The sequence below is a fragment of the Scardinius erythrophthalmus genome (assembly GCF_964197995.2).
Source record: "Scardinius erythrophthalmus genome assembly, chromosome: 2".
NCBI classification, from domain to species: Eukaryota; Metazoa; Chordata; class Actinopteri; order Cypriniformes; family Leuciscidae; genus Scardinius; species Scardinius erythrophthalmus.
The window spans coordinates 10,777,232-10,981,121 of record NC_138222.1 but is presented as its reverse complement, the minus strand read 5'-3'; the positions used below and the strand labels follow the sequence as shown (position 1 = coordinate 10,981,121).

The 203,890-nt window shown below is 36.5% G+C and overlaps 4 protein-coding genes across 11 annotated transcripts; 1 reads left to right on the top strand and 3 right to left on the bottom strand.

Moving 5' to 3' along the window:
* Nucleotides 1–1,311: 1,311 nt before the first annotated feature.
* lrp4 (low density lipoprotein receptor-related protein 4) lies at nucleotides 1,312–111,220 on the bottom strand. 3 transcript variants are annotated; one of them, XM_081391666.1, is made up of 39 exons: nucleotides 110,911–111,220; nucleotides 69,948–70,094; nucleotides 65,148–65,264; nucleotides 59,694–59,807; nucleotides 47,171–47,287; nucleotides 46,415–46,543; nucleotides 43,996–44,115; nucleotides 43,792–43,917; nucleotides 42,533–42,658; nucleotides 42,256–42,390; nucleotides 39,987–40,112; nucleotides 39,671–39,901; nucleotides 37,844–38,000; nucleotides 36,280–36,497; nucleotides 31,217–31,393; nucleotides 30,894–31,019; nucleotides 29,996–30,204; nucleotides 28,956–29,037; nucleotides 28,651–28,756; nucleotides 25,147–25,348; nucleotides 24,867–25,056; nucleotides 22,883–23,014; nucleotides 17,267–17,407; nucleotides 17,093–17,179; nucleotides 16,802–16,973; nucleotides 15,471–15,633; nucleotides 14,685–14,910; nucleotides 13,055–13,358; nucleotides 12,627–12,845; nucleotides 10,607–10,741; nucleotides 8,136–8,244; nucleotides 7,703–7,895; nucleotides 5,440–5,553; nucleotides 4,515–4,617; nucleotides 4,363–4,427; nucleotides 4,185–4,272; nucleotides 3,941–4,082; nucleotides 3,583–3,660; nucleotides 1,664–1,799 (listed from the first exon to the last, which is right to left on the bottom strand). In XM_081391666.1, exons 1-38 carry the CDS (start codon nucleotides 110,966–110,968, stop codon nucleotides 3,619–3,621), a joined length of 5,448 nt encoding a protein of 1,815 aa, XP_081247792.1. In that variant the 5' UTR covers nucleotides 110,969–111,220; the 3' UTR covers nucleotides 1,664–1,799; nucleotides 3,583–3,618. The 3 variants fall into 3 exon arrangements, with proteins under 3 accessions (XP_081247790.1, XP_081247791.1, XP_081247792.1); XM_081391664.1 differs by lacking the exon at nucleotides 3,583–3,660 and having other exon boundaries at nucleotides 1,312–1,799; XM_081391665.1 differs by lacking the exon at nucleotides 3,583–3,660 and having other exon boundaries at nucleotides 1,312–1,799; nucleotides 7,703–7,847.
* Nucleotides 111,221–128,092: 16,872 nt separating this feature from the next.
* cacnb2a (calcium channel, voltage-dependent, beta 2a) lies at nucleotides 128,093–174,892 on the top strand. 2 transcript variants are annotated; one of them, XM_081348673.1, is made up of 14 exons: nucleotides 128,107–128,215; nucleotides 135,970–136,086; nucleotides 147,193–147,312; nucleotides 151,254–151,376; nucleotides 151,667–151,803; nucleotides 152,862–152,938; nucleotides 154,810–154,943; nucleotides 157,036–157,116; nucleotides 163,408–163,466; nucleotides 164,180–164,289; nucleotides 165,243–165,394; nucleotides 166,163–166,258; nucleotides 166,624–166,818; nucleotides 173,694–174,892. In XM_081348673.1, the coding sequence occupies exons 4-14, from the start codon at nucleotides 151,332–151,334 to the stop codon at nucleotides 174,252–174,254; spliced, it is 1,647 nt and encodes a 548-aa protein (XP_081204799.1). In that variant the 5' UTR covers nucleotides 128,107–128,215; nucleotides 135,970–136,086; nucleotides 147,193–147,312; nucleotides 151,254–151,331; the 3' UTR covers nucleotides 174,255–174,892. The 2 variants fall into 2 exon arrangements, with proteins under 2 accessions (XP_081204798.1, XP_081204799.1); XM_081348672.1 differs by lacking the exon at nucleotides 135,970–136,086 and having other exon boundaries at nucleotides 128,093–128,215.
* Nucleotides 174,893–179,001: 4,109 nt separating this feature from the next.
* On the bottom strand, nucleotides 179,002–190,486 carry nsun6 (NOP2/Sun RNA methyltransferase 6). 3 transcript variants are annotated; one of them, XM_081349766.1, is made up of 12 exons: nucleotides 190,392–190,486; nucleotides 190,003–190,082; nucleotides 189,494–189,640; nucleotides 188,083–188,156; nucleotides 187,596–187,702; nucleotides 185,948–186,101; nucleotides 185,791–185,872; nucleotides 183,034–183,153; nucleotides 182,541–182,688; nucleotides 181,222–181,325; nucleotides 179,757–179,882; nucleotides 179,002–179,388 (listed from the first exon to the last, which is right to left on the bottom strand). In XM_081349766.1, exons 2-12 carry the CDS (start codon nucleotides 190,075–190,077, stop codon nucleotides 179,179–179,181), a joined length of 1,347 nt encoding a protein of 448 aa, XP_081205892.1. In that variant the 5' UTR covers nucleotides 190,078–190,082; nucleotides 190,392–190,486; the 3' UTR covers nucleotides 179,002–179,178. The 3 variants fall into 3 exon arrangements, with proteins under 3 accessions (XP_081205892.1, XP_081205890.1, XP_081205891.1); XM_081349764.1 differs by having other exon boundaries at nucleotides 181,222–181,371; nucleotides 182,542–182,688; XM_081349765.1 differs by lacking the exon at nucleotides 190,392–190,486 and having other exon boundaries at nucleotides 181,222–181,371; nucleotides 182,542–182,688; nucleotides 190,003–190,159.
* Nucleotides 190,487–191,316: 830 nt separating this feature from the next.
* Nucleotides 191,317–197,458, bottom strand: myl12.1 (myosin, light chain 12-1). Of its 3 annotated transcripts, none has more exons than XM_081356738.1 (5): nucleotides 197,418–197,458; nucleotides 197,154–197,250; nucleotides 196,140–196,351; nucleotides 194,536–194,697; nucleotides 191,317–192,105 (listed from the first exon to the last, which is right to left on the bottom strand). In XM_081356738.1, exons 3-5 carry the CDS (start codon nucleotides 196,321–196,323, stop codon nucleotides 191,933–191,935), a joined length of 519 nt encoding a protein of 172 aa, XP_081212864.1. In that variant the 5' UTR covers nucleotides 196,324–196,351; nucleotides 197,154–197,250; nucleotides 197,418–197,458; the 3' UTR covers nucleotides 191,317–191,932. The 3 variants fall into 3 exon arrangements, with proteins under 3 accessions (XP_081212864.1, XP_081212865.1, XP_081212866.1); XM_081356739.1 differs by having other exon boundaries at nucleotides 196,140–196,344; XM_081356740.1 differs by lacking the exon at nucleotides 197,418–197,458 and having other exon boundaries at nucleotides 196,140–196,344; nucleotides 197,154–197,259.
* Nucleotides 197,459–203,890: the final 6,432 nt, after the last annotated feature.

The window sequence follows — 203,890 nt, the reverse complement described above, 5'->3', positions numbered from 1 at the left end:
CTTTTCATTTTGGGGGAAACGTGACCTGGACGTGATCCTGACAGGTTTTGTGACATTCACCCAGTCAGTTGCATTAACCTACACAATTAGCATAGCCGTATAATTTCATAGGCCACTAAATCATGTGCAAGTGCAAGGTGCGTTACAGTTTCTGGTTGGCTGGTTTTTGTTTTGTTTGCTATATAAACTTGGAACATATTTTAGCATCAAACAAGAAATGCCAGAACGCTGTTATAGTATATATATATATATGAAGAGTTCAGATGCAAAAGCCTCTAAGTGCCATCTGAAATTTTCTTCTAGAATGATCATTTTTATCAAGCTTGTATATTTAAGGTCAGTGATTTCACTTAAATGACAATTAATAGGTAATTTTCACTGCCATTTAAGTGAAATTACTGAACTTAAATATACAAGCTTGATAAAAATGATCATTCTAGAAGAAAATTTCAGATGGCACTTCATATATATATATATATATATATATATATATATATATATATATATATATATATATATATATATATATACATACATACATACATACACACACATTGGCTTAATCTTTGACAAAATAACTGTAATACTCTTTAAAATGGACTGTAATTTATTCAGTGTGATTCTTCATGAGTGTGTAAATTCTGTCCTTTGGCACCATCACAAGGTTTTGTGAACGAGTCTTTCAACAGTCCTAACGCTTTTAAAAACTACTTCAAAAGAATAAAACATTAAAACCTCAATCCAAAGTACAGAAAGATCATAAATACATTTTTTTATCATGACAAGATGAGAGCTGGATGCTGAGCATTTCCTAAACTGATAGTCCATGAACAGATAATATAAGTTTGCATTAGAAACAAAAAGCAGTTTACCTCAAAGAGTTTCTCTTGTGTACAAAAAGGCTCAAAATATCGGTCAGTGTTTCTTTTTTTTCCTACTCACAAGGTCTGTTCTTTGACTCCAGCGTGCTGTGACCTTCTCCATAGTTCAAAGGACACAAAAAAGTGTTGCGCAGTCCAAAGCGAGAGGGCAGAAGGCATTAGAGGCAATCCCAATCCAGAATGTCGCGTACCATTTTTATATATGTATTATTGACGTTTAGAGTAATGCAAAGGAAACTTTCAAGTATGAGGTCCGTCTCAAATCTATTTACAGTTCATTTGGCTACTGGTGTATTTATGAATTAGCTTTCCTCTGTACCAGCTGCTTAAGTGTGTATATATATATATATATATATATATATATATATATATATATATATATATATATATATATATATATATATATATATATATATATATATATATATATATATATATATATATATGGTCCATATGACTGTACCTACCTGTTTTACTTCTAATAACAGTGTGCATTCAAGCCTTTTTCAGGCAGATTTTAAAGTTTCTGTGTTCCCGTATATGCCTGCCTCCATGTTGACCGCGTCTGTTCGTATATTTTCACACTTCGCTCTCAGTAGAGGCTTTACGGTTCGGGACCCAGCCGGTGTCGGGATGAGCACTATGATGTTGGGCCGTTATGGCATGGGTGGTGTTGATACTCGAGCACTCTGATTGGTCGCCCTGGAGCAGCTGTTCAGTTTCTCCATCATTCAGAGAGGCGGAGCTTGCCTGTAGCGAGACGGTATCTGTGCGCATGCAGGCGTGAAGCCCAGCTCCTCGACACACCTTCAACTGTCTCAAGTCTTCCCAGTAAAGATCCTCTCCTGAGAGCAGACACACGCCTTCCACGATGCGGATCTTCTCTTTAGTGTAGCCTCCATCCCCAACACCCTGGACCTACAGAAGACATTCAGCTGCCATTAGAAGTGACTTTAAACTCAATTTGGAGGTACTATTGTGAAAAAGTAGTACACTTTACTTTAAGTAATACTCACATCTAAGTAAACCATATACTTTACAAGAATATACTTAGGTGTGATCTTAATGTAATGTTTTCAGACACTTGATTGCACTTAAATAAAAATGTAATATAGTTTAAATTTATATTTAATTAGGACTTAAGTACATCTCTATGTGTGATTTCAAAATTGTTTCTATTATCTCTGAAACATGGTTAAAGTTACTGCTGAATGCACTGACAAGCATTTATGGTAAACTAAAATAAATATACTTTGATGTAATTTCTATTGAAACGTTTATGTCATGAATATAAATATATTTGTAATTACACATACTGATGAAGTTGCAATTTACTACATTTAAAATATATTCACTTTAAATGTAATATTGAATAAACTATAAATCAAGTGCTTCACATGTGATTTAGTATGTTAGTCAACACATCAAAATACGTGTACTTAAAAACATGACAAAAATTATTCAAATGTAGACTTAAAATGTACTTTAAAGTAACTTAATTTGACATTATTATAAAGTGCACTTTACAAGTGTACTTAAGTGTTGAAAGTGTACTCTTTAAATACACTTAAGTGGCCTTTTACTTCATTGTTATTACTCTTTCTGCAAGTACAGGTTTTTAAAAATATACTTTTAAGATTTGAAATACACTACAAGTGCACATTCAATAAAATACAGTTATGTGCACTTATTTTTCACAAGGATATGCTATTATTAGCATATTACAACCCATTTACTTCTATAAGTTGACACTTTCTGGGTCGGGGGCTTAAAGGAATAGTTCACTTAAAAATGGAAATTCTGTCATCATTTTCTCACCCTCAAGTTGTTTCAAACCTGTAAGAATTTCTTTCTTCTGCTGAACAGAAAAGAAGATATTTTGATGAATGTCAGTAACCAAACAGTACCACCCCATTGACTTCCATAGTATTTTTTTTTTTCCAACTATGGAAGTCAATAGGGCCCATCAACTGTCTGGTTACCGACATTCTTCATAATATCTTCCTTTGTGTTCAGCAGAAAGAAAGAAACTCAAACAGGTTGAGGGTGAGTAAATGATGATAGCATTTCCATTTTTAAGTGAACTATTCTTTAATGTTGATTTTAAACAGTACAGTATTTCTATTTATAGGGCATTAAAGTCACAGTGAACCGGAAGTTGCGACCGACTTTTTGTGACGTACTTTCATAGTGAAACGGAATATTGCATGAGAAAAATTGATTAGATCTTGAAAAAGTGGGCGTTCAATTCAGCTCCGCTCGCAGCAGACTAACAGTCCAAACTGTCAAACTGACGGCATCAGAGAAGGACGGCTATTCCAGAAGGGAAGAACATTTTCAGATTTTGATCAAAGATTGCAAAGAATCAACTTGCACGGATAAATTGTTCACCACAAGGCTAGTAATGTGCACTAACAAAGTAAATAAGGTACATTTTAATTTCATGCTGACTTTAAGAATAAAGAAAAACACCACCAACACCACTGCACTTCAAAAGAAAAGGTTCACAATTCATGCTTTCTCAGGCAGTACAGGCTAAGAAAATACTTCTTTATATCATTTCATCTATAAATGCTATCTTGCTTGCACGTTCATGCAGAAATTCTTTTCAAGCTGATTACATGCACGAAGAAAAAGTTGGGATGCTGGATTTGACTTCAAATTAGGGAAGCAAGGACATTTTCCCAATTTTTTGGACTACCTTGTTTGCCATTCTGATGAAAATAAAAGGGGGATGTCAAAAGATGAAAGGAGAAAGGGAGTTGTAAGGATGATTGAGCTGCCGTGGAGAACATGGGGAAAAAAAGATGAGTGGGGACTCTGTAAAGACATCCGAATACCGCTCACAAAATGATGAGAACAATTATGTCAGTCATGAACAACAGCCAAAAAACATGATTTTCCTGTAAATCACTGTAAAGCTGCTTTGAAACAATCTGTACTGTATAAAGCGCTATATAAATAAAGGTGACTTGACTTGGCTGATGTCAAACAACATCAACAACAAATTACATTCATCTAAATGTGAAGGTGAAAACGGAAAGAACGATAAACAATACCTCTTTTTTATATCGCAGTTGGTTGTTTATTGCAGGTTTCTGGGCAGTTTCTATTTTAACCTCCTGTGTTGAAGTTCTGTATGAAGGGTTGCTGTAAGTCAAGTTGCTGACTCCTGGATCTGCAAACTTGAATTTTTTGTGCCTGGAGAGCAAAAACAACAACAAAAAATTAGTATGAGCAGCTGAGAAAAATAATTAATTCATGAAACTTTATAAAGTGCTTCATAAAAACCTGGAGACCTACCTGTAAATAATGAATGCAGCTATGAGTATTAGGATCGCCAAAATTGACAGAGCTCCTCCAATCACGTAGCTGATATGAGGGCTCTGATCTTTATAAAAACAGTCAAAATGTAAATGTTCATTCACACTTGCTTCATAATGTTCATTATTCTAATACAACAGAATTGTAATCCATTTACCCCGAGGTGCAGACACCACATTGTTCTGAGAGCAGTCCTCTGGATTGAGACTTGCTTCTGTACAACTGTGAGGAGAAAGTGATTGGATTTGACTTCATTCTTTAAAGAAAACCTTTTTTTTTTTTTGGACTGGATAGTTGCAGCTGACTTACTTGACAACCGACAGGCCTTTGTGAGGTTTCTCTGTGGGGAGTTTTTTAGGGGCCTGAGTGCCCATGGTGCCCTTCTCAGGTGCCGTGGGAATGTAACCAGAGACTAGTCCAGAGATAGAATCAGGGTTATTATACCGTAGGAAGGTTATTTGAAACTTGATGTACTAAAATAAACTAAAACTGAAATAATAATTAATAAAAACTAATTTAGACATAAAAAAAAACCCTACAGACTATTACAAATGACAAAAACAAACAAACAAAAAATAATAAAACTTTCAAATTAAAATGAACATAGAAAATATATTTAAAAAACTAATTTGAACCCTCGATGACAAAAATAACACTGGGCAGAATTGGAATAGTGATAACTCTAATGGCTAATTATGCTAATTTATTAATAATAAATAATAAGGACATGCAAACATACATGAATATTCACTTAAAATGGATACTTGAAATGAGCGTTCATTCTTATTTATACAGGCATATGTAAGCTATCAATCAAATTTCTAGAAAACAAAACTGAAACAATTAAAAATAGTTTAATTATATAAATAATACATGAAAATTTTAAATTCAATTTAAAAATAGTTTCCTTAGCAACTAACTGAAATACGTTGAAAAACTAAAATTACTAAAAATAAATAAAAGCTAAATAGAAATATATAAAAAAAAAACAAAAAAAAAAAAAAAGAGTACATGATAAATTTTGTATTTATTTTTAAATCACAACAAACTTAAAATTGAAGTGAAAACTGAAAAAAAAATATATATATATATATAAAATATTCACAAATACTGTAACAGTACATACCACTAAAATGGTAATCAGGTAGAAGTAAATGCAGTCATATCATTAATATAATTATTCATTTGTGCCATCTCAATGTTCAACAGTGATTCCTGTGCGTGTTGGACTCACTTGTAGAGCACGGTCTGCTGTCAGGCTCATCTGGACACGCACACACAAAACCGTTGCTCTTCGCAAGACACAAGTGTGTGCAACCCCCATTATTCACACTGCAATAATTTGTGCCTTGAAAGAAAGGATTGTAAACGTTACTAATATGTTTGAATGGCAACTATAACATTTAATCACATTAATGTGCTCACTGTTCATGCACCACTAACAATCTTGAAAATATCTTGAACATATTGCATATGATAAAACTACACCATAGAGGCAACATTCTTTGTATTTAAATCAAACAAAAGACCATATATGAGACTAGTGTTTTCCAGCTCTGGTCCATGACACATTTTGGAAGTCTCCCGTCTCCTCTAAAGAGCTGATGAGTTGAATCGTATTTGTTTGAACAGGGAGACATACAAAATATGCAGTGATGTTTTAGGGCTCCAGGATCAGGACTGGGAAACACTGTTTTGGACCACAGGCAAAGACCATCAGAGGATTTATGTATAACATTTCCCCAAAGAATCCAAACAATTTTTTTTTTAAAAATTTACAAAAATCATTTAATCTGAATTTCATTCAGAGAGGAAGCTACTCAATTTTAAGCGAAATACAAAAGCCAATGTTGCAGCATTCATAGTTTTCATGTGACGTCACACCCTAGGAAAGCCCACCTGGAGAGCAAAACAAGGCTACATTGCCCGCCAGTCATTTTTACCAGGTTTGTGATAAGTACTAATATACTGCAGTAAAAGACCAAATTCAGCATACATCTTATTGATGATGCATACTATACAGGCAAGCAGATAAACCAATATAAATAAAGCGCTTAACCATTCAGCACATTGCATTCATATTCTGGGCTCATCTGCTCACCTGTATATTAGTATGTATCATCAATAATATTTATACTGAATTTGATCTTTTATTATCACTGTTTCAGTACTTTAAGGCACTTTAAGTGTTTTTCACGTCAAGCGTTTCAGAACGTCCCACTGTTTTTAGTGGTTGAAATACTGCAGCAGATGCTGTATATGGATCACGAGCACCCAAAACTTGCATTTTGTTCACATGGTTTTATTTTTCTTCTTTTGAGATGGATAATTGATAGGTCTGTGCTGCAGTTCCATGTATGTTTTTCCCTCCAGGTCTCCGTGGCATCACATGACTGAAAACTATGAATAGCAGTGATTCTCAACCAGGCGTCCTCAAGATGACTAAAAAGTATTTAGTTAATACATTTTATACTAATATATTAAAATAAATCAAAGCGTAATCTAAGTTAAACTAGATTTTTTTAAATAAAAAAAAACATGACATTAATGGAAAATAATTTCTTATATAACAAGAATATAATAATGTTGAATAATGAAATAGAAATAATAATAAAAAATTATTTTTCCTTTTTCTTGCTTTTAATTGAACAACAAATATCTTTAAACTGACAAAATTAATTGTGGATAATTAATGAATATTCACTTCCAATGGATATTCTGAATGAGTATGTTTACATAGGCCAAAATTCTGATGAATATAGACATATGTTATTCAAATTTATAGAAAACAAAACAAAAATTAAAAACTTATATATAAAAAAAAAAAGCTTGGCAACTAACTGAAATAAGTTGAAGTTGAAGTACTAAAATCACTAAAATAAGAATAAATGAAAGCTAAAATAAAAAATATAAAAAAACAAAATTGCTAAAACTTTAAATAATTTTCTGAATATAATCAATACTCCCATGTGTTTTTAGTTAATAAAAGAATCTTGAAAACAAGCAGCTTTGTCATAATTTCTAGCAGAAATAGTCCATATCAAGGGCCTTCGGGTCAAAAGGGTTGAGAACCACTGCGGTGTAGGGACTGGTAAAGATGCTTAACATTTTTCTAACCGTTTTTTTTTTTTTTTTTTTCTTCTGTTGAACACAAAAGATGATTTTCTGAAGAATGTCAGTAACCAGACAGTTAGCGGCAGCCATTGACTTTCATAGTAGGAAAAAAATAATAATATAGAAGTCAATGGCTACCGTGTCAACTGTCTGGTTACCAACAATCTTCAAAATATCTTCTTATTTTGAAAGAAACTCATATGGGTTTGGAACAACTTGAGGGTGAGTAAATGACAATTTTCATTTTTGGGTGAACTATCCCTTTAAAGATAAGGTGCCTCTCCCAAATGTTTGAATGTGATGTTATATGCATAAGAATTGTAAAACCCTTCAAAGTAAAACATGTAGAGCTCTTCAATTAAGGCCGAATAAGTCAATCTTACCAGTCTGCCTTTGTGGTGACACCACTATGATGTCCATGAGGCCCTCTACATTAGCCAGCACAGTTTCCTTACTACGACCTGTATGCTTATCTACTCGCTGAATAGACTTGGTCTGCCAGTCCGTCCAGTAAATCCAACGGTCTTGCTGTGAGATTCGGGAAAAAGGAGTTAAAGGAGAGTATACCGGTTTGAACTGGAGACAAAGAAAAGGGATAAAAAAAAAAAAAAGGGAGAGGGGGGGGGGGGGTGGAGAAAGATGGGAAGAAAAAGGAGGATCAGAAAATGGAAAGATGCAAAGGAAGAGAACATCATGCTAAGGTTATTAATGCAGAGACATAAGTGGAAGAGAGGATGGGTCAGTGGAGCAGGAGGTGATGTGAGTGAGACACATTGAGTCGATAAGTGAGGGTGAGGATCAGATTGGGAAAGGTACCTGCGTGAGGGCAAACGGGTGTGAGACGGGGCTGATGAGAATTTGACGCAGTTTGCCATTCAAGTCAGAACTTTCTATGCGGTCCAAGTGTGCATCCACCCAAAAGATCCTATACATGAAATCATGTGATAATTCAGTGATAATTCTCCAAAATGTTTGAAGGTACTTGCCATGATTATGGTACAAAATAGAGTCTGAAATGCTTTAAGGAAGACATCTTTTTAAGCAAATGAAGAAAGTCCAAAGTCAGAGGTGCCTTTAGAAAATGCTGATATTAAGCCTCAGGATTTCAAAATAAATGTTTAATCAGCTTTTGCAATTATCAACATTTAGGACATGTCGAAAAACTGTTAAAATCACAATTTGTGATGTAATGTTTGTTTTATTATAATGAAAACAGCACAAGTAAATAAATATATAAGGCAATCCTACTTGCGGCAAATCTATAGTTTTATTTCAGTATAATTGAGATACTACTATAGTTTTCGATATTTTTAAATCTTTTTGACATTTTCTGTTTTCATTTTAATTTTAAAGTTTTAGTAATTTTGTCATGTCGATTTTTTAGTTTTAGTTTTTCTAGTAGCAGTTTTTGTTTTTCTATAAACAATATCTATATAACATTTTTCTATATTTTTTTTTGTCTATATAGTTTTATTAATTTTATTTCAGTTTTAGTTATTTTAGTACAAATTAAAACTAAATCAAATTAAACTAAATTAAAATGAGAAATGTTGCTTGACAAATAGACAAAAAAGGGGAAAAAAGGGTTGTTTATTTTATTTTAATAAATTTTTTAATTATTTTACTTTTAGTTAACTATAACAACCTTGTACATTTATTTTGAGAGTTGTCATGATTGAAATGTATAAACACACACTAAATAAGTAAGTTTGCAAATTTAACCTAAATGAATAGTCAGAACTACAGTAGCCAGTTTCCCTTATTTCTCCCCAAAATGGGACACTAACTGTACCCTATTCATGGAAAGTACCTGAACAGTCAAAGCCAGTTGATGTTAGTGGTAAAGTGGCATTGAAAAAGTATAGCTAGGTGTAAAACTGAAGAAAGAAAGAAAAGAGAACACAATTTAAAATGATTTTCAAAAACAGAAATAGTGTGTATGTTTCATCTAAGGCCACATACACACTGCAATCTAGTGATAGGAGTGTTTAAATGTGGTAGTGAATCTCCAAAAATCATTCGGTGTGCATTACCCTTGAAATTGCGATGACTGAGATAGTGATAAACATGACTGTGAACAAGAAGCATGAATGCCAACCTGTTTGATTTGACCAAAGCAATATTAGTATATGCAAAGTTAACTTTTTTCAGGAAATTGCCAACGACAGAAGGTTTTCTGGTTGCTTATAAATAAGGCCAAACACTAAATATATGTTTGGTCTTATTTTTTCTAATATGGTCACATATTTGGGCTTATTTTGGTGCTTGCAAATCTCTTCATCTGGGCTTGTTTTGTTGAGCTTTTTGGAAGTATGTTGAGTCAATTGTGATAAAACTTTCCATGTTTATGGATCTTGCCATCTATGATATTTACTTAATGGGTTTACTTTAAAAAGTATGCTCTCAATTGAGGCAGATCACTTTTTTTTCGAACAATGGAAACCGAATAAATCCCCCAGTGTGTCAACTTGCGTGACTTTGCCTCGACAAAGGGATGTGATTGGATAACTGAACTAACCAGGGGGCAAATCTCGTCACACAGCATCTCAAACGTTGTTTTAGTCAGTCTGAAATGCCAGAGCCAAAGTCTGTCATCAAAATGATTTGGTATAATGACCTCCAAGAACTGTCTCACACGACTGCATTCCCAAACAACGGGTATCTGCTTCCAAATGCAAAAATGCATTTGGTCTGCGCTCTCTAAGGCACAAGTAATTTCTAATGTATGATTAAAGAGCCACAATGGATCCTCGACTGCAGCAACTTACATTTTTATTACATATATTTACAAAAATTTCCCAGCAAGTGAGGATTTTGCTCGATTGAACACATGGGATGGAAACTGAGCTTCATTTACAAATGTTTTAATGCGATATTCAAATTTTGAGCATAAGATAAATTCACAACTTTGGATGTAAACATAGCTATTTTAATAGAAACTTAAATATTGTATGTAACCTGTTGTTTGAACAGGACAGTTTGAGTGTCACACCCTTTTATAACTTACAGTTGTCAATCACTTAATGTTCGAACATATATGGATTTATTGTTAATGCAGCGAATTTGGTAATAGAATGCAGTTGTCACTCCCATAAATGACCAAACTGTGTTTGTACAGAAAGGCATTATGCACTCAACAGGGAACATTGGACAGTGTATGTGGCCTAAAAAGTGCATCAGAATTTTGTTGATATGGGTTAATGGGTTTAAGGTCCATTTTATACATGTGTATTCAATAAAATCATTATCGAAACTCTCCCCCTTTTTAATTAATTCTCCTCTTTTACCTGCGAGTGTCATAGTCCAGTGTCAAGCCATTTGGCCATCCCAGATCTGTGTTAATGAGGACTTTTCTGTCAGTGCCATCCAGGTACGCTCGCTCGATCTTTGCGATATGACCCCAATCTGTCCAGAACAAGAACCTTGCCAAAGAATAAAATGATGAAATGCATTCATTAGTAACTATATATAGTAACTCCCTTCTCTCTCTCTCTCTCTCTCTCTAAATAACTGCAATCTTAATGCGTTACTTTATTCTAATTTCAGAATTCTAGATTCAACCGTAGACAAAATAACTAAAGAAAATTAACCATCCATTTTTCCTTAGAGATTCATCAAGAAAATATTACAACTGTAATAACCAGACTTTAGAAATAAAATAATAATATGATAATGCATATATGTGTAATATAATATTACTCAAACATACATATATACATCCATACATTCATACATGCGTGTAATCTTCCATACCGCACACCACTGCTCTAAGTATTCAAAATACATAGAAAATGCAAACTACAAACACTGGGTAAAATTGTCAATTTAGAATTAGACTAAGGGATTTATAGATACATTTCAGGATTGAATAATATTGACATTTCTCTTTTTCTCTTCCCAAACAGTAAAGCACGGTGATAGCAACGCCAATGTCATGGGTTTGATTTCCAGGTAATGCATGAACTGATACATTGCATACCTTCAATGCAATGTACGTCTCTTTGCCAGAGACTTAGAAAATAGCATTTGCCAGATGCATAAAGGCCCCAATATACTTATACAAGTATACAAGTGTGAAGTCATTTCGAACTGGTGTGACGACATTTCGAACAAAATAGGTTTGTTTTGAGTCCGTTTCATGATTTTGAAACAGCTTGCCAAAGTGAACTTTCCGGAACAGTTTGCTCTGTCTGGTAAACACAGTCGAACTACTATTGGTCCATGCTGATTACGTAATAGATGGGTGTGGCTCTGCCGCCTTTGACGTAACTCTTCTCCAGTTCAATTCTTCTGTTCAGTCCGTCGAGGTTAGTCTAAGGCCGTTTTTACATTGTATGTTGTTGATATGGATTAATGGGTTTAATTTTTTTTTTCTACATGTATACCCTCTTTCAACAAAATCATTATCGAAACACTACCCTTTAATTAATTTTCCTCTTTTGCCTAAGAGTGTCATAATCCAGTGTAAAAGCGTCTGGTTTCACACTCAACTTGATTCTATCGAACCCTGGTGCACTTGTGTTCATCTTACATCACAAACGTGCACGCCGCATGAAAGAAAAAAGAACGTGGTCAGTATATATTGTGTTTTTTATTAATTTGGTGCAATTATGCACAGCTGAGTAAACGACACTTAGAGGTTTACTGTATGTCCGTCGCATGAAGGCGGCTTTCTGCTGCTTGCAAACAGATCAGGTTCGGTACTTTGGTCCGCGTGACAGCTTTCACATTACCAATTTTTCATGCGAACCGTGCCCCGTTCCGAACTAAACTGCCAGTGTAAAACACAGTGAACACACTGGAGAGCTGCTTTATAGTAAAAACCAAAGTTTTAATTAGAATTGAAAGAGACACTGACACGGTTTTGTTTTTTCATGTTCAATACTGTAAAGCTGCTTGCTTTATGAAGAAATTTATCGTATGAAGTGTTACATAAACAAACATGACGTGACGACTGGAGTACCGAATTGCAGAGCTCGTGCAAACATATCCACATCCCTATTATCAGATGCTTTTTTAAATGCGGTTTTCTTACCGGTGTCATTTTTTGTTGTGTGCTTATCTTTTTATTGAGAGGAAAGCGTGCAGGACATATTTTCATATTTATGTAAACACCACTCTCAGCAGTGTAGACGGCATCGAGATGTCCGCTAACAGTATACCGCTGGTCACGTTTTAATCTTCTTTTACCCTTAAGTGAAGAATGAGTACTTCACCGTGAGTATATCGGGTCCTTAAATGTAAATATAAAGAAATCCATAAATCAACAGAACTGGAAGTAAATGATAATATGTTTGCCTTTCTCACCCTTTGCTAGGAAAGACAGCGATAGCTCTTGGTTCATCCAGACTGTTATTCACCAGAACTTTCCGAGATGTGCCATCTAAGTGAGCCACTTCAATGGTGTTACGGCCAGTGTCTGTCCAGTACATGTTGCGGGCGACCCAGTCAACAGCAAGTCCATCAGTGGTCTTCAGACCATGACTGATCACAGTTTCCATATTGCTGCCATCTAAATTTACCCGTCTGAAAACAATGAAATATTGTGTAAATAATATAAGAGAGCTTAACAATACATCGCATTTAAAATAGAAGTAAATGCCAGGGTGGAGATTTTTAAAACTTTCCTTGAAAAATCTTGCAGTAACTAGCAAGATAAATAATAGCATGCCACTACTGCAGTAAAAAATATATATTTCAAGACTAATGATTCATTTTAGTATTAGACATCATACCTGATAACATCCAGAGACACATCTGTATAGTACAGTTTCCTCTCCACGCTGTCATAGTCCAAGGAAATAACATTTTGCAGCTCGGGCACAGGAACGTACACGTCTGTATGGTCATTAGTGTCTAGAGAGATTCGTCGAACACTGATGCGATTCGAAAACAGCAGGTATGTTTCAGGCAAATTGTCACATGACCTTCCGTCACTTTTCAGCAGAATACCCGTGGGACAAGCACAAGACGTCACATTATACCGAGGAAGGCACAGGTGAGTGCAGCCGCCGTTCCTCCTGCCGCATTTATTGAAGCCTGCAGGAACAGGAAGGACGATCATGCCAAAAAGTACCATCTTTTTTGTTTTATTATATGCCAAGCTTCGCTAAGCCTTGAACTGCACACCATTATTAACAATTACTTCAAGCACATTGTTGTAATTATTTACTGGAAAAAGGATATAAAGGTTCAGGTGGTTAATGGTTCATTTACATTTAGCAAGCACTTTCTGTGACAAATAATCAGTGTTATTTTAATATTACTTCTATACTACACTGCCCACACAAAAAACACGTCGCTTTTTGGATTTAAATAGGCAAATATATATTAAAAAAAGTCTATAATTGGATCATCATTGCTTTGATTATTATGTTTCTAGCATGTTATATATTTGGCAACAGTTCTTCTAACCGTAACTGATGGAGTGTGTAGCTTTTCAATTCTTAAACCACCATGTAGGAAGACATATTCCATATTCCATATTCATATTGGTCATATTCCAGGATGACAATGTCAAGATTCATCAGGTTCAAATTGTGAAAGAATGGTTTGGAGGGAGCATGAAGAATCATTTTCACTCATGAATTGGCACCTCTGGGTCCAGAGTTAAATTCAGTGAAAGACTTTACAGAGTGCTGGACTCTTGCATTGACAATACAAGATCTTGACCAAATATTGATCAAAACATTTTTTTTCCATCAAGAGGTGCATCAATTTCTGGTCAAGATCTTGAAGACTCCAGATCTATTTGAAGAAGTATTTGCCTATTTAAATTCAAACACAAGCAACTTTTTTTTTTTGTTGTTTTTTGTTTTTTTTTACCGGGCAGTGTATTTGTAGCTTTTTTTTTTTATACAATGTTTTCATTTTATTTAAATTGTATTAATAGTAATTTTGTGTGCTTGTCATTTTTATTATTTTCTATTTTCTATATTACTTTTTTTTTATTTAGCTTTAATTGATCATTTCGATTTCAGTTTTAGTCATTTTACGGCTAGTAATTTCTTAAGTAATTTTAAAATAATATGAATTAATTTAGCTGCCAAAACAAAATTTCTTATTGTCATTTAAGTTTTCTAATATAATATTTCTAATACTTATTATTTTTTACATTTATTACAAAATCTAATATTGTTATTTTATTTCAGATTTATTTAAATTAATGATTAACATTTTTAAAAAAAGTTTTAGATCATGACAAAACACAAATTTTGGTTCTAAAAATGGCTGAAAATTATTTTTCGTGTCTACTGTTTTTTTTAAACATGAAGGCTATTTGATGCACAATGCGAAAGGCTTTGAGAATGAACACAAGACAAAAAATAAATAAAAATAACAACACTGTACTACTTTGTAACCTACCCAAAGGTCTTGCGCGGTCAACAGCCTGGATGTCCATGAGACCAGGTAAGTTGGAGCGGACTGTGATGGTGTTTGCTCCAGTTCCCTTGTCAGCTCTATGAATACTGCGGCTCTGCCAGTCGGTCCAGTACATGTGCGGTCCCAACACAGTGAGGCCGTACGGGTGCTGCACAGGAGACACCAGGGTCTTCCGGTTTGAACCATTAAGATCAGATGCTTCTATCCGCTAAAGGTTCAAAAAGATTAGATTATTTTATTTAATTCAACCAGCAAGCATTTATATAAGTCTTTTCATTCCTCTGTAGGGAAACTTGAACAAGGTGTTACACTAAAGGCTGGAATACACTACATGACCTTTAACCCTATAAAGCCAACTGTATCATACTTTTTATGCAAATTTCCAAGACTAAATTATCAACACGATTAACACTTAAAATATTTTGTACACAATCTATGTTATACTGTTATAAAGATGTCATCATTCACAATGCAAGCATTCTCCATTTTCTCCTATATCATAGTGTATAAGCCATAAAAGCTGAGCATATGATACTCAAACACATGCAATTTGTTTTTAAGTTTTTGATTTGTGTAAAGGTTCATACGCTTTTCCATTAAAAAAAGGTGATATTTCTGACTATTATTTCATATGTCAGGCTATAAAGTTAAAATCTAATCAGATTTCCATTATACATTAAACGACTGAGGATCAAACACTACTAGACATTCAAGTCTTTCTGAACTCAAACTCATGCAGAAACGTGTGCATCATTGCTAGACACTAACCTCAGTATGTGCATCAGCCCAGAGCAGTTGTGAACCAGCTTTGTCTATGGCAAGTCCATTAGGCCAGCCGAGATTATTATTGATCAGAACTACACGATCTGAACCATCCATACTGGAGCGCTCCAGCTTGGCATGTTCACCCCAGTCAGTCCAGTACATGTACCTCAAAGCAGATTTTATATTGTTAATCATTACATACTGTGCCTGTTTCCAGCTGCAAGAAACCCCTTATTTAAAGAAACCCCATAGTTATAATCACTGAGGGGTTTTCTTGAATTAAGAGGGTCTTTTGCAGCTGGCTTTAAATGAACATTTTAGTTTTAGTCTGTTGATTAGCTTGAAGGTGCAAAGTATAATTCTAAACATTGACATTTAATATTACAGTCTCTCCACTTTCTAGGAATACGGACCCAGAAAAAAAGTAGAATTTTGTCCAATCAAATGCTTTCAGAACCAGAATATAATAAAAGTTATTAAAAATACCACCTGACTTCAAAGTCCTCCTCACTCATTCAGTTCTACCCTTGTAAAAAACAAGTGCGCATTGTTTTGAATGTGCACTTGTAATGTACTTTAAATCTTAATAGTATATTCCTAAAATTGTTTGAGCAGATAATATATTAATGAAATAAAAGGCCACTTATGTGTAATTAAAGAGAACATTTACTAACACTCTTAAGTACACTTAAAAAGTGCACTTTGTAACAAAGTCAAATTAAAAGTTTTACTTTTAAGTGCATTTAAAAAAATTGCTTTAATAATTTTTACACTTATTTTGATGTGTTGACTAACATACTAAAGCACATGTAAAGTACTTTAAATGTAATATTGATTAACTAACTATAGTTAAAGTTAACATATGTACTAAATTGCAACTTCACTACAAATGCGTAATTACAAATATATTTAAATATATGACATACATTTTTAACAGAACACGACATACGTTTTAATAGAAATTACATTAAGGAATATTTTAGTTTTCCATAAATAGAAGTAATTAGGAAAAAAGTGGGTATAAAAGCAAACCAAAGTTCAGCTAATTACATTTAATATCAATTTAAACTATAATACATTTTTATTTAATTGCAATCAAAATCAAATCAATCACATTCAGTTCCCATATAAGTAAAATCTTTTAAAGTAATAAGTGTATGATGAGTATTCTGTTTAAAAGTTTACTAAAGCGTATTATATAAGGAATAGGAATTTATCTATCTTTAAGAATATATATATATAATATTTATTTATTTATTTATTTATTTATTTTTTATCTACAAAATCTGGTCTGAAATGAATTGTTTGGAGTCAAAACAGTGTAGGGCATTTACCCCATCTCATGGAACAGGGCGATTGCACGAGGGCTGTCCAGGTTCTGCCACACAAGCACTTTTCTCATTGAGCCATTGAGATTAGCAACCTCAATGCGGTTTGTCCCGGTGTCAGTCCAGTAGATTTTTCTGCCCACTGAATCCACCGCCAGACCATCTGTGGTCATTAGACCTGAAAGAGAGGGGGAAACACTTCAAATCAATGAAAGTTGAGCAACTGGATAAAAGTAATTCAATACAATTACTGTGCGTAGTTTTGAGGGTAACTGTAGTTTTAATATAGTCCCTTACCAGTTGAAATAAGGTCCTCATGTTCTGTACCATTGATATTGGCTCTGCTGATTTTCTTTAATGTACTGTCTGACCAGTACACTTTACCTGCAGAAGCATGAAAATATCCAAAATGATTTTCCCTGAATAAGCGTTATATGCAAAAGTGTCTATATATCGAGAATTTCCTTGTACCTTCTACGGCATCCACTCCAATGGCAATCGTGTTCTTCATAGACACACTGACCGCCAGAACAACATCAGCAAAGTATGGGATGTCCAAAGAAATCATTCTGATGTCTGTTCGCCGGGCAAAGATAAGAAAGCTGTTCATTGCTGTAAGACAAGAGAGAATAATAAGGAAGGATTCGTTTTTAATAATGAAGTAACTTTTTAATATATGTGCATTGTTAAATGTTAAAAGTAAACATGTTTCAAACTAAAAGTGCAAACAAATATATTTCTAAAGAACAATAATAAAGAATCAGAACATTAGAGATATCTGGCATAGAACATATCAGATATTTGGCATGTTTTAGTCCAGATTAAATTGTAAAAATATTTTAAATGAAAACCAATGTTTGAAATTAAATATTAAGTCTTTAAGTATTGGGTGTTGTTTGATAAACACCATACCGAATACAAAAATCTAAAAACATGCAAGCACTGTTTGACTTCCTTTCTTCTGTGACAAGCGGGTGTCAGAAACAGAAAGTTGCACAGCCTGTTTAGTTTTACGGGTAACCAGGGCAACCACATTATTTCTGCCTTTCCATAAGTGCCTTCATTCTGTCAGAGACTGAATGTGCATTTTTATTCAGTCTGTCTCCTTCACTCGTTCCACACAGATTTTTGAACGGTTGATGGAAAAGAAGCATTCTAAAATGCATTCGAAAAATCTAAATTCATAATATGGTATTTATAATTATTCACAATAATGTAATAAAGTGTTCATTACCACAAAACATCATTTTACCAAATGTGTCATGTCTACTCTCCACGTTACTGTTCCAGTAATCCTTATGGTTTCTTTTGTAATTTTGTCTGACTCAAGAAAATGGTGGGTGAAGCTACAAGCTAGTGTAAATAGCCCTTGCCAACAAGACGGGCTATTTTTATGTAGTGCATCATTATCATAATGACAAAAAATAACTTCTTAATTGCATGCACAGGAATAGTACTGTAGGTCCCATTTACTGTAGGTACAACAGGCTAAAGGCACACCTTAAGAAAAATGAGTTTTTCACGGTAACACTTTCTATGAAGACCATGCTTATAATGAATAGCCCCATTCATATTATTTATAAGTATTACTATTCTATAAATATATTTATAGACTCATTAAGACCTTTACTGCATTAGAAGAACAGTTATAGTTATTTATATTATTTTTATAAATTACTTAAGGTCATGAATGGTTATTTTGATTTGTTAAAATCTATATCTCCTCCTCAATATGCATGGTATTGCTTATAGCGGTTTATCTTCATGATTTCTTAACATTGCATCCTATGATTTCACTTTACTTAAAGCCATCAATGATGCATTTATAGAGGCTAGTAACTGTATTATCACTCACAATAGGTATTTATAAGAACACAACACGGCAATTAATAACAATATATTCACTTATTTTGACAGAAATAAATCTGAATTACTAAAGCAGTGTTTCCCCTAGGATTTTTTTCAGGGAGGGGTGGTAGACCCCATGAAACTACTAGTGTCGCAGAGCGGGTGTTTTACGGATATGTGGTGAGGTCATCGACCTGCGTGAAGTTGGCCCCCCACCCAACGCAAAACGTCGTCAAACTATGCTCAATCGTTTGTGCTCCGTTTGTGCTGGTTTGTGCTGTAAAAATTTTCGTTTGTGCTGCTTCGGTTTTTTAGATATTAAAAAAATATTTTTAGGTCATTCTGAGGTCACTCAGCCCCCCACATGCTCCAAATTCACCCAAAATAGTCTTGTTCGTTTGTGCTTCGTTTGTGCTGGTTTGTGCCGGTGAAATTTTCATTTGTGCTGCGTTGGGTTTTAAAATATCAGAAATTGAATTATAGACGATGACGTCACCAGCCCCCCCACATGCTCCAAATTCACCCAAAATAGTCTCGTTTGTTTGTGCTTCGTTTCTGCTGGTTTGTGCTGTAAAAAGTTTCGTTTGTGCTGCTCCGGTTTTTTAGATATTAAAATAATATTATGTGGTCATTCTGAGGTCACTCAGCCCCCCCACATGCTCCAAATTCACCCAAAATAGTCTCATTCGTTTGTGCTTCGTTTGTGCTGTTTGTGCCGGTAAAATTTTCGTTTGTGCTGCGTTGGGTTTTAAAATATTTTACATTCAATTATTGTTGATGACGTCACCAGCCCCCCCACATGCTTCAAATTCACCCAAACTATGCTCAATCGTTTGTGCTTCGTTTGTGCTGGTTTGTGCTGTAAAAAGTTTTGTTTGTGCTGCTTCGGTTTTTTAGATATTAAAATTATATTTTTAGGTCATTCTGAGGTCACTCAGCCCCCCCACATGCTCCAAATTCACCCAAAATAGTCTCGGTCGTTTGTGCTTCGTTTGTGCTGTTTTGTGCCGGTACAATTTTCGTTTGTGCTGCATCGGCATTTAAAATATTAGACACTGAATGAAAGCGAATTATAGACGGTGACTTCACCAGCCCCCCACCTGCTCCAAATTCACCCCAAACATGCTCATTCGTTTGTCTTCGTGTGTGCTGCAAAACGTATATATATATATATATATATATATATATATATAATTTTTTTTTTTTTTTTTACAGTAGCTAGTTGAAGTAACAAGGTAAGACCGAAACGGATTAAATTAATCAAAAGTGAAAAATTTATCAAAAATTTTATTTTCCACAAAAAATATTAAACATAAAAAAACACACAAATAAAACAATATTTATTAAAATAATACAAAATACAATACAAAATAAGAGCCTTTCTTAACTGAGCAGTGAGCACCAATAATAATTGAGCACAAAATCAACATCTTATGATTTCTAAAGAATAATGTGACATTGAAAACTGGAGTAATGATGCAGAAAATTCAGCTTTGACATTACAGGAATAAATTACATTTGAATTATATTAAAACATTAAAATATTAATTATATGAAAATATCTATTTATAGGCTAATAATTTTTCACAATATCAGCAGCACTCCCAAACTGTAATACATTACAGATTACTTTATTACTTTTATTTAAAGGTAATTATTTACCTTACAATAAAGGCTGTCTCAGAATTGTAATGCATTAGCTACTCCAGTTACTTTCACCAAAATAACTACAGAAGTAGAACTTAACATTTCTAACCCCTTCCAACTCCAGAGTCCAGATCCAATGCTACTACATCTTCATATCACTATTATTTGAAGTTAACATTATAAAATACATAGACTTACACCACAAAAATAGTTGAGGATAAATTCTTTAAAATTGGTCAATTCCAGCGTTATGGACGTGACATTTGCGCATATAAATTATCAGAAAATGCACTTAATACCAATATACTGAAACGTCTGTTATATATCCATAGGCTTCTCCCTTAATAAAGGAGTCCAGACATTAGAAAAATATCAGTCTACTCATGCGTTTTATATTTATAAGGGAAATAGTATGTGCGTTACATTTTTTTTGTAATTCTATGAATTACACTGCGCAAACCAAAAGTAATACTAGCCTACCTACCGGATGAAGAAGCGTTGTCTCTCCGCAGAATATAAATTATTCATTTTATTTAATTTTTCGTGTTTGCATTTATGAGGAAAAAACAATGTAATGGACGGAGAACTGCGTTACGGACTGACCGCTCTAAAAACGGCACTAAAAGACTGCTTTAAAACTTTCACAGAGACCTCAAACAGAAAGCACAAAGCCTTTCTTTAAGGTGAAATTCGTTTTGTATTAATTGTATCTTAATTTTAATCATTGTTTCATCTACCAAATGCCAGGATTTAATAGGCAAAATAAGAAGTAAATAGGCCTATATCAGACAATAGATAATCAGGACATAGAGGCGCCGGTGCCTAAACTGCAGTTGGTCTCATAAATGAACCGAAACTCAGCGCCTAGGCCTACTTGCATCACAGACATGTCTACTTTTAAACAGAACAATTCAAAACGAAAGAAAACAGACTGCTCTCTGCTTATGTATGAAATGTGCATTTCTCTGTGGTGCGCTCACGAAGATGCAGGCTGGTTGAAGTCACCGTCATTTAATGGGCTGGTGAAGTCACCGTCTATAATTCGCTTTCATTCATTGTCTAATATTTTAAATGCCGATGCAGCACAAACGAAAATTGTACCGGCACAAAACAGCACAAACGAAGCACAAACGACCGAGACTATTTTGGGTGAATTTGGAGCATGTGGGGGGGCTGGTGACGTCATCGTCTATAATTCAATTTCTGATATTTTAAAACCCAACGCAGCACAAACGAAAATTTTACCGGCACAAACCAGCACAAACGAAGCACAAACGAATAAGACTATTTTGGGTGAATTTGGAGCATGTGGGGGGGCTGAGTGACCTCAGAATGACCTAAAAATATAATTTTAAATATCTAAAAAACCGAAGCAGCACAAACGAAAATTTTTACAGCACAAACCAGCACAAACGGAGCACAAACGATTGAGCATAGTTTGACGACGTTTTGCGTTGGGTGGGGGGCCAACTTCACGCAGGTTTGTCATCGACGTGGCGCGCAGTAGGCGGTTGTTTGTATCGGTGCATTTCTAGAGTGAGCTATTATAATATTACAATATGTAACGAAAAAGTTTAAAGTGGCTTCATAAATTAATTAAAAACATAAAAAAGCAAAACACACCTGATGCACATTTAGGACCCTATGAAATCCGTTTTATTTTTTCCCAAATTCTGTTTTATTTTTTTCTGTTTTAAGGCGAGACACTACAGGCAAAAACTGTGTTTTTTCATGCATCCGTCAATTTTTAGATTTTCTGCTTTTTTTTTTTTTTTTTTTGACTAGTGGACAGAAAACTTCCAAAATAGACTTTTAACTGTATCTTTTAGAGCACTTTAACTATTTGCATCTGTAGATTTCAATAACAGTATATATCTAAAGGCCGTTTTCTCAAAATGAGTTTTTACCCCTATGTTGAGCCAGAAATCGCCACTTCAGTAAAACTTACATATACCAAACTTTACAGTTTTATTCTTATCTATATTCTGAAGGTTTTTACAGAGGGGTTTGTTCATGTATAATTTTCCTGATTTTATACAACATTTTATTCCCCCAAAAAATGGCTGTGGACAGTATTGCATGACAAAATATTTGAATGTTTGTGCCATCTATTAGTTTCAAAGAGAATGAAGTCAAATGCGGCTTTAGCCCCGTTGTACCCTATGTGTAAGTGTAAATAGAACAAAGCCTACCCAATCAAATCTGATCGATGGCATTAAATGATGCCAGTTAAGTTGAGCAAAAAGAGACAAATCCACTACTGAATTCTACTGAAACCAACCAAATGGTTTTCAGTCAGTGACTCTCGCCTTCAGACATGCACCATGACATCATCATCACTGACACATCATTACGGTGACCCCTAAACCCCTAAGGCAACTCAAAATGAGCCTCAAATTTCAAAGATTCTACTGTCCTTGCAACAAAAAACTATGGACTGAACTGTCACCTGGAATCCCAAAAGCAAAGAACACCTGCAGCCATTTCATTAAATTTCATCTCAATTGTGGATTTATGGCTACTGAATGAGCAGTTATTGCTGGGTCCTTAGATATTCGAGATGGGTAAAGTAGCATGGACTTTCGGCATTACCGTGAGTGCATGTCTTGCCGTCCGCCTGTAGGTTGATACCAGTGGGACATGCACAGCTTGAGGCTTTGGGAGCAGGAGCCAGGAGGCAAAGGTGACTGCAGCCACCATTATTCACCGAACAGGGCGTCTGGACTTTAGACAGAAAGGAAAAAAAGTGGAGACAGGTGAGAGAGAAAGGGGAAGAAATGGACGTTCAATCAGATGTAACAGATGCCTATCAGGCCTCTGGGTGTCCCGGTAGATCATAATACACGAATGAGACTCCAGACTGAAGATCAGTTATCACTGGCCTTAATCCGCTGTCTGAAAACCCAAGACATTGGATATGGCAGAGACCCACATTCCTCTTTAACACATATCTGCTAGGCATGTGTGTGAATTTCAGTTGTCAACGGGATGCCAACTTAAAAATGAATTATACTTAGCTTATTTTACTTGAATGTATAGAATAGAGTTAAGGCATTAACATAATTTGACGTGCTGGATATACAACATTAAAACTAACTTACAGAGTATGTAAACATTTTAGCCATTAAAGCCCTTAAAAATAGCTTACACTGAAATATTTTCAAATATGCAATAACACACATGCAACACAAGTTCAGATATGTTAATACACCCCTAGTCAAACTTGACTGAATTTAAACAATTGGAATCTGATTCATTGTGTCTAACATTGTGTCTTAACAGGTGGGATGCGAGATTTTTGCAACAAGCCATTTGTTTGCCCAAATGGTACGTGACACAATCAATCATAAAACAGTTAATCATTACTGAAAAAAATAAATAAATAAAAAATAATATACTTTAAAAGAACACTTGTGTGAACTGAATTTTAAGTTTTTGGACACTTAAGATTTTAATTTAAATGAAAATGTATTATTGTTTAAATTTACTTTTAAATGTACTTTAAGTACATCTTCACATTTCTTTTCATAAAATGTCTTTGAAATATGGTTAAAATGTAGTGCTAAATGTACTGACACGCATAAATGGTAAATTACAATATGCTTTAATGTCATTTCTATTGAAACTTGTATGTCATGTATTTAAATACATTTGTAACTATACAGTTGCAATTTAGTACAATTACAGTACCATTAAATGTAATATCAAATAACAAACTACAGTTAAAATTTGAATCAAGTACTTTACTGTACATGTGCTTTAGTATGTTAGTCAAGTATACTTCAACAAATAAGTGTACTTCTTTAAAGCATGACTAAAGATTATTAAAACAATGATTTAAAATGTATATTTAAGTAAAATATAATCTGACACTATTAAAATGGGCACTTTTTACTTAAGTGTGTTAAGTGTATAAGAAACGGTCATGAAAGTGTACTCTAACAACACATTAGTGGCCCTTTTGTAAAAGTAAAGTAAAGATTTCATATAATGTACTTGAATTGAAGTACACTAGAAGTGCACATTCAAGCGCACTTTTTCACAAGGGGTTACGTCCAGTTAGAACACAGTGTAAGGCTTATGCATAAAATTAGTTAAACTTTAAAAGTTTTTTGGTTACACTTTATTTTAAGGTGTCCTTATTACAGTGTAATTATGCATTTAAGTACTGAGTAATATTTTTTAACTACATGCGATTATGGTTTGGTTTAGGTAGCTGCATATAATTATACATGTAACAATTATAGTAAGTACATGTAAACATAAGACAATGTAAAATAAAGTGTTTTGTTTTTTTGTTTTTTACTGGACTGGACAGCGAGGGCAAAGCAACCATTCAATACTATATGATACTACTACTGCAAAACTGAACTCATTCAATACTACTTAAAAAGCAACTCAGGATGAACCTCATGATGTAGTTTGAGAGAACATCAGAAAGTGCACAGAGTGCAACAATATGTCCAACTTTTTACTGTACTGTATATTTCGTACCAGTATTACTGATTAAATTATTGTTCTATTGTGATAATGACAGTTGTGATTATTGATACATAACTCTATTGTGCCATTTTACCTGTAGTTCTATGATGGTGGAACATGTGAATGTCCATGAGGTTTTCAAGGTTTTCTGCCAGCGTTCTTCGGTCCAAACCAGTAAGCTTGTCAGCACTTTGGATGCTCTTGGATTGCCAGTCTGTCCAATAAATTCTGTCTTCATGAAGTGTCAAACCAAACGGATGAGGCAACTGACTGCCAATCAACACCTTCAATGCAGAAGAATGAGCAGGAAAGAATGAATTGCAACCTTTAGCCTATTTAAATAATAAGAAACACACACACACACTCATTTCTACCTGTCTGCCAGATCCATCAAAGTTGCCATACTCAATGGTCTTAATGCTAGCATCGGCCCAGTACAGCCTCTCGGTGTGGTAGTCGATTGCCAACCCATTAGGCCAGGTCAGGTTTGTTGAGATGATAACCGTGCGGTTGGATGCGTCCATACCAGCACGCTCAATCTTAGGATTTGCACCCCAATCTGTCCAGTACATGAAACTATGATGAGACAAAACAAATAAGGTTATGTTCTTTTTTATGTTGTGTAAACATCCACAACTACTACTACAATACTTTACCTGAAACCTTTATATATGCTGCACTTAAAAAAGCCTGTAATGCACCTTATAATACATTACAATACTTCTCTATTCATTGTTACACCTTTAGAAATTATAACGCAAAAAAACATGTTCCTATGTAACAAGGAATCTGCAAAAAATTATAATGCAGTTTAAAGGAGAACTCCGGTCAATTTTAACATTGAGCTCATTTTTTTGTACATTTGGAGTGCTGTCAATACAGAGAACAACGACAAAAATCGGTGTTGCCTACACCGAGTTATTCTATTTTTAAAATTTGCACCCTATTGACTTCAATGGGGCAAGTACTAAACCTGCTTTTAGCCTCTTAACATCCTTGATGTGACATTACAAGTGCACAGAAAATGTGAGTGATTCCTTCCGAGTGATCACGGGTGAATCTGACTGCAGTAGATGTTAGAGATATTAATAAAAATGAAGTTAATTCAGCCAGCGCTCATACCTGTTTACATCCTGTTTTCGGTGGAAGGCCATAGTAATCGATTGTCGAGTTCACGCACATAGGTTTAGTGCCTATGATCACGCGCGTGAACTCGACAATCGATTACTATGGCCTTCCACCGAAAACAGGATGTAAACAGAGGTATGAGCGCTGGCTGAATTAACTTCATTTTTATTAATATCTCTAACATCTACTGCAGTCAGATTCACTCGTGTTCACTCGGAAGGAATCACTCACATTTTCTGTGCACTTGTAATGACACATCAAGGATGTTAAGAGGCTAAAAGCAGGCTTACTACTTGCCCCATTGAAGTCAATAGGGTGCAAATTTTAAAAATAGAATAACTCGGTGTAGGCAACACCGATTTTTGTCGTTGTTCTCTGTATTGACAGCACTCCAAATGTACAAAAAAATGAGCTCAATGTTAAAATTGACCGGAGTTCTCCTTTAACTTTGGTTACAATTATTTATGGAAAGATACAATGCATTATAATGTACATTATGAATACCTTTATAATGCATTATACATAAAGGCTTCAAGTAAAGTGTTACTTTATATTTGAATTCATACGTTTTTTAATATTTTAAGCATTTCTGTAGAGCACGGTGCTAGTAGCGCCAAGGTCATGGGTTCGATTCCCAGGGAATGCATGAATTGATAAAATGCTAACCTTGAATGCTTTGGATAAAAGCATCTGCCAAATGCATAAATGAAAATGTTTTGAGTTCACCTGCATGGATCACCATGCATGATTTCCTGTTTCACTGGGATTCAAAAAAGAGGTCATGCATAGGCTAAAATTCCTTTACTCATCCATCACTATGGGAAAGACCCAATAAAGTAAGTTGCAAAAATTAGGAAATGACTAAGAAAATAGCTTCTTTGTTGAAAAGGGCCATTTCAATGGTAGTACCTCATGCCAACTGTGAAATATGGCGTATATATTTGATGTTATGGAGTAGTTTTTCTCCCAAAGGCCCTGGACAACTTGTTAACTCCAAGTATCAGCAGATATTAAAGGGGGGGGGTGAAATGCTATTTCATGCATACTGAGTTTTTTACACTGTTAAAGAGTTGGATTCCCATGCTAAACATGGACAAAGTTTCAAAAATTAAATTGTACGTTTGAAGGAGTATTTCTGTGCCAAAAATTGTCCTTCCGGTTTGTCACAAGTTTCGGAAAAAGTTTTTTTCGAGTATGGGTCTGTGTGACGTCAGCTGGGGCGGAATTTCCTTATACGGGTCCTAAGGGCACCTCTCCATGAATAGCGCGGGCGCGCGCACACTCGTAGACCAGAGCGAGAGAGCCAAAGCAGTACCTCATCAAAGCGCTCTGCTCGGCTTTAGGAAAGTCAATGTCACCAAAGAAGTGGGTTTTTGGTTGCCAGGGCAAGAAAACCCTGCACAGATTCCCAAAGATTCCCAGCGTTAAGGGACCAGTGGATGGAGTTTGTTTTTTCAGAGCATCAAGGGAGTTGTGTAAGACTGTTTGTTCCCTGCATTTCGACGATGATTGTTTTATAAACAAAGCCCAGATCGACGGATTTGCAGATCGTCTAATGCTTAAGGATCGAGCAGTCACAATGATAAAGGTTCACGGCCGTGCGTTGGAACCGGACGGTGAGTAAAACTGCTTCAAATGTCTCTGTGTGTTGTTGTTAGCTCGGCGGGTAAGCACAGCTTTAGCTTCGCCCACAATGCCCGCCTCCAGCCGCTCGTTTTTTTTTCCGGAAAGACTCGGTACAGCCTATCTTTCTTTTATAAATATAATAAAACTAAAGACTTTTTGGAGATATGAAGGATGCAATAGTACTCTATAGGTACTCAAGATTAACAGGAGATTGAGTGAAAATGAGCATTTCACCCCCCCTTTAAATCAACACCTGACTGACTCAGTCAGTAAGCTTGAACTGGTCATGACAGGATATTGGGTCTCATTCACTAATAATTATGTGGATTATTTGTATTTTTACACATGCAGGGAGGTTTTTGCGAGAAGTTCTCGTGTGTGTACAAAACACACAAGAGAACTTCTCGAAGGCTTCAAAACCTTCAGCACAATTCACAACAGGCGTGTATGTGCATTAATTAGTTCTTAACCTTGGTCTAATGTTAATGAATTCAGAGTGTTCTAAATGAACGTCCATGTGCCTAAGGTTAATAATTTGCAAAGCAATTCCATTAAGGGCTTTGTGCACAACCTCTCCTGTACAGAAGCACAATAAACACAATAGTAAAATCAAGTTCTTTCCACTTATGTAATTTAGCCAAGAGAAGAAATTGCATTTGATGCTTAAAAGTCTCCTCAAGACTTGAATACTGTTATGCGTTCTACAAAGGAATTAGTCAATCATCCATTTCTCGATTGCAAAAAGTGTACACATATATATACATTTATGCAGAGGAACTTATATCAACTGAAGATATAACGCTCCTTTTGTTACTCAAGATTTCTGTGTAAAATCTTTTGTTATGCAGAATTTGCAGACAAATTTGTGAATATGCAAGGGAAGTAAATGTCCTACATCTAAAGCACACCTCAAAATTACACCAAAATGGTTTACTGAGCATAAGCAAGAAGCTCTGAAACTGAAGGATCTGGAGAGATTCCCTATGGAGGAATGGTCTCAGATCCCTGGTCATGTGTTCATCAACATTATAGGAGAAGACTTGGAGCATTTATCAGGGCAAAAGGAGGTTGCGAGTATTAAATGAGGTGGTGAGCAAAACAAGGCGAGACCCTTCTTGACCTACCCGCCGATCGGGTCAACAACAATGTCCCGGGGACGATCGAGATTCTCCCAGATCAGAACTGTACGCATGCTTCCATCTGCGTTTGAAACTTCAATCCGGTCTGTGCCTAAAGGTGTTAAAAATTGAAAAATCAATCTTTTCTTAACATCATTGGGGAAAATGAATATCTAAGTTTAGTTAAAAAAAAAAAAAAACCTTCAAATGTACCCTGATAAAGACAATTATTGAGAAAAAAGATTTCATGAAAAAAGATAAATATAAACATTTCGCTTGGTCTGAAAGATGAACCAATAAAAGATTAGTACCTGCGTCAGTCCAGTACAGTTTATGTGTAAGCCAATCAATAGCTAGACCGGCAGGGCTTTCCAAACTTGTGTCCACCACAACCTGCAACCAAATTGAATATCATCTGTCAAATTACATGAAAATACATTACAGCCACCTACTTTATAAGGGAGGATTTGCTGGTTTTTGCTAGTTTGTTCTCCAGGGGTCAGTATTTTACACATTTCTCCCCATTTAGTATATACACTAAAAACATGCATAGTTCATACATAAGACACCCAACAGCAGTGACGTCCACAGACCTAAGGCAAAGGCAAGGATAGAGGATTAACAAAAAGGGCACTCCCTACTAACACCCTACTTTCACCATTCTCTCACCTACACATTCATACAATAAATGCATATTTGCACACACTCAAAAGTTTTAGGTTTTAAGATTTTTTTTTTTAAAGTCTCTTCTGCTCACCAAGGCTGCATTTATTTGATCCAAAATACAGCAAAAAAACAGTAATATTGTGAAATATTTTAACAATATAAAATAAGCGTTTTCTATTTAAATACATTTTAAAATGCAATTTTTTCCTGTGTTGTAAAAGCTGAATTTTCAGCATCATTACTCCAGTCTTCAGTGTCACTTGATTCTTCAGAAATCACTCTAATTTGCTGCTCAAGAAACATTTCTGATTATTATCATTGTTGAAAATAGTTGTGTGCAATTTTTTCCGGATTCTTTGGTGAATAGAAAGTTCAAAAGAACAGCATTTTTCTGAAATAGAAAGCTTTAGTACGGCCTGCAGGTATAATAGGAAATGCAGTATAGCAAGAGTTTTACATTTTTGTAAGTATATGAGGAACAGCCACAAAGAACAGTAACTGTTCTACCTACCTGGTACTCCTCTAAAGCTACTCTCTGATTAAAAAAAAAAAAATGCTTTTACAAGTTATAAAGGACGCGTCATTATTGCTTCATCATTACCAGTTGATTATCATGTTTGTTTGTTTTTTATATTAGACAAAACAATAAATCTGTTTCTGGGTCTCAGGCTAAATTCCTGCTAACCTCCTGTTTGGTGCCGTCCCATTTTGCTCTGTTGATGGAATCGGTGGTGACGTCAGTCCAGTATATATATCGCTCACTGGAATCCCAGTCCAGGGCCACTGCATTTCGAATATCAGCCAGTGGAATGACATCATCCAACTTGTCTTCAGTGTCAAAGCTGATTCGACGGATGTCCGTCCTTCGGGCAAAAAGCAGGAACTTGTCAAGACCTGATCAAAGACCAAAGGTCTCCTGTCAGTTCTCCAGATTTGAAAAGTTCATCAGTATAGACAAGCATTTATTTCACAAAGTCAGAAATGTGATCATAATGAAAGGAAAATGACAAATGTAGTATGGATTTGTTAAACAACAGTTATTATTCATGTTTATGGCTGTATTATTCATTTTTGTTACTTGTAAACAAGGATGGTTAGTTGATAAAGAGAGCAGCAGCAATTGAGACAGATTGATTATTGATTATAAGTATTAGTATAACTATTATTTTTAAGGGTACATATTATTGGACTATAAAAAAGCAACTACACATTTTCCAGTTTATGAAACCTTTTGAGTCTCTAATACAAAGAAATGCAATTGTTCTGTCTGTATCATCTCAATGAGCTTTTATGAGGGTTTACGCATGCGCTGTAAGGTAAATTTTGCGTTTTCCGACGTGGATGAGAAACTTTTGGAAAACGCTTGAAAACGCAAGTGTGGAGGAAGAGTGTTTTGAAACGATAAAAACCCGTTTCAAATGAATGTAGATGTAGCCAAAGGCTCCCCGTGGTATTAACACAATGATGCACACAATAACTTTCTGGAAGTTTGTACTGCACTTCTCACATAACTGTCCCCTTAGGGTAAAGGGCTTATGTTGTAGCATGAATAAAGATAAATAACTAAAACAATAAGTACTTACTCTGGGCACAGTTATAGTGGTCCACCTTTTTAAAGCCTGTAGGACATTCACAGGTGTAGGTCTTATTGCTTGGAAGACACAGGTGACTGCAGCCCCCATTATTGCTCCCACAGCGATTTCTCCCTCCTAAAAATAACAAGAAAAAACCTCCAGTGAATTGTATGTATAGGCACGTTTTTGGAGTTTACAGAAATGCAGGTAGAGGTATGTTTTTCCAATGAGCCGATGTTGCATTTACTTTAATACGATTTGTGTTTGGAAACATTGTATACTAAAAGCATGGTCTACTATACTACGAGTAATAAGGAACATGTTTGGTTGACCTGCAGGTTGCCTCTGCGGGTGCAGCGTGTGGATGTCCATGGGAAAATGCAGCTTGTTCCGGATGACCTCTTGGTTCTTGCCAGTAAACTTGTTTGCACTGTTGATACTCTTGGTGTGCCAGTCGGTCCAGTACAGACTGTCTTCAAACACTGTAATGGCAAAAGGATGTGGAAGACCTGGAAGACAGAAAGAAGGTTGAGAGTTTGGAATCACGAGTGGACTGCTGACGTTAAATGTTTATTTTATATATATATATATATATATATATATATATATATATATATATAAGTGCTGTGAATAAAAAACAAAATGATTTTATATATATACTGTACGAGTGGACTGCTGACGTGTATATATATATATATATATATAAATAAAAGTGCTGTGAATAAAAAAAAAAACTATTTAATTGTACATTTTTCTGTAATTAATCATGATTAATCACACCTAACATATAAGTTTTGGTAACACTTGATTTTACAGTCTCCTTGTTACATATGTTACATGTACTTACCATAGTAATAACAATAAATTATGCATAATTACATGCAACTAACCCTCAACCAAATCCTAATCCTACCCTAACCCTATAGTAAGTACATGTAGTAGCTTAATATTACTCAGTACTTCAATATATAATTACACTGTAGCAATGACACCTTAAAATAAAGTGTAACCTAAGTTTTTAATATTTTTTATATTGTAATATTTTTACATTGAATCCCCAAGATAATGTAGAAACACAATAAAGATGGTATACTTAAAATATTTGTTTAATGGAATCTTTTTACTAAGCACTATAAATGTAGGCCAGTATCACTAATACCAGTACTGATACTGATGTCTTTATTAAATTGATTGTATCCATTAATTATAGCCATTCAACATTACAGTATAATCGAAAGCTATAATTTTTTACATTTAGTAGGCTTTAAAAAAAAAAAGAACAACTTTTAATTTAACTTAAAACAATCTTCACATAACTCTTCTTCACAAATTCACAGACAGTGAGCCAGTTTTTTTGCATCTTATCTCACCTGAATGGTTTAATAGCACTTATACCATGGGCTGTTTAAATACTCGATTCTGATTGGCTGGAAGGTGTGCAGTAAAACCGTTTAATGCACAGGTAGTTCCAGTCAGTTTGATTACAGTTCGAAATTAATCCGCTACATTGGTAAGCATAGTAACACAGATACACTTGCAAGCAGAGTGAGAGACGCATATGGAAACGTTTAGGTAGGCTAAATGGATGATTTTTGAATATCGTTTAATTTGTATCAGTGTTGCCTGTCATTCAAAAATAATTGTAATAAATCCATTAAAGAATCATTAAGTTAGCTATATGCTTAAGCAACGAGGGGACTGTAGCTGCTAGACTTTAAAGAAGAGATCGACGCACACAGGTAACTCGCGCACGCATCTCTCTCTCTCTCTGTTCCTTCTCCTTCAGTTCTCTGTCTCTCTCTTTTAATAATGAATTTAAATAAATGTGAATTCATTCAAATAAAAGCAATCTGATGGCTCTACTTTATTTAAAGCGGACGGAGTGCAAGAACTGACGAGCCTTAACTTAAGAAATAACCGTCATTTTTACACGTCTGTTAAAAATATACATTGTAAACATCAGTTACAGCTTTAACTTATTTTTAACTTGGCAAATAACCAAGGTATAAACGGGATAATCCACGGCTAGCCATGCATTAAAGGATTTTAATGCACGACGTAGAGGCGAAGAACCACCCGACGCGAAGCGGAGGGTGGTTGCCTCTACGAAGTGCATTAAAATTCTGTGGATTATCCCTTACTTGAATGAATGAATGATGTTATACAGTATGTTATATATATAATAATATATAACAATAATTAATGACCATCTTCCAATAATCAATATACTCCGATGATTTATAAACCTCCTGTTGTATTTAAGAGTGAACATCAAGCTTAAATGTTATGTTTGGTCAAATTATTTCTGGATTCTCCACTACAGTAAATAGCTGCATATGTTACAAAAATTTAAATAAAAAAAACCTTGTAGGCTATATGGAATGCCAAGCTTTTTGTCTACACCTTCTACTGTTACGTCCATAAGTTCAGGTCAAATCTGACCCAGGGGTATATAATGCTTTTTTTCAATGCAGCTGTGTTTTCTTGAGTGAAGAGCGTCACAAGATCTCTCTCTCTCACACACACAAAAGGTATTTGTATTTATATCAAGGCATTCTAAAATTCTTGATTCTGATTGGCTCACAGATGCTCTAGGTACTTATTTTCATTTGAACTGTTTCAGTCCCTGATTACGATCAGCTGAGCGTTCTAAGCTGTTGTAAAATACTCTTTAAACACACTTGTGACATTTGTAATAATGACAAATGAATCAAGTTTTACTTTAAAGTGCATTTTAAATCATGTTTTAACAATCTTTTGTCATGCTTTAAAGAAGTACACTTACACTTGTGTTGACTAACATACTAAAGCACATGTAAAGTTCTTGATTATAATTTTAACTGGTGTGTTATTTTATATTACATTTAATGTAAATATTTTAAATGTACTAAACTGCAACTTGATCATTACAAATATGTGATTACAAATATAAACATATGGCATACAAGTTTAAATAGAAATTCAAAAACAGTAGTCAACATTTGAAGTGGATCAAAACCTTTCATCATACATGAATTTTGAACAATACCCGTTCTTGTCTTAGATTCTTTGATTCACAACTTTGATTCACTTTTTTGATCCACTTCAAATTTTGACAGTACATTCAGCAGTACACTTTAAACATATTACCACAAACACAATAGAAATAATTATGAAATTTCATATAAAGATATACTCAGATGATTGCATATAAACTATAATACATATTCATTTAATTGTAATTAACATGGAATTAAGTGTCGGAAAACAACACACACTTGAGTTCACACTTAAGTATATTATTTCTGTAATAAGTATGCTAAACTGTACTTCTTTTTCACAAGGGTTTAATGGGAATCCATTTTATTTGGGATAAAATTAGACATGACGACAATCTGGTGTACTGTAAACTTTGAATTCAAAGCAGATGAGGTAAACCATTTTCAAACTACTAATTAGCTACTTTCCATCCATCCGGGATAAGAAAATCCTTCCCTTCCAGCAACAGTCAATCAGAGATGGCAGCGATAAAGTTGTTCCTATCATCCCTACCCAAATCTATAGCTAAAGACCTCCTTCGCCATAAACAAAAGGCATAAAAGGCATTCTATAAGCCTTCCAATTTTTTTATACTTATAAACTCATATTTTTTCAGTTCTTTCTCTTCTTTTCTACATTGCATTCTGCTCTAACTTCTGTGCTATTCTAGTTTATTCTTTAAACTTGGCACTCTGCCAAACTATAGGCGTGTAAAGCGCCCTGCCTTTATCTCCCGCCTTTTCTGCACCTTTCACCCTTCTCCAGGTGTACACACACAGCGTGGGGTTGTTTTGTGATCTTATCTTTGTAGAGGAGCAAGGATAGGTTTGAGTTAGAAGGTTTGTTTGCCTTTTTTTCTTTTGTTTCCAGCTCCGCTGCCATCTGCTGTCCCTCCTTGCTGGTACTTTTCTCTTGTCATCTCAATCATCATTCGCTTTTGATCTTGTTTTCCCAGTCAGCATATCTTTTCTCCGTGTGTGTGTGTGTGTGTGTGTGTGTGTGTGTTCACTCTGCTTTTTTATAATGCTGGTGCCTCCCTCCCTAGTAAATCTGTCATTGATGACCACTGTAAGCAAATCTGCTCTGAATTTTTTTAGAGCTCGGTTTTCAAGTCTAAATATTCCCCCACCTTTCCCAGGTGCACAGGTATTTTGTTCCTGCAAACCCCGAGGCTTAGTCTTCCTTTCTAGTGTGCCATTTAGAGGGAACACTGGTTGCACTCTATCACACATCAGAGAGACACCTGAATTTATCTACAAGACATCACTTATCCTCGAATGAACAGATTACTCAAAAAAAGCACAGCAGCCTAACCAAGTTTCTTAATGGAGAATCTGTAAATCTGTCCAGCTGTTGAAACACTGAACTGACAATAGAATTGATGTTTGCGTTTTAAAATAATTTGTCCATAAGATGCACTTTAAAGGTTTAAACTAAGACTAAAACAGTAATGTCTCTTTTTAAATTGTGAAGTAAGTGGTTTAGTCTGATTGGAATCAAACCAGACAGATTTTTGTGAAATCAAACTAACAGAACTAGTTAATGTAATATTAAATCACACTACAATGGTTTATTTTTGAATATATTTTGAAAAGCATTTTATTCCTGTGATGCCAAAGCATCATTACTCCAGTCTTCAGTGTCACATGATCCTTCAGAAATCATTCAATCAGATCTGATTTATTATTCTCTTTATTGGTGCTCAATTAATAATAATGGTTCTTAATATTATCAATGTTGGAAACCGATGTGCTGCATAATTTTTTGCAGCTATTTTTTGACACCTCCATTAAAATGATTGGGGTAATTAAGTTTTTTTTTTAAAGAAAGGGAAAAAAAAGCAACCAGCAAGGATTCATTAAATTGATCAAAAGTGACAGTAAAGACGCTTATTATGTTACAAAAGATTTCTATTTCAAATAAAACTTTTGAACTTTGATTCATTAAAGAATCTGGAAAAAGATGCATCAGTTTCCACAAAATAACTATGAAGCAGCTTTTTTCAACACTGGTGATAATAAAAAATGTTTCTTATTGTTAGCATGTTAAAATGATTTCTGAAGGATCATTTGACACTGAAGGGTAATGATGCTGAAAATTCAGCTTTGTTATATTATGTATTTATAAAATATAACTATTCACATAGAAAAGTTATTTTCAATTGTAAAAATATTTGACAATATTACAGTTTCTACTGTCTTTGTTTGATGCAATAAATGCAGCCTTGGTGAGCAGAAGAGACTTCTTTAAAAAAAGCATAAAATACAATAATTGTGAAACCATGCCCCAAGTTTACCTCTCTACACAGTATCATAATATGTAAAATATAAAAGCATCTGGAAAAAAATAAAGGTTCGATTTTTTTTCTTCTTCTTACCTTGGCTAATGACAGCCTTTCTATTCTTCCCATCCAGGTCAGCTCTTTCAATGACGTGGTGTTTGGCATCCACCCAGTACATACGGTGACCTGCATAGTCAATGGTAAGTCCGTTGGGCCAGAATAGGTGTGTATCAGCAATTATTTTCCGATTAGAGCCATCCATGTTGGAATATTCAATGCGTGGCATATTTCCCCAGTCAGTCCAGTAAATCTTCCTAAAGGCAGAGCAAGTGATGTTAAGCATAGTTGAATGTTAATGTAATAATATGCAGTTAGGGCCCAATGAATCAAACAATAAATGTCCTTTTGATAATGGCATAACATTGAAAAAAAAATGAAAGAAAACTATGACTTTATGCAATTTACAGTAATTACTGTGCATAGGTTCTTATCTTGAGGGCTAAAACAAAAAGTGCTTTTGCCGAAGTTTTCCAGGTTAGTGACACCAAATCTATAAAAAGTACTTCAAGTTTTGTTTGGGGCTGCTTTTTAAAACATGAGCGATTTATTTTGTAAGGACTGAAACAAATTTTAATAATGTCGCCCTAAAAATAATTATTTTTCTTTCTTTCTTTCTTTTTTACATTTTCCATCATGCATCTTATCCCTCAGATAAATTATGTAATGCTTTGGCTTTTCTCGCATACAGCAAGATCTACATGCATCTGTGTGTAAGAATCAGTGGAAGCAGAGCCTGTCGAAACAAGAGCTAATTCTTGTTGGAGAGGGAGAATTCAAGCCAGATTTCATAAACCCCTTTGTCCTTCATGACAAAGAGCCATGATGAGCGTCGGCTGCAACTCAAGCCTTGTGACTTTCTCTGAGCAAATTGAGTTACGAAGTTTAGCCAGAAGTCACCAGAATGGTTTCATGCTCTGCTTACCATTGCTTATTACAGAACAACAACTTCTGGTCACAAGAGGGGATTTTTCCCCCATGCAAAAGAACAGAGGCAGTGACAGTTTCAGTATATAAAATGATAAATGTACTGCATTTCAACACATAAATTAAAGGGGTCTCGGCATGAGGAAAGAGTCTGATCTCCCTTGTGAAAAAAAGAGGTACACTTAAGAGGACTTTAAAGAAGAAAAACGCAAAGCTTTCAGACACTTAAATGCATGTTATGTAATGTATGTAGTTACTTCTATTGTCTTTGAGATGTGGTTTAGATTTACTGTTAAATGTACTGACAAGCGTTTATGGTAAACTAAAATACACTAAAATCAAATGTAAAATTGAATTACACACTAACCTTCAGTTCAAATTATAACCAAGTACTTCACATGTGCTTCAGTATGTTAGTCAACACATCAAAATAAGTGTATTTATTTAAAGCATGACAAAAAATTATTTAAATAAAATTACTTAAAATGTACTTCAAAGTAAAACTTCATTTGACATTACAAATTGTACTTTTTAAAAAAGTACTTAAGTGTCTTAAGTGACATTTGTGTATTTATTGCGCAATGCATGTGATGAATATCGTTTTGAAGGATCCAGCATTGTTTGCAAACTGCAATCTACAGTATATGTTTAGTAAAACACAAGTCTGAATATTTACCCTTCAATGGGGTGCAGAGCAATTGCACGGGGTTTCTCCATTCTCTGCCATAAAAGCACTTTACGGTGTGTGCCGTCCAGATTGGACACTTCAATACGAGACGTTCCTGAGTCAGTCCAGTAGAGCTTATTTTGAATCCAGTCTATGGCCAGACCACCTAAGATATAATAATAATATAAAAATAATAAGAATAAAAAAAGAATAAAATAAAAATAATAATTTTAAGAAAATAAATAATAATAATAAATAAAAAGTGTAATCTATATTTAACTATTATTCAAATGTTATGCATTTCTTTTCCTTGGGGAAGCAGAGAATCAAACTGCGCATCACATTAGAGAATATTAGAGCATCTTATGAAAATTTAACTTCATTTTGTAAAAGTTTTAATATCTTAGAATGTAATTTTTTATAATGTTATATTATCTTTTAGACAGAGTATTAGTGCTGCATGACTATAAAAAAACCGTAATTGTTGATTATTTACCTTGATTTTTTTTGTTTTTGTAATTTTGTTTAACCAAAGCTTTTATTAAAAAATGTTTTTCTTCTTCTAAGCTGCAAAAGCATTCAAAATAAGCCAATAAATGTTTACTTTACTGCTGTTTTATACATATATTAATCAACTGTCAAACTTCACATTGGTTCTCTAAACAGCATGAAACATGAAATTCAACAAATTATACACAAAGCGAGCAACATAATACTGGAATGTTTCCACTATCAATCAATGAAATTGTCACTAATTGCTTTCAACAAAAAAATAATTAACTATGTTGATTCCTCAAAAAAAATTAAGCTGTTCCAACTAATTTAGATGGATTCCTGGAACCATAGCATAGCATATGCTACATGTAACTTATTTAAGCAAGACATTACTGTTCAGTGTAGCCAAATCAATACCTTCATATCACCATAATCTCTATTCTTCAACACAATGATAACCACAAAAAACTTAAACATAACAGAAACACTTTTGAATTTCAAATTCTCCAATGTTGTTCCAATGAATTTCTTTCTTCTGCTGAACACATAAGAATATATTCTGAAGAATGTCCATAACCAAATGGTTTATAGGCCCCATTGACTTCCATAGTATGGAAAAAATATACTATGGAAGTCAATGGGATCCATCAACTGTCTGGTTACCGGCATTCTTCAAAAAGATCTTCTTTTGTGCTCAGCAGAAGAAAGAAACTCATACAGGGTTGGAACAACTTAAGGGCGATTTATAATAACAACTTATAATGATGACATCATTTTCTTTTTGAAGTGAACTAATCCTTTAATTGCATCATTTACTCTCCTTATCCACTCCAATGTAAACATGTTGGGAACTAGAAATCCACTGCCCAATTTTCAGTTATTAAGACGATTTGAATGATTTCATAAAACTTTGTAAAAAGTTGGTTTATTTTTTTATTTTTTTATTAAGTTGGTATAATAACATTATTGTCAACAGGACTCATCAAAATAATGTTTGCAACTTAAAAGGTTTAATTAAAGCAATAAATTAGAATTTTTAAATTACAACCATACATTTAAGTAAGTTGTGTTAATAGTTGAAAATAATTGTATTATTCAGGTCAAAAATATGATGTAATGTGGCTGCATCAACCTACAGTAAATACATTCATTTAAACCACCAAACCTACATTATATGGGTTAAATCAGGTAGAAATAGCTCTTTAAAGTAACTGCAGGTTACTACTTTTTGCATTGCGGCGTATAGTTAAATGCAAGCAAGAGTCCTAAAATGACAGCAGTGGATATGAGGAATATACTGTGAAAATGGCTTGCTGAACTGATAAAATATATACTGCTCACCTGGGCTCTCAAGACCCGTGGACACGACCTCCTCCACATTGCTACCGTTGAGGCTGGCTCTCATGATACGGTCCAGTGTGACATCTGACCAGAATACTAGCTCTTCGTTATGATGAAAGTCCAACGCAATGGCATTTTCCAGATTATTGAGTAACAATGTGTACTCGGCACGGTGCGGTAGAACTTGTCGGATGTCAATTCGATTTGCAAACAACAAAACCGGTTCTGGACCTGGGAAGAGAGAGCATGAAAGTTGGACAACTCTGTTCCAAACCACCAATGTTTTGCTGATTTTATAATAGATATTCAGCCTCACCCAAAGCCTTGCAGCTGCGTTTGTCAGGTCGAAGCTCATAACCTTGAACACACCAGCAGTGGAATCCTCCTCCTATGTTGGTACAGCCTTGACTACAATAACCTTCATCCGCACATTCATCAACATCTGGGTTCAGACACAGAAGCAGGAAAGATTAGAGAGGATGAAATACAAAATATGAATAACATTTAGTTTCCCCTTTAGTTAGAGTAACATGATAATTAAAAAACAGAGAGATTGACTCCAAGACTGTACGGTTTAAAACTTCTCCACTTAAAGATCCAAATGAGCTGTAATAAGAGCAAACATTGCTCAGTGATATTGTTCTAAGCTGAATTTAAAAATTTCAGTAGGGAGTTGATGTGTAAGAAGGGTCAGCCACGCCTGTCCTGTCTCCGGAGATTGTCAAGCTTAATGTTGAAAGGTCCCTGATGACTTTGTTTTATAAATCTTATATCGAGTCTGTTTTAAAATTCCCAATGTTTTGCTGGTATAGTGTGAAGGCAAAACTGCTCTTTTAAAAATAGTTCATGCCAGTAGCAAGGTTTTATGTGTCCAGCAGTCACCCTACCAACCTGTATAATGGCCAGGTAGTGAGGAAAGCTTGATCTATTTTAATGGTTTGATCCCGCCCTCTTTATTACGAGTTTCAGCTTTTGCCCTCAGGATCTTGGTTCAGGTTATACTCTATAACAGGTACAGACACTCATTCATTCCCACTGCTATTTCTATGTTAAATTTGGGTATGGGTGGAACAGGGTGTAGTAGGTAGAGGGGATTTTGTCTGTGGCTGTTGTTGTCGTGGATTATATGTTATTTCTTGATGGTGTTTCTAATGTTTGTTATAAATGGTTTTGTTTGTATGCTGGCCTTGCTGCGATCAAAACTAAACTACCATATTTCTTACCCTCCTACGCTCAGTAATTCAGTGTTTATGTACTGTGAAGTCTTTGGCATGTTAGATTCTACTCCATAAAAGTTATTTATACCCTTGTATAAATAACCTGTTTAAATAAACTGTTTATCACTGTAAAGCTGCTTTGAAACAATCTGTATTGTATACATACAGCACTATAAAGTATTGTATAAAGCACTATATAAATAAAAGTGACTTGATTTTTTTTCAGAAAGAAGTGCACTTAATTGTATTGAATGTGTACTTTAAATCTTAAAATTTAATTATGACGAAAACAAAAAGAAGAAAAAAATTGTACTTGCAGGAAATATATTTACGAAATAAAAGGCCACTTAAGTGTACTTAAAGAGAGCACACTTTCATGACTTTGTTTCTTAACACACTTAAGTACACTTTTAAAGTGTTATTAAAAAAAGTACATTGTACTAAATAGCAACTTCATTACAAATGTTAAATACATGAACTTTAGAGTGCTTTTTTGATCCACTTAAGTAGGCCTTAAGCACATCTTTAAATGTATTTCATAATTATGCTGTTTTTGAAATATTTCTAAAGTGTAAAACATACACGTTTCAATAAAAAAGAAATGGCATTAAAGTATACTTTAGGTTACCATAAATGCTTGCCATTCATATTCACCAGTACACTTAAAAAAAAAAAAATAGAATTATGAAATTACATATAAAGATGATCTTAAGTCCAACTTAAGTCAGTCAAAAGTACTCTAAAGTTCAACTAATTGCATTTAATATAAATTTAAACTACAATACATTTTCATTTAATTGCAATTAACAAATAATTGTAATTAAGTCTCTGAAAACATTATGTTCAGTTAGCACTTAAGTATATTCTTAAGTAGGGTATATTTTTCCTTAAGTACTGTTTTTAAAAAGTATGCTAAACTACACTTCTATTGTGTGCCAAACATTGTTCTTTTGCCATTTATTGTAATTGCCATTTATTTTTATATGCACAAGGAGTCTGACAACAGACTGTGTGCTCCACAATGAGATCTAATCTCACTATCATCCAGTCTTTCTGGGATTAGATGAAGAAACAGAAAAATCTGAGAGAGACTACATCTATTGCAACATCTCCAAGACACTTGGAGAAATCCATCAAAATGAATGTATATAAACTGTACAAATATACAAGTGCATAATTCATATTATAAATCAGTTTATAAATCCTATGCAGAATTTATCCAAATATAAGAGTCAAAAAACATATATTAGATATTTACCTATACCCTAAGAATAAAACACAGAGAATCCTGTTTAAAAGTTTACATCCCCTTGCTAAGAAACTTTCTTTTCTGCTGTCCTTTGTTTTTTCCCCTTGTCTATTGCTCACCTCTGCATGTCTTCCCATCCTGTGTTAATGTGTAGCCGGTGTGACAAGTGCACTGCACCAGACCTCGAGACATCTGGCATTTCTGTGCGCAACCTCCGTTGTTAACATTACAATTTTCTTCACTTGACTTGGAGCCTATAAACACACAGGCAAACATTTGAATGTTAACAAAGAGGGGGGAATGTGATGTTTTCAGCAGAACTACCACAGTTGTCTTATGTGAGATTTCACATGCGCTTGTCTGTTTGCATGCAATAGTGAATTTTTGTAGACTCACGGCAGTCTTGGAATGGATGTTCATCAGTCCCATCTTCACAGTCTTTGATGTCATTACAAACCTTACGCTGGCCAATACAACGGCCATTCTCACACAGGAACTGATCCGACGCACATGGAGGAGTTTCTAAGAAACAAGGGGAATGTAAAAAAGAAACAGAATAAGACAATAAAAAAGCAAGTAATGCAGCAAAGGTGATTGAGCAGATATTAGAAAATATTAATGCTTTTTGAGCACATTGTCAAGATATATGTGTAGACCATTTCAGAAAACAAAATTAATTAATTAGTTTAAATCTTTAACTCTCTTAAAAAAAAGATTTTTTGTATTTTCAAAAGTAATAATTATTTAAAAAAATACTTTTTAAAGATAATATAATACTAGTGAAATAAAAGGCCACTTAAATGCACAACAATTATCCAAAAACCACTAGAACAAAGTTATATATTTTGTCAGAGACCATACTATTTTGTAGGGCTGCCCCCCTAAAAAAGATTTTCTAGTCGACTAGTAGCCATTTAAGCCATTAGTCGAATAATCACACGTTTATATTAATTTAATTACTTAAATATATACTGGGGGTTGGGGGCAGATTATGCCTATTCCGCGCTCAAGTGCACACATAAAGCTTTCTGCAAAGCACCAGCAAAAGTAAAGATTATGAATGTGTGGGGAAAAAAATTGCAATGAGCCCTCTTATTTATTTGTTAATAATAAACTAGTGTTTTCAGTTTTGACCAAGTAAAACAGCAATGTGCTCCCCCACAATTTTAATTTGTCAAATAAAGAGGACTGTAGGAGTAGTAATTCAGCACTTGCGGCTATTTCATTAGAATTAAATAAAATAATGTGAATAAGTGATCAAATGCAATTGTAACAATGCTCGAGTTCAGGGAAGGAGGCGGCAGGAACCGGAAAATGTTAAACGTAACTTCAATGAAAAAAAAAAAAAAAATCATACACAAAACTAAAAGAGCAAAGTAAAACGTCCTAGGCTCTGGGCTCCGCCCTGCTTCATAAAACCGTAATACATTCACTTGTGCAGAAATCACATGAACATGATTTCTGCCAGAGTCCTGTCGGATTGCTTTACATCGGCTGTGGAGGTGAAGACAACGACTCCCATGATTCCACGCTCATTCACGGCATCATCAAGCTACGCCTTTGTTATTGTTCAGAATAAGCGACCTCTAGCAGCAAAACTTACATACTGCGCCTTAAAGAGGTAAAAAGTATGTGTTGGCTTTTATATTCCTCACCTGTCTTTTCACAGCCTTCTTCATCACTGCCATCAGAACAGTCATTTTCTCCATCACAGCGCCATGATAACCGCACACATCGACCAGACATACAGCGAAACTGATCAGCCATGCACATCGATGTGCCTGACGGTGAGAAAGAGGCATGTGACATATGTGAAATACACTCACACACACAAATATTACAATAAAACAGTTACTCACTGCAGTTCTTTTCATCTGATTGGTCGTCGCAATCGTATTCTCCGTCACACCTCCAGCCTGCATTTATACACATGCCACTGCTGCACATGAACTCTGCAGAACGGCAGGGTTGGTGGGAGGCTGCGTTCACACACACACACACACACACACACACACACACACACACACACACACACACACACACACACACACACCCAAATCAGACATACAACACTAAATCATCATAAATCATCCTAAAACACTACTCCCATAAAAATTCTATTGAAACTTTTTTGTTATGTATTTAAATATAGGCCTATATGCAATTACACATTTGTAATGAAGTTGTAATTTAGTAATTAATTGCAATTTAAAATATATAAAAATTAAATGTAATATCGGTTAAAATGGTTTAGTAACATACTAAAGCACAAGCAAAGTACTTGATTCAAAATAAGTGTACTTCTTTAAAGCATAACAAAAGATTATAAACCAATGATTAAAAATTTACTTTGTAATAATGTCAAATTAAAGGAGCTGTATGTAAGAAATCTATTTCAATTAATCATAAAATGGCCCTGATGTGTCACTAGACATTAAGAAATCATGTTCATTTCAAATACTTATATCACTGACAACAGTAGTATGGCTAGGATATTGTCATTTAAAAAGTGGACTTGCAGCCCTCAACTGATGTTGATGTTGTCATTTTGTGTTTTGGCCTGACGCGCCTCCCTCCACCTATCGACCAATCACGAAGTCAGTAGTGTTTCGGGATCCGGGTTGCCAGCTTTGCTCTAACCTACCCCAACTCTAGTCGGATAAAAATGTCTAACGTTACTAAATCAAAAAGACCTCATTATAATTCAGAAATTCGCCGTGACAAAGTCCGAAATAAAACCAGAATTTGTATTGGAGATGCTTTTGAAAGATGGAGACGGCTGAAAACGAAGAAGAATTTGAACACAGGCGCCAACGTAGCTAATTTTCTCCTGGACAGGTAACGTTAAGATTCTTCTATGCTTGGCTAACTTGTACTTGATGTCAATGGACATTTCATATATTCATGACAGTCGAACAAAGTTATGCATGTTCGTGCAAAGTAATGTAACGTTAGCTCACGTGGACGTATGCTAACATTAGCAATGCATTATAGGAGCCCGTTTCTCTGTCATTATGCTGAGACGCTGAGGAAAACAACATTAGCACGCCCATTATGGCAATTTGAAACGTAAGTGAGACAGAAGCCTAACTTTACCTCAGAAAAAATGATTCGTCATTCGTACTTCACGTATATCGTGGACTAAGTTACTCATGCTGCAAGTTGACCTGTATTTCACATCACATATTTTAGCGTTATGAGGGTTAAAAAAATACAGCTGGCCACTTTCACTTCATGAATAGCTGTATCTTTGATATTGGTTACACATATAGATATCATATATGATATCTATGGTTACACATAGTGACATAGGCTTGTGCCTGTACTTACATTAATGACAGATTAACGTTACAAGTTAGACTAACAGCTACCGTTCTGTCTGTCACATACGAGCATAAGTTACATCTTTACGATTATACTGTCACATACGAGCATACATCTTTACGATTATACTGTCACATACGAGCATACATCTTTACGATTATATATGCTACGAGCAGCATAAATCTTTACGATTATATTTAACTAATGACAATTAGTACATTTTTTAAATACATAATTACTTATCAAAATATCTATAGCATAAACATAATTAACAGAAAAAAACTTTCTGTGTACATCTCGTCGTCACTTGCCACAAGCTCTCATTGAATCAGCCGTTTCTGCTGAATACTGCAGCTTATCTGGCAACCTCAAGTCAGGGGGTAGGGGGAGAAGATACACCGTTCTACAGTATTTTAAAGTGATTGCAGTACCAGTTTTGGCCACAATCCTACATACGGTTCCTTTAAACGTTTTACTTTAAAGTATGAGTACTTACACGTTAAGAAAGTACTTAAGTACACTTTAGTGACCTTTAATTTCATTAATATTATATTTCATGCAAGTACAGTTTTTAAAAATAGAAAGATTTAAAGTACACTACAAGTGCACATTCAGAAAAAAAAATAGGGTTTTATAATAAGGGTTGTTTCATTAAAAATATTGTAGGGATATTTTATATTAAGTCCTACTTTAGGTGGGCCAAAAAGCAGCTAAGGGCATTTGATATAAATTTAAACTACAATACAATACATTTCATTTAATTGCAATTACCATGCAATTAAGTGCCTGAAAACATTACATTCAGTTTGCACTTAAATGTATTATTACCCTAATAAGTATGCTAAAAAGTATTTCTTTTTCACAAGGGAATTATCTCTAATGATTGTGAGTAGAGAGTGAAAAGAGGCATTTCAAACAAAAGGAACAGAGTAAGAAAGAACAAATGATCCTCACAACAGTCAGACTCATCAGACCAGTCACCGCAGTCGTCATCTCCATCACAGTGGTAGATGTCCAGAATGCAACGACCATAAGCACACTGAAACTCCTCAACACTGCATGTGGCTGTCATCACATCAGATGCTGGAGAGAGGAATTATGTAACACGAGTTACACACCCACACACATGCACCATGAAACAGTCCAACAAATCCCTCTGCACAGTTATTTGCAATAAATAAAAGAAAAACAAATATAACACAGAAAGAAATACAGTCTCAAGCAGCAATAATTGGGATCCAAGCATATAAAAAAGTACAGAAATTTACCACAATTTAGCAATTTTTGATCAATAATGGCACATTTCCTGTGACCAACCTCAGTTATGAGAATCTTTAAACCAAAAAAAAAATAAAAATAAAAATTTCCTTCTTTCTCAGGATTCTGCAGAGTCTATGTGTATCTGGTTTTGTGAAATTTTATTAAGGTCAAGTCTGAATATTTTTTGGCTGGCATCTGCAAAATGATACTTTTTGTCAAGAACTTTTCTACACTATACATGCAGAGTTTTGGATGGCCTACTACAGTGAGTAGAAGAATCTCAAATAATTAGAGAGATTTGACCTAAACATAAATTTTCTCTACAGCTCCACCAATAAGGCATGGACAGAATGGATGGCATGGCATGGGATGGATTGGATGGAATGGGATAGGATGGGATGGATGTTCATTTGACACATAAGCACATTAAGAAACTCAGAATCAACTTACGGCAATTCTCTTCATCAGTTCCATCTTTGCAGTCGGTGTCTCCATCACAGTACCAGTGTTCTGCGATGCAACTTCCATCAGAGCAGCGGAACTCTTTATCAGAGCACTTCCTCTTATCTGGACACACATACAAGTCATGCACAAAAAGGGTTTGAGATGTGCATATGGGACTGTACTGTACTACTATGAAGATTGCTCAGAGCCGAAATAAAAGCAAATGGAAATACAGCTGCAAGAACCAATTGTAAGAATAGGCACTCCCGTACCATATACATTGCAAGGTTATGAAGAATTTCTGGACGGTAGCCATGTCTCTGGCCTTTGAGACAAATTTAGATGCTACAAAATGGACCATTATTCATAGCTTTTGACAAATAAGGAGCTCATGAAATGTGTGACCCGCCAGTTTCAGGGCTGTTGTACACATAGCGAGTAGCTTGAGTGGGAAAAATGCGCATAAACAGCATATTTTTATTTTGGTGTCTATATTTAAAGTTATAGCATTCACACTGGGAGCATGGGCTATGGGATGTTGTGTCCTACACACAGAGACTTTTTTTGCCGTCTAGCTCACGCTGTACTCATGCTTTGGTGTTTCCTCCGACTAGGCAAGGGAGGCAGTGCCTCCTCAGTAAATTATGGCGTAAGACTAATTAATTTGACAAGCCACTTAGTTGTCAAAGCTTTTTGTCATGTCAGAATCAAACTTGAAAAGGCCTGAAAACATGATTATGGGGGTATATTTATACTTTATATTGCATGTTTTTTTTTATACCAGTAAAATGTGACAACATTAAGTGTAACTGGGAAATTAATTTACATTTGATTCATAAAAGAAAAACTGTGAGGACTTTGCCGCCTCATTTCGTAACCCCACTGATGTTGTGTTTGTTTGCCATCCATATACACTACATGCAAATGACAATGTTCTCGATTACTCCCTCCTAAAACACTCTTTATAATTTGTGCCTGGTATTAAAGACAATGATTAGCACAGTCTCACATAAATATTTTTTTTAGCAGAGCTGCAGCTCTGACATGCATACTGTAGTAGGACACATGACCAGTATGAGAAAACAACGTGACCAATGACCATGTTCGCTTACGCCACACTCACGGAGTGTGAAAAATCTATCATGCTATTGAATATGTTGGGTTGAATATTGTGTCCAACATTTTGGACAAACGTATTAAAAATAAGCAAAAAGTCATGTTGCAGACCTTGAAGAACTGATTAGACAACCTTGTGTTGTAAAGTTCATCTGAATATTTTAATAGACTCACGACAAGAAAGCACAAGGTCTGAAGAGCTGTCATTGCTGCAATGGGAGGAATCTTTAATGAACAGCGAGTCTGAAGAACACTGCATTTAATTAAAACGAAAAAAAGTCATTTATATACGAAACTTGTATGTTTTGTATTTAAATATATTTGTAATTACACATTTGTTATGGATTTGCAGTTTAGTACATTTAAAATATATTAACCTTCAATGTAATATCAAATAATACTACAGTTAAACATTATAAAGTACTTCACATGTGGTTCAGTAGTATGTTAGTCAACATCAATAAGTGTGCTTCTTTTAGGGCTGGTCCGAATCCCATTTTTTGAGCTTCGAAGCTTCGGTAGTAATGAACATAGAATATTCGAAGCTTTGGAGAGAGGGGGCTGAACATATTCTTCTCTCTAATAAAGGCAGGAATCTCTATGTGTCTGTCTGTCCGTTTGCATTTTTATTATTTCGAGAACCGTTCATCCAATCGACTTCACAAGGGAGTGCAGTGTCGCATTTGGTGCAATATAGATGGACACACGAGACGCCACACATTCAGAATTAATAAACTTTTAGTAAACTACAGAACAGCGCGAGCGGGAAGCGGCGCACCTCACGCGGGCAGGGCTTATATTCTCCGAAAACGGACACCGCACTAATGATATAAAACGCACACACACAGGTCTGTTAAATTAAGCAATACTTTTAAGGTAGTCTAATATTTTTCTGACTAACAAATTACTGACACAGTAAAGGGTAGATTTAAATAAAGAAAAACGAAATTTAAATAAAGAAAAAACTAAATTTAAATAAAGAAAAAAAAATTTAAATAAAGAAAAAACGAAATTTAAATAAAGAAAAACGAAATTAATTTAGATTGATAATAACTGGTAAAAAGGCTAATACATTTTGTTTCTATTATTCTATTTTCCACAATGTCAAAGCAACGCAGCTTAACCGAAAACACAAGCTCAGACATGCACTTCGGTCCATACAAACTCCGCTGTTCTGCGCTCTAGCCAGAGAACACTCCCATTGCTGGAACACTTTTAGGCGTCGGTTCTATTTCTAGGATGCACGCTTTCCGCGTGGCTCGAGCCGCGCCTGAGACGCGCGTCTCACACAGGCAGTGTGCAACTGCAACCTAAACATGGGAGCCGAAATAAAAACGGACATGCCTCGCAGCTGAGACGCTTACGCTGCGCAGCCAGTGTGTCCCCGGCCTTATTCAAACGCGAATGAGAACCGTTTCACGGGGGATCCCAGGTGTGAAAAAAAAAAAACCCTGAATAATCGAATTTTCAAATCGAATACCAACCCACCGAACGAATTCGAATATTCGATTATTCGGGTCCAGCCCTAGCTTCTTCAAAAGCACAACAAAAATATTAAAATAATAAATTAAAATGCACTTTTATTCAGACAGACATAGAGACCAACATTCATAGACACCGACAGATAGAGACAATATTAAAAAGTGTTCTCTTTTCAAGTAAATTTAAGTGGTCTTTTATTTCAGAACATATCAGCAAGTATGTCTTTTTTAAATATACTTTACAGATTTGAAGTACACTACACGTGCACATTCAATACAATTTAGTGCACTTAATTGAGATAGAAGAGCATAGTCTTCTCTTAAAGGAGAACTCCGGTCAATTTTAACATTGATCTCATTTTTTTGTACATTTGGAGTGCTGTCAATACAGAGAACAACGACAAAAATCGGTGTTGCCTACACCGAGTTATTCTATTTTTAAAATTTGCACCCTGTTGACTTCAATGGGGCAAGTTTTAAACCTGCTTTTAGCCTCTTAACATCCTTGATGTGTCATTACAAGTGCACAGCTAATGTGAGTGATTTACATGTGTTTACATCCTGTTTTCGGTTGAAGTCCAAAGTAGTCGATTGCCGAGTTCACGCGCATAGGTTTAGTTACCTATGATCACGCGCGTGAACTCGGCAATCGATTACTTTGGACTTCAACCGAAAACAGGATGTAAACACAGGTATTTGCGCTGGCTTAAATAACATCATTTTTATACATATCTTTCACATCTACTGCAGTCAGATTCACTCGTGTTCACTCAGAAGGAATCACTCACATTTTCTGTGCACTTGTAATGACACATCAAGGATGTTAAGAGGCTAAAAGCAGGTTTAGTACTTGCCCCATTGAAGTCAACAGGGTGCAAATTTTAAAAATAGAATAACTCGGTGTAGGCAACACCTATTTTTGTCGTTGTTCTCTGTATTGACAGCACTCCAAATGTACAAAAAAATGAGCTCAATGTTAAAATTGACCGGAGTTCTCCTTTAAGGGCACGTTTACACGACAACGATATGCTTAAAACGGAGAAGCTTATTCCTTTGAGTTTCCCGCGTACAGACGACACCATTGTCAAAACGACGCCCGTTCACAAGGATCCACGAAAACGAATAAAAACACTGTATTCTTCAGCCAGGCCATTAGATGGCAGTGCAACACTTTAGATTGAACATGTATGTGCATGACGTCATCGTCTTCAGAGATTCGCGTTTTTGTTGTTTACACGAAGACCATTTTTAAAAAAACTTGCACTTTGAAACCCGCTTTCAAAAGTTTGCGTTCTCAGGGACCACCTTTCTCGTGTAAGTGAACGGCCCAAACGCATAAAAAGTTTCACGTTTTTAGTTGAAAATGGTGTCGTGTAATCAGCCCCTAAGTCTCAGGAAATTATTTGTTGATGGTATAAACTTTGAAATGGTCTGTTCTGTTCTCTTCTGTCCCTTTTGCTCTATATTGCTCGTTCCTTTGTCCCCTGGCAGGTAAGCGATTAAGACCAGCTGGCCCCAATTACAATCAAGGTCTGTAGTGTTTGGTTAATAGGAGGAATAGGAGGAACGCATTAATGCCTGTGTTACGATATTATGTGACACCAAGCTGTGCGACTTTGGGTGTTTTTAGTTTCTTTTGTATTGTATCTGCCGCTGTCTGTTTGTTTTACTTTCGCTCTCGCAGGCGATGTGCTGATCGGTCGCCTGATTGGCTGACAACCATCGGAGAGGAGGGTCCTGGCGTGCTGACGTCTGCATGTGAGATCCAGTCTATGGTTACCGGAAACCCGGGAACTATAAAAGGAGTCATGGACGCACTAGACGGCGGCGGCCTTTTTGTTTGTGGAACTTGACTTTGTGTGCTTAGTATATTTTCTTCTGTTAAGCTTGATTTTGGTTTTTGCTTGTTTTTAACTTTTGAGATTTTATCAAGCTTTGTTAATGTGTTCGATGTGAGATCTCGTTGTGTTGCCGTCCTATTCCTTTTATCTAAATGTTTGAGAGCGGTAACGCTGTGTTTTGGGAATGATAGAGGAAAAGGGACAGGTAAGAGATGTCACGTGACGTACATCGCACTTAGGTTTATTTTCTGTTTAGATACACTAGTAAGAGGGCAAGTGCCATTCGTTGTATTTTTGTTTGATAGTTAGGGTAGGGAAGTATACGACGTCTAGGACGTCGAAGACTTTTCCTTTCTACATTTTCCTTTTGTGTTAGCTAGGTTAGTTCCAAACGACGTAGAAAGATTATTTTGTTTTATTCTTTTCTTTGAGTTGGCACTGTCCAGTTAATCCCTTTTTCTCCTTCGAGGTCTGGGATAATATAATTTGCTGGTTTGTTTGGTTTATTTCTTTTTTGTAAACAACTTTAATTGTTTTTTTTTAACTATCTATATATATATGTTTATATATAGATATATTCTTTGACTAGTCGCACATAATAAATGTGTTCAAGTGTTCTGCTGCTTCCTTGTATCACTCACTTCCCAGTGTTTTCATAGTAAAGGTTGTTGACGGGTGACATAATGTTTCCCTTTTACCTTCCTAGACTTTTAAAATCTTGAAGGGTCGTAACATTAATGGGGGCTCGTCCGGGATAATTTATCCTGGAAATTAATTAATATCGGATTAGTTAATATAAGTCACCTTGAGGCATATTTGCTATTTTTACACTGGAAGCGTGGTGAGTGTATACAGTTGATTTTGTGGTAGGTTTGTGGCCTTTATTAGTAGCATGATGGCGGCGTTTGACTTGAAGAGTTTTATTGAAAATCCAACTGTAGAAATGTTAGATTGCTGCAGAAAAGATGATTTGTTGGCGATTGCGAATCATTTTCGGATTGTTGTGGCTCGGCAGTCTCTTAAGAGGGAGATAAAATCCATGATATATGATCAGTTAGTGGAGTCGAATGTGCTCGTGGTACCAGATGAGGGAGAGCTAGCTGAAGGTGGTGTGGATGTGGAAACACCGAGGCGTGGGAACGAGATTGGTGAGGAATTTTTGCCTGTAGCAGAAGCCGATGTTAGAGCGGGGTTACCTCAATTCGAACCGTTCTCTCCTGTTTCGTTGAACTCAAAAGGAGAAACGAAACTGAAAGTTCGTTTGGCCCGATTGCAGCTGGAAGCACAGGAGAAAGCGCAGAATCGCCAGGGTGAGCTGGATTTGCGATTGCAAATTCGCAAACTTGAAATTGAGGCAGATAAACAGGTAAAAATGCGAGAGTTGGAGCTCGAGGCAATGCAAATTGTGGGAAGATCTGCTGCGCAACGGCATCCATCTCGTGATAACGTTCTTCCTGCCCATACTCCACCGATAGCAGCCGTGTCTTCTGCTCATACTCCACCGTTACCAACCGTGTCTTCTGCTTCTCCGTCGTTAGTAACTGGGTCGTTCGACGTCAGTAAGCACATTACACTAGTCCCACATTTTAGAGAGACAGAGGTGGATTCGTATTTCAACGCTTTTGAGCGCATTGCCCTGTCACTTGGTTGGCCTAAGGAGGTTTGGGCTCTTCTGTTGCAGTGCAGGTTGATTGGGAAGGCGCAAGAAGTTTTTTCCACTCTTTCTTTGGAGGATAGTTTAAAGTACGATGCTGTGAAATTGGCGATCTTACGTGCATATGAGCTGGTCCCAGAGGCATATCAACAAAAGTTTCGAAGCCATAAAAAAAATTCTAACCAGACCTTTGTAGAGTTTGCAAGGGATAAGAGTACTTTGTTTGATAAGTGGAGTAATGCAAGCAAAGCTGATGATTTTGTTTCGCTGAGAGAGTTAATCCTGCTGGAGGAATTTAAATCATGTTTGCCTGAGCGGGTGGTGGTGTACTTAAACGAACAAAAAGTTGATTCACTGTCACGGGCTGCTGTCTTGGCAGATGAATTCGTACTCACCCATAAGGCGGTATTTTCCGTAACGCGTGTTGAAAAAAGTGTGACTGGCACCCCGCCGCAAAATCAGAGTGTCCGAATAAAGCCTGGAACTTCACAATCTAGGGAGGTAAGAGAATGTTTTTATTGCCATAAGCAGGGGCATTTGATTGCGGATTGTGTTATACTTAGACGAAAGCAGCAGGTGCAGCCTCCTAAAAGTGTTGCATTACTTAAAACTGTGCGGTCATCCGAATTATCAAGCTGTACTGATGTTCTTGATGCAAATTATAAACCTTTTGTAATGACTGGGTTAGTTTCGTTGTCTGGAAAGATAGAAGATCAGAGAGAAGTCCATATCCTCCGAGATACAGGGGCTATGCAGTCGCTTATGGTGTGTGATGTTTTGCCTTTTTCCAAGGAATCATACTGTGGCTCGAATATTCTAGTTCGTGGTATTGAAATGCAGGTGGTACCAGTTCCTTTGCATCGTGTGCACTTAGATAGTTCACTAGTTTCAGGATTTGTAAAGGTCGGTATTCGGAATTCGTTGCCTGTGAAAGGGATAACCTTTATTCTCGGAAATGATTTGGCCGGAGGCAAAGTCATGCCCGTGCCAGAGGTGACTGATTCTCCGAATGTGTGTGCAATTTCTGATGATGTGGCTAGCCTATATCCTGATGTATTTTCTGCCTGTGCTGTTACGCGCGCTCAGTTAGCGAGGACAGATCAAGTTGCTCTGGCTGACTCGTTGATGGGGCAGACGCTAACAAACGGCGTGTTAAGTTCTGGGTCTGAAATGAAGGTAAAAGAGAGCTCACAAAACACTGATCTCAAAACTTCAGAAACTGTTCTGGGGAAGTTGAATTCGTTAGATTTGCCCATCACGCGGTCTCAAATCATCGCAGCACAAAAGGAAGATCCATCCTTGCGTAAATGTTTTTCGACTGTTCTTAGTTATGAGGCTGCTAAGACAAGACATGTTGCGTATTTTGAAGATGATGGATTATTGATGCGAAAGTGGTGTTCTCGGGTCGATGATGATCTGGATTGGAATGTTGTGTATCAGGTGGTTGTTCCAAGTATATTTCGTTCTCAGGTATTATGTCTGGCTCATGAGCATGTATTATCTGGACACTTGGGAATAACTAAAACCTACAATCGTATCTTACACCATTTTTTTTGGCCAGGTTTGAAACGTGATGTTGCAAAATTTTGCCGAACTTGTCACATATGCCAAATCACCGGGAAGCCGAATCAGTTAATTCCTCCCGCTCCACTTTCTCCTATTCCTATTGTGGGTGAAGCATTTGAAGAAGTGCTCGTAGACTGTGTTGGTCCCTTACCGAAGACAAAATCAGGTAACCAGTATTTATGCACTATTATGTGTAGAGCGACACGATTTCCAGAAGCGATACCGCTGCGCAAAATAACTGCTCCTGTTATTTTGAAAACGCTAATAAAATTCTTTTCTACGTTTGGTCTTCCTAAGGTGATTCAGACAGACCAGGGAACGAATTTCTTGTCCCGCGTTTTTGCTCAGACTCTTAAGTCTTTGTCTATAAAACACAGAGTCTCAAGTGCCTATCATCCTGAGAGCCAGGGCGTAATTGAGAGGTTTCACCAGACCTTAAAAGCGATGCTTCGAAGGTACTGTATGGAAACAAATAAGGATTGGGATGAGGGAATCCCTTTGGTGTTGTTTGCCATACGTGAAACAGTGCAGGAATCACTCGGTTTCAGCCCAGCCGAGTTGGTTTTTGGGCATACTGTCCGTGGCCCATTAAAGGTCCTTAAAGATAAGATGCTGGAGACTAATTCTGAGTCTGAAATTAATATTTTGGACTATGTTAGTCGGTTCAGGAAAAGGCTCCACGAGGCTTGCGATCTTGCTCAGAAATCTTTGAAAAGTGCTCAGTGTGAAATGAAACAACGTTATGACATCAAAGCAGTCGCACGGTCGTTCCAGCCAGGTGACAATGTTTTAGTGTTACTACCCGTTCAAGGGTCTGCATTGTCGGCTCGATTTACTGGCCCTTATGAAGTGGTCAGTAAACTTAGTGAGACAGACTATGTTGTACGCACACCGGAGAGAAGACGTAAAACGCGTGTTTGTCATGTCAACATGCTCAAAGTGTATCATGAACGAGAACAAGTGCAATGTGATCTTGTGAAAGAAATTGCACCTGTTATGGCAATGACGGAATTTATATATGTTGCAGAGGGTGAAGCGGATGCAGATGAGGATGGTTTAGTGCTGAGAAATACTCCTCAACAATGTAATAAGTTAGAGAATTCAGCTATTCTAACAAATTTGTCTTCTCATCTTTCTCATCTACCCGATGGGCAACTGCAGGATGTGGTAGATCTTATCACCGCATTTCCAGCTTTATTTTCTGACGTTCCATCTCAGACGAAGGTGTTGCGACATGATATTGATGTTAGTGGTGCGAAACCTATAAAACAACATGCTTATCGACTTAACGCTATCAAAAGATCCGTCATGAAGGAGGAGACTGCGTATCTGTTGACGAATGGATTGGCCCGGCACAGCTGTAGCCCGTGGAGTTCTCCGTGCCTTTTGGTAAATAAGTCTGACGGTTCGTTCCGTTTTTGTACGGACTACCGGAAAGTGAATGCCGTGACCGTACCTGATTCCTACCCTCTTCCTAGGATGGAAGATTGTGTCGATAATATAGGTTCTGCTAATTTCGTTAGTAAACTTGATTTACTTAAGGGATACTGGCAGGTACCCTTAACACCGCGTGCCTCGGACATCTCTGCATTCGTAACCCCGGACTGCTTCCTACAATACAACGTTATGGCGTTCGGGTTACGAAACGCTCCTGCTACATTCCAGAGGTTAATCCAGATAGTTTTAGCTGGCGTGCCCAACTGTAACGCTTATTTGGATGATCTGGTAATTTTTTCTAAGGACTGGACAGAACACATGTCCTTACTTCGTACAGTGTTTGAGAGGCTAGATAGTGCTTCACTAACCCTTAACTTGTCAAAATGTGTGTTTGGTCAAGCTAGTGTCACCTATCTGGGCAAGCAGGTGGGACAGGGACAAGTGAAGCCTGTGGAAACGAAAGTTGCAGCTATTACGGGATTTCCAGTACCTACGACACGGCGAGAATTGAGACGATTTTTAGGTATGGCCGGGTACTACCGTAATTTTTGTAAAAATTTCTCCACAGTAGTGGCCCCCCTCACTAATCTTCTTAGCCCAAAACGAACTTTTACGTGGACTGACGAGTGCCAGATTGCATTTGAGAGTATTAAAGCTTTGCTGTACAGCACCCCAGTTTTGGCGGCTCCAAATTTTGATCGCTCCTTTAAGTTGGAAGTGGATGCGAGCGCGGTGGGCGCTGGAGCCGTGTTGCTTCAAGAGAGCGAGGATGGCGTGGACCATCCAGTGAGTTTTTTTTCCCGTAAGTTTAATAAGCATCAAGGAAATTACTCTACAGTTGAAAAAGAAACTTTGGCGTTGCTGCTTGCTTTGCAGTTCTTTGAAGTTTATTTAGGTTCTTCCAATCTGCCTACGGTTGTGTATACGGATCATAACCCCCTTGTTTTTCTTTCTCGGATGTATAATACCAATCAATGTTTGATGCGTTGGGCTCTGTTTGTACAGAGTTATAACCTTGAAATTCATCATAAAAAGGGGTCTGAGAATGTTCTGGCTGACGCTCTTTCCAGGGTTTGAAAAGGGCTTATAGCGGGTAAGTTATGATTTGTTTCATGTTAAGATTATTTATTTTTTTTGTAACAAACAATATATGTTTGTTCTTAAATGTGGGGGTGTTACGATATTATGTGACACCAAGCTGTGCGACTTTGGGTGTTTTTAGTTTCTTTTGTATTGTATCTGCCGCTGTCTGTTTGTTTTACTTTCGCTCTCGCAGGCGATGTGCTGATCGGTCGCCTGATTGGCTGACAACCATCGGAGAGGAGGGTCCTGGCGTGCTGACGTCTGCATGTGAGATCCAGTCTATGGTTACCGGAAACCCGGGAACTATAAAAGGAGTCATGGACGCACTAGACGGCGGCGGCCTTTTTGTTTGTGGAACTTGACTTTGTGTGCTTAGTATATTTTCTTCTGTTAAGCTTGATTTTGGTTTTTGCTTGTTTTTAACTTTTGAGAATTTATCAAGCTTTGTTAATGTGTTCGATGTGAGATCTCGTTGTGTTGCCGTCCTATTCCTTTTATCTAAATGTTTGAGAGCGGTAACGCTGTGTTTTGGGAATGATAGAGGAAAAGGGACAGGTAAGAGATGTCACGTGACGTACATCGCACTTAGGTTTATTTTCTGTTTAGATACACTAGTAAGAGGGCAAGTGCCATTCGTTGTATTTTTGTTTGATAGTTAGGGTAGGGAAGTATACGACGTCTAGGACGTCGAAGACTTTTCCTTTCTACATTTTCCTTTTGTGTTAGCTAGGTTAGTTCCAAACGACGTAGAAAGATTATTTTGTTTTATTCTTTTCTTTGAGTTGGCACTGTCCAGTTAATCCCTTTTTCTCCTTCGAGGTCTGGGATAATATAATTTGCTGGTTTGTTTGGTTTATTTCTTTTTTGTAAACAACTTTAATTGTTTTTTTTTAACTATCTATATATATATGTTTATATATAGATATATTCTTTGACTAGTCGCACATAATAAATGTTCAAGTGTTCTGCTGCTTCCTTGTATCACTCACTTCCCAGTGTTTTCATAGTAAAGGTTGTTGACGGGTGACATAATGTTTCCCTTCTACCTTCCTAGACTTTTAAAATCTTGAAGGGTCGTAACAGCCTGACACACACCACACAACTCTCCGGAGCATGTCTTTCTCCTACACCATATGTTAACTACCAACTTGTTGCTAAACTTATCTCTTTCCCCTCCATTGATGGAAATTTCCATCATTTATTAGACACCGCTTCCCGGCATTGACGGAAATTTCCGGCTTTCCTTATTTTCACTGTAATACACTATTACACATTTTCCTCTAAGAGCACAAAATCTCCAGATTAAAAGACATGTGAAGAAGAAGCAGAAACAAGCATGCATATGTAAAATAACACAATCATCAACATTAAACAGCATATAAATCAAAACTGCCTAATGTTACAGAATGAAATGGACGAGGTATAGGACAAGCATTTCCGTCTATGTTTTGATTATGGTTTCTGAATCTGATCTGGGTGTAGTCTTTGACAAAAACAATTTTTTCAGCGTTTTGCACAAAATGTTGCTTTTTTATGAAACTTACCCACATTCAAGTGTTGATAAAAGAAGAACGCACAGATAAAGTTTAAAAGCAGAGGGTTTCAGATGTTTAGATATTCATACAACCTAAAAAATTGTGCGAAAATTATCAAAAATGCTGGTGGTGGCTGGCAACTCCTTTTAAAAACACTGACGTACTACGTCCATGTTGTTACGGTCCCCTGACCTACCAGAGTCAGTTGCATTACTACACTGCCATTTATAAATCCCCTCCAGTGGCCTTATGGGATAGACTTTCAGAATCTCACCGGAAGTAGTAAGTCATCCAGGTACTTTTCGCCTACTGTTTTTTTTTAAAGTCCCCGTGAACCGGAAGTTGCAAACGACTTTTCTCCAGTGTTATGACGTATTTCCAAGTGAAACGGAATATTGAACAGAGGGCAGGGTTTTACTTTAGCGCTCCTCCTCTCCATCTCTGCTCATACCAGGCTAGCGGTTTGAGGCGAGTGGTTAAGCGTTTTCAACCCAAGCCGTCAAACCTACGTCATCAGAAAAAGACGCCATTCCAGACCGGAAGTAACTTTTCCTGATTTTGATTAAAGATTACCATGGTAATCTTTTTTTTTATATATATTTACTTGCACGGATTAATTGTTCACCACAAGACTAGTAATATGCGCCGACAAAGTAAATAGGGTCAATTTTGATTTCACGGGGACTTTAATAATGTATTCGGACATACTACTCTGGTGGTGCTGTTTTTCTGCATACTATGCACTAGGGAAGTATTTAATTTAGGATGCAGCGCAACTTTTACAAATCATCCAGAAATAACTATAAAGGAACTCACCACACTGCTCGTCACTGTTGTCTCCACAGTCATTGTCTCCATCACAGTACCACAGGCTGCGGATACAGTACCCATTCTGACAATGGAACTCATCTTCCTCACATTCTCGTGGTGCTGCTCAAAAACAAAAACCATACGAGACAGATGATAAATAAATGTCAGCAATGGGTTCACATAGATCAAAAATATGAACTGTTTTAACAAAACAAAGTCATTTTGTTCAGTTTAAGTAGGGCACTATGATTTCCGCAAGGTTGAAAACGTGGACTGAATCGCAGAAATTCAGAATCGCAGACTTATTTTTTTGTGAATATCACACATTTATTAAGGAGTATCACATTTTCCATGTTTTAATTTTAACAGTAACGCTCTTATGGAGCACTGTTTGCCAAAAAAAATAATATATATATAATCAATAAATAAAAGGATTAAAAGTTACATTTTCATTTAATTGCATTTTAAAATATTTAATAAAATATTTCTTATGGCCACAGTATTGTAAATAAATGTTAATACATCATTCAATATATTGAACAATTGGCTATACATGATTTTTTGAATATTAAAATGTAATTAAATAATCAATTTCAAAAGGCCCTAAAAATGTATTTTTTGTTCAAATTTTAATAAATTATTGTTAAATTGTATAAGTTTCATGACTTTAACTAGACATACTTTTGATAACTAAAATTGTATTTAACCATTAAAACCAGGCCAATCCAGAACAATTCTAATGGGAAAAAAAGGAATATGGGAAAAAATAAATGATTTCATAGGGCCCTTTATTAACTATTAAACTTGTGCTCCTCAGTGCTACAGAAAAATATAGCAACACTCTGCAGCTACACAATCCAGTGCACTGGTGGCGCTCACATCATTTTATTGACACAGCAGCATTAAAATGTGATGCTGCTTGTATTTACACCACCCACCGCGCCAGACAGATCGACACCAGACACAAGTGTATTTCTGCACCGCTGCACTTTTTCTCGCCATACAGAACAAAACAATATCAAACTGCATCAAAGTGTGTGGGGGGGGGGGAATTCTGATTGAAATACATTTCCCCCCACTCCCTGTTTAAAACATGTTTCACATTACAGTATTTTATCTTTATGTAAAATTTTTCATGTTTATTACTGAACCTTTTTATTATATTGCCCTGACAGTCTGTAGCAAAAACATACAAAAGGTCTTAATTGCACAAAACTGCTTTTCTTCAATGTGAATCAAAATACACAGCAGTCTTAAAGCAGTCTTTGTTCCATTTTTATTATATGCCACTAATTCGATCACATCATGCCATTTAAATGATAACATAAAACAAAAGGACAGACAGAAGCCGAGAGAGAGATACTGAATGTAAGAGATAAGGCAGACATAGAGCAGTGTGGTGGAAAAGAGTCTCACTGTACAAAGCATGTCAATGAAAAATTCATGGAAAGCTTATGGCAGACAGACCCCCCATCATGAGAAGAGCCTCAAGAGTACAGCGCTGAGAAATATGGGTCAGATGCAAAGATGCTTCTGTTTTTCTCTCTCTGCCTCACACTCACAGATAGACATACTGTTCCTTTATACACACATACACGCATACATACAGCTGCTGCTTGAACTGAGGTGTCAAATCTAAAGATTGTCAAAACGCCATTTATTGTTTGACTTTCGTGATAAAATGGAAATAATTTGAAAGCTGAGACTTTGTTTCTTATCAGAAGTAACAACGCTCTTATTATTGGGTGGGAAGTGCGCTACAAATAATGTGTGGTGTAGGGAAAAACAGTGGACCTGGCAACCCACATCATTTGGGCTGCATTTACACTGCAAGTCTTAATGCACAGATCTGATTCTCTGTTTACACTCACTTTAGACAGGTGGGTCTCCGAAATCAGTGTTTACATTAATTCCCCGCTCAATATGATTTTCGGTGATCGTTTTACTGTCCACATGGTACACCCTGGTTTTTAATGGCCGTGCTATTAAAATGATTTATATCATTCATGTTGGGTGGTCATGATTATTTTCCAGCATGGACAAGATAACAGCTGTCATGACTCATGAATGTTTTGCAGCGCAAAATCTGACGGAACAGAGATATAGTCCGGAAATAATTTTCGTTTATCTGCAGCTCAGATCTAGAATTCTGAAGTGAAATAAAGTAGCCCTGTAATATTTTTTTTTTTTTTGAATGAATTAACCAGAGAGAGACAGCGAGCGAGAGAGATAGAGAGAGTGCCCACACGTACGCGAGTAAGATAACCAATAATGAAGCTTGTTGCTTTAATTGCAGCGAAGTTATCACCTCATTGCTGAGAAATATAATGTAGCTTTCAGTAGTGAAGCTGTTTTATTTATAAAAGTCACGGGCAGCTCCTGAATAAAAACCAGCTCCTGAATATTTCTGTGTTCGCACAATTTCTTTTCTTTACAAAGATAAATATAAAGTTCCCACCTCAATAAAAAAGGCACGTCTGTCTCATAATACAACATTAAAAAGCTATCTTTGTGAATAAATGTGTCGTCCTCGCCTTGTAGTGGCTTGGAATTCAAAGGGGAATGGGATATGCGTGTTTAGACGGAGGTCAGATGTCCAGATATCGGATATGTATCTGATTTAAAAACACATTTGGAAGTGGTTCAGATCGTATAAGAAAAAAAAAAATCGGATCTCGTGCAGATTTCTGTGTTTACACGTGTGCGACACATTCCGATCTGTGTCAGATGTGAGTAAAAGATCGGATTTTTTGTTTCAGTGTAAATGCAGCCTTATGATGTAGGAAAAAAAAAAAAAATCACACTGGTTTCCCCGCTCGCAGCAACTTTCATTTTTACCACAGATATTTTGCGCCAATTTCCCAGAATGTGAAGATTTTGTTCTCTTGAACACGTGGGATGGAAAACGCTGATTTAGTTGCAAAATTAATCCAATTTTCCAAGTTAAATTCCCTAATTTGAATGGAAACATAATTGTGACCATCTTTGAACTTCAAAAGGAAACAAAGGTCTCATAAAATAATTATAGTATAATTATTTTATGATAGTACTGCTGCTCTCATGCACTCATGAATGAACACAGGAGGGGACATGCTGAGGTCAAGATCACTAAATAATAAATGTCCTTTCAGTTTGTTTCTCACCAAAATCATGTGCTTTCAGAACACTAGAATATACAGCATGAGGTCTAAATCATTTTTATTTTTCCAAGCGTTCTCTTTTTGTGCCCCACAGAAGAAAGAAGATCGAAACGTTTTGAGTTGAATTGAATTGAACGTGTCTATGATTAAATGACTGAATAAAATACCCGGTAAAATATTTATTTTAACATTTTCTTGTTCTTGTTCATTGGAAGAAATACAGGGCAAAGAGAAGCTTTGTGACAAACACTCTTAACCATCCGATGCTCCTGATCTATGGGTCACACTCATACTCCTGGTTAAAAGTGGACAAACACCTCAAAAGTAACCCTTTCCCGCCAGAAAAAATATATGAAAGTAATATTTTTGTTCAATTATTTTTTTATATATATTTTGAGTTAATTTAATGGCACTAAGTAATAATAATGCAATAATTATCATAAATGTGTTTCCACAGTTTTTACAATATAATTAATCTAAATTCTAAAAACTAAATCTAAGTTTTATCATTTAGAAATAAAAGGCATATTTCCTAGCCTGATTTTAGCCTCTGATCTGAACGCTCTGTTTGAAGGGGCGTGTCTGCTGTGAGACTTCAGTGTAAACGCCCACTGCTGTGATTGGCTGACATGCTTGCATATGAAATATCTCACATTACATGTGGAAATCTCTCGAAAACTTTTACTATTACAGCTATCGGGATTAACGAATCGTGAGAATTTTTTTTTAAGTATTTAGATCTATTCCCATCACATAAAAGGTTGCAGTGATGAGCATTGAGCAGATGACAGCCTGTTGATCGCGTGAATGAAGATCTTATCATTGCAACACAGTTTCTGCACTCTCACTAATGCTTTCACCAATGCAAACATGAGGTAAGTACAGTAACAGCTTCGTTGTGCAGCGTAACAGCGTCATTGATTTCATAACGAGTTTTGGCAAGTGTCCAGATAAACTCGCGCTGTGTGATTGACAGCTTGGGCCTTGGAAAAGGATTGTTCTTTGATTGCTTTCTGTATATATATTAATCACAGTTTAAGTACGATTATTTTTCATCCTACTAAGAGAAACGATGTGAAGTTGATATTTTAGTCACTGGCTTGATTTACTGATGCATAAACAGTATTGAACGATTTTGAGAAAGATTATCTGTCTGAACTTTAACAATTACACATCAGAAATTCACATAACCCACTGGTTCTTCAGAGGCTCGGATGAAGGAACTAAAAAAATACTTTTGTGTTCAACTGACATGCTTCGCTCGTTTGCAAGCCATGATGTCTCTCGAGGAAAACCCAATATCGCGCTCGCGTAGCTCGTTTTCTCATGGGCGGGCAAAATTCTCTTTGCGGGCAAAGCAGAGAAAGGGGAGGTAACCTTTCCCCTTATGACGACTTAAAGGGATAGTTCACCCAAAAATGAAAATTCTGTCATCAACTACTCTCCCTCAAGTTGTTCCAAACCTGTATGATTTCCTTTCTTCTGCTAAACACAAAAGAAGATATTTTAAAGAAGGTTGGTAATTAAACAGTATTTTTTTTTCTACTATGGAAGTCAACGGAGTCCATCAGTCGTCTGGTTTCCGACTTTCTTCAAAATATCTTCTTTTGTGTTCAGCAGAAGAAAGAAAGTCATACAGGTTTGGAACAACTTGAGGGAGAGTAAATGATGACAGAATTTTCATTTTTGGGTGAACTATCCCTATAAGGGTAAGATTTCTTGATTCGCCCCTCTGAGCTTTCATTTTCTCAAAAATACCCAGGGCTTGGTTTACACCCATCATAACGTCTAGCTACTGGGGGACCATAGGCAGGCTAGGGAAACTCATATTAAGGTTAAAAAACCTCATAAAGTGAAATTTTCATGGAATGGGACCTTTAACACCTTTATTGCTTTGTGCTATTTTGAATTGAAGATTGTAATGCCAAACTTTATTTTATTATTTTCCATTAATTTCTCCGGAGGTCATTTTTAACCGAGAGGAGTATAGTTTTCTTTTTTATGACCATTTAACCTTTTTGAATTATGTCCACAATTTTTGTGAGTGTGTGTTCACATAGCAAGTGCCACAAAAGTCACCAAATGTCATACATACCATTCCAATGAAATAAAATATTTTTGTAAAAAATGTAAAGGTAAAATTATTTGTTCAAAATTTAAGCATGCCATTTTAAATGAATAAAATATAAAATGTAAAACGTAGAATTGCAGTTCAGCACAGCATAACTGCATCAGTTTTGGAAAGAACAAACACCACCACCAAACAATAAATGTATTATCTTTAAACTATATATATAAAAAAAGGGATAAATTTACTCACGACAGTCTTGTTCATCGGAGTCATCCTCACAGTCATTGTCTCCATCACATAACCATGAGCGTCGGATGCATTTTCCATTGTCGCAGTGAAAGTCTAGTGGCGAGCACGTGGGCAAAACTGAAGAAATGAGATCAAATTAAGAACAATTAAAAAAGGCAAAAACAGATTTCAACTTCTGATATTTTGAATGATAAATAATCCTAAATTATGAAAATATTAATATTACTAGCTATAATCGTTGTTAATTTAAGAATGTATAATACATTCGTTCATGAATTGGACTGATCCGACTACATCTGTTCTCGAGTCAACAACTCACTGATTCAAATGATTCGGTCAAAGCGAGTCTCCAGTTAACAGTTCACTGAATTCATAAGTCTGACTCAAAATGAGCCAAAAACGGGAGATCCTTGGAGCTTGAGAGCGTGTGCGACTGATGATGGTGCGAAAAGTAGGTTATTAATGCAGAATTTTAGGATTAATTCTAGTAAATGTCAGTTTGCTTGTGAAATAAATCTGCTGTAAAAGGGTGAGCTGCTAAACCCATTGAATGAAATGCTTGAATGTGGTTATGTCCACATTTGGGGTTTTAAATAAAACAATCATATTAAAATTACGCAAATTAATGCCCAAGCATCTTCCATGCAGCTGTAGAAGTTTCAAATTATGTAAAACTAGTATGTTTGCTTAGCTTTCTATTAAAATGTTAACACTTTTTGCTAGGGCTGAACGATATTCTGTTTTAACATCGACATCGCGATGTGCGAATGAGCGATAGTCACATCGCCGGAACATGCGATGTGAAGGGTAACGTTAGTAACCATAGTGTAAGAGAACGGTAGCACACAGTAAACACGAGTTTGTTGTATGGCTTTTTGCTGGGGTGACATACGCGTTCGGCGTGCCTGCACAGTGATTGGTTCGCTGTGCCGCGCTCACCGCTCACAGCCAACATTCAATGGCAATCCTATAGCTAAAAATGCGCGACGAAGAGGATCCGCCGCAAAAAAGTCAAAATCAGCTATTTAGGACTACTACTAGCCTATTTCGTCTACAAAAAGGAGGATGTTGACCAAAAAGAGGTAGGCTACTTTGCTGAAGTATTATAAAGTTGTGGATGGTTGTCTTTTTTAAAAAAAAATCGTTTATTTTGCGTGTTCGCATTTATGAGGAAAAAACAATGTTACGTGACATTACGGACGCGACCGTTATGAAAACCGCACTAAAAGACTGCTTTAAAACTTTAACAGAGACCTCAAACAGAAATCACAAAGCCTTTCTTTAAAACGAATTTCGTTTTGTATTAATTGTATCTTAATTTTAATCAGTATTTCATTATACAATTTCCTGGATTTAGCCTAGGCTAATAAATAAAAATTAAATATAGCAGCCAGCGGCTGAACTGGAGATTAAGCTATCATCCTTTAACCGAAACTAAGCATAAAAGGTAGCCTACTCGCCTCACACACCTAAAAATAATAATAATAGTAAAAAAAATAGAAATATAACTATTATGTACAGAAATCTCTACTTTTAAACAGAACCATTAAAAAAAAAAAATCTGTATGAAAAGAGCATTTCTCCCGATCACTGCTGCGAAGATCGCGAGTCAGTATTGTCAACAGAAAACACTTGTTTATTAATAAACAATTAAAATGTCTCATTGTAATATTTTACATATTATTAATCATTACTTTTGCTGGTTCTAGGTGCCGTTTACATGAACGCGTCACTGAATCAGCACAGAAAACAATTTTTCGGGTCCAAGAACGTTAGGTCCTGTGTAGAACGTTCACCGAATTCTGAGAGAAATATGTTTCTGGAATAAAATATTAAGTGGCCTTTTTGTTACTTGTAATGAAGCTTGCTTATAGTGAAATTATTAATAACATGGAATGGTAATTATTGACTTTAGCCTGGATTGATGGCTCGCAATATCGCGATATATATCGTTGCCAAAAAAAATATCGCAATGTAATTTTTTTCCAATATCGTGCAGCCCTACTTTTTGCCCAGTGTGACGTCTGTTTTGTATTGTGTGTTTATATTTGTCAACACATTTTCCCCCCTCATTTTAAATACCATAGTATATTTTGTTCTTTTCACTTGTTTGCACACTTGAATGAGCAGTAATTATCAGCAGTAGATGTCAGCGTGTACCATGTCAGTGTGTACTGTGTGTTTGTGTACACACGGTATACAAACAGTTAACACTCCAGAAAAAAAAGGGCCAAGCCAAAAATGGCAAAATATTGGTCTAAACCATTTTAATCACAAATCACTGGTCAGGAAATTAGCAAGAATTGCACAAATACTGTAGCTAAAGTAGCTTAGGCATGGAATAGCCTTCCTCAACTTGCAGACAGCTTTTTACTGGTAGATGTTAATGGCTTCAAAGAGTTTGAGTAGTTGAAAAATGTCTCCCAGTTCGTTTGAGTTTTATATCAGACCAAATACTCACTATCAAATCTGGACTTTGACCAAGGCCAAAACATGAGCCTTATGGACTTGTTCTCAAGCCGCCACTTGGTTGTATTTGCAATTTGGCCAAAAGCATTTTCTTGTTGAAGAACAACATCTGATCATTCCGGTTTAGGCAACTTTTCATTTGTGGGAAGCAAGCCATTCTGGGTTATTCTCGTACTCCAAAGCATTAAATGATTTTCACAGTGAAGAAGCTCACCAATAGCAAAAGCTAAAAAGGCTCCCCACACAATGACACTTCCTCCATGCTTCACTGTGGTAGAGATCCATTTATTATAATATTTCTCACCAGATTTTCTAACACACGACTCTGGAGCATCACCATGCAACTCGTGTTTCATTGTGATTCATCATCACTCCACAGACATCTGGCAAAAATCTTCATTCTGGCTTTGATGTTTTTCTGAGACATCAGTGGCTTTTTACTTGAATTTAGCTAATTTCCTGACCAATAATATGTGGTTAAGACAATTAAAAAGCTTGGCGTTTAGCCATTTTTTGTTGCTTTTTTGCCCAGGAGTGTGTGTATAAAACAACCTGTACAGAAACCGTATATCTATATGCGTATATGTCCATTGAAATGTGTGTGCATGGTTATTTTACGCATGTCTGTGTGTGCCGTGTAGAAAGCTCTTCAGTCTTGTTCCTCATTAGGAATATGGAGGAAGAGACTCCTGAGTCTTTGTATTTTCAGGCTACAGTAGACTTTGCCTGAACGCAGCATTGATAAGAGGCCATTGTTAGGATGGTGAGGGTCTTTAATGATTTTCCTGGTGATTGTCCTGAACCTCCTGGAGTAAGTGTCCTGATGTGAGGGTAGAAGACCTCTATGGCCCTGTAAAGAGTGACACGCTCAGCTGAGCACATCACCCTCCACAGCGTCATTCAGCCCTGTCAGCTGCAGTTTGTGAACCAGGCATTGGTTTTTCTATTGTGCTGTTGTAGAATGATGTCAGGGCCATCCTGAATTTTGCCTTTTGTGCCCCACTGTGGAACATTCCTTGTGAAAAAGAAGTGTCCTTAATTGTATTGAATGTGCACTTGTTGTACACTTAAGTATATTTTTAATAAACTGTACTTGCAAATAACAAGAAATAAAAGGCCACTTAAGTGCACTTAAAGAGTGTACACTTTCATGACTTTCACTTAAACACACTTTTAAATAATGAACTTTGTAATAATGTCAAATGAAAGATTTTAATAATTTTTTGTTGTGTTTTAAAGAGCACTTATTTTGGTGTTGACTAACATACTAAAACACATTTGATTCTAATTTTGAACTGTTTTGTTTTATATTCAAAATTGCATTTAAATTTAATATATTTTAAATATACTAAATTGCAATTTCATCATTACAAAACATATATGTTTTAAATATAAATTACATTCAAGTATTCTTTAGTTTACCATAAATCGCCATATTTCAAAGACAACCAAAGTAATTATGAAATTAGATATACTTAAGTCCTACTTAAGTGTCAAAAAACCCTCTAATGTTCAGCTAATTGCTTTTAATATAAATTTAACATACAATAAATGTATGTATGACTTTCATGTCAAGTGTCCGAAAACCTTCCATTCAGTTCACACTAAGTAGGCCATATTCTTTTGAAGTATATTATTTCGTTAATAAGTACTCTTTATAAAAAGTATACTATCTTTTCCTCAAGGGTTGTATATACATGCTAGACAAAGCTGAGCAACAACTGCATTATGTAGATCTGTTTGTCATATTTCACAAAAATATTGACTTGATTTGACATGATTTCAGTCATGCTAAAGTATTTACATGACATTTTAAAAAGACAAATGATGGTTTTAGTCTGACAGAAATTGACTTTTAAAGTGCATGTAAATGCACTTTGTGATGTACAATCAATTTCAATTGTATTCAATTTGTGCAATTCAATTGTACAATCAATTTTAATTGATTGTAGATAAATTCTCACTTAATCCTTGTGCTCCTTTGTTCTCTGTTTAAAACAATCACGTCACTGTTTTAAGGACTGAGAAATCACAACAAGCTGAAATTTGCAAATGATTTAGACTGAATCGCAAACCAAATCAGAACAAGTTTGCAAACCCGTTTGACTAATAAATGGAAAAATCATTTGAAGTGTGCTCAATTCTACAACAATTGAAAAAAGATATTCCAGCAAACATATACATGTACACTACCTTTCAAAATAACCTTTGTAGTCAAAGCAAAGCACTGAATAACAATTTTACCTTTGAATAAATGTGTGTGTATTTGTTTTATGTTATTATATGATTATGTTATTGCATTCTCATGACCGTGCGTGGTAAAAGACTCACTGCAGCTGTCTTCATCACTGTGATCTCCGCAGTCATTGTCCCCGTCACACTGCCACTGCGCCGGAATGCATGTGCACTCGCCAAATGCACTGACCGCACAAGTGAAGTGATTTCTCCCACAGGAGCATTCGGCAGCACTTAAAACACCTGCGAAATACACAAACATATGAAGTCAGCTACTAAAGAGAATTTACTTCATTAGTCAGAAAATGTGAGTTGAGAAAAGATTGTGCAGATTCAATGTGGGATATTCTATATATTTTTTGTATCTTCGGTAACACTATACTTAAAGCCTTTCTATATAATCAGGACTTGACATTAACTTTTTTTTTTTTCAGCCACTGTGGCTAGTGGTTTTCCAAAGTTACTAGCCACTCTGCATTTTCACTGGCCACAATTTGACCGATACCATGGAGCAAAATACAGCCATATAGACATTTTTAATATCTCATAATTAGGCGGCAGGTATATTAGGCTGCTGTCACTTTAACACCTGGTGCATGGATCCAATACACTGATACACGTGTTTTCTTTCTCAAGACCTAAAAAAAACATATCACAACATTTATTTCCATCAAGAGGCGCATCAATTTTCTTGTATTGACAATGCAAGAGTCAAGCCCTCTGTTAAGTCTCCTTCAGCACATCCCAAAGACTTTCACTGAATTTAAGGCCTGGACTCAAAGGTGCCAGTTCATGTGTGACAATTATTCTTCATGCTCCCGCCTAACTTTTCTTTCACAATTTTCTAATAAATCTTCACATTGTCATCCTGGAATATGGTCATGATGTGTCTTCCTACATTGTTGTTTAAGAAATACAATACAGATGCAATACAAGTGTGTACAGCTTTCAACGCCAAGGTCATGGGTTCGATTCCCAGGGAAAGCAAGAACCGATAAGAATGTAAAATGCGTGCCTTGAAATGCAATGTAAGCCGCTTTGGATAAAACCGTCTGCTAAATGCATAAATGTAAATGAAAAGCTACACACTGAATCAATCAAAGACAGAAATAAGAATTGTACTGTTTTATTTAAAAGTACTTCAAGGGTCTGAATTACACATTTAATTCTAAATATTAAACAATTAAACACTTAGTTCCAAACTTTTTGTCAATACAACAGTTATGTAATTAGTTATATTAAAATGTGGGAGGAGTCCCAGAGTTGAAAGTCTGTGTCTGTAAAGATAAATTAGAACATGCTGTGATAACTGCACTGTAATGCATCCATCCAGCAACAAATAATAATCCCAATTATCTTCACAAAACACATCATTTTTCTTTTCCATTCAATTCAAAACTGACGTCCTCTTGGTCTCTCACTGTCTAGCTGTCAGTCTGGGATCTGAAGCTCAAGAAAATGCAGAGGATTCACCAGGCACAAACAGCAGATCATTATCCTGTCTTAATCTCTGATTGCATCTATCTATCAAGAGAATGCAAAGAATGTTTGTGAGAATCACCACTGGCTTACGTTCCCAAAATCACATGAGGCAAATTATTTAACAGAATAAAGGTGACCCTTGTAATGTCACAGACAAAATAAACACTTTAATACAATACGGTGAATACAAGTTCATCCAACTTGTTCCAACTAAAATGACTATTACACTACTACTACTCTCAATAATGTGCTTCAACGCTTGCAATTTCTTCAAAACACAATCATTCAAGGAAGTGCCTTTAAATAACCATTCCAGCCCACCTCCCTTCCTTCAAGTATGTGGTTCATGATGAATGTTTCATGCAAATAATGTACTCAGACCAATTGCATCTATTTGTTCCTCTGCTTCATCTCACTGTATTAAATCTGCTTGCTTTGGACAGGATTATAAGAGAGTGACTGAGTGAAAAAAAAGTGTAGGGAATCAAGTAGTGAACTTGGCATGTAGAAGCACATGGTTCTGTGTTCCTTTTTGGCAAGCTTGAATAATTACAGCCCTTCTCTTGTGGGAGATCAAGTTATATATGCCATGTTTAGTCACTAAATGGAGCAAGACATTCATCATGTATGCTTTAAAGACTTGCCATTTCTCTTTCAAAGTCAAAAACTCCTTAATATCTTTAAAAACAGAGTAAACAACATCACTGATAAAATCTAAATATATTTTATATACATAGTACCAAAGCAATTTGGGCGCTTGTAATAATATTTTAAAAGATTGCTGAAGCAGACTTTAAATCACAACATTTGTACAAAAACACATTTATTATTTAAGGTGCAGTATGCGATTTTTCAGAAAAAGTTGGCATTTGAAATCAACCCAAACTCCTCCCTTCCTTGCTCTGCCCCAAAAATGCACAAACCTGCAATGCAATAGTGCATATCTCTTTATCATAGCTGAAGATGAAAGGAAAGAACAAAAAATGAACAACAAGCAAGAGTTCACAAGAGCACACGAGCTCCAGACAAACAATGACACTCAAAACGGTCCTATTACTGTAGCTAACATTACAACACCAGCATATCTTGGTTCTGTGAAACATAATAGCAAAACCAATGTTACTCACGTATGGAGCAGAAACAACCAAATCTCGGCATCCGTATTCAGGCCTTCCCGCTTCTGTCTCTCCAGCGCTGGAAAGCTTTTCTAATATTAACGCGGGTCCTAAAGCTCTTGTCTGATCATAACCCTTCTTTTTCCAGTGACATTCCTCTGACCTTTTCATTATTGTAATGTCTCTCAGCCATCTCTCTTTCTACAGTCCTTCTTCAAATCTTCCTCTTGCTCACTCGCTCTCATCATGAGTGGACACGCCCCCTATGCTAATTAGCTACAAGTGTGTTGTGGAGCTCGGTCCCGATCCACTTTCAACAGCGTATCTCAGAGGTGGAAATTAAAAGCAATGAAGTTGTGCAAAAGTGTACCCACATATGCATGTCCTAAAAAAAAGTTATTTATGAATGTCCTTATTTTAGCTCAAAGAAGCTGAACGGGTAAAAATGTCTTTCTGTGAGTGAACATTTACATCCATGCATGCATACATATTTGGGCACTAAGAAATTAGCAACTTAGACATTTTTTGTCATAGTTTATAAGAGAGCTAAAATAGATTTTAAAATCACAACATTTCCACAAAAATACATTTATTAGGTTTTAAATTATAAAACACTTAAATATATTAATTTAGTAGCATGCTTTTATCCGTTGCAATGCATTCAAGTTATTCATTTATCAGTATGACAAAATGACAACAATTAAATGAATTTAGACAAACATTCTAAAACAAATCAAATTGAATGCAATGAAATGAAATTTATACTTGAAGTGTGCCTTAATTGCCCAAATATATATTTGTGGATACTGTTTTTCAGATCCATTGTAAGTCATTTTGAATAATTGATAAATGCAACAAATGCTTTTAAATCAATTAATTATGCTGCCTTTATTTAAAAAAAAAAAAAAAAAAAATCCTGTGCTTAAATCCCAGCAAGCAACAATGGCATGAATTGTCCAGATCCACTGATTTAGAGTCATCTTATAGCATTTCAGTAATAATTATGGTTTAGATTTGACTAAAACCAGTGGTTATGGGTATCTTTATGCCAAAGCAGAAACCTGAAATAAACAGGTTAAGTGGGAGGATTCCCTGAATTCTTTGTCAATCTAAGATCATACCAACTAAATGCTTAATCATGAAAGAATGTTGTACTGCAGATTAGAAGACTGACTGATGTGAATATTAGGGTGGAAGTTAAAAGCAATGAAGTTGTGCAAAGGTGCACCCACATATGCATGTCCTAAAATTTCCTTATTTTTGCTCAAAACAGATAAATATAGCAAAGCTGAGGAGACCAATTAAGTGAGATCACTTATACAATAAAAGAGAAGCAGATTAGTCTGTACTCAAATTATCCAAAACATCATCTTTTCATTTTCCAGCTTTCCATCTCAATTCCTCCCTTCCATTTGCTGAAAACCCCTCACATCTGGAATCTCTTCTCTTCCCCCCTGTGGCATTGGTTGCTCTCCGTTACAGACACTGGCAACAAAAAATGCCAATACCTCAGTGTGTGTGCATGTGTAACTGCCGTTCTCTCTAATTTCTATACTGTAAAATTACCCTTCAACCACAAAGATATATCAACATGTCTTTCCAGAAAGCTGTCAGACTTCTAAGCTTAACCCCTCAAATGCGAAAAAAAGACACAGCTGTGGATGTATGAACGGGAGCCACCCTTTCAGCAAGAAAAGAAAGATTTTACATTAAAAAAGTTCAACATTAATGAAAGATTTGTTTATAACAGTTCAGCAGAACTGCAAGCTGGTTAATCTATTCACTGTGTTATAAATGGAACAAATGGAATATATATTTTGTTCATTTCAAAAGAGTGGAAAAAAATTCAGAGCTAAAAGAGTGAAAACATTTTTTGAAACTGGAGTCAAAATGTCCAAACCATAAAATAAAAATAATAATTTTCATTACTTGAAAAACTAGTTTCCAAGACAACATTTCTCATTTTCATTTAGTTTAAGTTGAAGTAAAATAAACAAACTCAAAAATATATAGACAAAAATGACTAAAACTTTTAAATCAAGATGGAAACAGATAATATATATAATATAATATAAAATCATCAATAAATCATTAATAAAAACTATAATTATACATCAATAAAATAACACTGGTAGCCTACAACTGATCTGTGTTTTAACATAAAACATCAAACCTTATGTGATAAAGTTGATTTGATTAGTCATAAAGAGTATGATATTGTGAGGTACTTGGCAATAATTAGAAATAAAAAAACATTTTAAACAAATTTTATCATCTACACATTCAAACATAGTGAATTAAGAATTCAAGTTTGAACGCGCATCCTCGCGACCCTACAGAACAAGCATTTTGGAGAATGGGTAGAAAAAGCCAAATGTTTTCCTCCAGACAAATGTGCAAATTGGAGACGACAATATAAATCAGTCACAATACAATAAAGAAAAACAAAAGCACAAAATAAGTTAACATTGCTGGACAGTTTTCCACTCAACTGAACAGATAGAAATCTCCTTCTGTAAGTGAACATTAATTCATTTACTTCCGTGCCCTTCTTACTGAACCGAGAAGGATGTTCACACTTCACAATGTTTCTTAAAGGTTGGGGAAAAAGATAACCTGAACTGGCTTTTGGCTTTAAAGTTTAAAATATCTGCCACACAACTGTACAATAACCCCTTTTTTAAAACCCCATAGAAAAAAGAAAAAAAAGAAAAATGGAAAGAGACATTTGTCTGAGATTTAAACCAAGGGTATCCTATTGCAGATGCCAAGTTTAGAGTTTAAGCTTTGAATGATGAGGTACAGTAAAGGGGAAAGATATGATGTATTTAGAGGGTTAAAAAAAAAGAAAGGGAAAAGGACTGGAAAAGAAAAATAGGGCTTGTCGCTGAGTGTCGGTTCTTTTCCATCAGTCAGCCATTTTTAATGAACTTGGCTGTTCTAGCCTGCATTTGAGGCAGAGCTGAGAGTCAGTGGGCTGAAGGAATGGGAAAGGGGGAAGTGTAACGGTGGCATGAACGTGAAAGGAGAGGAAAGGAGTTCAAAATTCAGCATTAGTATCCTCGACTCGGTTTGGACAACTATAGTGTAAGAGGGAAAGGTGCCCTCCTCAAGAACAGTGTGCATTTACTTTTAAATTGTAACATGTTTAGACATATGTTTGGCATGTGCAGGATGATTCTGCAAACAGCTAATGTATGTTATAGGGGAAATAAACAGAAACATGGCTTGTCATTGCACAAAATGTACTGAAAACACCTGAAATGCTCTGTGAAGACTGAGTGATTCCAGACAACTTGCGTGAAATTTTATAAATACAAAATTTGACATTACGAAAAAAACTGAGCACTGAAAAAAAAAAAATGGTGCAGGATTTACTTTGAAATAATTTTCACTCAGAAACTGCCAGTAAAGTCACAAAGACATTAAATGGCACACAATACATTGAATGAAACATGAAATTTTGAAGTAGAAATACTGAAATAGTATTGTAAAACGCTGTTTAAAAGATTTTTCAAGTTGTAAGTAAAACAGAGTATATGAATTAATTAAAATTTCAGTGAAAATGAAGATGATGATAGGGCAAGTAAAATATCAGATTTACATAGATTATTGAGTTCTACAAGAAAAGACAATTTCAGTCTCTCTACTTCAAACCTAGTCACATGACACTTGGTCAGGACCCCTAGCAATAGTTTTTAACATACAAGGTATGCCTTTAGAGCCATTTTAAAAGTAGAAATGATTTCATAAATATGAGGCAAAAAAATAAAAAGTGTGCATACATTCACAACTGATTAAAAAAAAATGTTGGTGTGTTTTTCCATTTGTTCCTCTGACCCTAATTCAAAATGGATTTGTGCAGAATAAGGAATCCGCTGTTGTGTTCAGACGCGAGTCCTATCTCTTCACAAAGAACCACAGAATTGTTGGCAGTTGAAGGGGAGACAAACTGTCATTGTTCTTCCCAAGATTTCTTCAAATGTAGTATAACCTAAGAATTGCCTCTTTTGTAAAGCAGACTATTTGTCTATTTCATAGCAGTTAATAGTTACTCAGTCTCAATTTGGAAGAGGAATCCCTAATATCTTGGATCGTTTTACAGTCAGCTGAAACCATTTGCAACAGTGTAAAACCACTATGAGCAAGGGTAAGCTTTTAAAACATTTGAGTTCATTTGTCATGCAAAATCAGTAGTGCCGCACTTAAATTGTCCTCTAGGGAAGAATAAAGAAGACAGGAGATTAAAAGGAGACTAATACGACTAATTATATGTCAAGGTATATATTAACAAAAAAAATATGCTCATAAATGTGACTATGACATTGTAAAAATAAAAATATTTTAATAATTCACCATGGCATTCAAAAGTATTACTTCAGTGTTATCCTAATCTCCCATAGTAGTACTACAGATTACTATTGGTAACATTTCAATAGATTATAGGCTACAATAGTTATGTTTAACTAATACATTTTAGTCCTTTTCATTTATGTTTTAAGTAGATCTCTATATTATGACACCTACACTAATACTACTACCATGAGCATAAAATATTGATAATAATTAAGAAATATCACCACCATTTCAACTAACTTGCATTAATCTCTTCCTCTTTTGTCTCCTCATCTGGACTTCCTTTATTAATTGTCAGTGTTTGCCACATTCCTCTGATGTTCTTACTACGAAATACTTGTTTGACTCTATTCCAGTGGCACAATCACTGCTACATGCTCTTGTCTGAGCGAACAGCTCAGAAATACACCAGTGTAAAAGTAAGCCCACCCACAGAGCCTTTCACAGGACGCATGCATCAGCAAACTCTCCCTACACACACAGACAGAAACATCTCTGGATCAAGCTGATCCAAGCAGATGTAATGACTAAACAATTCCAGCGCTGAAATGATTTGTCTTGAGGCTCAAGAAGCTTGTCTGGATAACCTACAATCTTCTATAGCCAAACTTGACTATGGGCATGAAGTCTAGTACACTTTGCAGTTGGCCAAGACCAGCCCAATTAGACCATCTGACTGATTCAAAGCGAGTTGGTTTTGATTCGAACAAGCAGTTTAGGGGTGTGTTTATCTGAAATAGTCCCAATAAAATAGTACATCAGTGTTTGTTTCTAGTGTAAAACGTCCATGTTTGGTAATGCTGATCAATAGTATTGTTGATTGATTAATTAAATTAAAGTATCCCCAACTGAGCAAGCCAAAGGCAACAGTGGCAAGGAACCGAAAAACTCCATCAGGTGACCTAATGGAGAAAAAAAAACCTTGGGAGAACCCAGGCTCAGTTGGGGGCCAGTTCTCCTCTGGCGTTTATGAACTAGAGGTCGGATTTAACTGTAAGATTAAAAGTATTATATAAATGCCTGGCTGAAGAGATGCGTCTTTAATCTGGTTTTAAACTGGGAGAGCGAGTCTGAGCAACGAACAGTATCAGGAAGACTATTCCAGAGTTTTGGAGCTAAATGTGAAAATGCTCTCCCTCCTTTGGTGGATCTGGATATCCTAGGTATGACCAAACGCCTCGAATTTAGTGATCTTAAAGAGCGCAATGGATTATAAGGCGATAGAAGATCCGTTAAATAGCCTGGAGCTAAGCCGTTTAGGGCTTTATAAGTCAGTAGCAATACCTTGTAATTAATACGGGACTTTATAGGTAACCAATGTAGTGATGATAAAATTGGTGTTATGATCATATTTTCTTGATCTAGTAAGAACTCTAGCGGCGGCATTTTGGACTAACTGTAGCTTGTTTATTGAGGATGCAGGACAACCAGCTAATAAAGCATTACAGTAATCTAGTCTCGAGGTCATGAACGCATGAACTAGCTTTTCTGCATCAGAAACAGATAGCATATTACGTAGCTTAGCAATGTTTCTAAGGTGGAAAAAGGCTGTTTTTGTAACATATGAAATATGATTTTCAAAAGACAGGTCAATGAGTCAATACACTATGAATCCTTCCAAAACGTGTTTTCATCTTACCCTGATTAACTATGGTAAACTTATTAAAAGCGTTTATATTTTAGACTGGGCGGTATGTTTTTTGTGGGAAATTGTCTGTCATATACGTAAATAGAGAATAATTGCTCCTACTTTTGACGCATGTATGGTGTGGGAGTGGTATAGGTTAGTTGTCAAAAAAAGAGAGAAAGGTTGACATGGAGCACGCCGTCTCCAACCTCTGGAGAATCACCCATTTAAAAATAAAAACTCAAGTACCGAGGAGAGTCTGTAGGCGAAAAGAGAACGTGACAGAGCTCAAAATAAAATGAGAATCAACATTGGCTTGACTTTTTGTAGACGGGCATTTTTGCTTCTAAACAGATGAGTATATTGTATTTTATTGAACAGATAAATTTCCATATATAGCAGTTCATCATATATTGTGAAGGGTCAGTTCATTATGGTTGTTGTAGCTCTGTGCAGGAGTTTATTTTTAAGGTAGTACCGTGTCTATTAATGGGTGTAGCTACAGTAACGTTTTCAGCTAGAGATCCTTTCCATCTAAACTGGTTATATCTCTTAAAGTGCCCCTACTATGCTATTTTAAAGGCTCCTAATTTTGTTTTAGAGGTCTCCTGCAACAGGTTTACATGCATCAAAGGTCAAAAAACTGTTTCATTTTCACGTAATATAAACTGCACATCACCACATTGTTCAGTGATTCTCAAACGACTCGTCGGATGGATCAATCACTCTAAACCCCTTCTTTCCAAGGGCCTACTCTGCTCTGATTGGCCAGATGGCCCAGTCTGTTGTGATTGGCCTACCGCTTGCAGCGCGTGTCAGAAGCTAACTCCCATTACCGTAACTGAACGTCAGCTCCGTCCGGAGGCTTCCTAAAGCTCAGCGACTGTACACACTATAAAGACAGTGACGGTGGCGTCGATTTTAGCATACAATACAAGCGTGAGTCCGATGAAACATTGGAAGAACTAGTTATTCAACCCGAACCTCCATCGCAAGGATGACTTGAGCAGGACGTTTCTCAGTGATACGCTACGCAGTTTGAGGTACATTATGAGATGTTGCAACTGTAAATTCTCACCATCAGCATTAACAAGTGTATGCCCATCAACATGTGTATATTTGTGTATATTTCTAATTTATTGCAGTGCTTATGCGAGAACTGTATTAACTGTATCAATAACAGCGCATATGTTCGCCCAGCACTAACTTGAATGACTGATGTAATAAACGTTTTTAAAACAAATCTTTCTCCATCCTTTATCTTTACTCAAAGTAGTGAGAACGACAAGACAATCTGCATTAATAAACAGTTTTAGGTAATAGTGGCCCACAGCTGCTTAGCAGAAGTATTTCAGTACAGGGCCGGAGTGGGGCCACTTTTCAGCCCGGGAGTTTCAGGCCCAAGACCGGCCCACTTTTTCCATGGTGGAATTCCAAATTAGCACTTTTTTAAAATTGGATAAATGAAGCAACAGTTCAGCTCGTACTATTGTGTAGTTAGTATTAATACCATGGGTTAACAAATAATGTAAAGGTTAAATAATAATTCACTTAGACTTTATAAGAAGCATAAGAAGCAATTGCAACTTTTTCACACAATTCTGACGTTATATTTCGCAATTCTGACTTTATATTTCGCAATTCTGACTTTATATTTCGCAATTCTGACATTATAACACGCAATTGCTACTTTATATCACACAATTCTGACTTTATATTTCGCAATTCTGACTTTATAACACGCAATTGCGACTTTATTTCACACAATTCTGACTTTATAATTTGCAATTCTGACTTTATAACACGTTTTATGATTTTATATCACACAATTCTGACTCTATATCTGGCAGTTCTGACTTTATAAGCAATTGTGACTTTATATCACACAATTCTGACTTTATATTTCGCAATTGTGACTTTATAACACGTTTTATGACTTTATATCACACAATTCTGACTCTATATCTTGCAGTTCTGACTTTATAAGCAATTGCGACTTTATTTCAGGCAGTTCTGATTTTATATCTTGCAATTCTGACTTTATAAGAAGCAATTGCGACTTTATATCACGCAATTCTGACTCTATATCTCACAATTATTTATAACACGCAATTGCAACTTTATTTCAGGCAATTCTGACTTTATATCTCACAATTCTGACTTTTTAACACGCAATTGCGACTTTATTTCAGGCAATTCTGACTTTATATCTCGCAATTCTGAGAAAAAAAGTCAGAATTGCGAGATGTAAACTCGAGATAAAAAGTCGCAATTATCTTTTCAAATGTTTTATTCTGTGGCGGAAACAAAGCTTCCATAGCCTACCTCCTGGCCTCTTCCTCCCATCCGTCCTCCCTGACGCGTACCGTTACGGCCGGGGTGTCGTGCCGAAAAGTGATGGTCTGCCGAAAATTGATTGCATTATTTATTGCAATAAGTAGAGGCTTCAATCATTTTGTTATAAGTAGAATATTGTATTTTATGGGTTGTTTTCGACATTTGAAGGTATTTTAACAGGTAAAAAGGGCTGGATTGGTTGGTACACAGCAGGTAAAATAATGCAGAGTCATACGGATATTTGCAAAAGAGATCATGTCTTTATTTTATATATAGCTTAGCGGTAGGTCATGTTATTATAGGCTACAGTCCGTTTTCCAAATACAAACACGTATTCCATCGGCAACAACAGGCTTCTATTATTTCCTATAATGTAAATGTCATACCTGATTAAGCTATAAACTGCAAACGCTTATTTGGCCACAATTGTTATTATTATGTTAAAAGAAACGTTAAAGTATCACACAGACATACCTTTGCTATTACCACGGAGATAAACTGATGGTTATTTATTTGCACGTTATGTATGTTTAATCCAGCTGTAGACGTTAGGAGACTGGGCGCAATCAATTTTCGGCGGACCATCACTTTTCGGCACGACACCGGCCCAGCTATCAGTAGGCGCCGGCGGAGCCGCGGTAGCCTCCCTGAGAAAACGTTTTGAAAAGACGGGCTATGGACCCAACCATTTCTATAGGAGGGGAGGGGAGAACTCCCTCACATGGTACAACCCATGCTGAGTTGCGCGCTGTGGTGGCAGAATGCGGAACGTGTGTATCCTAATGTAACTAATGTGACATTGAAATGTAAAAAAAAAAATAATAATTCCTCGACCGGCCCAAAAGTGAAGCGGCCCACCGGGAATACTCCCGATTCTCCCGATTACCCACTCCGGGCCTGTTTCAGTAAGACAGTGATAATGTGAGTTAGCCGGTTAGCTGGAAACTTACTAAATATAAAACATAAAACTATTTTGAACACCCGGTAGAAAATATATACATCAATAATTATTCGAAAATAACTAATCTTCCAAAGTTTGGCAAATCTTGAATCATTTTTGGTTGCCAGAACTTAGCACATATATATGAGTTTGTGTACATTTACAGTGAGCATCACTTTGCATTGCCACAACTTTTGATTTAAAATCCTGCATCGATTTAAAGCCCGCTGCTAAGGACTATAAATGCCATTGTGCATAAAGTCAAGGCTTCTTGACTTGCATACAGTGCCAGATGTTTCATTTGTCTACATCAACCAGCAGGGAGGAATTCACCTTGAGAAGTGCAAGATGATAGCTAAACTTACAAAGAAGGTCACAGAGTTACAGGCACACACATACAAAAGTCACTGGAGATTAATGAGATTCATTTTTTTGAGTCTTGATGTTATGTCAGATGAAAGGAAAAAATATATCAGATGTTTTTCTTTATCTACACACAATGTCTTCCACTCATAACGATACTACGCACACATTTCTCAGAAATAAATTCACAGATGTGCTCAAACAGACATCTATCATGCCGGTTTCTAATCCCTCATCTGACAACACTCACTAACATCCTGTCCTTAAGGAAGAAGCAGCGGTTTTCTTCAAGGGTCACTTGTTTCCCTGTGGTACATGCCTCATCTCACAAAGACACTTTTGTTTCATTTGAACTACAGCTCATCTCTCTGCTCTGATAGGTTAGAACTGATTTCAAGAAATCCTTTTTTGCCTTCTGTTATTTGTTTCTGAAAATCTTTAACATTTACTTAGTTACCAACTTTATTAATCTTTCCTGGTTCAGATAGGGTAATAAGACTAAAAAAAGAATGTGAAATATAGTGCAGCAGCCGCAGAACCAACAGCAAAAGTGGCAGATCTGTTACTACTTAAAATGTAGCCTAACGTTCTGCATCCTCTACAGTGAATAAGAAAAGTGGTTTTAAAGCCATAGTTATAGCCATGTATAACGTAATACAATTGCTTATAGCAAAACAGTGTTGCTTTATTACCATATGATGCTATCGGCTGATATACGAAAGAAAAATACACATAGCTGCCAAATAGAATAAATAAGTTATAAATAATTATGTATTTAAGACTTGTAACCAGTATGGGCACTGCCACTGTATTGATGTTATTCCCAGACAAAAAGTAAAAATTGGTCTCCATGTACCGTGTTAATATGTTGGAAACTTCTGTATTTTTCCCAAACTTTTGTTCATCTTCGGAACACAAGATTTCTGTCCCTCCATGCAAAGTCTATGCGCCCAAAACTCTGAAGCGAGATATGAGTCAAGCGGTTCTTCTGAAGAGACACGGTTACTTTATATTATTATTAGATTTAATATAGGCTTTTATTTACATATTGATCAACAAACGTAGAGCACTCAAATATGGTAAACGGAAGCTTAAGCATGCTTGCTTGACGCGCGAGAACAAACTTCAATGGTTCTTGCGAAGCAAAGTTCAAAGACAAACAAAAGTCTTATGGGTTCAGAACGACATGAGAGTAAGTAACTGATGACAATTGTAATTTTTGGGTGAACTAGCCCTTTAATTAAATGAAAATGTGACGAAACTGAACACTGGGTTTAGTACGAGTTCTGAATAAACATATTTCACAACCTTTTTACGAACAATAGAAAACATGAATATAAATGTCTAAATCTTCCTATTTTCCTCAGCATTATCATCCAGATTTAATTTAAATCAACCACTGAGAAGGCTTTCCCATGCCAGCCCAGCAGGACATCAGAGCATGCTGTGTGAAAGCTTCTGTCTTCATCAAAAGACAGAGATGAACAATACTGCCTGCGTTCTGAACAATTCATGTTGCTCTGCCCTGCTCAATACATCCACCATGTTCAGCATCAGCATTTCCTCCAGCACTGAATCTGTCTTGTGAAAGACAAACAAATTAAAAGAAATAGAAGACAGGGAATGAAGTTTCACACATGTTTGTGAGTTCTCAGGACCCTGACTGACCTTATTTCATATCAATTCTTTGACATTTTCTGTGCATCGTTCCCAGCGATGACCATCCATATTTGCTGACGTGCACAATATATCCAAGACCTGACAAAATGAAAACCTTGATACTACCATGAAAAATACTTCATAATAAACTGTTATTGTTTGTTATGAAACAAGGTTATTGTGGTCTAAATGAGCATTATTAATTTGCACAGGCCACGCCCAAGCATATCTTTATAAGATTTACATTTTATGTATATTGCATAAAGCAGTGCGCACATGTGTGTGTGTGTGCCACTGATCTATATAATGACTGGATAGCTCATGACGTTCTAAACTGCCAGGAGGCAGTGAAGCCACCGGAAGTGTTCGAGCGGCCATCTTACGATTCCCTACCAGCAGAGGCTCCAACGGACGTTATACAGAGATTGGTAGCTCCGACGGCACTTTTAAGATGATCCGCTGTAAAACGACGTTCACAAAAGGATGTAGAAAAACTGCCCACAGGTTGTAATTCAAGCCCTGTAAGTAGTAATTTATATGCTATTATATGCAATTGTCGCTATTCCCGTGTTGTTTTCTCCGAGGCAAGAGTAATGCTTCCTCAAAAAAAAAAAAAAAAAAAAAAAAGATAATGCGCGTGTACACACGTCGCTAGGTAGTGAACTTAATCTACGTAATTAAAATTTGCTAAAATTTTCCTGGGACATTTAACAGAACATATACTTTTTTTCTCGGACAGCATTAAAAAAAAAAGTCAGATATTGGTAATCAAGATATCAGACCTGTATGTAATTGAAAAAAACAACAAAAAAAAACAGTGGTGACGTTTCATGTCACAAATATGTATACATATGACCAGAAATTTAGTCATCAGTGTCCCAGTAGTGTCAGTAGTGAGCCAAAGTCATTACCAGTGCTCGAATCTGTGCATATGATATACTGAATCGTGAGCTAGGAAGTTGATTAAGACACACTCATAAACATATAAACGGCACTCTAGTAAGTGTGAAAAGGTAGGAAAAAGAAATGGAAAGGTGTGGAGAAAGCTGCTTATCGACTGAGCCGCATGTACACAAGGGTTAAGAGCAAGCCAGTAAATGCATGTAAAAGCAAATGCCACTTTCATGTTTTAGGCAGCTTTCTCGCAATGCCAACTAACTTACTCTGTGCAGTTCCCACAGTATTTCAAATGCATTTTAAGCATTTTAAACATCATTTGTAGCATAAAGCACAGTCTCCCGCTAGGCCAGGCCTAAAAGACATTGCCATTGTCCTCGGTAAATGGGACACTATATCTTTTCTTTCCACGTAAAGAGTCTTTCTCATTTTCTTTCAGTGCACAACAGAAGGGGGCCATGTGGCCAAATTAAATGTTTTGGGGAGTTAGTAAAAGGGTTCAGTGAATTTGGAGTTAAAGTTCCTTTCGATGGAGTCATTATACAAATGACTTTCATTAATTTACATTTATTCATTTAGCAGATGCTTACAAATGAGGAATACAACAAGCGATTCATCTTGAGGCAATCATATAAGTGTCAGCAATACAAAGTTTCAAACACTGTCCAGAATAGTACATGCTAGCAGGTCTGGTGTCAAAGGGCTTCACAATCTACAGTCACTCAAAAAAAAAAAAAGTGTCTTTAGCTGTGCATATTGTGTACATATTACATGCATCACAAAGTATACCTTCAGACATAATATTATTATGGATATATTTTCAGGTATGCATGCATATAAATGGCACTTCAGACAAAAGCAATACCAATGCTACTTCACTCATGAAAAAATGTGACCATACACTTTAAGCTCAAACAAGCATGACCGGCAGAAATCAATCATTTAATTTAATTAAATTAAATTTTTTATTATAACCGAGTGGTCCGGGGTGTTCACTGATATGCTCACACAAAAATCACTGCAAAAGATGCTTTCCAACAGGTGTTTTACCATTCGTTGTAAAACTGTGGACCTATTTTTCCAAACGCCTCACACCCGTACATTCTTCCGTTGAGAGCTTGAATAATAGACACTCCTACAGAAAGAATACAAACAACCCCACTTCCGGCGGAGTAATACCGTACCTCACAGCACAACGATCTGAAAACAGGGCTTTAAGTGTAAAATACCGAACTTGTCCTTTAAACACTAAAACTTCCCCTCCCTCTTGCAGCAACATCTCTTCTCTGATGACATGTTTACGGATGCGAGGGCAGGACAACCTGTCACCCACAAGAGATCCACCAATTTTTTGTTTTGTTTAAGAAGCCGTTTCACTCAGATGTACGTCATATTAGAAAAGAAAAGACAAACGCGGCTTTAATAATGATTACACTTACATTTGTTTCACACCAAAACGTATATCAGCAGTAGACCAGGAAAAGATGACATGGACTACTTTTATGATACGTTTATGGTGCTTTTAAAGCTTGCATTGAATGGGAAAGGGTGACAGAGGGATATTTTGGTAGGCAAGTGGCAATCATTATCTTTTACATCAATTCTGTGTGAATGAAAAGAGATGTAAGCTTTTGTACTGACTTGTGTAAACTCAGTTATTATTTTGTCTTGTTGAATTTAAGAAATCTGTTAAGTGAAAGAGCCTATTCAAGCCGATACTAAATAAAAAAAACAATGTGTTCATGTGATAATTTTTGCAAAAAGTTGTGGAATCGTCTGATAAATACCATTTTAAATAATTACTGTGGCCAGTTGCATAAACAGCTTAGACTAATCTTAAAAGTTCAACAACAAAAAAATCTTCACTGGACATAACTTTTTTAAGTTAGTTACATAAAAAAGGGTAGATCATATAATTTGAATTGGAAAAGTAGGATGGATCACCCCTTGATAAAATGCTAGTGGGTCAAACTAGTTCAGTCTAAGCACAGTCTTAACATAGTGGCAAAGTTTATTCAACTGGCCCCAGATTGATGCAGTTTTTGCAGAGAGAGAGAGAGAGAGAGAGAGAGAGAGAGAGAGAGAGAGAGAGAGAGAGAGAGAGAGAGAGAGAGAGAGAGAGAGAGAGAGAGAGAGAGAGAGAGAGAGAGAGAGAGAGAGAGAGAGAGAGAGAGAGAGAGAGAGAGAGAGAGAGAGAGAGAGAGAGAGAGAGAGAGAGAGAGAGAGAGAGAGAGAGAGAGATGTATGTGTGGTATGTTCATGTATGTATGTGTGTGTGTGTGTGTGTGTGTGTGTGTGTGTGTGTGCGCGCGTGTGTGTGTGTGTGTGTGTGTGTGTGTGTGTGTGTGTGTGTGTATATAAGACAGCTACTAGCAGGAGGTGGACAGTCAGACTGTGTTTTAAATAGCCCAAATTATCAGCTGTTCATATGGTGATGGCATTTGCTCAGAAAAGTATCGGTCAAAGGAATTCCTACAAGGACAGGCGTGCTTTTAATAGAGTGCATGTGGCCAAGACTACACATATAAAACACAGGACCTCCAAACCAATCGGAATATCACAAATAAAATTAAGAATTAAAGCTGCAGTCAGAATTTTTTATATAATTTTAAAGGAAATCTAATGTAATCTTTTAGATAAGAGCTTGATGTTCTATAAAAACATAAGTCATTTAGTCATTAGTCATCAAATCCACAGTAAACATCATGCCCGCAATCGTCAGATCAACTTTCTCCATCATCATTTTCACCAAATCTTTTACATTCTGAATTCGTTCTCTGCAACAGTGCCCTATACTCGTCTCACTACCACAAAATCAGATTCAATATGCTTTACAAAAAAAAAATGCACAGGGAATTACAAAGACTTAACTTTATGCAAACCTGCAAAAATGAATACAATTTTATGGAATATTGCAGTATTTATTAGAAATTATTTATTCGTACACATCATGTCTCACATTAGCGAAGAGAAGACTCTCTCAACTTCAGGTTCATGCCGACTTTAAATAATACAATAACACTTTATGGATTTAATCTCACTTTATTTACCAATGTTCTTTATGTTGACCTTCAATCAGTAAATAAGACCATATAAATAACGGCATGACTTTAGGTAAACATAACGTTGATGTTTAATTAGCCTGATGCACATTTCGCTCTTGATGTGTATACACCATTTGTCTGTGATTCTTTTTCGCATCGGGTTTGTTGTGAAAGGGTTTTTTTTCTGTGAAAATATTTGTACTCTAATGCGTTTTACAACTATGCTGAGTTTTGTCAGTGGCAACCATGTTTAAATGTGGGAGATAATCAAAATTGCAACGACTGACGTATAGTGATAAAGCAACGTCTCGACTTTGCGTAACAGCAATAATCTAATTCAGAAATAGTTTTCAGCTGGTTTTGAACGTGCAGAAAAGTATATGGCATGAAATTTACCTACACAATCATTTGAATGTAAAGTCTATTACATTTATATTCACAATTACACTGAAAAAAAATGGGGATAGATTTACTTTGCAATCATTTGTGAAATTTAGCAATTTATGAGTGCAAATTTCAAACAAAAGGCAAGTAACATTGAAATGAATGTGAAATTTAGAAAGTAGAAAGACTAAAATAATAATAATATTGGTTTAATTTACAACTTCAAAGAATACTTGTTTACAGTGTATGGAGTAAAATAATCGACAATTATGATTTGTCATAATCGTGTAGTTCTACTGTGTATTGCACATTTTTGTCTATCTGGCTGTTATTGCATCACAATTAGATAGGTAGCAGTCTTTCTATCTTGCAAAACCAAACAAACACTCAGATTTTGTTCAACAAGGCTATTAAATAAAAACAGTGATTAATTGCAATTCTGAACGCAAAAACCTTTGTAAAGCAATTAGCATCTAATAATTTTGTCAATGAACAAATATATTTTATGCACAGTATTTGCTCCATTTAAAAATATAAAAAATAAATATTATTATTAAAAAAAACGGAGCAATTCCAAGAGGGTCCTCACACCATCGGTGCTTGGGCCCTAATAATAATAATAATAATAATAATAATAATAATAATAATAATAATTCAAAAGAGCAGTTTTTATTAGTTGTCAAGTGAAACTCACTGCTCGCCTATTCCAGATTGAAGCAGATTCCTGGGGACCTTTTGATTTTGTCAGCCTTGATGAGTGAACCCACAGCTTTTCCCACAAGCCTTTACTGGGGAGGGTTTGTCCCACAATGCTCGGCAGGGGTGCGAGGGGCCCAACAAAAGCACCATAGGCAGAACGAGCTGCAGTTAAAAGTAGAAGGGAGTCGTGAAACTCACACTTTCTTATCCCTCTTTTCAATGTCCCCCCATCTCCCAAACCCCCACCTCGGAGAAAACCTGAGCCACAGAAAAGGGGTAAAAGGAGGAAGCAAAAAGAAAGAGGCTGATTGATTGAAAGCTGTAGGTAGGAAATACTTGAATCTCATACCAAAACACTAACAAAGCCAGTTCGCCACAGGACTCAAAGACAGCTTAGCACTCCTGAAAGGTTCACACACACACACACACACACACACACACACAAAAGCAGTTTAACGTCTAGGAGCAATGATGAATCAACAATGTAAAAATTTTCCGTAACTATAAAGGTACCCTACATGCAATCTCAAAATGGTGTCTGATGTGCTCACACAATGCATGATCTACGATGAATCACTACGACAACAGTTATAAAGCTATAGCGACTTTTCATGAAAACGTAATCTCCTCTGAGACTATTCAAAAAGGATAAGGTTTCATGTTAGCATGATGAAATCAGAAAAGTGACACCAAGATCACACAAAACCTTGGTGTTCATGGTTCCCGTCAGCATAAAACAGTGGCTAGTGATTAGCCGCTTTTCCACAGTCGGGCCAGTGTGAACCAGGGCTAACAACGTGCCGGCCGGGACCAGTAGCGTCGGACCTCGAGCCTCAATCACCGAGGCCAAAATCAAGCTGCCTTTCCACTGCCGGGCCCCCACAGCGCTGCCCTAAAACACAAAACCCCACCATTTCACCAGCATGGGGAAGCTAGAGGATTGATAACTAACTAGATCGGGAGTGCACAGCAAACATGCTGAATCAAACTGTATCATTATTTCACATAAAAAGAGAACACATACTTATTCAGTGGCGCCAGCTTCGATATATTTGTAATCACAGCAATGCACAAAACTGAGTCCAAAGGCTTACACATTTAGAAAAATACTATTATATTATCATAATTTACATATAATTTCTTTAGAAATAATTTCTATACATTTTCCACGGAATTATGCGATCTGAGGATGTTTGAGCGATCTCACGAATTAAGCAGAGTATGTGTCATTTATGGCATACGAGGATGCAGAAGCAACAAAGGCACAGGGAAGAGAACGGGAAGAGACCGATGAAACCAAATAAACACACAATTACAATCAGATATGCTTCGTCTAAGTTCTTCAAGCACACTCAGGTATTTCTATGTGTATTTATATCTCGCAATCTGAAGTGATTTCAGACACTCGCCATTACAACCACTGGATGGACAGAGTTTAGTAAGGAACTCTGATGAGAAGTGTAGTGTACAGGAGTTTTTTCCTCAGTGGATGCATAAAAGGCTCATATTTAGTAAAATGCATGGACATGGAGTTTTTGATCTTACATACCTTTGCAAACCATAATTATTATTATTTTTTATTACTGTCACTAGATATTTAATATAAGCTAAACACGTCATCTTTGACCTTTCTAAAGATGTGCAGTTTGTCAAGATTAAATAAAGACTTATTACTTTACTTATGCAGTTGTGTGTGTGCTGTTTTATGTGGATGACCTTATTCGTCAGCCACCACCGAAGACCATTTTTGAAGCCAGGAAAAACCCTGTATGCATGCATATGTCAGTCGTCGGCCACCGAGAAACCTTGCATGCATGCATACGTCAGTCGTCGGCCACCGAGCATTCCTAATCAGCCACTGAAAACCCAATATTCACCACTAGCATGCGTGTGCGTGAGTGAGTGAGTATGTGTGTATATAAATTCAGGGTCTGTTCCTCACAGATATATATTGTATGGATTGGATAATAGTGCATGAGTTATGTTGAGCACTTTTATAATGATATTTTAGTCATAAAATTTGAACTAATCCTTTAGGAATATGATTCTTTTTGCAGTGCAGGAGCATGTTTAAGAATAAACCAAGCTCATTATAGTCATTTGTCTCAAGCTCCTGCTTCCTGTGTCTCTCTAATGTGGCAAGGTAAGAGAGATAAACCATCCCCTGGAGACGGATAAGGTCTGTTTGAGTTAAATGGCTATTGACAGTGAAAGTTTATTTATTAGATTAGACGGTTTGCTTTAGTGGGTTCTAATGTTATGCACTTTTTATTTTTTTATTTTACATTTTCCCCATTTAAAAAATGTACACTCGCATGAGACTTCAGTCACATTAGTGGCCTATCTGCATAACTATGTTATAATTTCTACACATTGTAGCCGAAAGATTGTGTGATTCTGCATGCATGATGAGATGTTGGTATAAAGTCCAAGATCAGCGAAACAAATGATGCGAGGTCTGTTCACACCAAGCACGATAACTATAAAGATAACGATAAAGATGTGAAGAATAGCAGCGTTCACACCACAACTATAACAGTGCAGAGAAAAGATATCGTTGGAATCCCTTTCAGGAAGATTTTTTTTCCAGCTGATGAACGATAAAAACATTGACAGCCAATCAGAATCCATCCTAATTTAAAGAGCTCGACCATTTAAAGCAGCAGCCGACAAAACTAGAGCGCACGCCAGGCACGGCGTTATGGGTGCTACCCACTTTTCAACAGGCCCACCCAAAACTTTTCTCAAAAAAATAAAAAAAACTTAATACATTTTAATTTTGTCAAGAATTATTATTATTTATTTATTTATTTTTTAAATCGGCAAATAAGCTCATAATTTGTGCTAAAATAGTCTAAATGTTTAGTTTTAAAATGCAACAAAATGAACATCAAGCTATTAAAATCTCTATTATGTAAGCACAGATAATATAACAGTATATTAGTCAGGCATTTTTATTAGGTTAAACAGTGATTTGATAACGTTTTTAATTTAAGGCCCACCCACAATTGGTCAGGCCAATCCAAAACTGGAATCGTGGCGCCGTGCCTGGCGCACGCTTATAATAAATAGAAAGATATTGTCCGCTATACTCAGGACACTAATATAGTAATTGTTATAGTTATCTTTATAGTCATCACACTTGGTGTGAACAAGCCTTTAGTGCTCCTAATACATTCACTTTCAACTGCATGCAACAAATGGCTTAGGAAAAGAGTAGAGAAAATGCAGTATTCAAACTCTACAAATTTGTTCTCCAAAGATTAGAGTAAGTTTTACAAGAAAATACTCTTCAGTCTTTCAACTTAATTTTTACTCATGTCTCACTTGTCATTTCTTTGTAATTATTTCATGAAATTCACTAGCAATTTTTTTTCAGTGTCCACAATGTCAGTTTTTACTGACTTCCACCTGCCACACAAGTACAAAAGGCCCTCGCTGGCTCAGAGATGCACGTTTTAAAGCAGCAGAATGGAAGCTGTATTGGCGAAGGCTCATGGGGCCTCTGATTGATAGACCTGTCAAAGACCAATAGTCCTGCGAGGAACACATGTGTCATTTTCTCTAGACACAAGAGCAAAGAAAATAAAGCTCTGATCATATTTGCAGAAGAACAAAAGGAGACAGGCCGTGCGTCCTTTAGACAGGACGTGCTAAAACGGAGTGCGAGTTCAAGAGAGTCCCAGAGGGACTGACTGCTATTGACTGGGCACAGCTGATGGGCCAGTGGAGGAAAGAAAAGGGGGAAGGGGTTCCCCAAGAGAGCTGCAGATCAGACAATGGTTCAAGAAAGGTGCATTAGGCCAGTCTCTCTAAGCAGCTGGTGTGAAACTTACGAGAAGTTTGGGATGAGGGAAAGTCAAAACTAATGGCAAAACAAGCATGAGAGTCATGATGCATCAACCAAACTAAGAGATTCAGTTAAGACAAGTTAAGATTGCATGATTAATCGAAATAAAATTGAAATGGCAATATGGATTAGTGCGATTATCAAATCACAAAGGCTTTGATTTAATTAAATAAATCCAATGTTCTTGAAAGAAGTCTCTGTATTCATTTGATCAAAAAAGTAAAACGGTAATATTGTGAATTACTGTTACACCTTAAACAAAACTGTTTTCTATATTTATATTTTTAAAATGAAATAGTTTCCTGTGATGGAAAGCTGAATTCTTCAGCATGTACTAAAACGAAAAAACTAATTTTTAATTCACGGCCACAATGTATTTTTTCTTCAGAAATCATTCTAATATGCTGATTTTGTGCTAAATTATTATCATCAACTATTATTGATGCTCACTTAATGATGGTTGTTATAATTATCAGTGTTGCTGCTGAATATTTTTGTGGTAAAAGAACAACATTTATTTAAAAATAGAAATATTTTGAGACATTATAAATGTCTTTACTGTATATTTTAATCAATAGGTCCTTGCTGAATAAAAGTATTAATTCATTTTCTTTTCATCTTTTTTGAATGGTAGTGTATCATGGTTTTCAACATTGATAAAGATAATAAGAAATGTACCAGAGCACCAAATCAGCATATTAGAATGATTTCTGAATGATAATGTGACTGAAGACTGGAGTAATGATGCTGAAAATTCAGCTTTGCATCACAGAAAAAAAAAAAAAAAACATTTGAAAATATATTCAAATAGAAAACAGTTATTTAACATTGTAGCAATCCTTCACAATATTAATCTGACTATATTTTTGATCAAATAAATGCAGCCTTGGTGAGTTAAATGTTTCAAAAACATTAAAAACTTTTGACCGGTGGAGTATATGCGCTGCATGATTCAGAGTGAAGTGCAGCGCTGTGTTTTCAGACATCCCAACCAGCAAAAAAGTCATTTCAGGGAGGTATATTTGCAGCATCTCAGAGCGGCTCACTTCACAGTAAATATTTGTATCTGCTCTGAGTTTGAGTCGCTTTAATGTGCATTTGGGAACGAAACATGTGCCAGCCATCCTCACACACTGGTAATGAGAAGCGCTTCTCAACAAAAGAGAAGGTTTATATAATCGCACAATTTTTGCCAAATAACCCAAGGTGGTATTGTATACTGCACGTATTGCAGAGAAAAGGGTATCATTTTAAATTGTAGTATCAAGTTTGTATCAAAGCAACAGCGCTTTTGTACTTTTGACATCACCTTTGCAAGTTGGAGTGCTTTTTATGCGGATTTAGCATTTCTCGTTGACTGTGTCCCACGTTTGGAGGGGACATCTAGACATATGGAAACAGATGGCTACTGACCGGGATATAAAAGCTGTGATGCCTGTGACAGACTACATTAATCCTCCACCTTCATTTGACTGCACACTCAGGAATACAGAAAAGGGCAGTGCAGAAAAGAGTCCCGTCCACATACAAATAAGTTCTTCCTCCGGCAGGGAGCCACATTTAAAATTTTTGCAGATAAGCACTATGACCCAGATTTGCCATGATGTCCTGTCATCTGCAGCCTCCTCGTGTCTGGACACACCATGCTCATGAAAAAATGATCAGAGTACCTGGTGCATACTTAAACAGCTCCAGTGGGATGTGGAGAGGCACTTTGAAAAAAGCCCAGACGCCATTAGAGTGCGTGGTTTAAGTGAACGATTGACCTCCCGTTGGGAGAAAACCTTCATTTACACACTCGCTTTTAAACAAACAAGATGAAAAAAGAAAACAGCCTTTCTGACCTCAGTGAAAAAGAAGTACACTTTAGCATACTTATTACAGATATTAAAAGAGGGGGATCAATTTAAAATAACATTGTTGAATAGAAATGATGACCATCAACCGACAACTTATCTGTATACAAAACTCAGGGTTGATAGAGACAAAAATAATGCAATGATTGTCAAGTCATGGGACAAAAGCCAAAGGCAATCCACCCATTATCACTATTGAGGGCTTCTTCTTTTAAATTCTTATCTTGCGTGCTTGGAACTTAGTCCTATGAATGAATTCACTGTGAAGAAGCCAAAGGGTTTGTTTGATCTTGGCGCTTTTCTACAAATCATGTGACTACTGACACAAGGCCTTCATCTGAACTCTATTCATTGCTTGCTGTTGCTGCCTCAACATTGTTAGTAATTTTATTCTCACTAGGTAATAACATAATGGGTAAACGGTGACAAAAAAGGATGGGCAATCTCGGGCCTGGAGGGCCACAACACGCCTGAACCATTTGCCACAAAACCACAAAAAAAAAAAACAGCTATAGCTAACACAGTTACGCTGTGAAGACGTAACCGGACCGGACCGGACCATATTCGTCGTAGCGACATACCACATAACATTCCACTGACGTAACTTTGTGATCCCCATAATCGTCGTGGTGACGTTATAGTGGTACGTCGCAAGAACGTGATGAGTACGTCTTAACCAAACTGGCACGTTGCGAGGACGTAACATCAAAGGACCATATTAGTCGTTGCGACGTACCACATAACGTTCCAGCAACGTTCCTGGAACATGGCAGGTACTTCCTAACGACCAAAATACCACGTCCGCATTTATGCCAAGATTCTAAAAAATGGAACTTTACCACGACGTCATCACAACGTTGTCATAAAGTAATGTCACGCTGACCAAATGACGACTAACTGACGACGTCGTCACAACGTACTGTGTTAGCTGGGATGATGATAACAATATATGATTTGCCAGTTTTATGCATAGGCATTCTAGGCACGTGCCTATGCTTGCACGTCCAGGGAGAGGCCAAATTACAATGAGGAGAAATACATATTTTTAAATTATTAAATTATTATTTCACTCTAATGCGACAATTCTGTAAGGCAATTACTTTATGAATTAATACATTTAAAACTATTGTTGCTGTTGAGCAGAAATCGCGTCTCTCAATATTTCGTCTTTTTTCCATAAATTATTACTATTAGTCACCCTTTACATCTGTATGTGGGTTTTGAAAATATTTGAAAATATTTAACCAATAACAGGAGCTTGTGATTAACCCTAAGGTTGTTTGAATAAGTATAAGAAACTATATATATATTATATATATATATATATATATATATATATATATATATATATTTATATTTATATATTTATATATATATATATATATATATAATATATATATATATATATACCCTTATATACCATATACCCTGATACCCTTTTCTCTGCAATACGTGCAGTATACAATACCACCTCGGGTTAACTATTTGGCCAAAATTGTGCGATTATATAAACTTTCTCTTTTGTTGAGAAGCGCTTCTCATTACCAGTGTGTGAGGATGGCTGGCACATGTTTCGTTCCCAAATGCACATTAAAGCGACTCAAACTCAGAGCAGATACAAATGTTTACTGTGAAGTGAGCCGCTCTTGAGATGCTGCAAATATACCTCCCTGAAATTACTTTATATATATATATATATACATAAAGGCTAATGTTATATATATTTGAGGAGCGGACAAAATTGTCTTAGTCTAGCATTTGCCGTCGAGTCATAGCCAATACTGTCTCAAATAGCCTGTGCGTATAGCACTTCACCATTTATAACATGCGATTTTGTTCAAATGACAGAAAAAACTGGGCGCCCACATAGCTACAGCTACAATGAACTCCATAACCTGCAAGTTAGTTAATGAAAAGGTAATGCGATGCACCTGCTGCCTCAGATGCGGCAGTTCAAATGACGGACAAAACATGTATATCGTATTTATATCCGGCACTCGCTGGTCAATTCTAGAGTCAAAAGGGTCACAGAGTCTTGTGATATTTGTACTTCACTTAAGTACAAGAGATTCTGTTGACTTTTAAAAAATAAATGAAACAGGAAAACTGAACCTACAGTACATGCGGGAAGATGATAACGATTCTGGATTTGCTCCAAATATTTTGACCAATCGGTCAAACCAGTTTAGGTCTGAATGATTCATTTCACAAATCTATTTACATAAATCTGTGACATGCAATGGATCTCCACTGGAGTTTCGAAGGGGAATCTATTCATGGACATTTTCATCTGCGTTTATAGAAGATGCATGCATTTTTGGTTTAAGTTTTATGAATGCTATTATGACTTGTGAAATGCTGATGAAATTCTGAGCAATAAGATTTGTTGAGCAATCATAAGTTGAATTATAAAATGTGGTAACCAAGGTGTCATGTATCAATAATTACCAGAAGCACTCAAGACTGCCAATAAAACACCACATAATATCATTAAAGCTGTGGTATGGAAGATTTGGCCCTCTAGCAGCGTAACAATGATTTTCTATTTTTTTTTTTTTTTTTTTTACATACTTGCTCAATAATCTTCCATACAGCAGCTTAAAAGATCATTTAACATTTGCATTTTTGCATCATTAAACATTTTGTACTAAATGTGCACTTCAAATCTTAAAAGTATGTTTTAAAAAAACTGTACTTGCAGCTAATATAATGTCAAATAAAATGTTTAATTTATAATAAGGTCTCATTTGTTAATATTAGTCATACATTAGCTAACATCAGTTAATGTGCAATATCATTTTAAAGCATTTATTAATCTTTTGTAAAATTAGTTTGTAAAAGTCGAATTGTTTAGTGTTTGTACATGTTAGATCACTGTGCATTAAATGTTAACAAATACAACGAATAAAAAATATATATCAGTAAATGTTGAAATTTCCAATTACTAAGATTAATAAATGCAGTAGAAGTATTGTTCATTGCCAGTTCATGTTAACTAATGTAGTTAAATGCTGAAACCATATTGTAAAGTGTTTCCAATAAAATAAATGTGTGTACGCAAGTGTACATGAAGTCAAAAAGCACTCTTTAGCATTTAAATGCTAACTATAATAACTATAAACGATAAGCTTTAAAGAGAATTTACCATATGCAGTAATTCTTATCACCAAAATAAATGAAGTACTGCAGAATATTAATGATACAATATTGAAAACAATGCACTGTATTCAGAATCAATCTAGAAAACAAAGCCTGGTTGATGGATTCAATAGGGCATATAAATACCATAGCAACTGAGCAGAAATACTAATTTTAGAGTGTTTTAGAATAATTAGAAATAAAAATACAACCCTTTTTTGTATGTCTGACTATGTGGGAAGAGTTCAAAGAATACCACATGAAAAGAGAGGGTGGGTGGAAGTAAGGGCAGGCTGCCAATGGAAAATATCTGACCATTGACTATGAAGCCAGGCAGGCACCAAATGAGCCATTTTTTTCAACCCACTGCCACGACTGCCCAGCAACTGGCCCGCGCCATGCACCTGTCTCACACACACAAAACAGAGCCTGTAGACACATATGCAATAAGGTTTGTGCATGTCAAACTGCAAAAAGTGGAGCATGACCAATACACACCCGCATAGATAAAAGTGTGCACGCACACAGAACTAAGCCGCGGCACCTGTCAGACTGTAAATGAGGGCTTACGTATGAGACTGGCTGAGGGAACACTGGCACATTCACAACATTCCAGCCCAAATCCCCATGATTCACTATGAAACCTGCAGGAGACAAAGTATCTCAACACTGGCCAAGCAGTGGAGACTAGGGGTGTCACAATACCTTAATTTAGTCTCACAGTAATATACCAGCTGAAGTATCATGATGCCGAGTAGTATCGCCATACCATCCATATACTTTGGAAGTGCCAGGGTCTCTTGTATTTATTCATTACACGTTGCACAATGATATTTATTATTATTATTGTGAATACTGGAATATTAAAAATATAAAATCTGCCACAACTTGACTGAATGTTTCAAACAATATATACACAAACCTGTCCTTTACTGAACACAATTTGGTGTACTTTTTGATTTTTGTAGTCGATGATTGGATGACGTTTTACAAGAGACGTCTTTCTTCTTCAAAATTTCACGGTTAATTCTACGTGTTACTTGACATTTCTTTGTAATTGACTGAGAAATTTTCTAGCAATTCCGGAATGAAAATTGTTTCTACATCATTTATCAGTGTAGGATTTACTTTGAAACAACTTTCACTCAGAAATTTCACAAATAATTTATTACAAAGAATCTCCAAGTAACATAAAATGTTGATTTAAAAAAAAAAACTGAAATAGTATTTTCTTGTAAAACATACTCAAGAATAATATTTATTTTATTTACAGCTTTGAAAAAGACCTGATGCGATAAGATTCCAGCAACTTGTCTGTCACAATAAGAATAAAATTAATCACAAATAACAGCCAATCAGAAGAGTGTGTGGGAGGAGTCTCTCTGCAAGCAAACTAAATGGAACAATTAACTAAATTAAATGAAACTAAATCAAAAAAGTAATTAATCACATTAATAAAAATTAAAGCATTTTAACATCATTCAAAATACGTTCTACGTGGCGGATACGTTCTTTATAAAGTAATTCACTTGTTTGTTTTAAGGCCGGGGCGCAACAAGCAGACGGTCGACCGTCAGCCAATGTCGGCCATTTTTGAGCATCAATCGGCTTAGTTTTTTTGGCGTGTCCTGCGACGATGGCTCTAGTCGGACACCATCGGGCTTTTTGGGTCGATTCAGCAGGTTTAATTGGAGTCTGTACCATCTGTGAGAAAGAGAGAGAGAACTCTGATTGGCTGTTCAGCTTAGCGAACAAGTCAGTGCACGAGAATAAAAGCGAAAGTGATGAAAGCGAGAGAAAAAGTCAAGGCGGTACAGATAGAAGGCTATTATAATTCGAAAGCACAAATATTTTCATTTTTTATTAAATCATAATCAGTACCTGAGCTGTCAGCTGTGACAGTCGCGTATCGCACAAAAACTCTGAACAACAAGGCGTAGTACAATGTGTACATTTTCTTATATCTCATGTGTTCTTTTTAAAACTGTTGGTCTACATATTCACGAGATAAACATTTTAGCCGTTGCATCGCTTTGTTTTTGTTTTTTTCAGCATCTTGTAACATGTTTTCTGTTAAGATGCTATCAGCGGAGCTTGAGAATCCCACTGTTTCTCATTATGGTAATATTTTGAGGCTTGTGATACTGTAATACTACCACAGAACCAGCATACCATGCAATACAGACTAAACAAGCAATATTTGTGTAATCGGTTTACAGATTTTCATTCAGCAAACTATACAGAATAGCATTGGTAAAATGTGTTGTACTATCAAACAACGGTGAATCAAAAGGCAATTTGCAGAATCAGTCAGTTGCAATCCTCTACCACAGACAAACAGCTCTGTTGTCAGTTAGTGTGACTAGATGCAAACCCAAAGCAACACATGAAGCAAAAGCTCACAATTCATAGGTGAAGGTTTGCAATTCACGACAATACCAAAGGTGCAAGAGCCTTGTCAAACTATCTTACCAACTTCATTATATAGGAAAAGGGAGGCTACTTTGAAGAAACATTATGCATGTGAAAAGTTTGGCCAATATAAAGCAAAGAGGATTGAAGGGACATTAATAATCATGTAAAAAAAGACAATTCAAATTTTGGGTCTAAAGAGTTGACGGGAAAACAGAAATACACTACAAATTAGGGCTGTACTGTCCTAGTCGATTAGTCGATTATTTGGTCGATACGTTCTGGTTCGACCAAAATTCTGATTGGTCGATTTTCTGCCGCGTTTATTTCATCAGTTTTGCCGCGCTGAGGCACGCTCATTTCATCAGGTGGAATAAAGCACTAACTGCTAATGGGGGTGTTTTCAGAGTACCCTTGTTTCACTGTAACAGTCTGTCTTCAAAACACCCCCCTTGTTTTCACCTTTTTTGGATTAGCCCAACCCAAGAGAGAGCGTCGAGCGATAACTAGAAGGTTTGATGCTGAATATTATTTATTTAATTGTGAGAGCGTTTAATAGTCAGTCCTCTTCTAACATGTCAACAACAAAGAAATCGACAGTGTGGCAGCATTTTGTTAAAATTGATAACAGGAAAAAGGTCGAATGCAAAGTTTGCATGCAACAGTTTTCCACAGCTCGACGACAAACATGACATATCATCTAAAAGTGGTAAGCTCACTTGTCTGCGTTAGCTTGCCCTGTCTGTTTTGAGTAACTTAGGCTATATGCACATATCAGAATTAGCATATTTCAATGTTTTAGTGTGATAACCTAACTTTTTTATATTTTATTTGAAGCCTAATGCGCAATTGCGCTGTGCTGTTGGTTGTGTTAGTTTTGAGCCTAGGATGCTTTATTTTTCAGTTATGCACTTTATTTCGTTTCTGCTCTTGATCTGGTTTGTTTAATAAATATTCTTTTTTTATTAAAGTGGACGTGCCTTTTGTGTTTATTAAGAGTAAAAGCTTTAAGTTAATAGTCTATTCGTGTCTCAGCTGCGAAGCTGAGCTCATGTTCAGCCTCGCTCGGTGCGAGGACATGCACGGTGAAATGATAGTGTTGGTAACAACATGCATACAATAAATAAGTTATAACTTATTATTATAACATATGACAAAAATAGTTGTCTAAATTATGTTGCATATTCCTCAACAGTTCTTGTGATGATATCACTAGTTGACAACATAGTACTATTTTCGGAAATCATAAGCTATCTATGATATTGCGCAGGTGCACGTGATGCAGCGCTGTCAGAGCTGACAAACTCGAGTGTCAGACTCATTTCAGTGCAAAATAATTAGGTCAAAAAAGATTTAATATACTGCAAATAGCCTACTAGTTGTTAATGTTTATTTATAATTCATTTAGGCGGACAACAAGGCTACCAAGTCCTGCGCACAGTGCGCATCTAATTAATTTAACGGGTTTTTTTTTTCTAACGTAATTTTTAGTCGATTTTAGTCGATTTTTAGTCGAAAATTTCAGGACTTCAGTCAACCAAGATTTTCTTTGGTTGAGTACAGCCCTACTACAAATATGTACACAGAGATGTTAGTTTCAGCAGCACAGTAATATTTTGTCCACCACTCGCAGACAGTAGCTGGTGAATATCAGATTTTACTGGCTATAGAAGCATTTGATCCCGACTGTTGTCACACTCAGCAATACGGTATGACACTGTAGTAGCCTTTACTGTATATTTACTGACTTTGAATTTAAACTTGTATATGACTTTAGGATGGTAGAGGTGGAAAAATTGTGTTAAAAATGATGGATCCAAAATGCAAAATAGTTCTTAAGAAAAATGTGAGATTTCAAGGTCACATCTCAAATGGGTTTGAAGCCTGAGATTTCATATTTCCAAATCTCATATACTGGTTGCTAAGCAACCACAGCAATATTCATCCCATAACTTAGATTATTATATTTATATGTTGACAAAGCTCACGACTAATGAAGACTCTGCTTTAATATATTTTAATAAATACATTCTGCTTTAACTTTTTTTTTTTTTCAGTCAGTTCAGTGAAGAAACTACAGATTGGAAATCCTTCTGCAAAATAGCATAGAAAACACTGTTGCCATGGTTTTCATGGTCTTTAGGCTCTGCTACCTGAAAAGCTGAAAAGCTACAGAGCTGGAACAAGACTGGGGGGAAAAATTGAAAAAAGAACTACAAATGTAAGAGTGAAGATTGTGGCTGAAGATAATTGGTTTTGATAATAAGGTTGTAATCATGAATGTTTATAGTACAATTTAGTTTGAGCTCAATTTGTGTACTGTTGAAGAACAGCAAATAAAGCTAGCAAGACAATGCACCACTTTGGCGGAGGATTTACCGAGAAACAGCTAATTTCACACATAATAAACACCAAATAAAACATGAAATTTTGAAGTATAAAGACAGAAATAGCATTTTTTAAAACAGCATTTTGTGTTGCAGCGTCTGTGTTGCTTGGCAACCATTTTGCTTCTGACGAACTACATTGATTGGAGAGAATGATATTTATCAATAGCATTACATTTTTGTATCTGTGTGTTTATTTTATGAAATCTTGCCAGGTATGTGGAATAACCGTTTTATAAAAGCAATAAAGCTGGAGCTTCTTGGGACTTATTGCTTTATTATTTATCTAGTCCTTCAAAAGTTTGAAATAATTACGATTTTTTTTTACTGTTTTTGAAAGAAGCCTCTTATGTCCATCAAGGCTGTATTTGATGAAAAATACATTAAATTATGTAATTTTATAATAATTTAGAATAACTAGAAGATATTTTAAATGTAAGTTATTCCTGTGATCAAAGCTGAATTTTCAGCGTCTTCAGACCATTCCAGACACATTCTGGGCCTGTATTAATAAGCATTGTCCACTTACGATTGGGTGACCCAAGACCAATCTTGATAACAGCTGTAAATGAGGTCATTAAAGAAAGGGGTATTGAAAACACTTGATGAAGATGATGAAATATTGATATCTGCGCAGACATTTTTTGCTTAGGAACACTCATGCCCAGAAGTTGTGTACCTACACAATTCACTGCAGTTTCCACAACTGAAATGAACAGCAGTGTCTGTAAAACACCAACAACTTTCATTCCTTTTTACAAAAATGATGATTAAAGGTGCAGATTATCGATTAATAGAGACTTATTTTGCACACGGTTTCTTGCATAATACTATGTTATGACCACAAAACAATTTGACCTATAGTGCATGATTTGTAAACTTATATATTTTCTTGTTTGCATCTCATAAGCTCATTTGTGACATACTAAACTTGTGGAGTGTTCGGGTTCAAGTCACAATAAAAGAGCTATTAATGGGCTTGGTGTGACTATTATAATTTGCAATTCTCATTGAAAATGATAAAAATCATTTTTCTCTTCTTTTTTAAACCACACATTCCATTCTTCCACATCAAAATATTTATATCACAACCAACACCAAGAAAAAAAGAATAATTTCAATGCATTTGAAACAATGATCTTTACAACATTAATTGATCTTGGTTTGTTAATTTACACATTAACATTTCTTAACATTCAAGATATGCTACATTGACATTACTTAAAGCATTAGTTACCACAAAGTTACAATAAAGAGAATTGTATTAAAGTTACACAAAAACAAAGCATTTTATATACACATATATAATCTTGGTTTAATACAAACCAAGATTAATAAATTCCACAAAACAAAGGCGTTGATCATCATTAGTGTAATGCTAACAAATTCAGCATTAATATTAAGAGATGTATTAGAATTTATTATATGTACAAGATAACATTAAAAAAAGATTAGACAAAAACATTGTTAATTAAATGTCAACTAATACAGATACAAGATTTTTTAAAGTGTTAACAGTAATAGTACTAATTTCTTACTAAACACTTAAATTGAGAATTCAAAGTTGTGAAAATTGTTTCAAAGTAAATCCTGCACTGAACAAATCTGGTGTATAATTTATAAATTTATAGTAAATTTCACAATTATTTATACGGCAAGTAACAATCAATTAAACAAGAAAATTTTAAAGACTGAAATGGTGTTTTCTTGTAAAGCGTACTCGGCACGTTTAATGATCTTGGTTTTATTTACAACTTTGAAAAATGATTTTGACTGTGTAGACCAATTTTTTAGCGCAGGCACACCACTTTTTTGTTTTCCAGCCCTTTTCCAAATCCCTCCTCATTGATTGGGGGAAAAACAAACAGGGACACTACACAGAGTCAAAAGCTATTGTTTGCATACATCCTATACTGCTAGCGAGAGAGGCTGGCTTGTTTGGACATTTTGTCCTGACACTAAAGGACCACTTAAGTTCTCTGACTTCATTAGTGAGTGGAGCTTTTAACTTGCATACTGCTACTTAAAGCCTTGTGTTGTAGGACTATTACTATTAGAAACCCATATTGTCTCTTTAACAGAGCCTGTTGCTGAGGCCTCTTGGATGGTTTAGGGTATGCAGACATAGTGGTGTGAATGTATTTCTGTGTGAGTATGTGTGTGTTGGGGGTTGGACAAGGGGTTTTCAAAAAAGAGGGACCACTGAACGTGACATGGATGAGTGAAAGATTTCTAGGCCAAGGACACAGAAAGCCTTTGACAGAGAGAAAGAAAGACAGAGACAGCCTGGGAAAAAGAGTAGAGAGAGTTCATTAGACACAATGCACCCAGTAAATAAAATTACTTACTGCTTCAGTCTAAAGCTGTTCTAGATTCAAAATGCTTTCTTTAACACTAGGAATGCCAGCTATTGTGAACACACGAATGAATACAACAGATACCAATTAAAAGGGTAATTGCATTACAGACGCTAAACACCTTCTCAATGCACATACTAATGTTGCATTCTCTTAAATTACATTTTCACATTTGAATGATCTTTTTACACAGCGACCTTCATTTTTCTCTTCAATGTCACTAAATGTCAACTAATAAAGACTTATTTTTAAGCGGTTCCTTGCACAATACTATGTTATGGTCTCAAAATGCTTTTATCATAGTACATGATTTGTAAACCAATACAAATTGAAGTTTGCATCCCATAAAACTAGCTACATAAGTTTGACTTTTCTGATGTAATAAACTTGCTCGATTGCTCAAATGGTACAGCATTGCAGATGAAATGCAAAGCACTCGGGTACGTGGTTGATTCAGCAAATATGTTTTTATCTCACGTTTGGTTTTATTAAAGGTACAATATGTAAGATTTTTGTAAAAAAAAAAAAAAAAAACAATATCAGAAATCACTTGAACAGTGTGATATATTTCATGCAGTTGTGTACTTACATTATCCCAAGAGTTCCCAAGGATTTGTAAATCAAGAGAAATTATCTGCGCTACCCTCGGTTTCCGCTTGTAGAAACCACAGACATAATACATAGATTCCTATAGGCCGCTATGTAAGCCGCTAATGAGGGATCTGTATACATATCTATGATAAAATTTTAATTTGAAAGCGCTGCTGTTGTGTCATTTAGTCATCATTCTTCACGATTATTGATTGGCGAGTAAAGAAAATGTCAAAAGACTTAAACGTAGATCAAATGAGGCAAACAGGCTTTGGGACAAACGGAGAAATAAAACAAGTATCAATATCGGTGTGGCGTTTTTGCGACAAACTTGGACTTGATCTGTCGACAGAAACTCTGAGCCTGTTCATGAGCTCTCCACTCATGTATTTTAATAGACAGGTATGCAAATATATATTATTAATTGTACACATACAGTGATATTGCACTTTGTTTGTACTTCAGTAACGCTTATGATCAAGTCTGGTGACCATGACAGCAAAATAAAATACAGTAGCCTATGTGTTGCACAAATATATTTAGCCATTACATGCAAATACTGTGGGTTTGTTCAAATGTACTTTTAGTACGATTGTTTTAAACATGAAAAACTGCGCAGCATTAACCCACCAAATCATTTGAGTCACATTTTAGTAACAGGCTAATACAGCATTACATTTCACGTTCATTGCAGATAATTCATTATGATGACATAAAATAGTGATTAAACATTCAGGTAATACAAAAACTAATTTATTAGCTGATATATAATTTATATGATTCGTGAATTCCATACATCTCTGGATGGTGAAAACGACATCTCCCATCGTTCCACTCTCATTCATAGCGTCATCAAGCTTCGTCTTTTTTATTGTTTTAAAAAGGCGACCTCTGGTGGCGAATAAATTACAGATTGTGCCTTTAACACTATTGGTTAGGTTAGTGTAGGGTTTAGTGTGCGTTACTTTCAAACGCAATAGAGTATTAACCTTTTAGCGCCACTCGCCAGACATTTCATTTCCAAACTGCCGCAATACATACAACAACTAACATAATAAAACCTTCCCAGCTTCACGTTCATCTGTTTTGGATAAAACTGAAGGCACTTTTAGCACCACTCACTGGACATTTAAAAACACACAAAAGCAAACAGAAAATGGCCCCTCTTTACCATGGTTAAATGTGATGGTGCGCAGATTGAATTTCCTAGTAAATGCTGCCATATACTGTACAAAATAAGATAAATTTCATTCACAGGGTGAAAATATCAGCACAACAACACATCCACTTTCTGAGACAGAACTGGGCAGAGTGTCAGAGAGCAGGGGTGAGCAGGCCCGAAATTTCTTTGCCCACTTTTTGCCACATTTCAAACAACAGTAAAATACTGCCTACTCACTATTAAAAAAAATCAACCAATAAGCTAAAACTGGGTTTTCTTTAAATAGCCATCTGAAAGTGTGGTCTATCTGTCAGCGTGGCAGTACCGAACTGAGTTGTCTTTCATAACTTAAGCCAAAACACCAAAAAAAAAAATTTCCATTGCTAGTGTATGTGTACAGTCGAACGCATAGCCTTTCAAAGCATACTCCATTTTATAGCGTGTAGTCAGTCGACAAGTGCTATAGGAAGTTTCATCTTTGTCCAGTGACTGCGCTATTTTTCTCCTTAAGTTATAAACGCTAAAAATGTCATATTCTTTTAAACTAAAGTTGCGGCTATCTCATAACAACCTTGCACAAGTGCAATTAAGTGCAAAACTAATTCAATGCGCATGTGTGACCTGTGTGTACAAACTAAACGGTTACAAAAATCAGGTGGCGAGTGTACTATTCTGGTGATGAAATTTGAGTCACACACACTGAATGCGGACCCTCGCGTACGCATTAAAACTAGGGCTGCACGATTAATCGAAATTAACCCAGAATCGCGCTTAAACTGATTTGGGCTTTGTGCGATTATTTTTTATGCGCATCTAGTCAGTGAAGCACGGCTCTGTGATCAGTAGTAAACGCTGCTCCATCTGAAATCACCACGAGTTTGATTCACTTATAACGTGCATTTGAAAAAGCAACACGCCTCAAGCATTTTTCTAAACATGAGAAGCGTTCGTGAACCTCTTGTCCAACAATAGACAACATTTAATAACATGTTTTTACTCCAAACTCACTTCATAAGGTCAGTTGAGTTTTTGAAAACATCCCTCTGTGAGATGATGTGGCTTCTTACACAGAATAAGGCACACAACATATTTCATATTATTCTATGAATGCGGTCAATTAGCAACGAAGTTTAAATATACTTTATTATCATGAAAATACCAGAGAAGGCTTGAAGAACTCAGATAAACCATATAGTGTTGTAGTCGTGTGTTTATTAGACATGTTTCATCAAAGAGCTTCAATCTTCTGTTTATTCAGCTACAGTAATAGTATGATGCCCATAGGGATTTCCTGGAACGCCGTGCATTCTGGGGGAATATTTGGGGTTTCGGCGCAAGAGCACCCTCTGGCTTTCAGATGGAGCAGCATTTACTAATCACAGAGCCGTGCTTCACTGACAAGCTGCGCATAAAATAATCGCAGCCTTTGCCAAACCGCCTGCAGTTTAATTTCGATTAATCGTGCAGCCCTAATAAAAACCGAAGTACTTTGGGCTTACTTTGGGCTAAATACATACCAACTTTTGTCTTTGGGAGTATTCGGTTATGTCTTAAGTGAAATAAATAAATGGGACCCTATACATTGGATTTGTGCATCCGGTCTTAAAGTGATAGCCTAATATACCTGCTGTCATTAATGTTAATCAAACCACAAAAGACAAAGAAAAATCACTCCGTGTGATTTAATAAGAATCCATATAATTCATGCACTTAATGTTTTTTTTATTTTACATTTGATTTTTACAATTTCTGTAGTATACTTAAACGCTTTATCTGGATAGACCTACTGCACCTGAAAACTTCTTGTCCTGTTTGTAATTTTCTGGTTTATTCTTATATTAAATTGACAAAGATAAATTGAAATCAAAATAACTATACTGTGATGATACTGTTATTGTGAAACTCATATGTGAAAACATTTTTGACTCAATTTTAAAGAACCCCTTAATGCCAAAAAGATTTTATTCAAGGAGAAATAGATTGCATAATCATTTCATGTGTAATGGGTTATTTCAATTTTACCTAGTGTTAAAGTATGCTTACGTGCTGTTTAATTCATAACATATAAATGTAAATAAAAAAAAGATATTAAACCAAAATGTATTAATTAAAACTAAATCCATAAAATGATCCCATCATGGGAAGGTTATATGAAGTACCTGAAAGAACTTCTTCTAAAAGTGTAGTGTATGAACTCTGATGCAGATCTATATGTAATAATTACAAAAAATATTATACAAAAAAAAGGACAAACAATTCCTAAGTCACCCAGAGCTCACAGCATTTTGTTTAAATGTAAACTTTTCTCCAAATAAGATACAGAAACCGTCCTCATCGCAATAAGTGTAAATGTTTCCGACTCCTAATGTCTTTGATATCTGACTGATTATTAGCAGAGGTTAACAGAGATTGGTTGCTTCCCTTTTCTGTTTTTACCAGGTTATTTTTTATTTTATTATTTTATTAAATTTTACAATATTTATTATTTTGATATATTGATTTATGTTATTCAGAATATCAAAAATCTATTTATACACATATTAAAATGTTCATGTATATAAAAAAAAATCTCAAGAAGAAGAGTTAATTTACTGATTTATTACAAACCTTGCGTCAATGAAAATGCTTCAACTTGGGCTGTTTTTGACCCCCGGATTCCGTAGGCAATTAGGAGCTTATATATATATATGCATCTTATGAGTAGTTGAATGAGATCATGATATTAGAGCTAATGCCCAGGGGGTTGTGAGAAACCTAAGACATTGCCACACATTTTCACACACTTTATAAAAAGCCCATACACTTGTAAGCAGGACATTGGTAGTCATATATGCTGCCAGTTACTATAAACGCAACAAACAATAAGGAAGCGTCAGCTTAAAAATACACCAAAGAGAATCATCCTGTAATGAGGTTTCAACATCTCAGAACAACTAGACCCACTGATGATACAGATTTTTACGTTCATCTTTAACATTAATGACAAAATTGTAAAACCAGTATACCATACAGAAACAAGTTTAAAGGTCATGCAGAATGTGGATGTTGGTTCATATGTTGGCTGGTTTGTGCAATGACACATCAACCTTAATATATGTTTCTTTGGGGGTTATAAATTTGTTTCTTTCCATAGACAACTCAATTTCAGTATATCTGAGTGGTCAATTCTTCTGCAAAGTTTTGCAAAGAAAGAAAAACCTAGAGTAAAGAAACAAATTATGTCCATGTGACTAACCTTAACTGAATTGTGGCTGCAGTGTCCAAACTTATGTTGTTTCTTTCACTAAACAAAAAATGTTCAGTTGTGCCCCTAAACAAAACATGATCTACATCTTGAAAAGTGTGTGAACCTCAATGCAGTTTCATTAGTCTACATGCAGGATTACATGTGTAGTTTAAATTTAACTGCCAAACACTGTAAACAGTTTTTGTCATGAGCGATCAAGTTTATTCTTTAGATAATATTATAAGCTATTATTGAACAAGACATCAAGATAGCGAAACATTAAATTTCAATATGACAGATTTGTCAGAATAATGTGAATATAATAATATATGTATATAACAAGGCATGGCTAACACAGATTGCCTACATATAATTGCACGTGTTATGTAAGAGGTGAAATTGTTTGGAAAGCATACAGTGAATAAGGAATCTCACAGAGATTATGCACACTTTTTTGCAATCGCTCCAAGGGTCTTTTGTTTCCTGATATACAGGGGTAGATATCTAGTTGACAACTTGACATTTACAGGCATTTTTACATACATTGATAGCATTTTCACTGATGCAACACTGTGTAATTGATCTGTGTAATTCGGTCAAAGCTGCGTCCGTGTATTTCTTTATTAAGGCCGAACGTGCGCTTTGAAGTCGCTACATTCCTGCCCGCGTGCAGCGGCTGTTCCAACATGTTGCGAATACAGCGAGCGGCGATGTTGACTTACAACGAAGTGGTGTTTATGCATTTCATAAAAGACAGACAGATGGTATTCAAAAGATAACCTACTTTGCGTGTTATATTGTAGAAACGTCCACGTTTACATAAACGAAAAGCATCAAGTTCGCTTCAGCCAAGCAGCATTACTGCAAGGAAATTCTCTGCACGGTAAATTAAATTCTATTTATATAGGCAAAATCAACAACTAGACAGTAGTTAGTTTTAGTTTCATATCTTGGTAAATTGACCATCGTGAGGTGATTTTCTGCTTTAACGCGGTTTGAATCTATCACGACTATCATGTTTTGTTTTGTTTGTGTACATGTCTAACTCTTTGATGATATACGGTTTAATTCTGTTCGCTCAGACTGTTCTGTAGGCTATTTTTGTTGCGTTTCTATATTTACAAGAAACGACGCGTTTACTTCTCAAAGCAAAGGCAAAGAACTCCAAAACACTTACCTTCGGCGAGAAGCGTGAAAGTTAAAAGACTGCCACAAAGAACCGCAGTGAGCCTCATCGTGAAGAATCCTCTCTTTCGGTCGTGCTGTTTTCGCAAATGTTTTCTTTTTTTCTTTCTTTTTTTTTTTTTCAAGTATCAGCACCCTTCAGATCAACTGAATTAGATTAAAAACTCTTTAAAAACCATTGTTTAAGGCGTCTGTGATCCCGTTAGGTTACGGGTTAAGTTGAACTATACAGACAAATCAGGACGCCGCAACTCCACCAAGAACCTTGAAATGTTGTTCCACAGTCAGTCGCTGCTGCTTCTGCTGGAATGATCAAAAGGTGCATTGGATTGTACCATGTGTGTTTCAGGGGTAGTTCCTATTTCAGCGCGAGATATCTAGAGGGAAACAGAGGGCACAAATCACAAATCGCCGTTCCCTAGTAAGAAACTTTTCTAACTTCGCACTCGAAGTTTCTGCCGCTCTGTAAGTCCAATGAAAACAACTCTTCCGTGACATTTTTTCTGAAATACGATTTGCTTGTGACTCGCCACGGAAACTTTGAAGTTCTTTGAACCCTTTTCAAACGGCGGACTATTCAGCGGCCCTTATACAAAAGTGAGGCAATCCAAGTCAAATAAGGAGACGTCAATAGGCCAGTTGACTGTACTTAGCCCTCGAACACTGACGCCTTCAATTACTATTGTAAAGTATGCACGCTTTATCTGCCCAGAATATTTACTGAATGGTAGGATAGCTTTACAACCACGTTCTGTCAAAAAAAAAACAAAAAAAAATTTATTCGTGTAAATAAGGCCTTCTAATGCCATATAATCTATCAAGATCTGTGAATATTTTCACATCAATACAGGCTATAGCCTATTTGGTCGCTCTGAGACCTAGGTCAAATTTTCAGATTTAACTTAAAGTTGTGTTATTATAGCCATAGCCTATGTCTCATATATTTTATTTCTAAATCAGTGTTTTCCCTATTGTTTTGTAATCAATTTTAATGTTGTTTTTACCTCAAATTGGTTGCAAAAAAACGAAGCACACTTATACTTATTACTCAAATAGCCTAATATAAGGATACTTTAAATGAACATACTTAAGTGTGAACTGATCATAATGTTTTCAGACACTTGACAGAAAGTGAAATGAAAGGTATATAGGCATTTTACATAGGCTATGAAAATGTATTAGCCTATAATAGGCTATATACTTCTTGAAAGCAAATTATTTTAGTTGTGTATGCCCAGATATAGTATCAGTATTATATACCTGATGGGTGTGCTTTTGGCAGCCAGTAAAGGCAATAAAGGTCACCTTTTCTGTTAATTTAAAGAAGGGTGTGTTCCTGGAAAAATGGAGGAAATGGGCTGAATATATCAGAAAGAAGGTCTGATTTTGCTGCCAAGTGTAAATAGAAGGAGATTATTATATAGATAGATGTGTATACTATGTAGGTATGTTTGCATATATATAGATGTGTTTATTTTCAAAATACTGACTTTAATGAAAGTCGTTAGAGTTTATTCTGGATGGAATTTAATTAGGCCACATGTTCTCTCCCTGGATGTAGTTAGCCTACTATTTTTACCTTTTAGTCTATTTTCTATTTATTAATTTTTTTTTTTGTAAAAAAAGGAAAAAGCTATACTTTGAAACAACAAATCTGGAGAACAATTTACATTTAAAACACATTAAAAAGCTAACAACTGGACAAGACACCTTGAGGGTAAAACACAAATTCTTTGGGAGACCTGTAACAACGTAACTTCCAAGGTTGTGTGAAGCACATGGTGTATAACAAACAATGAATATTTCATAACATCAATAGCATATTTTTGTCCTGTGTTTATGCAAACTGTCTCTTCCTTTCATGTCAACCCCATCTAGAAGAGGAACTCTCAGAACTCTCATTACAAACTAAATAGAAATTCTGATGGCCATATTGTCTGGAAATGGTTTCTACAAATGGTGGCTAAATTATGACTTTTTATCTTCAGTTGCAATTTGCAGATATAATATATCATAGCATTAGCTCTAATCAATAAACTGTGTAGCGAGAGTCTACTTCATGCATTTACTCAGTTTTTTTTTTTGTTTGTTTGTTTTTTACAATTTCCCCCTTCTCCCTGCAGTTATCTTTCCTCTTTACCTGTGGGTGATATGTTGTATTCACCAGGAGACAGGAGTATTTGCTGTTTACCGTAGTTAAGCCTTTAGTTAAACCAGTATGTAGGTGGTTTTAGCTCAAAATACCCCACAGATATTTTTATAAGTTGTCACTTTTTGAGGGTGAGCAAAAACGCACTGTTTTTGTGTCTGTTATTTTAAAAGCAAATGAGCTGCTGCTCCCAGCACAGAGGGCGGAGCTACAACAGCTTGTGTCCTTTTACCTCACACAGAGAACTTTTAGCCTTTTATGTTCAAACTGAAGTCAGAAAGATGGAGAGACTCAAGAAAAGTGACAACATATCTGAATGGTTAGTTGGTGAATTTATGTAGCTTATGTGTAGTTATCTTTTAGTCATTGATTAGCATATTCTGTCTTGATAATCTATAAATCGCGTTCCTGGGGTGGGTTTATGTAAAGTTTATTCCACATCCCTGGAAACTAGTGCAGTGAATCGCACGCTCTGGCAGCAACTTTGTCCAACTGAGATAAGAAGCCTGGAGAACGGAACATCGCCCGGCTAAAACACATCCAAGAAAGCAGGCCATGCTTGTTCCTGCCCCCTTAAGACAATCAGGAGAAACTTTTATATGCCCTGTCTGTAAAAGACAGTGTGCATCCCGCATCTGACTATACAGTCATCAAAGAACCCACAAATTATAGGAGAAGTCATCATCGGACGACGATGGAGTATACCCAGAAGAGAAGTTAAGCCTGTTTTACTGTGTTATTTAGTTGTCCCCTTTGTATTTAAGCAGATTTGGTTTTGGTTCGCTAGTGCACACACAAGCATAACATTCACACACCACTGTTATTTTAGTTGTTTTGTTATTTTTAATTATTTTTATCTTCAGTTTATAATTTTAGTGCTCCAACTTAAACTTATTTCAGTTTAATGCCAAGGAAACATTTCTAATTTTCGTGTAGATTAAAGTTGCATGAATAGGTGATCTGGGAAATGCTAACTTTAGCTGGCTAGCATTGAAAGCATACGATCCCACCCTCCCTGCAAATCGCCTTCCAAAGCCACGCCTCCTCCAAAACACAGTAGGTTTGTTGTAGCAGATCGTTGTCTGACAGGGAACACGTTATCATCTCATTCGGTCGGAATGGAATGATTGAACAAACATTTTATGGTCCTACGCCTTCCACGGACGATATATATTTATAAAAATACAATTAGACTGATTAACATAGTGATTGCTATCAGGACATGAGGAGACTTTCAACCAGCATAACAAAAAATAAAATCTGTAGAGAATCACCTATTGCACCTTCTAGGTTTTTTAACTAATAATTTATTATATTTCAGCTTTATATCAATTAACAGAAATGTTTTAATAGTTTTAGTAATAACCCTGATTCACACCAACCAAAATGAACCAAACTCACACCCACAAAATCTCTTGATTGTGCCGACTGCCGAGCAAAAGGTTTCTCATTTTTAAAAGGTTTACCAGCAGTGTTTCTTTACTGATTCCATTTCTGGATTGATGTTAATCAAAAGTTTTGCTGTGATAAATTGAACACAGTCTGTTGTGTGATGTCTGCAAGTCTTTTGAAGGAATTGCATATTCAGAGGCCATCTGTTTTATCAAGGACACGCCACTACTTTGCAAAGACTTGAATAACATTCACAGGATGAATATTAAACACTGTTGCAACACCATCTGTTTCTCTGTGGAGGTGTGTTGACACTATGCTTAAAATAATTCTGGTAGCACTTTATTTTACAGTCCGGTGTACTTAATATAATAACTAGGTATTAACCTGAACCTTACCCTGAACCCAACCTAAGTTCATATAAAGTTCAAGTAGTTACCTTATATTACACCGTACTTTCTTTTTTGGGGGTGAACTACTTTTTCTTTTCTTTTTTTGTGAACTAACCCTTTAAATACTGTAAAATGAAGTGCACCTTATTTCTGATAATACAATATAATACTTTATCTTTACTTGAAACTTATTTGACTGAATAACAAAAAAAAAAAAAAAAAAAATCAAGGTCATCCATCTATAGGGTGTTTCCCTGTAGAGATACTCATGAATTGAATAGAAAATTAAGCTTTGCATCACAGAAATAAATTCTGTAAATTATCTCCAGGATTTCACAAGATGTAACTGTGATATTTCAAAATGCCAAAGCTGACATAATAATAAATAAATACATAAATATAATAAAATTTATATATATATATATATATATATATATATATATAATCATACAAATAAATGTCAAATAAATAAATAATTTTAAAATAAAATAATTTATTTCTGCATTTATTTATTTCTACATGTCTTTCTCTGTATGCTAATGAGGGGGCGTGTTTTACCTCAATCAAGCTCAGAGTGGCAGTGCTGCTGAAGCTTTGAGGCCACAGTGACACCCTGTGGTGTGACCAAACGATACGCAAGAGCTTTGTGGAAGTGTCTTTACAGGTCACACAGGGAATGAATGACTTGGAGATGGGCAATATGCCCGAAATCTTATATCATGGTTTATGTCCTTTAGTATCACCCTAACTGTATAGGGTTACATAGGCTTTATTCCGGACATGGTCGTAAAACATCAGCTGGTCGGGATTTCTAAAATATCTTGGCACACATGAACAGAAGCTGCATCTTCAACAAATCTGATAACAGACACTTTGACACGGAAGCGCGTGAAATTATCCACTATTAATCACATTTAAAGTCCACATGAAATCAAAATTGACCATACTTACTTTGTTTGCCTAAATTGATCGTTTTGTGGTGAACAATTCATCCATGCAAGTCAATCCACACAAAAAATTTTTTTTGCTTCGAAATCTTTAATCAAAATCTGAAAATGCCCCTCCCCTCCGCATTGGAGGACTTTTCCTGATGACGTAGACTTGACGGCTTGGTTTGGGAAACGCTTACCACTCCCCTCAAACCGTTAAGCCTGTTTTATACTTCTGCGTCGAACTGCCGCCGTAGCTACGTCGTAGGCTGTGTGCTGTGTGTAGCGCGCGTACCCTACGGCGTACCCTGACGTGCACCTCTCCAAAAATGTAACGACGCGTCAATTCTACGCGGACACAAGCGCGGTGATTGGTCTGCCAGAACCCCTCCCTCGGGGTTTCACATGCTCCCTAGGTGCGCGTCAACGCGGACAACGACACAGAAGTATAAATTAAAACCAACACGTTGCCTACGGCGTATAGGCTCCGGCATAGGTCCGACGCAGAAGTATAATGAGGCCTTTAGTCTGTTATGAGCAGAGATGGATTGGAGGAGCGCTAGAGTAAAACCCTGCCCTCTGTTCAATATTCCGTTTCACTGGGAAATACGTCACAACACTGGAGAAAAGTCGTTTGCAACTTCCGGTTCACGCGGACTTTAATGTAAATGCACTGGATGAGGCTGATAAGTATGGGGCGCCGTTTGTAAAGCAGCTCACGCTGAAAATAACAGCAACATTTTGTCACATTTAGCTTCAAACAATGTTTAAAAAACTGATATGAATTTTTGACAGTCACTTTTTACCACATTTACAACAATATTTGTCAACTTAGAGATATTTTAAATAGTTAAATCTAAATATTAGCCTAAATGTTACACCTAAATGTTAAATGTTAAATCTAAATGCTAAATATAAATATAAATGTTAAATATAAATGTTAAATCTAAATGTTAAATATAAATATTTCTAAATGTTAAATCTAAATATTAAATCTAAATCTAAATGTTAAATCTAAATCTAAATGTTGAATCTAAATGTTTCTGGTGAAACTAAATATTTAACTAATATGCAAATTCAAAAATGCCGGTAACCGGAAGTGCCAAAATAAAAGCTCGAGGAGGTCAGTGTGTGTTTATAGCATGGTTTATAGCAGTGGTTCCCAACAGGGGGGTCGCGGCCCACAAGGGGGCCTCAGCGAGCTCTCAGGGGGGTCGCGTCATATTTTGAAAAGTTTTGCGCAATGAGCATTAAATAAAAGCCCTTAACTTTATTCTGTTCAAAATGTACAAAATTTATATGATGAGCGAGTTCATCATGAATCCATTTTCCAATCCGTGTTTTTGTCTTATCCTGAACAACTATGGTACACCTATAATAAGTGTTTACATTGGGACTATTTTACACTAGATCGGATCGCTGCCGCTGCGTAGTAGCCCAGTACCTGCGTGACTCGTCATAGACGTACACAGAGAGAAGTAGTTCCGGCTACAATGTTCTTCCGAAAGACGCATTATTCTGTAAGTAAACGCAAGTTTATTATTGCTCGCTATATAGCGCCAAAAGCGTCAAAAATAAAGCCTCACATTGATTAAGCCTCACAAATAACATGCAAGTATTGAGGTCCCAGACAGCAGTCATTTAGTAATAGCCTATATTCTTTTCTTTCTTTTTTTACCTACACACCAGTGTGAATATTTTTGTTACTGTATTTCAAATAGGGCCAATTTATAGGCTACTCCAAGGCTTACGTTTTTAAATTACAAAGGGCCTAATGATGTTTTTGTTATTGTATTTTTAATATTATAGGCTATTATTTGTGCATAAACATATCTGGTTATAGTAAACACCGTTTGTTTGAAAACAACATATTTTGTCATCCTTGCTGCAAGCTTACAAGAGCGATAATATCATTAAATGTGAATGGGGGCCCTAAAATATTTTCTTGGGAAAAAGGGGGTCTCAGACAAAAAAAGGTTGGGAACCACTGGTTTATAGTGTCAAATAACGAATAAAAACTATCTCATCCGAGGAAATGGACTCTTGGACATGGATTATGATAACTACCTAAAATAATAAACACGTTTGGAGAAACTGTATTTGAAGAGTAGGTAGTGTCACTTTTATGAAAAGTGCGGGACTTATGACCTGTAGCCATAATAGCCAGCCACGACCGAGGGGGCTTTGCAAAAAGACTTTTACGATATGCATCTGCCAGCAACGCCACAAACATGTAAGTAGTCATGTTTATTCTAATGCCTGATCTGTGATCAGTGATTTCTGATGGAATTATTCAAGTTCAGACAGATTACCCAGCAAACACAGAACGTTGCAACGTACCCAACCTTCTAACAACGTTTTAACAACATGGCCAAAAGGTTACTATAGCTACGTTGTGTGGTGAAGTTTGTTACAGCGTTGTCACAATGTTGACATTGAACCACCGTTCAGGGCCATTGCTTAAGGTTGTGCCAACGGTGTCTTGACAACCACTGGACTACATAATGTACTCGTCACTGCCCTGAAGCGCGAAAATCAGCATTTTAAATCCCAACCACCTGTTGGGCTCATTGTGTTGTCTCGTTCTTCATTGAACAAGGATACGTGAGTATTGCGTTTAATTTAGCCAACCTCATCAAACACAACCTACAACTTTAATTTCTAATGTGATTAATGTAGCCTCGCTTGCACTGTTTTTCATTAGATTTTTCCGCTATTTAGTCTCATTCGTTTCTTTGCTCCTCTCGTCCGGCTTTCGGCTGTCTGCCATACAGAACCGGTTTTGTTCATTAAATGTTCTGATCTGCCTTTGCTTTTTATGTTTCATTTATTATACTTAAAATAAATTTGTATATTCGTTTATTTCTTTTTTTTCTTTCACAAATGTATTACTTTTGGAAGTGCAATTTGATTACCATATGCAGTTTTAATAAAGTTGAATTAACGAAACCTTAAAGTCATTTTTACTCTTCAAAGTGTACACTTGCAGGTGTTGATAGCCCCATTAAATAATAATATAGATAAACAAACGATAAAAAGTATATAATTATCTAACAAAATGCTAAATGGGGGATATAGCAGCATATAAAAATATTGTCAGAACGTCGTCTCTCAGTTTGCTGAATGTCGCGCAACAACGTTGCTACAGCCCTGTCGCGTCTTACAATTCTACGTTGTTACAATGTTGCGAGCACGTAGACAGCGACGTTGCCATAGAAGAAATGCAACGTGCCACAGACGTTGCCACAACGTAAATGTGTTTGCTGGGTATCTCTCAAAATATCGTTCAATATGTTTATGCATCAGTAAATCAGTGACTATAAGGCTTAAGCTATCAACTTCACGTCGTTTCTCTCAGTAGGATGAAAAATAATCGTATTTAAACTGTGATTAATATATATACAGAAAGCGATCAAAGAACGCTGCCTTTCCAATTGCCCAAGCTGTCAATCAAACAGCGTGAGCTTATCTGGACACTTAAACTCGTTGAAATCAATCATCACAAAATCATGACGCTGTATTTACATCATGTTTGCATTGTTATTTGGTGAAAGCCAGATGTGTAATTTTATCCGCGATCAACAGACTGAATGTCATCTGCTCAATGCTCATCACTGCAACCCTTCATGTGATGGGATTAGATCATTATGATCAATGTAATAGTAAAAACGAAGTAAAAGTTTTACAGAGTTCCACATGTAATACTAGCTATTTCATATGCAAACATGTCAGCCAATCACAGCAGTGGGCGTTTACACTGAAGTCTCACAGCAGACACGCCCCTTCAAACAGAGCATTCAAATCAGAGGCTGAAATCAGGCTTGGAAAAATGCCTTTTATTTATAAATTATGACCATTTTTTATGTTAAAATCATACTAACATTATAAGGACACCCCAGGAAACATTATAAAATAATAAAATAATACAGTCTATGACCCCTTGAAACACGATGGAAGCTTGTTTCCGCCACAAAATAAAACATTTTAAAAGATAATTGCGACTTTTTATCTCACAATTGCGAGTTTACATCTCGCAATTCTGACTTTATTTCTCAGAATTGCGAGATATAAAGTCAGAATTGCGTGAAATAAAGTCGCAATTGCGTGTTATAAAGTCAGAATTGCGAGATATAAAGTCAGAATTGCGTGTTATAAAGTCAGAATTGCGAGATATAAAGTCAGAATTGCGTGAAATAAAGTCGCAATTGCGTGTTATAAAGTCAGAATTGCGAGATATAAAGTCAGAATTGCGTGTTATAAAGTCAGAATTGCGAGATATAAAGTCAGAATTGCGTGTTATAAAGTCAGAATTGCGAGATATAAAGTCAGAATTGCGAGATATAAAGTCAGAATTGCGTGATATAAAGTCAGAATTCTGACTTTTTTTCTCGCAATTGCGAGTTTACATCTCGCAATTCTGACTTTATTTCTCAGAATTGCGAGATATAAAGTCAGAATTGCGTGAAATAAAGTCGCAATTGCGTGTTATAAAGTCAGAATTGCGAGATATAAAGTCAGAATTGCGTGTTATAAAGTCAGAATTGCGAGATATAAAGTCAGAATTGCGAGATATAAAGTCAGAATTGCGAGATATAAAGTCGGAATTGCGTGATATAAAGTCAGAATTCTGACTTTTTTTCTCGCAATTGCGAGTTTATATCTCACAATTCTGACATCTTTTCTCAGGATTGTGAGATACAGTATAAACACAATTGTGAGATATAAAGTCCAATTCTAAGGAAAAAAAAGACACTTTTTATTTTTTTTTTACCACAGAATAGTTTATATCTCATAATTCTGACTTTATAACACGCAATTGCGACTTTATATCATGCAATTCTGACTTTATATCTCGCAATTGCGACTTTATTTCTCAGAATTGCGACTTTATATCTCGCAATTGCGACTTTATTTCTCACAATTCTGACTTCATATCTCGCAATTCTGAGAAAAAAAGTCACAATTCTGACTTGATATCTCGCAATTGTGAGAAAAAAAGTCAGAATTGTGAGTTAAAAAGTCGCTATTATTATTTAATTATTATTCAGTGGCGGAAACAAGCTTCCTTAGGGAAAGGGATTTTTTGTGTGCAAATTTTGACTCTGTGCTACCATAGTACAGATTGTTAACAGTTGAGTCTCATTAATTCTATTGATATATTATTTTTGCAGGATTGTGCCACTGACGTTGAAGGGATTGTGACGCTACCAAGCACCCCTCGCTTGATTGTCCAAGGTAATGTTGATGTCTTCCTCATGTTTAATGTATTTTAAAGTGTCAAGTCATCCACAGATTTGTTGTGAGCAGTTTCATGTAGGAACTAATAATAATAATAATAATAATACAAATGATAATACATTTTATTTGTTGGCGCCTTTCAAGACACCCAAGGACACCTTACAGAAAAAATAAACAAGACATGAATACAAGCCCAACAATAATATCAATAGTAAAATCAGGAACTAGTTTCTTTCTTTCATATTTTAAAATGTAATGTATTTCTGAGATGCACAGCTGAATTTTCAGCAGTTTTTAGCAGTTTCATGTAGGAACTAGTTTCTTTCTACCGATAGTTCCTACATGAAACTAGTGTGTGCTGGGCGTTCTGGTGCAATATGGCTGCCGTCGCATGATCATCCAGGTGGAGGCTGCACATTGGTGGTGGTTGAGGAGATTGTTCAAAAGTTTGTGGTTAGTAAGATTTTTAATGTTTTTAAAGTTCTCCAGTTCACCAAAGCTGCATTTATTTGATAAAAAATACAGTAAAACAGTAATATTGTGAAATATTAATAAAATTTAACAACTGTTTTCTGTTTGAATATATTTTAAAATGTAATTTATTCCTGTGATGCAAAGCTGAATTTTCAGCATCATTACTCCAGTCTTCAGTGTCACATGATCCTTCAGAAATCATTCTGATTTGCTGCTCAAGAAACATTTCTTATTATATCAATGTTTAAAAAGTTGTGCTGCTTAATATTTTTGTGGAAACCGAGATAAATTTTTTCAGGATTCTTTGACAAATACAAAGTTAAAAAGAACAGCAGACATTTTTGATCAATTTTATTCATCCTTGCTGCATAAGTATTAAGTTCTTTCAAATGAAAAAAAAAAAAAAACTTTTGAACGGTAGTGTACATATATAGAAATGTATGGTTCAATGGAATTTTTTTTTTTTTTTTTTTTTTACTTCTAAGATAAACAGACACAGTAAGGTACGGACACACAAGGGCATGTTTACATTATTTATGGTTTGGTTTCCATCCGGGACATGACTGCATTCTCTGCAAAAAAAGTAAATAAAAAAAAAAAAAAACAGTTCAAAAGCAGTCAGCAGAAAAGATGACATGCATAAAACAATCGAAGACAGTCCAAAAGCAAGCATGTTTATTTTTTCTGATACACATTTGGAGTCATTTAGTGTAAAAAAAAAAAATACAATTCTGCACTGTAGCCTAATAAAACAATCCAACTTCCATTTAGTCAAAGGTTATTTAAACTATCAAATAAATATATAAAATTTAGTATGAGTAACATAAAATAAACAGCAATGACTTGCAATATCAAGTTTGGTGTTGAGGGTCCAACTAACATGCTCAGTTTGATCACTGATAATGCACATGAATAATCTGTGTTTTTGGTCAAAGCATGGGGACTTAAACATTTATTCAGAATGAACAGATTCAGAATGTTGTGTTTCCAGTAAGATTTTGCTGTAACAGATTTGTTATGTTTAAAGTCACACTTAGAATGTTCTCTTCAGTTAAGTTTATTCAAATTTAACGAGCATACTTGTGTATCACCTTGTTGAACAAACTGAAAAGGTTATTTCTTTACTCCAAAACTAGTTAGACAAGATAGACATACAAATATGCAAATAGACATTTAAAAAATGTAGCTACCTTTCCTGATCTGCTATTTCTTTTATACATTTGTTACCCAGTAGTTAGTGAGATTAAAAAAATGGTGAAATATTTCATTTGAAATATTACTTTTATCCATTTTGCAGGTCCAATACCTGCCTACTTTTTAAGAAATATACTAGCATATTTAGATATACAGTAAGCTATAGCTCTCTTTATACACTCTGTAAATTACTGGGAATTATTGTTTTAAAAAGTTGTGCTCCATCCTCATTGTGTTCCTGCACACTTGGAGAGCAACCAGGAAGTATAACAACCAAGAGTTGGAAAACAAACTGAGGCTTTGGACTAATATTGAGGCGAGAGATCCCTCTGGTGGGCTGGAGAGGGAGCTGCATGCCACAGAATATCATGTCACAAAATCTCATTGTCTAGGAACTGGATTGATTTGTTTTAGGATTTTGAAGGGACCAACATACCTGGGACTTAGGCCACTTAAGCCCTGATTGACAGCCATATTATTTAAGATGGCTGATAACTGGGGTCCCCATACCAGTGGTGGCTGGTATCCTATTATGTAATGGAAGAGTCTTAGTGGAACTTGTATGTCTATTCCACATCCATGATTACTTCTTCATCTGAACACGATACCTGAGCAGTATCTGCATTATTTGTATCCAAAACCACTGACCCCATTCGTGGTCCTGATTATACAATCTAAGGTTCATTTTTCATATATTGAGAACCATGAGCTCAGAATGTAATGGAATTTTGATAATTATTGATTGCAAGGCCGGACACTTAATTGCATGTTAATTGCAATTAAGTGAAAATTTATTGTTTAAATTGATATTAAATGCATTAATGCAATTAGCTGAACTTAAATTTTATAATTACTTCTGTTGTGTTTGAAATAGTGTACTTCAATAGTGTAGTGTACTTGAAATGGATGTACTGACAACCATTTATGGTAAATTGAAAATACACTTTAATGCAATTCTCTATTGAAAAGTATGTATGTCATGTATTTAAATATATTTGCAATTACACATTTGCAATTTAGTACATTAGAAATATATTTCAAACTTTAAATGTAATTGCGAATAACACAGGTTAAAATTACAATCAAGAACTTTACATGTTTTAGTATGATTGTCAGCACATCAAAATAAGTGAACTTTTGAAGCGCAACAACAGATTATTCAAATATAATGTACTTTAAAATAAACTTTACAAGTAAAAGTTAGACAGTAATACATACTATTTCAAAGTGCTCTTTTTAAAAGTGTAATCAAGTGTTAAGAAACATGAAAGTGTTCTCTCTTTAAGTACATTTTAGTGGCCTTTCATTACATTAATATGATATATTATCTGCAAGTACAGTTTTCTTAAAGTACACTACAAGTGTTCAATACAATTAAGTGCATTTATTTTGCATAATGGTAAGTTTAAGGACATTTGGCAACATACATCAAATTTTGATTAATATCAACATTGCTGTAGTTAATATAAATCATGCTGCAGACCCCATAAGTCCCTTGACTGCAGATTTGTGGAAGAGTCTTGTTACAATCTAAAAAACGCATAGTAGCATTTAAGGTTTTGTAATCCAGTTTGATTTGGAAAACCATTTCATATTTGCAACATTTTAATTCACAGCAGTCTTATTTAAAAAAAGAGTAAAAAGTGGTTGAGTTGCGTTAGCGCTGTGTTGAAACTTGCGGTTATGGTTAGGGGAGTGACATTTCCCAAACACGCTCACCAGTCAGAACACTCTGGTCCAGCCGACCAAACAGAGCACATTGTGCTTTTCGGAAGAAAGGGCTTCATATAGACAGGAACCAGACAGATCGTTACTGACAGTTGGGAAGAGAGATGGTGCAATAATATAAAATATTTCAAAAATGTGTTTTTTGAACATTTAAGCATGAAACCTTTTCTAGAAGGGTTAGGGTAATTAGCATTATAGATTTCCTTTGACAATTTACTTTACATCCCGATATTTACAAGAATTTACAAACAGCTTTTTGTGATTGCTGTTTGTTAACATAGTGTCTTTCACTAACCTGATAACTGTAATTGGAAACTACATGTAGTCATTGTGAATTCAAGCCTGAATTATTGATCAGAGGGACAGTTGCAGTAGTAACCATCCTTTTTTCCCCACTGTTAGACAGTGAACATGTCTAAGAAGGTCAAGGTAAGGAAATGGTCTCTGTTTCATTTGTAATGGCCATATATATTTATATTTTTACGCACTTAGTGTTGGGACTAGGGTGAGAAAGGGAGAAACTGAGTGTGTGCATATGTTGGTGTGCATCTAAGTAACCATATAAAACTCTTTGTCTTAAGATTACAACATTAGTCTTCTTTAATAAGACTTTCTTTCATGTCATAGAGAGCAACAAGAAATATGCGATCATAAAATAATGTTGGTGTAAAGTCTAGATTGTAAACTCAGTAAATTGAGAAACAACGCATAACTGTATTAGCTGAATAACAATCTGAATACACAGTGCAAAACTAACAGAGTCCAACTCAAACAAAACACACTCAGATCAAGCGTAACACTAGCATCCCTTCAAAAAAGCACGCCTTAACAAAAATGTCCAACAGAGGAAGGCAGTAGAGGGCTTAGGCAGGGGATGAGGTGCTGGCAGAGGAGACAACCCAGGACGAGGGAGGATCCAGGGAGGAGACGACGGCAGGAAGAGCCAGGAAGTGACCCTAAACCATGCTACCAGGAAGATGGAACCAGGGAGGCAACTGACAGAATCGAAGCTGGTGGAGGTGGAGACCCAAGCGCAGCCGAAGAAACCGGGCAACACTAAAGGACCTGGAAGCCAAGGCAGAGCCATGCCCGTGGTGGACTGAGGCGGAGCCGGTGCTACTGGGGACTGAGGCAGAGCAAGGGGGAAGGAGGAGCACGACGGAGCTGAAAAGGTGGAGAGACGAGGCCTTTCATTTCCGTCAGGCTCCTCCAAAGGCCGGAAGTCTGTGGTGTAGGCAGAGCCACAACTGACCAAGATGGAGCCGGAGGGAGTCATAAGGACGATGGTCGCAGGTGGAGCCGAGTGAGCGAGGAACCAGGAAGATGCCGACTGGTCGACAGGCCGAGGTAGATGGCGAGCATGGTGGTTCGAGGTGGAGCCATGGGGTCGACACACCAGGGTGGAGCTGGTGAACTGGAAGTCCAAGTCAGATCCGAGCTGCTAGGATTAGCCAACGAAGGAGGTCTTTTTCTTGGCCAATAAATGACAGACAGAGTTCACAGACAGCCTCCTTGGCCAATATGGGACAGGCAGAGATGTTGGAAGTGGGAGACAGGGTTGGAGCATCATCACTGGACGACGAAACAAGCTTGAAGCTTGATGGAACCAGCAGAGTTGGAAAGACTTCAGATGGAACTGAAACATTTAAACAGCAGGATGGGACTGGCAGGGAAGGAGGTTGCTCAAGGACCGAAACAAGGAGGGGAACTGGCTCAATGTCACTCAAGTTGATCAGCCTCTCCAGGCAGTCCAATTCCACCAAAATTCCCTTTTGAACGGTTATGTTCATTTCCTGTCTAGCGATTTATGTTTATGCTGACAAATAATTGAATAATGGTTTGTATTTGAAAAAACATCTATCGCGTGTCATTATGTGTAGTGAGTTGGCTCATTTGATGTATGTTTCACCCCTTTGAACTTCCGTTAAGGGAACATAGCATTGATGCTCCCTGGTTTTAACGGTGCATTGTGGGACTTTTTAGAAAACAAACGTTTCATTGCACTGAAAGGATTTTGCGATTGAGATAAAAAATAAAAAATAGCCGACTACCTGATCAGTGCCCAGACTACTAAACTAGGGAGCTGATTGAGACGCACCCATTAACTAACAGGAAACTGAACAGGAAATCCAAATCAAACAAAACTCAAACAATCAAAAGATCAGACGTAACACTTATAATGTTTGTAGGATTTTTACATCAAAACAGATAACGGTGATTAAAAATAATTGTCCATTTTTTATATATATATATTGTATTTTGGCTCTTTGATTTTATATTTGCATATGAAATAAGCATTGTGTGTTTGGAACAGTTTTGAAAACTCATCCAGAGGTTTTTTAATGATAACCATTACAAAACAATTATACTTCAGGTTCATTTATTTAAGTAAACTTAAGTTCAAGTATATTTTCCAAGTATACTCTAAGTCAATATAGTACTAGTATACTTGTAAGTGTACTATTTCAATACTTCTTGGAACTGAATTGGTCCAATTTTAGTTTATAAAAAAGTACTTGTATAGTTTACAGCATACTTGCAATACAAAATAAATGTTGACGTAAACTATATCTGTTACACTTAAAGTACAGTTATAAAGTATAAATTATTATACATTTACAGCGGGCCAGTTTAATTCCAAGAAATATTGAAATACACTATTTAATTATAATTTAGAAGTACCTTGGTTTTGTAAAAATAATTATAAAGAAATTGCAAGTAACGTTACATTAAACATGACATTTTGAAGTATTTAAGAATTACCCCAATAATCTATTTTATTTACAACTTCAACAAGTTCCTTAATAAAATGTACAGTATTTGTTGAATACTTTTTTGTAAGGGATGCCCTGCCTTGACCTAACGTTTGCGCTCAGTCAGGCCATGTACAGTACAAAGTTACAACATTTAGTTCAAATTTACACTTTTATTCAAACACACTCCTAAAAACAAAGTATTTTTTTATTATTATATATATATATATTTTTTTTTTTTATTGGCATTGATGGTTCTATCAATGGAATCTTTCCATTCCACTAAAGGTTATTTTATAGTGGAAAAGGGTTCTTTACATTATTATTCTTTACACTGAGAGGAAGAAAATGGTTCTTTTATGAATAAAACTTTTCACAAAACCACTTTTTAGGGCAATTTTTAGGGGGAGGAGTTTGGCAACGCTGGGGAAGGGAGAGCAAGAGGACAAGAGAAGCGTTTCTCACTTGATTTTCTTTCACATCTGTATATAGTCAAAACAGCATATGTATTCAAAAAAGGGCTGAATAGAGCTGGATTCAGAATACGTAATGCATTAATTGTATTCAGATACGTCCCAAATCTGTATTAATGAAGTATAGTGCTGTCACTTTAATATGTTTATTTAGTCACCCTTATTTGCATTGAATAATTTTTACTAACCTTTGGTACGTGTGACTCCACATGTGGTTATGTGCATGTCTGAGAGAGCATGGGTTGTTTGTGGGATGGACTGTCACAGTGGGTTTTTTTCTTAGCGTGGGAAAGGGAGAGAATTCTGGGTTTAGCAGAGCAACTTGACGTGCTTTTGGGAGGAGAGAGAATGTAGACTAACAGACCATTCATTTTACAAGCACATATTTAAGCCCCTTCAAACTCAGCCCACAAGAGCGAGAGGAAACCGCTCTTCCTTCTCCCCCCTTCTCTTACTCTTACTGTTTGTAGAGCAACTGGGTGGAGTAGTGCTCTCTGACACACACATTTTGCACACACACACACAGACAGATGTTCATAGACATGTACCTCTCAACCAGCGAGGAGTCTGATTTGGTGAGTCCCAATATGAGTTTTAAGCTGCTTACACACTAGTTTTTGTCCGTCTTTGTGACGTTCAACTTCCATTTTTCTTCTCTTTTAAACAATGCACGGCTCCTGTCTGGAATTTTCTAGGCTAGGATTTTGTGGGTGGTAATAACACATTTCCTGAAAGTTACCAGAAGACTTTTTCACAACCTTGTATTGATGTGTGAATGTGTTAGAGACTGTAAAGGTGTCATTACAAGCCTGTGATTGTCTTAACTACGTATGCGATGGGTTTCAACATCAAGTATAGAATAAATAGAGCTTTCGTAGGCCATGGTACATAGACATACTGAGCTTTAGGTTTCTTAAGAACTGTCTGCAACTGCTTGGCATGATAAAACTCAAGGAATAATAACTAGAAATTCATCTGTAATGTCTGGATCACTTGTTGTACTTTTTCTTTTAAGACTAGTTTATAACATTCATACACGTTTCCTATTGGGTTCGGCATATAGGCCGAAAACAAGAATAGTAAATACAATTGTTAATTTTTTATTGTTTTCTGAATATAGATTTGTTTTTTATTTTTGTTTAGTGAAAAGGTGTGGAAAATACCATTTAATGCAGTTAATGGGTGCTCCACTTATAATATAAATTTGTGCATTTGTAGCATGTGATTTTGTAGGTGATTTTGTAGACTGAGATAATTCTTGGTAAATATTTTTTGCTAGTCATCTCAAGGACAAATAACTACACATCAAATTAAACAACTTAATATTTAAAGTGTGAGAAAAAGGAAAGACAAGTGAGAAAATGAGACAAATAACTTGCACTACTAACTGCAACCTTTAAACACTTTAAAATGCAAGCTAATCTCTTAAATCATAAATGTAAGATTACATAGTGACTGTCCCAGTGTTGAGTGTGTGTGTGTGTGTGTGTGTGTGTGTGTGTGTGTGTGTGTGTGTGTGTGTGTGTGTGTAAATCTTTGGGATTTAGTCAATATGTGTAATTATCCACATTGATGTGTGGTGTTCTAATTTAAAATGACAGAGTGCAACATGGTCGAATACATCCAAGTGAATTTGTGTGTGTGTTTCACGCTCTCTAAATTGCCTGAGGAGCACAGCTGAGTCTATGTGATTGTGTGAGTGAGTGAGACAATTATAAGGGATAAAATAATATGAACATAGGCTCATAGGAAAAATGTGCCTCTACCTGCATTTCTGCTAAACAGTTTACAGCTGAAATGAACATTAGAGGCAGTAAACACCAATTTGTATTCCTTTTCACACAAATTATGATTACAAGGGCAGAAATTCGATTAATAACAACTTATTTTCACACATTTCCTTGTGCAATATTATATTATGACCTGAAAACACTTTTACGATATGCATCAGGGCCGCGGGAAGAGGTTTTTGGTTGGGGGTGCTGATTGTTGTGACCATGTTGAATAAGAAACAATATCAAGACTATAAAACTCATCAAAAAACGCGCACACACTCAAACCACCTGACTGCACATCACATTTTTGACTTTATTCATTCTGCTTTTATTCGTAATGCAATGGACCGGTCAACGGGACATAAATTAATCCTTAAAGGATGGGACTTTATGGGACATTTGCACAAAAAGAATAAATAACTTACCGTAGCCTATTTTATAAGTCGCTCCAGAGTCGCATATCAGTCAAAAAATGCGCCACGAGGAAGAAAAAAACATATATAGCCTAAGTCGCACTGGACTAAGTCGCATTTTTTTAGAAATTTATTTCACAAAAAATGTTACAGACAGTTCTCCGCTCTAAAGCGGCACTAAAAGAATGTTTTAAAACTTTCACAGAGACCTCAAACTGAAAGCACAAAGCCTGTCTTTAAATTTAATTTCGTTTTGTATTAATTGTATCTTAATTTTAATCTATGTTTCATCAACCAATTGTCTGGATTTAATAAATAAAAGTGAATATAGGCTATTAGAAAATAGATAATCAGGACACGGAGGCGCTGGCGAACCTGGAGCTCGTCTCATAAATGAACCGAAACTCAGCGTAGGCCTATAAGGTAGCCTATTGCCTCACAGACCTGAGACATATAGATAGCTTGAAATGTCTACTTTTAAGCAGAACAATTCAAAATGAAAGAAAACAGACTGTGCTGCTTATGTAATTCGTATGAAATGTGCATTTCTCTCTGGTGCTGCGAAGATCGCGAGTTGTCAACTTCATCTGTCTAGCCGACACTGGCATAAAAAATAACTGTTTTATTAGTAAACTGTAAACAATTAAAATGTCTCCTGCTTTATTATACATATTTGCCTGTTCCTTACAAAACACTGACAGTGGGGTTTTTGATTAATACATTTTAATGAACAAACATATGCGTTGCATTTACAATTCTATGAAAACAGGGGGTGCTGCAGCACCCCCACTTCCCGCGGCCCTGCATGATTTATAAACTAATACATTTTGATAGTTGCGTCACATCATCAACTCCATATGTACAGCTTTTCTGATATAGTAAACTTCGGTAGTTCACCTGGTACAGCATTCCGGGTGTCTTTGCGAAGCACTCGGGAACAAGTCCCATGTAGAATGTCATGATACTCCACAAAAGAATTCAAAGATTTGTGGAAGCAATCATGTATAGTTGCTTCAGCAAATATTTGATTTTGTTAACAATATTAGTTAGGTTAGTGTAGGGTTTAGTGTAGATGGTACGTTATTTTCACACACGGTTTCTATACACATTAACCTTAGCACCACTCCCTGAACTTTTCAGTTATGAACTTCTGTGTATTTATACCGCTACTGAACACCTGAACACAAATTTACGATCAAATGCACATTGATGGATCTTCTTCCGTCTGTTCTTCAAAATGCAATGAAATGTATATTTCTGCAGGCGCCTATAAACTGGTTAATTGTGTCTTAGCAAAGGCATTCGTTTTCTAGACGAACAGTTTGCCTCCACTGCGCAATACCCAAAAATGACTGCGGGTTGGCAGGTGTTCATTTCACACTCTGTAAACAATGGTAGCTATTTAATGCATAATATAAATAAAAAAAACTGGTAATGTCAGACTTTGTAGTACTTGTATTGTGGCGTAATCTGTTGAATGAATTGAAATCGAATGCAGCTCTGCCTGTGGAATCATTCACAGACAGCATACATAAATGTTTAACTAATAAAGATCTTCATCATCGCTTGCAAACAATAGGATGCATTTGCAGATTTGCTTTTAATTGACTGTAGGTCCACGGCCACTTCATCCAATGCTCTTAATTTCCTGTTACGACTCCCAAGTGAGAAACCACTTCAGACGATTTAGTGCATGCAGGAAACTGAACAAATCATTCAAACTCAGATTCGCGAACCAATTTAGACAGTTTTGCCAACTTGTTTGATCAAGCCTTTGAACAGAATTGACTCAAAAGAGTGATTCATTTCTCATTTGTGAATAGGGCATCGCTCATGCCCCAGAAAAAAAGAGACGGCACGCTTGGAATAAACTATGCGTTTATCATGCATTGCATTAAAGTAACTAGAGGAACGCTGCCCAGCATAACAAAGTAAAAGTACCGTTTTTTTAGAAGAAATGTACTTGAGTTAAAGTAAAAGTACCCACATTTAAATGTACTCTTAAAAGAACAAATTTACCCCAAAAATACTCAAGTAAATGTAACGAAGTAAATGTACTTCTTTCTCCGGAAAGCTTGAGTCCCCTCTGTTGTTGGTCTGCTCGACACTCTGGGAGACCATGGAGATCATGAGGTCTATCGCTCCTCAGCGTGTTGTGTGCCGTCGAGATGCCGGGCTGCAGCGCGGGTTGTCACGGCAACCCAGCATTCGTTCGGCACTCTAGGTACGCGGCCCCCTTGCCTATTCTTTGTTGTAGGGTCTACTTCGGTAAAATAGCTTGGGTGACCTGAGAGGTGAGGGCTTCTCCTTCGGAGAACCAACCCCCTTGGGCCCCTCCCCCTCTAGCGCATCACAAGCTGTGCAGCCTCTGGATGGGATTGCTGGTCCTTCTAAATATGGCAAATATGGAACACCAAAAGTGCCAAATTCTACATAAAAGTTGTCACCTCTCTCACTACCCTTGACGGTGGGGTGGCTATGCCTCTGGCAGGCCACCTCCGCCCTGCATGCGAGGCCAAGGCACTCTTATTGCACAAGGGTAGTTCTGAGTCTGGGTTGAGCTGCGCATGTTGACTGACCGTGATCAAGTCACGACGCAGGTCCTCGACCAGACGATGTCCACCTTGGTGGTCTAGAATCGTCCCCTGGCTGGCCTTGTAGAGATCCGAGAGGTCGTCAAAGTACACTTTCTCGATGCTCCCATCCTACAAGGTGGCCTTTTCGGCAACACTGTCAAGGACTGGCCCAGCAGCTCTTTGCAGTCAGTAGCAGACTCAGGAGCTTCCCCCGTGAGCCTACTTGCACAGACTCTGTGCAAAGTCAGGGAGGACGAGGAGCAGGTCTTAATAGTTGTGCCCTACTGATGCTCATGTTCCTTGCGACAGCCCCTCGCTGGCGCATTCCTCTAAGGAATACCAGTGTTCCTGTATCATCTGTTCATTCACATGTTAGAAAGTCTAAGGCCTTTAAAAGCCGTACAGCAAACCCATCTAATCTGGTGCCTATCACACGACAAACTAAGATTGTGGACACAAAAAGCAAGACTGTTAAGTTAGCACTTTTAAACATCCGCTCACTTAAAAATAAATCACTTCTAGTCAATGACTTTATAAGCACATACAACCTGGACTTTATATTTCTAAATGAAACTTGGCTAGAAGCCAGCTGCAGTGCAACAATCCTCAATGAAACATCTCCTCCGAACTTTACCTTTATGAGTGTCTCCAGAGCTGGAAGGAGAGGTGGGGGTGTAGCTGCTCTTTTTAAAGATGTCTATCAATGTAAGCAAATATCATTTGGTAATTACCCGTCTTTTGAATATCTGGGTATTGTGTTAAAAGGTGCTCCACGGATTTTACTTATCACTATTTACAGGCCTCCAAAATACTCTTCAGCCTTTGCTGAAGACTTTACAGAACTGTTATCAATAATTTCCTCAGAGTTTGACAGTTTCACTATTGCTGGAGATTTTAACATTCACATAGATAATTCAGAAAATAATATGGCAAAAGAAATCAATACTGTTTTAAAAACTTTTGATCTGATTCAACATGTACATGGGCCCACACACAATCGTGGACACACTCTAGATTTACTTATCAGTAAGGGTCTAAACATTTCATTGAATGATATTAAGGATGTCGCACTCTCTGATCATTACTGTATTTTCTTTGATTTATTGATCTCTCCTGCCATTGAAGTTAGATCTGTGTCTGTCAAGAAGAGATGCCTAAATGAGAACACTAGTGTACTATTTATGAAGGCCATATCCCTAAGACCGAGCATATCTGCTGACTCGGTTGATTCTCTCCTTGTTTCTTTTAACTCGAAGGTTAAAAATGTAATTGATGATATTGCTCCTGTGAAAGTCAGGAAGAATGGTAAACAAAAAGCACCTTGGAGAAACTCAACAGCAGTGCAAATTATGAAAAGACAATGCAGAAAATCAGAGCGCATGTGGCGAAAGACAAAACTTGTAATCCACTATAACATCTATAGAGACACCATTCGTGCTTTCAATATGGAACTAGGCAAAGCTAGACAGACTTTCTTCTCCAATATCATAAACAGAAACCTAAATAATACTCGAAATCTCTTCGCTACTGTCGACAGACTAACAAATCCCCCAAGCCAGATTCCCAGTGAAATGCTCTCCGACAGCAAGTGTAGTGAGTTTGCTACCTTTTTCTCTGAGAAAATCAATAATATTAGAAAGGTGATCAGCACATCCTTGAGTTGCACTGAGGTCAGACAGATCAGACTACAACCTGAGAAAGTAGTTACTATGTCTGATTTTGAAGAAATTGATGGCAAAATTCTGAAAGAAACCGTTCAGCACCTTAAAACATCAACCTGCGCCCTTGACACACTTCCCACATCTTTTTTTAAAAGTGTGTTAGACTGTTTAGAAGCAGATCTCCTAGAAGTGGTAAATGCCTCACTTTTCTATGGAAGTTTTCCAAACTCCCTTAAAACTGCTGTTGTCAAACCCCTCCTGAAAAAGAGCAATCTGGATAAGACTATATTAAGCAACTATAGACCGATCTCAAATCTTCCTTTCACAGGCAAAATCATTGAAAAAGTTGTCTTCAACCAGCTGAACAAATTCTTAAACTCAAATGGATACTTTGATAATTTTCAATCTGGTTTCCGACCGCACCACAGCACAGAGACGGCGCTCATTAAGATAATAAACGATATTCGCTTAAATACGGATTCAGGCAAATTATCAGTGCTGGTTCTACTCGACCTCAGTGCTGCATTTGACACTGTCGATCACAAAATACTTCTGGACAGGCTGGAAAACTGGGTGGGGATTTCTGGGATAGTCCTAAAATGGTTCAGGTCATACTTAGATGGGAGAGGTTATTATGTGAGTATAGGTGACCATAAGTCTGAGTGGACGCCCATGACATGCGGAGTCCCTCAAGGCTCAATTCTTGCGCCACTCCTGTTCAACCTGTATATGCTCCCAATGAGCCAAATAATGAGAAAGAACCAAATCGCTTACCACAGCTATGCAGACGACACACAGATCTACTTAGCCCTATCGCCTAACGATTACAGCCCCATTGACTCCCTGTGCCAATGCATCGATGAAGTCAACAGCTGGATGTGCCAAAACTTTCTACAGTTAAACAAAGACAAAACTGAAATCATTGTGTTTGGAAACAAAGATGAAGTTCTCAAGGTGAACGCATACCTTCACTCTAAAGGTCAAACAACTAAAAATCAAGTCAGGAATCTTGGTGTGTCTTTAGAGTCAGACCTTAGTTTCAATAGTCATGTCAAAGCAATAACTAAATCAGCATACTATCATCTGAAAAATATTGCAAGAATTAGATGCTTTGTTTCCAGTCAAGACTTAGAGAAACTTGTTCATGCTTTCATCACCAGCAGGGTGGATTATTGTAATGGACTCCTCACTGGCCTTCCCAAAAAGACCATAAGACATTTGCAGCTCATACAGAACGCTGCTGCCAGGATTCTTAGCAGAACCAGAAAATATGAACATATCACACCAGTACTCAGGTCATTACACTGGCTGCCAGTTACTTATAGGATTGATTTTAAAGTATTATTACTAGTATATAAATCATTTAATGGCCTAGGACCTCAATACATTGCAGATATGCTCACGGAATACAAACCCAACAGATTACTCAGATCATTAGGATCACATCAGCTAGAAGTTCCAAGAGTTCACTCTAAGCATGGAGAGTCTGCTTTTAGCTATTATGCCAGCCGCAGCTGGAACCAGCTTCCAGAGGAGATCAGATGTGCTCCTACAGTAGTCACATTCAAATCCAGACTCAAAACACATCTGTTTAACTTTGCATTTAATGAATGAGCACTGTGTCACTGTCTGTCCGACTGTTTATACTGTGTCTTATTTTAGTCTTTATTCTAAACTGTTTTAATTATTTTTAGTTCTTTCTCGTTTCTTTATTTTAAACTGTTCTTTATTCTAAACTGTTTTAATTATTTTTAGTTCTTTCTTGTTTCTTTATTCTAAACTGTTTTGTATATTCTTATTTCTTCTGTTTATTTTTAATAGTATGTAAAGCACTTTGAATTACCATTGTGTATGAAATGTGCTATATAAATAAACTTGCCTTGCCTTGCCTTGCCTTGCCTAAGGAAGGACCTTCTTTCTCAGAGACGGGGCACCCTATGGCACCTGCACACTGATCTCTGGAAACTCCATGTCTGGTCCCTGAACGGGAAGCGGAGGTTCTAGGTGACTTACCCCCAGAGGTACTTAACACCATCACTTCTGCACGATCACTGTCTACGAGACACGCTTACGCTTTGAAGTGGAGCCTGTTCGTCAAGTGGTGTTCCTCTCACAGAGAGGACCCCCGAAGATGTTCAAATAGTGTCGTACTTTCCTTCCTGCAGCACAGGTTGGAGTGAAGGCTGTCTCCCTCCACCCTCAAAGCTTATGCTGTTGCTATTTCCGCATATCACAACCCCATAGGAGGTAAGTCGATTAGGAAGCATGACCTGGTCGTCAGGTTCATTAGGGGGGCAATACGGTTAAATCCTCCTCAACCTCCCTCCATACCCTCTTGGGACCTTATTCTGGTGCTTCAGAACACTCCCTTCAAGCCTTTGCAGTCAGCAGATTTAAAAATTCTGTGTCGGGCTGGCCGACCCCCACGTGGTATTGATACCCGGCCTGGCTATGTGCCCAAGGTTCCTATCACTCCCTTCAGGGACCTGGTGGTGAAACTGCAAGCGCTGCCCTCGGAGAAGGCAGACACAGCCCTGGCTTTACTCTATCCCGTCCGTGCTCTGCGACAGTACTTAAACAGAATTCAAAGCTTCAGGACCTCAGACCAGCTCTTTGTCTGTTACGGAGGCCAGCAGAAGGGAAAGGCTGTCTCCAAGCAGAGGATGGCCCACTGGATAGTGGATGCCTTCGCCTTGGCTTACGAAGCACCCAAACGTGCCTTGCCTGCTTAGGCTGCGAGCTCACTCAACAAGAAGTGTTGCATCCTCCTGGGCCCTGGCACGTGGCACCTTGCTAACAGATATTTGTAGAGCTGTGGGCTGGGGACACCCAACACATTCACTAGGTTCTATAACCTATGTGTAGAGCCGGTCATTTTTTTCGTGTTGAGCTGGTTACAGTTGCGCTCACGTCTCCAGAGTGAAAAACCTGTTGAGTCCTCCGTTCGCCGATCAGGTTTCATTCTCACGCAGCTTGTTTAGTAACTTCAGGAGCGGGTCTTTTCCGCTCTGTGTGTGCGCCGCGCTCTCCGTTCCGTGTGTGTGTGTCGGCACACTGCGCTCTCTGCTCAATGTTCCGCTCCGTGTTTGCGCTGCGCGTTCTGCTCTGTCGTTAACGGCCCAAACGCTCCAATCATGTACCGATCACACACTGGAAAAGCAAAGTCCGGTCAAATAACATGAAATTTGTCAGTAGTAGACTTCTGTTTGCTGAGCTGGTATAGCCTGGGCAACAATGGTAAAATTACCTGCTCTGATAACATGCTCTGGTAGTAATAGCTTTGTATGACTATACTTTATTTTGATAATTAGTCAAAAAATAAATCTGTTAAATCTGAGTATGTTGCATAGAACTGAATGTATATTGATATTGATGTTTAATATTTTGGTCCTACTTTATATTAAGTGGCTTTAAGTACTATGTACTTACATCGAAAAATAAGTACAATGTACTTATTGTGTTCAGGTTGTATTGTAAAACACTTTTGCTGCTATTGAGGTGTGATGCGGGTAAGGTTAGGGACAGTTATGGACAGGTGTGGTGGTATGGGTGGGTTTAAGGGTGGGTTAAGGTGTAAGGGAAGGGTTAACAGTGTAATTACAAATGTAATTACATAAATTAATTACAGTTGTAATTACATGCAGGTATTTTCAAACTATAAGTACAATGTAAAAACATGCATGTACACAATAAGTCCATTGTATCAAATTATTAATTTCAATAGCTGCTTTCCGACCGGAGGAACTTTTTCACAGTTCCTAGAACTATTGCGGGAAGTTCCCGGATGTCGGCGTGTTCGCACCGCAGGAACTAGGAACGATTTTAGTTCTAGGAACTCCATTTGGAGGAACTAATTTAGCTCCTACTTCAGAGTAGGGTCTAAACCAGCACTATAGGAACTACTCGTGACGTTAGTGTACGCTGATGACCGAACGCACGCAAAACACCAGCACCCGCCATTTTTAAAACAGCTATATGTAAACACAGATTATAGCCTATATATTTACTCCAGAAACTAGATACAAACATGGAAAACAGTGATAGATGGGCCTCTAAACCTTTATGCTGAAGAGAAAATCCAACGCAACTTTGAGGGGACCAAGTCAAACATGATTATGTATTTCTGCTCAACTAGCAACACTGGACATCAACCACACGGCATAGGCTAATAACTTTTTTTCATATACTGTGTACTTACTATAACAATTCTATCTAATAACATGTTAAACAATACTGTTAGACAGATTGCTAACTAATGAACACAGAGAATGAGAGCATTATGCTCTGGCGTTCTCAGCGCCGTCAAAATAAAGGTCCGTCACGCCGTCAAAATAAAAGTCACCGTGCTTGCGTCACTCCCTTACCCCCCTACCAGTTCCTATGGCCACTTGGCCAGTGCGAACGCAAACAGCAAAACCGAGTTTGGGGGAGAGTAGTTCATAGAACTGTTTAGAAGTGGACAGTTCCTATAACTAAGTTCCTGTAACTACTTGGTCGGAAAGCGGCTATAGTAAGTACATAGTACTTAAAGCCACTTAATATAAAGTGGGACCAATATTTTAATTTGTGTGGACATTTTTCTTTATTTCTCCTTTTTTTGTGTGTTGTTTAATTTAATTAGTGATTCTACGTTTAAATATTGATGATTACAAGTTTGGGGGAAATGCGATTAATTGCGATTAATCACAGCAAATTGTGCGATTAATTCGTTATTTATTTTTTTATTGATTCCCAGCCCTAATATATATATATATATATATATATATATATATATATATATATATATATATATATATATATATATATATATATATATATATATATATATACATACATTTGGTGCTGGAAAATAAGACTTTGTGTAAATCAGTCCTTGACTTTTACAAGGTAAGACAAAATAGAGACAGTGCAAGAAAGTTCTCAAATTTCATTGTGTAGACTGATATAGCCTAAATAATATACTGACAATTGTTGTTGTGAATTTAATAGGTTTATTTAATAATAACAATATTAGCAAGTGTCAGTTGTGCAAGTTTATATCTCTTCCACTTAATGCAATAAATAACCTGTTATATCTCAGACTAAATGCTTATAAGACCTTTGCGTATTAGTATAAAATGAGAGACAGTTTATGTGCTGTTTACAGTTTTTAAGGGTTCTTGGGAAACCATTCAAACCCTTTTAAAAAGTGTACTTATAATATATTATAAGTGGCTTTCGCATGGGTAGTAACTAACCAGTTCCCCGAGAACTAAAAAATATCACACTACAGTTAAAATTATAATCAAGAACTTTACATGTGCTTTAGTATGTTAGCCAACACATCAAAATAAGTGTACTTCTTTAAAACACAAGAATATTAAAACATAGATAATTATTTAAAATGTACAAGTAAAACTTTTAATTTGACATTCATTTAACATTGACATTTTTAAGTGTGTTAAAAAACAGTCAAAAGTGTTCTCTCTTTAAGTAGGCTACAATTAGTTTAATTTACATTATCTGCAAGTACAGTTTTTTAAATGTAAAGATTTGTAAATAATGTAAATGTAAGATTTGAAGTACACATTCAATACAGTTAAGCACACTTCTTTTTTCACAAGGGCAGATGCACATTTTGCAGAAACTGCACACATGCTCCCGCACACACACACACACACACACACACACACACAAGTAAACGTGCAGCGGGATTAATCACAGAAGACGACTCACAGATGGAGAGACTGAAGACCAACGCAGAGGCAGAGAGCGAGGAGGATGGGGAGGGTGGGAGATGAGAAAAGAGGGCTGAGTGGAGGCAAAACAGAGGACGTATCAGAGACACAGGAAGACTAAATCTTACAGAAATCTGGATGCCTGATGGTTTAACTGAGGAATATGCAGAAGGCGGGAATGACAACGTGTGAAAGAAAATCTGGCTGTTAGAGGTGCAAATCACTGCAGCAAACGTGCTTGCATCTTTAGCGTCGGAGTGCTGGGCTCTGGGGAGCGGGGAAGGGCTCTTCATAGAGGAGCATGACAGCCTGGCTCGGTGGTGTTGCTGCAGCGGGATGGACCGAGTCTCATTCATTTTAGGAGGAAATGCATAGGCCGTTGCAGCTCTCATCATACTCTACACTATGCGCAGGGATCGAGAGCAAGCACATGGAATTGCGTGCCATCGTCAACAACACAGCAGAACTCTTCGTTCCTACAGCGACAGCACATCTAGCATTGATAACATTAGCCCGGGCAACTGCCAAGAAATTAGGTAGCACTTGACTTTATCTGGGTTAAATTGTAGTTTTAGTCAAAGCTACAAAAACAGCAGTAGTTCATTTGTTTAGGTCCTTCATGCACTTTATCAAACAAGGACCTTCTACTCTGATATAGATTTAGCTGTTTTTCTCTTAACTTAACGATAATTTCATTTTTGACAGTAGCAGCTCTCAGGTTTAAGTAGAATGTTTGCATATCATTTGGTAGATGATGGGCAGTGTATAGTTGTTTTTAGAGTTTATTGAAGTTTGTGGTTGGTATGGTGAGGAGAGCAGATGCTCTAACTGGATTGGCTGATGAAGGCCTCCTGGATACGACTGCTGAAACGAGCAACAGGAAACCGAGTCAAGAACAACATTGGCGTAAGAAGCTCTTAATCAACACTATTTGTGTTTTTGAGTGAGTTGTGCGTTTGAAAATTAACAGCGAAAGGATATGCTAGTATGATACTGAGTGATTTATTGTCTGCATGTTCTTGAATGATAACACCCACATTTCACTTCTGACCTTGCTTGACATTAGGTTACCATGATTCCATGTTAACATAGTGCCTATGCAGTGTTAAGGTTTAATCTCTAAACAGTTCCTTGAATCTCTCTCTAAAGCCGAGTGCACAAAAGGGGGTAGAAATACATACAGAGATGCACACATTCTAATATGTTTTGTTATTATTACTAGCCTTATGAAAAAGTGTGCTTAATTGTATTGATTGTGCACGTGTAGTGTTCAACTGTACTTGCAGATAATATAATCTTATGTATATAAAAAGCAACTTAAGTGTAAATGTAAATGTAAGTGTACTTAAAAAATACACTTTCATTACTGTACATCAGTAATGCAAAAGCACGTTTATAAAAGCTACTTAAATGTCCTAATTTAACTAAGACCTAATCCTGGTTTAGTCTAAGCCATGTCTGTGAAACCAGGCCTAAAAGTTTTATTTAAAGTACATTTTTAAAAATGATGTTTTAAAAATCTTTTGTCATTCTTTAAAGAAGTAGACTTATTTTGATGTGACTAACATACTAAAACAATCCAAAAATATAAAGATGTACTTAAGTCCTACTTAAGTATGTCAAAAAGCACTCTTAAAGGCACAATATGTAAGATTTTTGGATTAAAATATCCAAAAACCACTAGAACAGTGTTATACATTTTGTTGACTTGTGTTTCTTACATTATCCCAATTTTGTTTAAATCCATAGAAATATGCATTTTTAACTGGTGTAAACGGCCCATGTCATTGCGTTGCCTGTCAATGGCATCATATCCGCGTTACCTTCGATTTCCGTTTTTACTTTCCGGTTTTACTTACGCTTTAATATATTATGTGTTTTATTTGACAGATGAGCAACTGTTTGGATACCTTCAATGCCAGAAAACTAATCCTTGTTATATAGCTCAACACAGTTAATCGTCTTGTTTGTATCTCTTGTTTATCTTGATTTACCATGAGTAACATGTTTGTACCATGCTTCAGAGACAACACTATTTTGTGGCTAGCATAGCATAATCAGAAAGAGATTTATTTGTAGTAACAGTAATACAGCATTTTCTCCACCATATAATATATTTGATATATTACTGCATTGTGTAACGTTATAACATAACTTTCAACACACTCAAATGTATTTTTACAGCCCTACGCTACCCCATAATTTTAATTGCACTTGCAGCAATTTCATTTGAAATAAATAAAATAGTGTGAATTTAAGTGATCAAACATAACTGTAACCAAGTTCAAACAACAAAATAAAAGGAGAGGCTGCGGCCGACTGCGGCATATAAGCATAATGAAATATAGCTAGGGAGCTCCTTCATGGGTCTCTCATTACCATTCGTTCCACAGGCCTCAGTCAGTTCCCACGGCTCTCGGCCTCGACCTGTGCCATTAAGTTCATCTAACTGCATTTAAAATATATTTTAACTAATACATTTTCATTTGATTACAATTAACATTCTGTGATGTCTGAAGCATTCAGTTCGCAATTAAAAACTTCTTTAAAAAGTATTTCCGTTTTTTTTTTTTTTTTTTAAATACAAGTTCTGTCATGAAACTCTGGGTGTTTTTTTTTTTTTTTTTTTTTTAACATTTACTTACAAAATACAAAAGTGAAAAGTCATAAACCAGAAAAGAAAGCCAGAGGTTCAGGGACTGATAAATATTACATCACATTTGAATTCAGAGTAAGAAAGAAAAACAAATAAATAAATGCAAACAAAAAAACTTAAATAAAAAAATCATAAAAAATAAATAAAAAATTATCCCCACAAAACATAAAATAATAATAATAAAATAAAAAATGTATACAAAAACGCCAAAAAAATGAGCATACATTCAAAGTTTTAGTAGCCTTTTTGTTACAAGAGGTAGATAAAGATTTGATATCAAACTTAACGTTCTTGAAAGTGAGAACAATTGGGGGTTACTTTCATAGTTTTACACTTGTGGATAAAATATTTTGCAAGCAAAATAATTAAGTTGCAAAGAAAAAATATATTCTCATATTGCTTCTCAAAAATGAAAAAGCCAAATAAAACATCCTTGAAATAAAGCTCAAAGTCTTTATATAGTTTACAATGAACTGGCAAATGTCATTCAGGCGGATAGGTCCTTAATGGAATCTGCTTGCAATCACATCATTCTATAGGGCACAGCTGAATGGTTCCTGCTATATCAGTAGCCAATCAGCTCGCTGCTCAACCTTCAAATGCTTGGTCAGCATTTGCTGTAGCAGTTGCAGCACGCTTTCAGAATTCCTCTGAAATTCAACATCTAACATAAGTGAAGTCTTGTGCAATACCGTGCATTTTTGCATGGTCTGCCTTAATTACTTATGAAGTAACCATACACAAGGTTTAAAATCATGCGTCATGTTAACCGTCCTGTTTTAATGCTTGGAGTGAATTACTAAGCTAGCAGCTAGCGTATGTGCAATATTGCGTTTATGCAGCAGCAGCAGCAGCAAGTGGACAGTGCAGTTGCTATGAGGATACAGTCACAAAGCATTGCTGGCAATTTAACTGACTTCGTATTCGCATATTTCAATGAATCTTACAGCAATTCTAGTACTTTTGTTCAGCAGCAGCGTATAGTAAATTCAGATTGCAATGTTAGCAAATATTATTTATCAACAGCACGCTAGCAATGTTGCGATAAAGTAATAAAACACTGTTGTGTCTTAAAGGAGTAGTTCACTTTAAAATGAAAATTAGCCCATAATTTACTCACCCTCAAGCCATCCTAGATGTGTATGACTTTCTTCTTTCAGACGAATACAATTGGAGTTATATTAAATAATATCCTGGCTCTTCCAAGCTTGATAATGGCAGTGAATTGCAACATGAAGCTCAAAAAAGTGAATCCATCCATCCATCATAAACAAACTCCACACGGCTCCTGGAGACTAAGTAGTAAAGGCCTTCTGAAGCAAAGTGATGAGTTTGTGTGAGAAAAATATTTAAAAATTGTTGAGATACGCCGATTCTTGATGTCTGTGTGTGTCTGGCTGATACAGAAGTTCACAACATTTCAAGCATAAACTGTTTTCAAAATCCTTCATATTTTCTGGGTCATCAAATCTGGTTTCAAAACATCACCCATATAAATACATTAGACTATAAATGAGATCAGTTTTTCAGGCCACTAGATGATGATTGTGATCATTAACAAACAGCCATTGTCATCTGATCCCGTTTTCTCTCAGCTTTTTTTGCCATAGCAAATGTATTTTACAGACACAGCTACAGCAGCCAAAGAAAAACTAATGTTCAAATGTCAAACTAAAGCAAACACTGATCACCATCATGGTAACATCAAATGGAACAATAAAATGACATCTAAACCTCTGTCACTTTTTAATAAGAACTTCTGTAGACGGATGAGAGAAATAAGGTCAATCTGGTTAGTAATGTAAAGTAAAGTAAAGCTGGTAATGCTGTTTGTGGAGTTGTTTTATCTTCCTCTGCTGAGATCTTCAGAGATGTAAGGCCTTATTTTATCTTCAGTTGATTTAAACTTTTCTCTGTTCTTGTTCCTCTTTCCTTCAGTGATTCTGCTTGTGTTCATCATTGTCTAAATTAACTCACTTATTTTTATTCACTCAGTCAAGTGGACTGTATTGGTGAACTAATGTAAATGAGGGTATATATGGTGTGATTTGGAGCATAGCCTCTGAGTGTCGACTTTTAGCGGTGTTAATTCATAGTATATTGCTGTAGGCTACTTTCTCGAAAATGACAAATATCACCCAGAATGCACTGTTTTCTACGGTAAATTACAGTTTTAATGGAAAACAGCATGTTACTGTCAGAATTTGGCTCTTTTTTACTGCAATTTCTTTTTACAGTGTAGGCATGTAACTAACACCACACTGGTAGTAGGGCTGCTCGATTATAGCAAAAATCATAATCACAGTTATTTTGCTCAATATTGAAATCAAGATTATTTAACACGATTATTGGTGGCTGTGATATGATCAAAGTGGTTTTTCATAATATGAGTGATTTTAAATGTCAGTGAAATATCACAGTTATCAAAACTTCAAAAACTAATACTAGGTTAATGTAAGTAAAAAGTCCTCAAAACAGTTACAGAAGAGATGTAAACGCTCAGCAGTACAATAAGAACAAAGAAACTGAATTTGTTCTGTTGTATATTTAGTTGTTTTTGTAATTAAATTAAATAAATAATTATTTAGGTTTTTCAGGAAGATATCCTAACAGTGGTATTCAAATAAGTAATATCCAACAAAATAAATTGAATGGAAAATAACACTGCTGTATACATTAAATATAGACTAATCCTTATTAAACAAGTTTATTCATTCAAGAGCAGTGAGTGATTTTATCTTTGTCTTTTGTTGTTTGATTAACAATAATGACTGCAACTGATTTATTAGGCTGCTGTCACTTTAAGAGCTGCACAGATCCAATATATTGATACAAACGCGCTCTTTCTCAGTGTTTACATTACCTTGAAACATAACCGACTGTGTTTACGAGGATACTTGCCAAAATGGCATTTTGATGTATTTGCGTATATAGGCTATTTGACCGTTTAGGCGTGTGTCTAAACCCCACAGTATACTTTGCTTACGTGCGTTCTGCCCTGTCTCGGAGCGCGCACTCAGGAGGCCACCTAGGGAACAGTATATATATATATATATTAGGGTGGTCCTTATCAAGTCCAATTTTTTTTTTTTTGAAAAATGTTAGTGTCTTAACCTTTTAAACTGTTCCTTTTAACTTCAAAATTAGAATTATGCAAAAATGTTGGCAAAAAAATGATATTTAGAGGTAGCTCAATCATATGGAAGATTGCCTATGTTAAGCTGTGCGGCGTTATTGTGATATGCAAGTAATATTAAAAGTTGCTGCAAATGAACTACATTTTATTAAAATCAGTGCAACACTGACATGACAACAATGACAACAATCTAAAAAAAGCCCTAAGTTTTCAACAATCCCTCATTTCTGATGCTCAGCAGCCAGTGTTGACTATTTGCAGTCTGGATAGATCAGTCGGTGATCTTCCACCACATGAAGGAGAAACTGCTATTGTTCTTCAGAGTGTGTGAGATAGCCACTGTATTCTTGAATCAGAGCCACTCCTCTCTCGGCGTGATCATTGACTACTTTCATTGCATGTATGTTTGCCTGTGCCTCCTGATAATCTGCTTGATTCGGCCAAAGTTCCGGGTCAATTTCAAGGAAAGTAATGTAATTTTTTAAACCAAAAAATGTGCTCTAAACCCAAACAATAACAAGGTGATCATCAATAGGAATATATGTATTGATTCCACCAGGAAAGGTAAATCTGCTAAACCGGGTCATGGATGGATTAATTTGGATTTAGTTTCTACAATAAGTAAACTGAGATATGTATCTAAAATACATATTTAGGAATATATGGTGCATTAGATGCTTTTATGGAGATTTTTTTGGAATTTTACTAGCCAGGCACAATACCAAATCAAATGATCTGTTTTTACGAAAATCATCAAAATCTCAAAGTTTATATATAAAAAATTTTTTTTTTTTTTTTTTTTTTTTACACGCCTCGCAGTTTAGCAACAGTAGACTGCATTTTACAACAGGAAATATAAGATCACGCGTGCGTGAGACCGGAGTTCTCACGTGAGACTGAAATTGTCATTAAAAATGATAGGATGCAAGAAGATTGCGATCATCTTGTAAATATATCTATTAAAATACTGATTATTCTGGTGTATAACTCCTCCCTGAACATCCCGCTGTCCTGTATTGCTCTCATTGGCTGTAGGTCATCGCCCATGTAGTTTTCAGTCAGAATTCTTTCACAGACCCTTTTTTTTTGGAGAGAAAATCAGGGCTAAAATCGTTCAGTGTGAACTCGGCATAAAGGGCACACATAGCTAGCATACACGCAGTTCTAACAGCTCTTCGGAGAAGTGGCTTTACATGTGTTTTACATAATAATGTCTTACACGCTCACAGCAGCGTGTCGTGTACGTAGTCCTGTACTTGCTCTGCAGCAGCAGATCTATTTTCGCCAAGAAAACATATCGACCATGCCAAACACTCAAGAGATCTGTCATGACAGAAATGTATTTCTTTTTTTAGCAGGGTAAATCTTTCTTTCTAATTATCCATGGCACATAAAAATGTGCTCAGTAAGATTTTGTTTACTTTTAACTGGCTCTGTTTCATCCCAAATGGTCAATGGTTTTGGACTTTATACTGACACACATGGCCCTTGATGCATTAAGTTTGATAAACTGCTGCTGAAGCTGTTTGTTTATGCTTTGTTTCAATGGTAACCAAAACTGTTTGGTCACCAACATTCTTTTATGCATGAAAATTAAATCTCTCTGCTCTTGCCATAGGGTTCTGCGGACTCATACACTAGTCGGCCATCGGACTCAGATGTGTCTCTGGAGGAAGATAAAGAGACCTTACGCAGAGAAGCTGAGAGACAGGCTCAGACTCAGCTCGAAAAGGCCAAGGTCTGGCTGCATGTTTTACTCACTTACTATGACTGAATCAATGTCTGATTAACTGGCAGTTTGACAAGGGTTTGTTAAGTCTGTTGTTCTGCCTAATCGTCAGTCTATCTGTACCTGTATTCAGGATATCATATTACTCATGCTAGTGATTTTTAAATGACTGGCATTTTATTAAAGGAATAGTTCACTTTAAAATGAAAATTATGTCATCATATACTCACCCTCATGTTGTTTCTAACCTGTATGAATTTCTTTCTTCTGCTGAACACAATGGAAGATATTTAGAAGAATATCAGTAACCAGACAGTTTCTGGGTCCCATTGACTTCCATAGTATATTTTTTTCCTACTATGGAAGTCAATGGTCTTTGCTTTGAGAAAATATGATTCTCAGTGCTGCACTGTTGGTTAAAGTGTATACTTCCTTATTATTCATTTTAACTATTTATTTATTTGTGAAAAGTACTATAATACTAAACTGATAAGAATGTAAATGTGTACCTTGAAATGCAATGTAAGTCGCTTTGGATAAAAGCGTCTGTCAAATGCATAAATGTAAATGTAATAGGATTACAGAATCAAGAAGTTGCTGAAACATAAATCGGTTTATTTTACAATTTTTAAATTGTAACATTTTAAAGTTTCAATTATATTTTCCATGTTGATTCAAAAACTTTAGGGTTTGTCTGCACATTAAGTGCCATCTTCTAAAGCTTGATTTAGCCTAAAGCCTGAAAGCTTCATCTAAGGCAATACATGAAATCTCACTACAGTAGTGTTTCCAATCTATTTTTATCCTTCTGTCTATTTAATCTTGTTATTGTCACTCTCTTTTTTTTACCTCTAGGGGAGGTAGCTATTTTTAGTGCTTGGCATCAATCAGGTTTTATCATTTATTTATGCAGAATACTCACATTAATATTGAAATAAAGCCAGATGGCAGTAAAATATTCAGACAGAAGAAATTCTTCACTGACCATGTTTCTTGAAATATCTGCATCTGCTCTCTCACACACACGCATAGTTTCACAAATCAAACCTTAAAGAAATAGTACACCCAATTTTTTTTTAGAGAAATGCGCCAAAAAGAGCAAAACATCACAATATGGGGGGGGGGGGGGGGTTTAAATTGATTACAATTTCAAATATTCAGATAGAAAACAGTTATTTTAAATTGTTATAATACAATATATCACAATATTACTGTTTTTACTGTATTTTCATTCAAATAAATGCTGCCTTGGTTGAAAAATCTAGCTTTGTTATCTTGCTAAATCTGAACGTTTTCTGATATTCTGGAGATGCGGTTGAAATGAGTAAATTGTTGTCAAATGTCTTTTTGGATAATGAATGAAAGCGTATAGCTGAACAGGCATGTACACACAAGGTTACAATCACTATGTCTGATCAATACTGCATGTATAATGGAAAATTGTGTTACATAAGAGGCGGACACCGGACAGTGGCTGTGAAAGCAAAACAGGGATTTAAAAATGAACAGACAACTGCACACTATTTAAAAATATATTTATATATATCATTTAAAGCTCCTATAATAAATATTACATTGGCATTTTTATTATAAAATAAAGGTGAAAGGCAGCTCAAAATAAAGGAAAGCTAAAAGGAGCATTGTCTTGACAGATCATGGAGACTCATGAAGTGCATGTAAGCACACTATCCCCACTGCCATTAAAGGACACTGTGTCCTCTGTTTGTCATACCCATAATTCATTGTGTGTGCAGTGCAGACCATCTTGTGTCCATATTGATTTTGCCCTCTAGTACATGCCCCTGCTTTTTTCCTGCATTTTAAAAACATTGGGGGGAAAAATGAGAATTTTTTTTTTGCAAAATCCCTCTCCCCCATACACAAAATTAGACTAAACTTCATTCAGCAAGATTGTGGCTATTGCATTTGCTGTGCAGGTTTCTAAGTGGAAAAAAACAAACCAAATAAACAATCATTAAAGTGTAAGTTAACTGTAAGTTAAAGCTGATCTATTGAGTCAATTTGTATGTGTGTCAGCATGTCCCAAAGAGATTATATGCTTTGACGGGGAATTCACTTTAAGACATACTACTACTACTACTACACCTTTTGCATAAATCAGAGCAAGCATTTCTCATCTTTGGCCACCACCATGTTTTTTGAAATCATTATCATTGCATGTTACTTTTCGGGACCTGCATGTGCCAAACCATGATACAGAGACATTAATTCAGTTCAAGCAGAAAAAGGGCAAACAAGTCACTCAGTAAATTTCCACAGTCCATCTGAGCTCTGGTGTGCACTTAATGTTGTCCATTGCCCTACCTCATCAACATCATCAACTGCATATAATGCAAAAATGTATTTCCTCCTCCTGTGGAGAAAGAGACGCTAGACTGACAGTTCCTTCTGTTTGTTTTGCTGCCCCCCTGGCAGTGGCATCTGCAGCTTGGTTTTCCTTGGATTCAGGCGAGTCGTCCTTTGAGTGTCCTGTTACTTTGATAACAGCTCCTTCTGCAAGGGAGAGCACATGAATCCATTAGTTAAATGACCTGCTGTTGGTGACAGATAGGAAGTCCAGCAATAGTTAACAATCCTCTGAGTTTCCATACGGGTCTGAAATCATACATCACTTTATATAAATATCTACTGTACACATTGACCCTTTTTCCTTAAACAAACTGCAGGGCTCGTGTCAAAATGACAAGTTCTGCAACTTGAGCCCCTCCGCCTGAAAGAGAACCACAGTCAACAGTTTCACCATGCTCATTCATGCCTGTGAAGCGTGTTCACTGCTCATGAAAGCTGGACCCATCAACAAACAGTTTCATGGCATTATGTAGTGGCTCATTGTCGAGAGGTCTCTGGTGATGTTCAATTAGTTGAAGGAAGTTAAGTCAATTTGTATCTCCACATTTTTGCTCAAAAGAGTGGCTTCCCACTTGGCCCGTCTCTGAGAAGAGATTGAGCCTAGGCCTGTTTGTTAACAGTTTCAGGATCTGATGCCTGGTGTACCACCTTTTGGTCGGCTACAACTTCCTCCGTTATTTTTACAGCCCACTCTGCGCAGTCACAAATCAACAAGCAATGATGCTGTCCTGCCATTGAGGCAGGAATTGGGGTTAAGGAATATCCTACTATTCCATATGACATTCTCCCTTGAACTCTTTGACCCGGGGCTGCTGAATAGGACCCACCCAAGTCCACAGATGAAACGGCTTGCTGGCCATCAGCATGTCTTAAAGCTGGTGTGGAAGCAAGAGTCTCCTTAATACTAACAAATGCATCTTCCATCTCTTCTGTCCATTCAATTAGTTCTGGCCCTGGCTTTCCTCCTTTCAAGGCCTCTGTAAGCGGTTTAGATAGTTCAATGTATTCAATGTGTGCAGGAGAAAAAAGAAAAGAAAAAATTAATTTCATTTTAACAAATTAATAACAAATACATTGATAACATGCAATAAAATAAACACTTAATAGATGTTTTCTATTCACTAGTCTGAAATAACCAGTTATGTGCATGTTTTTGCCTGTAGTGTCTTGCCTTATTTGACAAAAAAGCAACAAAAGTAATAGATTGTAAATCTGCTAAACCCAAACAGGAGAAGAGAAAACTAAAATTTAGCTTGTACCTGAATAAATCTGTGATAATTCTGTGATATTTTAAATGAAAATTCTGTTGCTGTTACTCCTGTTACTTATTTTCATGTCGTTCCTAATCTGTGTGCATTTCTGAATGCAACACAAAAGTTTTTAAAGAATTTTGGTGTCCAAACAACATGTTTGGACCCTATTGTCTTTCATTGTACGGACAATGTCAAAACACTGATGCATTTTTCAAAATAACTTTTTTTGTGTTCCAAAGGTTTGGAAAGGTTAGCATTAGAGTTGTAATGTTCCAACCTTACTCGTTAATATTTCATATAGTATTCACTCTTCGTTCTTCTACACAGGCTAAACCTGTGGCATTTGCAGTACGTACTAATGTTGGCTACAGCGCCTCCCTTGAAGATGATGTCCCTGTGCCTGGAATGGGAATATCATTTGAGGCTAAAGATTTCCTCCATGTTAAAGAAGTATGTATATACACATACACACATATCCATATTCACATATATACAGAAAAAAATTAAGAATTGTTTATTATGGTTGAGTTAAAATCATTTTTTATGCTGAACAAACCTGAACAAATCAAATTAATACCGTATGTCCATATCACAGTAAACACAAAGCAGACTCAATACAGAGTATTTTACTCAAACACACACGCATATAAAACAATTGGTTATGGCCAATTCTGAAATAGACATTTTTACTTTGTAAGGTTCTGTGAGATTGGTATTGTATATTTTGTGTTTAATGACAGAAATTTAATAACGACTGGTGGATTGGTCGCTTGGTGAAAGAAGGGTGTGACATTGGTTTCATCCCAAGTCCATTGAAGCTTGAAAACACTCGCATCCACCAAGACCAACGTGCAAAACAAGGAAGATTTTACTCAAGGTATCTGCTCCACAAACGCACTACATAAAGTTCTTCACCAAACAAAATGTTACAGAAAATATACTGTAGCTTTGACATACAGAACTAGATTTAGACTGCATTTCTCAAAGGCATTCCTTGTGAAAAAGAAATGCGCTTAATTGTATTGAATGTGCACTTGTATTGTACTTCAAATGTTAAAAGTATATCTTTTTTAAAAACTGTACTGGCAGATAATGTATTACTTAAAAAATGCCACTCAGTGTACTTAGAGTACACTTTCATGACTTTAAGTACACTTTAAAAAGTGCACTTTGTAATAATGTCAAATTATGTTCAGTTCCGTAATAAGCACTCTTTTGCTTTAGATTTAGAGACCATTGGAGCCAATGGTTTCTAGAATGTACTTAGACTTATGATGCCTTTAATCTTAATTTTTGCTATGGTCAGTGCCTGATGAAAATAAGTAAACAGCTCAGATCAGTTTCTAATGGCTTAAATGGCTTTATCTGGTCATTTAGGGTCCGTTCACACGACACCATTTCAACTGAAACCGGTAAACTTTTCATGCGGTTTGGCCGCTCATTAACACGACTGGGGGCCTGAAAACGCAAACTTTTAAAAATGGGGTTCAAAGTGGACGTTTTTGAAAATTATATCGTTATTGTCTCCATGTAAACAAAAAAAAACGTGAATTTGTGGAAACTATGAAGTCATGCACATGAGTATTACATGTTCAGTCTATACCCCTTTAGTTTTTCTTTACAAAGTGATATCGCCAACTACTGGCCTGGCAGCAGAATACAGCGTTTTAATCGTTTTCGTGGATCCCTGAGAGCAGAGATCATTTTGACAACGTTGTCGTCTGTACGTGAAAAACGCAAAGGAAAAACGTTTCTGTTTTTACTTTTTAGTACATTGTTGTCGTGTAAACGTATACTCTTAAACTGTCGCCCACTCAGCTGGTCTAAGGTGTGTCTTTTCTTCAGCAGAGCACTCTTAAATACATAAAAGAAGAAATATATACACCTTACACCTTTCTTTTTTATTAATTGATTGTATGTTATTTTTCTTCACAGTAAATCAGGGGCAAACTCTTCATCTAGTTTAGGAGACATAGTTTCAAACTCACGTAAATCAACCCCTCCCTCCTCAGGTAAGTTATCAAAATTGGGTTAACGCAATGTTATATTTCCAATTTTATTCAGTGCATCAAACTAATTTGATTTTTGATGTCCTCTGCCCTGGTCAAACAAATTCTAGATGAATGTGAACAGGATTCACTTTTAAGAATTTTCTATTGTAGCATGGAACTAATTTTAGTTATAATTTATTATCATAAATCGGTCTGTGCTTGATCAGCAAAGGTTTTTGGTCAATGTGCAAGCATTGAAAGCAACAAAAGGGAAACTCTTAATGCTGAGAGTTTGTTAAAGCTAACAATACTGGGGACTGTGGAGAGTAAAACATTTAGAAAAGAATGGAGGAAGAAAGCTCTGGAAATGCAGTGGCAGTCACTATTACATGAAAATATATAAAAAGGTAAGTTGCTGTGTCAGCTTCTGAAGTACATGGGATAAACTGGGATGAAGACATTTCTTCAAATGATGAGAAAACACTATTTGATTTGAAGGTAGTGAACCCCCCATAGTGAGTGTGTGCAGCCAAATGTGCGATGGAAGCAACGGTTTATATGTTACTCGAGCATTTTGATTGGTCGGAGAATGGACTTGCTCCTCCTGAAGTTTTGTTTGTGTGAAGGGATACTCCATCCAGAAATAACAATTCTGTGATAATTTACTTACTCTCATGTCACTTCAAAACTTTCTTCTGCTGACCATAAAAGATGATATTTTGAGAAATCTCTCTTTTTTTGTGCATACAATGGGCTTCAGTGTTGTTTGGTTCCCAGCCTTCTTCAAAATGTCGTCTTTTGTGTTCCTCAGAAGAAAGAAATGCATACAGGTTTGGAACCACATGAGGGTGAGTAAATGATGACAGAATGTTCATTTTTGGGTGGACTATCCCTTTAATAACATAAGTCAATTTTTTTGACTAGAGCAAACTTAAACACTTGTTGTTCTACAGTTTTGACAAAGTGTGCTTAACTGTATTGAATGGGTGCTTGTAGTGTACTTAAACTGTATTTGCAGATAATATAATATTAATAAAATAAAAGGTCACTTAAGTGCACTTTAAGATCGGAATTTTTTTAACACACATTTAAGTACAGTTTTAAAAAGTCCAATCTGTAATAATGTCAAATGAAATTACGTTTTAATAATCATATTTTCATGGCTCTGTCTTAACACACTTAAGTACACTTTTAAAAAGTCCAGTGTGTAATAATGTCAAATGAAATTACGTTTTAATACTCATATAATCATTTTACTACATTTGAAGTTAATATATTTTAAATGTACTAAATTGCAACTTCATCTTTACAAATGCGTAAATAGAAATATATTTAATTACACAAGAAGTTTCAATTGAAAAGACATTAAAGTATGTTTTAGTTTACCATAAATGCTTGTCAGTACATTCGACAGTACACTTTAACCATATTTCAAAGACCATGGATTTAATTATGTAATTATGAAATTACATATAAAGATGTACTTAAGTTCTACTTAAGTGGGTCAAAAAAGAACTTCAGCAAATTGCATTTAATATAAATGTAAACTATTTTCACTTTAATTGCAGTTAATAGTTAAGTGTTTGTAAACATTTACATTTAGTTCACACTTCAGCATATTCTTTTAAAGTATATTATTTCCATAATAAGTACTCTTTTTAATAATATATGTACTTTTTCACAAGGGTCTGATTTTAATGAAATGCAGTATGCTTCATTTTTGTGTTTAAAGTACCAAATAGTTGTAAATTGTTACCTTATGAAGTGTTGTTTTAAAATGAATGTTGTGCATTTACAACAGCTAAGTGTCTCTCTTATGGTCTATATGAATTCCCCCTTGTGTTTTGCTGAGGCTCATATGTAAGTGTGTGCATTTATATATGTGTGTTTAGCTGTGGACATAGATGCTGCAGGGTTAGATCCAGAGGAGAGTGACCCTCCTCCCCATCAGCGTTCTCCCAAAGCCAGCCCAAACACAGTAATATCCCCTTTAGCCCGCGAGAAACGAATGCCTTTCTTTAAGAAGGTAAAGCTTGCCGATGGACGCTCCCTCGTTCTTCATGTGTCCGTCACCTCCTGCACTGCAGCAGCAGCTTCATGTAGAGCCTGTTCTCTTTGTCATTGTCTCAGTGTTCATGCCAGCTTACTCTTTCTCTTCTCTCTCCCTGTCTTTTCTTTGTTCCTCTGTACCCCAATCTTTCACACTCCCTTGGTCTTTTTCTTTTTGTCTGTATCCCTTCCTCCTTTCCTCAGCTATACAGAGGCATAAGTCGGTAAGTTAGGCCAGAGAACCGTGCAGTGTATTCCTGAGGCCTGCTGCTGGTCATTCCTGTTATCCAGTACCTGTTCTTGTGCTACCTTATTGTTTTTTACACAATGGAAAAATTACACAGGATGCCTAAGGGGAAACAGAAATAAAGAGCCATTGCTCAGTGAGGGATTTATACTATATATAACAGAATAGAATGTTTACAGTTAAACCAACTTGCACCATAAAATATCTCTAAAGGTGCTAACACATTTACTGATGTTTGGCGAAATTTCACAGTCAATCCAGTTATTTCAATAGAAATCCATTTTTGGGAGTTTTGTGAAAAAGTTCCCCACGCAGTTTATGCTCATGTTTAAGTTGGTCACACAAATTCACTGAAAAAAAAACAATAAAAAGCTGCTTGGTTTGAGCTGTGCTTTTTACATCACTACTGACAATAGACTGAATAGAATGGACTTTTTTGCTTGTGAAATTTTGCTAATGTGACTGCGCCTTAATACACTCTTCAAAATAAAAGTTCCAAAAGGGGGTTTCGCAGCGATGCCAACATAGAACGGGGTGTCCAATCCTGCTCCTGGAGGGCCACTGTCCTGCAGAGTTTAACGCCAGCACCAGTAAACACCTGAACCTGATGATCAAGATCTTACTAGGCATACGAGAAACTTTCAGGCATGTGTGTTGAGGCAAGCTGGAGCTAAACTGAGTTTGGACACCCCTGCCATAGAAGAATCATTTTTGGTCCTTCATAGAACCTTTCAGTGATCAGTTCTTAAATAAAACATTCGGTAACTCTTTATTTTACAGTGTCATTGTTACATATGTTACATATAATTACTGTAGTAATAACTATAAATGATGCATAATTACATGTAATTAACCCTAAACCAAACCCTCATCCTAATCCTAACCCTAAAGTAGGGCTACATGTAGTTAATTATTATTACTCAGTACTTAAATGTAAAATTACACTAATACGGACACCTTAAAATAAAGTGTAACCAAAAATTCTAAGTGTGAATTTTAATTTTAACCATTTGTGCATTGGAAAGGTTCCATGGATGTTAAAGGTTCTTCATGGAACCATAAATGCCAATTACCTTTATTTTTAAGAGTGTACAAGAGATGTTTGTGCTGTTGTTTTTCCACCAATTGGCATAAGATGTTAACTTTTTTTTTTCTTCACACCTTATGTTTAGTTAATTATTAGAAAAGTAACTATTATAATCTGCTATGAATCCTACTCTTGGAGAGCCATATCTATATTATATTACCTATATTAAGACATGAAAATGTACGACAGGAATGATCGGATGGCCACTTCCTATTAACCCTGTGTGGGTCTCCCTTCTGACATCTCTCCTTTACAGCTTTGAATTTGCATTTGTTGTGTGTGCATGTTTAAACAATTCAATTATTATTTATGCAATTCTGTACAAAATTGTATATATAATAATTTTCTAATAACAGTGCTGTTATAAAAGCTTGATTAAATCTTATTACTAATCTCCCCAGTATGTTTGAAACACCTGATGTTTGTATGTAAATTGGGTTTTCAGTTGGGTGCCAAGCTTAATTTGAGCACAGGCAAAACTAAGGCATTAGTTATAACTACTTTTTAATCTTTAAATTAAATGAAATAATTAGCTATACAGCCATGTAAGAACAGGACATACTCAGCCTGCTGACATTAAATTTGACACTTGCAATGTAGATATTGATCTTATATATGGATAATTAGTATTTGCAATCAAATACAATTGTTATCCCTCCTAGATGTGATTGTAAATGGGGTGTTGTGTGTTTGTATTCTGTGAGGTTAATGTTGTGTTTTTGTGGTGCTCTACAGACAGAGCACATTCCTCCATATGATGTGGTGCCCTCTATGAGACCAGTGGTGCTAGTGGGACCCTCGCTCAAGGGCTACGAGGTCAGGTGCTGCAAAAAGCATTGTGACTTCATTGAGAAGATATTTAAGGGCTAATTCACCCAGAAATGAACTTATGTCACTCAGACCTCTTATCATGTCTTTTATGTATTTAGCAGAATGTCCAAGCTGCTCTTTTCCATAAAGTTAAAGTACTTTCGAGGTGTAAAAATTACAAAACATTGCAAACATAGGTTGTTTTAAGGGAAATCAGTAAGCACTAAAAATAAATGCACTGTAAATAGTTAAAAAATAACATGCCCATGGCCTTTTGTTGAAAAAGGGGTAACATTTTACAATAAGGTTCCATTAGTTAACATTAGTGAATGCATTAACTAACATTAACATTGAGCAATACATTTGTTACATATTTATTCATTTTTGTTAATGTTAGTTATCAAAAAATACAACTGTTCATTGTTAGTTCATGTTAGCTCAGGTCCATTAAATAATATTAACAGATACAACTTTTGATTTTAATAATGTATTAGTACATGTTGTAATTGACATTAACTAAGATTAGTAAATGCTTTAGAAGTATTTTTCACTGGTAGTTCATATTAACTAATGTAGTTAACTGATGTTAACAAATTGTAGTTACTGAAAAATGTATATTTTAGGTGCAAAACCTGGTCACCATTAATTACAATAAGTTTTTAGCTTTAGCTTTTAACAGTACTGTATGGATTAGATATTTATATATATATATAAATACACCAGAGCGTGATGCATGCACGGCAAGATATGCAGTACTCGTTCCCTCTTCTAGAGAGAACTGAGGTTACGTTAGTAACCGAGTATGTTCTCTTACGAGAGGTCTCTCGTACTGCGTAATATCTTAGGCTAGGGGAACACAATGCAAAACACCGTGCGTGCTGAGATCCAACACCAAAGTCCCAAGGGCAGGTGCCCGGGGCTCATATAGTGCATGATCACCAGGGACTCGCAGAGAGTCCGGGAAAGAGGGGCTAGAACAGCATCATTTCCGTAATAAGTAGCGTCCTATTAGGAGGCAATTATATCAAGTGTTCCACACAGTCAGGGCGAAAACTCGGCCTGAACTGATGAGTAATAAGGGTCTTGTTAGACCGAAAACAGCTTAGCCTGCAAGGCGGGAACTTCTAGGTTATAGAACCTAATAAATGTAGACGGGGAGGCCCAGCCCGTCGCCGTACAGATATCTTGCAAGGCAATCCCGCTAGACCAAGCCCATGACGAGGCCATGCCTCTTGTGGAGTGCGCTCTGACACCTAATGGGCACTGTAGGCCCTTAGAAGTGTAAGCCAGCGCTATAGCATCAACCATCCATCTGGATAGGCTCTGTTTCGACGCGGCTAGTCCCTTAGAACGTCCGCTGAACGAGACAAAGAGCTGCTCCGTCTGTCTGAAAACAGACGAGCGAGACACATAAGCCCTTAAAGCCCTGACAGGGCAAAGGAAGCTCGCGTCCTTTTCCTCATTAGAGACCGGCAAGGCCGACAGGGAAATCACCTGTGCCCTAAACGGTGTGTTGAGGGATTTAGGAACGTACCCGTGCCTTGGTTTGAGTATGTCTTTCGAGTCATTAGGCCCAAACTCCATACACGTCGCGCTCACTGAGAGCGCTTGCAGGTCCCCTATATGCTTTGCCGAAGCGAGAGCCAAAAGGAACACCGTCTTGAGCGACAGGTGTTTGATATCTATCGATTGGATTGGCTCGAATGGGGCACCTTTCATGGCTTCCAGAACCGTAGAAAGGTCCCACATGGGGACTGAGGGAGGTCTGGAAGGATTTAACCTCTTAGCTCCTCTAAGGAAGGGGATGACCAGATCGTTCCTTCCCAGTGACTGGCCAAGCGTCGGTTTAGTAAACGCTGCTATGGCCGCCACATAGACCTTGAGCGTGGATGGGGTTCTGCCCTTATCCAGTAGCTCTTGCAGGAAAGAGAGAACCTCCGTCATCCCACAGTCTGGGGGTGATATGCCACGAGGTGTGCATCAGCTAGAGAACACAGACCACTTCGAGGAATAGAGCCGTCTGGTAGATCGTGTTTAGCACTCCCTCCGGGAGGTTAGCGGGTACCCGTTGATGGCCCACACATGTAGGGACCATAGCTCTGGGCGAGGATGCCAGATCGAGCCCTTGGCTTGAGAGAGGAGGTCCCTCCTCACTGGTATTGGCCATGGGGCAGTGCTCGTCAGCTGCATCAGAGCTGGAAACCAAGCCTGGTTCTTCCATAACGGAGCCACCAGTAGCACTGAGCATCCGCTTTCCCTGATCCGCTCTAGTACCTGAGGCAAGAGCGTGACGGGGGGAAAGGCATAGAGGGGGCAGCGGGGCCAGACATGGGCCAGCGCATCCCTGCTCTTGGAAAAAAACTCCGGACAGTGAGCGTTTTCTTGAGACGCAAACAGGTCTACCTTCGCTCTGCCGAATGTCTTCCACAGCAGTTGGACTGTCTGCGGGTGTAGGGACCATTCCCCTGCCGGAACATTGTTCCTGGACAGTCTGTTTGGTCCTACATTCAGGTGGCCTGGCACGTGCACTGCTCTCAGCGAGCGCAGGTTGTGCTGAGCCCAGACCAGGAGGCGCTCCGTCAGCCTGTAAAGGTTTCGGGACCTGATACCTCCTTGGCGATTTATGTAGGCCACCACCGACATGTTGTCCGAACGGACCAAGACGTGGTGACCTCTTATCTGGGGACAAAAACGCCTCAGCGTGTTGTCGACTGCCATCATCTCCAGGCAGTTGATGTGTAGAAGCTTTTCCCATTCTGACCACTGGCCGAAGAACGGTCTGCCCTCGAGCAGCGCTCCCATCCTGAGGTGGAGGCGTCCGTAGACAACACCTTCACACTCAGGGAAGTCCCCAGGTTTACACCTGCCCGGTACCAGTCGGTCGCCTTCCAAGGTTTCAGAGCTGAGACGCATTTCTGATCGACCTTGAGGCGAAAAAGACCGGAGGTCCACGCTCGACGCGGTATTCGCGCTTTTAACCAGAACTGCAGTGGGCGCATGCGAAGCAGACCCAGCTGGAGTACTGATGATGCTGAGGCCATGAGACCCAGCATCCTCTGAAACTTTCTGAGCGGGACTACAGTGCCGCAGCTGAAGGTTTTCGTCATGCGCTGAATATCCAGTCTGCGCTGCGGCGATAGCTGTGCTATCATAGACAGTGAGTCCAGTTCTGTGCCCAGAAAAGATATTCTCTGACTGGGAGACAGTAAACTCTTCGCCCAATTGACTTTGAGACCCAGATCCTCGAGATGTTCGAGTAATATGGTCCTGTGTTCTATGAGCTCTGAGTGTGATCGAGCTAGAACCAGCCAATCGTCCAAGTAATTCAGTGGGCACATTTACTACACTGAAAACACCGTCTGCATGAGCAGACTGAATGTGTGTTGGTTTCGTTTTTACAGAAACCGTGAGACATGTAGTATGTAGTGTTTGTGGGCACTGGGTCGTGGGCACATTCACTACATTTAATGCACAATCGACATGAGCCGATTTTATGTGTGCGAGCCCTGTGTAACGGGCTGTGCTTGAGTGTAGTGATGAACACTGAACTGTGGGCATTTTTACTACACTCATAGCACCATCAGCCGTGGCCGGAATACCAGAAAATACACTCTTTATGAGATTTATCTGGGTCGCCATAAAAATGGCGTTTGTGTGCAGGCAAACGGGCTGTAGTACGGGCTTGTTTTCTGCAAAATACACTGGAACAGTCGCATTTTCTGGACTGTTGAACGAACGAGCGAGAAGTTTTGGTGGAAGTCTGGCCGCAGTGGGACTTGAACACCATCGTTTTCCTAGGCGGCCTAGAAAGACTTTGAGGCCTCTGGCTTTATTTCGATCTTAGGCAGGGGCCCACGCGGAGGGGGGGCGACGGCCAGCAGAGCGAGAGCGCAGTCTCGGGTCCCGGGCTTGTCGACGCTGCGAAGCGGCGGCTGTGGGCTGCGGCTGCGGCTGTGAGTTTCGAGCAGACGGCTGTTTTGAGCGATCTGCAGCGGAGCTGGAGCGCTTAGGCAGAAAGTGTTTCATAGCTTGTGATGTTTTCTGCACCTCAGCAAATCTATCCGCGAAATCTTTGACGGATGATCCAAAGAGGCCGGCAGAGGAGATGGGGGAGTCCGACATCTCGGAGAGTGTAAGCCTGAAATATATCTCAGCCACGGTAAGAGAGGCCATGCTCCGCCCTATGGCCTGTGCAGCGGACTTGGTGGCGCGAAGAGCTAGGTCCGTAGGGTTCCTTAGGTCCGGCATGCTGATAGCTTCCGGTCCTTCCTCGTCCAGTTTACGGAGAAGGTCAGCCTGGAAGATCTGCAGGATGGCCATAGAGTGTAACGCAGATACAGCTTGCCCGGCGGCGGTGTAAGCGCGACCGTGCATGGCTGAAGTCGTGCGGCAAGCTTTTGATGGTAGCGCCGTCTTAGCACGCCGTCCAGCAGAGGGCGGGCAAAGATGGGCCGCTACAGCTTCTTCCAAAGGGGGAAGAGAATGGTATCCTTTGTCTTTAGCACCGTCCACCGCGGAGAATGCTGCTGAGACAGAGGTACATATTCTGGCTGAAAAGGGGGCGTTCCAAGACTTAGCGACTTCTTCATGAAGCTCAGGAAGAAAGGGCGCTGGTCTTGAGGACGGCGAAGCGCGGTCCCCTTGCAGGAAACATCCATCCAGCCGGTTGTGCACAGGCTCCTCGGGCGCAGACCACTCAAGGCCGAGGCTCGCCACGGCCTGCGCGAGCAGACGCATGAGCTCTGCCTCAATGCTGGCTCTTTTCCCAGAAGGCTAGCTTTTGCGGGTTGGAGGAGGTTCCGGGACCCGCTGAGCACGCTTTTTACGGCGCGGCACCGCAGCGGGCGGAGTTCAGTCTCGGCGAAAGATGCCAGGCGAGTCCTCAGAGTCACCATGGGCATTAGAGAAAAGGGATATAGACGCCGGATAGTGTAGCAGGAACGGCGACTGAAGGCGGCGAGTTACGGCCAGCGGCTTCAGATGCGAAGGCTCGTCCCGCAGAAGGCTTTCTCAGACGGCTCGGCTTCTTCCTCTCGGGATCCAGCGATGCGTGCGCTTCGCTGAAGAGATGAAAAATCATATTCGATCAGCCTATCGAGCTATATTTATAAGCCTAAGCCACACCCGTTTCGAGGGGCCTCTCTCGATAGGCTGCTGCAGTTGCCGCAGGGCAGGCAATGGTCGCGCTAGCTGTCTCGCCTATGTCTGCATGCTGCCGCAACGCGTTTTGCATTATTACAAAATTAAGGATAATTTTTTGGCTTCAATATCTCGCGGAAAAGAGATTTTCCCCTAGCGTAAGATATTACGCAGTACGAGAGACCTCTCGTAAGAGAACATTAAAGAGGTCGTGACATGGATTTTGTTTTAATATGTTTCTTGAGGTTCACTTAAATACTAATGTTAACAAAAACAACTTGCAAAAAAAAAAAAAAAAAAAAAAAAAGTGATTCTTTTCATTCTGGCCCATCTGAAATTATCCATTTTTAAGGGGCGGTTCAAACCGTATTAAAAAACGCTTTCAAAAGATCAAGGCAAATTTGATTTCTCATCCCTTTAAGAAATAAACTTCAATGTAAGTAGTGACATTCATCTTAAAGAACAGATCTGTGTAATATTTAATATTATTATTAAGATAATATTACATTCTGTGAGGAGTTTTTGCATCTTTATGTCGCGGTGTTTGAATTCATTACCCAGATGACTCTTGATAAAACATAAGAACATTATTTTGTTCTCGAAATAATGTCTGCAATTATGTTAAAACTATTTCATGTGTATAGCAGCCCCTAAATCTATACTTCAAGTCTTCTAAAGTCTTGTGTTTCTATGAGGAACAGACTGGTTTTCACTGAAAATCTTGCCATATGCACTAGTGCTCTCCTGATGTCTTCAGCATACCATTTGAAAAGAGAAACCGTGACATTTTGCTTATCTAACGTGTAAATAACTAATGACAAGTATCAAGTGACAAAAATTATTCATATGTTCAGTGACACAAATTTGAGTTGGTAATTACTGGATTTTCATTTTTTTTGGGTGAACTATTTCTTTAAATGTCATAAATCTCCATGCATCATTACTCTCGTCTTTTTAGACATGCACAGTATTTGAGAGCTTTTAATAAATTTTATTACCCATTACTTCCTTATTACTTCATATTTACACTTAATTGTAAAGCATTTAGATCTATGTTGGCTTTATGAATGTTCTGGAAATACAATGTGCAAAAGTTAAGGCTAAGGCAGGAACAGGAACAAAAAAACCTTGACATTTTCCATTTTTGCGTGTAAACAGGTTACAGATATGATGCAGAAAGCGCTGTTTGACTTTCTGAAGCACCGCTTTGAGGGAAGGTAAGTCTTTAAGCTGTTTCTCTTCGTCCTTCACGCTCCTTAGGGATAGTTTATATATTTGTATGTGTATGTCACGTGAGTGTTCAGTGTTTCTTAAAATAGTCCCATCTCATTGCCTTAATTGGCCATGCTGGTCCATAAACACAGCTGGGTCACATGCTTGTACCTTCCCTCGACTGCAGTTTTCCCGACACGAGTCATCACTGCTCTGTATTTCCAGTATGACATTTAAAAAAAAATCTGTTGGTGAATGTTTTTGTTTCTAATTCAGTTCATTTTGAAATCTTTTTTTTTTTTTTTTACAAACTCAATCCTGACCAAATTCATTATGATTTGAAATCCGGTTAATTTTTTAAAAAAATGCATTTCATACTTATATTTTTCATCTGCGACATTTATATGTAACGTCATGTACAATGGATGCAAAGATACTAATTTCATGTTTTCTTCTAGTATCTCCTAGGCATATACAAATAAAGTAATAGAAGACTGTGTGCAATGACTAATTCCACTGTAGTTTAAATGGAAATCTTGTAAAAACTAGTGTAAAACTAAGAAACCCTCAGAAAACATTGTGTTTAATGCATTTGAAGTACTAGTATTCCATAGCCAAATACACAGAAGATATGCACACAGTTCTAGATCTAGATTCAGGACATTGGTAATTGCTGCTCTCACCGTCTCTTTCACCCTTCTTGTTTTCTCTAACTCAGGATATCAATCACAAGGGTAGCTGCTGATATTTCTCTGGCCAAGCGCTCTGTGCTGAACAACCCCAGTAAACACGCCATCATTGAGCGCTCGAATATACGCTCCAATTTAGGTCAGTCAAAGTGTTTGACTTTCTTTTTTATGATGGTTTGGTGTGAATGACCAGGAAATTAAATATTTTGTAAAATTGTGAGACTTAGGAATTAAACAATTTCCTTCAGAGGCATTCTGACAAAAAAAAAGTTCTTGATTACATGAATTGTAATCTCTTTTACAGTTTTTATTATTGAATTTACTTTCTACAGTATCCAGAAGACATATACACACTTTCACACAATAAAGTAGGTCAATTTGTCACAGTATGTTCTCAAATCTGGAAATGATTTTGAACATGCTGAAGAATATTTAGTTTAGGCAGTTCAATTTTATGTTATTTTCTCATCTATTGAGAGAATAAATTCTAGCATTCTAGCAATGTCTTATTTTTGAAGAGATTATTATTATTATTATTTATTTTATTTTTTTTGGTTGAGACACCTACCAAGAAAGTTGATTAAGGAACTAAATCAACTACCTTGGTAGTCGCTATATATATATAGCTGTATGTATATATATATATATATATATATATATATATATATATATATATATATATATATATATATATATATATATATATATATGTGTCGCTGTGTATATATATGTATATATTGAGAATCATGTTTTTTGGTTTCAAACAGAGACTCTCACACAATTCTAAAAATAAAATTAAATAATCGAATTTACTAGAGGTTCTGACAAAATGTTAAATGCTGCTGTCTATTTTAATCATGAATGATTCAATGACTCACTCATAAATACTTGACTTGTTTCATTACTGGATGACTGCATTTTTGAACAAATCTCTTGAATGATTCAATGACAAAACAAAAATGTTAACAGTCACTTGTTGCCACCTGGTGGTAACAATGTAATTGATATAACCATTGAAGCGCCAAGTTACTTTCAAAAGGTGATTTGCTTTATTTTACCTTTACACTTTCATTCGTGTGTGTGTGTTTATAGGGGAGGTACAGAGTGAGATTGAGAGGATCTTTGAGCTGGCTCGGACATTGCAGCTGGTGGTTCTTGATGCGGACACAATAAACCACCCAGCCCAACTGGGAAAAACTTCTCTTGCACCTATTATTGTCTACATCAAGATCACCTCTCCAAAGGTACACGCATAGATACCTCACAATAAAGGGTATTTGCTTGAAGACCTGTTCTCTCACTGACTATCCCTTGTGAAAAAGAAACACACTTAAGCATACTTTTAAAATGAGTGCTTATTACAGAAATAATGTCCTTTAAAAGAACATACTTAAGTGCGAACTGAATGTAATTTTTCAGACACTTAATTGCAATTAAATGAAAATGTCTAGTTTAAATTTATTAAATGTAATTAACTTTACAGTGCTTTTTGACCCACTTAAGTAGATCTTTATTAATCAAAAACATTAACATCCCCTTCCCCTCACTGAACGACAATATCTGTTCTGTTCATGGCGTGTCCCGCCGGAGGGTGGGACTAAATATCCTCCACCACTGACTGCAAATTGGCATTCAGATCTGACTCCATTTAGCTTGCAACGTCCAACTTCCTACGACCCAATCATTCCCGAGGACAAAGTCTAGTCCCTGCTTACATTTTCCTCTCAGATACACTCAAGAGACTATCACAACTTTAAGACTTTATGAATTACATAACAGTTCTCTCTTTAAGCACCCTTAAGTGCTGTTTTATTTCATTAATATTATATGATCTGCCAGTACACTTTTGGGGAAAAAAATATTTCTAAGGTTTGAAGTACACTTCAAGTGTACATTTAATACAATTAAGCACACTTCTTTTTTTACAAGGGACTCTGATTGTCTCTCACATTGTCTGTCGTTCAACAATGAAACTTAGCTGAAATATTGTTTCTGGCTTGTCCATCTTTCAGGTTTTGCAAAGGTTAATAAAATCTAGAGGGAAGTCTCAGGCAAAACATCTCAATGTGCAGATGGTGGCAGCAGACAAATTGGCCCAGTGCCCTTCAGTGAGTTTACACACACACACACATTTTTAAAATAGTTTTAACAAATTAACTCCAATTGTACTCCCAAAAGTTCACAAACATTAACTGTATAAACAAAATAATTGTTGTACAACTTAAATTGTGATTTCTTCTAGATTTACTAAACTTTCATTATTTAAAAAAAGTTTACTTTATCCCAAAGTGATTCTCTCCCTTGATGGTTGATATTTGTCACCGCAAAATGATTTTACTTGATGTATTTTATATAACTAGCCAAACTAATTTGTGTGTAAAGCAAACATTTTATAAATAATTACTTAAGATACAACTGACATTTTCCACTCTCTAACAACTAATTTTCCCGTTCTGGTTTGTTCTCCGTCCAGGACCTTTTTGACATAATTCTGGACGAGAACCAGTTGGAAGACGCCTGTGAGCACATGGCTGATTACCTGGAGGCGTACTGGAAGTCCACTCATCCTCCCAGTGACACTCAGGCAAACCCTCTGCTAGAAAAGCTCACCGCAGTGGCTGCGGCTGCAATGGCCTGCAAGGAAGCACTGTCTAATCCACAACTGAAGGTGCTTATGAAACTTCAGTACATTTTAATAATCTCTTGTCATCCTTAAAAGAAGTCCACTTATTTTAATGTGTTGACTAACAAACTAAAGCACAGGTACTTGATTATAATTCTAACTGCAGTGTGTTATTCCATATTACATTTAAAGTTAATATGTTTTCAACGTATGAAATTGCAACTTCATTAGAGATGTGTAATTACAAATATATTTAAATACATGACATGCATGTTTGAATAGAAATTACATTCATTTATATTTTAGTTTAGCATAATATGCATGTCAGTATATGCGGCAGTACACTTTACCCATTTTTCAAACACAATAGAAGTTATTATGGAATTATAATATTGCATTTTAAAAATATAAAATTTTAAAAGATTAAAAGAAACACTCACTTACTCACTCATCCTTATTTTTGTCATTATGTCAAGATTTTTTTTTCTTTTATTTCATAACGTTGCAAGTTAAAATGTTTTATTCACTTAATTCTGCAGATGTAAAAAGTAAATTGCATTCTGTATATATTGCATTTTGAATAAAATTGGCATCTAATTTTACCAAGTATTCTTAATCCTAAACAGATAAATACATATATATTTAAAAAAATAACCACACATGCTTCTGAATATTGCTTGAGCTAAATGGTGTAGACTGCTTAAAGGTACACTATATAACTTTTTTTTGTTCAAAATTAAAATTCAATACATTAACAGTCACAAAACACAGCTTTAACAAAGATTAATCTATATTTAATTTACACAGTGAACACTATAGTGTTATTTTACATTTAGGCCTAATTATATACACTACAGTTAGACTACTTTATTTTTTAACTTATATTATATTTATATATACTCAATTAGTGTATTTAATCTTATATTTTTACTGACTGTTCACTTGCCTATAATAACGTTTGAACTTTATTAGTTAGGCTTGTAGTTTTTGCTGTGGTATCAAAGTTCTTAATATGTGCTTTATAAATGGAAAGCAGTTACATCTGCCACCCCCGCTCCCAAAAAATATTCTTTATTGCTGATCACAGGGATTAAAGTTCTCCGTCGCTACGACGGATTTCCGTTAATTGCAGCAAGTCTATGACGGATTTCCGTCAATTGCAGGGTTCCAGTCTGTCCTTAGTGTCTTAAATTCACGTTTCATAATTTTAAGGCCGTAAATAGGCTTTCATTTCTCAAATAGTGCAATAAATGTCTTAATTTTAGTTTGAATAGGTCTTAAGACGAAGTGTATTCACCCTGCTGAGGGGATGTGATCAAAGCCTGGAGTGGAGCAAAAGCACGTTCCTCTCTCCACTCTAAGCACCCTGTAATCACTCCGCTCATGGTCCACTCCGGGTTTTCAATTACAGCTCACGGAAAGTGCATGTCAGGCTACAGCTGAGCGCTGAGGTAACTTAGATATTTCAGTTACCATGGACAGGACACACTTATAATGCAGGTAGGGCGATATATCGATATATTTTTGAAATGCGATTTGGAATTAGACCATATCGCATATATCGATATAGTTCAAATTTGCTCTGTGATCCTTGCTCCCCGCTCCTCCTATTCCACTCTGCGCGCGTGTTTAGAGCATGTTATGAGAGGCGAATCATGACTAACGTTACTTCAGAAAACCCAGCACAATAGGAACTACCTGGCAGTGACATAAGTGTACGCTGAAATAAAGTTTTTCACCTCAAAACGGACTTTCTTGTCCTGTCAGCCGTTATCCTGTTCTCGTAGCGCACACTCAATTGGACGCGCAAATGCAGCGGCGCGCGCTGTATTGCCTCACTGATCAAGTGCAAAAGAAGCTACGAGCATGCAACGCCGTTACGTTGTAAATTACACGAAATAAAAGAAATGCAGGTGTGATTTTCATTCTATTCACCAGGAGCAGTTTCCATGTTTCATTAACAGTTATTGTTAATATTGTGTATTCACCATGGTAACTGTCGTTTCCATATTAACCCCAAAATGCCACTATTTTTTCTTTGTGTTATTTTTAATATTTTTAAATGACTATAGTGGCTCATACCACTTTAACAAAAACTAGTTTGGGACTGCTATTTAATAGCTTTAGCATAGGCCTAATGTTTATTTATTAGTACTAGTCTTTACTATTAGTCATATTCTTACAATTTATGTTAAGTAAAGGGGAAAAGTACTTGTGTGTTGAAGGGATCCAAATTTAAGAATCTATTTCAGATATGTTTCCTTACATAACATCACGGTGAAGAATACTGATTTTAGCATTTGAGGTTTTAATTTAGATAGTATATAAACTGAGAAAGTGATTATTGAGTCTCTAGCAAGTGTCTCCTATTCCTACCAGACCTGTTTTCTCTATTGGGTTTTAAATGAGTCTTTAATGGCTCTAGCCAGTAGCTCCAAGACGCACCCTTTGTCTTAAATGGCTCTGGGATGGCCCGTGGAACCAGAGTTTCCTGGCCAGTATCAGCATTTGAATAGGTATGCTGATTAAATTGATACTGGTAAACACGCTGGGGTCTGGGGCAGGTTACCTTAACCTGTATACCTCATTTACATGCTTTGTTTGTATTTGTCTCCACCTTCAAAAAGTCCCTCCTCCTAAAATGCCTATAAGATAACATGTAAAGTTATGTTAGATCAGATCATGTTGGAAGTTTCTACAGCCGCGTAAGGAGGAGTTCTCAATAAAGAATAACTTCCGTTGAACGCGATCCCGACTGTCTCCTGGTCTCTGCTTTGAAGAAAGAAAAACTTTACAACAGTGTGTTAACAAATTTTGTGTAAACGTGTTATAATTTGCCTATATATAATAAATAAATATATATATAGGCAAATTATAACACGTTTACACAAAATTTGTTAACACACACAAGTACTTTTCCCCTTTACTTAACGAAAGTTTAAATGTGTTATAATTTGCCTATATATATATATATATATATATATATATATATATATATATATATATGTGTGTATATGTGTGTGTGTGTGTGTGTGTGTATATATGTGTGTATATATATATATATATATATATATATATATATATATATATATATATATACTTATTGCGCCTACTGGCAATATTAAAGCGGTTTAAAACGTCTCCCCTTAAAACGCTATTGGTCTCGACTATTTAAAAAGACTTGGCCTAAAAAAAATTTCAGTCAGAGGAATTTTTTTCACTTTAATCCCTGTGATCAGAAAAATGATCCGACTCTTGAATCAAAAACTTTAAAATGATCCAAACTGTGAGTTTTGTGATCAGTTGAACCACTAATGTCTATTAATGGGTAACGCTACAGTAACATCTTCAGCTAGTGAGCTTGAGATCTTTTCCATCTAAACTAGTTATATCTCTTAAGCCTAGTAGTGAATATGCGGATGGATATGGCTATGGTCACCCAGAGCCAAAGCACAACCAAAACAATGTTCTTTCACAAAATGCATGCAATTTTGTTTTGTTTTTTAACGGCAAGAGGGCCAAAAGTTACATAGTGTACCTTTTTAAATCAAGCAATTTTCAGAAACAGTCACAACAAATAGCCTAAAATTCATAAAAATCCTGAATAAAAGTCACAAACATTACACTCGTAAATAAACATTTAATAATAATATTAACATATAAACGGCCATCTATTAACTAACGGTGCATCGCCTGAGTTTCCAGTGTTGACAGCTGTTAAATCAGCTGTTGGGAGCGTAGCTGTTTAAACTATTATCAAGACTCTTACTGCTGTCACAGTTACAAGCCATACTACATGTTATAATATTCATGTTTTTGCGAATATGCTTATTGTTCTGTTGACAAACACTGCTGCTGCTCAGACTGAGGAGGTTACTCCTATTAAAGACTAGTAGCCTCAGTTACGGTGAGTGTGTGCATATGTGCAACACTGACGCTTGGTCATGATTTCATTTGAACAAGTTCAGAATGGTGACATTTCATAAGGATTTAGCCTGAAGGAATTACTCACCCAAAACCCAAAAATGAAAATACTGTCATCATTTACATCAAACCCATATTATATTTTCTTCTATGAAACGCAAAATAATTTAAGCTGCTGTTTTCCAGACAAAGGGCAAGTTTGAATATGCAAAGCACAAATGAGATTTATGTGCACAAAGCTTTTTTAATGGATGTTTATATGGGCTACTATTATGGTACGTTGGAGCTTTTTGTCATTTCTTTCTTTTTCTTTTTTTAAATCTTGACAGCACATGAGCTTTCATTATATGTAAAAGACCAGCATCAACCTCCATTTTTCCACAGGGGAAAGAAAATCATAGTTTTGATATTGCATAAGTATAAGTAAATGAGGTCGGTTTTGGGTGAACTATTCCTTTGTTGACTTTTAAGCTTTTTAATATGGAGTTATTACATTGGCATTCTAGGAGGAGTGGTAGTAGATTTAAAGTGGTTTGTAGTGATTTGCAGTGACTTTTTAAAGACTTGCATGTGCGTGTGTGTTGTGGTGCAAAATAACTAGTAATTTTGGTAACATTTTACAAGGTTTCATTTGTTAACATTGGTTATCTACATTAGTTCATGCTACTAACTAACAATGATAAATACTTCTAAAGCATTTTTTAATCTTAATGTAAAGACAAGACACTACAGGCAAACCCATTGTTATTTCATGCACTGGTCAATTTTGAGATTTTGGCCTATTTGGGCTTCCAAAACATGTCTTTTTTTTTTCAGAATAGTGGAAAGAAAACATCCAGAATACACGTTTAAGAGTTTATTTTATTACACTTAATCTATTTGTGTCTGTAGATTTAGATTACAATAAATATCTTTAAAGGCAGTGAGTTAAAAATATCCGGTTTCTGGTTTATGGAGTGATAAAAAAAGAGCTATCCAAATTCCCCTCTGCAAAAGCTTTTAACTCATATGTCAACAAAATGAAACAAGAACGTTGAACTTGGCTTTATCCAATGTTCAGATTTATGTTCTGGAAATGCAGGCAAATTAGTGCATTTTCAATTATATAATGCCTCAATTGCATATTTAAACACAACATTTTAGAAAACTGTGATTAATCAACTGGGGAAGTATGGTGACGTCTATTAGTAAAAATGTTATATTTACCTGTAGTGTCTTGCCTTGATTTCAACATTTACTACTACATTATTAAAATAAAGTGTATCTGTTTAATGGATCTGAGCAAACATGACCAAGGATTGATGCATATTGTAGCAAACGTATAGAGTGGTGCAGGTATGACGTCACTTTATAGGCCAATCGGCAGTTAGCATCACACTGGTTCCCTCGACAAAAACCCAATAGGATTTTCCCATAAACTTTTGGATTATCGCAAAAAACAAGCTCTATGATCCACAAAAGTTTATGATACTCACAGGTTTTGTCCATCAAGATTTTGAAGCCTAAATGCAGTTTCCAGAAGTTAACAGCTAAAGGAGGCTATAAACGAACTACAACACGGTCGCTCGACTTCAACGTCACCATCACTAAGCTTCCGACAACTCTTTCAGTTTTTATCTAAAAACATTTTCCCAGAACGTTTGAGTTAGAATAGTTTATAAGAGCACATTTATAAGCATAACGATGCTGTAAAAGCAGATTGATCTTAGCTTTTCAGCGTTATGATGTTTAATCACCTCGACAGCCTCTGTAGTCGCATTTAGCCACTTGTTAGCAACCACCTTTTTCAAGACACATAACAGCTTAAAAAAAATCATGAGTTGAGTAATACTGATGTATTTTATGTTGTAGAATAAAACGTGAAAGTGTCTTGAGCTCGTGTTCACCACAGACCTTATTTCAGCCATTGAACCAAAACCCCATTCAAAAAACCCATTGACTTCGAAACGATGGAACCAGACGTGCTAAAATGCTAACTCGCTTCCGCGTTCGGCCTACAAAATGATTTCATACCTGCAACACTCTATTGCTCATTGTTAGTTAATGCATAAACTAGTGTTAATTAAAGGGATAGTTTACCCAAAAATGAAAATTTGCTATTAATTTACTCCGCCTCAGGCCATCCGAGATGCAGGTGAGTTTCTTCAGTAGAACATTTAAAAAAGATTTTTAGCTGAAATCGTAGTCCTTAATGGTTCATATAATGCAAGTCAATGGCTACCGTCACTTTGAGAGTCAAAAAAACATATACAGGCAAAACAAAATGAATACCCATGGCTCCTGATGATTCATTGAGGTCTTATGTTGCAAAACGATCAGTCTGTGCAAGAAATTGAACATTATTTACAACATTATTACCTGTGATCCACAGCCTTTTGTTTTGCCTGTATGTTTTTTTTTTACTCAGTGACGGTAGCCATTGACTTGCATTATATGAATCATCAAGGACTCCGGTTTCGGCTAAAAATCTTTTTTACTGTTCTACTTTAGAAAAAAAATAACTAAATTTGGATGGCCTGAGGCGGAGTGAATCAACAGTAAATCTTCATTTTTGGGTGAACTATCCCTTCAATGGGACCTCCCTATTGTAAAGTGTTACCATAATTTCAAGGAAAACATCTTGGAACGCTACTAGCTGGAAGGACCTTGTGAAGTAATCCCAGAGAATGATCTTTGGTTGGGTTCCAAACATATTTTTAGAAAAAAAAGTTCGAAGGCACTTCTTCCAGACGAAAACCATTAAAAAGCCTTTATTCACATCATGGCTCACACTAGCAACATTAAAAATGACTCAAATATTTTTGTTATTTTTCTACTGAAAGCAATGATGTGAATAAAGGCTTATCTTTTTTGGACTGGAAGAAGTGCCTTGGATCTTTTTTCTAAAGATATCACATTTTGTCTTGTTTTCCAGTCAAAATATATAAACATCCTTGCAATTTTGGGTGTGCAAATCCATATAACTGCATTGATTTATGCGCGTGTTGCTAAAACAGGGCACAAGCGGTGACCAGGAAGCAGATCGACCAATGGCCGACAGGACAGGCTTTTCTGAAAACCATCATCACCATCATCATCATCATCATCATCACTACCAAAATCAGAAGCAAGAAAGTCTGGAAGAAGACAACATTGAGGAGAGAAATGCTAAAGACCAACAACAGTTACAGAGCGAATGGAGAAGTAGTCACAAACATCACCATTCCTCAACCACGCGGACTGAACACCACAGCCATCCTCACCATCATCACCGCCATCACAATCGGACCATGCGGACATTTTCCAAACAAGAGACGTTAGAGTCCACGGATCCCGAGCCTCTTGCCGGACACACACAGACTCACAGAGATGCGGAGGAACTGGACCCGTCAATTCAGCCAAACCACCATCACCATCACCATCATCATCATCGCGGGGACAAAGAGAAAGAATATGACCACAATGAGAGGAACTGCAGACAAAGAGGAAAGCCGAGATCGCAACGAGAACATCACCATGAGAGGGACAGGAAGCGAGGCGAGGGGGAATGGGCGAGAGAGCATTACATAGAGCAGTGATACAAACACACACTACTGCTGACCTCTTCCATGGCCTCACGTCAATGTTATGTGTTTTTACAGGGCAGTGTGATGCTTATGACAAAGTTTTTTTCCAAGTGTGGACAAATTAAAGACAGTTATATATTAATTTAATATGGCATGAATGATGAAACTGTGTCTTTCTTTAAAGGTTGCCTATTTATTTTTATATTTGCATTCCTGGTCTTATTGAATGAATCATAGGTGCATGTTATTCCAAAGAAAAAGAAAAAGAAAAATCCAGTAACTTGCTCTGCCTCTGAAATGTGAGTGACAAAATTCCAGCGAAAGTGACAAAAATGGCAGAATGTGCCTCATTTAGAAATCTGTTTGTTTGTATCTGATATACTTCCTAAAATTCTTGTTTGATATAATTAAATTGCTAGTAATCATTTGAATTATTATTTTGCTGTTGTTCTTGAATATTCTGTTCTCCCAGAGAGATGTCACATTACAAAAGTAAAATGTGTTGTGAATGCTGCATCTTCACTGCTGTTTTTGGTTCGTTCTAAAACAAAATAGATTATTTATTATATGTTGTGTGGATGTCATGTAGAATTGTTATTTAATGGTAATTACTTGTGTGTTAAAGGTGTGTATTGCCTTGCATATAGGATAAAGACAACAAAAATGACACGATAGTTTTGGTTTGCTTAAACTGCTGTCCTGACGAATTGACCAGGAGTTAATGAAATGCCACAGTAAAATTAAAAGATGATGATTTAGAGATTTGAAAGATGCTCTTAAGAGTATTTTAGGATTTTGGAGCGTTTTACATCAAAATGTGTTATTTGAGCTGTAACGTTGTCTTTTAGCATTGGGACTTATGTTTTTATAGTCTTGCAGCTGGACGTTTCTGGTTTTGGATCACTGAATTTGTCAGGGCGGGGACAAAAGAACGGTTAATTCAAACATGGTCTTTCAAAGACTTAGTCAAATAAGTCATGAAAAATGAACGAATTTCCATGATCTTTTGAAATAAAACTGTCAAATATAACATGCAAACATAGAAATGACATACAGCAATTTGTAAAAAATGTGTTGTTCAGTCATTTTGATTGTTGTGACTTCAAAACCACCCACAGAATGAGGGAACAGCATCTGCAATCTAGATACTTCTGGCCATCATTTGGAAACTGATGAAAATTGTCAGACATCTATTTGAATCACACTACTATTTGTCAATCAGAATTTCAAAATTATACATACAATTTTTTTATTGTCGATTAAATATATTTTTATTTATTATGTATTATATTGATAGAAAATTTAGGCCTGGTTTCGGAGACAGGGCTTAGATTAAGCCAGGATTAGGTCTTAGTTAAATTAGGACATTTAAGTAGCTTTTATAAACGTGCCTTAGAAAAAATCATTACTGGTGTGCATCTTGAGACAAAACAATGGCACTGACATAATTCAAGATATGTCAGGGCAAGTTGCTTTCAGTTCAAACATACATTTAAGTCTGTCCGTGAAACCGGGGGAAATTGTTTGCATTTCCCATTTGTTTTGATGCAATAATACAGAATCTGTAGTCTGTTGAGTGGGTAAAATGAGTAAAGAGTATTGCCATCTACATATTGCCGATAATAATATACACACAAACCTAATAATTACACAGGGTAGTCGTTGATTCTATGTGATTCTATGCAGTTGTGCTCATAAGTTTGCAGAAGTGGCTAGATGTTTATCATTTTAAAAAATAAGGATCATAAAAAGTGTTTGTATTATTATTTTATTAACATTTACTGCACAAATGATCCTGTTCAAAGGTCCTCTACCTCCCCTATGATCTTATTATGCTCGGTAACTTTTTTCATATTCAATGGCTGTTTGTATGTCATGTGATAGTTGTTCATAAATCCCAGATTTTTCTGAGATAGTTAAACAGTGACTATATGATGCTGAGATCCAGCTTTTTTACCCTGGACGATCAAGCTACTATTACGAAGAAAAATAATAATTAGATGGTCAAGGCAACACACTGCAATAAAACTGTTTCTTTCGGAAATATGTAAATATATCTTTTGAAGAGCAGTAAAATGTTTTGAATATTTCCCAAAAGAAAAATTAAATCATTTACACAGACCATCCTATTGAAAAGATTACATCCCCTTGTATTGTCTTTTTGAGTATCAATAAATGTTTTTAACCTTTGTAATGTAATTTGTGTCCCTCAAATAAGTGATTAAGGCACATGAAAAACCACTGCGGAAACATCACCTGATATTCTGAAAAATGTACGTTTTTTTGTCCATACAATAAAAGTCCAAGGAACCAACTGATTTATATCTTTGTTGTGTGTTCAATTTCTAAGTAGATTCTCAATGACTAAATTATGGCAATTTTCTATATTTGTGTAAACTATTCCTTTAACTGGGGGTTATATATATATATATATATACACACTCACCTAAAGAATTATTAGGAACACCATACTAATACTGTGTTTGACCCCCTTTCGCCTTCAGAACTGCCTTAATTCTACGTGGCATTGATTCAACAAGGTGCTGAAAGCATTCTTTAGAAATGTTGGCCCATATTGATAGGATAGCATCTTGCAGTTGATGGAGATTTGTGGGATGCACATCCAGGGCACGAAGCTCCCGTTCCACCAAATCCCAAAGATGCTCTATTGGGTTGAGATCTGGTGACTGTGGGGGCCATTTTAGTACAGTGAACTCATTGTCATGTTCAAGAAACCAATTTGAAATGATTCGAGCTTTGTGACATGGTGCATTATCCTGCTGGAAGTAGCCATCAGAGGATGGGTACATGGTGGTCATAAAGGGATGGACATGGTCAGAAACAATGCTCAGGTAGGCCGTGGCATTTAAACGATGCCCAATTGGCACTAAGTGGCCTAAAGTGTGCCAAGAAATCATCCCCCACACCATTACACCACCACCACCAGCCTGCTGTCTCAACAGAAATCGAGACTCATCAGACCAGGCAACATTTTTCCAGTCTTCAACTGTCCAATTTTGGTGAGCTCGTGTGTGTATATATATACAGTATACGTAAATATATCTGACATAAGCAATTAGTTGCAATTAGGGACCAAGAACTAAATTTGCGATGGCACATATTATATACATTGAACCATTTCCCCATATCTTATTCCAATCCTGAGTTGCCAAATGCATACCAGGTTTTCAATTTCCACCAAACAAGTCCTTTTTTATTCTAGACTGTTCGTTGTATCTTCACAAAATTTGATTCAGTTCGGCATTAGATCATGGCAGGAAAAAACAAACATTAAAGGCTTCATGATAGTTCAAACCGTTCTCCAGTTCTTTAACACTGATGGCGAGAACAACAAAAGGCACTTGAGGCTGTATCTTGGCAATGTTTTAGTGTACTGAAAACTTAAAAGATTGTCATCAATTTCTCACCCTCATGCCGTTCCAAACCCATAAGACTTTCGTTCATCAACACAAATGAAGATCTTTTTGAAGAAATCTGAGGATTTCTGTCCCTCCATAGACAGCTATGCAACTGACACTTTGATGCTTCAAAAAGTTCATAAAGAGATTGTGAAACTGCGGAGCCCCTGAGGGGACCTTTGCAAAAAAATAAAAAAATACGGATTTCTATAAATACTATCGCCACTTCATTAAGTTTTGTTTTGTAGAAAGCCTTTGTTTAAAGTGAATTTCGTTTTGTATGAATTGTATCTTAATTTTAATACATTTTTCATCAACCAATTGCCTGTATTTAAGCAAATATATAGCAGACAATATAATCATGGAGGCGCCGGCGCGCCGAGGTCACTTGCATTGCACGTGAACTGGAGCGCATCTCATCATAAATTAACCGAAACTCAGTGTATGCCTCACATACATGAGAAATACATCTGAAGAAAGCTTGTAATGTCTTTAAACGAAACAATCAAAACGAAAAGAAATAGGCTACTCTCTGATTATGTAATCCATGATGTGGGACCTGATATTCATTTATGTGATATTCATGCTTTTTTTCTTACAGTAAAGCATAGTCCACAAACAATCTCAAATGCAAACTCCCTATAATAAGACAAAACTCTGGAGGCATGCTCCAAGCACACTCTCATCTCATCCCTTTTCCCACATCTGTAGTAATGACACTACAACCAAACCGGAAATTGTAACGCGTGAGCACGCAAAAGTCCGTATTATTATTTTTTTTGCAAAGGTCCCCTCAGGGGCTCCGTATGAAACTAATCTATCGGTTTTGTCCAATTTTTCTGAAGAGACTCGATCGCTTTATATGACAAACAGATTAAATTTAGGCTTTTATTCACATATTAACACTGATCAGCAAACATAAACAGAAGCTCAACCGAACCTCATTGGTTCTTGCAGAAGCTCAAACATGCTGCGTAACACGAGAATGAACCTCATTGGTTTTCGCACGTCAAGCGAACATGCTTGAGCTTCCATTTACCACAACTGATGTGTGAGTATGTGAATAAAAGCCTGAATTAAATCTTAATTCAATTCGTTCAAATATCTTCACTTGTGTTTTCAAGATAAACAAAAGTCTTATGGGTTTGGAATGGCATGAGGTGTGAGTAAATGATGACAGATTTTTTTTTTTTTTTTTTTTACTCCAATTTGAATTATTTACTTCTATGTGACTTCTAGGTATTATATGACATGACACAAATGGCTAATGGGCCAAGTCCACAAAAATCATTTATGTTTGGAGATGGTCTGTATTTAAACAAATAGTTCAAGTCATTCTTCAGTCTTATGAATTAACTCATTTATTTTAATTTAATACAGTTATACAGTACAAATATTTACTAATATGTACAACATTGCATAAAAAAATATGAAAACAATCCTTGGAAACAAAACATTAAATAGAGATGATAAATGGTGTGTATATTAATAATCAAAACCCTGCCAGTTGTTCTGTATTAAGCTTGTGTGAACTTCTTACCATTTTTTATAAACTTGGCAATAAAAAAACCAATAGTATCAGTGTTGGCGTTTTGTGGAAAGCTCTCAGGGGAATGTGCGAAGCGAGCTCCTCTCCATGCTAATTCTGGGCGAAATCTCTGTAGCAACCGCCGTTGGTCACATGACAGACCTGCTCCTTGCATCCCCTCAGATCCTAAATGAGGCACCTGGAAGAGATGATAAACACAAGGTTTCACTCACTGTTATGGCTTTCCATTAAGCCGCTGGTATTGGTAACAGGATTTTAGAACAAAAATCGTCCAAAAGCAAAAGAAAAAACTCCATTTCCATGACTTTCCAAAGAGGAAAAAATAAAACGAGGTAGATTATGACAGACTCAAGATGCAAAGATTGAATATTGTTAGCCACTTGAGGTGACTTTCATGTTTGATCTTCTGTGCCTTGTTTAAAGATCCGGTAATGACACTTCATTGTTTCCCTTCGTATTTGTTCTGTTTTAGCCAGACTTAAAAGTATTCACTACTCAATTTGTTTTGACAGTTCTGGGTTATAAAAAAACGTTTGTAGTTCTTACCTGTGGTTCTAGTGTTAAACAGGGGAATGTCTTGAGAACCCAGGCAACCTGCTCTTCATTCTCCGCAAGTGTCACAGTACAGGTGCTATACACCAAAACACCTCCCCGTTTTAACAAACGTACAGCCTGCAACAGACACAGTCTATAAGCTTTAAAAGACTTGCACTGTAACATGTAGTACACAGCACCACCTTCTGTTTACTGACTTCAATGGGTAGTTAAATAAAATGAGATGGATGGCTCCAAACAGTGTTATCCTTACCTAAAACTATCACAAATTGGTTTTATTAATTTAAATAAAGCTGAAATAAAATATAAACATTAAATGTAAACCGTAAACAAACTAAAACGATAATTGGAAATGTTGCCTTGGCAACTAGCAGTAATAAAAGGTTGAAGTACTAAAATGAATAAAACTAAAATAAAAATAATTCACAGCTAAATAAAAATATATAAATAAAAACAAAAGCGCAAAAAATTACATGAAACATGAAAAATATAATAAATACTACACTATACTATACCTCTGAATAATAATGATACTGTTCCTAACTTCAGAGACTTTAATTTATGGCGGTGATAAAGACACGGCAAAAGCAAGAAGAAGCATAACTAAGTACCGGTAAGTACATTTTAATAGCTGTTTTTTCCTTCACTGTCAATTAGGGACGACCATAATTAACTGATTAACCGACAATAGGAATTGCTTTTGACTGATAAATACTATCAGTTAAACGGCTAAATAAGTTATTCCAAGAGGCACGCTACACTATCAGTCAAAATAGTTTTTGAGGGGGGAAAAAAAACATATGTTGCGTATAAGTCGCATTTTATTGTTACATTCAGAAATAATGTAAAATACCTGTAAATAAATCAAAATGTTTACAAACATTATAAACGTATAACCTAGGCTATTTTAGTTCCCCTCACTCCACAACAAATCCTTTAAATTGAATTGTATTCAGAACAGAACAAGAATGAAAAATATAAGTAGCTATAAAACACACTAATAATAGTGCATCTATATATAAAAAACATATAAACATCAAGCCAAACTGAATTTATTTAAAGCAAAACTGAAACCGGTGGGGCGGTGGGCGCTGATTGTATGAGCCGTGTATTGAGCAGAGTAACTTGTTATATAATATATACAATAAACTATGTTTGGTTATTTTGATAATGAACAGGCTGCGATGTCATGTTAGCAATGCTAGAACTGATATGTGTGTGTGTGTGTGTGCGCGTGAGGCGCCTGCGGATAGAACTTAAAATACTCCGTCATTTTTGGTCATGCAGATAATAGATCAAGACATTCAAAAAACATTGTGTGTCTCAGTTTCCGTGAACTTGCTTGTGGAGCGCGTGACAAAAATAAGCGTACACTACTTGTCACACAGCATTTTAAACTTAATAAAGAATGTTATAAGCAACATGGTGGAAAGACAACATGTTCTGGATGAGTTACCGTAGTGAAGAGTTTTCTCTGTAGAGGCTGGTAGGAGCAGACTTCTTTCAGACTCCAGCTGTAGGTCATGTTGGGCCTTTGACCCAGTCCACTGCAGGGAGCGTCTAATAATATCCGGTCAAAACTCTCCTCAGGATATGGGGGACCATCAACAAATATACACAAAGTTGCAATAAGTAAGTCTACAAAAACATTTTTTTTTAAATATGTTCAGCTGAAAATCTGATCTAAACTGAAATGAAAGCTTTTTATAAATAATACACTTGATGGTCAAAAGTTTGGCATGATTAAGATTTTCTAAATGTTTTCGAAAGAAGCCTCTTATGCTTACCAAGGCTGCATTAAAGGAACCGTATGTAAGAAATGTATTTCAATTAATCATAAAATGGCCCTGATATGTCACTAGACATTAAGAAATCATGTTCATTTCAAATACTTATATCACTGACAACAGTCGTCCGGCCAGGATATTGTCATTTAAAAGTGAAGTTGCAGCCCTCAACTGATGTTGATGTTGTGTTCTGGCCTGATGCGCCACCCTCCACCTATCTACCAATCAAGCAGTCAGTATTGTTTCGGCATCCGGGATGCCAGTTCTGCTCTAGTTACCACCTCTATGCCTATCTGGCAACCTCGAGTCGGGAATACACCGCTCTACAGTAATTTGAAAGTGATTGCAGTACCAGTTTTGGCCACAATCTTACATACGGTTCCTTTAATTTTAATCACAAATATAATAATCAGAAATGTTTATTGATCACTAAATCAGCATATTAGAATGATTTCTGAATGATCATGTGACACTGAATGCTGGAGTAGCCTAATGATGCTTTGCATCACAGGAATAAATTACATTTTAAAATATATTTAAATAGAAAACAGTTATTTTAAATTGTAATAATATTCACAATATTACTGTTTTTGCTGTGTTTTTGGTCAAATAAATGCAGCCTTGATGAGGATAAAAGACTTCTTTCAAAAACATTGAAAAATCTCAATTATTCAAAACTTTTGACTGCCAGTGTATATAATATTGTAATTATTAATCACTGTGAAATATATATTAAAAACAAAGGGATAATTATAATAGGAAATAAGAGGAACCTAAAATGTTTATAAAGTATTTACTCAAATAAAAAGCATGAATAACATGTATACAGCCCATAATGCAAATGTGTGTCGCAATAATTCACCACGTTTGAAAAATTTCTAGTAGTTATATTACACTATTAGCAGAAAGAAAGAAATTAACTCATTAATGTGAATAATTGAGTGATTATTATGTTTTGTAACACTGGTTTCAGACTATAGAGGCTTACCTGCACTGTATTCCTGAGCAGGGTCGGAGCTCACCGCATGTATGCTGTTACAGCAATATGCTTTAATACAGTCCAACTTCAGCATCTTTGCATTCTGAATGATCTTTTCCATTTTGGATCGGATTTTGTCCAAAGCCACAACAGTACCCTGTAGAGACAGCAAATATATATGAGTTTGTGGTAATGATTTACAATAGGATCCTATTTGTTAACATAGGTTAATGCATTAGCTAACAATGAGCAATGAACAATATATTTTTTGTAAAGCATTTATTACTCTTTGTTAACGTTAGTTAGTAAAAATCTAATTGTTCATTTTTTTGTTCATGTTAGTTCACAGTCCATGAACAAATACTAACAAATAAAACCTTGGTTTTTAAAAATGATTATGCCACTAAGACAATTAAATGCTTTAGTATTGTTCACTGTTAGTTCATGTTAACTAGGACACTTATCACAAACTGTCCTTACAGAATTGCTAAAAAACACTTGCCTGGTTTCCCATAAGAGAAGCAATGTGTGTCGTCTTTCCTCCAGGAGCAGCACACATGTCAAGGATTCGCTCTCCAGGACGAGGTCCTAAAACATGACCCACGACCACTGACGGCAGATTCTGTATGACAAATACAAACACATCAATTCACAAAAGACACTTCAATTTGTATGTATTCATGGCTGGAAGGTGTGATTTAGATTGCGCTGCGCACACACAGAAACATTCAGGAGCACAGAGCTTAGCGCTGCCCCGCGACTTTTATTAATAAAAGAGCTTCACTAGTGAATCGCTACATTGTATTTCTTCACTATTATTAGAAAGATGCTGTAAAGACGCAAGTAATTCACACACGCATCTCTCTCTCAATAATTCATTCTAATAAATGCTATAATTCATTCATTCATTTATACACTACTTTATCTCTTTGTCAGATTTAAAGTAGACAAAATGCTAGATCTAATGAGCTGTAACTGAAAAAATAACCATAGTTTTTACACATATTGGGTCTCATTCATGAAACATTCGTAAATATACGAGTAAATATGTGAGTGATTTGCACGTAAAGAGACATTCCCGAAAATTCTTCTCCTGATTCACAAATACTTTGAAAACGTCAGATTTGATAGTGAAATGTGTGTGTGTGTTAATGAATTCCAATCAGTCGTAAATGGGACGCGCGTGCACGCTCATTCTCTCAATTACCATAAATCCTGCCCATTAAAACCGACTGACAACTATATATGGGCATCATATTATGACACCAAACGAAGGATTTCAACATGTCTTCTCAAAAGCGAATGAAGAAGAGAAATTTCTCAGATGCAGAAATTGAAGTTTTACTATCAGAAGTTCATTCAAAACGCCACATTTTATTTTCAAGTGTACATAGTGGCGTATCAGGTCCTAAAAAATGATTTTTTTTTTGGTAATAATGCTTTTACCTAAATGCTTTAGGTAAAAATGCTTGGCAGCATATTACAGATGCAGTTAATGGAGTTTCATCTGTTAATCGAACAGTCCCAGAAGTGAAAAGAAAATGGTTCGACATGAAGCTTGACTGCAACACTTGTGACTTGCGGACTTGTAAAAAAAATAAAAATAATTTTTTTTTTAAAAAAATAAAGACTTGCGGACTTGTGTTCCGTTTGCAGATGCTATTACTGGCTCTCGTAATAAAAGTAAAAATAAAAACCGTATGTAATTACTATATATAATATTTTTTCAAAATGCTGTGTAAATATGTACCCGATTAAGGTGAATTAAAATGCAGCCTTATTAATGAGCAAAACGTTCGGATGTTAAACGCACTATTTATGCGTGACTGGGAGCAGGTGTAGATTTCTTTCGTACCAACTAACATTTGGAAAATACGAACATTTTAATGAATCCTAAAATTTACGCCAGAACCACTTCACACACGATTTACACAAAAATTCGTTCTGCTCGTGTTTCATGAATGAGACCCATTGTGCTGCAAACATGAATAACAGCTTTAACTGGTCAATAATGGCAAATGACCATGATACAAGCGTATAATCCACAGCTAGCTGTGCATAACATGATCTGAAGGCACTTTGTTTCTATTAAAATCATTTAATGCACAATTATATATATATATATATATATATATATATATATATATATACACATACACCATTAATATATATTATATTTATATATATTCACACAATATATATGGACAAAAGTATTGGGACACCTGACCATTACACCAACAGGGACTTTAATGATTAAATGACATTCTAAATACATAGACATAGTGTGTGGCAGCTGTATGGAGTTGGTCCCCCCTTTGCAGCTTCTGTACAACAGCTTCCAATCTTCTAGGAAGGCCATCCACAAGATTTTGGAGTGTGGGAATTTTTGGTAGAGCATTGGTGAGGTCAGGCACTGATGTTGGACAAGAAGATCTGGCTCGCAATCTCCATTCCAGTTCATCCCAAAGGTGTTGGATGGGGTTGAGGTCAGGGCTCTGTGCGGACCAGTCAAGTTCTTCCACACCAAACTCATCCAACCATGGGTTTATAGATCTTGCTTTGTGCACTGGGGCACAGTCAGGCTGGAATAGAAAAAGGCCTTTTCCAAACCGTTCCCTCAAAGTTGGAAGCATAGCATTGTCCAAAATGTCTTGGTATGGTCCTGGTATTCACTGGAAGTAAGGCAGCTGCATGCAGTTGCTCGGCCATGAAAACCCACTCCATGAAGCTCCCGCCGCACAGTTTTTGTGCTGATTTTAATGCCAGTGGAAGTTTGGAACTCTTTAGCTATGGAATCAGCAGAGCGTTGGTGACTTTTACACACCATGCGCCTCATCACTTATTGACCCTGCTCTGTGACTTTATGTGGTCTTCCACTTCTTGGCTGAGTTGCTGCTGTTCCTAAATACTTCCACTTTCTAATTATACCACTTACAGCTGACCGTGGAATATCTAGCAGGGATGAAATTTCACGAACTGACTAATTGCAAAGGTGGCATCCTATCACAGTACCACAGTTGAATTCACTGAGGTCTTCAGAACGACCCATTTTTTTCACTAATGTTTGTAAATGCAGATTTCATGACTAGGTGTTTGATTTTATACACCTGTGGCAATGGGTCTGAATGAAAAACCTGAATTCAATAATTAAGAGTTGTGTCCCAATACTTTTGTCCATATAGTGTATATATTATTTGTTAATAATGGTAATGGACGCAAGGAATGGCAGTTATCTGAGACACAGAAACATGAAGAGTACCTGGAGAAAGACCTCATCTGTAAGAACACCATCAAAGGAAGGACTTTGATAGAGAGGCTCTGTCATTCTAATCGCAACACCCCTGAGTGACAGAAACACACATCCACATGTTAAAGCGAACTGGCTTTCAACAGGGTAAAAGGAGAACTTGACTCACTTGACAGGTCCATCTGAGCAGAATAATTCTGAGCGATCCACCTCAGAAATTCCATTACCCAGAAATACCTTCTTGCCCTTGAACTCTTTGGCTCCACGTGTGCACTTCCCCTCAACATCAGAGAACACAGACACCATGTCACCCACTTTCATGTCTGAGAAACATACAAAGGCAGACAGATGGATGCAACAAGGAAAACACATTTAACATTTTAGTCAATCATAATGTAGGTGTTCCCAAACAAAAAAATCCTATGGCCCTCCAAAAACTGGGAATAAACGGGCGTATCACACTAGATTATTAATTATTTATCAAAAGAAGCTAGTGTTGATACTTAGGCCACGTTCACGCAGCCGCAGAATGCAGTTGTAAGTCCTGTATTTGAGTCCTTAATACTTACAGTTACTTACAGTTATTTACAAGATGACAACCGCATTCAACCAAACTCACATCCGTAAATTTTCAAGACTCACAACCGCATTCTGGGAAAACTTGGTCTGTGTGAATGGAAACAGACTGGACAACTAGTTGTCATAATCAAAAAATTCAAACAAATAACCATTGCTATGTTGATAAAGTGGACAAAGCATAAAAACCAAAAAAAAAATGGCCTCAGAATATTAAGCAAGCATAATTGTTTTCAAGAGACTTGCCAACTAAAATCTACACCAGATCTAAATATTTTTGAGCCACTTTAGAGTATTTTGGAGGAGCAAGTCAGAAAACGTTTTCCTCCACCAGCATCACATAGTGACCTAGCCACTGTTCTGGAAGAGGAATGGCTCAAAATCCCTCTGGCCACTGTGCAGGACTTGTATCTGCCATGATACCCAAGACAAACTGATGCTGTATAGGCCTATATCACGAAAAAATTGAAGACCGGAAGTACGTCTTTTAGTAGGGATACGGCTCTTCCGGTTAGCTCTTTACAATGGCGGAGTCCGATAGATACTGCTGGACCAAATCTCTCCGCAACCTGCCTGAAGTCACATAATGACGATGTGGTTCGGATGGTAAATGAAAACTCTCAAGTGGAAAAGCGTGAAAGCTGAGTTATGGCTGTCTACGTCCTGACGCAGAGCAACCCGGTGCACTACAACAACAGCGGCGGGCCGTTCGCCAGTTAGGTAAACGTTTCTATGGCAACAGCGAGTTGGACCAATCAGCAGACGTTGCTGCTACGCTTAGGATTGTGGGTAGTGTAGTTTTTTTTCATAAGATCGCGGATAAAACATGTTTTTCTTAAAACAAGGTTGATTTCATACGTACTTCTACAGGAGCAAAAACCTTCATTTCACAACCTCATAGCTCCTGGTCAGTCTACCTCGGATGGTTTAGACATTATGGCTGATAATCTAAATCCTTATGGAGAAATACTGTTGACCGGAAGTTCTGAATCCCTACTCCGCGTTCCGGAAGCAGGAAATGTGACATAGGCCTATTGACCGCAAAAGAGGCCATACACCATACTAATAAATTATTGTGGTCTAAAAGGTTTCCGTTTCCAGCCCCTGAATATTACTCATTGTTAGTTCAAGTTAGTTAATGCATTAACTCATGTTAACAAATGCGACCTTATTTATTGTAGTGTTACCAATAATACTAAGTACATTACAAAGATGCAAAGTGACGTGTATGTGCTGCTCACACTTTGGCGTGCTGATGATGCCAGGCGTGAATACGTGAGCACCTCGAAGAACAGCATTGCCACACTGAGCGCCAACTATAACTTCAGCGGCCAGCAAATCCACATGCCTGCAGAACAAGGTTGACAGAAACATGCACATAAATGAAGAGACACTATAGTTAGTTAGGGGCTGTTCACACAGAATGTGTTTTTCCATTCCACCGAACTACTTTTCCATTGTTTTTCTATGTAAACACGTGCTACATGGACACGTTTGACTGTTCAAACGCATCTCTAGACCTTGCTTTTTTCATTCAATTGAACTGCGTCTCATGTTTTTAACGCGTTCTGTGTGAATAGCCTCCCAAGCTTCTGAGAGAAAAAATGTCATGCCAATGATCAGTTAATCATCATCTTAGACCTTAAATACAACTTCTATATTAAAAACAATAAGAGTAAGACAGATAATACAAGGATTTTCTAATATTCCACAACATTCTCAGCATACCTCGGGCCGTGGACTGGAAGCAGCAGAACATCTGGAAGCTGTGGGTGAGTGTAAACAGCTGGAGCTCTTTTCTGCTGCAAAGACACATGACGTTGAGATCATTAAAAAAAGATCCTGAAAATCATTCAGAATCAAATATATTTAAACATACATTGCAATCAACATTTCACTTTAAACTCATGTTTAAAGTTACACGGATTGATTCACAGCACCATACAGTGACCCCAAAAAGTATTCATATGTAACTTTGTTACATAATGTAGCCTAATTACTTTTAACCAATTTTTAGATATTTAAATATTTGCATGTTCATGGTTCTCTGATGTCAGTTAATGGTCACATGACGTGCTGGTAGACAAATAAAATATTTAATCTTTTTTAGCATGTTTTATGTTATTTGGTTGACTAATAAAAAAAAGGATTAACTTATAGGATAGGGCTCTTTTTAGCTGTGATAGTATCTCACAATTCTGACTTTTTGTGAGTTTATTCACAATATATCACAATTCAATGAAAAAAACAGTACGAATTGCAACCTTTTTCTCATAATTGCGAGTTTATATCTTGCAATCCAGACTGTTTTCCTCAAAGTTGTGAGTTTACAACAAGTCTCACAAACTTTTGACTTTTTATCCTCCGAATTCTGAGTTTACATCTGACAATTCTTTCTTTTTTCACCACAAAATAACAAAAAAAAAGGTAATTGTGACTTTATATCTCACACAATTCAGACATTTCTTCTCATAATTGTGAGCTTATACCTAGCAATTCTGACTTTTTTACTCAGAATTGATTTAAAAAGATGCAAATACAAGCTTCCATAGTAAGACAACATCTGTATTCAGTGTTGGGGAGTAACTACTTACATGTGACGGAGTTACATAATTTAATTACAAAATAATTGTAACTGTAATCAGTTACAGTTACTGAGAAAAAATGTGTAATTAAATTACAGTTTACAAAGGGTGTTACATCTGAATATTTTCTGTAAAAAGCTAGGATGTGTTGAATAATATTAATTTGTTGCTTTGCTTGCCAGCCATTTAAAGGCTGTTTAGTAAAGCGATGCTATTCTGATGCTTTTGATTGGTTCTCTTGTTTGAATTTGCAGCACCACATCTGCCAATTACATCAATCCACATTGCCACTGAAAGCTTTAGGCTAAGACCTGTCTGAGAGTTGCCACCATGGCAAGTGATAAAAATGCGTTCCAGTGCTGGAAATTAGAAAAGTAATGAAAAAGTAATCCAATGTAATCAGTTACATTACTTTAATAAAGTAATTGAAATAGTTACACTACTTATTAGGTTTTAAATAGGGTAGCTTGTAATCTGTAACCTATTACATTTCCAGTACCCTTCCCAACACTGTCTGTGTGTCACTGTGTGTGCACATACGAACACACACAGACCTGTTCTAAATGTTGCTCCAGTCTATGCTGAATCTCCTGTAGTGGATGCAGGTGTGTGCTGGCTCTCAGACAGGTGAACAAGGGTGGATGAGACAGACAGGACAGCAGAGCTTCAAACTCCTCATCTTTATCAAGCTCAGACACCACCTAAAAAAGATATGAGAACAGACATGTCACTGTCTTTTTAAATGGCATATTGTAAACTTTGCCCATCATAACGAAGAACATTCCGATAACACTTTATTCTAAGCTGACGTACACATGTATTTACTATAGTAATAATAGTAAATTACGCATAATTGCAAGCAACTGACCATAAACCGAACCTACAGTAAGTATAGTAGTTAATTAATATTACTCAGTACTTGTTTGTGTAATTACACTGTAAGAACGTCATCATAAAATAAAGTGTAACCAACATTTCCATATAACTCATTTGGGAAAAACAACAACAACAATTTGCTTGACCTTAAAGGTCAATTAACATGTATTTGAGTTAAAGTGCTAACCTCTTTCCTTGTGTAAACATTGCAAAGATGTTCTCGCACTTCTGACTTCATGGAAAGCTGAGGGAAAACTGACATCGTGTCTCATGTGGGGAAACATAAAAAGACATTAGTATTAGTTGTAACACAACTATAAGTAAATCAGTCATACAGTCATCCACATTGACATGTAATAAAAAATGACAGTACGCGCGTTCCTGTGTTCAAAAACAACTGCCGTAACTTTAGACAGAAATCAACAAGAGCAAGGGTCTCGAACAGTAAATAAAGACCACGTGCGAGCTATTATTCCGGTATTTCAAAGAAACACTCGAAAAACGTGTTTTGACTCAGCCAGTTGTGTATGTTTCTTAAACAAAAGGACATAAGTTCATATGCGTTTGAACTCTTACCTGCTAATTTTAACCATAAGAAAGCGAAATTGTTTTCCTGTTCTTCTTCTTATTATTTGAACGCATTTGTGCATTCACTTACCGCCATCTACTGTTTCCTTTGCAAATCCGCTAGGGGTAAATATAGCAAAATATCAGGCTTCTCAAATTGATTGGATCGATCGAGTCATGCGAGTTACCATTTATATATGGTAACCTTAACATGCCCGGATACCAGCTCTCTTTCTTGCCTCATTAAGAAGATTGCCTCATTCTAAGATTTTGGCAGAATAAAATATATAATAATATAAAATAGTATTGTTGTGAATTGTAATAGGTATGCCCACTTTATTTATATACATATACGTGTGTGGATTTTAAGCACACACTCACACACCTTTGTATTTTAAATATATATAAAAATAGTAAATATATAATATAAAATATACTAGATACACTCAGGCATAGATTTAAAATGCAAATGTCACTTAGACTTGAAGCAATAAAACTCCAGAATAATGATTGCAGATGAATGCATCTAAACACCGCACCATGTTTGCAAATGCATAATGAAACACTAAAAATAACAATGCATAAGCCAACTGATTTGCTGTGCTTCATAATGTTAGATACACAGTCTTCTACCTTTGTGTTTTGGTCTGATTTTTTATATATATATATATATATATATATATATATATATATATATATATATATATATATACTTTTTGCTTCAAATCAAAGTTTATTTTGAGATTATGTGAAAATGCTAAACGCAACCGCACATGAAAAGAGGCTAAACAGTGACATTGTACAGCATTATTTATTCTTCGCAACAAGCTAAACTAATTGTCTGAACAGAATTATAAAACTCATCAGCACTGCAATTATGACTGTATTCATAATTACATCAAAAACATAGTTAACAAAAAAATTACACATCAAAATGTTTTAATATGAGAGATTTATTCAAAATACGTATTATCAGATGTAAAAACTCAGTTAGGCAATGAGATCAAATGCATCTAAATACATCAACATGTTCACATTTTTTACTGTCTGATTAAACAAAAACAAGACTGTCTTAGAGGTCTGAGATAACTTACCTGTGTGCGACTAGCTAAATGTAACTACAAAGTTACACTGTTAAAAAAAACCTTAGACATGGACAAAATATACGAAAACATGATCCATGAGAGCCCTATACTTACAAAATACTTCCCCAATTAACAGTAAGGTGTGACGAATAAAGTGGAATTTGTTCCAGTTGGCATACACCTAAAAACAAAACACTGCCATGCTAACGTGAGAAAAACAACATTTAAACACCTCAAAACCAAAGTGATTTTGATAGCCCAAACCATGAGGATTTCAGTATTAGAGTGACATGACTTTATCTGTGATACCGTATCATAACCCGTTCAAAACATGAGGTCTAGTGAGTGGTGAAGAGTGAACACAATTTCCAGAGTTAAAGTTGGATTCTCAAGGGGACAGCACGGGATTTCTCTAGCCTAAAAGGGATTTTTAAAACGGATGCAGGGTGTTTTTTGTTTGCTTTTTTAATCGTCCTTGTCTTTGGCTCCATGTTTAAGAATACGGGTGAACTCCACGTAGTTGAAGTTGCTCTTTTTATCGATTGGCGCTTCTCTGAAGAGCTCGTCGACTTCTTCATCTGTGAATCGATCTCCCATAGTGGTCAGAAGTTCTCTCAGATAGTCCTCCGGAATGAAGCCTACGGGGAGAAAAAGAAAGAATCAAATGATCCTCTTGGTCTAGAGACAATCTGGTGATTTGGAAAGTCTCTAAGTGGGATTTTCTTTCCTCAGTGTTTTAATATTTTAGCTATGCCGTTTTGGAGAGAAACTCATGAGAACACAAATTAAGATATTTTTGATGAAATCTGAGAGCTGTCTCACTCCTCCTGCAGGTTTATGGACACTATAACTTGCTGGCCCAGAAAATGTATTAAAGACATCGTTAATATAGTCCAAGTGACTCCAGTGGCTCAATCTTAAGTTTATAAAGCGACGAGAATACTTTTTGTGCGCAAAAACAAACAAAAATAACGACTTTATTCCACTTTTCATTTCCTTCTCTCTGGGCCTCGAGTTTTTTTTATGTAGTGTTTAAGCGTAGCGCGTCTGTGTTGCACGTCACCACGTAGGCTCACTATTGGGCGACGCTGGTCATGTGTGATACGTGGTGACGTGAAACACAGACGCGCTACGCTATTACACTATGTGAAAAGACTCGAGGCCCAGAGAGAAGGAAATGAAAAGTGGAATAAAGTCGTTATTTTTGTTTGTTTTTGCGCACAAAAAGTATTCTCGTCGCTTTATAAACTTAAGATTGAGCCACTGGAGTCACTTGGACTATAACAATGTCTTTAATACATTTTCTGGGCCAGCAAGTTATCGTGTCCATAAGCCTGCAGGAGGAGTGAGACAGCTCTCAGATTTCATCAAAAATATCTTAATTTGTGTTCTGAAGATGAACGAAAGTCTTACGGGGTTGGAACAACATGAGGGTGAGTAATTACTGACAGAATTTTCATTTTTGGGTGAACTAACCCTTTAACACAAACTAACTAAAGGCCTCGAAATACTCACGACAAAGTTCTTATTCAACGTTTAGGGGTAAAACAAAGTTCGAAATACAGGAGCAGCGATATGCTGTTATCTTATCAAACATCTGACGCCGCCCGCCCTGCTGAGAGCGACTGTTAGATGAATAATTAATAAAAGATACACACAACACGGCAGACATTTTAATAAAGCATATGATCACAGCAACGAGTTTATGTTTGCTGGAGCTCTGCGGCACTCCAGTGAAATCACATCACGTTTATTAATACATCACTTTATACACTAGATCGTTGGTTCCCAAACCTGTCCTGGAGTATCCCCAACACTGCACAATTTCTTTGTCTCCCTCATCAAACAACCACGTGGGTTAATGAACTGATGAGTTGAATCAGGTGTGTTTTATTAGGGAGACAAAGAAAATGTGCAGTGTTGGAGGTACTCCAGGACAGGTTTGGGAACCACTGCACTAGATAGCTTAAAATCAAGCAGCTTTACCATATTAAACATGATAAACAGCGTCAGTGTCTCGTTTCATCATAAAGCAGCTCTCCAGTGTGTTCATGTTTTCACTCACTGACGTCTGACCTCGAGCCACTGCACAGGCCACATGAACCAGAAAAGATCTTCACGTGAAAGGCGGCGGAGCCTCCGCGCACATCTACCTAATTTGTAATCACGGACCAATGGGAGCATGAAGGTGTTTAGCAGCCGGAGCGAACTTTTCCGGAAACCAAACTTCGTTTCCTGATTTTGTTTGAAATGACGTCACATCAGTTAATTCTGTGATTTCGCTTGAAGTATATCGGGGCCTTAATAATCTTACCCCCGCTTTCACAGATAAGGCTTAAGCCTAGACTCAGACTAAAATACATATTTGCGCTGTTCAAATTGAAAGCAACTTGCACTGTCACATCTTAAAATACATCAGTGTCATTGTTTTGTCTCAGGATGCACAACAGTAATGTTTTATAAAAACAGCACATTTATAAAAGCTACTTAAATGTCCCGATTGAACTAAAACCTAATCCTGGCTTAATCCAAGCCCCGTCTGTGAAAGCAGGCTTAAATGTGATGCATATTTGTCTGTCATTCATAAATTAAATAGATAAGATTTCTACAAATAGCACTTATAAACAATGCTTTTAAATGCACAGTCATTTATCATCAATAATTCCAATTTGGTTCAATCTCATACATTTTAACTAACTGAATATTGCTTGTTCCACAGCTAGTCATATTTTAACCATGTTCATACTTTTTAACTCAATAAATGAGATTTTTATTTACAATTAGCAATTTATGTGGATTCATGAAATTTAAATGCATTTTGAAAACTATTTTATGATTTAAACAATCAAATATGCATAAAACTAGTTAAGAATAAACCATTACATTAAGTTCATGTTCAATTCAAATGCATACATCTTTAATATTTTTATTTTTTTTTTTTTTTTTTTTTTTTGAGTGCAGGAGCCAGCTGCAATATTTAGCAATTCATTCTAAAGGGTTTCAGTGATGCAGAACACTGTCGTAGGAGAAGTTGTGCATGGATGGATTTGATGAGACAATCTTGTTACCTGTTCCCTCCTCGTCAAAGCAGGCAAACGCATTGCGAATGACTTCCTCTGGATCTGTGCCGTTAAGCTTCTCTCCAAACATAGTGAGGAACATAGTGAAGTTTATAGGCCCGGGAGCTTCTGTCATCATGGCCTCCAAATAATCATCTGTTGGGTTCTTCCCTGAAACACAGTGAAAAACAGATTCATTCTATTAGGCTGTGAAACTACTCAAGTCTACATAACTACTTTTTTGGCTTTTTAGATACATAATTTGTGAATTCACGCTTATACACACACACACACACATATAATTATATAAGATTTTGGTCATATTGCCAAGCCCTACGAGCAGTTTGTAATGTTATATTAAGCAGTTTTATTTTATATCTAAAGTGTGGTTTCCATGTCACTGCATTTAGATGCCATTACAGTGAGTTTAATAGTGCTCCGATGATGAGATGGTATAATACGACGGTTTCGTTTATTCACACAAAAAGAAATAAAAAAAGTCAATACAACGACAGTAATCCAACAAAAACTTATTGTAAACAACGGTTAAAAACCTTCCATATGCTGGCGTCATCCAAAGTTCCACAACTGCAATTACGTCATATAATATATTTAACCATCTATTCATATGCAAAACATTCTTTAGCCAGCTTGTCTCACTATATTGACATTAAATTTAATTGAATGGCTCACACAATTGGATTTTTAAACCACTTTCTGAATATTTCTATTAATAGATACTGCTATCAGATACATGAAAAACAGTACTTTAGTAAAACAGTACTTGCTTTATTGTTTTTAATTGTTCAGTTGCCTATAATGTTTCTTAATTTTATTACTGACAGTTATTACTAGATAAAAAAAAAAAAAAAAAACTTTAGTTGCTTGAAGGGTAGATGTTGTTGCTTAAATGTATTATTTATATAAACAAATTATTAATAGGATATTTTCCACTGTGGCATCAGACTTGGTATCTCACATTGATATCAACAAATGAAATTATTGTCGGGTCAGAGGTCACTCTTCCACCCGAACTCTATTCTCTTGTAATCACGTATACGGCCGTTGCCGGAAGCCAGTGATTACGGTTTATACGTTTTAAATATGGATATTTTTCTTTCAAAAACCCATTGCTTCGCTTCAGAATAGATTGGAGTCGTATGAATTACTTTTATGTGGATGGAAGTGCTTTTTGAAGTTTCAAAAACTCGGACACTATTCAATGCTATTACAAAGCTGGGAAGAGCCAGGATATTAATTAAACGTAACTCAGATTGTGTTCGGCTGAAAGAATTAAGTCATATACACATAGGATGGCTCGAGGGTGAGCAAATGATGAGATCATTTTCATTTTTGGGTGAACTATTCCTTTGAGATGTTTTGTAATCTGGATCAATCCTTCAACACTCATTAATAAGAGAACTGTGCTTTGCACATGTATCCGACATATTTAATCTTCCAAATGTCATCAGTTCCTCTCACATCTGCATTCTGGAGAATATATGATTAAACTGGAAACATTAAAATGGTTAATGAAACAACAGCAAGAATTGTAACCCATCAGGGGACTTTAAAGAGCATAGATAGTGGTCCTCAATGCTATAAAATCTTACCAAGAGAAGCAAGCATGTCATGAAGATCCTCCTTATCCACAAAACCATCCCGGTTCTGGTCGATCATGTTGAATGCTTCCTTAAATTCCTGAATCTGTGACTGATCGAACATAGCGAAGACATTGGAAGTCGCGCGCTGAGGGCGCTTCTTGGTTATCTTTGCCTTGGCACGTTTGCTCGACATTTTGGCTGTATTTGGCTTTACCTACAAGCTTAAAAAAGACAAAAGACATATCACACTCATCCCCACTAGATTCTTCTGCAAAAAGAATTGTGCATTCAAAAAAGTAAAAGCAAACATGTCTTTTACTAATGATATAATAGTAACTCTTCCTTCTAGATGCTATAAACACTAAGATGGTATCTTCTAAAATGCCTACATATTTCTTTGGCGTGCTGAGGCAAGTCCACTGCATAACAAAATCTACTTTAGACTTTCCTTATACTGGGACCTAAAAGCTAAACGTTGAGAAAAATGTAAAAACAAAACAGGTAAGTTACAATTACTGCTTAAACAAACTTTGTTTCAAAGGACAACGAAAACAACGTCGAGAGTGCGGGAGGAGGCCGGGAGTCTTCTGCATCATCATCATCATCGCCTACATTTGTGACCCATTTTATTTATTTATAGCACATTAGTTACCGAATACAGATCCACTATTTACAGTGATGCTCAAAACTATTTTAGCCTAATTTCGATGACAAGGTCAAAGTAACCATAACATGAGACAGGAAGCAAGTAAATGCACTTTAGCAATAGATTACATTTTGCCCGATGTTAAGCCAGCGTATACTTCTAATGGATAACATTTTATAGGCAATATGTTTAGAGATTTTTAATCCGAACCGTCAGCAAACAGAGCACACGGTGCCTCGTTTAATCTCCTTGCTCGTATAGGTTGTATTGAACGTTACGAAAATACATAGACTTTTAAAATGAAATGTTACAAACAATCTTTGCGAACGGTAACTACAGATCAAAGAATTTAAAAGAAAGAAAAATAAGCTTCTCACCGAATACCCGAGATCGACAGCTGCTTAGTTTCAACCACCGCCCAAACTTCCGGATTTCACTGTCGCTTCCGCAAGCCTCGACCAGACCAACACACAACTGAAAGGGTGTCACGGGTGAAAGATAAACACTTAAGAAATCTGCAGTAACAAGCACTTAACCGTAATCAACTTAATTTATACAAAAAAATCTATTCAATTACTAGACTTTTATTATGAGACTAAATTATTTAAACAAGTATCACAAATAACATGCTCTTCCCGTACTTCTTCGATGTTGGTTTCTACAGACACGCCCACAGACACGTAATCGTTCTTAAACATGTCCATATACGGTCTGAAATCATTTTTTTCCCTGTTCAGCGTGAGCAGACGTAATATTTACTGCATTGTTTTACTAATTTGTTTTTTTGGTGTGATTTTAGAGACAGAAAGATTTGCTTGTTATCACACAGACATGAAAAACTATAACGTTAGTGATTCACAAAAAAAATAAAATAACAATAAAGATATGTTCAAACTGGGGCCACACGACAAGTGGAAACGTCTGTGTAAAGGTTTGGAGAAAAGCAGAGTAAACATAATAATAATAATAATAATAATAATAAAAATCATAAAGAAGATTCAACTAATTAACTAAATAAACAAATGCATTTGATTTAAATGGATAAATAAACTAAATATTAATGTAAAATATAAATATAAAAAATATAATAATAATAATACATTTAACAGTACAGTACTACAGAGAATATAAAAAAAATTATGTAATGTAACACATTTATAATTTTTTTTGTTCCATAGTATTAATGGGTCTTTATCATAGATAGACGTATAAGGTCTTTATAGGCCTACTTGAAAATAAATTTCAATTCTACTGTATGACCGCAAGAGAGCGTACTTGTGTGCTGTAGTACAATTAGAGAAACTTTTGAGAAGCCATTATGACATATTTTTCTGCCAAACTTTATTTTTCCAGTAGTCACACATTAGTTATTACATGCAAGAAGGCATTCAAAATTATGACCTATGAAAAAATATCCATATAAATTAAATTTTGAATAGGCTATACTTCAACACAGGGTTGAACATTACAACAATGAAATACTAGTGGGATTTATTGTATGACATCATGTTGAAAGGCTTGTAGTTTCACTGCATATTTTCAGAAGAAGACGTAGTGCAGCAGCTGTGTTTAAACCCATGCTTCAATCCCAGGGTCAGCCAAACGTGTGTTCTTCCAAACACTATCACAAAGCTTCTTTAATGAGGGACGAAAATACACAAGCATATTCATGACAACAACATAGTCTCAGAAACAGGCAGCTGACCTGAACATGCACACACTTTTTCCAGGACGAGTATTCTCTTTCGGTTTGATTGGCATCAATATAACTGGAACGTCATGCATTCCCGGCTAACAGGAACATTTCTCAGAGCATTCTGGCAAGGTTCTCTCAAAGTTTTGAATGAACATTCTTCCAGTAACATTAATAGAACGTTTGTTCAACGTTATCTGGTCTGTGAACATGTTCTCAAAATGTTAGCTCAAATACGTTCATTCATGGAATGTTTCTCCCCCCACCCCCTCCAGAAACATTCGTTCCTATAGGTTTCCAAACTTATACAATGGAATGTTCCCTTAACATTTGTATAACCAAGAGAACGAAAAAGAAAACATTTAAAGTTTTCAGTAAAAAAAAAAAAAACAAACAAAAAAAAACAGGAGGGTTTGTGGGAACGTTAGCAAAACGTTCTTAGAATATATTTTTGTTAGCTGGGTTTCTGCTTCAGCTCAGGTGTTTAGGAGAGGTGCAATCTTTTAAGATAAGCTGTAATATGTTTGTAGTACACTATAAACCACAAACTGACCAGATCAAAAGCACAATCTGTCCACAAAACAGGCAAATGATCAAAACCATAAGCCAAACAACCCAAGACTTCACAAAGAATGACTGAACACACAGGGCTTCTATGGCCGATTTTGAGCCCGATTTGCACCCCCCAACAATCTGGTGGGTGTGGCCCGATTTGAGGCTTGTCGTAACCGACTTTTTGTCCAAAAAAAACCTCAATTGTGTGTAGTCATTACGATTATTTTACTGCTCCCGATCGCATCAGAGCCTCCACAATCCCAAATTGTTCATATCAAACACGTTTTATATTTGCGAGTCTTGATCGGGCTGCCTCTGACATGACACCCGCAATAGCCAATGAGAGCGAGCAAGCGTCACCTACCGGATGTTGCGTGCTTCTATAACTGAAACTTGGCAGCCACAAACATGCCATGAAAGTGGAGTATTGAGGAAGAAGATCACCCATTTTCTTTTTTTTCTACTTTCTACTTTGGAGAGGCAGCTGATGACGTCGATTGTCCACCAATTGTTTTTCTTCTCAAGTCAGGTTTGATCTCGCGAGTCTCTGTGATATTTCATCTCACTGTGAAATCATTCCTACAATCAACAAGTGTGTGGGCTCGTGGTCCGGCTGAATCCTCTAGTGTGTGCGTTCAGAGGATTACAATGCTAAAAATCGGTTGAAGCTGTCATTATGTCTGTGATCTCCCACAGTATTAAAATCGGTTAAGATTTGAAAATCATCTAGTGTGTCCCAGGCCTTATGAGAACATAAACAAGGTAATGCACAGGTGGAAGCACTAAGTAAAAGTCACATAAATCCAGGAGGGAGGTGGCACGGAGGCGGAAGGGGCACGGGAAGCAGGAATGCTGGGGGTCTATATGACAGTGTAAACAGCTCAATAACCCTTTTATTTAAAGGCTTGATTTCTGTCCCATAGACCGGTCCGTTGCATAACGATTGCGTAAAGCCGTATCAATAATTTTAAAAAATGTGATGTGTAGTCAAAATGTACGGGACGGGTATGTGTATGCTGTTTAAACAAGTGTACTAACCGATACGCTTTGTTGTCTGGAGTTTTGATGACCCAAAAAACATAACACCCCCAACCTAAAACATTTTACCGTGCCCCTGCCCGGAGGGCCAAGTCCATGGACAAGAAACAAGACTTGGAACTGAGACGGATCGAGGAGCCAGGGTGGAACCGGCATGGCAAGTGACCAGGGTGGAGCTGACGGGATTGAAGATTATCTCAGCAGAGCTGAAGACAACCAAGGCAGAGCAGATGAACACCACAGCGGGACTGAACACCCCCACGATGGAGCAGAAGACCACCAAGGCGTAGCTGAGGACCACCACGGCGGGGCTGAAGAGCATCTCAGCGGAACTGAAGATCCCTACGGCAGAGCTGGAGTCCACCACGGCGGAGCAGATGGGGCTGATGACCACCAGAGCAGATCAGAAGACCACCAGAGCAGATCAGAAGATCACGGTGGAGTCGAGGGAGCGGAGAGCCGGGGCGGAGCCGACGGGCTGACAGGCCGAAGTGGAGACATGGGCCTGGAAGCTTGAGGTGCAGTCGGGGGCTCAGCTTCAGACTCAGCAGTCGTACTCGGAAGGGATCTGGATAAGTGGACCACAGATCTATAATGCAGAGGTCCGCTCCTGGCTCTGGGATGGACTAAGCAGCGCGCATAGACTCCTTGGATCTGATGGTAGCCGGCTCCTTTTCCGGGGATGAACACTGTGGCTGCCTCAGGCTCACATGCAGGCCGTGATGGAGTGGCTGCCATTCCAGAGCATCCAGCTCAAATATCCCAGCAAATTCCGGTTCTTGGGGAGGAGGAGGAGGAGGAGATGCAACACTGGTGAGTCCATCCTTTCTTTTAAATATACTCAATTTGAAGGTCTGTTATTCTGTCACAGAATGTATTTATACTGGAAAGTTTTGGACACATGGATCAGCAGTATGTCTGGTGCAAAAAAGGCGAAGCTTATGAGCAGAAGAACACCATCAACATGGTCAAACATGGAGGTGCTCCAGTCTTGTTAAGGGGGTGCTTGTTGCAGGAAGTGGAAATCTTGACCGTATGAAGGACATCATGAATTATTTGAAGTATCAAGCCATTTTGGCAAAGATGGTGATGCATTCGGTGCAGAGGCTTGATGATCAATGGGCTTTCCTGCAGAACAGCCATCCCAAAGTATACATCCAAATCTACTTAAGCTTGGTTCAGGGATCAGTCATTGAATGTTCTTGAGTGGACAGTCTTCAGATTTAAATCTCATTGAAAATATCTGGTGGAATTTGAAGAAAGCAGTGGTAACGTGAAAACCAAAGATTATCAAGCGAGGAATAGGCCAAGATTGCAGTAGAGTAGTATAAAGTATAAAAGAATTATGAAGTATGAATTATAAGAGATTCTGCACAAAATTTGATTTTGAGGGTTGAATAATTTTGTTTAGAACTTTAAGTTCTCAAAATCACTCAAATGTGTATTAATAGACTTTCTATAATAGTTTACTGATGCCCTTGTTGAACTGTTTTCATAAAATGTTGCTCTCAGCGGCAAACTGTCTTGCAGGTCAAGGGGGTTGATTAACTTTTTAATACTGACTTTGCATGCGTGTACCTACTCAGCCATATTTTGGGGACAAATGTGTTCCCAGAAGTGAGCTACTTGACAAACAAAATCCACATTTGTAAAAATGTTACACAATAGAGTAAATTAAGTTTTGTCTAAAACATGTTGTTTTAAAAAAAATGTAAAAATGCAGAACGTTTTCTCTTAGAGTTTGGATTTGTCATGCAGGGTTTGGTTATAATGTATTACCATAGCTGTATAAAAACAATAGAATTCTATGAACTGTTCCTATTTACTGTAGATAGCTAAGTGTGTGTGTGTGTGTGTGTGTGTGTGTGTGTGTGTGTGTGTGTGTGTGTGTGTGTGTGTGTGTGTTGTTTCTATGTTTTTTTTTTCTGTAGTCTGGCACCATTTATGCATATCTGTTAGACCTGCGTGAGACACTGTCTGGTTGCCTCTGGGTCCCTCCCCCTTTTTCTATTTATTTATATGTATCTCTCTATTTCTCTCTCTCTCTCTCTCTCTCTCTCTCTCACACACACACACACACACAAAAACACACACATTGTTTTTGGCATGTGTTGCATGTGACGGAGGATAAAAATAGCATGGCTATTGTTAGTGTGAACCACAGCTGAGATGAAGGCCTTTGAAAGGAAGAGAACAATAAGGTCAGAGGCTTAGGAAGGTAATCTAACCATTTCTAAAATTCCATACCGGAAAAATCTAGTTTGCTTGTTTAATGTGAATACATACAGCAGGCCCAAGAAGTATCTAGGATGCTGTCACTCTTGGTTCAGTTGCTCGGTATAAAACTGAGTTCAGTTCCTTTCCCCTCCACATTTGCCTGTTGGTCTCTGAGCTCAATCGTAGTTGCTTGACACGCAAAAACAAACCTTATTGGTTCTCACACGTCAAGCAATCGTTTTACAAAATGGTTTTATACAAAATAAAAGTTTTTCAAAACAAACTTCCTTGTGAAACATTAAAGTAGACTTTTTCATATTTTATTTAATATTTCCAAAATTATTCATAAATAATGCTTTTTTTACTCAAAAAATGTGATGCCTACTCTCAGATAAATGAGGCCTACTATTAATCAGATGCAAATAGAAATATAAAACCAGTCCTAATTGAAAGAGAACAAGTTGACAAAAAGATTGAATCCAATATTGGGTGATAATATAGTATAACAAGTGATTTATAAGCTATTTTTTGTAGGCCAGTAATTTTTGACCGGGAACACCACAAGTGTGACTATGTGCCATTTTGTACAAAATAAAAGTTTTTCAAAACGAACTTCCTGGTGAAACATTAAAGTAGACTAGTGTGATCAACAGTGCAAATTGTTTTCATATTTTAATGAATATTGTGAATATTATTCATAAATAATGCTTTTTTTACTCAAAAAATAAGATGCCTACTCTCAGATAAATGAGGCCTACGATTAATCAGATGCAAATAGAAATATAAAACCAGTCCTAATTGAAAGAGAACAAGTTGACAAAAAGATTGAATCCAATATTGGGTGATAATATAGTATAATGAGTGATTTATAAGCTATTTTTTGTAAGCCGGTCATTTTTGACCGAGAACATCACAAGTGTAACAAGGTGACGAAAATTGTCAAAAAACATATGAGAAGTAGTTATACGATTTGTGAACAAAGTCACTAAGTTTCAGTCCAATGCGATAACATTAACTAGTATTTTTGGGAAAAAGAAAATTTTCTCCGGGTCAAAATGACCCGAACACAACCTGTTAAGAGAGTTGGTGACCTGAATGGACATTTGATCCAGGAATATTTGACCAAGATTGTCTCTACATCCTTTAGGTCTCAAGTTATTACTTTACAGACCATCTCCCCTGTTTGAGTCAGAGGAACAGTTACAGTTGCATAATCTCTGTCTGGTCAGGGCTTTGAAGACTTATATTGACCATTCAATCAAGTCAATGGAACAAGTCTGATCAATTTTTGCTTGCTTTGGTGGTCGCAGCAGTGGTTCTGTGGTCTCCAAATAGAGACTATTGCATTGGCTGGTTGGAAACTGAAAAAGAAAATTGAAAATGCAGTGTGCATTCGACTCGACATGAGCCGAGGAATAAGAAGAAAGGAATTTTGTTTCTAGGCCTTATGGGTTTGAAGTTATAGCTTCACCATCAGTGCATCTTTGACCCATTGGTGGCGCTATAGAGTTTTAAAGACCTACACCAACTTTTTTCAGATGAGTAGTAGCCTAGCCTTTATTGTCACTTAGTCACAAGTACCAGTGAAATTAGCCATCAACCCGTCCATAC

What these genes read in the sequence shown, in the direction of transcription:
- lrp4 (XM_081391664.1), bottom strand. Translation starts at nt 110,968, where the DNA reads ATGAGGCTCACTGCGGTTCTTTGTGGCAGTCTTTTAACTTTCACGCTT. An exon ending in GGGACGGCACCAAACAGGAG is followed by an intron (nt 29,038 to 29,995) that starts GTTAGCAGGAAT and finishes ATTTGGTTGCAG; the next exon opens with GTTGTGGTGGACACAAGTTT. An exon ending in GCTGCATTCATTATTTACAG is followed by an intron (nt 4,083 to 4,184) that starts GTAGGTCTCCAG and finishes TTTGCTCTCCAG; the next exon opens with GCACAAAAAATTCAAGTTTG.
- cacnb2a (XM_081348672.1), top strand. Translation starts at nt 128,171, where the DNA reads ATGTTCATAGACATGTACCTCTCAACCAGCGAGGAGTCTGATTTG. An exon ending in ATCAACCCCTCCCTCCTCAG is followed by an intron (nt 152,939 to 154,809) that starts GTAAGTTATCAA and finishes ATGTGTGTTTAG; the next exon opens with CTGTGGACATAGATGCTGCA. An exon ending in GAATGCCTTTCTTTAAGAAG is followed by an intron (nt 154,944 to 157,035) that starts GTAAAGCTTGCC and finishes GGTGCTCTACAG; the next exon opens with ACAGAGCACATTCCTCCATA.
- nsun6 (XM_081349764.1), bottom strand. Translation starts at nt 190,077, where the DNA reads ATGTCAGTTTTCCCTCAGCTTTCCATGAAGTCAGAAGTGCGAGAACAT. An exon ending in TGCTCAGATGGACCTGTCAA is followed by an intron (nt 185,873 to 185,947) that starts GTGAGTCAAGTT and finishes TCTGTCACTCAG; the next exon opens with GGGTGTTGCGATTAGAATGA. An exon ending in AGAGAAAACTCTTCACTACG is followed by an intron (nt 179,883 to 181,221) that starts GTAACTCATCCA and finishes TGTCTGTTGCAG; the next exon opens with GCTGTACGTTTGTTAAAACG.
- myl12.1 (XM_081356738.1), bottom strand. Translation starts at nt 196,323, where the DNA reads ATGTCGAGCAAACGTGCCAAGGCAAAGATAACCAAGAAGCGCCCTCAG. An exon ending in TGACATGCTTGCTTCTCTTG is followed by an intron (nt 194,698 to 196,139) that starts GTAAGATTTTAT and finishes ACTGTGTTTCAG; the next exon opens with GGAAGAACCCAACAGATGAT. An exon ending in CTTTGACGAGGAGGGAACAG is followed by an intron (nt 192,106 to 194,535) that starts GTAACAAGATTG and finishes TTCTCCCCGTAG; the next exon opens with GCTTCATTCCGGAGGACTAT.